The sequence below is a fragment of the Podarcis gaigeae genome (genome assembly GCF_964106915.1).
Source record: "Podarcis gaigeae genome assembly, chromosome: 15".
Lineage (NCBI taxonomy): Eukaryota > Metazoa > Chordata > Lepidosauria > Squamata > Lacertidae > Podarcis > Podarcis gaigeae.
Genome location: NC_139692.1, coordinates 1,898,716 through 2,187,073, shown reverse-complemented (window position 1 = coordinate 2,187,073; position 288,358 = coordinate 1,898,716). Strand labels below are relative to the sequence as shown.

Genomic DNA, 288,358 nt, shown 5'->3' with positions numbered 1-288,358 from the left:
AGAGAGAGAAGTGGGGTGGAGTGGGTGGTCCTACTCTAAACAGGTTACAAGGAGACAGCTGCAACTGGCCCTTGTTGTGTCTGCTTCTCTTCAAACCATCTCTAAGCAGATACTGAAATGCTTAACATTTGCTTACGTGCAAGTACCATCTCCTGCATACTCTTTATCCAAGGCTCTGCTAGCCAGAAACTAGAGATCTCTAAGTGACTGTGGGGCAGAGGCGGAACTACCTTTGGTTCACTACCCTAGTGGTTGGCTGACTACCTGCACCACATTTAAGAAGGTGGTACAGCCAGCTGTTGGAAGAATGTCCAGTGGCTGTTGGAATCGGAACATGGAATTAGATGGATCCTTTGTATGATTCAGCAAGGCAACACTTAGGATGTTAGGATCATACAGAAAAACCCTTAGGGTATGTACACATATCTCATTTACATGTTTTGTTTATGAGGCTGATATAGCTTCCCTGCTATGGCACACTGTCTGCCAGATGCAAGTTGCCATACCTAATACTATTACACCTTTTGCTTGCTAGTGATCAAAAGGGAGATTGGTTGCATGGTCTTTGCTTGTTGAGCACAAGAATGTGCCAGGTAATCTGTAGTCAATAGCTGGGAGAACTATTAAAATGCCACCTCCCACAGCCTCTACCCACTGCATAGGGCATTTCGTATGATGAGGGATTCCCCATAGGCTGCCCTTTCCCCCTCCCGAAATACAGTGGAACCTCGGATTACGTATCATCCTCCTTACGAATGCTTCGGGTAATGAGCTCCGCTAACCTGGAAGTAGATGCTCCTGGTAGCAAACTTTGCTCTGGGATGTGAGCAGAAGTTGTGCGCCAGCAGCGCAGCAGAACCAGGAAGCCCCATTAGTGAAAGCGTGCCTTAGGTTAAGAATGGTTTCAGGTTAAGAATGGACCTCCGGAACGAATTAAGTTCGTAAGCAGAGGTACCACTGTAAGAGACTCTTGTCCTGTGTGCAACTGCTGAGGGGAGGGTGACATGCTGCTATAAAACCTTAAAATGGAGCTGCAGAGTGAGAAGAGGCTCCTTTCTCCAGTCCCCTTCACGCCGGCACAAGCAAGTACATTATATATACATACATACATACATACATACATACATACATACATACAACATATATATTATATTTCATATAGAGATCTGGCTGATTATTTTATAGAAGCTTTACAGAGAGTCAGTATTCAAAGCTGCATCCATGCCACCCCAGTACCTAGTGCTTCAGTGACACCCCTAATCTTTCCTCTTCCATCTCTACATTGACACAGGACAGTTGGCAGCTGTGGCAAGAAAGAGGCGCTAGAGACCCAGAAGGGAATACCATGGCTTAGCTACCCTGCAAGCAGCAAGAGCCACTTGGGTTGGGCTTCCACTACCCATGGGCAGGGGTGGGCAGGGGCAGCACCACTGCGTTCCATGGGGTGCCCCAAACAGACCCTCTGCGGGCACAGCTTGGCAGAGAGGAAATTTCGGCTATTCCTGCAAATCATCCCTCCGGAAGATGCTTAGTGCCCAATGTGCCCAAGCTTGTGCTATGAAGACATCTGCCCTTCTAAGAAATAGGCCAGAAGCTGAAAATGCCATTTCCCTAGAGGGGCTCCCTGCCTGTTCCCTAGATCCCCGAGCCCTTCTGGCTTCCTCTTCCCTGTATGTCTCAGCAGGCAGAATCCTGGCTGGCTGGGATTGTGCATGAAGCGAAAGGTCTGATAGGCAATCGAAAAAGGCGCCTCTGGAAGTCACACGGGCTAGATGTTGGGAAGAAGCCTCCAGGGTGGTGAAAACACCAGCTTCCTTCTTGCTCGTTCTCCTGCATGCCAGTGGCGCAGTTTAGGACTGGGAGTAGATGGCTGTGACTGGGCTGCCCCCTGCTGCCCCCTGGTAGCGCTGGCGGGCATGCTTCTCACAGTACATCTCTTCGCCAACCCAGAAGTGGCCCCGCATCTTCAGGTTGAGGCCACAGTCGGTACAGATGTAGCAGGAGGGGTGGCGGTAGCGGTTCTCTTGGATTCTCACTGCCTGGGTCCTGCAGGAGACACAACCAAGGGTGCAGTCAGTGAAACATGACTCAGAGGGGAGTACAGATATGACTGGCACCTGATGCAAACTCTGGAATCTGGTGCCCCATTAAAATTTAATGTTAGCATGTTTAGAGCAAAGTTTCTAGCCCTCAGGATTGTGGAGAAAGTATTGAGAGCATGAGGCAGTGCCAGGAGCATGGGTTGCATCCAACTACTCAAAGTAGGTGCATCAAAATTAATGGATCTAAGCTAGGTATGTCTTAATTTCAATGGGTCTACTCTGAGTAGGGCTAGCATGGGACACAACCCAGTAGATTTAGTTACTTTTGTCATATTAGCCACAACACAATTTACATATAGACACACAAGCATGTGTTATTCTGTGCAAGAGTCTCCCCCAACATACACTGCCAAACAAAAGACTGCCACCATCATTTATTATCATCATTTATTATCTTGGTTCAGCCCCCTTCCCCTTTAAACAAATGACTAGGGCAAAATCTCTCTCAGCCCTGTGTCCATTCCAGGGAGCCTCCAGCATCCTCCCCCTGCTCATGGAGGGCCCATTTGATTATCCTGGGCAGAATCAGGCAGGTAGGGAGATATTTTGGTCCATGGAATCAGTAGAAGCTTTCCATTTCCTTGCCTTAGGGACATGCAGTGCCACAACCGAGCTTTTTCTGTGTCTCTTTTCAACCCAACAGAACAACACTTTTATTCTTGCTTCTACGCTGTCCCAAGATGAGAACCAAAGTTTGTTGCACCTTAAAAATGAGTTACACCTTCATTTCTCTCCAATATATAAAATTGTAAGGAGTTGGCATGCTAGCACTCTTGTGTGCATGTGCAGCCAGCCGTGAGTGACAGCTCTCCCTTCCTATTGTTCTCCCCTGTAGGTGTGAAAGGAGGGAGCAGCTTGGGTGGGCAGGTGTGTGAGTGAGAGGAAGCCAGCGAGCTCAGGAGAGCCTGCCATCGCAGCGAGGAGAAGTCTGGAAAGTCTGAGGGCGTGTGATGATGCACACATGCAGAACTTTGCCTGTGAGGGAGCAGCTTTGGTAGGCATGTGGCTGAGTGAGAGGGGCAGCCTTGAGGGGAGCTTGGGCCCCTGCTGAGGGCTAGGCAGACAGCAATGCCTTTCCCTTCATATATGGGAAGGGGCACAAGTGCACGGCTGACTCACCTATCAGGCAAGGTGAGGCAACTGCTTCAGATGGCAGGAGACACAGTGACAGCAGATCCATCCTCCGAGGAATGCACTGCCCACTGCTGCTGCGGAAGTGGCAGCAACATCTGTGACACACTCCTTAGAGGCCAGATCTCTCCCCCCCCCCCCGCAGCCCCCTCATGCCCCCTCTACAGCAGCCGCTGGGTGAAGAGGAGGCACTGCTGGTCTGCTCCCAACCTTGTTCCCAGTGTAGATCTTTATTCTCGCCTTGTTCCTGATGTAGATCTTCCTCTCTGGTGGGGGAACCATTTTGAGGTTTGCCTCAGCTGCCAAAGTGCACTGAGGCAGCCCTGTGTGTGCAAAGGGGGCTGCAGAATAGAAGCTAGAGGGGGGGTGCAAGAGAGAAAGATGGAGAGAAGTATTAAGTTGTCTGTACATGTGTGCATGGGTGTGAGAGAAAGGGGGTATGAATGTGTGTCTGTGAGGGAAAGACTCTTTTATGTGGGTGGATGGGAGGAAGGGAGGGAGGGGCGGTGTACCATATCAGGTTCCTTGAGTTGGAGTACCAACTTAGATCAAAGTTCGATCTTAGTACCAAGCGGTGTCCCGTCTATGAAATGCCCTCCCCTTGGAAGTATGACTGGTGCTGACACTTTTGCCAGGTAAAGACCTACCTGTTTCCCCAAACTTTTGTGGGGCGCAAGTATGTATCTGCCACTGCAATTAAGAGCCACAGGTGGTGCCATTTCAAGGAGGGCGTCATTATTGATTTTTTAATAGATGTGATATGTTTTTGCTTGCTCTTTAATTGTCTTTAGGATTTGCTTTACTATTTACCTGGGATTACATGATGAAGGACAAACTATAAATATCTTAACTAAGTAAATAAACCTTTGGAAATGTAATCAAGCACCCTAACCATTTGGCCTCCTTAGCGCGCAATGGATTGAGTGTTTGCTTTGGGTCTGGTTCAGCCGCAAAAACTTATTCAGCAACATGGGACCTGCTACTCTCTCTCAGTCCAACCATCTCAGGTGGTTGTTTCAAGGAGAAAATGTGGGAATATGCTGCCCTGAATTTAGAGGGAGACTGGGGGATACAAATGTAAACAGTAATGAAAAGCAAAGGTAGTAGGACCCATATTTGCCCATATATTTGCATATATGTACCAGCTCCATCTGGTACGTAGGCTGAGACCCTATCATGGTGCATGCTCTGGTTATCTCCCGCTTGGACTACTGCAATGCACTCTACGTGGGGCTACCTTTGAAGGTGACCCGGAAACTACAACTAATCCAGAATGCGGCAGCTAGACTGGTGACTGGGCGCGGCCTCCGAGACCATATACGAAAGACCTACATTGGCTCCCAGTATGTTTCCGAGCACAATTCAAAGTGTTGGTGCTGACCTTTAAAGCCCTAAACGGCCTCGGTCCAGTATACCTGAAGGAGCGTCTCCACCCCCATCATTCTGCCCGGACGCTGAGGTCCAGCGCTGAAGGCCTTCTGGCGGTTCCCTCATTGTGAGAAGCAAAGCTACAGGGAACCAGACAGAGGGCCTTCTCGGTAGTGGCGCCCGCCCTGTGGAACGCCCTTCCAGCAGATGTCAAAGCGATAAACAACTACCTGACATTCAGAAGACATCTTAAGGCAGCCCTGTTCAGGGAAGTTTTTAACGTGTGATATTTTACTGTATTTTTGGTTTTTATGGAAGCCGCCCAGAGTGGCTGGGGAGGCCCAGCCAGATGGGCGGGGTATAAATAATAAATTATTATTATTATTATTATTATTATTATTATTATTATTATTATTATTATGGCATATATTTTTGTTACTGAAAAAATTCTATGGCATTTCCACTGCAGTAAACAAAAAATTCCCAGTAGAGTGCTTTCTCTGTGGCAGAACCTAAATTGTAGAATTTCCTCTCCACAGAGATGTGTTTTGCTTCAACATTGCATAGCTCCCACTGTATGCTGAAGACACTCCTTTTCACACTGGCCTTAGAATCATAGAATCATAGAGTTGGAAGAGACCACAAGGGCCATCGAGTCCAACCCCCTGCCAAGCAGGAAACACCATCAGAGCACTCCTGACATATGGTTGTCAAGCCTCTGCTTAAAGACCTCCAAAGAAGGAGACTCCACCACTCCTTGGCAGCAAATTCCACTGTCAAACAGCTCTTACTGTCAGGAAGTTCTTCCTAATGCTTATGTGGTGGACTCTTCTTTCTTGTAGTTTGGATCCAATGCTCCGTGTCCGCTTCTCTGGAGCAGCAGAAAACAACCTTTCTCCCTCCTCTATGTGACATCCTTTTATATATTTGAACATGGCTATCATATCACCCCTTAACCTCCTCTTCTCCAGGCTAAACATGCCCAGCTCCCTTAGCCGTTCCTCATAAGGCATCGTTTCCAGACCTTTGACCATTTTGGTTGCCCTCCTCTGGACACGTTCCAGTTTGTCAGTGTCCTTCTTGAACTGTGGTGCCCAGAACTGGACACAGTACTCCAGGTGAGGTCTGACCAGAGCAGAATACAGTGGCACTATTACTTCCCTTGATCTAGATGCTATACTCCTATTGATGCAGCCCAGAATTGCATTGGCTTTTTTAGCTGCCGTGTCACACTGTTGGCTCATGTCAAGTTTGTGGTCAACCAAGACTCCTAGATCCTTTTCACATGTACTGCTCTCAAGCCAGGTGTTACCCATCTTGTATTTGTGCCTCTCATTTTTTTTGCCCAAGTGCAATACTTTACATTTCTCCCTGTTAAAATTCATCTTGTTTGTTTTGGCCCAGTTCTCTAATCTGTCAAGGTCGTTTTGAAGTGTGATCCTGTCCTCTGGGGTGTTAGCCACCCTCCCAGTTTGGTGTCATCTGCAAATTTGATCAGGATGCCCTTGAGTCCATCATCCAAGTCCTGTGGCACCCAATACATATATTTTGGGATCCACTCTATTCTTCTGATTATTATCTTCTGATTGTAAAATGATTTAACCACTTTCAGTATTGTATTTTTATATTGCTATAATCTACCCTGGGACCAAACAGTGAATAGCAGGTAAAAAAATTCCCCATCATCAATGCCATAATAGTGTACACATAAGTAACCCCATAGCTTTTTGGCAATTTCCCTACTCTTCAGCCACCAAGTTCATTTCAAAAGGCCACAGTGAACTTTCACAAGCTCCAAATTGCAGTTCTGGCCTCTGCTCAGAAGATGGCAATGCATAACTGGTCCCCCACTGTGGTTATAATACCATGAAAGTGTAGAGTGGCAAAGGTCTCCTCGGATTCAGCTACATTCCTCACAATAATACGTTTTGAATGCGTTATAAACATCCAACACCAGATGGTGCCAGAGAGGAAAAAGGAGTTTATATGGATTTTTACATAGGCTCCCCCCCCTTTATTGTAATGATTTAATTTCTGACTTATTTATAGTGTTTTTAACCTGTGTCTAGATCCACCCCCGCTCTGCTTATGGCCAACAGCTCATCTCTTATCCCTCCAGAAGAGCACCAGGCCCCCCTTCCACAGGCGCATCCCATCCGAGGGAGAGAAACACTCACGTGATGCTGCTGCCACACTTCTCACACACATGCAGCTTCTGGGCGCCGCCAGCCATGGAACTGCTGACCGGCTTCTGTGTGCTGGGAGACAGCGGGCTGGGAAAGTGAGTCACGGAGCCCCCTGCCAAAGCAACCAAGAGGGCACATCAGGATTCAGAGGCAGGCTGGCAACAGATTATAAATAATGTGCAGCCCTGTGTGCATCTCCTCAGAGCGTTAGTGTGTTTCATGAACCTTCTTTCCAGGTAAGTGTGTATAGGATTGCAGACTTAATCTAATGAAGCAAAATTTTCATCATTCCCACAAACCCCTCAGTATTAATTGCCTTTTAAAAAGCATTAAAGCCAGATACATTGTAAACTAATAAAGCCATAGATAATCTACTAATGGTCAGAAGGAAAATGCAATATTTAATGTTTTCTTTATTTCCCTTCATAACAGTACCAAAACAGACTCTATCACAAACAATTCATTCACAGAGTAACGGATTAATGTTTGCCATCAACAAGTTGTGGGCAGAAGGTCTCAGGTTCAAGCCCAGGTCAGGCTGGAAGAAACCTCTGTTTGAGATCCTGGAAAGCCACTTCCAGTCAGTATAGATAATGCTACAGCTAGATGGACCAAGAATGTTACTCAGCATTAGGCAGCTTCCTAGGTTTCTAATTTTTAGTTGATTAACCTGCTAATTCAAAGTTGCAGACCTGTACAGAAAACTTGGGCCACCTGTCTCTTGGTCTTTGCCTTCAACTACAAAAGTATTCTCATGGACTCACACACAACCTCAGCATTTACCGGCGCCTCAGATGAAAAAAAGCAGAGTTTCAAGCAAACAGTGTGGGACAAGAAGACAGACCAAGCCAGAAGCATTAGAAGTATTTCACACCACATTTTATGGTGGTGGCTGCATTTTGCCTGCTACTCCCAAGTCCAAAGAAACACAATTTTCCTGCTTTCCTTCCCAGCCACCTTGACCCTCACCTTTTTCATCCAACTCCAGAGCTACTTGGAGCAAGCGGAAGGTGCTGGATTGCCGCGGCAGAGCCCTGGTTTCACGATTTTCTTGCATCATTTTGTAGACCTCCGAGTCCCCTTCCAAATGGCGCATGGCTGGCTCTGTATCCAGACTGCAAAGAGAGAGAAAAGAAATGCAGCCAGTCTGTCCTGGAAGAGGAAAAATACCTCAGGCTTTTTATATCCCGGGAGGACAGGACAAACCAGTCTTCCATCACCAACATAATTCTGCCGAGCTTTCAGGAAGAGGTGGGACCAGGAGAGATCCAGAAAGAGGCACATCTGAACACTGTTTCAGAACAACAGGGGCCTCAGTAGAAGGATGCAGGATTCCAGAGGGTTTGCTGTGAGCAGACGCAAGGAGAGAAATGGGAGCCTTTTCTTCTTTCTTCTATCCCATTTTGCCACCTGAGGCGAAAGGGGAGGGTGCTGCCCCACCCCTGCCCTCACCAATGCCTTGCTTGCTGCCCCCCCAGCCACAGGAGAAGTGAGGAAAAGTGGTGGTAGTGACAGAATCACAGGATTGTAGAATGGTAGAGCTGGAAGGGACCTCAAGGGTCATCTAGTCCAACCCCTGCAATGCAGAAATGGTGAGATGGAATGTCACATGAACTCCACAGGGTGTTGCCGGAAGCTGCCGCCGCTTCTCTTAACTTCTCTGGTTGTGGCGGGAGGGGCGGGTGGTGCCTGGATGCACTGGCCCTGGCTCCAGGTAAGCCAGGACTTCAGAAAACGGAAATGGTCCCTTCACTGACTCAGAGAAGCATCCCAGCCCCTCCTCATTTCGAGTCCTGGCTGTGGAGTTGCCCTGCCAGCCCCTCACCTAGGACCCCTTCGCCACCCTGGTGCCCTCCAGATATTTTGGATCACAATTCCCATCAGCCCCAGCCAGCTCAGCAAAGCAGCTCCCCTGCGAGTGAAGGTGTTCTCCTGGCCCCAAGCCCTTTGAAGTCTTCTCAGACAAACATACCTCCGGGAAAGGGAGCAGAGAGCAACAGCAGCAGGAAATGTCCCACCCTGGGAAGGAGGCTCCACCTGCTGTTTCCAGGCAGGTATACTGACCCTCAAGGGCTCAGTGTTTTAGCAGGAACTGAATCCTGCTCCCCCTCACCTCCAGAGAGATTTCCTTTCCTGCTTGCCTGTCTCCAGACCTGATCAGGCTCACTCTCCTGAGAGTGCAGGTGGAACACACCCTGCCCAGCCTCTAGACTTGTCAGCAGCGCCAAATTAACCCTCACCTGCCCAGCCTCACAGCAGGAGAACATAAAAACATAGGGGAGACTGCTGAATCAGGCAAGTGCTCCATCTATCTCCAGCATCCTGCTCTCTGGGTGGCCAGCGAGATGCTTGTGGGAAGCCCCTAAGCAGGTTCTGAGCACAAGAACCACCCTCTCCCCTCCTGGATTCCCCAGGAACCGGTATTCTGAAGCAGGGCTGCCTCCAACCATGAAGGCGGAGCTGCTGACAGCCTTATCCTCCACGGAATTGTCTAATCCTCTTTTCAAGCCGTCAGCCTGCTGCCTCCTGTGGGAGCCTGTGCTGCAAGAAGCACTTTCTTTTATCTGTCCTGAAGGTGGATGTCCGCAACTTCTAGTGTTATGAGAAAGGAGACAAAAAGTTCTCTCTCCACCTTCTGCAGGCAATGCACAACGGTATAAGCCTCTGTCATAACTCCTTCTTTCTAAGGCTTTCCCTGAAGAGCAAAGTAGGCCAACACCCTGCTTCCAGGAAAACGAGAGATAAGCTGTGTATACATCACCTGCTTAAAATTCAGCAAGGTCCTTCTTTTTCACTGCATTTCAAACCACATTTGCATATTGTGTGTACATTGGCACAGTTTGATGTGTATGTTAATCTCCCGCTATATGTTCATACCAGTGGGCTGAGATATCTTTACCCTGTAAGCAGTTCTCAATTAAGATCAAAGCAGGTTCGGGGGGAAACACATCAAAGTGTAGCATTTCGCATGAAAGGTCAGGACAGAGGTGCCTTGTGGCCAATGTGTGTTTTCGTGGCTTCCTCAACCAGCAGTGGGAAGGGTCTGCATGCAGAGTGTTCTCTTATACAAAGCCATCTGCCTCTGGTCTCCACCTAAGGAAATAGCCTGGGAACAATAGTGAGGGTCTATGGGGGTATTTGTAGAATTTGTATTCTAGGCAGAGAAAGCAGAAACCACCCTAAAGTTCTGGCTGAGTTTGCTGCTTGGTGACCCAGGGAGAGACTCTGGCTGTGTTCACACACTTGTTTACTGTGCATTCGCTGCATAATGTGAACATTCCCTAGAACTGAATCAAAGTGGTTTGCCTGGGGTTTTTTTGCATTTTGGCTCCCCCCCCCCCCCAAAGTAGGTGACGTGACTTCAGGGAGGTTTGGGACTGAAATGTCTGCCCCAATTCTCAGGTTGCCATTGCAATTTTTTCCAGATGGAGCCTGGGACATTGAGGTGGGGGGCGAGTTCCTGAACAGAAGAATCCAACCGCTCACCCCACTCCTTTGGCTCAGAGGGTGTTTTATGTCCCAGATCAGAGAGCAATTTTATTTTGAGAACCTTTTTGCAGGCTGCTTGAAACAAAAGAAGCAGCAAACAAACAACAAAGCAGGGCCCTTGGTCACCCTACTCTACAGCTGCTTGGTGCTGAAGACAGAGGGATGCCCTTGAACTCTGACCCCCACTCACTCCTGTCTGCCAACACCACAGAAGCCCATAGAAGTGAAGAACCAATGTACATAGCTGTCAACTTTTCGCTTTTCTTGTGAGGAATCCCATTCGGAATAAGGGAATTTAAAGGGAAAACGTTGACGTCTATGCGGCCTGAAAGGCAGGAATCACTCTATCCTAGTGCAAACAAGGTTTCTGTGTTCTGAGAAGTACCTGCTCTGCTAGCTCTCCCTACACTGAATGCATGGATCCTGGCACCTGGAACCACTCTTAAGTGTCATGTTGGTCTGGCAGTTTCTCATACATGATTTCAGCAATTTTCGGAAATAGATGCTTCCAGAGAATCCATTTACAGTGGTACCTCGGGTTACAGACGCTTCAGGTTACAGACTCCGCTAACCCAGAAATAGTACCTGGGGTTAAGAACTTTGCTTCAGGATGAGAACAGAAATCATGCTCCAGCGGCGTGGTGGCAGCAGAAGGCCCCATTAGCTAAAGTGGTGCTTCAGGTTAAGAACAGTTTCAGGTTAAGAACGGACCGCCGGAACAAATTAAGTACTTAACCCGAGGTACCACTGTATTGAACATTCATCCTGGTTAGTTTGTAGGGAGATTAGACTTTGTTGCCTATCTAAGGAGAACTCACTCCAATTCGTCTGCAGGAAGGTCAGATGACATGAGTTTAAAGCAAATGTTATCTCACACTTTTGCACTACCCTGTCACTTTCCTTATTGCAAATGTCTGATCCATTAGGGAAATGGGTTAGTTCTGTGGATGAAATCCAAAACAGTTTTTTTATTAGGACTTATTTGTATTGGATTAGATTGTTCTAAGGTGTGTTGTACATTTGTTGTACATTTTGTTGGTTCTTCAGTTGGTAAACTGCCTCATGTATATAAAAAGAGGGTATACAAACTAAAAGTGGTGGTGATGATGATGATGAACCTGAATTGGCTGCTATGTGACTGAATCCCACCCCAAAACAGACAGCCTGAAAGCATCCTTAGCCACTAGGCAACAGCAGGTAAGCTAGACAGATTACCTGTAACGGCGCTGGTAGGAAGAGGAGTTCCTGTCCTGGTCCTTCCTGATCTCCCATGGGCTGCGAAGTGAATATGCTCCAGGGGACGGAGATCCATTTAATGGAAGCAGAACTGTAACTGGAGATCCACCAGAGCGGCTGCTGCTCCTTTGCTCCTGCAGCTGGTGCAGAAAGAGATGGGGCTGGGTGTAAATGCATTCTGTAGGAAAGGAGTGGCCCAAGGAGCCTCTCAGCCTCAGGAAGAGATTAATTGACCATCACACATTATAGGACTTGGCCCCATAAAAATAAGCAGTTGCTACACAACCCATATTGCCAAACTAAGAGGAGTATAGTTACAGATAGGTAGCTGTGTTGGTCTGCCATAGTCAAAACAAAAAAAATTCCTTCCAGTAGCACCTTAAAGACCAACTAAGTTAGTTCTTGGTATGAGCTTTCGAAAGCTCATACCAAGAACTAACTTAGTTGGTCTTTAAGGTGCTACTGGAAGGATTTTTTTTTGTTAAGAGGAGTATACACAACCAGGGGTGAGAGCAGCCAAACAATCCAAACTCAGCACCAGGGAAAACTGTGTAAATGACAGAAATTTGATAAACATCCTGCAAGGGTGTGGGGAGGGGGCAGAAGTGTCTTGTGTCCATAACTCATCCTTGAGCTAAAACAATCAATGCCTAAAGCCTTTGGGTGGACACATTCAACTGCCCAACAGAGTGATGTGTTGTCCAAAAATCCTTTCCACAACCTTCACGCCTCTCTGTTTCAGGGCATGCACCAACCACAAGGGGGAGCCCCACACCTTCAAAAGACACTTTCCAGCTGCTAATTGGGAAGAAGCAGAACAGATGAAGGGGAAGAAGGGGGCACAGAAGCAAGGGGGCCAGTGGGGAAGGAGAAGGGTGGAAACCTGACTCGGGGCTCTTTGCTGCGCCCCCTTTCACTGACTGTGGCAACTAGGTGCTGAAAACATGATTGCCAGGAGGCAGTTGGGCAACACCATCCCTGCTGAGCCACAGTTCCCAGGAGCATGGTGCCCAGACTGGAAGCAGCAGCAGGACTGAGAGGTTTTGGCCAGAGCTTCAGGAAGTGAGCATAAGTCAGGACCCCACATCATTTTGCTTTCAGGGAATCTCCAGAGCTCCCAGAATGGTATGGGCATAGGCTTCTGTGCAGGTATCCCTCCCTCCCACCCGCCTGTCTTTATAACACCCCAGGCATGCCAGCTCTAGGGGGTGGAGGTGTCTTCAGCCCCCTCAATATGTGTTTGAAGGGGGTCCACCCTCCGCAATGTTGAGGGGGCCGGCCCAATGTTGCGGACGACTGCACTGGTCAGGAGACTGTGTGACGTCATGTATGCGCAATGCACGCCAGGCCCCCCGAAATACTGGGGGCACCTGGCGCCTCTCCAACACCTCAGTATAAATCTCTGGCTCCCTGGGGCTACTTTGCCCAGCAGAACTGAGCTCCTTCCGCCCCACCCTGGGCAGTCAGAGCTCAGCATGTGCTCCTTGCTCAGCCCTGTTTTGCACCAGGCCCCATCCATCACCAGCAGACGGCCTCCAGAACGTTGCCTGTGAGGGAATGTGGCCCTCAGACTGAACAAGGGCCCAGGACTGCCTGCTGAGAGCCTGAAGGGCCTGCCCTGCCTCTCTCCACCTGGCCTGACAGGCTCCATAAAGGGCTGCTGCTGCTGCTGCTGCTGCTGCTGCTGCCGCGCGACAGAGAGGGCTCCTCTTTTAACATTGCTTTTATTTTTTATCTAGGTCTTTTTAAATTGTTATTGATATTAATGTTGTATTTTTAGTTTTAGATTTTGTGATTTATGTGGAAATATTTTCCATTTGGTCGCGTACCTTTTGATGTGTTTTATTTATTGTTTATGACCTTTGTTATGTTGGTAATTATGTAAATCTTGTCATGTTGCAAGCCGCCTTGAGCATTGTTTTAACTTTGGAAAGGCGGCGTACAAATAAAATGATGATGATGGTTTGGTAGATCCCTGGTCCAATCCAACACAAGGCTCTTGACAAGATGCACCACGGGGGTCACGAGTGGCACAGGCTGCAGGAGCTGGTGGGACAGTGCAGTGGAAGACCACGTGCTTTGCGTACAGAAAGCAGGCAGCCAAATCTCAGGCGCCTCCAGTTAAAAGCATCAGGTGATGGGAGAGGCCTCTGCTGGGAGAGGTCTTCCAGGGATTTAGAGCACAGTATCACCAGTATGTGAACGACAATGTTACCAAACTCTCTCCTTCCATCCCATTGCAGTGAGACTGATGAGGTTTCTGAGGCAATTCCTGAGGTTAGTCATGGACTGGTTAGGTCACACCGGGCGTAGAGCAGATCAGAAGGGTCCAATCTCTTTGCAAGCAAATCAGGATGAAAGCTCAATGAACAGGTTGTCTGTGTGCTCCCAGGCCCTAAGTGAGGCAGCAACTTGGGCAGAACACACTGAAGGGAAAGAAGTCTTTACCCAGCAATCCAGGGAAAGTCACCAGAACATAGACAGGTAAGAGCAACAGGCACCATGCAGAAACACATCCCACCCTTCCAGTGTCCTGGTGCTCTTCCGTTCCTCTCTTCTGCTGTGTGACTTCTACCCATCTTTCCCCACCCCCAAGCAGCTTGATGTTTGGAAGGCTCGGCACTGCTGCTAGCCCAAATGATAGAATTTCCTTACCCGCTGCATCTGCTCCTGTTTAAAGGCCTTGAAGATGGAAGAAAGTAGAAAGGCCTTCCTAACTAGAAGCAAATGTTTTGGGAAGCAGCAGAGTGCAAGGGAATTGATAGGAACACAGCAATCAGTGTTGCGTAGGATCTCCATTCTCAACAACACCACACCGACCCAACAAAGGGGAGATTTCCCCTTCCGTGCCAGTCTGCTCAAAGGAGATTTCAGCTGGACCTCAGCACGCTTCTTTTGCCTTCCAAGCAAAGACTTGATTCCTTGGTTCCAGAGTGCCCACCCATCTAGCACACAGAGACACCGTCAGTTCCAAGGAATAATGAAACCCATGCAAAGATCCAGCCTAGGCCTACATACCATTCCATGGAGCTTTGCTAAGTGACTCCACTGGCCTAACTTTGGAGACCTACCAAACACAAATACGCACACCCCCAAACACATTTAAGGTTACCAACTCTGAATAATAATAAAAAATAGTCACAACCCCTCATGCTTTGGTAGAGCCTGAAAAACTGGGGTTAGAGCTAGGAGACTGATGTCAGAGATGGAACAGAACCTGAGGTTTACTGCTATGCCTTTTCAGACATCAGGGCAGGTTACTTTACAGAAGACAGCATTACTGATCAGGCCAACAAGAGAAAGACTGATTGCCAAGTCTAAGAAGCTTAGGCAAACATTGGAGCAGAATGGCCCATCAATAGCTATTAGACATCATTGTTAAATGAAGCCTCCCTTTTCCATAATGTCTATCACTGTATGAGAGTTGCTGGGGCAGCAACAATGTGGGCAGCTACTGACTTTGTGCCCTGCTTATTAGCTTCCTGGAAGCACCAAACTAGTCCCGTGGGCTCACTATAGAAAGACTCTGGCTCTTTTCATAGGGATGGTCCATTGATCTGTCCAAGCCAGAACACTAGGGCTGGCCCAAGACAAGTTGACCCCTGAGGCAGACCACAAATGGCGTGGGTGAGTGAGCATCTATAGCAGGAACAAGGGGTGGGGGGGTGGGGAATAAAGATCTACAACAGGATCTGCTGCCCCGTGGATTCTGCAGTCTCAGCTCACCTCCTGAGTGGGCCAGCCCTGTAGAAGACACATGCCTAAACATGCGCCCACTTGCCAGTAAATCTTTCTTTGCACCCAAACTTTCCAACTGTGAACACCAGGAAGAACAGAAACAGACTGACAGCCTGCAGCCGGTTCCTCCTTAATTTGGGGCTCACGTAAGAAATGCAACACTTTTAGGTTAATTACTGCTCTGCATCTGAAGAACTGCACGGCCAAGGAATTTTTCTGGGGAAAATAAGATAAGAGGAAACCAACGAGGCCTAAGCCTCATTTAACCACCCTCCAACACTCAAATCTCAGCCCCCCCCCCCACCCCTGATGCAACCGCTGGGTAGGGAGGAGGCAAACCAACGGGGCCAAGAGCTAAAGCAAATAAATGCAAAGAAGGAAAGAAAAACATGACAGAGAAGCCAAGGGGTTGAGGGGCTGGGGCGAGCAAGGTGCCAGCTGGCAAGCACTGCGCTCTGGGGCCAACCTCCCTTCCCAATATGGGCTTGAAAAATAGGCCCAGAACATAGAAAAAGCAGAGGGCGGCCAGCCCTGGAGCCAAAGCAAGCAAACAAACAGCAGCACCCAGCCCAAGAGCAACAGGAGAGCGAGATGCCAGGACACATGGGCAAGGAATCAGGAGGCTCAACAAAGACCATAGGAAGAGAGGGAGGACAGGGGCATTCCAGAAGGATCACCCAGGAAACTGGCTAGGAAGCTCACTGACAGGTCCAGAAAGGTCTTGGCATCTGTAGCATGTCTAGGGAGCATGAAAGCATCCTAAAATAATTATTAATGGCAAATCAACCTTTGTATAGTACTTTTGAGTCTCACCTGCACTAACTAGGTGTAATCCATACAACAACCTTGCAGGTAACTTGGAATTATTAATCCCATGCCACAGGCGGGGGAGACAGAGAGAATGGCGTGTGACACCAGCTCACTCTCACTTTGCTTTACAACAACCTAAGACTAATGGGTTTGGATTGCAGGAGTGCAGAGGAGGGCTTTGCTAGTATGAAATCCTCTATGACTACCAACTAAGTCTAACCTGAGCCCTATTAAATGTTAAGACCAGCCTGTCTGGTCTTATTTCTGTGAAGATCAGGATTAAATTGGCCAAAGGTAGTGGTGGTGAGCTTTATATTTTAATGTTGTTGTTTTTTATAATGTTCTGTTGTGGTGGACTGGAGTGGGACTTTGCTTTTGACACCCACCTAAAACCTTCAAGACAGTGCAGCCCAAAAGCAAAATTCTGCAATTTAAATTATGCAAACAGGGCAGACATGCTTCAATGAACTTAATTTACATGCTTCATTTCATTGCACAATCTGGAACTGTCCCCACCCCCATCTCTCTCTCAGGAACTGGAATTGGGATTCACAAAAAACATGGGTCCAAGGAAGAGAAAATATTTGTGTAAGATAGAAAGAGAGGAGGAATGGGTGGCATGTGTGTGCATTGCAGGGGGCGGGGGCGGGGGAATACTGGAAAATGTTCCTGTTGAAGAAGCCAGAGACAACCTGATCACCAAGGTCCCTCTGGTCTTTAAGCATTTGAAAAGCAAAGAACTGCCCACATATTGTTAAGTTCTCGATGCTATCATAAAGATTAAAATGATGTTGGGCTTGTTTTAAGAAACCAGAACTCTGCAAATTCTGTAGAGTTTAGCCCCCCTCTGCACTGGAAACTCCCTCTTTCTCTTTCATGTTCATTGTGCCATGAGAAGCCATGGATCCTCTGTGCATATCCACACCTGCGGCCTTTTCAGCTCTCACCCCAACTATAAACAAAACTGAAACACATGTCACAGAATAATAGAATCATAGAACTGTAGAGTTGGAAGGGATTCCGAGGGTCATCTAGTCCAGCCCCCTGCAATGCAGGAAGCTCAATGTCAATTTGTTCAATAGAGAGAAGGCTCACAATTCCTTCTCAAAGAGGCAATTGAGAGATACAGTACCTAAACAAAATGGAGCTAGAAGATGGCAAGAGGATCCTGTGAATCTCTCTCTCTCTCTCTCTCTCTCTCTCTCTCTCTCTCTCTTTCTCTCTCTCTCTCTCATTCTCTCACTGTCTCTGATGTCGTTGCAAGTAAAAACTCAATATAAATTCTTGAAAGCTACGAGCTGCTGACTTTACAGGAGATGCTCAGCTGAATAGTGTTACAGGCTCCACTGCAAAGCTGTCTCAGGACTGAGGGTTTGCTGCAGAACACAAGCTTCCCCCCACCCCCAAAAAATAACAACACAAGCAGGTCCCTTTGGCAAAAGCAGACAGGGGGGTTGCTTTGAATAGACACATTAATAGATCCCAGGAGGAAGGAGAGGCAAGCAGAGCATTTGTGAGGCTGCATCACTTGCCAACACCCTGCCTCTTGTGTCCACGAGATGCAGGCACTGCCTCCCCAAACTGGTTCTGCCTCCCCAGCTCCCAGCTGTTGCTTGGAGACACCAGGTAAAAACAAGCAAACATCCCTAGCCAGGTGTGCTGCTAACACACAGCAACATGTGCAACAAAGCAGATAAAAACCAGAAGCTAAGGAGGACACGGCCCAAAGGGGGCAGCAGAAACAGGCTCCAGAAAGCATACTTTTAGGACAGGGTTCATCCCCAAGCATAGAGCAGCATGGATACATCGATGGTCCTATACAGGTATTATTCCCGGGGCTCCAAGGAGTCTCATAAGCATCTTTACCTGCTTGCTGCTTGAATGCTGCTGCCCGTAGGGTTCATCAGAGATTCCCAATGAGCTCTCCAGAGAATGTAAGCTGAAAGGAGAACACAGATATTACAGTGAATATCTGCACATTACAGGGAAGAAGTAACAAATAATTATCAGTGGCCCTCTAGATCTTGCTGGACTACAACTCCCACCACCCAGAATTTTGTTTACAGAGGTCACACACACACACACAGACACACACACACAGAGAGAGAGAGAGAGAGAGAGAGAGAGAGAGAGAGAGAGAAACATGATGTTCTTTTAGGAGGGAGAAAACCCAAGCTACTGTGAAGAGCCCCAAAAGGCTCTCTCCATAATGGAGTGCACTGGGATCTGAATGCACCCTGACCAAAGAGAAAAAGATATTGTGGACAGCTCATATTAGAAAGAAGACTGAAAACAAAACAAAACAACATTACAATATTAAAATCTATGGGGCATTTGGAATATTGTTGGGACAGTTCTGGTCACCACATCTCAAAAAGAATATTACAAAACTGGAAGTAGATAAAGAAAGGGGCAACCAGATTGAGCAAGAGGAAAGCATATCTTTCCAATAAGAAAGGATGAAGCATTTGGGTCCTTTTAATTTAAAGATGTCCAAAAGGGGACCTGAGAGTTGCTAATAAAATGATACCCGAATGAGAAAAAGAGAGGGGCTGGATCAAGACCAGGCATAAGCAAACCTGGCCCTCCAGATGTTTTGGGACTACAACTCCCATCATCCCTGACCACTGGTCCTGTTAGCTAGGGATCATGGGAGTTGTAGTTCCAAAACATCTGGAGGACCGAGTTTGTCTATGCCTGATCTAGACACATCAAAAAAGTGTTTTAGGAAAACACGTTGTAAATCTCAAAGTGGGAAATCTCCACAGTGCCATCTGGTGCCACAGTGTTATAATGTATATAAAACACTTTTTTAAAAAAAAACTAATGTAGCTGAGTCCAAAGATTAGACTCTCCCACACAGTATGTACTAGAATTGGGATCAGCCAATGAGTTTGATTGGAAGTCAATTCAGGTCAGACAAAATAAGTCAGTAACTTATGGAATTCACTGGGATGCAATGATTTAGGCTGTGTACATATCCATGTTTACTCTTCACCCAGTGTGCTTCCACTGCTGGTTCGGGAAGTGGTGTACAGATGACATTAGTCACAATCCATACCTTTCCCGTATCTATCCTGCTGCTTCTTATGAAATACTGTGTTTTGATGCATTTTCCCAAACACCCCCTTCAATTCAAACAGAGAAAGAGAGTGATCTAGCTGTGTTTTAAACCAAAGGGGGTTGCAGCTGCTATGACTGGCCATGGAGATTCCATTGGAGTGATGCAGTAGACCTCAAATTCCAATGTTTTGTGGGGAGGACTCTTGCCAGGAAGAAACCCACAAACAGAGCATGGAGGCATGTGGCTGCTTACAGGAAACAGGGGGCAGAGTCACACGGATCAGGATTATTATATACCTGCGGCTGTTCACCACGGATTCCCCTCTGTCCTCACTGGGTAGGTCAGGCCTCTGGGGACTGTATGGGCTACCAGCTCGGTATCCAGGAGATGAAGGAGAGTAAGGACTGCTGGGCCGTGGACTGAGGGAGGCTGGGCTGGAGTAGGAAGATCTCACTGAGTTCTGACCATCGTCTCTGGTTCTTACAACATCCTACAGGAGAAGTCCATAAAAAAACCACGTCAAGACAGATAGGCTGCGTAGGTAAAGGTAAAGGGACCCCTGACCGACTCGTGGCCGACTCTGGGGTTGCGGTGCTCATCTCGCTTTATTGGCCGAGGGAGCTGGCGTACAGCTTCCAGGTCATGTGGCCAGCATGACGAAGCCGCTTCTGGCGAACCAGAGCAGCACACGGAAACACCGTTTACCTTCCCGCCGGAGCGGTACCTATTTATCTACTTGCACTTTGACGTGCTTTCAAACTGCTGGGTGGGCAGGAGCAGGGACCGAGCAACGGGAGCTCACCCTGTCGCAGGGATTTGAATCGCCGACCTTCTGATCGGCAAGTCCTAGGCTCTGTGGTTTAACCCACAGCGCCACCTGTGTCCCTGATAGGCTGCATAGAGACACATAAATCTGCTTTATTACTGGTCCATCTAGCTCTGATCATCAGACCAAGTCAGATCATTGGTCCATCTAGCTCATAATTGTCTACACTAAATGCAACACCTCTCCAGAGTTTTAGGCAAGGGACATTCCCAACCCTGCCTGGAGATGCTGGTGTTGAACCTGGGACCTTCTGTAGGTAAAGAAAATCCAAGTGACACCACCTATAGCCCATAATAATCAACATGAACTACTCTTTGATGGTATCTCAAAAGTTAATGCACAAGGAAGTTTTCCTCTACCTGCTTTAATAATAACACGAGTCTTGGCTCAGCCCAGTTTTGTTCCCATGCAGGGTTAGGAAAGTTTGAAAGGGATCAGTTCTGTGGGAAGGACCATCAACGTGATTACTGAGGCAGGACAATGCTGGCAGAGCAGCAATCACCTGTCAGAGCCTGCCCATGGAACTGCTTCGTTCTCAGGGGAACGGCTAGGGCTCAGTGACTCGGCACCACTCAGGGAGCCTGCCATTCCCATATAGGATTCCATGGCCGTTTCCTCAGGTTGTCAAGTTGTTTTAAAACAAGATTTATATAATGCTTAACAAAAATCTCTAAGTGGTTTACAAGAAACAGTTAGAAAAAAGAAAGCAATAATAAAACCAGACTTTAAAAGCAAACTTTGGAAAATACATATAAAATTTATAAGCACATAGCTAAAATAAACACTTAAAAAATCAATGTATGTAATAAAATTCCATGTCTGCATTGGCATACATAAACAAAATAGATTTTAGTTGGTGCCAAAAGGTTTTAAGTGAGTGTCACTTAATGTCTATTTGGCACTATGTGGTATAAAAATAATGTTGTTAATAATAATAATAATAATAATAATAATAATAATAATAATTAATAATAATAGATGAAAGGTATACACCCAGCATTAACTGGCAGAAAGTTTTGGAAAATGGGTGCAGCTACACTCAAGTAACAAATAGGCAGCCAGAGTAGACATCTCAGCAACAGTGTAATATGCTGCAAGAGTCTTGGTCTTATTTTTGATAAACTTTCATCCCATGGCAGCAGCTGAAGTAGTGCAGGAGAAGACTACTGTCAGAGAAGGGCCTTTCACAGGCTGCCTCTGCCAATCAGAGTGAAAACTACAAAGGACCTGAGAAAAAGATTGTATGTCAAAAATGTAGGTGGAGAGAGATGGATGCCCAGGGGCAGAAGCCCTCAACATAAACCTCTTAAGCCTCGGCTTTCATGGAAACAGAAATTCAGCAACAAAGGCAAGCAGAGGCCTGTATCCGTGAATGACCCATAAGCACCTGAAAGTTTGTTGAAGAGCTGACATTCTCAACAAACTGAGATGTAATGATATATTTCCATGTATCACCTATATTCATATCCTGGCAGAGATACGTGATCACAACTCAAACCACAGTATGTGTTTTTTGGAGTACGTGTCTCACGTTGGCCTCTTTCTATGTGCACATGCGTCTTTGTGTGTTTAAGAGATCTGAATCATGGATCTGCTACAGGTGTCTTCCCCAAACCGGCACCCTCCAACTGCCATCAGCCCCAGTCAGTACATTGGGAAAGGCATGTCTAGTTACACCTTCATTCTGACCAAACTTAACAGGATATAGCATAGAATTTTATTATATAAATACTGGAGATATCAGGCTGCTTTTTCCAATTTGTGTTGGAATTATCTGAAAGCAAAGCAGTACTGGAAAGCTATCTGTGAAATGGTTGAATTGGGGTATTTTTTTAACAGATCCTTTAAATGTTTGGATTGAAAGTGCTTGATGGCTTGCTGCCAATAGGAAAACAACCAGTTTGGCAAATACCGTATTTTTTGCTCTATAAGACTCACTTTTTCCCTCCTAAAAAGTAAGGGGAAATGTGTGTGCGTCTTATGGAGCGAATGCAGGCTGCACAGCTATCCCAGAAGCCAGAACAGCAAGAGGGATCGCTGCTTTCGCTGCGCAGCGATCCCTCTTGCTGTTCTGGCTTCTGGGATTCAGAATATATTTTTTTCTTGTTTTCCTCCTCCAAAAACTAGGTGTGCCTTATGGTCTGGTGCGCCTTATAGAGTGAAAAATGTGGTAATCACTGCAGCTAAAATTGGTTGAGTGAGACACTGGAAAACTGACACTGTTCTGTCAATTGTAGGATGGCGAAGGAAGATTCTTGATACGGATGAAGGAGGAAAACTTACATAATTATACACAGGCAAATAAAGAAAAACATTATCCCAAGATTTGAGTTAAATGAGCCAGGTATAAGGAATGTTGGAATACATAACACCCATCAATGTTTGTGTTGTCCAGTGGTTTTCACTTTGTGCCTATTTGTAATGCTTACTTTTAGGAAAAGGGAATATCACAGCCCTGATCTCTATAGTATGGCAGAAGAGGGGCAATATCAATGCAGTGGGGTGGGGACTTCTTTTTTAGACCAAAGGCTGAATTCCTAGTTGGGGAACATGATAGCGGTAGCTGGGGCAGCGGAGGAGACTCGTATCTTTGCACACAGTCCAGCTGTGGCCCAGCGAACAAGTTTCCACACCTGCAGCTCTCCACCAGGGAAGCAAGGGGCCAGTTCAAGAGCCCAAGGACAGATTCCCGCTAGGCCAAAAAACTGGAGGCAGTTATGGAACAGGTTCAGTGAGAGGTGTAACCCAGGCAGGAGGTGTGGCCTGTGAAGAGTTCTGAGGGCCAGGTAAGAGGTAGCAGAGGGCCACACTTAGGTTAGATATGGATTGATGGGTCAAGGGAACAGTGCCCAGCTGCCTTTCTGTATGTGAAAAGGAAAAGAAAAAGGCCCCCCTGAGGGAGATCCACTTTGCCTCAGCTTTTCTTGCTCTGTGGAAGGCAAGTAAAACCATTTTATTCCCGTTAAATCATTAGCTCTCTTAATGAATTGTTATGCAGCACAGTTCTATGTAAAAGTAAAACCCACTGGTTTATTCCCTAGGTACTATTTTCTAAAGTTTTATCAGATGTATTTTTTAATATTCTGTCTTGTTTTAATATTTTTAATTGTATTTATTGATGTTTTCAAATCTTTGTTAGTCACTTTGACAGAAATATGGGGTGTAAATTACTGACAAAAAATACATACATAAAATGCATGGTTCAGGATGCCCCACCGTATACTTGGTGTCAGAAGCAGAGGGGTACTCACCTGAAACCGTATGGACAACAACTCTGCTGAACTCTCACCATTTGTCTGACTGGGAGAAAATGGTTGAGACCTGGAAAAGAGACGAAGAAGATTGATAGGGAACAAAATAGTCAGTGGACTAGCAGTTTCCTTGACGTCTGTGCTACTCAAAGCAACCACCCGCAAGGCCTTATAAGCAGGCGACCCCTCCAGTCTTGCAGTGAATCCAGAAGAAAGTGCACCCGCAGGGTTCAAAGGTCATTGAAGAATGAGATGCCATCTCTAACCCTAAGCTTGTAGAAATTGATATTCTTACTGCAAAGCATTCTAAGTGGTTAACATATTAATCTATAAAATGAACTCAAATTACAAATGGGAATTTAACACATAGTATAATATCTTTTTATAAAATGACATCTAAAAATTGTGTTCCTAGCTATTATGATTACAGGAGCAGTATAATTTTTATTGTGTAAAATAATTTCTTCTCCAATCTGAGGAACCAGGGGGTAGTTTTATTTTGGTATGTGCTGATTTCAAAAAGTGTTAAGATTTCTGGTCCAGTGTGTGTACCACATCCCCATTTGTACCTTGAGTAGCCTTACTTTGCACCCCCTCCCATGAACACACACACACACACACACACACAGAGAGAGAGAGATTGCTTCTCCCACAAAGGGTGTTCACTATATGGCTTTCAAATGAGGCACAGATGGCAAGTATGAGAGCTACCCTGATACTGCTGCCCTCCCACCGGGATAAACAGAGAGCTGCCCTCCCATATAGGGATCAAAGCAGCCTTGTACTACCCCCAACTAACCTCCATCGGAGGAGGTGCTGGCTCCAGCCGCAAAACAAGGGGCACGGTTGGATACCTCCCCTGCCCCCAATCCCAGACTCTGAAATTGGTGGGGTGGTCAGAGAGAAGCAGCTGCCTTTATATTCTCTCAAGAGGAATGCATCTGGGGCTTTGATGTAGCTGGAATCTGGAATTCATTAAAGGGAATTAAATCAGGCAGGGGAGGGTAGGCAGTACAGTGAGATGGGGATGAGGACAGAACGCAGAGAGCAAAGGGGATGACAAATAGGCGGGATATGGCACAGTCCACAGGACCACATATTTATGGAAAGCATGCTTCAAGGATAGTCTGTATTCTTTGGGAAGTGGGTGGGGGAAATCTTTTCCAGATAGCAGTCCAAGCCCAGAGGCATTTATTGCCACGAAAAAGAAAACCACAATTACTTGCAAGGACTCCATAAGGTTGGCACCAGCCAGCAATGAGGTGTATGAATATGCAGATAGATATCTCACATGCATCATCTTTAAAATGAAGAGAGTGAGATGTATTATTAAAGCATAGAATCTCTCAGTTTCTCATAATTAGCAAATAGCTTTTATTTTCTCAACAGTCAAACTGTTGGCATGCTTTGCACCAGTGGTGGGCAGGAGTTATAGTAAGCAGTCATACAGGTATATCACACCAGACCAATGGTCCATCTAGTTCACTACTGTCCACTCTCCATCGATTCAGAGAAGAGTCTTTTGCAGCCCGACCTGGAGATGCCAGGAACCTTTAACTTGCTCAGCCTGCATCTACTGGTAGCACACCCTCCAATGAAAAAAGGGACACTCAATTCTCCACCAGGAAGCTTCTCCGTACTTGATCTCCCGCACACCTAAACGTCATATACACATTGACATCTGTCACCTTGAGCTGATGACAACCTCTCCAAGGAACCTGCCTCACAGAATTGTTGTAAACAGATAAATGGAATGAAATAAAATTTTAACTGTAAGCCACCTTGAAAAAGGCAGGAAAAGGTGTGATATAGTAATAGCAATAGTAAGAATGGAAACTGTGAGAATGATCAGGAACATACCAGAGAGTAACTGTACTCATTGGGGACTTTGTTCTGAGTAGAAATGTTTAGGATTGCAATGTAAGGCTGCACAGTCTTTACCCAGATACCTGGGAGCAAGCTCCATTGAAGACAGTGGGCCTTACTTCTGAGTAGACGGTGTAAGGCTCAGTTTACAATAAAGGAATAAACACTCAATGCATTTCCTAAAAAATGGCTGGCTGCTGAAGCATTGCAGTTAAAGAATTTAATGTGGATTGGTTACATTTTCCTTCAATATTATAGGAGGTTCTACGGGTATATGCCGGCATCACTGTTTCTTTAATTTGGTGTAAATATTTTATTTTCAGTATAAACAGAACTCCATTTAATCATGACAAAAGTTCCTGTTTTCCAAAAGGACAGGAGGGGGGGTCTGACCACTTTTAATTGTTCTCCAATACATGAAGGGGAGGAAAAAGGAAAAGTGGAACATTTTGGGATCAAATTAGAAAGCAAGATGGCTTCAGTAATTCTGGGACTATCCCTGGAAAATCAGGACACTTGGAGGGTTTGTGGGGGATCACTGGACTATATGTGGTGGGCTGTGTTTCTGAGACCCAGTTATTAACAGCATCAACAGCACAAAGGCTGAACTGTACTAACCCAGATGTAATTCATACTTCAATTTTTAGGTCATCCTAGAATACAGCTCATGGGGTGCATTAGACAATTGGCTCCACTCCTGAGCTGCCATTTGGACCAGGCTTTGGATGGAGACGCGGGTGGTGCTGTGGGTAAAACCTCAGCGCCTAGGACTTGCCGATCGCATGGTCGGCAGTTCGAATCCCCGCGGCGGGGTGAGCTCCCGTCTTTCGGTCCCAGCTCCTGCCCACCTAGCAGTTCGAAAGCACCCTTAAGTGCAAGTAAATAAATAGGTACCGCTTACTAGCGGGAAGGTAAACGGCGTTTCCGTGTGCTGCGCTGGTGCCGGTTCGCCAGAGCAGCTTCGTCACGCTGGCCACGTGACCCGGAAGTGTCTGTGGACAGCGCTGGCTCCCGGCCTCTAGAATGAGATGAGCACACAACCCTAGAGTCGGACATGACTGGCCCGTACGGGCAGGGGTACCTTTACCTTTACCTTGGATGGAGAACCTCAGAGTCAGAGTTACAAAACAAAGGAGATCCTGCAAGCCTGCCCACATCTACTTTACCCTGTACTCAGATTAAAATTTCGTACGGCCTCCAAGGAGACATATAATTGCCTCAACTGGGAGGCAGATTAAGCCTGAAAGCTACCAACTGGCCATTCCTAGCATGAAGGCTGATAGCAAGTCCTTATTGTCATGTAATTACGTGAGTGTGTGCTTATCTGCAGAGCCCATCTTTATGTGGAATAACTAACTGGCAGGGTACCATTAGCATGGCAACCTAAATCTATGTTTGCAAGAAGGGGATGCAAAATAATTCCCAGCTCCTAGACTTTTAAGTGAGGGTCAGTCAAGGACAAAACTCCTCAAAAAAAAAAAGAAAGGAAAAGGAAAAGGTACACGAAGAAGGAATTATTTTTCAAATCTGCATTATACCTTGGGTCCATCTATATCAATTTGTCTACAATGAATGGCAGGAGGTCTCCAGAGTGTGCCAGGGATGGAACCCAGGACCTGCCACTAAACTAGGGTTCTCCCCTCAGACAGGGGTGCCGGGGGCCTGTCAAGGCGTCTGCTCTTCTCAATTTCTATTTTTTAAATTGAGGGGGGGTTGTTTTTGTGGTTGTTCAGTTGTGGGGGGTTGCTTGTTTGGAGAGCCTTGTTATGCTACTTTTTGTCTGTAGCATAAAGTACAGGAGTGATTTGCCTAGCTTTTTTGAGGGGTGGGGGGAGTCTGAGTATTGCCAGTTCTCTTATGTGAAATTCATATTTTGTAGTGAGCACAGCAGTTTCCTACATTTCCAAATATGCTTATGGGCTTAAAAGAGTTGGGGAGGGAATACTTCATAAATGTGAGGCTCCACCCCCCCCCCCGTAATTTTTTAAGAAGTTCTATTCACCGATTTATGCAATGCATTTCTGCATTCCTATGGCAGACTGTAGCCCGGCGGACGGGACCTTTTGCGGGAGCCCTGGCCCCACAGAAGGAGGCAGAGGGGCCTGTTGTGGGCTCAGCCGAGAAGAGGCCCAGCTCCAAGCCAGCCAGATCTGGGTGGGACCAAGGCCAGACTGAGGTAACTTCAGCCAGAGAGTTTCATGTGGAGAGTCTGAAAATCAAGTTGAGAAGCTTCCAGAAGGGCAGAAAGGAAGACGGGGAGGGCTGATGTAGATGGGCCTGAAAATCTGCATGACCATAAATGGCTTTCCACCAAGAATCAGGCAAGATCAAGTGGCGACTTCTCAGAACCTAAGCCTTAAAAAAACCCCAAGTATCTCTCCTGAGTGTTATCTGAAGAACAAGTTTTGAATATTATTGGTAAAAAGTGCAAGAGAGGAAATCCCCGCTTTAAACTTTACCTCAGTCACAAATTCTTTAGGTGGCCTTAGGCAAGTAAGTCACTGTTCCCTCAGCCAAAACTCCCCATTTGGGCAAAACAGTGCTGTACTGTAACTCCCAGGATAACGTGCAGGATGCACTTTGGACATTTGTCTGAAGCATTATAGGTGGAAACTGCCTCCCCCCAAGCAAGCTGGTCCAGCCAGCTCAGTCTTGTTCCCAGCCACTGGGAATGGCTCTCTGGGGTTCCAGGCGGGGGACCTTCCCAGCCCCCCCTGGAGAGGCCAGGGAAGGAAGCTGGGATTTTCTGCATGCAAAGCAAATGCTCTACCACAGAGCTATGGCCCCCCCTTTAAATAAAATACTATGTATAGCTCCTCCTGTGCAGGAAAATGGGTGTCCACCGTGTGGAGATGCTGCTGCACACACTTACAGGAAGAGGGAGAGGGATAGAGGGAATTCCTACACCAGGGAGAAACCTCCAGGGCACACAGGAAAATCTCTGGAACAGAGTGGAGACAGAGGGTTGCGAATGGGAATTGCCCCCACGTGGTCAAGGAACAATGGCAGCAGGAAGTAGGAATGTTGGAGAATTTAGGTGGAAGTGTGAATGGAAATTGTTTATATTAACATTCATCTCATTCCACAACGGAAATCTATTTAGCAAACATGATCTGTTTTAGCTGTTATTATTTCCAGTCCACAAATGATACATAATGATACAAAATTCATGCCACCCAAAAATTTGCACTGTATTTATTTTGCATTGAAATGAATGGTGTGGAATTGTGTAATGATAACTTGATTTATATATAACACCACAGTGGACAGTAAGAAGCCCATCTGGAACAGAAAGGAAACGGTGCTGTATGAGATGAACGCAAGGCTGGAATGGAAACCAAAGCTTTCTTACATCCCTAGCAAGGAGTGACACACAAGCCCAAGTCCTCACCTGGCTATGGCTGAAGGGGTCTCCAAAGAACAGTCAGAAACTCCAAAGAACAGTCAGAAACTCAGGGAGAAAAATCTGAGCTTTTAGTACAATATTCTGCACTGCCACTTCCAACTGAGGTTTCTGACATGGACCTCAATGTTTGCTACTTCAGAGAAAGAGAGACAAAAAGGCACCCAGCACTGAGCCAACTCAAAGAGCTCCAAGCGCCCCAGGACAACTGCGGGGGGGGGGGGCAGAGAGGGTGGAGGAGGAAGAGAAAAAGATGAGCCGAAGGCCCCGGAATGAGAGGAATGCTGCCTCCTGAAGCTCCTTCAGTTTGGTTTGTCGGTTTTGGGGTGGTGCCAAGATACATTAAGACTTTCCAACTCTCATCTAGCATCCGTTGCATGTCAAAAGCAGAAGAAACAAGGAAAGAGGACCCAGCAGAGAGGCGGAGTCTCCTGGCCAAGTGGTGCAGAAAGGCATGTTGCTGTACCCTGCCCAGCTGGTCTGCAGAACACTCATGTGCACATGCCACAGCACTGTGAGCCTACAAGCCAGAGCCTGCAAGCTAGGAGAGGCGTGACAAGGCCCTGTCAAGGCTCACACTGCGGGTGTTGAGTGGGACAGTTCAGGTTGAACCCCAGCTGCCAGGCACCACCTGCACGGCATAATGAAAGCACAATTACACTGCTTTAAGCCGTGTAAAGGATGCTGAGAGCTGTTAGGAGGAGACCCCTATTCCTTCATGGAGGTACAATTTCCTGAGTTCCCTGCGAAGGAGATTGATTGTTAAACCATTCTGCAAATTGTAGCTGGGGGGCGGGAGGGGTCTCCTAGCAACTCTTACAACCCATAACAAACTACAGTTCCCATGATTCTTTGGCAGAAGCCACAATTGTGTAAAGTGGTGCAATACCGCTTTAAGTGGATAGCGCAGATCGGGCCCCAGAAAGGAACTTGAGGAACCTGAGCTAGGGCTGTACCCCGCTCCGCAGCCACTGCCCCCAACCACACGCACTCCAGGACTCCCTCATGATCTGAACTCAGCTGTGCTGCACCTGAGGCTGCAGGCCAAACTCCAGTATCGGCCAGCACTGGGTGGGGAAAGAGAATATCTGAGTCATGCCAGTAGAAGACCACACCCTGGACAGCGGCCTGTTGTCAAATGGCTTTACACAATGCAACAGTCTGCTTCTTCCCCTCCATCCCTCTCCCCACCCCCAAGACAAGGCCAAGTTTCGTCTGTCACAGAGTCTGACTCATCGCAGAGTAGGAGATTGCTACCCGTTTCCCCGCCCTGGGCAATATTGCCAGCCTTGCCCACATGTGCAGTGCCCCAAAGGCTACTTCACAGCTCACTAGCTTTGCAGTCACATTCAGGCTCATGTGGGATTATTACAGACCCAGCTGGGCTTATGCAACAGGGCACAGGAAAACTCCAGCACCGGACCCAGCGGGAGGTGCATCTTCAACTCGCCTCGAAGCAGAGTTATTCTGGCTTACTTCACTTTCACAGGCCCTTTGAAAGGAGGAGAATCTGTGTGCATACACAGAGCTTTTTTTTTGTTTTTGCAAACATTCTTCCAAAACAAGTATCAATTGCCACCATTAAGAGTTTGAAAAGGGACATTCAGGATTAGCAAGGAGAGTGCCAGTGGGCTGAGGTTTTCCACACACATCTGTCCTGTGCTCTGTAGCATGCTTTGTCCAACAACAGAATCCCAGAAGGGCCTGCCCCACCCTGGCGGTGAGACAACCTCTCGCCCATCGCCCCAAAAGTCCTCTGCGCTCTGTTGCTCCCTCTCTCTGCACCAAGGAGTTTTAATTTGCCAGCTTTGATAGCTGGATGCCAGGCGCAGCAGGAAAAGTAAGACTTGACTGCTGGGCTGTTATTTTTTGAGCCCACCATTGGTGCTAGTCAATGGGGTTGTTTAAAATGTACTCATACAAAAGCAAGTTAGTTTTTTAGGATTTCTCCCACCACCCATTGGGAAGAAATGATCACACACACACACACACACACTACACTGGGAACCGTTCTTGGCAGGCTTTCTAGTACTTTGAAAGTACTTTGAAACTTGAGGTTCAAAAGCAGAGCAAATGTCAGGCAAATATTTCAGCTACCTAAGAGTAAGGCTTTTTTTATTCCTCCTCCCCCCTCTAAGCCAACTTTCTGTTCTCATGCCTCAGCTGCCTCACTCCCCTCCTCAAAAGCCTTTTCTCTTGCCTTGGCATCTGCCAGGCCTGTGCTTTACCAAAATCCATCTTAATTCTACAAAAACATAACAATAAAATAACAATACACTGCAATAAACATACATTGTGCAGATTAGGTTTCTGTCATAATTCTTATGGTAGAATTTGATCTTCCTTGGCCACAGAATCTGTGCATGTAGAGTAGACACACGGGTATAAATAAAGCAGAACCAGAGCAGCACCAAGAAGTTGGTTTTGATCCCCTCACACAGGACACCCCTCATCTGCAGGGCTTACCAAGCTACACCTCCCAAATTCCCTTTGGCACAGAATATACAGACAAGCACTGCCCCTTCCCCCCAAGAACAGCCCCAGGCTCTAGAACCAGTCAGACCTGGGCAGCAGGAAAACAACTGCCCAAGCTGCTTCTCTTCCCAGCTAATCCGCCCCAGCTTAGCTTTGTGCTGCTTTGCAAACCACTAGCATGCTCTCAGAGCCAAAAATACAGCTCCTGAACACTGCACAAGGGAAACCAATAGTCAGTCAACTCTAGCCAGCCCCTGGCTCTGTCCTTATAACCCACAAGCTGTATTCAGAACAGACCTCATGCCCTATGTACACAAAAGATCAGGGATTTTAGCTGCTTTTCCCTGCACCTTCCAGGGTACAGCCAAGGAGATGGCTGGGTGACCATTTCAGAGTGTCTGACCCCTGCACTCCCCACGTATGACATGCAGGCCCAGAGTGGAACAGCAAAGACCTAAATGCTCATAGATTTTAATATACACTTCTTTAAGAGTGTTCTTAAAATGTAAAAAGTCCTAGCACCCTATCTGTCACCCCAATTTGTTTGCATTAACTGGCCTGAGAACTGGGACTGGGTTACTTCTTACTGCTCTTTTTCAACATTAACAGAAGGCTCCAGGAGTTAATCCAAGGAGGCCCTGCCCACCTCCCAAGCCTTTAACCCACAGCAGAACGTGAACCAATGGCCAGGAACCTTAGGGCGCTTCCCATAATGGAGGCCACAGGCAGTAGCCTCACAGTTCCCACTTTGGACAGACACAGTCCATTCCTATTCCTGGTGCAACCGGTCCACTTGTCCCTTCGCGTCTTTATCTCAAGAGTGGGCAGATGTCAGCCTTGCATAGCCTAAATTGTTGTTGTTTTGTTTGTTTGGTTTTGATTTGCTTTTTATTTTATTTTACTAGCATCTCATGAATCTGCCAACCAGATCCAGATGCAAAACTGTAGGGTGGAAGAGGGTGCATCTGAGCACATGTCCAGCACAAGAGTCTGTTTTCAAAACCAGAACTGAGCTCACAGTAACACCCCAAAAATCACAACTGGTTCCCCCAAGTGTTTTAGCAGTCAAATTCAGCAGTGGAGGTGGCAAACTTTTTAGGTGTTCCAATTCCAATCTTCTGCAAGGTACCCAGAGAGCAACACTCCCCTCTCTACTCCACCTTCTGTTTACAGTAAGCAGAAGCTAGAGTTTTTTCTGCAGTCACTCTTGACAGGATGTATTCCTCCTCCTTCCTTTTAAATAAGGCCCCTCACTTTCAATGCAGGAACATCCATGGGCCTTTACTCAGCAACCACGGATCAATATCCTGAATTTTATGAAATTAAATGGCATTTGTGGGAGAACCAAGCAGTTGGTAGAGAGCACCATCCTTGCCTTTTGTTAACTGACACAGAAAAGAAAGGACAACCCACTGCAGCTGAAACTAAGAGCTAAAAGCATCCTCCCCAGCTCCTAAAACAGCAGTTCTTGTCCCCCTCAAGACAGGAGAGCAGTTGCTAGAACTTCCCAAAGCAGCAGGATTGCAGAATGGCAGCCCTATTTGTCCACAACCCAAATGGAAATGGAGAGAAGGACTGCAACTGTCCGTCCAGGAAAAAAGCACTATAATGTTCTCATGTTTGATTATTGACATTGCTCATTCCAGTTTTGTGCCTTTCAGTATTCCTTTATTTTACTTTCACTGATGACATCATTAAAGGCACAGTGAAGGAATGGATGCTCTGATTTGGCTCCCCAAAACTATGGGGCCAGGAACCTCTGGCGCAATTGCTTGTGGTTAATTCGGCCCTTGCTACCGGCAACCTTACCTGTCCACCTGCAGCTGCAGCTGCCCAGAGCTCTGCTTAATCTTATTCTGTGCTTCCACGTTGAGCATCTCGGAAGTGCTCTCTCCATTGATGGAGATTATGACATCACCAGGACGAAGGTCACCTAGAGCTGCTTTGCTATGCTCAGTCACCTGCATAAAGAACGAGAAAGGCAGAGACACATCAAGCTAAAATGTGACTCCTGGGAACAAGCCATGCCCAACTGTGCATCAAGACGAAGGCAGATGAGTAGCAGACATTCTATCCCACCAGCTCCTTTATTTATTTAACATGTTAGACTGCTTAATATAATAAAATCTCAAAGTGCTATGGAGTTTGGACCGTTTGCTTCCACTGGCTCTGTCCCCATATCCAAACAAATGTCTGCCCAAAGGATTTGTCTGGATTAGTTAATAACATGGGCTAAATTAACCCCTATTAAGAGTCTCTGCACCCGCCCATCTTAAAGATTAAAAGTGGATTTGCAATGTGTTATGCTTAATAGAAAAAAGTTAATTAAACCCGACTGAAAACATTCCAGAAGAGTAACAGAGTTAAATCTGCTGTAGCAAAAACATCAAAAGATTCCTGTTGCACCATAAAGGCTAATAAGCGTATTGTGACATGGCCTTTTGAAATGTTTGGCTCTGCTTCACCATGTGCATTTGACAATTTGGAAAAAGAAACTAAGTCACTGTGCATTTATGCTAGAACATCTTATTATGGACTAAGCAAGTTACTGCCATGAAGACCACAAAGAGCAAAATACAAAACTGGCAAAACAACCAGTATTTTTTTAAGAAGGCCCACTGCTTTTCGGGGAAGTGCCAATTTCTAAATTCATCCAGAGAGCTCTCTCCATAATGCTGGTCACTTTGTAAAATGCCTTTCTTATTATTTTAAAAGCACTTTCACCCTACTTTAAATCACTCCATTACATGGCACAGCAAAATCCACGTGTCCAGAAATGTGTGCCTACCAGGGGAGGGGAAGGGGGAAGGAAAGAATTGTTCATGCAATGAGGTTGATTGTTGAATTACAACAATCCTTCGATCTTAAACTTACATTATTGGAGTGTGATGGATAATTCTAAAAACAAAGATGTGTCACACTCCTTATATAAAAGCGTTTGACAGCCATGAAGAATTGGATATCCAATAAACAGCATCTGCTGATGGTCTTTCTCATGCTGGGCTACAGATTGGTTTTGCAACTTTTGAAAAATTGCAGAAATGGGGAGGCTTAAAGAAAGTATATAATTAAAAGAAGGAAGGAGATCACACAAAATTTTTGAGCAATGTCGGAGTTGCTCTTTATCAATTGACGTATTGGAAACCATGATATAATCTGAATGTGACTCAGATTACAAGGAGATTCCAACTAAACATTAGGAAGAATTTTCTGATGGTAAGAGCTGTTCAAAAATGGAACTGGCTACCTCATGAAGGTAGTGGACTCTCCTTCCTTGGAGGTCGGGTGGCCATCTGTCAGGGATGCTTGAGCTGTGATTCCTGCATTGCAGGAGGTCGGACTAGATGGCCTTGGGGTTCCTCCCAACTCTACAGTTCCATGATTCTGTAAGTATCTTGCAATATTTTAACCATCTTTGTACTCCAGTGATAGTTTCTGTTAAAGATTCCCTTAAACACTGCAGTTTATTACAATAATTTATAGCATACTGTTCCATTTCAAAATAGCGCTCAAGGCAGCTACATAAATACTGAATGTTTCTTTTGTCCTGTATTCTGGAAACATCTGGATGTTAACAATGCATTATTGTGACATGTGATGCTGTTGAAATGCTAGTAAAGAGACCAAAACAACAACACCCTTATCCCTTACAACATCTGTGACTCTTATTCTAGTTTTGTTTTTGCAGTAAAACAGTGACCACTCTCTAGCCACCATCAGCAGTCAAATGTCTGACCACAGGTTTGCTCACCTTATGACTTTCTCCTCTCAGAAAGCTGGCAATTAATATTTTGTTTATAACTGAGTGAACGAATAAGGCTGTTGCCAAGGCAAAGGTGTTCACCTGGTAACCAAGGGAGCAGGAGGAGATCTCTCTCCAGAATTAACACTGGGCTGCTCTATTCCTTAACATGGATCCCTAGACACCAGACTGCAATTCTGGAACAAGTCAGTCTTAACTCACTTCAGACTCCAATTCATTTACAAATGCAAAGTCCACAGGCACCAGCGAACAGGAGATGAGGAAAGACTTGCTAATGAAAACATGTGGCCCTTGACTCACTTTGCTCAAGTTCTCCCAGATAAATCATCGTGAAAGGCTATAAGCAAAAGCGAGGTTCTCTTTATGCACACCTGGTGGGCGGAATACAGAATTCCCTGCTCACACAATGACCACCCAAGGGGTGAGGCTGAATCACTCAAAAACCTCCTTGGCAATGCAAGCAGGCAAGCTGATTTAGGATAATAACAACCTCTGAAACTATCTCAGGCAGCCCAGATCACATAAACAAGTCCCTAACATCTCCAACAGAAAAGTCTGTGTTGGGGTGGGTGGCCTGGCCCCAGACGACTGCCCCCAATGATTAACCCACACAACCATTGCAGCAGATCTCATGATAGCCTACATTTCTTCCACAGAACCCAAGGCAGCATATAGGGTCCTCAGCCCACAGAGACACTGACCAGGCCCCCAACCTTCTCAGATTCAGCTTCAGCCTTTACAGAGGGCAGCCGTCTAAGTGAAGGAGCTCCAGAAAGGCCACCCTGTCCAAGTCCAAGTTAAAGACAAAGAACCCAAAGGAGTGGGGAGTGTCTGGAAGTTGCCCACCAAGAGTCAGCACCTGGACAGGAGGCGGAGCAGCCACACAGGTCACCTGGTCACAGTTTCCCCCACTATGAGGAAAGGCTTTGCATTTTTTACGTTCAATTATGGCAATTGTTTCTACATCTGCATCTTCACATGTAAATCAACATGTGACATTTTATTCAGATTTATGTCGCCTTTTGCTCTCTTTTTTATTACCAAGGCTGCTGCTTCTGTGCCTTTAACAGATTCTGGCAATGTTTATTTTTTTATTTTAAGAAATTTACACTTCCATAGCAATGCTTTGGAAGAGATTCCACTCTGATTTCAATCTGCCCAGCAATGGGGCAAACAGCATGGGCAGCAACACCTTCGGCTTCCCTTTGTGCCAACGGGGGGGGGGGGGGGAGCAGGGATATTCCCTTGCCCAGCCCTGGAGAGGGGAGGAAGGAAGAGGTATATTAGGCCCCTTCTGCTTACAGTCTCCATGGGCAGCAACACCTTCGGCTTCCCTTTGTGCCAACGGGGGGGGGGGGGGAGCAGGGATATTCCCTTGCCCAGCCCTGGAGAGGGGAGGAGGGAAGAGGTATATTAGGCCCCTTCTGCTTACAGTCTCCATGGGCAGCAACACCAGAGACTTGCAGTCTGTTCCCAGGGAGTTGGTTCCTTGAAGAAATGGTAAACAGGATCTGTTCTCCTCATTATAAACTGAAGGGTCACCCTTGGCTCAGTGCCCAGCCCAGAAAAAGGGGCAGCTTCCTTTTAGAGCTTCTGCCCCAAGCAGCACATTAAAAAAAAATGCTCAGCATTCCAGGATGTCCTGCAAAACCCCAAAGACATTCAATGCAGGGACAGCCAGGCCAACCAATCTCTTCACTCCCACTTTTCCACAGGAAATTCCACTCAGAGCACCCAGCAAGTTGTTCAGCAAAACAGAGCCTATTTAGTTTGAGGCAATGGTAAAGGTAAAGGTAAGGGACCCCTGGACAGTTAAGCCCAGTCAAAGGCGACTATGGGGTGCAGCGCTCACCTTGCTTTTCAGGCTGAGGGAGCCAGCGTTTCTCCACAGACAGCTTTCTGGGTCCTGTGGCCAGCATGACTAGCCTGCTTCTAGTGCAACAGAATACGGTGATGGAAGCCTGAGTGCATGGAAATGCTGTTTACCTTCCTGCCACAGCGGTACCTATTTATCTACTCGCGCTGGTGTGCTTTTGAACTGCTAGGTTGGCAGGAACTGGGACAGAGCAACAGGAGCTCACCCTGGCACGCGGATTCAAACCTTTTTTGTTTGAGTTAATACACTGTGCCTCCTTGTGCAAGTACCTGCTGAAGCTTCCAGCTACAATATAGTCAAGTGCATCTCACCTGGTGGCACTGTGTGGCCCACAGATTAAGTCTCGTCCACATCAGAGTTTTGTGATTGTCTTCATGTCACCCACAGCACACCTGCTCATCTTCCTCTCTTTAGCAGCCCATTCCAGTTAGCATCCCATCTCTATAATTCTGCCTCAAATGTTTTGAGTGCTCATACTTCTGCAGCCAAGGCTGTGCACTTGGGAAAACACTCAGGGCCCACAGAATTCTGAACAACTATTGAAAGGGGAAAACTGAAAACCAGGTGGGAGGGCAGAGGAAGAGAGAGGCTGGAAATGGAAGACTGAGGGAGAGACAAGCTCCGTGAAAACCGAGTTTGGTTGGGTCCTTTCCTGTCTCGCACTCAGAAGCTGTTTTTAAATGTCCCTAGGGATGGAACTGGGGACTGGCAATGGAAATCAATCAAGAAAGACAAGATTTAAAAATAAGTGGGACAGGGCACCAAAAGGGATGGACAAACCTGTTAATTTTGGTTTCTCTCAATTTCTAATTTTCAAAAACTTAAATTCAGCTCTCCACATTTCTGCAGCAATCTGCACGTTAAAAAAAGACACCCCTATGAAAATTAATCAACATATTAATGTGAATTTATCCTAATAAACATATTTTTGTATCAAAACAAAAAAATTCCTTCCAGTAGCACCTTAAAGACCAACTAAGTCAGTTCTTGGTATGAGCTTTCGTGTGCAGTGTACAGTGTATCTGAAGAAGTGTGCATGCACACGAAAGCTCATACCAAGAACTAATTTAGTTGGTCTTTAAGGTGCTACTGGAAGGATTTTGTTTTGTTTTGACTATGGCAGACCAACACGGCTACCTATCTGTAACATATTTTTGTATGCCATTTTTATTAGTATACCCTATTTTCCAAAACAGTTTTCCCTAATGTAATGTTCCTTGTACATGTTCCTTGGCTGGAGATGTATAAAACCTGGGAGGATGCTTATGTTTTGTGGATTGTTTAAGAAAATGAAACACAAGGACTGAGCAGGCTCAGCAGGTAGAAAATGCTGGCTAACTGAGGGAGGGCAATGAAACAGAAAACTAGAGAAGACGGAAAATGGAATGGAGTGACTGGAACCCTGACCGGGGTTTTCCACACGGCAACCTTTTTATGCAGGGCCCCCCTTTTCCCTTCTTGATTGAAGGTGCCAAGTAAGGAACAGCAGACAATCTTACCTGGTTAGCAGAGGGCGGTGGGGGAGTTAAGTTTCATTGCTACACACACTTTACGTTTCCTTGCTGTGTGTGGCTCTCTCGCTGTCTGACTTTCCAGAGTACAAGACAGCAGTATAAGAAGCAGCAGGTCATTTTCCACGCAGAACTGCCTACCCATCAGCAACATCCATCATGTGGCCCACAGGCCAGAAGGGGAACTCTGCTGCACTATATGGGCAGCCAGTGGAAGAAACAGGAGACAGGGTACCTACCTTAGATACTATGATGGGCTTCCTGAAGTCCCTTCCCCCTGTGATGCGGAAGCCCCATGGAGCGGGACCCATGAGATTCACATTCACCGCCATGGCAGTTCCACCAGCAGACCCTGTGGGCCTGAAAAGCAAAGGATAAGAATTCTGTGAAGAGAGGGTGATGGGAATGTTGGTGGATAATACGAAGGAATGGCTGAGTGTTCCAGGAGGGAGAAGAGGAGGAAGTGCTCTTGGCCCCGGAAGCAAAGGACGCTGCCTTGTGCCGCCGAGTCGAGTGCAGTGTTGTCCACAGCAAGTGGCAGCAGCTCTTTCAGGCAAGGCTTCCTTCCCCCCGTCCCGGAGATGCTGGGGACTGAACCTGGGATGCTCCACATGCTCAGCAGATGCTCTGCCTCTTCCTCCCCAATTGCCAGGACAACTCCATTCATTCATTCATTAGTTGGTTATGTAAAGCTTTTTTATCTTTTACTCTGCTCTTTAGTTGAAGAGGCTCTCAGAGCAGCATATGAAGACCAGAAGTAAGACATTTTCTGTCCTCAGGCTTACAGTCTAAAAGACATCACACCTAAGCAAAAAGATGCAGAGGGAGGATGAAGAAAGCAACCACAGGCACCAGTTACAACGACCAGTAAGTGACCAGTTGGGGTGGAAGCAGGGGAATGGCTGCTGCAAGTTGACAGCTGAGAGTGGATCAAAGGCAGCTATTCCTTCCACAGAGGCAACGAAATAGCCCTGAGTTCCTTCTTCCTCCCTGCTCTGCAGCTCTTGCTAGGCAGCTACTGGAGTGAACCATAAGGCATCTGGTTCATGTGTGCAATGTGGCTTTTATTTTTAAGGCTGGGGAACCACCAATATCAGGCACAGCAGCTTCCTGGAAACCGAAAGGTTGTTCTGCTAATGGCAGGTGATGCAGCAGTGACTGGATCCAGCAAGCTCCCAGCTCATGCCAGCAAAACCGCCATGAGTGAAACTAGCCAGTGGAGAGTGTCAAAAGCGGCCTTAAATTTGCAAGCAGGGTGACCATGCTAACAACTAGCAGAAAGAGCCTTCTCAAAAGAAACATAACAAATATTAGAGAGAGAGGGAAGTCTAAGTAAGTTCCCTTTTGAGAAATTTCAGCTTGGCTACTATCAAGTTAAACTGCACAGGCACCCCCCCCCCATATGCGTGATTGACTTGTGCATGACCACTTGCATGGACAGCACTGGGAAATAAATAAATAAATAAATAAATAAATAAATAAATAAAATCATATGAGGAAATGGCAGGAGAGAGCTAGAGAGTCCTTGTGGTTTGTGAGGAAACCCTCCCCAGAACCCAAGGAGGACATCAGTGAGGATGGAGGAAGCGCCAAAGAGACACGAGGTCCAGTGGGGCTTTGTCAAGGCTGCTCAGCCTCCCTGCCTAGCAGCCGATGCATGCGGTAGGGCAGCAGCAGCAGAAGCAGCAGCAGAAGCAGCAGCAGCAGCAGCAGCAGACACCTTTCCACACATCCTCCAGCCTCCAGGTGGCCCCAGAGCTTCAACTCTAGTTAAAGAAAAAGTTGTGTGGAGAGTGGGAGCAGGAAAAAACGGGCGTTTAGAAGCTTTTTAGAGGGTGCTCCTCTACTTACACAATTTTCATTTATGCATGTGGGGCCCAAGTAAGTGGGAGGGCGCCTGTATATTGTTGGTGGTCATACAGGTAGATGAAGGAAGCAATGGGCCTTCTCACTGGAGGAGGAGAAGACTGGAAGGAGTAGGGGGACAAGCCCACTGCTGCTGTCAATTACATTTGAATAATAAAATTCCATCAACAGTTGTTCCCTAGGTTCTCCACTCTGTTCATGGGGGCTGAAATTACACACAGGAAGGGGATTTAACCGAATATTCTCCAGGGCACTGGTGAAATTCTCCAACAGTTCAGCTGGAATCCTCCCCCCAAAATACCTCAGATACCTCTACCTCAGATATTATTTTCTGAGAATTTTTTTTATATAAAATGGCTTCTCCAGCACCTTGCAATTTCCCTCACAGAGAAACACAGTCCATAATGTCAACTCAAGGACCTTAGAAGTGGGCTTCCCAATTTTTCTGTCAGGGCTAGAACCCCCAAACCACACAATTCTCAAAGCAATTGCAGCCCCAGCTCTGTTCAGGAGACCTCAAATCCTGGACCTACCTCTACAACCCCCAGACTGAGGTGCAGCAATTGTCTCCAAAGATTCAGCACACCCCAAAGCCCTGTTCCTCTCCTGCACAGTCACCCTCCAGAAGGGGAACTTGAAGACTGAAAAACAGTTGGTTCCTTCCTAGACCACATGCTGCGACCGACATTTGCCTTCCTGTCACAGACCTCACTTCCGCCCCCCACCCCTCCCCGCCTGCAGGTTCCTCCTTGCCAACCGCAAGTGCCTGACAAGGAAAGGAGCTCTAAGCAGAGCAAGTTGCAGATCTAACCATGTCAGACACCTGGAGGAGCAGTAACAGCAGCTGCAGTGATGCTCTCCAGGTGATAATAAAAGTTATAAATCCAACTTTTCTTTTGCTCTGTCCCTCACAGTCAGGTTGATGGTTTATTGCCTGTGCTTTGCTTGGGCATGTTTTCTCCTAACCTGGAATCCCAACTGCAACAAAGTGAGCAATGGTGACCCTAGATTTTTATGACAAAGAATGTGACAGCAAAGCCGACTAGAAAGGGCTAACCTGGAATGGCTATTAATTAAAATAATTACAATCATAACTGCTAAATATGTAACAACAGTAGCATATTCCCAGCAGCACACATCTAGGCTGAGTAAGTGGAGCCCAATAAAATATGTTGTTGCATGCCTTCATTTTCACTGCTAGATTTCTCTAGAGCAGTCTTCCCCAACCAGGTGCCCTCCAGATGTTTTGAGCTACACTTACTTTGAACTCCTGCCAGCGCAGCTGTATGATGCTTGGCCTGCTGGGAAGACGGCCATGCCAGATGGAACGAGCAAGAGCCTGTTCTCACATGCAAGTGACCACTTGCCATCAAGTGATGAGCATGCATGTTATGCTCTGTAGACGAATGAAATAAATGCTCTTCTGATATTTAGCTTATCCAGATTGGTTCACACATGTGAACCAGTCCCAAGAGGCTCTCTAGCCCTGCTTCTGCTCCCCACACAGCCCAAGGTCCACACCAGATGTCATGCAGAGCTCCATGTTTGGCAATGTACCCTCTGGTGTGTTTACCTTGCAAGAGCATCAACACTGCAATTCCACTCCCAGGTCTGTTTTTGACAGAATTCTCTGACATTCCCACAATTGCCAAATGCTAATCTCCTCTTCCTGAAGCCACAGAGAGGAAAACATCCCATTGCAACATGGCTTTCCTTCCATAACTTCCATGCAACTTCCAATTTGGCCACAAGTCTTCCAAAGACAGCCAGCCAGATTGTGAGCAGCTGCTTAAAGGTTTATGGACTTCCGGGGATGGAGAAGTCCATGATCACTGCAGATGGTGACAGCAGTCACGAAATTAAAGACGCCTGCTTCTTGGGAGAAAAGTGATGACAAACCTAGACAGCATCTCAAAAGGCAGAGACGTTACCTCGTCAACAAAGGTCCGTATAGTTCAAGCTATGGTTTTCCCTGTAGTGATGTATGGAAGTGAGAGCTGGACCATCAAGAAGGCTGATCGCAGAAGAATTGATGCTTTTGAATTCTGGTGCTGGAGGAGACTCTTGAGAGCCCCATGGACTGCAAGAAGATCAAACCTCTCCATTCTTAAGGAAATCAGCCCTGAGTGCTCACTGGAAGGACAGATCCTGAAGCTGAGGCTCCAATACTTTGGCCATCTCATGAGAAGAGAAGAGAAGGAGAAGGGGACGACAGAGGACGAGATGGTTGGACAGTGTTCTCAAAGCTACTACCATGAGTCTGACCAAACTGCGGGAGGCAGTGAAAAACAGGAGGGCCTGACATGCTCTGGTCCAGGGGGTCAAGAAGAGTCGGACACGACTAAACGACTAAACAACAACAACAAGGGATGGAGAAGCAGCAATGGCAGTGTGTGTGTATCAGCTAGAATGAGGCAGAAAATGGGCATAACTGCCACCACTAGGTAAAGGTAAAGGGACGCCTGACCATTAGGTCCAGTCGTGGCCGACTCTGGGGTTGCGGCGCTCATCTCGCTTTATTGGCCAAGGGAGCCAGCGTACAGCTTCCGGGTCATGTGGCCAGCATGACTAAGCCACTTCTGGCGAACCAGAGCAGTGCATGGAAACGCCGTTTACCTTCCCAACCGGAGTGGTACCTATTTATCTACTTGCACTTTGACGTGCTTTCGAACTGCTAGGTTGGCAGGAGCAGGGACCGAGCAACGGGAGCTCACCCCGTCATGGGGATTCGAATCGCCGACCTTCTGATTGGCAAGTCCTAGGTTCTGTGGTTTAACGGTAACCCACAGCACCACCCGCGTCCCTTAACTGCCACCACTATGGAGCAACAATTGAGAGATAGCAAAAAAAGCAGGAGGTCACTTTGCCTTGAGGAGCAAGAAGAGGGCTCATTACAGGGTGGGAGTGGCTCCTAGATCTAGGAGAGGAAGGGAGGTCCCCAGAAATGCAAGCAATTGTCAGCGCCAGACATTTGGTGCCGTAGGCCACACCATATTGCTTCCTTCTCATCAAGAAGCAGGAAGGGGGAGAGCAGTGCTGGCCCAGGAGGCTTTGGTGGGGAGGCAGAAGACAAGCAAAAGCACCCGGAGAACCAGGCAGGAAGTTCACAGCCACAAGACCTGATTCATATATTTTGCAGCTGAGGCTGGGATGTTTGCAGCAAAGCACAACCTCCCAGGAGAGGATGCTGGGCTGACACCTCCCTGAGCATGCCACGGCCTGTTTATGCGGGGGGGGGGGGGCAGATAGACCTTGCTGACAATGGCCCAGGGGCTACGACCGCAATGAACCAAGTCTCCACAAGGGGTGGGTGAATCAATCAGTTGCTGTTTCTGTCAATTTCTCATTTTTTCAATCTTATGTTCAGTTCTCTGCATTTCCGCATCATTTGTTTTTTAAGTCCTCATAAGCCTTTTCCTGTGAATTTCCAACATACACATTTTTGTATGCAATTTTGCATAATTTATACACTTTGGCAAATAACATTTTCCCTAATGTAATGAATTTCTGCATTACATCATCAATGTTACTTTCATCAATGCATGCATTTTAATGCACACTTTACCTTAGCATACACAACATTACGTGCCTGGAAAATGGCATTGCAAGATTCAAAGAAGGCTGACTGCCTTTTGGTTCATGTATTGTTTCAGAAAGTGTGAATTATGCATAGCTGTCAACTTACAGATTTGAAAATGAGAGACCAGCAGCCTCGAAAATAAGGGATCAGCAGCCAAAATAAGGGATTTTAGTCAACCAACTGAAATACGAAGTGAAAAGGGACCAGATAATTTTGGAGAGCAGCACCGGTTTTTAGCCCTTCGTTTCCAGAGGTTGCTGCTGAAGACACCAGCTGATGAAACCCTGCAATGAAATAACTCCAAGCAGCAACCACTTTTGGTGCAAAACGAAGTCCAAGCTACGAAGATGCTGCTGCAGTTCTGTATCTTTTCTCCCGTGCTCCATCTGCAGCTCTCAGTTCCATCAGGCGGGGCGGGAGGAAGGGGGCGGGGAAATAGCGCCCGAAGTAAACCCGCAGATCAGACCATCTATGCTAGTCTACCACTACAAATCTGTGGGAGAAGCGCTTGCGGTCCTTCCTCCGCTTTCCCCCTCTATGGTTAGCCCTTGGAACACCTGCTCACGCCTCCTCCTCCTCTCTCTGAACTGCTTTCTCTATGGTTGCCCTCGCTCTCCTCTCAAGGCTCCTCAGCAGTTCATAGGCTGCACCAGGCTGCCCATCTCATCCGGGTCCTTCGGCGGCACAGCCGCAGTATGGCCTAGTGGGAGCGGTGGCGCCAGGCAGAGGGGAGGCCCGAGGCAGAGATGCTCAGTTCGGCGGCCACAAGGAGGATGGCAGCGGGAGAGCCCGAGGCTCCCACCAGTCCCGGTGGGGAGGGGCTCCCGGGGGCCGAGGCTGGTGAGAGGAGGCCAGAGGGGGGCGGTCCGGGCAGCCAAGCAACACAGTTGGAGCCTCCCTCCTCCCTGGCTGGCAGGGAGGGAGGGAGAGGAGCTGCTTCCTTTGAAACCCGGGGAATTTAAGGGCATCATCAATAAGGGACAGCAGCGGGACACGGCGCTGGGATAAGGGACTTTCCCGCCAAATAAGGAACGGTTGACAGCTATGGAATTATGTAGAGTCACCATTAAATGTGAATGGAATCAAATTTCTCCCCCATTCCCTAATCTCTACATAGTGTCTGAGGTGGTGGTGGGAGCCAGGGAGTTTATTTATATCTGGGGTAGCATTTGTTCCTTGCATAGTTCAGGAACAACAACCCTACTGCACTCATATCTGCTCAGTGACACTTAAAAGCCAAAGACGGGGGCCCAGCAAATGGTAGGGTGGCCATTTATACATCACAAAAGAAAGAAAAATGCATCACAGGGGAAAAACCATAAGTGGACATGCCCTAGTTTATCTGCACTGAATGCAAACATAACTCAGCACACAAGGAAGAGGCTGTGACTTAAGCAGGCCTGTCACAGTCCACTTGTTGGTGGAAACGTCAAGGCTGATACTCCTTCTTCTAATAGTCCTTTTATCTTTAAAGCAGACTGCCATTCTAACAGAGCAGGGATGGAGAACCCAAGACCATCCAGATCAGAGGTTCCCAACCTTATTTGGTGTAGAGCCCCTTTTCAGAAAAAGAAATACTCAGTGCCCCCTGGAAATCTATCTTCTTTAAGAAAACAGAAAGATGCAGTGGCAAATTTGTGTTCTTTTATGTTCCTACAAGGTTGGCCAAATAAGCAGGCAAGCTTCCTGGGCCTGTGTGGAGCCAAAAAGGGTTCCCCCAAGCCCAGGAAGACCCCTCGCCTCCAGCACAACCACCGGATCCAGGGGAGGCATTATTGCTGTCCTGCAACGGCGCCCGGTCAGAGGGTAAGCATCATTACACAACAGATGAGACACGTACAAACGGTTTTTCAAAATTTTATTCTCTCTTCCACTGCTCCCTTATTTTTATTCAGCGCCTCCCCCATTGCCCGTGAGGTTACTCTGCCCCTGGATCCTGCCAATGCCTCCCGGGGGGGGGGGAGTATCACCCACTTTGGGAAACACTGCTCTAGATGCTGCTGAATGACAACTCCCATCAGCCACTGGTCAGGTGATGGGAGATGTAGCTTGGAGAGCCATAGTTTTCCACCCCTGAAATAGAGGCCACCTTCAAACAGAGGACTAACCTTTGAGAGCCCTTGGAAACAGAGGATTCCCCTCTGTAATATGGGGCACCTGGCCACCCTAGTAAATGGCTAGGCAGCACCAGACTCTGCAAGCTAAGCAAGTAGATCTGAATAGGACTTTGGTAGAAGACTCCAAAAGCTCTCTAAAAGATGTAGAAGAAATGAATGAATCCTGAAAAAGTTAAGCAAAGCCAGGCCTAATAACATTTAAAGCACATGACTTCTCCCAAAGAATCCTGGGATCTGTAGTCTACCCACCACTTAACAAACTACAACTCCCATGATTCTTTGGGATAAAAAGCAATTTAAATGTATGGTGTGTACACAGCCCAGGACTAGCCAAGCCAAGAACAGGGGGCATTAATGGAGAGGCACTGAAAGAAATTGCCTGAAGTCCACCTTGTCCATGTGGCAGTTACTTTCCACCTTTACCATTAACAGCCCATGAAAACAGCCCCCAAACCTCTGACACACAAATAAAGTCTTCAGGGGAAGAATTTCTTGGTACATGTTTTTGTGCCAGTAGGAAACTACTCCCCACTCCTAGTGAGGAACACCAATCGCCTGTCCTTAGCTGGGATGGGGAGAGATTTTCTACCACTAAACCTTTTGATGGGGTGAGGGAGAGTCCAACAATTGTGTGCTTTTGGCACATGCAAAACCCTTCTTGCTTTAATCCAGGTAATCCCAGATTGGTCTGCAGGTCCAGTAGACAGCTGGTTCTTTTGGCTATATGTGAAATCATTGTATTTTATATTGGTGTTACACTATTTTGTTATGTGCTATTATCTTTTGCACATCCTTCCCTTCTTGGATCCCTACAGCATGTTTTGCAACTGTTTTTTTTAAAAAAGTTGTTTTTTTAAAGTGAATGATAAACATTCAAGACAGAGCCTCCTTCATCATGGCCCAGATGTGAAAAATGTGGAACTCCTTGCCACTGGAAATATACATCTGTTCCACCCCAGTAGCAGCTGTAGACATCTAAGACATACTTTTTTTATTCAGACCTATGGACCTAGCTTCTTGGGAGAAAAGCAATGACAAACCTAGACAGCATCTTAAAAAGTAGAGACATCACCTTGCCAACAAAGGTCCATATAGTTAATGCTATGGTTTTCCCAGTAGTGATGTATGGAAGTGAGAGCTGGACCATCAAGAAGGCTGATCGCAGAAGAATTTATGCTTTTGAATTCTGGTGCTGGAGGAGACTCTTGAGAGTCCCATGGACTGCAAGAAGATCAAACCTATCCATTCTTAAGGTAATCAGCCCTGAGTGCTCACTGGAAGGACAGATTGTGAAGCTGAGGCTCCAATACTTTGGCCACCTCATGAGAAGAGAAGACTCCCTGGAGAAGACCCTGATGTTGGGAAAGATGGAGGGCACAAGGAGAAGGGGACAACAGAGGACGAGATGGTTGGACAGTGTTCTCGAAGCTACAAACATGAGTCTGATCAAACTGCGGGAGGCAGTGGAAGACAGGAGTGCCTGGCGTGCTATGGTCCAGGGGGTCACGAAGAGTCGGATACGACTAAATGACTAAACAACAACAACAATGGACCTAGCTGGTTTAAGGACTGATTCCTTTGCTGATGCCTTACTGTGGTATTCTATGATTGTGTTAGGAAGTAGAGGATGTTTATTGATTCTGTGGTTTTTGAAAGCTATGTCTTTTGTATTACCGTATTTTTCGCACCATAGGACGCACTTTTTCCCCTCCAAAAATGAAGGGGAAATGTGTGTGCGTCCCATGGTGCGAATGCAGGCTTTCGCTGAAGCTAGAGAGCGAGAGGGGTCGGTGCGCACCAACCTCTCTCGCTCTCCAGGCTTCAGGAGAGCCCCACCGCCAGCCCCACAAGCTCGGGGGACAGCGGGGAGGCAGAACGCCGCCATCCCGCTGCCCCCCCGACTTGGCTAGAAGGCTGGCGGGGGGAGAAGCCTGCTCCTCCCCGTCGCCAGCCCCGCAAACTCGGGAGACAGCGGGAGAGGCGTAGCACGCCCTCCCGCTGTCTCCCGACATGGTTTGGAGGCTGCGCGCAGCTTCGGCATGGCTCTGGGTCCCGTTCTGGGGGAGGGGGAAGCTCGGGCTTCCCCCGCCCCAGCCCCGCGTCTCCAGCCGGGAGAGGGTCGCGGGGGGCTGCTTTAGCCCCGTGCGTGCTCTCCCGGCTGGAGAGGTGATGCGCGCCTATGGCCGCTGCTCCCTGACCTGCTCTTTGGGGCTGCTGGTGGGCTTCCCCCGCCAGCCCCAAAGAGCAGGTCGAAAGGAACCTGAAGCCTGGAGAGCGAGAGGGGTCGGTGCGCACCGACCCCTCTCGCTCTCCAGGCTTCCAAGGTAGCCGCCTGAACGCACCTTGAACGGCACCTTGTTTTAGAGCAGGAAAACAAAAGGGGGAAAATTCTCCCACTCTCTGTGCAGCGCTTCCTGCCACTTCGCTGAAGGGGCGCTGGGCAGAGAGCAGAAGAATTTTTTCCCCTTGTTCTCCCCCCTCTAAAACAAGGTGCGTCCTATTGTCCGGTGCGTCCTATGGTGCGAAAAATACGGTATATTTTAATCAAATGTTGTAACTGCCCTGGGAACCTTCATGTTGAAGGGCAGATTACGCATAAAAATAAAATAAATAACATGCAGGCACCACTTTAAATGTTTTCAGATGTCTTCTGCCTGAAGGATGAGTGGAAGGATGAGTGACAGATGGCTCAAGCAGAACTCACCTGTTGCAGCTTCCTCTGTTAAAACACAGTGTGTGACCATCTTGCTAACAAGAGAGAGATCCTGCTAGCACATGATGCCTCTGCTCAAAGATCTGCACTGGCTGCTGATTTGCTACCAGACAAAATTCAAGGTCTTATTATCAGTATATAAAGCCCTTAACAGCTTGGGACCTTGCCCGCTACAAACCCATTCAACCGCTTTGATCTGCAGATTGTGCACTTTTACAAGCGCGACATGATATTTGTTCTGCATCTGCGTGTCTGTCTTGTTTTGTGGCAGCTACCTGTGCTTTGGAACTCCCTGCCTATAAACACTAGGCAGAAACTCGCCTTCAGAAAACTGCTTTAAAAAACCATTCAGCATGCCTATCCAGACATAAAATTAGTTTTGAATATTTAAAACTTTGCTGGTTTTATTTGTAGATTATTAATTGTTTTATGCGCACTACTTAGGGGTTGGTTTGTTTTTAATCAAGCAGTTTATAAATTCTTCAAAACAAAAAATAGAAATGTGTCCATCTTAATAGGCTTCCTCAACCGGTCAAGGCGGTTGAAACCCTAAATATGACATTGAAAGGAGTGGCGGGGGGGGGGGCATTGTCAGCCTGAAGGCTGCATTTCTTCATAGGCATCTCCCTGGGTGGGGCAGCGGATGTGACTCCCATCTTTATGTCCTTTCAGTTACACAAAGGTCAACCGTTTCTGCTCCTACATCTCTCCCTTCAGGCAGGCAAGAGCCATTACTACAGCTCCATGACACATCCCAGCCAGGCAAAAGAGCTGGAGAAGAAGAGAGCAAGGCCTGGGTGGGGCAGAGTGATCTGGAGGAGGCCAGACAGAGGCGGGAGGGCCGCTCACTGCCCATTAAAAACATTTGGAAGCCCCATGTCCCACACGTCCCCAAAACAGGTAGGTCCCTCAGGTGGGGCCCTTTCGCAGTAGCTGAAAAACTGGTAACAGATCTGTAGCTCAGCCTGGGAGCCGGAACTATCCTGCCAAGATCAACTGACAGCAAGTGCGGTGGAGTAGTTAGAGCGTCAGACTAGGACCTGGGAGCCAGGGGTTGAATCCTCACTCAGCCATGAAGCTCCCTGGGCAACCTTGGGCCAGTCAGCCTATCTTAGCCTAACCTCACAGGGTTGCTGTGAGGATCAAATACAGAGGAAGGGGCAGCACAGGGTGCCAAGCCAAGAGGGTGAATTAACAACAACAACAACAATGCTGCAACCTATATTTATAATAATAATAATAATAATGCTGCAACCTATATTTATATTTTACTCAAAGTTAGGGGGTGCCAAATCCTTGCTCAGGGCACCATATTACCAAAGTCTGCCCCTGGAAGAAGTGGGGAGGCCCGTGAATGACATTTTGAGCCCTTTGGGGGAACAGAGGGACATGAACCAGACCAGTGTGGGAAATTATGAGATATCAGAGAAAGGGAGAACATTGTGTTAGGAAGAAGGACTGGGAGATTCTGGCACATTCTTTGCTTTAAAAAAAATCCCAATATTAAGGTGGAGGAACGGGAGAGAGACAGGCAGTTCCCCAGCCCAGAAGAAAGATCCACACAATTTCCTCAAGAGATATGGGGAAGTTTGCCTTTTTAGAGCTGGCAGGGCAGAGGAAAGAGACAAAACAAGCCTTAGTTGCTTCTGCCAGTCATTGGCTCTGGCTTCACCAGCTGCTGGTCTCTCTGCCTTCTGGCCGGCCAGGCCCAACGAGTGCAAGCCAGCACTGCTGAGATTTAAGGAGAGAGCAGCATCTGATGTCACTGCAGGCAGCCTTGTTACTGAGCATTTATTCTGATTTGTTTGCACAAAGGTTGTAGGGAGGATATACGGCACTGCCTGTCCACCGAGCAGTCACTCTGATTTGTTGGTGGGGAGGTTACATGGGGTTGGGTGTGAAGCAACTGTTATCTCACACTTTCCAGGGCATTTCCTCATCACTTTCCTCACCACAGAAACTCTGGTTTGCGGGGGGGCGGGTGTTGCACAAGAGCACCATATCTATTACTACAATGGCTCAACTTGGAATTTGCCACTGTGTGCCCTAAGTCACCATGCACAGAGGAAAAGATTCATTCATAAAAGGGGGGTGTGTTTTTTAAGGTACCCTAAAAACAGTTGTAGCTTGGTTGGTTTAAACAGGAGATGAGACAAAAATCATGGAGGATAAGGCTAGGGTCATGTTCTTCTTCCACTGCCAGAGGTGGGATGCCTCCAAATACCAGTTCACGAGAGTTGCGTTCAGGTCCTGCTTGCTTTCTTCCCACGGGCACCTGGTTGGTCACAGTGAGAAGGGGATGCTGGACTCGATGGGCCGCTGGCCAGATCTTGCAGACTCTTCTTATAGTCTTAAAAACTATCCATCGCCCTATTACTTAGTGTGAGAGGGAAGCCTGCAAGCCGTGTTATTTGCCTGTTGCTCACTAACAGTGGTCAAATTCCCCTTCCTTGTGTACATCTAATGCATGGAGAGGACAGTGCAACTGAGCTCTGCCCCCACTGCTGGCTACACATCCCAGTGTCTGCACATTAAGGGCAATGCTTTAAAGTAGGGACAGGAAACGGATGGCCCTCCAGGTGTCCTTGGACTTCCAAGAGCCCCTGGCATGGCCAGCTGTCAGAGGTGAAGGGAGTTCCAATGCAACAACATCTAGGAACATAGGAAGCTGCCTTCTAGGGAGTCAGAGCACTGGCTCATCCACCTCAGTTGTGCCTACACTGACCGGCAGCAGCTTTCCAGGTGTAGGGAACCCTCCCAGTCCTACCTGGAAATACTGGAGGACTGGACCTGGGACCTTCTGCATGCAAAGCAGAATTTTCCAAAGAAGTGGTGTGGAGCAGCCATGTAGCCTGGAGGATTGGTTCTCCACCGCTGCTTGAAAGGGGAGTCTTAGTGCAACAGCCGTAGGCTCTGCACCCATTCAGGAACTCTGGCCACATAGGTTTTGTGACTAGGTGGAGAGCCTGCTGGATACTTTGTCTATAACATGCTGACATCAGAGTATGGAATGCTATCAACTAGATCACAGAAGAACCCTAGATTTCTTTAAAGTTACATTAAGTTAAGCTATACTCATTCGTGAGAAAGTCTTTGGGGGAAAACACACACAGAGGAAAAATCCATGCCTGCTGCCTTGCGGGAAACCATGCAAGAGAAGAAAAGGCTACACAAATCCGGAGGTGAGTCCTGAAGACAGTTGGATGGCACCTTGTATGTCTCCTTCCAGCAACTCCTTCAGCTAAGCTGATGCTAAACGTCTTGCTCTGCTTTCCTTTGGACCCCATCAGTGAGGCCGAGAAAGAGGGGAGTCTTGTTATCCGGGCAGCCCAGGACCTCCAGACACACGGCCCAGGCTTGCGCCCCAGAGAAGTCACTTTGATGCTGCTAGTGCAGCAAAAACAATGTGGGAGGCAAGCAGCAGTTGGGAGTTCCTGGTCTCTGCAGCCACAGCAGGTGCTGTGATTCTCTAGCAGTTTGACTTCACCCCTAGAGGCACACTCCATTGTCTGCTGAGACAGATGGATGGCAACAACAACTCATCTTTTGATGATTTAAGTTTTTCATGGCCTTTTGAAATGGCTGAAACAAAAGAAGCTGAACGGAACCATGTTAGCCATTAGATTTAACAGTGATAAAAAGAGACCAGATGAAAGAACAACAGTGATCAAATGGCAAGTGGAGCTTTATTTGTGAGAGACTTGCTCCTACCTTATAATACTGGCTATTTTAAGGCATGCAGCAACAGCCTCCAATTGAGCCCGAGCATCCCAAGGAAAGGCAAAACTTTCCCTCTGACACCCTCAGCTCACTTGAGAGAATCAGCAGAGTCACACCAGCCTCTGTTCACCCACATAGCTTCTCAGGAGACTAGTCCACCATGAAATCCTGAACTCCGCTCAACAGTAAAGTGAGGAAATGCTAACACAACACTCCTGATGCCCCACATTAATGCAGCCTGAATAGGATCAAACTTAGGGCCAGATCTACCTTGGTAATAAACTGAGAAATAGCAATGGATATATGAGCAAACAGTTAACACCTCATCTGGAAGGAAAGAAGTAAGAACTGGGTTTACAGCAGCCCAGCCCCAAACCTTGGCTTTATGTGTAATTGCAGCAGGATTAGGAGGTTGCTGCTTTCCCTACTGGACTGGATCAAATATTGGGGTGGATCAGCACTTGGCAGCTGATCCAAAGTAAAAGCTTCCCCCATTGTCTGGAGAGCAGCTTCCTCCTGCTGGGGTGGAGGGAGCAGGTCCTGAATAGCTCAAGGGGAGGCCTGAGGGCCATGCATATTCTCTGAACTAAGAGTTGCATCCAACTCAGTTCAAAGGATAGCGAACCCACCAAAATAAAGAAACCTGTTAGTGCTACACTGGACACAAGCCTAAGTGCCCATGTTCCGCCAGTGCAAGGATTCCCACGTGCACAACATAGAATCTTAGTGCTGAATGGGACCCAAGGGTCATCTAGTCCAACTTTCCTTCCAGGTATAGGCAAACCTGGCCCTCCAGATGTTTTGGGACTTCAACTCCCATCATCCCTAGCTAACAGGACCAGTGGTCAGGGATGATGGGAGTTGAAGTCCCAAAACATCTGGAGGGCAGAGTTTGCCTATGGAGCTGATCTGGGAAGGATGTAGGACAAGGAGGGGGGATGAAGTTCTGTCACACAAGCAGAAATCCTTGTGCGGATGGAACGCACAATTTGAATACTGTCCTGAGTCATGCCCATTAAGTTAAGTTAGTCTACTTTGAGTAGGACTAGCATCGACTACAACCCTAAATATTATATTATTTATGAAATACAAATTCTGTGTCTTGAAAAGATGAATTCTGAAAAGTGTACCAATAATGCCAAATACTAGCAAATTAAGCTTGCTTATTCTTCATAATTAATTCTGCTTTCAATAAATACGGGGCGAGGAATTTTGCAGTGCTTTGAAGCTTTGCAACTTCTGAGAAGTTGGCTTGATGATGTTTGTCATGCATTGTCTGTAACTATCAAGTCTACCTTTGCAGCCTGAAGGGCTTAAGTGCTACCTCCAGGAACTATTTCACTTCCTAGGAGCAAAATGAAGCCTCCATGTGCAGGGGCACTATATCACTGACTGGGACAGCATACCAAAGAGGGAAGCAACCTTGCAAGCTTCTCGGAGGCATCTAGATAGTTGCTACTATAATCAAAACAGAATCAGTTTGGAAAGACAAGTCAACTCCATATGCCAAACTTGTGGGAAAGAAATTAAAGCGACCAAGCTTTCCAACGAGCCCCCCCCCCCCCCATTAGGAAACACAATAGGTTCTGAAGCAGATCAATGCAGGAGAACTGGAAAAGTCCTGGGGCTAAACCCCAATGAGAAGAGGAAACAGGAGGCTCCTATGAAGTCTTCTCACCCACCCAAGAATAGTCGCTGCCACACCCCTGCTGGTGTTCACAGAGCTCAGTCAAGTCACTCCTCGGCTCCTGTCATTACCACACAGCCATAAAGAGCTGTGTGAGCTGGCCAAGTCTGTGGCACACGCAACACGCAAATCAAAGTCTGAAAATGTGGGGTGCAGGGAACAGGCTTGAATGTTAAAATGAGAGGTGCTCAGGTTCACGTGCATCCAGGTGGCGCACATTCTGCCCCAGAAACATTTTTCACTGAGAGAGATGCTGCTCTCCATCTCACTCTCTCCTAATCCTACCTGGATCCCAGAACCATCCAATGAATCTGGATGTTGGGAGATTCCAGGCAGACTAAAGAAGTTCCTCACACACAGCTAAACTACAGAATTTGCTCCAACAACAAGGAGCAGTGACCACCAGATTGCATGGCTTTACCAGGGAACAGGATGAATTCCTGAAGGAAAAGGCCATCAGTGGCTATTAGTGCCCAGCCATGACGACTATCTCCAGGGTCTAAGGCAGGGGTCCTCAAACATTTTAAGCAGGGGGACAGTTCACTGTCCCTCAGGCACTGTTGGGGGTCGGACTATAGTTTGAAAAAAACATGAATGAATCCCTATACACACTGCACATATTTTATTTGTGGTGCACAAAAAACAGGAAAAACAATACAATATTTAAAACGAAGAACAATTTTAATCAACATAAACTTATAAGTATTTCAATGGGAAGTATGGACTTGCTTTTGGCTAATGAGATGGTCAATATCTCCTCCCATCTGCTCTGCCGGGCGGCGGAATGAGGCTCCCCAGCCCCAAAGCGGCCACTTTCCAGTCCCGCCTCAGAGCGCAACAGCTGAAAAGGGAAAACAGGGGGCGGGTGACCTCCCCCCCCCCCCCACGGCTGCCTCACTCAAGTTTCTTGCCTCATGCAGCGCAGCCAAAGGAACTCTCAGCCACGGACCAGAGAGAGAGAGAGAGAGAATGCAAAAGCGCCGACCAGCCTGCTGCGCATGCGCAGGATCACATCATCCCTCCTGTTGCATGCACACCACCCCCCTCCCCACAACCAACCAGCCACACGCGCTATGAACAGACGCCGGATGCCAAGGTCGCACTCGCACATGGGATGCTGTACTTCCTTTCGCCATAGACCCATCAGACAGCGATGAGTTCTGCAATTGCTGGCCGGGCTGGGTTCAGGACCCTGACGGGCCGGATCTGGACCACGACCTGTAGTTTGAGGACCCCTGATCTAAGGCTGGCATCACAAGCAGGGAGAGTGCTGCTGTTATGTAGCTATTGAATGGAGAGAAAGACACTCTGCACATGCTCAAGAGCACGCAGTTCTTTATTATATTAGCTGGCAATGAGAACCAATTTCAGGGCAAACCTTTCGGAGGAGGGACTGAATCAGCAAGCCCACCAGAGACAGACCTCCGTTCAGAGACAACATTGACACAAGGTGACCACATTCCAAAGGATTAGACCAGGCAGAGGCAAACTCTCCCTTCCAGGTGTTTTGGGACTACAACTCCCACCGTCCCTAGCTAACAGGACCAGTGGTCAGGGATGATGGGAGTTGAAGTCCCAAGACATTTGGAGGGCCAAGTTTGCCTATGCCTGGACTAGACTCTTCCTGGGGGTAAGGGGGTCGGGGAAAGACTCCAGGCACCTTAAATCTAAGAAAATGTATTGAGGCATCAGCTTTCCTGCACCCGATGGCGTCAGCTTGTCTTCCGCTAACATTCAAGGTCTCTTCTGTAGCCACACACAAGAGGGTGGGATTGTGCTGGGAAGGACTGAAAGGGGCGCTCCCTGACCCTCCCCAGACAAGTGAGGGCTCTCTCAAACCAGATCCATACTAGAGAGCTTCTCTCCGCAGGCAGGTTCCCCTCGTGCCACGTCAGTCACGATAGCCATGGCCCTGCAGATGCTGCTGGAATGCTACTCCCATAATCTCAACCGCTAGGCATGCTGGCCAGGGGGATGGGGTCCCACAACGGCTGGGCTCCCCACCCCTGATTTGAGGAGAGCTTCCTGAAGTCCTGTTGATCTCCATGTGATGGATATACCCCGAGCCAAAAAAGAGACACACCTGCTCACCTCTCCCTTCCTCCAAGCACAAGAGCCCGTCCGCTTGACTTCTGTGAAGAGCCTTGGCACCCTTTCCAGGAGGAGAGGAGCACAGAAGGACAGAAGGAGTTGGGAGGAAGAAGCAGCATTTTCTGGGCCAGATCTCTCTCTCCCTGAAAGGGGAGCCCATCAGTCGCCGGACTCGCGAAGCCTCTTGAATGCCCCTGAAACGCCAGAGTGCGAGTCTCGTTCGCCCGGCGAGGGATCTGTTTACTCTTATTTACAGATCTCCTTTAAGCTACAGCTAAAAAGAACAATTGAAGTCATGCGACAAGAACAGGGCAATCAAAACTAAGAGCCCCCACCCTTTCCCCAATAAAAAGACACCGGAGAGAAAAGTAGCTTGCTTAATTTGATTGCGGAAAGCATCCCCGAAAGAATAGGAGCGAGGGAATTTGTAGGGTGCGCGCAAAATCTTCAAGAGGCAGGGAGTTCCAAAGGACGGGGAGGACGGGACGCCCCTCGGGCAAGATCTTGGTTCTTCCCTCCCCGGCCCAGAACCCGCAGCCCCGCAGCCCGAGTCTCGCCCGAGCGGAGCTCCTGCGCCAACTTCACCTGTCGGGCTGCCCCCCCCCCCCCAGGACACTCACCGCGGGACGGGGCTCGGGTGCCGAGGGAGAGGCCGGGCGGCGGCGGCGGCGGCGGCGGCGGGAAAGCAGCGCAGCAGCGGGCGGGCGGGCAAAGGAGGAGGAGGAGGAGGCGGCGGCTGCTGCCCCGGGCGCCCCGAGCTGCTCTGGCCGCGCGCCGCCGCCTCCTCCCGGCTCCGGCGAAGGGGCGGACGCGCCTCCCTGGTGGGCCGGCGGCGGCGGCGAAGGGCGCGGAGGCGAGCGCCTCCTTCCGGAGCCCCGGAGCCCCTGCAGGCTGCGCCGGGGAAGGCGGCGGCGGCTGCTGCTGGCCTGCGGCTTGGCTCTGGCTGCGCCCGGCGGGCCGAGAAGAGACCGCGGCAGACTGAGGCGACCACGCGGCGCCCCGGCTCGCTCTTCACGGGAGAGCGAAAAAGCCTTGGTTGAATGCCCCAGATGGGCTTGGACCACAACTCCCGTCTTCTCCTGCTAGCTAGTCCGCTGGTCCTGCTAGCTAGGAATGATGGGAGTTGTAGTCCAACCCCATCTGGGCTGAGAAAGACCTCTGGCCCCCGTCCCCATTGCTTACGCACAACAACCCTGCGAGGGAGGTTAGGCAGAAAAGACTTCCTCCAGGGAACGCTGTGGCTGAGGGAGGATGAAAACCGGGCTCTCCCCAACTGCAGTCCAGTATTTTAACCACTACACCACCTGGCTCTCAACGTGCTGCTCGATCAAAATCTAGGGCTGACTAGTCCATCATCTCACTTCCAGCAATAGGTGCTTCGGATAAACCCTAAAGCAGGGGTGTGGCATCTGTGGCCTTCCAGATGTTGCTGGACTTCAGCCCGGGTTGCCCTTGACCACAAGCTCTGCTGGCCGGGGAAGATGGGAGTTAGAGCAACATCATCTGGAAGCACAGATGGGCTGGGGGGAGAGACAAAAGCCCTCCCAGGTTGCACTGCCCTCTGGGAACATCCATCTTAATGCAAAGAAGTTAAGGCTGCAACTGTGAACATTTTCTTGGTAAACCACATTGAGTTTTCTTACAATCAAGCGGTGTATACATGTTATGCAATCAATAGAAACCCATAACGTCTATGGAAGTAAGCTTCCTGGAGTTGGGCTCACTTAGGAAAACATTCACACATCTAGGACTGCGCTGCACTGCCAGTGGTGGCACCATCAGCGCAGGGCTCTGGGGCAGAAGTCCAGGGTAGTTCAGTAGGAGCAGGAGGGGCCCTAGCACAGCAGCATGGGCTTGCCACATCTTGAAAGGTGAAGTACTGCGATGCGTCTTGCTTTCTGAGGAGCTGCCCACTGTAAGACCATTGAGCCCAGAGGAAGGAGCGTAGTTCCATGACAGAGCATCTGCTGTGCATGTAGGCAGCCTGAAGCTCAGACTCTGGCATCTCCAGGGGGGGCTGGAGAGCCTCTGCCAACCAGTGTAGACAACACCAACACCCCTCCTACGCAGGTCGAGACAACAAGGGGCAGCAGCGACGGCAGCACCTGCATCCTTGAGGAACCAGCAGTGGTCCCCTGATGCCAGCACAGATTGTGTCTGAACTCACCTGTGAGTAAACAGGGTATTTTAGACTTGGGGCTTAATGGCCTCGCCTCCCTTAGATGGTGATGTGTATCGCTTCACTTGTTTCAAAATATGGCAAGCCAGCCCTGCTACCTCTGGGACCCTTTCTGCCCATGCCAGTGAGCTGAGCCCAGGGTGTCTGCCCCAAAGTCCTGCCCTGGCAATAGCCCCTTGCACTCAGTGGGGCTTGCTGCTGCTGTTGGCCTCTGCCTGTCCAGAGAGACAATGGAGTGCTCCTCCGGGGGTGAAGTCAAACTGCTGTGTCAGCAGCACCAGTGTGACCTCCTTGGGGCACAAGCCTGGGCCGTTGGTAGGGGGTCCTGGGCTGTCTCCCTCTCAGCCGTACTGATGGGGTCCAAAAGAAATCAGAGCAATACATTTGGCACCCGCTGGACCGCAGGAGCTGCCAGAAGGAGGCAGACTTTCAAATCACAATGAATGAGCTCTTGCCTCACTGGCCTTGCAAAGAGATGGTCTTACATCTGGCCTTTCAACTTCAGCAAATTTTGAATTTGGTTTATGAGACTTTTGACATCATATTTTAGTTAAAAACAAGGGCACAGCTCAGGCCTATGCATTCTCTTGGGAGATGTAAGCCCCTTCAGTTCAACAGGACTTGGTCCCTCCCTAAATGCACTGCAGCCTTAGAAAAACTGACCTGAAAGAGTGAAACCAGAATGGAGGCAGGGTGGGCAATGTCTTGCCTCTCCCACCAAATTTAATCACTTACTCCAATGATAGAATGTTTGCGCTATAAATGAAAGTGCAAATCTCACTGCGTCTCTTTGGTTCCACACTTTGTAATCCATTAAAGCTGAAGGAAACAGAACTGTCATGCATTAGAGAGGGCAAGAAGGGGAAACCTGCAGATTCAGTTCTTACAATTTAGCTCATTAAAAATGCTTAGACTAACAATATTTTTAGTACCAGCTGACCTCTCTCATCTCCATATCTGAGGGAAGTATCTTGAACTGACTTTAGCAATCCTCTCTGCGAAGACTTATTTACTAAAAACTTTTAAAAAGAAATAAATGTGTTGCATTTCAGCAAAATAATGGTACGAAAACAAATATGCTTTTCTTTCCAGAATTTAAGAGAAGGGCGCATCTCAGTGGGGCAGCACATGCTGCAGTGCAGATTCTAGGTTTGTTTGTTTATTTACGGAATATCAATTTTATATCTGATGAAATGGTTTTGCTGTTTTTGGAATTTGATTATTAGTTTTGCTGTTTTAAAGTTTGTTAAATTGATTTTAGTGTTTGCAGAACTTGTATTCTGTGTTTTCATAGAATCATAGAATTGGAAGAGACCACAAGGGCCATCGAGTCCAACCCCCTGCCAAGCAGGAAACACCATCAGAGCACTCCTGACATATGGTTGTCAAGCCTCTGCTTAAAGACCTCCAAAGAAGGAGACTCCACCACACTCCTTGGCAGCAAATTCCACTGTCAAACAGCTCTTACTGTCAGGAAGTTCTTCCTAATGTTTAGGTGGGATCTTCTTTCTTGTAGTTTGGATCCATTGCTCCGTGTCCGCTTCTCTGGAGCAGCAGAAAACAACCTTTCTCCCTCCTCTATGTGACATCCTTTTATAGATTTGAACATGGCTATCATATCACCCCTTAACCTCTTCTTAACCTCCTGCTGGCTCATGTCAAGTTTGTGGTCAACCAAGACTCCTAGATCCTTTTCACATGTACTGCTCTCAAGCCAAGTGTCACCATCTTGTATTTGTGCCTCTCATTTTTTTTTGCCCAAGTGCAATACTTTACATTTCTCCCTGTTAAAATTCATCTTGTTTTGGCCCAGTTCTCTAATCTGTCAAGGTCGTTTTGAAGTGTGATCCTGTCCTCTGGGGTGTTAGCCACCCCTCCCAGTTTGGTGTCATCTGCAAATTTGATCAGGATGCCCTTGAGTCCATCATCCAAGTCATTGATAAAGATGTTGAATAAGACCGGGCCCAAGACAGAACCCTGTGGCACCCCACTAGTCACTCTTCTCCAGGATGAAGAGGAACCATTGATGAGCACCCTTTGGGTTCGGTCAGTCAGCCAGTTACAAATCCACTGAGTGGTAGCATAGTCAAGACCGCATTTTATTCCGCTTTTATTGTGTGCACCTGCTTTGGTGGCTTAATGATGTGAAATGGTCTATAAATGTGTTTAATAATAATAATTTATTATTTTTAAAGATTTATAAACCTCTCATATAAAGTATCAGAGTAGTGTACAACCCCCAGTCCCACAAAATAAGTATATATGTATTTGTTCACCATGACCAATATAGATAAAATACAATACCAATAGATGATCAATAATAATTTAAAGTATAAGGCAACAAAGTCTTAGGTGGATAAAAGTCCTAAGCATGTATCTAAAATAGTAGATTGTTGGTGGATTCCTTAACTTGAATGGCAATAAATTCCATATTAAGGATGACTTTAATCCTCGTCATCTTCAGGTAGGGCTGTAAGAAACCACTGCCTGAAACCCTTGGAACCTGTCAGCCAATGGCCTTAAGAAGTATGAGGCAGATTCCTGGGCGCTTTATTGTGTGTTACTGTTAGCATCCGTCTGTCTAGAGAGAGAAGGGAGTGAAATATTTGTGAGGGGCAGGGAGAATATTGTCCTTCCCAAATGGCACCCTAGACGATCACAGCCCCTCTGCACAGGCAATATAAAAAACTGAAGGCATGTCCGCAAAATAGGTTTGTGTCTGGAGCCAGAGAGAGGTCTTTTGTTTTGTCCTGAAGCCTAATTCCCTCTGTCTCTTGAGGTCAGTCAATAAACTCTGTAAAACCCTAAAGTGACTAAGGCTGGGAGGCAGCTGACAAAGACAGACCCAGCCAAGCTCAGGTATGTTGCTCAGCCTACCTCCATGCTAATCTCTGTGTACACTTGACTACTGAAAAACAAGCATGTCATTCTGCTGTGGGCAGGGACATCTAGGGACAGAGACAGAAGATCAATGGGTTGTATCCAATGGTAGCCCTACTCAGGGTAGACCCATCAAAGTCAATGGGTGTGATAATCTAGATTCACTAAGCTCAGTGGGCTTACTCTAAGTAGAACTTTGTTGGCAACAACCCAATTGCATTCTCTCTCTCTCAACACTTTTATATACAGAGGAAGTATTTGCATCTCAGAGGCTTAAATTGCCATTTTTTGCTTTCACTGACCTGCTCATGTGCCTGCAACAGCAGCTTGATATGTACCATGTGGACATATCAAGCTAACAAAATAAAAGTGATGTGAAAATCTTCAGCTACGCAGTTTCTGCGCATCCAGTTATTGTTAAAGGAAGAGGTAACAGTAAAGGTAAAGGGACGCAGGTAGTGCTGTGGTCTAAAACCACGGAGCCTCTTGGGCTTAGAATCATAGAATCATAGAGTTGGAAGAGACCACAAGGGCCATCGAGTCCAACCCCCTGCCAAGCAGGAAACACCATCAGAGCACTCCTGACATATGGTTGTCAAGCCTCTGCTTAAAGACCTCCAAAGAAGGAGACTCCACCACACTTCCCAAGGGACAGGGCTTCTGGAGTCAATTTGTCTACCTCCCACCCGTCAGGGCTCCCAAAATTAGCCATTTAAGATAGTGCTCTCTTGCTCTCTGCCTTTGTGGGATCTTCAGTCTGTGGACGCTTTAGAAACAACACAGCAAGAGCCACACTTGACTTTAGATCAGCGACATTTTATTGGCAGGAGAAGCTGTATAGGCAATAATTTCAAGGACTCTCTTGTCCCAGAGCGAACCAGACAGCCACTCGCCTCCTCCAAGCTGACAGAGTTCAGTGGTGCTGTGCAGCGCAGGCACAACACATCTCCAAATCATGTGTCAGGTCAGGAGACCCAGTCTTATCCAAAACGCTAGATGAGGTTGTTTCAAATAGTGGTGGTTGGGGTTCCTCACAAGTTGTGAGAGAGAAGAGAGATGAGCTCTCCCACAAGAGGATATGCCGTCTCTACCAAACTCCCCTTGCAAAAGTGCTGCTTCAAGGGAGTGATGGGTTGACAGCAGGGCTGCCCCCAACACTTTGCTGCTGGAGACAAACAAGACGCTGGTGCCCCCCCCCCTCGTTCCACATACAGAAGCTGAATGGACCAGGTCCGTGTTTCAGTGAGGCACCTGAATCGCATTTTGAGGCTGTACACACTCCATACATTTAAGGCGCATTTGAAGCACAGGGTCTCTTCCAACTCTACAATTCTATGATTCTGCCTCCCCCCCAACCCACCCCCCCAAAAAGGAACCTGGAAACCAGCTTGTTAAAGGTGATGGGAATTGTAGCTTTTGAGGGGTAAACTATGGTTCCCATGATTTTTTTTTGGGGGGGTGCTTTAAAGGTATGGTGTCTAAACTGCCTAAGACTGGCAAGAGGATCACATCCTGCCGAGTGCTCACCTGATGAAAGCAAGCTACTTTAGGGCAGGCTTATGGCACACACAGCTCCGATCCTATGAAGGGCATTGCTGAGCCCCTCCAGCACCTGCCACCTGAGGCAGCTGCCTCACTGCCTCATGATAGGGAGGACCAGTGAACCTGGGCATGCGCCACAGTCCTTTGCTATGTGCTGGTTCTGTGGCATATGCTTCAAGGAAAGGCTTCCTTGAAGGTAATGAGTCTGGAAACCACTGAGCCAAGATGCTGAGTCTGAACCTGCAAGGTGCTGCTACCATGTTTCTTAAAAACAAAAGGCAGCCTCTGTTGTTTACCTAGAGCAGAGACTCAACTCCACCAGGGCTGGTCTCAACCTGCACATCTTCTCTCCATGGGTGGGACTTTCTCAACTTGCACAGCTGTTCTGCTGCAGTGTGGAGGACAATTTTGTTAGGACTGTGCAAGAGGCTGCAGGAGACATAGATGTCAGTGTTCTTGGCCCAATACAATCCCCCACTGTCTCTTTCCTCTGTTTTTTTTCTGCCTCACCAGCTGCATACCCCTAGAAGTTTGAGAACAGCTCAAGCTGCGGCTACTCTAGCCACTAGAGAATATCTTTAGACCTAGAAATCTCCCTCCGGTCTTGACCCTTGACTTTGGAGGTGAAAGGAGACTGCCAGAATGGAAAGTTCAAGGAGATTAAGGGCAGGATACAGGCAACATACAAACAGGCCCAGATTTCTAATGCCAGGATAGGAGTCCTGCGGGTCTCCAACGGTGTCTGGCATTTGCTGCTGGGGGCAGGAATGAGATGCATCTTCAGAGAGGAGCTGTGGACAATGGGCACTTATGCAAAAGCAGTAACCACCACTGCTTCTTAGTTGGGGTCAATTAGCACAGATGTCAGTAACCATAACAGGACTGAATTCTCCCCTTCACTTCCTTCCTTTGACCCCCAACAATTGTATCAACATTAAAGCCTTTGTAGCAGGTGCTCAAAATTAGGCGAGGAGGAGGATGGAGATGAACTGCAAGTAAAGACAGAGAGTTTAGGCTAAAGGAATGCTCAAAGTGTGCTCTAGCTGCAGAGTAGCCCTAGGAATCTGCTAAGTCTCCAAGTGATCACATCTTTTAGTTTAACACAAGCAAGATAGTGCATCCACTCAGAGGAATGAATGGAAGTTATTTTGATCAAAGTTCTAAATGAATCCTTTAGATGGAGAGACCATTTAGATGGACCTCCAGCAGCCAAAGCCTTTGAGGGAAGTTGGGCAGGGTACAAAAATGTTACTACTGGTAGCCACACGGCCTTGCATACACTTGGTGGAGCAGCCTCCTTGAGGCAGGGGCCATGGATTCCCATGGAACACAGAGAAGGTTGAGAGCGCCGTCAGCTCTTCAGTTGTGGTGGGACATTGGTTACAGAGTCTGCAGAACACCACAGGAGTGTTTGTGGTCCATTGGGAGGAAGCAGGATCTTTCTGGAGATTTGATGCAGGGCAATCACAGGGTCCCAATCCTATCTCCACCTTGCACTGCTGCTATGAGAGCTGGCAGAAGGGCTGGCACTCCCAGATTTGCCCACCAAGAGGAAACTCAGTTGGGCCACAGCTAGCAAAGAGCCCAGGAGGTTATCTGCATTGTCTGCTTAGCCTGAGTCTCTTGCTTGTCACAGAAAGGCTTGAAATGATGATGCTTCATAAATACTGGAGGGTGGGGGAAATAAGAGTGAGATCACCCTGTAGAAGGAAGCCAAGACACAGAAGTGGAAGGCGGTGGTCAAGGAACAGAGAACTCCAGGGTACAAGCAGCAAGACCTTCCTTGAAGAGAGCTTGGGCTCCAGGCTGGCTCTCACACGACCACCTCTTTTTGCTCCTTGTCTACAAATTGTGGGGCATCTTTCCAAGGAAACCGGATACAAGAGCAGCAGATTCAGTTTCCACTTGGCACACAAGGGGTTGGTCGAGGAGCAGTCACACAGGGGCAACATAATTCCCAGGGAAAGTGCCAAATTTATGTGTTCTCCTAGAGACACCTAAGGTACAAACAAAAGCAAAACAAGAGTCCCTGATGAAGGAAAGAGGCTCAAGGTTGCCCACCCTGCAGTAGAAAGTTCCCCCAGGAGTGTCCTGAAAAAACCTTTTGAAATAAATATTGGCCTCTAAGGAAGCACTAATTCACTCTTCACTCTGAAGCACCAGCTTTTTTGGCCACAGTTATGTCCTTCCACATCCTGTTTTGGGGGCCTCTCCAGAACTTTTGGCTCTATTGCAGCTACTCAAGAGCATGATCTGGAGGGTAATGATTCTACATCACCCACACCATGCTGGACTATTCAATGGGTGAACAAAGGGGAAAATGAAGGGACCTTAGTTCCAATGTACTTTTTGCCGTTTCTAGGCTCCAATTAAAACATGGGCATGTGGGCAGTGACCAATGCCAGGTAAAAAGTTTGCATCGCAGAGGGTAGAGTGTCATACTCTACAGGTATCACATTCCTGCAAGCCAAATGCCAAGTTTGATACTTGAGCCTGAGGTCTGTCTGATACTGATACTCTGGCATGGCTTGCGCATCATGGCAAGACAAAGTATGGATTACCATGACCGGACAAATGTGCTGGCTCCCAGAGAGCGCTGGCACCCACTTTGCTCTTCCCTGGGCACACGATGGCAGGGAAGCCAAGGTTAGGCTTAGCATATTGTCCAAACCTGGGATCACAGTTAAAATCTCTCCTTCTTGACCATGACCTGTAACCATAGGATAAACCTTGGCTACAGATTGTGGTTAAGAAGGAGAGAACTGAGCAAAGATGCCAGATTTGGATGACATGCCTTATAAGCCAAACCTTGGCTTCCATGCGGTGATGGGCTGACCTCAAAAGCCCAAGGAGGAGAGGAGCTGCTGTGGTTCCCTCCTTGGCAGCCAGCACCTCACACGAAGCCTGGCATGCAAAAGCAGCCGGTGTTCCTAAGGCTATTGGTGGCCAGGGTGGGAGGGAAAGGAGACCTGCAAGGCCATAACAAAGGCCCCAGAAAAGCAGCATACAGCCCAGCCCACTTTCCAGTGCTAGGATGGTACAGTCCTCCCCCGCCCCATAAATTATAGTGCCAAGACACACCCACAAACCAGCCATCATCACATTGCTGCATGACATCCACTTGGTCCCCTTCGTGAAGTTCCAGCTCATCCTCATTCTGGGGTCTGTACTGATAGAGAGCCTGGTATCTGAAAAACAGAAGCCACTTCGTGAGCCCACTTCCTTCCTGATTTATTTAAGTGAAAGCACAGCCTGGTGTAATGCTGGCCTTGAGCTGAGAAACCAGGGTTCAAATCCCCCCTCAGCCAGGAAGTTCCCTGGCTGACCTGGGAGCCAGTCACCAACTCTCAGCCTACCTGACGTCACAGGGTTGTTGTGAGGATAAAACATGGAGGGAGGGGGAGGGAAAACAAGGCATGCCACCTTGAGCTCGGGGGGGGGGGGGATAATCATAAATCATAAATTAAATACAAATAAATAAAAGATGTGTATTTTTTTAAAAAAAGAAATGTGCCTCAAACAGTAAACACTTCAAAAAGCAAATCAAAGAATAAGGAGAGGACATTTTTCTTTCACATTTCCACTCTGCAGGCTGTGTGGATCAGAGCCAGTGAACTGTGCTTTGCACATGGAAAAGGAATGTGCCGAGGCAAACACTCTGGGCTGCCCTCCGCCCCATCGCCTTCCCTCCTGACTGCGGGGGGGAGTGCTGCCGCTAGGAGATGCTGAGTTGTCTCTGTCTTCTGCAGCAGGAGTTTGCAACGCTTGGAAAGGCCAGCCAAGGCACAGGTAGAGCAGCCAGAGGCTTCCTCATGCACTGTGCAAGCCCCTCTGAAAAAGGGCCTTGTTCCAAGCCACAGTCCAGACGCTGCCCTGGCTGGCACCCCAGGGGGCCGTCTGCAGCCAGCCCTCCCCACGGGTCACTGTGCAGGGAGGGAGGGGCTTGGCCAGCCGCCAGGCAGAGCAGCAAAACTCCCCACCCCACCCCCGCTTTGCACTTCCCAGCCCCTCGTCACCAGCCTCACTTACAGGGTCCACTGCGCACTGGAGGGGGGCGCACATGAAGAGACGTGTCCAGGGCTGCGTGGCTGGGAAGCTCCAGGAGCAGCTGCCTGTGGAGAAAGGAAGGGGGAAAGGGGAAGCCGTGGGGAGGACAGAGCTGGGGGGGGGAGCAATGGCACCATGTCCTGAGCCCTTGGGCAGGAAGTGCCATTAATCTAAGGCTAACGGAAGTAAAATGGGGACACGCTGCCTCTTAGGCATGGAGACAGGGAGGAAGGGACTGCACCTGGAGACCTTAAGCAAATTTAGGAACCATAATGCCTTTGGTGTGCTGCAGAAGCACTACAGAGAAGCTGAGAAACACCTGGGCTAGATTATGTTACTGTTCGGTGGATTTGTAGCGGGTGGACTGAGCCCCAAGACATGGGGCAGACATGGAACTTCAAAGTGCTGGTGGCTGAGTGAAGGCCACAGCCATGAGGGTCTGTAGGAATGGAGACAGAATATTATCATCTCTCTAGCTTACATTATTCATTTTAACACAGAAAGTGGAATCTTTGCCCTTAAAGATCAGTTTTTTGAGGACAGATGTTTTTTCTGCTTCCTCTAAAATAGAAGTGCATTTGCCCTCTCTGACATCCCTTCTCAGGCCTTCACAGCAGCACCCTTGGGAGCTGAAGCCCCAGCATCTTGGCAGGGCTTACCAGCACCAACGCCTGTCCTGGGTCTCTGGCCACCATTTTAGTTTCCCACAATGCCTGGATTGGTGCTACATTGGCGGGGTGTGTGGGTGGGGTGGGGGGAATCTAAATGGCTGCCTGCCACTGTCAAGGCCACGTTCGCTCATGACTGAGTGTCCACTGACATAGGAGGCCTATTGCAAAGCTGGTCCGGGGTCTTCAAACTGCTTGCAAAGCAAGGATATGGTGGGTACCTACCACTGTAGGTGGGGGGCAAGGAAAGGAGAATTGAGGGGAGCAGCCAGGGCCTCACCTGCGGTGGGAAGACGGCTCGTGGAGCCAAGGTGGGGGCAGCAGGCTGCTCAGGCTCCTGAATCTGGAAGGATGAGGCTGGCGATGGGCTGCTGCTGCTGGATGTTTTGACAGGGCTCTGGCTGTGGGGACTGAAGGAGGCGGCTCTGGCTGTGCTCTGGGGCCTGCGGGGCACAGCCTCTGGGTGCTCGAACTTCGGGGATGCAGGGAAAGTGAATCCTGAGTGGCTCGAGGAGGAGGAATGCAGCACATCTGTGGCCAGGGAGCCCCGCAGGCCCAACGGGGAGGTGTTGAGCTGCCCCCTGCTGCTCAGGCCGGGGGAGTGTGGCTGGGACGGGGAGCCAGAAGGGGCCCGCAGGCCTGGAGAGGAAGGAAACTCCTCCGAGTTCTTCACTCTTGGCTCCTTCACCACCTGCACGTAGTTGGCTGGGAAAATGCCCTGGCGGTTGGTGCCAGAGATGCGGCCCTCGTACCAGTTTCCGTCCACCCTGCGAAGCAGGCAGATGCGCTCGCCCTGGAAAGGAGAAGGAAAGATCAGCACAAGGAAGCTCCTGAGGCTGACTAATTGGCCTGATTAAGAGATTTCATAGAAATGTAGTGCTGGAGGAGGCCTCAAGGGTCATCTAGTCCAACCCCCTGCAATGCAGGAATTCCAGCTGAAGCATTTCTGACAGGTGGTCGTTTCCTGCACTTTTACAAGAGGCTAATTTAAAGCTGGAGCCTGACAGACCCACAAGCTCTTCCAGCCCAAGCATTTGCTGTTCTGCTCCACTCCTCTGTCCTGTTTGGTACCTTGAAAGGTTTAGCAACATCACCCCCAGATAGTCCTTCCTATGATCGTCATACAGGGATAAATATCTATCTATATCCCACCTGTTCTCCGTGGAGCATGCACACCCCCATTTTATTGCCAAGGCTGAGAGAGAGTGCCTGGCCCAGAAAGCTTCAAGGCTGAGAGGGGATGTGAAAGCTGCTCTCTCCCGTCCTAGTCTGGCACTCTGACCAACACACCACATGGCCTCTTAAACCGGGGACTCTTTCTTGCAGCTGGTGACATTACGGGCTGGGAGGCACACTCTGGACAGGCTACCTGGAGTGGTTAAGAGGTTGTGAAACCCACACGTAGAATATCACACAATAAGCATATGCACCTATACTGTTGCTTTCCTGTGCATGCTTGCTAGGAGATCACAATTGGTTGGTCTTCCCGGCAAGTGTACACAGCCACTACAGTCAAACCCCTCACCAGTGATTTTACACATTGCAATCTGCACCCAACTTTCATGTAGGTTTATGCACCGCAGAAGCGTTTGCCCCCAAAGGAACTTCCTGGTGCATCAAAGGGATCTGATCATGTGACACAGGTAATTCCAGGTCTTCGGGGCTCCCAGCTTTTCCTAGAAAATAAAGGTCACCCACGATCCTGCTGGGAATGTACTGCTTAACAGATAAAGGTATGCTGAGAATGGAAACTTCAGAGCTATGCTAAGTCCAAACTGGGCAGTGCTGGTGGTCTGTCGGGAGGAAGCTGCCAAATTTCCTCTAGCACCCAGTAGGTTGTCAGAGGACCTAGCTCAGTTTCATAGCTCAGTCCAGCAACAACAAAACTGACTTTATCATTGGCTGAACCAGCATCCAGCTGAAATTACGAAAAACTAGGTCTAACATTGGGGGAGGGGGAATCATATTTGGAAGTCCGTATTTTTACAAGGTTTCTCCTTGTGATACCTTATTTGCCAATCAATGCAAAATTTTGGCTTCTCTGCGAAATATATGTTTCTTTTTGTAAAAACAACAAGTTTCTAGTCCTTATTGAGTGTGACACAGTTCAGGCAGCATCCATAAAAAATCCTGTATTTAGGAACAGCACATCTCAGATCTGCAGAGTGACCTCCATCTTACCTTGCTTCCAGCCAAGAGTCTTTGTCCCATAAAAACTCCACTTTCCCATATCTTTTTTCTTGCCATTACCCTGTTACACCTTGTAAAATGCCACCAAATTAAGCACCAACTCCAAAAAAAGGGTCAGAACAAAGTCTGTAAATTATGTAAAATCTAATTCACATTCAAGCAAGCTATACAAAATGTTCTTTGTCTAGTTTATATTTCGTGCAGAACTCCCAGAGGTTTTCTGGGGATGTGGACGGGGTTTGGTGGGAGTGAGTCAGCAACAGCAAGCAGAATCTTAATAGCCCAGTGAGGGCCGGCTCTGCTGTTAGACAAGATGGAGGTGGTCTGCCTGTGAAAACAGATTTGGGGGTTTACCATGAAAAGGGGCACTGAAATTGTCAATTTATTGCATTTTTATTACATTTTTCATCACCATGGGAGACGCCGTTTGGATCTTCTGCCCAAGGCACTAAAATGTCACTGGCTGTCTTGGAGCTCAGTTTTATGAGAAGCAGAAACAGACAATTGAACATCTGTTAGAGAGGAATGAGCTGGCCTGGAGCCCACGAGGCAGGGGGGGCAGCAGGCTCTGGCCCCCTTTGCCCCTGGCCCCATCCTGAGTTGGAATTCCTCTCTCTGCCCATCTTTGGGCTTCCCACTCCCACCCTCACCCAATTCTTTTGCTTCGTTTTGTACCTTCCGAAATGACAGCTCCACTGCCAGGTCACCCTTGAAGTTGTACTGAGCTACTGCTTCTCCATATTCCAGGACTTGGATGGTGGGGGATTTGATCGGCTTGGGGATTTCTGTTGGAGGCAGGACCTATTGGGAAGACAAGCAGTGGCATGGCACAAGTGGTTCTGGATTCAGTCCTGCTCTGCAAATAAGCCCACACAAGTTACTAGTCTGTAAGATTTTACCAGTCTCCTAGGGGCTGCAGAGAAGGGACCGAGTGGTCCTTTCCTCTGTCTCCAGCAATTTGCTGCATGTTGTGCTGTTTGCCTTAAGTCCAGGGGTCAAGTGTGGCTGTCCAGGTCTCTCTCTCTCTTTCTCTCTGGCCTTTGGGACTCACCTCAGGCCACACCCCTCACTGACTTGCTTTGTACCCTTTCTTGAATGTCTTTAACTGCCTAGAATGTGTCCCTGAACTCTGATAATGCATCTTGCTTGCCTCGAAAGATGACGTGTGTGTGTGTGTGTGTGTGTGTGTGTGTGTGTGTGTGACACTACGTGTAGGAACTAGCCTAATGCACAGGGGGAGAGTTAACGTCTATCATTCTGCCCTTGTTCTGCTTTTGGTCCTGCCCACCACTCCCTTGTTGTAGCCCAGAAAAAAATGTTCCTCTTGGCCTAAAAAAGCTTCCCCACCCCTGCTGTTTGAAGCAGGGGGGCCTCTCTCCCCCCCCATCAGCCTGTGCTGGGTGCAGAAGAGGGAAGGAGTGCCTTGCCTCTCCCTCCACTGGCCCACTCCTTGGCGTGCCTGGAATTCCACGGCCTCTGCATGAATCCCGTGCCAACATTTCATTCATTCATCTATTCAGTCAGTCAAGCCAAAGTCATTACAAAATATAAAATACCGTATTTTTCGCCCTATAGGACACACCGTCCCATAAGGTGTACCTAGTTTTTTGGGGGGGAAATAAAGGGGGGGGGAATTATTTTTCCCCCAGGCGCGGGGCTGGGGCGGGGGAAGCCCGAGCTTCCCCCAACCCCAGCCCCCAGAACAGGCAACTCTCCGCAAGCAGCGGGAGCCCGGTGCGGGCTCCCACGTCTTGCAGAGATCTGCGGGAAGCCTGGAGAGCGAGAGGGGTCGGTGCGCACCGACGCCTCTCGCTCTCCAGGCTTCAGCGAAAGCCTGCATTCACCCCATAGGACGTACACACATTTCCCCTTCATTTTTGGAGGGGAAAAAGTGCGTCCTATGGGGCAAAAAATACGGTACATAAAACAAAATAAAGTACATTACACAATTAAAATAATTATTAAAGCCAGACATTCTGTCAGGTAAGAGTTTGTTCCCCTGAAGAATCTAACTTATCCTCCTTACAGACATTTCTCCTTAAACCTGCTGCACTAAAGGCACAACAGGCCCCTTTCTCAAAGGTGTAGGGAGATCTGTTTCTTAATACAGTGGTACCTCGGGTTTAGTACTTAATTCGTTCCGGAGGTCCGTTCTTAACCTGAAACTGTTCTTAACCTGAAACACCACTTTAGCTAATGGGGCCTCTTGCTGCTGCTGCGCTGCCGGAGCACGATTTCTGTACTCATCCTGAAGCAAAGTTCTTAACCTGAAGCACTATTTCTGGGTTAGCGGAGTCTGTAACCTGAAGCGTATGTAACCTGAACATATGTAACCCGAGGTACCACTGTAAAAGTTAACTGAATTCCCCACTGGGAGATTTACATCTTTAAACAAGGCTGCTCCTAAGTCCTCAAGGATTGGGCAAACCAGCAAGTAGTGAGTGCAAATCCTCAGGCACAGAACCTCCTCTAGCGTTCTTCAGGTACGGCACAACCTGGAGCCCCAGGGCTACAAATAGGATATCTGCAATGCAGGTTGCAGAGTGAGGGCAAGGCATCTGAATGGGTGGTCTGGCATACAAAGGGGCACATTTGGACAGACAGGCAGAAGTGCAATCAGCACAAAAATCATGCTTTAAAATATGAGATTTCATGTGGTGAGATGCTATCTCAAAGTCTAATGAACTCAGACTGTCCAAAGAAAGGCCATACTTATCAATAACTGGTAGCATTTCCTGATTCCAATGGAATGGCTAAGACTCAACATCTCATTGAAAGTAGAAAGTACTAAAATGGGCCCTATCCCCCTTTTAAATTTTTAGTCAAGGAGATGCACGCTGGCCTTCACTGAACAAACTGAGAATGAAAGACTCAGTTGCCTTGGGCAGCTCAGAAATGGCACAAAGATATTTATTCTAGCTTTTTTCCAAATTCATTTTTTGAAGAGATCCCCATATTTGTGTGCCATAACAGATGTGTGGGATGACTCTGGCTTCCCAAACACATGCAAATAAGTGAATTCCAAGTCTTCCATCACTGGACTTAACATCAGAACAAGGAATAGATCACAGACCCCCTCAATGGCTTACATTTAGTGAGTCAAAACAGAAAAGGCTAATACTGGCAAGTGTGCTGTGTAAGGAGCAAAACCAGATCCTCCTTCCCAAATTCTAGGAGCACCAGAAGCAGGCTGAATCACATGACTGCTCAGATGCTTTCTCCATAGGAGTGAATGGCTACCACCTAAAGGAAAATTAAGTGGTGCATCTGAAGATACAATTACTGTGGAAACAAAGACTCTCTCTTCCCCTAACACTGTGTGGGGCCCAACCTTCACCCCACCCCACCAGGGGGTGGGAATACTCTGTGCCCCACTCTAGTACTCGTTGTCCTCCCCACCCCGAATGTTTGTTAGTTTATATTAATAGTGGCCTTCAAAAAGGTACACATGGCAGTTGAATTCTACAGATTATCTGTGTCCTGTATGAAAACATTGTTCCTTTGCTTTGAAACACTCTGCCTGTTATTTTTCTTTTTATATATCCACTTCTTGCAGGATGCTACAGGGGGCCACCTCTCTTCCTTCCTTCTAAGCTTAGCGCAAAACCTCCACTATTACAAAGCTCTTGGCTTAAACCCTTAGTCCTCATTGCCCAACTCAAGGGACGGCTGCTCCATGCCAGAGCCCATGCTTTGCCCTCAAAAGGTTCAATCCTCCAAGCATCTCCAGATCCAGCCAGGAAAGACTCCCATGGCCACACTGGAGAGTCACTGTCAGACAACACAGACGAGGGGGATCAAAGTATTCAGAGCAGCACTGGTTCACTTTGTCCCTTGTGAATCTCCCTCCTTTTGTTGCCCTCTTCCCCCTGCCAGAGCTGCTTGAATTTAGGCTGTAAGCTGCTTGGGGCAGGGACCTGGCATTTGTTTGTGTTACTCTATAAACCACCTTATGCACTGATAGTGCTATGTTAATACCCAGAAAACTGGAACTCTTGTTAGTGATCCTATTATTATTATTATTATCATTATTATTAGCAAAATAATGGGACCGAAACAAAAATAGAGGACATTTTTGCTGCACATGAGACCCTCTCCCACTACCACTAACCTTGCCTGTATCTAAAAGCAGATGGAGGTCCAGATTGCTAAAAAAATTCTGCTATCTCCCTTCTCTTCTACATACTGAACAAAAATGTATTCAGTTTATCAAATGAAGCCTTCTCCTGGAATAGCAAGGTATACTTACCTCCACATAGTTGGTGGGGAAAATGCCCACCCTGCCATGGTGTTCTCCTTCCAGCCAGTTTCTATCCACTTCTTTGTGAATGTAGACAATGTCACCCTTCTGCAAAGTCAGTTCCCTGAAAAATCAAATGGCATCGTCCCACTGTCAGAGATGCATCATGGACCTCCATTAGGAATATTCTCTCCTTAAAGTTGCTCATTTCAATTGGACAAATTGCCTCCTCTTCGAGTTGCTGACACCAACTCTTTACAGAGAGAGGATACGGATCAGGAGGCGAACTCGTGAAACAGCACACCCGCCCTTTGCAGCTCACAACGCCACTTCTCTCTCCCACTTCAAATCTGTCCTCAGATCCCACTCTTCTCATAAGCCCTTTGACTTAAATTTATTCCCACCTGAAATTAAGCCTTAGGGAAACAAAAGAAACAAAAACCTAAGAACATGAAACTGCACCTGATCATGTTCATTGTTTGCCGCAGCCTTTCCGCCTTCCTTTTGTCTCTCTTCGGTTGTCTTTTGGTGTCAGGTTTCCCAGGGCAGAGCCCTGACTTTCTTTGCTAGCAGAGCAAGGCTGGGGAACCAGTGGCTTCCCATAAGTTTTTGGATCCTCAACCTCAGCCAGCACAGCAAATGGTCAAGAAAATCGGAAGGGCCACAGGTTCCCCAACTCTGATGCTAATGGTGCTGCATTAATTAACAATGATGACTAAAAATCATAATGAGGATGCCAAGTGACCCAAGCATTGTGTGAATGCCAAAACGTTACCAGTATTGCGACTCACTTTGGCGACTCTGCCTGGAAGTCAAATTTGAGCCGAGCAGCTTTCATCTGGAAAGAGGAGAAAACTATTTAAAAGGAGACATGGAGTTAAAAGATGCAATTCAAAGCCATCAGGTTTTAAAAGGGAACCTGGGCATCTTGCCAGCACAACACAAAACCAAGTGAATAATGGCATTGAAAATCTCTGGCCTGAATCACGAGTGCCAGAAGTGAACAAGACTCACTAAGCCACAGGCAACCCTTGCAGTAAAAACAAAACGAGGCTCACATGGATGAAAAAAAAGCACATTTAGTCACTTTTTGTAGGGGTTTAATTCATGCACTCCTACACCCTTCCTTTCTCTTTAAGAGCATGCAAACATTCCCAGCTAGAGAGGATTTGTCCTGACCAAATTCCTGCAAAAGATTCCCGGATTCTCTTCCATTGTGCCTCTCTTACAGAAAGGAACGAGTCCTATCAAGGGTGGACAGCTGGACTGGCCCTAAACTGGTAATTGCCAGAAAGCCCCACAAGACTGGGGTGCATAATCCTCCTTAAAGTAAAGCCTGCTGCATTCGTCCCTCATCAATTCAATTTTGCTCTTAGTGGGAGAAGAACAGAAGTTGCAGCAGACTAATGATTTGCTGGCCCAAACCAACCATTTGTATGAATATGGCCCATTGCTCAGAGCAGCAGAATATGCTACAAGGAAAACAAAGTTCTGTTTTGTTTTTATATTAACTATTTATTTTGTGCTTCTATCCTGTATTTTTATATGTGGATGAAGGGCAGGTTATAAAATGTAATATTAATGATGATGACGATGATGATGATGTTTAACATTTTACACTAAGATGACATAGGAGCTAACATTTTAAGATATTTAAGAATATTTTAAGTGGTTGTATCCAATTTGGCACTACGTTACAAGTCACTTAGAGGTATGCTTGTTTCCCTGGCAAAATATTTTGCACCAACAGAATAAGGAGGTTGCTGATAACTTTGTTGTGCAACGTGTTCCTGCTAGTGCAGCTGTTGTACAGAGAACATTGGGCACAGCTCATTATGTTTAAGAAATTTAGCCTGGTTTGAGGGAAAATTGGACCATAAAAGTAGCTATATATACATTACAATTTCCTAATCGTACAGTGGTACCTCGGGTAAAGTACTTAATTCGTTCCAGAGGTCCGTTCTTAACCTGAAACTGTTCTTAACCTGAAGCACCACTTTAGCTAATGGGGCCACGCCATTTCTGTTCTCATCCTGAAGAGGAGTTCTTAACCCGAGGTACTATTTCTGGGTTAGCGGAGTCTGTAACCTGAAGTGTATGTAACCCGAGGTACCACTGTATTATAATAGTTCCAATGGTCAAAGTTTCCAGCAAGAAATATTGGGAATTGATTGTAGCATGGAGAAGATTATCTGCTACAGTGTCTGAAAGGCTCTCACAGAACTGCAACCCGCAGGGCTTCCCCAGAGATGGAATATGCGCTAAATGAATTTATGGCTAGGGCAAAGATGTCCAATGATAAACCCAGTCCAGGTGTGTAAACAAAACCCGTCATCCATCTCCTCTTGGGTGGAAGCCACATCTCACCTTCTTCTCGTCTCTCTTTGGGGGACTATCCAAGACAATTTCTGAAGAATCAAGAAAGGGGCTTATCCCCACAAGTCTCAGAGGATCTGTGTGAAAAGAACGAGACAACAGCTGGATAACAGTGTTCCCCACAAAGGAATGCTCACATATATTCAGAGGACTGTGGTGGTCAAAGTCAGAAGAAAAGGCAGAACTTAACTTGAACCATAGCACACTTCTGGAAGTCAACATTCAAGGTTAGGCCTCAGAACATGGCAAGCAGCTGTGAGATAGCTAGAGATGAGTACGTCTAGGCATGTGCAGAGTGTTTTGTCTTCACGACTGAATCACTAAATCTAGTCTGCATGCACTCGGGGTTAAAGAGAAAGGCTACTGGGCAAGCTAGCCTCACATTCCTCTCAGTATGAATCTGGCCCTAGGCAGTAGAACAGCTGCCATCAGCCATAACTAAGATACATTTCCAACACAAACTAAGGATTTCAAACCAAATGTTTGTAGACTTGGGTGCATCTTATTAGCAAGGGGTATTAGCAAGCCAGGCCTTGGTGAGTGGGTGGGTTGGGCATCATGGTGGAAAAAAGGAGGAATTGGTATTACTCTTAGTTCTGTTACATATTTAGGTGGTTCACTTAACACATATACATCTCTGAGCAGATTCAAACATTTGTGAGAGGGCATGCGGCTCAGATAGTTCTCTTAGGACCAACCACTTCATAATGAAGATAGAAGATGTGGGTGTCTAAGGTTTTTAAAAAACCAAATTTCCCTACATGTAGAAATCTAGCATATCTGAAAGGAGGGTTCTAGATGAGTCTTCTCCTTGATATGCTACCTTTCCAGCTTCAGGGAGTTGTTGAATATGGGAAGCTTTCAAGGATGCAGTTCCTACTTACATTCTGACATGGAGTATATGTTCCCCCTGCCACAATGCTTGAACCACCTCAATGGCACAGCAATAAGGGCGCACCTGCACAGCGCTTGTTGTGTGCAAACATACAGAGTGCACCCAATGCCCACAATTCCATACTCAGAGAAGGGCTTTAGCTCTCATAGATCCCCCCACTCACAGTGACAACGGCTGCTCTGATCTGGACAATAAGCATCCTGCTTTAGGAGCCCGAGCATCCCTTAGGAAGGTACACCTGCATTTTCCAAGCGAACAAGAACATCTCCACCATCAGAAGAACTTCCGTAAGTCTCTTTGAAGTTTTGCTAGTTCCCATAAGGAGCACATGCAAATTCGGAGCCATACCATTCCTGGGTGGAGAGCTGTTCCAGTTATTCCTGGCAACGCCTGGGCTTCCTTTCTCCATTCTAGGGCTGGCTGGTAAGTGGCCCTGAGCCACAGAGAGGCTTTGTCCTGTGGAAGGATAGGCGCTGCGGTCAGGCAGAGGGCTGCTGGGTTGGAAAAAATGGAGGTACAGTGAGAGAGAGCGCATGGCTGAGCAAATGGGGATGTTGGAAATGGACCCGGGAGATCATTCCTTCAGCTGAGGCTCTTGGACAAATCATTCTGTTCTCATGCTTAGCACAGCATTTCTCTCACATTTTGAACTCAAGCAACCTTGCAAACTTTATCCACCTCCTGCGATCTCTCAACCCAATCAGCCATCTGTTGGGCAGATGAGAGTATGGGGATTTCTTCTCTATAATGTTGTGTACCTGCTGCAGCCAATAATCTTTGAATCAGAGTAAATTAATATTATTTTGGCATGCAAATTTGTGACTCAACAAACTTGAGTTCAAACACCAGCTCAAACTCTACACTAATTTTCAAATTGGCCAGAAATGATTTAAAATATATTGTAACTTATCTCCTTTGAATATCAACAGCTCACAATAAAAAGTGTGGTGTGTAAGCATATGTCGCTATTCTCTATTTCAAGCTCAAATGTCAACTGGCCTCTCCTCCCATTTCTCAGGGCCAGGAGAGAAAGATGCAGCAGCATGAGATACCGTTCTTGGAAGATTAACGATATTGGAATGAAAATGCTAGTTTGCACAGCTAATGAACATTTAAGACGTTGCCTGATCTCTAATATTTTCTCCAGTACTTTAAATGAGCTTGCAAGTTGCTTATTTTCCACAGAGGGAAACTTATAGCTATCATGTGGGGCACAGAACAGCTGGAAGGGAGAGGGGAGATTTTAATTGGGGAATACAGCAAATGGGGGGGGGGAATCAGTTACTATAGATCTAATATTCTGAATGAATTCACAAAACTATTTTTTTTTTACAGAAGCCCTGCCTTGCCACATAAAGCACAACGGTCCAAATCAGCCTCCTCCCACATTTCCTACACCCACAACACAGAGATACAAACTGGTTCACTGATGCCCTGCTCTGTCTCTGCACATTCCACACACAGAATCTGGCCAGAATCACCCCACGCCTGTGATTTCATCACAGCTCTTTCAAACAGGAGAAACATGTCCTATATCAGCTTTGGCCAACCCAGGCTTCCTCAACCTCAGCCCTCTAGATGTTTTGAGACTACAATTCCCATCATCCCTGACCGCTGGTCCTGCTAGCTAGGGATCATGGGAGCTGTAGTCCCAAAACATCTGGAGGGCCAAGTTTGCCTATGCCTGGCCTAAAACATCTGGAGGGTACCAGGTTGGCAAAGATTGCCCTGTAAGAACCGAAGAAAAACAAGATGCCAACCAAAGAACCAGCAGTTAAGGACCTAGAAGGAGCCCTGCTGGATCAAAACAAACGCCCAAGTCCAGCACGGTGTGATCTATGGGAAACTTGCAAGCCGGACCCCAGGGTAGCGGGCCTCACCCCACCTGTGATTCCTAGAAGGAGCATTCAGACCACTGTCCCTGTGGCTACAAGCCACTGACAGCCCCATCTTCCATGAGTTTCCCTAATCCTCTGTTCAAGCCATCCCGGTGGGTGGCCATGGCTGCTCTTGTGGGAGGGGATCCCTGGTCTACCTCTGCACTGTGTGAAGTCCATTTAGAGGCAGCAAGAGGCCTGGAGCTCCAGGTCCTTTCCAGCCCTGTCCCTCCCCATTTCCCGGTAGGGCTGGTGGGCCTGCCTGTAATCCTTCTCCCAGCCCGGGGCCCCTGGAGCTGTCTTGGCAAGCAGAGGCCAAGCTCAACAGGAAGCACTGAGGCGGCAACAAGAATCTGGCAGGCAGCAGCTATTTTGCTGAAGTTTAACTTTAGCAGTTTTTAGTATTTAAAGGGGCAGAACCCCTTTGCAGGCAATGTGAGAGGGTGGGTGGGAGGGGGAAACGCGAGGAACTAGGCTGACGACCCCCCTGGAAGATGTGGGGTGGGAGACCTGAGAGCAGGTTCTGTCTTTATCTAAAGGCAGCCGCAGGTGGAGCCTGGAGGAGAGGCTGAGCCACTCCTTTCCCTGGGCCAATTCACCCAAACTGAACTACTGCCTTGGAAGCTGCCCACAGGGTAACTATGCAGATTCACAGTTGGGCAAACAGCACTTTTGGCTCAGTGGGGATTTCTGTTGGGGGGCAGGAACAAGAGAAAGGGTCCCTTCCCCATTGATTCCCTCAGCACCATGGCCTTGATTTGAAGCCATTCCCTCCTCCTCCCGGGGCTGCTGTTAAATAAATAAGCAGGAGATCCATCTCACCATCTGCTTTGGGTACAAGAGACACACGAGACCCCCCCCCCCCAGCGCACATGATCAGGAATGCAGGTACACCCATTTCTAGAGGGACCTGGGGTGTTTGTGTTGTTGCTTTTCTGCATATATTGAAATGCCTAAAGCCATGAAATTTCCACTGCCAAACAACAAAAGCAGAGTGGTTAACAGAGTAAGCTATTAAACATTTGAACTCTCTCAGCCATGAATTTGTGAACTAGCCTTAAACAAGCAATTTCCTTAACCCCCATCTCTGTAGTAGGGGGTAACACTGATCTATTTATGAGGTCGTCATAATACTGCCTGAGATAGTGTATGTGATGTGCTCTGACCACATTACATATTATATTTAGTTTTTGGTGTTTTTTAAAGGAAACAACACAACAAGGCAGGGGTAGACAACATGGTGCCCTCCTGCTCTCAGTCCCAGCCAGCAGGGCCAATAATCCAGGGATGAGGGGAACTGTAATTCAACAGCATCAGTTATCTCTGCAGCAAGGTTGCCAATCCTATACGAAACATCCTTTAAATGCAAGTCTAGCAGAAGCATTAGAAGAACAAGAAAATAACACCAACAAACAACAATAGTCCCTAGAACAGGCTTCCTCAACCTCAGCCCTCCAGATGTTTTGGAACTACAACTCCCATGATCCCTAGCTAGCAGGACCAGTGGTCAGGGATGGTGGGAAGTGTAGTCTCAAAACATCTGGAGGGCCGAGGTTGAGGAAGCCTGTTCTAGAATATGGTAGGGCCTGGAAGGAACAGTGGATTGGAGCTGGGAATAAATTCTTTTGTCTGTTTTCCCAATAAGGTTTTAGGGTGATAAATGCCCTTGAGAAAGGCAGAGAGAAGAGCAACATCCCATACAGAAAGTGCCCTCATTAATTCCAATGCAACTTTTGCAGGAGAACTGGCCAATCATGCCCCTTATTAAGTGGGGTAGTGGGGGTGTCATCTGGGTTTCTGACCAGAAATATATTGGGTCACTCTCAGCTAATCTACAGCATCTTCTCATCCAAACTCATCAGATGACTGTGAAATGGGGCAGACGGGTCACAGGGCCACTTGGCAGAAGCTAGAAGTTTCCCTCATGGTGATCATTAAATCTCTTGCACATGTGTTGGGGTATTGAACCTTGAATTTTAACAGTAACGGCAGTGCTGGCTATTCCGCAATGTGGGTGATGGGAGCTCCCAGGGCCAGCCCTACCATTGCGGAGGATGGAACAGCTGATTTGGGCTTACATGAAAGGGCAGCAAATTGTTACTTGCTTTATTATTATTCTATTTTTCACTCCCATAGGAGAGACACTTGAGGGATTTTCAGGTGCCAGAATAACTTGATCAAGCTTGGGTTGGGTACCATGATCTTGTGGGGGGGGGCATCTGCTGCTCCACCCCAGACGGAAAAGTGTTTGGGGCCTGCCTCACAAAAGGCGTCCTCCGTGGGCTCCTTAGTCCTGGAAGAGGCAGGTGTGCAAACAGACTTCTCTTGAGTGCTCCATGCATCCAAGTGAGAATGGAGCGGCTCACAGGGCAGTGGCCAGCCACTAATCTTCAAAACCCCCAAGGCATGCAGCCGTGCCATTCTCTGGGCCACTGATGGGGAGTGTGTGTGGTGGAAACAATGTCTGTGTGCAAATGCTCTGAAGTGCATAGGCTCCTTGCAAGGTTCCTAAATATGCAGAGAGGCTACAGCTGCAGCCCTTAGGCTCCTCTTTAAAGCAGGGCTGTGGCAATCGATAAGCTGCCACAACAACAAGAAGCTTGCCTCCAGACTTGGATGAATGTGACAAAGAGTGGCAGGCCAGCGTTTCTTTGACTGCCATATTCCTACAGCCACATCCTTTTATAGGGACTTGTCACACTTTTGCCCCAACTGCAAGCACCCAAGAGTAAGAAAGGGAAGCCAAGATACAGCCAACTGCTTAAGACAAACTCCACAAATTAGAAACTGGCATGTCCAGTGCACAAGTTCTATTTCCTATCAGTCCGCCCACAATCCCAGACAGGCCTGCTGGTTGAAGGAGCGCTGTGGCACAGCGATCAGAGCACCTGCTTGGCATGCAGAAGGGCCCAGGTGCAGAGAGGGCTGGGAGAGATTCCCTGCCGGAAATGCCAGAGAGCGGCTGTCAGTAAACAATACTACTTGCTATAAAACACCTTCTTGTGCTCCAGTGAACAGTTCCTTTTTGCAAATGACCCCACGCTTTTCTTTCTTGTTTTCCTTGTGGGGCAGGATATGTGCAACAGGAATAGATTTTGACAAAAGTCTTGTTGGATCAGATAAAATAAAGAGCGGTCCCTTCCACTAAATGCTGCTTTGCTTTTACTAACACTGAGCCCGTTGCCTCTGGGGTGCTCAGGTGGGGCAGCGTCTTCTACCTGGCTGGTAGCCACCAGGGGCAGGAATCCAGAGCACCATCCAAGGGACGGAGCTGGAGGGGCTGCTTGCCACATTGAAAGTAAGTGAAGCAAGACAACCCGACTGCCTGAAGAGCAGGTATGGCAAGCCCAGTCTGAGAGCGCCAAACTTCAGGGCTCTCACCCAATAAACTGCTGTTTGTACTCTGCTCCTAATCACAGAGCCTTCATTGGGCAAAGGCTGCAAGCTCCCGTCTGCAAGCTCCGCCACAAAGCTGGGCTGCCCGCACTAATACTCCGCCAGTAGGCTGGGACCCCGGGATGGGTGGCAGCCCTCATCCAAGGTGAGTCATAGAATTGAAGAATTTTAGCGTGGGAAGGAACCACGAAGGTCATCTAGTCCAACCCCCTGCAATGCAGGAATCTTTTGCCCGCCATGGGGCTCGAACCCTCCACCCAGAGATTAAGAGCCTCATGCCGCCACGCAGTTTAAGAACTCGGTCCCAATGCATGTTCGGGTTCGAAGTGGGTCCTGCGTTGGAAAGCCTTTTCGATACCTGTAGTACACGCGCTCCAAAGAGCTTCGGCGAGAGAGGGAGCTGCCCCCCCCCCCCGCCGCCTTCTTAATGCCCAAATGCTGCTCCTCCCTCCCCCCGCGGATCCGGCCCAGATGCTCCTGGGGTGACGCCACTCCTCGCGAGGCGCCCGCGCCCCGCGCCCCTACTCACCGGCGGGCGGCCGAGGCCGGAGCAGCAGCGGCGGCGCAGCCGGACGACGCGGCCCGGGAGGAGCCCTGCGGAGAGACGGGAGAGAGCGCGGCGCTGAGCGGGCGGGGAGAGGCGGGCCTGGCCGCGTCCCGCGCGGAAGGGAGTTCGCCGCCAACTTGCTGGCCGCGGGCGGGCGGGCGGGGCGGGAGCCGGGCGGGTCCTAGAGGCCAGCAGGTCCGCCGCCGAGCCGGGCGGAGTCAGGCCCGCGAGCTCCGCGCGAGGAGCTTCCCAGGAAGCGGGCAACGGGGCGCCCCCGCCAGTCGCTTCTCCTTAGGTAGAATTCGCGATTACGAAACGACAAGGGTGGCTAGCGAAGCCTCCCGCTCTCAGACTTGTTTTTATTATGCTTTAAGTTGCTTTTGTTGCGGATTCGATTCTTTGCCGGCTGGTCTGGGAGTCAGCAGAAGCGCAGGACACCCCGCCATAAAGCGGCTCCCCTTTCTCAGAGAGGCGCCATATAAAATGCTTTTCAATGGCCTATTGCAACCTGCGTGAAACTACAAGTCCCATCACCCCGGTCAGGTCAGCCTGTTGACTGGGGCTGATGGGAGTTGCAGTGCCAGCTGAGGAAGGCTGATCTGCAAGGCTGGAGTTGCAGTCCTGGAAGCACACTCTGTTGCGCACACTCAGACTTTCACATGAACATGCACAGAGTTGTGCTGTAAATAAAATTTCAAATAAGCACAGTGCTTTTAAGGCTACAGTTCTACAGAAACTTACCTGCAGAGTCAATCCCACTGATGGGAAACGCTAAAGGATAAACTGGAGTTTCTGGTTTCTGGTGGTTTACTGAGTGTGAGCAGCGTATGCGCACACTGGACAGTCACACTCTTCTCTTCCCTTGGCATGAGCTGGATAAAGCAGGAGGCTTTCCCTTACATCTGAACCAAGGGTTGCTATTGGTTTCTCCCTAACAAGCAGCAATCACAACAAGCCAACCTTAAACCATGGTTTGTTGCTGGCTTACTGTAGCACATTAGGAAGCAACAAACTGCAATTCCTGGTTTAGACATAACAGGAGCGCAAATCTTCCTGATTTGTTTCTCCTGCTTGCGCCAGGGGAAATTTGAAGCAGAAGCAGTTGGGGCACATGCAATAGCATTCAGCTTTTCCACAATAAACCACAAAAAGCCACAAACCCTGGCTTGTTCATAGCATGAATTAGGTGGGTTAACACTGCAAGCTTGTTTCTTTTCCTACGCTGGGTGGAAATAGCAACAAAAATAGATTGATACTGTACATCAAAGAGAAGGTACATTGAAAACAGTCAGGAATGATTGGCAAAGCATTTATTATTTTAGACATTGTGCTGATTTGCTAATGCAAGAGAAGTGAACCATTTCATTAGTTTAAATTAAGTCTGAAATGTGATTAGTCTTAATCGTTCCAGTGCCACCCCTCTATCCAATCAACTAGGGATTAGTCCTATCCTTAAGATTTTGAGGTTCCAGCCCTCGGCTCACCTGCCTGAGTAAGCCCAAATGGTACAAGGATGGTGAAGAAGAGTGCCCAGCATCCCAAGAAGGCATTTAGGCAGCCATGCCGTCCCTGCGAGGGAAGCAGCAGCCACAGAAAGCAAGGGCAGCAAGGCAAGAGTTACCTGGAGGGAAAGCTCAATGGCCCTGATGTCCTTGTCCAGCTCTTCGCTCAGCTGCTGCAGCTCCCTCTCCAGTAACTCCTGAAAGAGGGAAGAAATAGGCAGTGGGGGGGGGGGCTGTAGGCAGAAGCCTGCAGTGGCCACAGCAAACGAGCTACATGAGAGTCAAGAGAGAAGCATGAGGAGGCAGCGATGGGGCCACTTGCACAGAAATGCCTGGAAACAAGGTTCGTAGACACTGTCATGTGAAGTGGCTCCTTAAGCCACCAGATATTGCATGCATAGAAGAAGTCCTACTGAGTTCAATGGAGCAGCCTTCTGTGTAGTCTTAAGAACACCACACAGAGATGGACAGACAGCTATGGGCAAAGAGCTCTCGTTTTTCACCAAAAGGGTAAATCTGTGGCTTGATTTAGCCTGCAGGTGGGGGGGGGAATCCTACACATAGAAAGCTAGTAAGCCAGGAAAAAGGTTAGCTTACACCCCTCCTCCATGACATGCTGGTTTTCTATGTGCAAGGCATTTTATTTCTCATTGGGAGAATTCCATCATGTGAACACCCACCTGCAGACTGCAGTGGTACAGCCCAGGCTCAGTTCATCTACCTTAGTGTGAGAACTAGGTTGCACAAGGATGCTCTGATCTGAGTGGCAGAAGCTGCTGTGCAAGGAGAATGATTCTGAATTTATAAGGAGGCTGGATGGAATAGGAGATTCCAGCTCATCGTAATTTACTATGAATTAGCAGCATTCCGATGCCAGGGATGGAGGAATCTCATTTCTCTCTCATTTTTCCAATGCTAAAATTCAGTTCTCACCCCATTTCAGCATCAGTTTGTGATTTTTTAAAAAAAAACTCATCACAAAAACTCATCATTTCATTGTGCATTTCTAATATACTAAAAAAAGCATGCATTACAATACATTTTTATGCACTTTTCATGAATTTGTGCATGTTTTTGCCTAATATACACATTTATGCACATAGTTTTGGGTTGGAGAACTGCACTGCAAAATTAGGAGAAGTGCAAATTTTAAAGGATGGCTGTGTTTCACTTTGCATATTGCTTTGGGAAGTGTCAATTAGGTAGATTTGAATGCAAGCTGCACTAAATGTCTCCCCCAACCCAGCCTGCGCACATAGCCTAACTGGCCCCCTCCCCAGCCTTCAATCCTCTCCTGTTGTGAGTAGATCCTAATGTTAGCACATCATGATGAGCAATTCAACAAGCAGCCATGACTCAAGACTGGCTTGCTGGCAACGGCTTGTTTCAGTGCCACAGTCCTGATTTGTATACCCCATTCAGGGGTATGTGAGCAAAGTGGGTGTTAAGAATGTCTCAAAACAAGGTACATCTCTGTACGATTATGCCAAGCTGAGCCTTCTCTGCAGTGGTGCCCTTGTTTTAGAACTCTGTTTAGAAAGGTGTGCCTGGCACCAAATCTGTTATCTTCCAGGGACCACCTTTTTTCCCCCTCAGGCTTCTCACCTCTGTGGTGTTAACTTGAATTTGATATGGCTGGGCTGCTGCTGTGCATTTTATGTGCCTGGAAGTTTTTTCACTGTTGTGGAAACTTGCATCACACATCTGCTGAAGTGGACTCCAGTCCCTAAAAGGGTATGCCACAGTAATCCTACTGCTCTTTTCAGGTCCCACAAAACTCTGTTGTTTTTGCTGCAAGACTAACACAGCTGCTCCTCTGGAAGTCGCTTCTTAATGTGGAGGCGCCAATCAGGCCTCAAGCAGCTATTAACCATTTCGTTGCAGGCAAGTCAGTACAAGAGTTATAGGGTGGCAATTTAGGGTGATTGCAAAGGCAATGAGATGGGTAGCTTAAACATGACACCCAAAGCGAGGATGGTCTTGATTTCTGGCAGCAGCAGGGGCCGACACACATTGCAGTGAAAGGGAACTATAATGTCATAATGGCAAAGGTAATGAGGTGCTATATCTAGAACCACATATACGCGTGATTCAACAAGAGTGCAGAATGTAATACTGGATGCAGGATTTGGCTTCTTGGAAATATCATTTTTTAAATTCAAAACAAAGTCTCAAGTCCTTATGGCTCCAGGTGTAGCTTTGGAAGTCCTAGACGCTGGAGGCTACTTGTGGGTTGCCCTGCTGCATTACCTGCATAGCTTCCTGCTGAAATAACCCTAACCCTAACCCTAATTGTGTGAATGAAGCACAAATCACAACAGTTGCAGAAATGAGTATTTCTTTATGTGGAATCAGAATGGTCTGGATGCAGATTTTAAATATTTTAGTGTGGGGTGTGCATGACCCTGACTAGAGCACACAAGAGGCACCTGGTTCTGTGAGGCCTATTTGGGGACCACAGCAGCAGGGCTCCTGCTCTGAATGGTGACCTAGAGCATTCTTCCCCATCCATAGCATGCAGATCTTGGCAGTGCATCTGCAGTGCGGAGGAGGGGGGAGAGGAAATAACAAAGAATCCTCCTCCATGGAAGCCAGTAAACACAGCTGCTCTCCGGCTGCCTTGGGAGAAGCCAACAGGGAGGATCTCAGGGACAGCAGCCCCATCCCCTCCTCCTGGCTCAATAAGTCTCTGTGCTAGCTTTCCCCTGCCCCCAAGGAAGTGCACAGCATGGGCTTGGCTGGATCCCAGGTCTTGCTTTGCGACCCCAGGCTACGCATGCCTCACCCTTGGCACTGCAGAATACTCACCTCAATGGGCGGGGAGGGGGGACGGCCTTGTGCTGAATGTGCTGTGAGGGGCTTCGAAGGCTGCAAAGGGCAAATCAAAGCATCAGTAAAGAGGCTGCTGTATTGGAGGGAATCCTCAAGCAGGACACACATCCCTTGGTCTGAATGAGGACTGTTGAGAAGGGGGAGGAGGGGGCGAATGGCTGGGATTTCCCGCTTCATTAAGTTATTCTCCATATGTTGCAACCATTGTTCCACATCCTTGCTTTCAAATATGAGCACAAAGAGTTGTGCAGTGTGACACTACATGTGAGCAGCGTGCCTCACGGAGCTCAGTGGGGTTGACACGCCAGGAGACGTGCTGAGCAATGCAGTCTTGTCCTTCAGACAGCTGACTGACAATATGTGATCCAGTCCAGACACAATCTGGGTCTACTGCTAGTTCAGGCACAACTAAATCCAGGGAGGCTTGCATACCGAGCTGGGATAATCGAGGATGGATGACTTCCCAGGTTCATAGTCAAAAATGCTCTTGGGCTCCATGGCTGCAGCATCAGCTGCTTCCCAATTTCTCCTGCAAGAGAAAGAGAAGAGAATCTCAAAGGGGCTGCGAGCTCCTCCACTTCTTGCACCTGTGACTCCCCCCCCCCCCCCGAGTCTTCAAAGGCAGGCAAGACACATTTCAGCAGGGGCTGCTGCAATGGATAGCCGTGTTGTGCCCTGGACTGGAACATAGGAAGATGCTTCCTACTAAGTCAGACCATCTACCTCAGTATTGTCTACACTGACCGGAAGGGGCTGGTCAAGCTTTCAAGCAAGGGACATTCCCAGCCCTACTTGGAAATGCTGGGGACTGAACCTGAGACTCCCATCGTCTTCTGCCTGAGGCAGCTGCCTCACTCCGCCTAATGATAGGGCTGGTCCTGCTTCCTCTGCCCCCTATGCCTTTCTTTTAGGGGGTGTCCTTTGCACACACATGGCAACATCACGGGACTGTTGCAAAGCAAATGTTGCAAAATGGCCATGAAACCACTGCAGAGCGCACTTCTGTACCACCTGCAGTGGCGGAGGAAGGGGTGTGTGGTGAGTGCAGGCTGCCCCAGGTGACATCTCTAAGGGGAGTGAAAAATTGGCAAAAATATGTTTTCAAAAGCGGGGGGCTCACAACACTTAAAAATAAATAAATAAATAAAGTTATTTAAAATGTGCGCACGTGCCACTGGGAAAGAAGGATGACCCGCCAGGGGCCAGACGCAAGGAGGTAAACAAACAATAAGACCCTCCCCCGCCTCATTTTGCCTGCCTGTTCGGAACCCCAGAAAGGGTGAATCCTGAGGACTTCTGGCGAGGCAAAGTGGTGGGCACACAGTGGTGCAAAGCTCAAGGGCAGCCAGCACCAGCTGCACTGCCTAGCCGATCCCTGAGCCGTAAAACCTCCTGCCACAACCGCCACGACCAGAGGGGAGCCAGGGGTGCCCAGCGCAAGGACCAAAAAGGCGACCCAGAGCCCACCAGCGGCCTCTACCACACTGGGAACGGGAGCGCTGGACCTGTGGCCCGACAGAGCACAGGGGCCTGGAGGCAGAACAGGGGCAGCCCTCGCCGTTGTGAACAGGTGGGCAAGCAGGAGGTCGGGCAGTCGCCACGCTGGCCTCCCTTGTGCTTGAGAAGAGTCCTGCCCGGGAGCCAAGCGCCAAAGATAAGCCTCTCCGACATGCAGCCCAGCGATGCCCGCTGCTGCTGCCACTTCCCGAAGTGAGTTAGCTGCTGTCCACCTCCTGATTTAGCCTCCGTTGGGCCGCTAAGGCTGGCTTCGCCACCCTCCTCTTGCGCACCTCACAGAGGGAGAGCAAGGAGACATGGACAGAGCTGCGTTAACCAAGAGGCAGCTGCTGTGCTTGGCTGAAGATCCCCAGCCTGGCAGGAGGCGGTGAGAGCTCCGTGGCCACACATGCTTTTGGTGGTGGGGAAACAGGACAGTGTACAAAGGAGTCCTGAGGGATCCCTTGCGTGCCAGGGAGCAAAGTGCCTGAAGGTGCCACGATCGAGGCTGACTAAATATGTAGCAGAGCCCAAAGGAAGTTCCAGGGTGCCCATAACCCCAAGCCTACCCCAAGCCGCCGATGGGGAGGGGGGTGACAAAACTTTTCCCGCAGCAGCTACACCTCTGACCACCTGACCTCATCTCAGAACCAACGGTCTGAGTGGAGGAAGCTCCTGCATTCAGCTGCTGGTGCTCAAGTGATAACTCATCAAGTCAAGATATCAAGGACCCATCTACACCAATTGGTCAAGCAGCCAATTGTTCTGCCAAGCAGAATTCCAAAATCCACTTTCTGCTGGCATGCTCCACAGCTCCCCCCAGGGCACAGTTGGGCACTGGAACACACATAGATTCAGATGGGTGTGTTATCCTTTACAGAGCCTTTCAGAACCTAAAGAAGCAAAATGTGTGCTTGCCATTTCCCCTGTTTGTTTTAAGAGCAGCCAGTGCCCCCCAATCAGTACTGAGACCACAGCACCCAGAGGTGGGGAGTCAACCAGTTCCTCCCACACTGTGGTCCTGACAAAAAAAACCTCCTGCCCAGATCTGCAGTTTGTCCTGAGAGAGTTGCTGAAATTGGCATCAATAGCAGCTTACATGTGTGCTTTTAAATCAGGCTGTAGTCTTCCTTCCTGCTCTCACACACCCTGTGACGGCTATTGTTTATCTCACATAATGTCTAGTATGGCGCTCATACTTCCTAAGTCACAGTGAGGCTAACTATCCCCAAGTTACAAAATGCAACTGCAGGAGGCACAGCTTGCCCCTTAAGTTTACAAATCTTCCCCTTCCCTCATTGGCCACATCCACAGCACACTGCCTCCGAACCCACCAAAAAGCAAGGTGGCTGTGTAAGCGACTTACTTTCATTTTTAATGCTCTCAGCATACACGCACATATGCCCTGTTTTATAATACCTCCTGGGAGCTATAGTTGAGTGAGACAGCTGAGAAAGAGGATCCTTAGCTCTCCCCCAGGAACTATAATACCCAGGTCCACGGGCTGAAAACCAAGGGTCTACCCTAAGGCAATGCTGGGCAACCTGTAGCCTCTGCCTTAATTTCAAAAGGCCTCTGCAAGTTATTAGTTTAGCATTGTCTGGCAAGAGCAACCTGTCTCTAATCCAGCAGCCTGCTCTGTGGGGGGGGGGGGGGGGCATGTGAGGAACTTCTGGGGAATCTTCCAAGGGGTCACACTGCCCAAGCAGAGAGGCCTGGGGGGCTCATTTGGCCTCTGAAGTTCCTCGCCCCCAGTTGACGGAATAAAGGTTCCCCACGCAGGCCTCTCCCTCGGGGCTGCACTTACCAGTCTGAGCCATTCTGCCGATGCCTGAAGCCAGGGCTGCTTGACGCCAGGGCTGCTGGTGGGCTTTTCTGCATGAGCCCCGGAGTCCTGTGCCCTGAGAAGGACAAAATGAGAGCTCCCTGGAGCAGACAGGCTTCTTCAAGGGACAGCTGTGTTTCTCCTGTTAGGCTGCTTCTCAGAAACCCCATGCGCCCCCCACACTCTTTCGGCCACCAGCTCCTATCACTCTGCTGGCTGTGGCTGCTGGGAACTGGAGTCCATAATATCTAGAAGACAGGAAGCTACCAGTCTGGCACACATTTTAAAAAGAAAAGCCTGACTAGCTTTTAACACACCTTTTAACTGAATAACTTTTTTAAGAAATGCCTGTAGCAACTGATATTATGAAGACTTGTTTACCCTAAATAGAATCCAATAAAGGAGACATGTAAGTACAAAATATTTTTTTAATATGATCCCATTGAGATCCCAAGATGAAAATTTGCAGATTGCTCTTAGAAATATTAAATAACTAATACATTGTTTGGAATCTTTTTATCATTAATGTTTTTAACACTTTTTAAAATTATAAATTTTCTAACTTAAATTTAAAATTTTAAGTGTAGCCATCATGTGACGTATCATATTAAAGCCTATGAAGTTCTGAAGAGATTGGTGTTTTTAGTTTTGACATATCTCAATCCTGGGGTGAGCCTTAAAGGTTTCTGTGTAGTCTGGCAAGGCCAAAATTGTCAATTTTTTTGAAATTTCAAACCCTCATAACTCAAAAATGGAATAAGGTGAAAAAATTAATTTTAGATTTAAACTTAGTTTTGATCATTCAACAAGTATACAAAATATTAACAAAATTAGATGACATGAGGTAAAAAAGTTGGATCACTTGATATGGAATGACCATGAGAATGGCCCCAGTATCCATCCACAGCATTCTGTTTTTCCTTGGTACCACTTCCTGACGAATAACTCCACATAGACACACAGCCTTTTGCATTTGGGTTCTCCCCCAACACAGACTCCCACACAAGCCTATGGTTGTTCCTGACACTATTTGGGAATCATCTGTCAGTGTAAAATTACTTGGCCATTGCCAAATGTGACATCTAAGCTGCACAATCAGAAGCAGAAACCAATTCCTACCTCTAGAGTTGTAGGAGAAGTCCCAGTCCAGTTCTGATTCTGAAAGGAAAGGGAGATTTTTAGAGAGAACCAGTTCCAGGTTTGAGCTGGCCTAAGGGTCTCTAGCGAGCCTCTTTCCCTGCCATGATCACCTAGCTGTGCTGGCAATGTCATTCTCTTGGCTAGGGATGGACAAACCTGCCAGTCTCTGTTTCTCTCCATTTTATTTTAAAAGTCCTCATGAAAATTTGCTAGCATTTTAGTGCTTTCCCCTAATATATGCATTTTTGTATATATTATTTGGTTGGAGAACTGCTGAAAAGTGCAGATTTTGAAGGAAACTGCATTGCGGTTCATGTATCATTTACCTGGTGTGAGTTAGCTAGGCTTTCATTCAAAGGCAAACCAAACCAAACTTCTCCCCATCCCTTCTTGTAATTTCCCACCATGCCCCACAGCTCTAGATTAGGGGCAGTGTGGCAAAGCAAAAGCGTTGCTGGGTCCATCTGTTTTGTGCTGCTCAGAATGCCAGGCCAAGAAATAAATAAAAATAAGGGGAGGGGAGGGGTCCAGACACCTGCTCAAGGATAGCAGGTGCTGATTCCAGCCCCGTACACACTGAGAGGCCAAAGGGCACCCAAGTGAGGTCTCTGCTCAGAACGGAGCGTGTTGAACAAACAACAGGAAGTGGAGGAAGGAAGACTGCGCATCAAGTGCAGGGCACGTGGCAAAGGATTTGGACCCCGGGGAGCCACTTTACAGGGCAGTGAACACAGAGCGGTTCAAAGGGAAAGGTAGGCAGTCTGCATTGTGCCTCCTCCTCCTCCACCACTTGGTAAAGGCCATTGGCTTGGATCATGGGCAAAGAAACTGACCAACCGATGGCCTCTGCTCACACAGCATTAATATACCTGGGGTGGTGGGAATCCCTATGACCTGTTTAGTACTGTTTGGTCTGGCTCTCAGCAACCCTGTAGGGTCACCCAACATTATCTCTATAAAAAGGAAGACACATTCCTCCATAAGAAAAACTGCAATAATCCACAATTGAGCCATCTCTTTATTAGGACCAACCAAATTGTGACAGAATAGTGAGAAGCTTTAGAGTTCTTCAAAACTGGTAGTCAGAATGGGGGGCAGGGGTAGAAGCTGGCTTGATGTTAGAGACACAAAGTGTGCGCTTATTCATACTCTTAGAATTGAGTGAAAGAGGAGATTGCAGACTTAATAGGATTAGAATTTGGTAGGTGCCATTCAGGTTTCAGGCTGCACCTGGGACCAAGAAGCGAGGAGGAACTAGGGATGGAAAACATTTGGTTCCGTTTGCAATTGAAGGTGAACCAATCGGCTCCGCACATTCCAAAATAATACAAGAATTGAAACATAGCCATCCTTTGACACTGATGTTTCTATGAATTTTGCAGTGCATTACTCCAATGAGCACTGAAATGCATATACTGGGTAATGTGTTTTGTAGAAATGCATATATTTGTGAAAATAACATACAAAAATGTACTGTATTAGAGAAAATTGCTTTGCAAAAAATGTGTGAGTGAAGCAAAATTGCATAAAAAAATTTGTGTATTAGTTGAAATTTGGATGAAAATGCTCATGAATTTTAATGAGGACTTTAAAAAATGTAATCTAATGTGGAAATGTGGAGAACTGAATTTAAAATTGAAAAAATGAGAAGCTGAGAAGCCAAAATTGTCAGATTCACCCAGCCCTTGCCTTTACCAGACCCTCCATTTTCATATATAAAATGCAGCTGTTACCTTAATAATAATAATAAAATAATAATAACAACAATAATAATAATATTTGTATACCGACCTTCATCCACAGATCTTAGGGTGGTTCACAACATAAAATTACGATATAAAAAACACAAAATACACAATAAAAAGAAGAACAAAAACAAACCAAAAATCCCACCTCCCACAACAGAGAGGAACATTTTCTCCTGGAGCCCATAGTTTGAAGCCTGAGGTTTAGCTTGCTGAAAGCCACCAGCTGTGTTCAGGATAAGACTTCTTACCGGCCAGAGTTGCACTATTTTACTAGTTTCATTTTCCTAAAACATGGGCAGCCTAGAAAATGAGATTTGAACCACTAGGGGATGCTCAATATCTGCAGAGACATGTCTCACTGGATAGATCACATGCTGACTATAGTTTCTCAAGGATTATTGATACAAATTTAGGGACTAGATTAATGTGATGCCCTGACAAACTGTACCAGGAAGCTTGCTGTGGATCTGCTGGAACATGCTCCGATACCAGTCCCGAGGACTATCCACACTCTGCAACAGAAACCAGACATGCAAATTCACTAACAGCTGCAAAAGAGAATTGAAGGGGGGGGTGTAAGACAGGGTTGAAGTGATGGGCAGGAAGGAACCAGGGCAGGAATCTATGGGGATCATTTCCCCAAATTTGTCTAGGGAGAAGATACATTCTCCAACAGTTTTGAAGCTGTGAAGACTCACTATAAGCAGTGGAGGGAGCACAGTTTCTTCTTCTTCTCCTAAGGAAGTATCTCAGTTGTCACCCTAGCCATCATTCTAGGGCATCATTCTAGGGCATTGGGGATAGGATGGGAGAATGGTGCCAACCACAAAAATAGTGGAAAATATTTGGAGAATATTCTGCAAAGTGATCTTTTTTCAGGAGGATGAAAAAATTAGTTTTCTTCTGAGAAATTTCAGTTCAGCTCTATACTGCAATGCCTCCCACTTCCTCCTCCTCCTCCCTGTGGTGCAGATTCCCTTGTTGGCCTTTATCTATGATTTCATGTTGCGTATCTGCATATGCGCTCAAATCCAAGCTATGATGGGAATATTAGTTCACGTTAGCCATGGTTAGCAGCATCAGTGCAGACACCAAGCTTCATCCATGGTTAGGCTGACAAGGAAAAAGCAGGCTAGAGCTCCAGTGGAGAAGGGTAGAAAATGGAAGAAGGAGAACACATTCCCAAGTCAGTTTGCAAATTATGGTTTGCACTAAACCACACACGCCATCTGAGCTGGGCCAATGTGCTTTCTTTTCATATTTTTTGGCAACGGGGGAGATTTGTTGTTGCTTTTGTTGCAAACAAGCTCATGGAGGCCACTGGGAACACTCTCGACTTCAGGCCAACCTCCCACATTGTTCCCTTTGATACAGCATTCAGATAACCAATCTTAAGAGGTTCTCACTTAATTGCAGAACCAGCCCAGTTTTCCATAGTTCAAAAGAAGCCTCAAAAGATCATGAGCTCAAATTAGCTTGGCTACAGACTTAAAGTGCTTAAAGTACATAGCAGAGGAGAGGGGATGCTGAAGAGAGCTTGGATTTTTGCATCCTATTTGCATCTGCTTCATCTACAGACTCACCGATCGTGAGGCGATGGGCATCCCAGACTCATCCACTGGTCCAATGCCATCATACTTCACCCAGCGTTTTTCCTTCCTCCGGCCATCTTTTGTCCAGGTGGCGGACCAGCCTGGTTGTGCAGTGCCATTGACAGCTGGGCGAGCAGGTGAACCAGCTGGGTGAGGGACAGGTGCTGCTTGTGATGTCAGTGGTCTAATTTCTTTAGCAGGCCAGGTGGGATACCAATTATTTGCTGCAAATAGATACAGGCAATGTCTAGTGAGCCAGCTCCGCAGGAGGTAAGGTCAGCCAGACCAACATAAAGCAAACACAGCGGTTTACTGGGCTCATACCATATTAACCACAATAGCCAAACATTTCATGGCAGCAATATACCTCCAAAGAGGATGTGTTGGTGATAAACAAAGGGTGGCCATCACCAGCAGAGCCGGCTTGTGGGTTTCCAAGCAGAGGAATCTGGCTAGCTGCTCATGGAAACAAAATGCTAGATATGATGGACCTTGGTAAAGGTAAAGGGTAAAGGGACCCCTGACCATTAGGTCCAGTCGTGGCCGACTCCGGGGTTGCGGTGCTCATCTCGCTTTATTGGCCGAGGGAGCCGGCGTACAGTCATGTGACCAGCATGACTAAGCCGCTTCTGGCGAACCAGAGCAGCGCACGGAAACGTCGTTTACCTTCCCACCGGAGCGGTACCTATTTATCTAATTGCACTTTGATGTGCTTTCGAACTGCTAGGTTGGCAGGAGCAGGGACTGAGCAACGGGAGCTCACCCTGTCGCGGGGATTCGAACCGCCAACCTTCTGATCGGCAAGTCCTAGGCTCTGTGGTTTAACCCACAGCACCACACGTGTCCCTTTTGATGGACCTTGGTAAGATGCAATAAATCAGTCCTTAAGTTCTTATGAATCTAGTAGTCAAATTAGTCCCATGAGATGTCAGCTCCTCCACTGATGGGAGCACAGCAGGGGCGTTGCTAGACACTTAAGAAGGATTCAGGACATGTGGCCATAGTCACAAAATTTCATAAGCTTTGCATATCTATAGACACATATTTGTACATGGAGACATATGGATACATATTTAGAATTTAAATGTCACAGAAGGCATGTCAATCTATCCAAAAGATCAGGTCAAATTAATTATTCACAGCACCCCAGCCCAGATCACTCCAAATAAATTCCTCTTCAATTCAATTACTTCCAATTTATTTATCAAAAAATCCTGCTCTAAATCAATTCAATTCCGCTTCAATTAGATCAATTCATTGGGCTGTAGCTAATGCTAGTCCTACTCAAAGTAGACCCATTGAAATTAACAGACAAGGCCATTAATTTCAGTGGGCTTACTCTGAGTTGAATATGATCCATTATCTCTAGATAAAGCCATCTTACATTAATTTACTCTTCCAGATTGATATCCTACACCTGCAAGTTGATCTTCCCCCTGCCCAGTCCTTAGAAAAAGATGTATGGCCCATGGATTCCCACACACACACACCGCAGGAGCACTGCGAAAGCACAGAGTGAGAAGCTGGGCTGAGTTTCAATCAAACACAAAGGCCCAAGCAAATGGGCAACACAGGAAGCGAAGGCGGCAAAAGGCCACCAGGTGTCCATTCTCTTGCCAAGAAGAAACCCTGAGTTCCTCCATATTTGGCTAGAGTTACCTGAGGTTGGTTTCCACGGCTGAGAGATGCCATTGTGCACAGTGCGGGGGGCTGTGTCGTGGAACTCAAAATTCAAGGTGTTTGAACCACAATTACGAATCACAGGAATCTGTAAGCAACAGCACAAGCCCATTAGTTTCACCTCAGTTTTAAAAGCACCAGAAAAGGGTTCCAATCCAAATGAGACTTCTCACATTCTTCATAAATATCACCCTTGGAAGGTTCAGGAGTTCCATGTATTGATAAGACAAATTTGTTCTTGTAATCTTTGGAGAGTGGGACATCTATCCCGCTATCTTTTGAGACTTTTTGTTCCAAAAATGCAAATGAAAGAGATAAGCTTTTCTCCCTCTTTGCATAACAGCCCTCTCCCCTCCTCAGGTTTCAGCAACTGGCATTCAGAAATAAACTGCCTCTGAAAGATTGTTGCATCTGAATGTCTAGAATAAAATTGTTAGAAAATAAATCTAAAAGTAATGATTAACCCAACTGCAAATTGGCTTTAGCTGCAAAAGAAAGGGCAGAATTAATATTGATATTTGCCCTTGAATTTCTTATATCTCCGTCTATATGAATGTTGTCTGATTTTTTGTTGTAACTGAAGTTGTTACTGTCTGGAATAATAAACTATTTTGACTTATACCCAGTTTCACTGAGAAATTGGGCACCTAGTAAACTAGAGGCACAGTGAATTATTTTGATTGTTCTTACTGTGTTTTGCATTAAAATGTGTAAGCCTCTTTGAGGACGGGGACTTTTCCGAGGAAGAAAGGCAGAGCAGGGCTTGAAAGAAGTGAAACAAAGCCACAGTAACCACCTGAGAAAGGACTGTTCTCTGGTTGTGAATCTGGGGGGACAGAACAGTTTTCTGGGACTGTTAACTTAGGATGAATGTGGAGATGGAAAATCTGCCAATGGGAGTTGTAGTCCAAAACATCTGGAGGACCTCCAGTTGGTGAAAGCTGATTTAGGCTGCCAAGATTATAAAGTCTACCTTGGTGAACAAAATGATTACCCGGACAGCCTCATGCAAGCAAAACCAGCAATGCTTAGCTCCTGCTCCCAGTGGACCAAGGATCAATGTACTAATGAAACCTACACCAGCCCATAATGAAAACCAATTCATTAATACAATCAGCCATAATTAGTCAACCTCTTCCTTTTCAGGAACCTAGTCTAGGGCACATAGACTTAAAACAACTTTGCAGCCTGCAGCTCCAATATGGAAAAGAAATGATGAGCAGTCAGCTGTCCAGGAGCCACAGAGAGGCTTGGGAACACAACCCCTTTATTAAAACCTTGTAAAACTAAAGTACTCTTTCCTATTTCTTATTTTATAAAGAAATCACTCGCTGTGAGTCTTTTAAAACAATTCAATTTAAAAACAAATATACATCCACTTTACCTGAACCAGTTTTTCCAGAGGCACTGCTTAAATTACGGTAATTAAACAGTCTTACATACTATGTTGTTTTTGTCTATGGAAGACAGGAGTGCCTGGTGTGCTCTGGTCCATGGGGTCACGAAGAGTTGGACACGACTAAACAACTAAACAACAACACATACTATCTACAGTGGTACCTCAGATTAAGAACTTAATTCGTTCTGGAGGTCCGTTCTTAACCTGAAACTGTTCTTAACCTGAAGCACCACTTTACCTAATGGGACCTCCCGCTGCTGCCGTGCCACTGCTGTGCGATTTCTGTTCTCATCCTGAAGCAAAGTTCTTAACCCGAGGTACTATTTCTGGGTTAGCAGAGTCTGTAACCTGAAGCATCTGTAACTCGAGGTACCACTGTACTAATGGCAGCTTTCCTGGGGGAAGCAGAGAGGAAAGTGCAAATCCTTATTGGACTCCCTCCAGTCCGTCCCCCCCCCACTTTTTTTTAAAGAAGCATGAAGTGCAGTCACCCTTTCTCATTATCGTCTAGTTTGTCCCTGATGAAGTAACCTGTGAGGCAGCACAAAAAAGAAGTGCAAGTCCCTGGGGAGGAGAAACACGCAGAACATTTGCCTGGAACTTGAGGCCCTTCAGAAATTGCTCCCCTGAGTTCCAGCCAGCATGGCCCTGGGTCCTGAACCAGGAAAGTCATACTTCAGTGGCATTTAATGGGTCGCAGGTTCCCCACAGTTAGCACATCCAGAGAATTAAACCTGCGGGGTTAATTGCTTAATTATTTCCAAGAATTTCCTCCTTATATCCTTTGAGAAACACCTGCTTCTATTTATCTTTTCTTTATGATGTGAACACAGGCAGATGTGCCCTTTGGCCTTTCTGTCTAGGCTTATAAGTTTCCTGCTACACATGTTGCTTTATCAAATAGAGTGTGAAGGCCAAGCTACCTGCTGTACAAAATTACATGCAACTTTTGACTTGGCAAACAGTCACTGGAAGCTGCAGGTCAGGTGATAAGAGAAAATGGGCAGCTGGGATGGTTTAGGACCTAACCAGATAGGATGTTGACTGCGTGAATGAAATTAACTTGCATAATTTTAGTTATCTGAGTAAACCATTCTGAATGGGGAGCCTGAGCAGTATGGGATCTTCCACCAGCATGCAAATAGTTGTGCCTCTGTTTGTGGGAGGGGTGTGTTGTTTTCATTGGAACTATGGTAGGTCTAAGCCTCTAAGGTTTAGACCCGTGTTTCCCAAACTTGGGTCTCCAGCTGCTTTGGACTACAGTTCCCATCATAGAATCATAGAATCATAGAGTTGGAATAAACCACAAGGGCCATCGAGTCCAACCCCCTGCCAAGCAGGAAACACCATCAGAGCACTCCTGACATATGGTTGTCAAGCCTCTGCTTAAAGACCTCCAAAGAAGGAGACTCCACCACACTCCTTGGCAGCAAATTCCACTGTCAAACAGCTCTTACTGTCAGGAAGTTCTTCCTAATGCTTATGTGGTGGAATCTTCTTTCTTGTAGTTTGGATCCATTGCTCCGTGTCCGCTTCTCTGGAGCAGCAGAAAACAACCTTTCTCCCTCCTCTATGTGACATCCTTTTATATATTTGAACATGGCTATCATATCACCCCTTAACCTCCTCTTCTCCAGGCTAAACATGCCCAGCTCCCTTAGCCGTTCCTCATAAGGCATCGTTTCCAGGCCTTTGACCATTTTGGTTGCCCTTCTCTGGACACGTTCCAGTTTGTCAGTTTCCTTCTTGAACTGTGGTGCCCAGAACTGGACACAGTATTCCAGGTGAGGTCTGACCAGAGCAGAATACAGTGGCACTATTACTTCCCTTGATCTACATGCTATACTCCTATTGATGCAGCCCAGAATTGCATTGGCTTTTTTTGCTGCCGCGTCACACTGTTGGCTCCTGTCAAGTTTGTGGTCAACCAAGACTCCTAGATCCTTTTCACATGTACTGCTCTCAAGCCAGGTGTCACCCATCTTGTATTTGTGCCTCTCATTTTTTTTTGCCCAAGTGCAATACTTTACATTTCTCCCTGTTAAAATTCATCTTGTTTGTTTTGGCCCAGTTCTCTAATCTGTCAAGGTCGTTTTGAAGTGTGATCCTGTCCTCTGGGGTGTTAGCCACCCATCCCAGTTTGGTGTCATCTGCAAATTTGATCAGGATGCCCTTGAGTCCATCATCCAAGTCGTTGATAAAGATGTTGAATAAGACCGGGCCCAAGACAGATCCCTGTGGCACCCCACTAGTCACTCTTCTCCAGGATGAAGAGGAACCATTGATGAGCACCCTTTGGGTTCGGTCAGTCAGCCAGTTACAAATCCACTGAGTGGTAGCATAGTCAAGACCGCATTTTACCAGCTTCTTTACAAGAATATCATGGGTCACCTTGTCAAATGCCTTGCTGAAATCAAGGTAGGCTACATCCACGGCGTTCCCTTCATCTACCAGGCTTGTAATTCTGTCAAAAAACGAGATCAGGTTCGTCTGACATGACTTATTTTTCAGAAATCCATGCTGACTATTGGTGATCACAGCATTCCTTTCTAGGTGCTCACAGACTGTTTGCTTAATGATCTGCTCCAGAATCTTCCCTGGTATTGATGTCAGACAGACTGGGCGGTAATTATTTGGGTCCTCTCTTTTCCCCTTTTTGAAAATAGGGACAACATTTGCCCTCCTCCAGTCTGCCGGGACTTCGCCTGTTCTCCAGGAATTCTCAAAGATGACTGCCAGTGGTTCTGAGATCACATCTGCCAGTTCTTTTAATACTCTTGGATGCAGTTCATCTGGCCCTGGAGACTTGAATACATCTAGACTAGCCAAGTATTCTTGTATTTTCTCCTTAGTTATTCTGGGCTGTGTTTCCTCTGCTGAATCATTTCCTCCAAATTCTTCAGGTCGGGCATTGTTTTCTTTATCGGAGAAGACTGAGGCAAATAAGGCATTGAGGAGTTCAGCCCTTTCTGTGTCCCCTGTTTGCATTTCACCGTCTTCTCCTCTGAGTGACCCCACTGTTTCTTTGTTCTTCCTTTTGCTACGAACATACCCATAAAAGCCTTTTTTGTTGCTTTTAACCTCTCTAGCAAGCCTGAGTTCATTCTGTGCTTTAGCTTTTCTGACTTTGTGTCTACACGTGCTGGCTATTTGTTTGAATTCCTCTTTGGTGGTTTCCCCCCTTTTCCATTTTTGTACACATCCTTTTTTAATCTTAACTCAGTTAAAAGTTCTTTAGATAGCCACCCTGGTTTCTTTAGGCACCTTCCATGTTTCCGTCTCATTGGTATTGCCTGAAGTTGTGCTTTTACTATCTCCCTCTTAACAAACTCCCAGCCATCATGAACACCCTTTCCTTTTAGTATTACTGTCCATGGGATCTCACCCAGCACTTCCCTAAGTTTTATGAAGTCGGCTTTCTTAAAGTCAAGAAATTGAGTCCTAATATGCTTGGCTGCTCCTTTCCGCTGTATAGTAAACTTCAGAAGAGCATGATCACTCGCGCCTAATGATCCTTCCACTTCTACCCCACTAACCAGGTCATCAACATTGGTTAGGACCAGATCTAAAATGGCTGTTCCTCTTGTTGCTTCTCCCACTTTCTGGACAATGACGTTGTCTGCAAGGCCAGTGAGGAATCTGTTTGACCTTATGCTCTTGGCTGAGTTTGACATCCAACAAATATCCGGGTAATTGAAGTCCCCCATTACTACTATCTCCCTTCCTTTTGCATGCTTGGCCATCTGTTCCAGGAAGGCATCATCTATATGTCCTCCGTTTGGCTTGGGGATCTATAGTAAACTCCCACAATGAGGTCACTGTTATTCTTCTCTCCCTTAATTTTGACCCAAATGCTCTCACTTTGGCTTTGAGGTTCTAAATCTTGGATCTCTTCACAGGTATACACATCCCTGACATATAACACCACTCCTCCTCCTTTCTTGTCTGGTCTGTTTCTCTGAAATAGATTGTATCCCTCCATTATTACATTCCAATCGTGGGACTTATCCCACCAGGTTTCAGTGATGCCTATTATGTCATATTTAGTTTGCTGTACCAAGAGCTCAAGCTCATCTTGTTTATTTCCCATGCTTTGCACATTAGTGTACAGACATTGAAGTCCATTAATCATTCCCCCGTGTCTCTTATTTAAAGATTTTTTCCTCCCACCACTAGGTCTGCGTGCTGTTTGCTCCATTCAGTCTATGACATTTGGATGATCATCTTCATCAATTGATAGACTCTTATGTTCAGGAGCACTGTCTCCCTCCCCCACATTAGTCAGTTTAAAGCCCTCCTGATGAGGTTTCTGGGATTTTTGCAAAAACATTCCTCCCAACCGTTGTGAGGTGCAGCCCATCGCTTGCCAGAAGTCCATCTTCAAGAAACTGCAGCCCGTGATCTAAGAATCCAAACCGTTCCTGTTTACACCATTTGCGAAGCCAATCCCTGGCCACTGGTTTTGCTAAGCTAGGGATGATGGAAGTTGTAGCCCCAAAACAGCTGGAGACCCAAGTTTGTGAACCACTGGTTAGACTAAGGGTTAGATTCCACCTACCCATCTTCCCATCCCCTGCTCCGCCCAAACTGGGGTTCCTAATTACAAAACAAAAAAATGTGCATGTTAATTTTATTCACACAATGAAGTTCAAGTCTTGTTTGACCCTTAAAACCTTCTGTATCTTTTTGTCTCTGCAGGGGGGAAAAGAAGCTGGAGGGCATATTAGAAGGAAGATTTCCAGCACAGAAAGTATTTCTCACCCCCGTCTCCAACTGTCACCACTCTATTCTGATCACAGCTTCCCATGGCTGCCTGTAATTCTAACAAAAAAGTTAGAATCATAGAGTTGGAAGAGACCACAAGGGCCATCAAGTCCAACCCCCTGCCAAGCAGGAAACACCATCAGAGCACTCCTGACATATGGTTGTCAAGCCTCTGCTTAAAGACCTCCAAAGAAGGAGACTCCACCACACTCCTTGGCAGCAAATTCCACTGTCAAACAGCTCTTACTGCCAGGAAGTTCTTCCTAATGTTTAGGTGGAATCTTCTTTCTTGTTAGAGGTAAATTAAACAGAGCTATACCTCACAGGTGCAGTTTTCACCTAAGGCTGCTGATGCAGTTCCCAGTAGTGGGTGGCAGGGCTCCCCTGCAAGTCATGGGGGTGATGAGCAGTCAGGTGAGTGCCGTCACCCACTGGCAATTCCTCTGAATTAGTTTGGTTAAAGCAGGGGCAATCCTGGGAATTTTACAATCCTCAGAAGGGGGGAATGGCTTCCTCTGTGACTGCCTCTAGCATCTTTGCTGCACTGATTCTGCTGTCTGCTTAAAACGCATCTCTTTACCCTGGCCATTGACAGTTAAGGTTATGTTGTTTTGTGGGACCTGGCTTTTTTGGCGAGTTGATACTGTTCTGCTTTTGTTTGGAAGGATTTTACTTGTTTTTATAACCACATTATTGTTTTACTTGTTTTGTGTAACTGTACAATGATATTGTAGTAACCTGTTCTGGGCTCCTGTGGTGAAGAGCAGCTAAGAAATCTTATAAATGAACAACAGTCACTCACTCTGTGCTTCGAGGGAGCCCTCATCATCTGTGGAGTAGATGTAGCCTGAGGAGATGCTGGGTTCCTGCTGCTGATGAAAGAGGAGTTTTTCTGGAGGCGTGATGGGATGAAGTCATCCAGACTGAGGCCCAGTGTTTCCTCAGGTGCTCCAGCTCTGGAGTGAGATGGCAGAGAGGTAAAATGAGGCCTTCCGTGTGGGGAAGGGGATGATGAATAGTTTCCTGGGACATGAAGACAATGCTCCGTGTATGTCGCACTCTGCACGGATTGGGAAAAGAGAACGTTCTTTAGGCATTACAACTTGGTGTATACAATCACAGTAATACTGAGGCAACATGTCACCGCCAGGTAGACCCTTTCAGCTCAGAATAAGAGTGGCTGGCAGATAACCTCAGGGCAGGAGCCGGTGGGCTACCTCCCCTGGGCTCTGCCTCTGTGGCTATCAGAACTGGTTGCACATTTTGCCACATAACTTTCTTTCTAGGAGGGATAGACACTTTGTCAAAAGAAAGAGACACCTTTACAGGAGCACAAGTGAAAGCCTTTGCACGGGCACCAGATGAGAAGCCCTTGGAAGAGGGAGTCAAATTTTGAAATTAGTTGTTGGAAAAAGGGGAAACACACAGGCACATGTTTGCATAAACTGATTTATGCACAGATAATTTTTTGAAATAATTGTGGGGAAGACTGGACCAGGCAACCCTTATGCCTGCTCAGCCAGGAGCCGACTGTTGCTGGGCAGCCCCATTCCCGCCCTGTTCTTAAGAGTATTGTTGAAGCAGACACTCCTCGTATTCCTTCGAACCGAGAAGCGTCTTCCAACAGCCCTTCAAAGAGAAGTCTGTCCTCTGCAAAGTAGGGCACATTTTGCAGAGTTGCTCACCTGAGGCTGCCTCTGGTTACTGGGCTATGGGGCGGTACGCACTTGTTCTGCTAGCCTAAGCATTTACACTTGCGCAACAGAACGCTCCCTCACCCACTCCTCTCTGTGTCCTCTCCTGCTCCAGCACAGACCTAGGGGGCATGCAGACGGGGGGTGGGGTGGAGAGTTCCACTGCACAAGCATAAATCCTTGCACTAATAGAACAAGCTACTTAGCAATACAGTCAAAACTCGGTTGTCGAACGTAATCCATTCCAGAAGCCCATTCGACTTCCAAAATGTTCAACAACCAAGGCACAGCTTCTGATTGGTTGTAGGAGCTTCCTGTGCTCAAGTGGAAGCCACATCGGACGTTTGGGTCTCAAAAAACATTTGAAAACCAGAACATTTACTTCCAGGTTTTCGGCATTTGGAAGGCGTTCAGGAGCCAAGGTTTGACTGCACATGGGATACAACCAACAGGAGCAGAGGAAACTGCCTGTATTCCATCTGTCTAGCCCAGTACTGTGCACCCTAACTGACAGCATGTATAGTTGGAAGGGAGCCCAAGGGCCATCTAGTCCACCCCCCCCCCCATAATGCAGGAACCTCAGCTAAACCATGCAGGACAGGTGGCTCCTCAAGAGAAGGCCTTTCCCATCAGCTGCTACCTGGTTCTTGTAGCTGGAGATGCCAGGAGCTGAACTCAGGCTGCATGCAAAGCCGCTGCTCTAGCACTGAGCTACGGTCTGCTCCACTCTGTGTTTCTCTCTCCTGAAAATAAGGGATGGGAAACAGCACTGCCAATTTAGCTATTCATCGGTTTTCTGCATGTGATCTACTCATCCTCCCAGGGCTCTGAGCCTCACATTATGACATCCATGGGAATAAGAGAAGCCAATGCCTTCTTTTGGCCCCTAGACAAATGCCTGACCAGAAATCCCAGTGCCTCAGCCAGCAATGGATTAAATCCCTGCCTTTATTTACAAGAGACATCAACGGCTCCCCTGGGATCTCCAGTCCACACGCCAGACCAATCTGTTCAAAAACATTTCCTGTTATTTAAAGACAGGCACAGCAATGGTAAAAATAATACTAATGTGACTGATAACAATATCACTATGAGTTAAAGCATAATAACCAAGGCTCACATTCAGAGACTGAAGCATCCCAGATCTGGAGTTCTGAAACATCAGCAGTGCCTGTCACATGCAGATGCTTCCCTCGAAGAGGCAGCCGTCAGCTCAGGGTTGCTGTTTCCTAGGCAGGGAGAGGAAAAGAAAGGCATGATGGAGTTGCCCTGGAGCCCAGCCTCTTTACAGCTTCACTTAGTTAGTTCCTTAGCCAGGAATGTGTTCCCTGCTCCACCAGAACCCTGTCCTCACATGCCTTCATTTGTTCACTTTACTAGGGTTGTCAACCACTGATAGGATGTTTAATTAATTTATCTCCCACCTCTTAACTAGTAAATTGATCAAGTGTCAAGAAATGTGCACACTACCAAAACCTCTATACAGTGGTACTGCATTTAAGATCAGGAAGAAAACACAGAATTGTTGAAATACTGTTAAAAACAAAGGTAAAAGGTAAAGGTACCCCTGCCCGTACGGGCCAGTCTTGACAGACTCTGGGGTTGTGCGCCCATCTCACTTAAGAGGCCAGGGGCCAGCGCTGTCCGGAGACACTTCCGGGTCACGTGGCCAGCGTGACATCGCTGCTCTGGCGAGCCAGAGCTGCACACGGAAACGCCGTTTACCTTCCCGCTGGTAAGCGGTCCCTATTTATCTACTTGCACCCGGAGGTGCTTTCGAACTGCTAGGTTGGCAGGCGCTGGGACCGAGCAGCGGGAGCGCACCCCGCCGCAGGGATTCGAACCGCCGACCTTTCAATCGGCAAGTCCTAGGCGCTGAGGCTTTAACAAACAGCGCCACCTGCGTCCCTGTTAAAAACAAAAGGCAGTCATAAAACCATAAAAGCAATCAGCAAGCAATAAAAGCAACAACAGGTAATAATATTCAAAATCTAAAACTCAAGAGGAGCAGCATTAAAATTATACACTAAATATGTGGGCCAAATAAGAACTAAACAAACCCTAAATAATATACTAAACACCTGGCACTGAAAACATATCAGTGGAGGCAAGGCAAGTCACCTTTGGAGGGGGATTCCAGAATCGGAGAGGGGGGGTCATTTGCATGCAAGCAGGAGGGACCCTGGGGGTTCTTCGTGCAGCTCAGCTGGGGGAAGGCAGCAGTTTAAAGAAGCCAAGTGAGGAACAAGCTGGATCAGCCTGGCAATGCAGCTTCTCCTCCCTCTGTGGTATGGGGGGCAGAGCGCAATGGGGCTTCACCTGGAGGTATCTCGCAGGTGAAACAGCCGCTGCTCCTGCGTCCCTCTGCTACCAGTGGCCGATATTGAAAGCTGTGCTGCTGGCTGAGGAACGCAGGCTCCAGGAAGAGTCTCCTCATGAGCCAGAGGTGCACTGGGGCTTTGCTGAAGCTAGTCAGGTCTCTCCCCTCACTTCCGGGCCCACCTGAGAGGTGCCGGAACTCTGTTCTGGTGCGTTACGGCTGAAAAAAGTCCTAATAATAATAATAGGAAAATATGAAAATGAATTGAAAAATGATTAAAATAATAATATTTAAACACAACAAAATTTCTAAAATATATTTCTTCTTTGCAAATTGTTCTTGGATGTACAAGACCAGGCTGCTAAACCCTGCTGCAAAAAATCTGCCCCACCTTCTGAAATGACACCATGTTGATATTGCTCACATCCACACCATACATTTAATGGTTATGGCTTCCCCCAAAGCATCCTGGGGACTCAGAACTGTAACTCTGTGAGTGGCCAGCTGCATTTCCTAGGATTCTTTGGGGAACCAGTCTTTGGGGAACCAGTCTGAAACAGCTGCAGCTCTGACCCAGTAGGATACCAGTCAAAGAGAAGTGGATGCCAACTTTCTCCATCTATATAGGAAGCTGCCTTACTATCTAGACCAGACTATCTAGACCAGAATTGCCTAAGACTGGCTGTGACACTCTGGGATTTTCAGACAGAACGGTCTTCCCCAGCACCTGACCTTTTAAGTGGAGATGCCAGGGATCAAAGCTGCAACACAAAGTAGACAGTACTGCCAGATCCCTCAGGATCCCTCTCTTTCAAGCACCACCTGCCAGCAGCCATTCCCACCTGCCTCTGTGGCACCAAGAAGAAGCTGGCTCATTCCTCCCAGTCTGCTGAAAGAGCAGCTCAGTCAGGAACCTCCTGCCCCCTGCACAGGTCCCATTCCAGCTGATTATCATCATCATAATTACTATTCATGTTAATTTGTTGTTATTGGATCTGTTTATATGATTTTGCCATTTTTGCACATTGTTGTTATTCCTGCATTGCAGGGGGTGGGCCAGATGACCCCTGGGGCCCCTTCCAGCTCTATGATTATTTTTATTAATTTTGTTCTCTGCTCTGGGATTGAAAATATTCAACAAAGAGCAAACTAGAAATGTTGTTTTGTTTTTTGTTTTTTAAAATATCCCCTTCTGCGACAAGATGCTTGAAAGGGTGGTAATCACACAATTTCAATAATGCTTGGAGGAAGCTGATTTTCTTGACTCATTTCAATCCCGTTCCAGGCCCAGTTTTAGCACCAAAACAGCGTCAATCAGGAGAGGGAAGTCTGACATGGCTAGTTCTCCTTGACCTCCCCTCGGCTTTTGATACTATCATCCAGGATATCTTCCTGGTCAACAGTATTTTTTAATACAAGCCCTGACGGCAGAGAAAGAACTGGTTTGAACTCAAAGGTGCTTCAAGACTGAGCTGCAGTGGAAGAATCAGGAGCACATTTAGAGGGTGCTTTTTATAAAGCCAAGATGCTGCCTCCCTCTATCTCACGGTCAGAAACTGGCCAGACTGGCCACTGAATCTTTCTTTGACACTCTGGACAGGACAGCTCCCGGCACCTGAGGGCAGCAGGCCGGCTGAGGGGGTGCAAATCAGGCCTCTGTCCAAAGGCAATCTCACAGCAAGGGCAGGCTCTGTGCTGGAGAAGGAAGAGATGTGCCAGAAGGAATGGCCATTTCCATGGAAAAGGTCTGGCAAGGGAGCTCGTAACTCCTGAAGCTGTTCCAGGGAGTAACTGGAGCAGGACAGACTGAGCCACATGCTTATCTGCTGGGCGCTTGGGAAACAAAGTCTCATCTCCACAGCTGGTGTGATGCCCACAGAGAGTTGCTGCCTGGCCCCTTTTCTCTGCCAGTACAGGGTCTGAGTGTGTGCATGTGGCTGTGACAATGCAAATGGCTTTGCATTAATAATTCAGCCCCAGACAACGCTCTACAGTTTGCTTGGCTGCATGGCTGCATTCCTGTGGGGGTGCATAAAAAGGGATTTGGTGGGAGGGGAGGAAGCAAAAGTCTATTGGTGGGAGAGAACAATCTCCAGGAGGCTGCAGCCTGGGCAGGAAGAGATAAGGAAGTTGACGGGGCATCCATACCCACAGCTCTGTGGCAGAATACATGCTCAGCCGCCATCATGTTCACACAGGGCTTAAAAGTCCCCTCACAGAGCCCTGGAGAGGCACTGCCAGTCATTGCAGTCAGTACTGGGCTGGATGAGCCAATGGCATGAGCCAGCTCTGTGGGATCTTCAGTGGGGTGGGGTGGGGAACCTTCAGCCCATGGGCCAATTGGGCCAGTGAGGCTGTTTCCCCAAAACCACACCTGCCCCGGACATCATCTGTGATGGCAGACAGTTGGGCACCTTGATGCATGTTCCTGACAGTTCCTTGATAAGGGGCTTGCTGTCACCACCAGTCACCTGAATGCCAATCAGCTGCCACGGAAATTCACTGGCACTGCTGACTCCTGCCAAAAGCTGGGCTTGAAGTCCGCACCATCAGCTTAGTGTCTGAGGAAGGGCTGTGGTTCAGAGAGAGGCTGCTTGCAGAGCACATGCTATGCCTGCAGAAGGTCTCTGATTCCATCTCCGAAATCTCCAGATAGGGCTGGGGATACACCTGCCGGGAGACTCTAAGAGTTACTACCAGTTGGTGCAGGAGAGCCTTCTCCGACCCAGGACCCTCCAGATGTACTGAACTACTGTTATAATTAAAATTATAAAGGAAAGGAAAGCTTTTGTTTGTTTAGCTCAGAAAACATATTGCAGAGGTGACTTGACATCATTTTATATTAAAATTTTATAATATAGTAAAATAAATTACAAAGGGGGCATGATATCATTTGATACATATACCAATGGCCTGTATAATCTTTTTTAAAAAAGAAGAGGGCCACCAGCAGAACATATCCTGCAACTTGTACTATTTTGCTTGTTGTTTGTTTACTGTGCTTCTATCCTCCCAGCAGCTCAAACCTTCCTCCCCCTCCAATATTATCTTCACAACAACCATGTTGCCCGGTATCACTGAGGAAATTTTGTGGTTGAGTGAGGATTTGAACCCGGGTCTTCCTAGCCCTAGTCCAATACCAAGCACAAAACTATACTGTGAGGAGTGGCAAGGAGCAATTCCGCAAACTGACTCCTCCCCTTCTGACAACTAATAACAAACCAGCAATCACTAAGCATTGCGCACAATGACTAGGAACTTTATCTTCCCTTTAAATAAAAGCAAGATTTTCAAGATTCAGCGCTTTTTCTGAGCTCAGGCAGAACTGAGGCATAAACACAGCCCTGATATGGTCAGCCAGGGAGGACTCTGGCCATCCTGTGCTTTAAAAAATAGTGTTCTGAGCCTGGAGAGGGCCAAGGATTCCTTAAACTCCTGGGTGCCAGATCCTCCCCCCAAAATTCCTGGTTTTATTAAACATTAGAATTAAGCAAGGCTTGATTAAGCTGCACCAAACATGGAAATAAGCTTATGAGAGGGGCTAGAAGAGCTAGCTGGATGGGTGTCATTGGAAGAATGAAGGCAAACGATGGCCCATCATTAACCCATAAATGAAAGCCACCAATGAGGCAAAAGACTCTGTGGACACAGAGGGGGAGACCTGCCCCAAGCTCTGGGGTTTGGGATGATTCTGTGACCCCCGGGTTTGAGGGTCTATTGCTCTGTTTGTGGGAAGATGCAGAGGGAAAATAATAACATAAGGATCCACAAAGGGGGGGGGATTCAAAGGGGTTTGTATTCTGTTTGTTTGTGGAAAAGGTCCTTAGTAATCAAAGCACAGCTGGACGCAACTCTAAAACTAAGTTCCATTATGCTACCTCTTTCATTAAACACCCACAAAGCATTTTTGCAAACTGAATAACCCCCCTCCAATCCTGAAAGGGCAATGTTGTCCCCATGGGCCACGGCATCAGCCAATAGGAGCACCGCTGCTCCCCACTCCCTTCTCGCCATTCACCCGTGGCTTGCAACTCATTAACCAGCAGGTTGAATGACTGGCCAAGGAACACAGCCAGTCAGCATAATCAGCTTTGAAGCCAAATGTCTCCCAAGTTTCCAAACTGCCTGCTTACATGCCCCAAAGAGAACCGACTTTCACAATTAGAGGGGAGCAGGCAGACACTCTGGCTTCAGGATCCTTGAACACTGTAGGTCAACAAAGAAGAAAAGGGTGAGTCACTCGTGAGAGCACATCCTTCTCAAAGGAAGCTGGTAGGAGAGCCCCTCCACAGAAATAAATCTTGTAACTATAAGATCTCCTCATCAGTAACATCCTCATCTTCAAGCCTTCCCACACTATCAGATTTTTGCAGAATAAGAGTTATGCTGCATCCATTGTCATTTAATGAAATGCCACCAGTATATGTGGAACTAAATTATAAAGTAGCATAACTGCCATGCTATTTTTCTAGACAAAGAGGAGCAGGAACTCACCCTGAAGGCCTCCCTTGTTCCCTTAGAATGGCAATGGCGCCCACCTGAACTGAGGGGCCAGAACTGAGTTCCGGCTGGGAAAAAAGCCCTGAGCATAAGCTGCATGAAATCCCAGTGCTTTTCTCAGACCCAGATAGATTTTCCAAGGTAACAGATTCAAGGAAATTTATTGACCATTTCCTCTGATGCAATTAGTGCTGAGTGACACAGCCACCACCAACAGCCATGGCTACACCATTTTGTTGAAAGGTCAGTAGAATTATTATTATTATTTAAATCATATTGGTAACTTCATCTAGCTAGATAACGAGCAGTGAAGCTTATTTTGGCCCAGACCACCACAATTTTCTTTTCTGTTTTAATGGAGGAGGCACAGACCCTCACTCTTCCCTGTGCTGGGACACACATCCTGCAGTTTAAAAAAGCATGGAACAACAAAAAGACTATCTCCATATATTTTACTTGTAGTGGGATATAACCGTATAGTTGTTAAATAATGATTTTTTGGAATCTCACATAGAGACTTAACTATAATCAGGGCACACATTAGCTAATGATGCTAAAATGCCATTGATCTCAAAAGGCTAAATAATCTGCCACAAAATCTGCAACAGTACAATCAGGCAACACTTTCTGACTGGAGACAGACACTGCTGCACATACAACAAATGAATACCGTATTTTTCGCCCTATAAGACGCACTTTTTCCCCTCCAAAAATGAAGGGGAAATGTGTGTGCGTCCTATGGGGCGAATGCAGGCTTTCGCTGAAGCCTGGAGAGTGAGAGGCGTCGGTGCGAACCGACGTCTCTCGCTCTCCAGGCTCCAGGAAGCTATCCGCAAGCCTTGCACACCCGGAGGGAGTTCCCCGGGCGCGCAAGGCTTGCGGGCGGCAGCCTGCAGCGCGGAGCACGGGGCGCCCTCCGGAGGACACCCAGTGCTTCGCGCAGGTGTCCGCTAGCCTTGCGCACCCGGGGATCTCCCCCCAGGCGCGCAAGGCTTGCGGGCGGCAGCCTGCAGTGCGGAGCACGGGGCGCCCTCCAGAGGATGCCCTGTGCTCCACGCAGGTGTCCGCAAGCCTTGCGCACCCGGGGGATCTCCCCCCTAGAGCGCAAGGCTTGCGGGCGGAAGCCGGCAGCACGGAGCACGGGGCGCCCTTCGGAGGCCGCCCCGTGCTCCGCGCTGGTGTTGGCCAGCCTTGTGCACCCGGGGGGATCTCCCCCCAGGAGCGCAAGGCTTGCGGGCGGAAGCCGGGAGCACGGGGCGCCCTTCGGATCTCCCCCCGAGAGCGCAAGGCTTGTGGGCGGCAGGTGGCAGCACGGATCACGGGGCGCCCTTCGGAGGACGCCCCGTGCTCCGCGCTGGTGTTGGCAAGCCTTGCGCACCCGGGGGATCTCCCCCCGAGAGCGCAAGGCTTGCGGGTGGAAGCCGGCAGCACGGAGCACGGGGCGCCCTTCGGAGGCCGCCCCGTGCTCCGCGCTGGTGTTGGCCAGCCTTGCGCACCCGAGGGGATCTCCCCCCAGGAGCGCAAGGCTTGCGGGCGGAAGCCGGGAGCACGGGGCGCCCTTCGGATCTCCCCCCGAGAGCGCAAGGCTTGCGGGCGGCAGGTGGCAGCACGGATCACAGGGCGCCCTTCGGAGGACGCCCCGTGCTCCGCGCTGGTGTTGGCAAGCCTTGCGCACCTGGGGGATCTCCCCCCGAGAGCGCAAGGCTTGCGGGCGGCAGCCGGCAGCACGGATCACGGGGCGCCCTTCGGAGGCCACCCCGTGCTCCACGCAGGTGTCCGCAAGCCTTGCGCACCCGGGGGATCTCCCCCCTAGAGCGCAAGGCTTGCGGGCGGCAGCTGGCAGCGCGGAGCACGGGGCGCCGTTCGGAGGGCGTCCATGCTGCTAAACCCTATGTCCGCAGACCAATGCATTGTGTGTTTATTCAGGACTACAAAGTGGTGCATAGAAGCAAAGCATCAAATTCCCCAGGTTGTTGTACTCCTTCAGCTTCTGCTTTCTGTTTTCAGCTGCCTGAGAGTCCTAGTTTGGTCACTGTGTAACAGCTACATTCCAAAGCAGTGGGGGGGGGGGCTAACCTGTGGCCCCCCCAGATGCTGTTAAGATTCCAGCTCTTGCCAGCCCTAGACATCACGGTCAATGGTCAGTGGTAGAGGGAGGCTGAGGTCCAGTAATATCTGAAGGGCTCAGGCTCCCCACCCCTATACAGTAATTAACAGAATCATAGAATGTAGAACCATTATCAGTAACGGTTGTTAATGAAAAACAGCAGCGTGCAGCCACAGGGTGTTGTAAACAAAAATTGCCTTTTCCCCTTACGGGGTATCCAAGAGCCCATATAGAGTCCTTACATAGGTTCCCTATTGGTAGGAGAAAATAACAGAGGCCAACCAGAGAATATTGAGAAGCAAAGCAGCTAGTAAGCCTGATCTTTATTGATCTGTTGCAACAGGGTGCCCCCCTCACACGCAGGAGAGAGGAGGAACCCGGAAAAATGGCACGCAAGGCCTTACAAAGACTTTTGAAATTGCCATCCTCTAGATCAAGACCACCCCCAGAAACATCATACATACATCACAGAAGGGGTGTAACCTAAGACCACCCCCCATATACATCATACCTACATCACAGAAAAGGCGGTCTAAAACAGAAATTTGAATGTTGTTTATCTCCTGCCTGGCAGGTTACTTGATTGGATTGCCTGGGGAGCCTGGCTAGTCTTTTGTAGTGATAAATACTTACCGTAGTTCCTGGGCCAGGTCACAGGCTCACAGCCTATTCAAACACAGACATACCCTTAAGACAGGATTTGTGAAGGAAAAGACAATGGGGAGGCTTTTGCATTTTCCTTTGACCTTGCAGGGAAAACGTTTGCTCAGTTTGGGACAGTTTGGGGATCAAAATGGTTCCAGGTCAGTCTTCCTGTGCTGATCTATGTATGTGCTTGGTTGGTACATTTATGAACATTTCCATATATCTAAGACCTCAAAATTCCTATCACAAGGGGAGCGCTGCATGTATGGCATCCTCTCATTTTATTTCTTTTATTTGACAAAATGTAAAGACCTCTTAATAATATTTAGGAACAAAAACAAACCCTATTTGATTTACATCAACATGGAGTGAGTGTGATGGCCATGAGGCCAGAGCCCCAGGGCCTCTGTATAAGGAGACCTCCACATTGCCACTACTTCGCAAGTATGAGTCAAGCACATACGGGAATTTTATGTTTAAAGCAAACCGCTCTGTCGCCCTGCTGCAACAAATCCACTTTAAAACACCAACAGTATTTTTATGGTTATGAAAGCAATGGGGAAACAGATTGAAAAGTGTGGGACGAATGAGTGATTAACAGAAGACATACAAACATCCTGCAAACAAATCAAGATGAATGCTCATTGTTGCATAACCTCATCACACACAAAATCAAAACTATTGCTCAATAAAGACCGGATGCAGTCTAACGTTCACATGGGCCTTGTGTAAGCAAATTCGGATGAATGCTGAGGCCATCTGCAGCCCCCTGAATTGAGTGTGCTGTTTAGAACACATTGCAAAAATCCTGCTTACTCTCCTCAGGGGGGACCCTCAGACGTTTGCTCCAAAACCAGGACCTGGCAGTGCTGCTGTCCGCAACATGCAAGATTTGATTTCCATGACAGACAAGTTGATGGAAGGGCCATTTCACAAAGCTAAAAACTTTGAAAATTGCTGCTATAAACAAAAAAAACTGAGTAGCTGAGAAAGAGATGTTGAGAAAATCCCAGACAATCAGTTGCACTTGTGTCATGTTTTACAGGGAGGTAAAGGGACCCCTGACCATTAGGTCATCGCGAACGACTCTGGGGTTGCGGTGCTCATCTCGCTTTATTGGCTGAGGGAGCCGGCATACAGCTTCTGGGTCATGTGGCCAGCATGACTAAGCCGCTTCTGGCAAACCAGAGCAGCACACGGAAACGCCGTTTACCTTCCCACCGTATTTTTCGCTCTATAGGACACACTTTTTCCCCTCCAAAAATTAAGGGGGAATGTGTGTGCGTCCTATAGAGCGAATGCAGGCTGTGCGGCTAAGCCCAAAGCCAGAACAGGGAGACGGAGCGCTGCGCAGGGCTCCGTCTCGCTGTTCTAGCTTGGGGTTAGCTGCCCAAAGCCTCCACTCTGGGGGCTTCAGGCAGCTATCTGGTGGGAGGTTAACTTTTAGGTAAGCAGAGGCCAAGCTATCCCAGAGTAAATGAATGCAGGAGGAGTAGCCAATGCAGCGCTCTCCAAATGCTGGACGGCAACTCCCAAAACCTCCAGCCAAAATGGAAATTGGTCAAGGATAATAGGAGTTGTAGTCACCGGCGGACGAAGGTGGGGGCAGGGGGGCGGTGTGCCCTGGGTGCCACCCGGGAGTGACATCGTGGCCACCCCCGGGGTGCTCGGTGCTCAACTTTCAGCCCCAGGACGTGCGCCACTTGCCGTGCATCCCCCAACGCGCACCACGCCCCCCCCGGGACGCACACTGGCCACGCCCTGAGTTACGCCGCTCCCGGTGCCAGAGCAGGGAGCTTCACCACCGGTTGCAGATCCGCAAGGTCTGGAGAGCCCTGAGTTGGCCACCCCAGAATACAGCATACAGAACAGATACCCTCCAAGAAGGCACAGCAGAAAAAAAAGGGGGGGGGGTCCTCAGGCCATGTTCTTTAGTATGGTAACAGAGATGTTACAATTGTATCCCCATTTTTTCCTGTAAAATGTCAGTAACCGTTGGAGTTGATTTATACTCCCTTAGAAACCACTGAACGTATGACTCAGTCAAAGCATATCAAACTCCACACATATAACTTCATTTCTCTCCTCTCAAAACTCCTTCATAAAATCTTCAGCCGTCAAGTAATGGAAGAGGCCTCTCTGAACCGTCCTCCAAGGAGCAGAGGCAGCTTCCAGGTCCAGGGCTGGCAATCCTGTGCACTAGGGAACGGAGCTCTGCTTCCACTCCGGACCCTCCCAAGCCTGGCCCTCCTGGGTCACACCTGGCCAGCTGATGACTTTTGAAATAGAACTCATCTCATGAGCAAATAAAACCTGAAAGGTTACATTGGGGATGAAAACTATTTCTGATTGTGAAAGCTAGGAAAGCAACCAGAACACCCAGAAACCAGAGACTCTTGAGAAGGATTTCTAAAGGCCCCATAACTGGGAGAATAAATTATCAATATTATTAAATAAATGGTAATGGCATGGATTTTGCATTGTAAAAATATGCACAGCTGCAACTTAAGGAATTGGCTAAGCTTAGGATGAGAGAGCGCAAAGCAATGATGTGAGAAATCTGCACCAGAAGGAAGTTCTACTGCTTAATTCTAAGCATGTGAACAGACTCCAGTCGCTCAGCAGTGAGAGAATGGTACTCTGCACATACTCAGAGGTGCCTTTCTTTGTGATATCACTTCATATTTGCTCCTTTAACAAGAGGTTTGGGTGAAGATAGATCAGAAGGTGGGCTGGGGCACACCAAGAGTAGACAAGGTCCCCTTAACTTAGGCTGCAGTTTCCCCATTTCAGCTTTAAAGAAAGGAAGGCTGCGGATAGGAAGAGGTGATATTATATGGGTGTGGCTGGAGCTTTCTGGCATACACCAAATAGCATATTTCTCTTTACGCCACCTGGCAAGGGCTGGTTTTTGCACACAACTGATTCTGGGCTCTGCACTGACCACAATAAAACCAATGCTCATTTTCCTGCAAAGGCAGAATCAGAGAATCAGGGGTAACAGTAGCTCAAAACAAAAAGTATGTGCTTGCTCAAACATCAACTTAAGCATATTGCATTCTGCTTAAGGTAAGGTATAAAGGGATCTCAAGTGCCCCCCGCACAACATGCAAACATTTCCACACCCCGCAGGGGAAATACTTTGCAGGAAGCAGAGATGGAAGGTGGGAAGGGCAGCATGCCTGAGCAGGAAAAGGAAAGGGAGAACCCACCTGCTTGGAATAGGATCTGGCATGCTGCTGTTCCTGTTGCACTGACAGACAGTGAGCGCGGCAGCAGGAGATCACCTTGGAGGAAGGCTATTCAAAGTGTTGGTGCTGACCTTTAAAAGCCCTAAACGACCTCAGCCCTGAAGACCTGAAGAAACGTCTCCACCCCCATCGTTCAGCCTGGACACTGAGGTCCAGCTCCAAGGGCCTTCTGGTGGTTCTCTCCCTGCGAGAAGCAAAGTTACAGGGAGCCAGGCAGAGGGCCTTCTCGGTAGTGGCGCCTGCCCTGTGGAACACCCTCCCACCAGATGTTAAAGAGATAAAGAACTCTACAACTTTTAGAAGACATCTAAAAGCAGCCCTGTGGAGGGAAGCTTTTGGTGTGTCATGGTGCATTGTGTTTTCACTATTTTTTTGTTGGGAAGTGCCCAGAGTGGCTGGGGGAACCCAGTCAGATGGGCGGCAAACAAACAAACGAATGAATGAATGAAGATGATGATGATGATTAACAACATGAAGGAAATGAAGAGTGTCCTAGTAGGGCCTACACCACAATCTTATATCTACTCAAAAGTAAGTTCCACTGAGTTCAGTAGAACTTACTCCTAAATAAGGGGGTACAGGATTGCAGCCCTAGCCTCTCTTCAGGTCTCTCCAGGCAGCACTTGGACCCACTTTCCAGCACAGGTGAGTGCAACAGCTGCATTACCAATTTAAACTGGCTGCAGCATCTGCATGTTGCTCCCCATCTGGATTCAACAACCTGAAGACTGAACCTTGGAGTGCCTCTTTTGAGAAATCTAGTGGGTGGCTGGGGAGGACTAACAAACAGGGTGGCAAAACCTGCAATACCAAACCTGATGCTGTTCCTCTCCTGCCTGCTACAAGGTCCTAGGCTGCTGTCAAACAAATATGGATGGGCTGCCTCAGAGTATTCTCTCCCTCCCACCCAGATCAGCTCATGCATTGTACTTCACTCCTGCTCCATTTTGCTGCCAGTCCCTATTTTTTCCAGGGCAGAAGTGTATGGGTGGGAGGGGAAGTCGATGTTTCTGCTGAGGAGAGAGAAAAGAGCCTCCTGCTACCAGCTGATCTTTGTTCCTCTTGCTTTTTCAGCTGACTACAGATGGGAGGGAGATGTCCACAGGGTGACAAACAAGAAATTATATGGGCGGCAGCAGTGAAAGTGAGGGGGCTAAGAGCTGTGTTCCTTAAATATACTATTAGCTATTGTTGTTAAGCAACCACTCCTGCTTAAAGATGCTATTAAGATACAACTTCCTATTTGGGTAACTTCCCTGTCCACCCAAGTCGTGATGCTGCCCCTTGCTTACTCAGTGCATACAAAGGCATAACGGGGCTGGGGCTGGGTTACAATTCAATTAGGGGAGCAATTCAATTCGGTTCACATTTTAATGCATACCTACCTAAACTGCACTTCTTCAAACATTACACAAACCAAAATACAGCTATCCTTTGACACTTGCACTTCTCTAAATTTTGCAATGCAGTTCTCCAGCCAAGCAACATGGACACCCAAGTAAACACTGCATAGAAATGCACATGTCAGCAAAAGTAACATAAATGCATTATAAAGGCGAACAGTTTGCAAAAAAATGTATATCAGGCAAAACCGCATAGAAGCATGTGCATATTAGCAGAATCTAAAAACTGATTTAAAAAAATTGAGAGCTGTTTTTGTTTTGTTTTTTAAAGTAATGTAGAAATGTGAGGAACTGAGCTTAGGACTGGAAAAATGAGAAAACAAGAGAAAGCAAGATTGACAGGTTACCCCATTCCTAGTTACCAATGCCCAGCCTTGAAGGTTGCTCTATATTATAATCTCAAGTAAGTATTGTGGACGGGCAAAACTGCTAGGAGCCAACATGCTATGGTTTGTTTTCTTGGCCCAGCTCTCCCCTTGTAAACAAGACCTCAAATATCATGGCAACAAATTTTTTTAGAAGGCTGCTTGTTTGCCCACACACATGGGATGCATGATTAACTGAAAAATGGAAGAGAAGTGGGGAGCTCTTCCAATTGAGCAATGCTTCTCTGCTTGGTTACTTCTGAAGGTGGAATAAGGTAACAGTATTATACTAGCAGGTTAGACTTTGATACGGAAAGGGGGGGCATGTCTTCTTTACCTTCTTCTTCGCTACAATATATCCATTTATTCCCAATTGTCAATGTCAAAAGGGACTAAAATCTATAATCCCTCAAGCAAGGTGTCAAGACCCTAATCCTGTCAAATCGCTCTGATCAGCCTTTCCTCCAGGCAATGTCAGGTGGCAGACTGGACCATTGTCTTCTCATCCCCAATACTCAGGAAGTGTTTATCTGCGCATATCTCCGACTCTGCATATTCCCCCCTCCCTCCTCCATATGTTAATCTGTGTAACCCAACCCCCTTTAATATATTCATGATGTAATCTGTGTAACCAAACCTCTCTTTAATGTATTCATGACGTGTTTTGCACTGTATTCTGGGACATGGAGGGAGTTTCAAAAACTCATGTCACCCCTTTCTCACTGTTCAATCTCGCCTTGAACCTGTTGCGCAATAAACTTGGATCTTCTGCAGCTTGCTCCTGTCTACGGCTGAGCTCATTTTCCTCCGCAGGGACCCACGGACTTAGTCCGATGAGCTGGGTGGCAGAGCAGCCTCGCACCCAGATTTTGCCGTAACAGATGGCGCCCAACGTGGGGCTTTGCGGTTCTCCTGTGTTGCTGACCGGGGGCCCTGAAATCTTCAGCCGGCACCAGGCCATTTTGCCTGGGAAGATCCTTTGGACCCCCGGCCATCTTCTGGGCGGTAATCGAAAGCCCCAGGAGTTCAGCCGGGGAGCAAAGAGGGATCCAGCTGGCTTATTCATCCTGGGATCATCATAGAAGACGCGTGAGTATAAGAAAAAGGAAAAATCCAGTGCACTGGTGGGAAGGGGGTGGAGATCTCCTGGCAACTGAATTCTCTGCCCTCCTCTCTATCGTTCCTTCTCGCCTTTCTCTTGGTCCGGTTAGTGAGAGAGATCATGGACCACCGCTCGACCCGAAAGGGGGGTTCTGAGCTCTGTCTCTTTCTCTATAATTCTTCAGCCAGCCGCACCAATTGGGAGCCCGAAAGTAAGACGGAGAGACCCGACTTGAAAGATAGCCGACTCTCCGCAACGGGTATCCCAGTTGAAAGCAAGGGGTTGGAGTTCTTTTTCCGAACTTCCCGAGCGTCCTTGCTAGGGGGCAGGAAGGGGTCTGGCTTTCTGTATCAATCCCAGCCGCACTGGTCGGTGCCACGTAACACGTGTATCGTGCGTGAGCCCGCTTCCAAAAGCAAGGGGGATTTTCAGTTCGAAATTCTATCCAGGGATCACCCGATCTGGCACCGCACTGCGCAGGCGTTCAGTAGGGCCCCTTTTCCTGAGATTGTGACGATAGGTAGGAGGTTGCCAGGAGGGATAGCCCATGAGGAATTGGGCGGGATCGGCAGAGTGGAAAAGGACCTGTGATGGCCTGGGATTCCGATTCAGAGGACGAACCAGAGGAATCCCAGCCTGCACAGGAGTCCCCGCCTCCAGGGCCGGCTGAACTGGGGCAAGGCCTAGATGCTGAAGAGCCTGCACCTGTGGCAGAGCACCAGGAGCTGGCCCCAGGTGAAACCCTTCTGGCCCCAGAGGGGCTTGAGGACTCAGTGGCTACAGGTGAGTTCCTCCATGGCCCAGTAACCCTTCGGCCTCTCCTGATCTGCAGAGGCTTAGGGCAGAGAGGCGAAGGGAACTGGTTGCTCCCAGGAGGAGTGCTTGCCTTAAGGTCAGAGGAGGCGGGGCTCCTGGAGGCCGGGACCGCCCCTGGCCTTAGAAGAGGATAAAAGCCCAGTCAGCCCGGCCCCAGGTTGCGGAAGCAACGGCGTTGTTGGCTTCGGACCTTCCTGTGTTCCTGATCCCTGCTCGGCCTCCTGTTCCTGACCATCCGGTGCTCCTGTTCCCTGCTCGGCCTCCTGTTCCTGACCATCCGGTGTTCCTGTTCCCTGCTTGGCCTCCTGTTCCAGCATTCCTGTTCCCCGCCCGGCTCTCCGCCTCGGACCTCGCCCCTCTTCGTGTGGATTCTGCTTACGCCCACGGTACCTTACCCCCGGGTCCAGCACAGTTTGCTTCCGTCCCACCCGCACTCCCCCTTCGTTGGGGTGCGTTCGGGAAGAGCCAGAGGCCATGGCTGACCAGGCGGCTGCGCTGGTGGCTTTGGCCCAGGAGAACCAGGCCTTGACTCACACCGTGTAGCAGCTCAGTGATGTGGTCACAGCACTTCAGCAGCGGTTGGACGCCCTACAGGCTCCTGGGGCCGATGCCCTGGCTCCTGGCAAGTACCCAGTGGCTTTGCCAGAGAAATTTGATGGGGACCCGGCCAGTTTCCCCATGTTCCTTGCCCAGGCCAAGTTGTATATTCAAGGGAGAGCTCAGAACTTCCCTGACGACCGCACCAAGGTACACTTTTTGATTAGTTTGTTAAAGGACCAGGCGTCCAAATGGGCGTTGCCGCTGCTCAGGCAAGACTCCCCCTTGCTGATAGACTATATGGGGTTTTGCAATCTTTTGGAGGCCGCGTTTGGTAACCCCCAGAAGGGGAGTCAAGCCAACCGGGCAATCAGGCGGTTGAAACAGGGCAAGTCCACTGTGGCCGCATACACCACGGAATTCCGGCTGCTGGCACAGGACTTGACCTGGAATGACTCTGCTCTTCGGGACCAGTATCTCGAGGGGCTTTCAGACGAGATACTGGACCAGCTGGCCACAATGGAACGCCCCACCACGCTAGACGCCCTCATTCAACGGAGTCTGCAAATAGACGATCGGCTGGAGGACCGTCGCCAGGCCCGGGGCCGCCGGCACTTCCAGTTCTCGGCGCCAGTTTCTACTAGCAGCTCCACGGCCACAGCCGAGTCATCGGAGGAGCCTATGCAGCTTGGGGCAGTGCGGCCACGCCTCTCCCCCGTGGAGAAGGTGCGGCGTCGGGAGGGGAATCTATGTCTCTACTGTGGCGGAAGCGGACACTACGCCCGGTCCTGTCCTGAGAAACGCCAGCCACAGGGAAACCGCCAACCCCCAGTAGCTGATGGCCCTGGCTACCTGGGGTCCCAAACAGCGCAGAATGGGGCCGCACCAATTGAATTGCAACACCTTATGGTTCCGGTACATCTATACCCTCCAGGTGGGCCCTGGATCCTTACCCATGCTCTGGTGGATTCGGGGGCAACCCGCTCCTATATGGACGCTGCTTTTGCTGCCCATCATCGGGTGCCACTTCAGAACAAGCCAGAACCGGTACAGGTGGAGGCAATCGACGGACGGCTCCTGCGTTCAGGTGCCGTTACTCAGGAGACCCAGCCCTTGGTCCTGTGTCTCCAGCAGCATCGGGAGATGCGAACTTTGGACATTGCCTCCATGCCCCGGTTCCCCCTGGTGCTTGGGATGGACTGGCTGGAGGCTCACAATGTGCAGATTGACTGGGTCAAACGGACTGTGCACTTCCCAGACCCAAGCTCCCACGCCCAAACCGAGATGCTAGCAGCTGCGCCCTCTGAGGAAGCTGCATCTACGCTCCCCGCTGAGTACCGGGACTATCACGACGTGTTCGAGGAACGGAGGGCAGACCAGCTGCCGCCACATCGCTCTTTTGACTGCGGCATAGACCTCCAGCCCGGAGCGCCTCTACCGGTGAGTCGCTTATACTCTCTTACAGAGCCAGAGCGCGAGGCTTTGCAAGACTTCTTGTGCAAGAACCTGGAGCGTGGTTTCATTAGGCCTTCTACCTCGCCCACCGCTGCGCCAGTGCTCTTTGTTAAGAAGAAATGTGGGGAGCTCCGCCTTTGCCATGATTATCGGGCCCTGAACAAAATTACCCCTTGCCCCTTATTTCAGAGTTGCTGGAGCGGGTGCAAGGGGCGCAGGTGTTCACCAAGCTAGACCTCCGGGGGGCCTACAATTTGATTCGGATCCGAGCCGGTGATGAGTGGAAGACAGCATTCGGGACCCGGTACGGACAGTTCGAATACCTGGTGATGCCCTTCGGTTTGTGCAACGCGCCCGCTGTGTTCCAACGGTACATTAATCATGTGTTCCAGGACTTGCTAGACAAGTATGTGGTGGTGTACTTGGATGACATTCTGGTCTTCTCCCGTGACCCGGCTCGCCATGAGGATCATGTCCGGACCGTGCTGCAGCGCTTGCGAGAGCACCGCCTGTATGCAAAGCTCAGCAAGTGCGAGTTCCATCAGCAGTCAGTGGACTTCCTTGGTCACCGACTCTCTCCAGATGGGGTGCAGATGGATCCTGGAAAGGTGGCAACGGTTCGGGAATGGGCGACACCTCGGAACCGCAAGGACCTACAGCGGTTCCTGGGGTTCGCCAACTATTACCGGATCTTCATTGCGGATTACGCTCATCGCACCACCCCATTGACCCGGCTACTGCGCCCCAAGACGCCGTTTTCCTGGGACAAGGAGGCAGAGGAGGCCTTTCAGGGGTTGAAGGCCTGTTTCCAGAGAGCGCCGATCTTGCAACACCCTGATCCCTCTCGACCCTTTGTGGTAGAGACCGATGCCTCCAGTACGGCTCTCGGTGCCGTCTTGTCTCAGCAGTTCAGACCTGATGCGCCACTCCTACCCTGCGCCTACTATTCCCACCAGCTCCTTCCAGGGGAGCGTAACTATACTGTGTGGGAGCGGGAACTACTGGCCATCAAGGTGGCCTTTGAGGTCTGGCGCCACCATCTTGAGGGAGCACGACACCCGGTGGAGGTGAGAACCGACCACCGGAACCTGGAGTACCTCCAGACCACCCGCAATCTGAACCAAAGGCAGATCCGGTGGGCGTTGTTCTTTTCCCGGTTCCAGTTCCGGATCCGCTACATCCCGAGTTCCCAAAACCTGAAGGCGGATGCCCTGTCCCGGAAACCCGAAGACAACGCAGACACGGTACAGCAAGCAGCACCTACCACGATCCTGCCACCGGCGGCTTTCCTGGCCACCCAGGAGGTGGAACCACTGCAGGCTCGGGTGCTGCAACAGCAGCGGGTCGATGCTTGGGCCCAGGAACGACTCCGGGAACTGGCCAAAGGGTCATGCCCTCAGTATCCAGGGCTGGTCTTGCATCAGGGCCTTCTGCTGCACCACGGTCGCCTATACATCCCGCCTGGGCCACTGCGGGCTGAGGTTCTCCGGATGACCCATGATGCCCCAGCCGCAGGACACTTTGGACGGTATCGGACCACCCATCTGGTAAGCCGTGAGTTTTGGTGGCCCCGCCTGAAGGCTGACGTGGCTCGCTACGTCGCTAGTTGTGATGTCTGCCGGCGGGCCAAGGGCCCATCCGGGCGACCCCCCGGCCTTCTTCAGCCGTTGCCAGTTCCACCACGTCCTTGGCATACGGTTTCTCTGGACTTTGTAGTGGACTTACCCCCGTCTCGTGGCTATACCTGCCTCCTAGTTTTCTCCGACCATTTCACTAAGATGGTGCACTGTGCTCCCTGCCCATCCGTACCCTCAGCTAAGGAAACCGCTCAGCTGTACCTCCAGCATGTCTTCCGCCTGCATGGCCTACCTGAGCACGTGGTGTCCGACCGGGGCATTCAGTTCACATCCCAGTTCTGGCGAGCTTTGTACCAGGCCCTCGGGACAGAGGTCTGTCTCTCATCAGCCTACCACCCACAGACCGATGGCCAGACGGAACGGGCGAACGCGGTGCTGGAGCAGTACCTCCAGTGTTACTGCAGCTACCAGCAGGATGACTGGGTCGACCACCTAGCATTGGCGGAGTTCGCTTACAACAACGCGGTAAATGCGTCCACCCAGCAGACCCCGTTCCAGGCCAGTTACGGTTTTCATCCACGATTGTTTCCGGATGTGCTGCCGGCATCCGCGGTCCCTGCGGTGACAGAGTGGCTCCAGGAGCTCCAGTCCCAACAACAGCTATTGATGGAGCAACTGCGCCAGGCCAAGGAGGCGTACAAGGCCCAGGCCGACCGCCACCGCCAGTTGGGGCCGGAACTCCATGTCGGTGACCTAGTATGGCTCTCCACTCGCCACCTCCACCCCTCTCGACCTTCGCGGAAGCTGGACGCCCGTTTCACCGGCCCGTTTCCTATCGTGGACCAGGTCTCGCCTGTGGCATTCCGTCTCCGGTTGCCCGCAACCCTGAAGGTTCACCCGGTATTCCACAGGTCCCTTCTGAGTCCGGTGGCCCCACCCGATGAGTTCCACCCGGACCGTCCCCAACCGCAGCCAGTTTTGGTTCAGGGGGAGCCTGAGTATGAGGTGGAACGCATTCTGGACTCCCGATACCGCAGGGGAAAGCTGCAGTATCTCATTGACTGGAAGGGGTACGGACCGGAGGACCACTCCTGGGAACCAGCGGCCAACGTCCACGTACCTGCCTGCCTCCGAGAGTTCCATGCGACGTACCCCGGCAAGCCGGGTCCAGACCCTCGGTTGAGGGGGGGGCTGGGAGGGGGGATGGTGTGATGGCCTGGGATTCCGATTCAGAGGACGAACCAGAGGAATCCCAGCCTGCACAGGAGTCCCCGCCTCCAGGGCCGGCTGAACTGGGGCAAGGCCTAGATGCTGAAGAGCCTGCACCTGTGGCAGAGCACCAGGAGCTGGCCCCAGGTGAAACCCTTCTGGCCCCAGAGGGGCTTGAGGACTCAGTGGCTACAGGTGAGCCTCCTCCAGGGCCCAGTAACCCTTCGGCCTCTCCTGATCTGCAGAGGCTTAGGGCAGAGAGGCGAAGGGAACTGGTTGCTCCCAGGAGGAGTGCTTGCCTTAAGGACAGAGGAGGCGGGGCTCCTGGGGGCCGGGACCGCCCCTGGCCTTAGAAGAGGATAAAAGCCCAGTCAGCCCGGCCCCAGGTTGCGGAAGCAACGTCGCTGTTGGCTTCGGACCTTCCTGTGTTCCTGTTCCCTGCTCGGCCTCCTGTTCCAGCGTTCCTGTTCCCCGCCCGGCTCTCCGCCTCGGACCTCGCCCCTCTTCGTGTGGACTCTGCTTACGCCCACGGTACCTTACCCCCGGGTCCAGCACAGGACCCCAGGTTATTAAATAGGAAATAGGAAAGAATAGAGAAAGGAACCGAGTGGGTAGAGCTCGTTAAAAACATATAACTAAGAAATAAGACAGGAATAGGAAGAAAAGGAACCGAGTGGGTGAAGCTCGTTAAATTGTTAGGAAGTCGCCAAGCAACAAGGAAAAGGAAAAACCCTAAATAGCCCCCTGTACAAGTTACCCAAATCCTAATCAACCCCTCTCTTTCTCCCTTCTCTATCCCCCCCCCAAAGAAAACAACAACAAAAAGCAACAACGCATGCATATATAAAGGGGTACCCAGTCAACTAAGCATTGTGAGCCCTGCCAGTTTGGTTAACTGGTGGTGTTTGAAGAGGCAAGGAGGCTCTTAAAACCATGTGGGACCTTCCTACTAATTCCACTTAATGAAGCTAAAGGAAGCGGCCCCACTCCTTGCAATAACCAACTAAAGGATGAGAATATATATGTTTACATGTTGTCTGTTATGTGTGTTGTCTGTTCCTTCTGTCTCTGACAGACTGCCCTTAAGCGTGCATAGTTTAAACTGCAAGCTTGCTTCAAAATTTTAAATTTAAGGAAGCCATGCTGGACCTTATCAGTCCTAAATAAGACAAAATGAGAATGAAGGGTGCAAATGTTTACCCCACCTCTTGCTTTGCCGCAACTTTTCAGATTGTGAGTCTACAGTCTATTTTGGAATGTGAATGTTTCTAATGTTTCTGGAATGTGAATGTTTCTAATGTGAATTAGATGTTTCTGCTGCAAAAGCGTAGTTGAGCACAACTGCTCTCTCAAGCTAAAATGCAGTGTATTTATTTCATGAAGCACATGCCTATGAAAGTATGGTCTTCCTTCTAAGAAAAATATCTGAGTCCAGTTTTAACTTTGATTTGGTTGGACAGAAGAGTTATTGTAAGGCTCCTGATATCAGGCCTCTTTTCTTAGAAAATGCCCCCCCCTTGTTTCATTCTGTCTCTTTCAGGGTTTTTTTCTTCTTCTTCTGTGCCAGGTAAATTTACTCCCGAGTAAGCTTCCTTTAAAGGAAACTGCAAAAGGGGGGGGCATAGATTAGGCTTACTATTCCTCTGCAAATTCAGATTAGGCTTACTATTCCTCTGCAAATTCAGGAAAAATTGTCACTTTTGTATTCCCTTTAAATCAAATCTATGGCTGTTTTAACTATGCTTTATAAGAGATCCTCTCCCTATCATAGGAAAAATGTTCACTTCAATCTTTCTTTAAAGATCATTTGTCTAGGAACTTGCACTCTAAGGAACTTGCACGTCTAAGGAAGTAAACTCAAACTAATCTCAATATCTGCTAAAAGGGTTCTGTATAAAGTTGGGTACTTTTATTTTCCTCTTCCTTAGTACATGATAGAAGCATTGATTGTGCTCTCTTCCCCAGTAGTGCCTGTGTACATAAGTATGTGTGTGTCTCTTTGGTAGTAGAAATTTTGCTGTGAAATCTTGCTGTGAACCCTATATTTTGGAGGGTTTGACTAGATGACCCCAGCGTCCCTTTCAACTCTCCCAATTTGTGGCTGTGTGGAAGGACATGTGTCCGCAAGCATTGCAGGGTAATTCTTAAATTCTGGTGTGGTGATGGAGTTGAAATTCAGCCTAGCTTTGCTCTTTAGTTTAAAAGGTGAGAGGTGAAGCTGTGATGTTTTGAAGCACAACTGGTAATATCAAGCATTTGAGTGATTACAGTGTTTATCATTTTGTCTACTATTTAAAAATCAGACTTCAAAGTCAATTCAAAGTTTAAGCGCATACAAATACATATGGGCCTTGACCAATCCTGTAAATAAGGTAAAGGTAAAGATACCCCTGCCCGTACGGGCCAGTCTTGACAGACTCTGGGGTTGTGCGCCCATCTCACTCAAGAGGCCAGGGGCCAGCGCTGTCCGGAGACACTTCCGGGTCACGTGGCCAGCGTGACATCGCTGCTCTGGCGAGCCAGAGCCGCACACGGAAACGCCGTTTACCTTCCCGCTAGAAAGCGGTCCCTATTTATCTACTTGCACCCGGAGGTGCTTTCGAACTGCTAGGTTGGCAGGCGCTGGGACCGAGCAGCGGGAGCGCACCCCGCCGCAGGGATTCGAACCGCCGACCTTTCGATCGGCAAGTCCTAGGCGCTGAGGCTTTAACCCACAGCGCCACCTGCGTCCCTGTAAATAAAGGGGCAGTTAAATTTTTGTCTGCAAATGGTAAGGCTGAAATGACTGAGAATGTTAAAAATCCTATGAATTCTGACATATGGGCCTTGACCAATCCTGTAAATAAAGGGGCAGTTAAATTTTTGTCTGCAAATGGTAAGGCTGAAATGACTGAGAATGTTAAAAATCCTATGAATTCTGACTCTCTGGCCATTTTTTCCCACATATAAGGGCGTGGCATTGTTCTGCGAATGACCAGATAAAATGACCAATAATATGACCAATAATGATAGCCCTTTCCTGTAAATAAAGGAAGCACTCCCTTGCTTGGGCTACAGGAAACATGATCCCTTAGAAAACCTCTAGCTTTGGTAAATGCTTGAATTACGGAGTTTCTCTTTTTTGTTTTAAAATCTAACCCTATTTTTTAAATCTACTCCTTACCCTTCCCTTCCCTTATTCAAATTCTAATTTAGCCCAAAGATGCAGCATTTTCAATAGTATAAAGGGTTTGCTGAGACATGAACTCTGCACATGCACAGACAGAGGCTAGATCAGCTTAAAAGAGAGAGAGAGAGAGAGAGAGAGAGAGGAGGGGAAACTGTAGGGGGGAGAGGAGGTTTGTGCTGCAGGGAGAAACCTATCCAAATTTCCTTATGTAAAACTTGGAACCATTGAGGGAAATTACCCTTAATGTGTCTTTTGCTCCAAGGGCTACTTAATACAAAAGTGCTGGACCATCAAAAGTCAAGAGGTTGCCAAGTTTCAAATCTTAACATGCCAAATTCTTTTCACAGGTAAATATCAAAGCACTCCCACTGACTTCTCACATGAAATAATTTTTCCTTTTAACAGAATATGTGAACCCCACTAACAAAGTGTTTGTCCCTTCTTTTCTCCCACAGCAACTTTCTTTCTGTTCTGTGAAACAAGTCTGAATCCCTGCTGTATTAGTGACTTCCATCTCTTTGTGGCTTTGACGCTTTAAGTTACAAATAATCTGTTTTCATTTATTTAATCAGTTTTTCCATGATGTCTATGAAATTAATCAAAGCACAACCAAACATTGTTTGTGGAATGGTATTTGTTTACCTTTTTGCTTGAGTATTATTATTTTTGGTTCCTCATAGGTCATTGTGTGTGTGTGTGTATGTGTGTGTGTGTGTGTGTGTGTTTTACTTTGGGGACATGTCCATCACATATTGAAAGCCATTTTAAGCCATTTTCCATTGTTTTCCCATTTTTCAGTCCAGTAGTAATCTGTGTGGTTTTGATAATATCTTTGTATTATTTAATAATATTCTTTTCTAAATCTGATGTCTTTGTGTCAAGTCTGTTTTCATCTGACTGGTAATCTAATTTTTTGCTTCCTTTTTATTTTTTAACCTTTGTTGTATTTTTTACAGTTCTCTTTCTATACATGTGGAGTCATTTTTTATTTAATAATATGGAAAAAAACAAAAAAAACAAACTAAGTGAAGGAAAGCAAACAAACCTAGCAGATAATAACAGTAATTATATGAAAATGTGATAATATTAATATGAGTAAAATGCTTAACGTGCTAAGATAACTCAAGGAGATGGGGGGGGCTTTTGCCCCTTCCTTTTCTAACTGTCTTTTAAGTCCCTAAAAAACCCTGCCCCCTTACAGGATGTCACTTCTACAGATGTGTTACTACAGACCTATGATGAAAAAGCTTCGCCACCACCTGCAGAAACAACAGACACCAAAGTTTTCAAAGTGCCCACAGCTATCTCTTTCAAAGGATATAGACTGCCGGGGAAGTGGGGCTGACAAAGGGGGGAGGAGTTGAATTGCAAGGACATTTTCTCACTTTTGAACCCCAAGACTGTGCTCCGACATTGAGAAGATACATGCGTAAAATATCACAATTGTCTCAAGATATGCAACTGATACTTAATTAGTTTGTTTTGTATTATGTGTTATTACGTAGGAATGTTGGAATGTGTCTGACAGTGTGTCATTTCCACAAATGGGGGGGCTATTTTTGTGTGTAAGTGTTTTATGTCTAATGTCTTATTCCTTACACCCCAGTGGAGGATCCTCATACATTTTATGCCTTTTAGCAGATCAGGCTATTAGGTAGTCCAATGTTTAGAATTAGATAAATTTATAACCATATTTCGTTGTTTCACCTGGCACTCTGCCAACTTCCCTACCCATTTTAAAAAATGTGCTAAAACTCACTTTACCAAGGAGAAGCTTCTAAGATACATGAAGGTGGATATGCTTTGGTTTAGCAGGAATGATCCCTTATAGAGTTAAATTGACTTATTTGGACAAGTGCCCTTTTTAAGAATGGTTATCTTTTAACAGATTGGTTTGAAGAGTTGAGAACCATGGGGCAAGATAAATTCAAATTGGACTCAGTTTGAATTGGGCAAGTGTATCCAGGCTGCAATTAGCTTTTTGGTCCTTTAAGTGCAAGTGAGCAACTTCCCATGACTGCAAGACCATAGCCTATAATAATAAAACCCCATAGAAAGGCCAAGGCATAGACATTTCTCTCATGACGTGTCCAAAACCTGTGCCAGCTGTGATGGGTGCCAGGCAACATGGTTAATATGAAAGCCCTAGGTGGACTCACCAGGGATTGCCACTACTGTGACACCATGCCGGTGTGAGACCACAGAAGAGCTACCTTGACACCTGAGAACACAAAATGGCGGGGGGCAAAGCAAACTGCATTTTTTTCCAGTCAATAGTGGACCTTCCTGCTAAACGTAAAGCATAGACCACTACTGAACAAAATACAACAGGTGTTCCTTTATGCAATATCCTATATCCAGCTATCTGCACTACTATACTTGCAAATGACCTTAAGAGGCATGGCTTGCAAGTCCCCTTCAGGTTTGCACAAACCCACACATCTAGTACGGTAGATACAAAGTTATTATTTAGTGCCTATCTATATAACATACACATACATTGTATTGGTCCGTGTTGCTCCCTCCTTTGCTGCCCTGCTCAACCCACCTCCTTTTCCATTGGGCCTATTCCCACTCACAGGGCACCCCTACCTTCACCGAGATCTAGGGTGCGGAGAAAAGATTTGCAAGTTCTTACAGAACTTTAATGCAAATCTATCTCCGAATGGGGGACTGATACGGAAAGGGGGGGGCATGTCTTCTTTACCTTCTTCTTCGCTACAATATATCCATTTATTCCCAATTGTCAATGTCAAAAGGGACTAAAATCTATAATCCCTCAAGCAAGGTGTCAAGACCCTAATCCTGTCAAATCGCTCTGATCAGCCTTTCCTCCAGGCAATGTCAGGTGGCAGACTATGCATATTTGGGACCATTGTTTTCTCATCCCCAGGAAGTGTTTATCTGTGCATATCTCCAGCTCTGCATATTCCCCCCTCCCTCCTCCATATGTTAATCTGTGTAACCCAACCTCCCTTTAATATATTCATGATGTAATCTGTGTAACCAAACCTCTCTTTAATGTATTCATGACGTGTTTTGCACTGTATTCTGGGACATGGAGGGAGTTTCAAAAACTCATGTCACCCCTTTCTCACTGTTCAATCTCGCCTTGAACCTGTTGCGCAATAAACTTGGATCTTCTGCAGTTTGCTCCTGTCTACGGCTGAGCTCATTTTCCTCCGCAGGGACCCACGGACTTAGTCCGATGAGCTGGGTGGCAGAGCAGCCTCGCACCCAGATTTTGCCGTAACAACTTTTAATCCTTCTAACCTAATATTCCCTGAAATATGATGGCTCTCCAAAGTCTCTTAAGACAAGGGTCTTTCCTGTTATCGTGGTGATTCTCCCAACTCAGGGGTGAGGTCCGGAATAGGATCTGGCTAGCAAGCTGGACCCAGAGCTCCCCCATCCCTGCACGTGAGTGGTCAATCATCAGGTGACCCAAAATATTGAAAAACAATGCTTCCAGCTCATTATTTCCAGTGGGGTAGTCTGCAAAAGCTTATGCCATAATACACTTGCTAGTCTTTAAAGTGTTTTTGCTGCATTATTTGGCACTGTGACATGTCAACATGCTTTATAATTTTTATTCCACTTCACCTAACCTATGAAACAAATGGAATAAATCTGTATGTATGTGGGGACTTATGCAAACATAGTGATTTGCCCCAAGTTACCCACTGGGCCACTGTCAGAGGCAGACCTTGCACCAGATGTCCTTGACCAGAGACCTGCCCTCTGCCCTTATAAGCAGAGCCCTGCTAGAGCAAACCAAAGCTGTGTCTGATCCAGCATCCCATTATCCTAGTCACCAACCAGATGCACGTTGGAAGCCACAAGCCGGGCCTGAGAGCAAGAGCCCTCTCCTCACTAGTATTCCCAGCAAGCAGGATTCAGAGACAGGCAGCCTGGACAGAGAGCACAAACACTCTCAGAAAGAGCAGCAGGAGCTGCTGGAAAGTGGGTCTGGGAGGAGGGGAGCAGCCACAGCACGGCTGTGTTTTCGATTCTGAGCTGCATGAAGATTTTTGCAATGTGGCTCTCCTACTTAGACAGGCTTTGGCCGGCTGCGCCGTGTATTCCTAGGTGCCAAATCCATTCCCACCCCCAGTGCCTGCAAGTGTGCCACGTCCCACCATCCTGAGAACCAAGCCTCATTCCCCCTCTCCAAACCGCTACGAAGGGGGCTGTCCCCCCAAGTACCAGGTGCCAATAAACATGCCTCCAGCCACAGCATTACTCACCCCAACCTACTTATCTTTCTTTTGCGAAGTTTCTGGCTCCCTCTGGGGAGATGCTGGCATGGCCCTTTCCTGCAGGGTGGGGGCGGTCTGGATTTCATTACTTGTTGCAGCCAATTCTGTTGTTCCTTTCTGCTTTCCATGTAAACATTTCCATTCCCCACCCAAATGTTCCCCACCCCACCCCCAGATTGCACGGCTAACGTTTATCCTTGAGCAGTGTTAGCAACTGCCCTCTTTGGCTTCAGACTGGATGTTTCCTCTGCAAAATATCTCTCTACCTCGGACAACAGACCATTGGTCCACCTAGCTTAATATTTGCCACACTGACTGGCAGCAGCTACTCCAGGGTCTTAAGCAGGGGTCTCTCCTAGCACCACCTGCATATGCTGGGGATCAAACCTGTGACGACCTGCATGCAAAGCTGGTGTTCTGCCACGGAGCAACACTCTTTTCTTAATACTATTTATGCAGAAGAGGGAATTTTACCCTGTTCAGCTTGTCACGTGACACCTGCTGAAATCCCCTCTTCTGCACAGCTATTGGAGCCCCTTCCCCTTTTGCACCCGAGCAGCCTGCTCAAAAACCAAATACTGTACATTAAGAGCACTCATGTATCTGGTCTCCACAAACACCTAAAGCCAGATGCCTCCAGATGATTAGGCAATGAGCAAAGAATACAAATCTGCTTTACAGCAAGTTGGTTTACCCCATGGCTGGCACTATCTATGCAGACAGAGAGCAGCTCTCCAGGCTGCTGCAGAGAGTCCTTTCCTGGCTAGCTGGCATCAATGGGAGATGTCAAGGGAGGATGTGCTTCACAAAGCAGGTGCTTGGTGGGAACAGGACACCCTCCCTTTGGGAGACTTCTTGGGTGCATGTGGCTGAGGTCAAGGAGAACGGGCCAAGACTGGCGTAGAGGGAGAAGCCTGCTCTAAAGACAGCTCCTTGCAGCAGCATGGTAAATGTTATCTTTACAAATAATACACAATGTTTCTTGGGAGGAAAGGGAAAGTCTTGCTTCTTCTCGGAGAAAAGAGTCCATGCTCTGCAGCGGAGCCATAGGCCCTTCCCGGAATACACCTAATGAACTAAACAAAGGACTGAAAACTGCCATTTGCTTTTTGCTTGCCCGTCTGTCTGCAAACCCCATTCCAGCCCTCACCACCTGACCTGCTGGGGTATCAGTTCACATCATGTTCACAAACTGATCATTACTGGCAGGGCTCCTTTTCAGCCAGAACTCGCAGGAACTCAGTTCCAGGACCTCTCAGGGACAAGGAAGGCGTTCATGGTGAGTTCTGGCACCTCTTTTCCTAGAAAAATAGCACAGAACTGGTGAGGAGGGAAACTGCAAACAGCATGTTTCCAAACAGGGCCGCATCTAAATTATTAGTAAAACATGGTTGTGTATATATCATACATTTAAAGCACCCCAACCCCCAAAAGAGAAACCTGGAAACTGTAGTTTGCTAAGGGTTCTGCGAATTGTGAGGTGTAACAACAGCTTCCGAGACTCAGGTGTGTGCGTGCTTTAAGGTATGGTGTGCCTGCAGCCAGTGAGCAGGGCTAGGAAAACCTCACACAAGGTGTTGAAGAGGGGTGGGGAAACTGTGGCCCTTCAGATATTTGATTTTATATGTTGTGGTCTTGTTGTGAACCGCCCTGAGACCTCCGGGTATAGGGCGGAGTATAAGTTTAATAAATAATAGTAATAACAACAACAATAATATTGCATGTCCAATGGTGAGAAATGATGGGGTTTGCTCTCCTTACTAGTTCTAGAAAAAGGAAGAGCCCAGGATGAAACAAACTAAGGCAGGGGCGGCCAACATGGAATCTTCCAGATGTTGTTTACTCTAGCTCCCTTCAGCCCCAGCCAGCATCGCCCAAGGGCCAGGAACGATGGCTGCTGTAGTCCATCAACTTCTAAGGGCAGTACGTGGGGTGCCCCTGATCAAAGCGGCAGCGAGTCCAGAGGCAGGACGAGGGAGAAGAGGAAACAGTGGGTCCTAAGACACAGGAACCTTAGGAAGAGCAAAGAAAGGAAGATCAGCAAACGAGGAAGGAGAAGCTGTGAGCAAGAAGAAGAGTGGTGAGTGGACAGGACAAAGACACATAAGCTGAACAGAAAAACCGGCTGAGTGGGTGAAGGATGTGATACGGAATAAGTGGGGACCTCACGAAAGACATGCTGAAAGCCAGTTGGACGACTGGAAAACAAGTTACCTCCGAGGATGTGGACAGGCTGCTTGGACTAGTGAAACTGACCACCTGTCTCCTTGATCCTTGCCCATCCTAGCTCATAAAAGCGAGCCTGGAAGGGCTGGGCGATGGGCTCTGCGGGGTGGTGAATGCTTCTCTCTGCGAGGGAGCCTTCCCAGACCCACTGAAAGAGGCGGTCATTAAACCACTTCTTAAAAAAAACATCTTTGGAGTTGGCCAATATGGCCAGCTATCGCCCAGTCTCAAATCTTCCATTCTTGGGCAAGGTGATTGAGCGTGTGGTTGCTCAACAACTCCGGGCACACCTGGAGGATGCAGACCATTTGGATCCCTTCTAATCAGGATTCAGGCCACATCATGGGACTGAACCTGCCTTGGTTGTGCTGGTTGATGATCTTTCGCAGGCTAGGAACAAAGGTGAGAACTGTTTCCTAGTTCTGCTGGATTTCTCAGCGGCCTTTGATACCATTGACCAAGACATCCTTCTGGAACAACTAGAGGAGTTGGGAGCTGGGGGCACAATTATACGGTGGTTCCGCTCCTTCCTCCTGGGCCGTGTCCAGAAAGTGGTGTTGGGGGATGAGTGTTCAGACCCCTGGGCTCTCACTTGTGCCTCAGGGTTCTGTCCTCTCTCCCATGCTTTTTAACATCTACATAAAGCTGCTGGAAGAGATCATCAGGGGGTTTGGGCTGGGTGTTCATCAGTATGCGGATGATACACAGTTCTACATCTCTTTTAAATCAGAACCAGTGAAGGCGGTGAAGGTCCTGTGTGAGTGTCTGGAGGTGGTTGGAGGATGGATGGCGGTTAACGGATTGAGGTTGAATCCTGACAAGACAGAAGTATTGTTTGGGAGGGACCGGGTGCAGGTGGGTGTGGGGGACTCTTTGGTCCTGAATGGGGTAACTGTGCCCCTGAAGGACCAGGTGCGCAGCCTGGGAGTCATTCTGGACTCACAGCTGTCCATGGAGGCACAGGTCAAATCTGTGTCCAGGGCAGCTGTTTATCAGCTCCACCTGGTACGCAGGCTGAGACCCTCCCTGCCCGCAGACTGTCTTGCCAGAGTGGTGCATGCTCTGGTTATATCTCGCTTGGACTACTGCAATCCGCTCTATGTGGGGCTACCTTTGAAGGTGACCTGGAAACTACAACTAATCCAGAATGCGGCAGCTAGACTGGTGACTGGGAGCGGCCGCCAAGACCACATAACAACGGTCTTGAAAGACCTACATTGGCTCCCAGTACGTTTCCGAACACAATTCAAAGTGTTGGTGTTGACCTTTAAAGCCCTAAACGGCCTCGGCCCAATATACCTGAAGGAGCGTCTCCTCCCCCATCATTCTGCCCAGACTCGGAGGCCAAGCGCCAAGGGCCTTCTGGCAGTTCCCTCACTGCGAGAAGTGAGGTTACAGAGAACCAGGCAGAGGGCCTTCTCGGTAGTGGCCCCCACCCTGTGGAACGCCCTCCCACCAGATATCAAGGAAATAAGGAACTATCCAACTTTTAGAAGACATCTAAAGGCAGCCCTGTTTAGGGAAGTTTTTAATGTTTGAAGTTTTATTCTGTTTTTAATGTTCTGTTGAAAGCCACCTAGAGTGGCTGGGGAAACCCAGCCAGATGGGCAGGGTTTAGCCCCTTGCAAGCTTGTGGCGTTGGCGGACCTATGCCCATTCTTTAGTAGAAACACTGAGGTGGGAAGCAGAAAGGGGGGGAGTGCATCTCAGGAGTTTTTCAAACAAAATCTACGAGTCTCCTGACCTTAGATCAAAAGCCAATTTGCTGCAGAGCAACCATGAAAATTGCTCCAGTTTCAGACCACCCCATGACCCTCTGAGCAAACAGAAGTGCCTTTGCTAAGTTGACAAACTGGAAAGAATTCTGAGGAGGGTTAGAAAGATAAAGAGCACCAGAAAGCCCACTGGAGAAAGGAAAAGCTGAAGGAGATTATTATAAGCAGCCCAGGAAGAGGAAAACCCCACACGGGAGAACAGGGACAGACGTCATGAATTACTCCTCATAAAGTGCAGAAGGCACAAAACAAGCAATGATGCATTTAAATAAAAGGAAAAGGGCAAGTGAATAAATATTTTAAGTACCAGTGAAATAAATGGTTAATTGGGAATGAAGGTGAATCTCATTCCTTGGAGCATTTCAAGAACAGACTGAGGAGCACCTAGTGTGGGCGCTTTGACAAAGGCGGCCGTGGAGGATTCTGATGATATAGGATGGTGGTTTGCAGTGGCTCTTCTTCTTAGAGGTGTCACAGGCCTGCAAGGCCTCTGCTCTTCTCTTTGCTGTCGCCTTGACAATCCACTGCCTGTACTACTCTAGGTAGCCATTAATGCTCCTGCCGGCTCCTCCTCTATTACAGTAAACTCTCATTTTACACACATGTGACTTGGGCAATTTCAACTGTACACGGCTGAAGGATGGCTGGTTGAAACTGTGCAACTCAAGTCCCAAGCAAGGCGAAGCGTTGAAAAGCTCTTCACACGCTGAGTCCACTCGTGGTTACCCAGTACAAAAAGGGCTTTGAAGCTCCAGGCCTTGCATGCTGGGCAAGACCCGCTGTGGGCAGGGCTGTGGGAGTGCTGGAGATGCCCTCTCCCCGCACCCACCCCACCCACCTGCCAGCCACAGGGCGGCTCCAAGGATTTGGCTATATGCAATTTCCAGGCCTTAGCATAACCCCTGGAACAATGGGTGGGATTCAACATCACATTAATACAGCCATTCCATCAGCACAAGTATTTCTGCTTATCAGATGGAACAATTTTCCCTCTCCCCCCTGTGAACTGTTCTGCGGGTTCTCCCAACACTCCAGAGCAGATTTGGGAGAAGCAGGAGGATCACTGCCTTCTACTAGTGCACCAGGTTAGCTGAATCCAGCCCAACGTCTTTAGGATTTTTTAGCTGCTGTAGAGTTTTCTACTATTTTGATGCATTTGCAATTTTGATATGTTGTCAGCCACTCTGCTTGGTATATTTACACTGGAAGGGCAGGAAATAAATGCCCAAATAAATAAATAAATAAATAATCAGCTCTAAGCATAGGTCTGGCTGTTTCCAATATACTCAATCGCAAGTTCTGCCAAGCACAGACCCACAATTTCCCCCACAGATATATATGTTTTAATGTTCCATGGAAATATTTATTTCTAGTTTGTTCCCAAACCCTAATCCACTTTGGTAGCTAGAAAACAGCCCTGAGGTCCAGTTCCATTTGCTGCACCTACAAAGTACAATTTTCTTCAAAGCTCATCTGCCTGTAAAATAAAACACCTTCCACTTGCCATACAGCTCTCAGGATATCTATGCTTCCATGCTAGGTTTTCCAACACCCTGCTGTGCCCCCCTCCTGTTTTCCTAATTTAGTTAGACTTGCAAGCAGAAAATGGACAGCAGGCGACATCGCGGTGAATGCGGCCCTTCGGACAAGCGTCCCTCGCGGGCAGCCTGGTCCGGGCTGTGGGATCATGGGCGTCGCAGCGCGCCAGCCTCTCCCGGAGGACTAAGCAAGCGCCTCTTCAATTTATTTTCAACCCTGTCAGGGCCACTTCACTTGTTCCTACGTCCTCTACAAGCGTTATTTTTCCACTGCGGAGGGGCAACCAAATCATCACAACTCTACCCCAAAAGCATTGGGGGGGGGGGCGTCTAGGAATCCACTTCTGGAAAGTCTTGGCAACCTCCAGGCAACTCGAGGATTCCCCCTTCAGACGCGCCCGGGAGCGAGAGGGCGAGGTCCTTCGCCCTCGGCAGACGGGCATTCAGGCGGAGCTCCAGAGGCGCGCCGCCCGCCTACCCGCCCCGACCCGCAACCGCCGCGCATTCACACGAGCTTCCTGGCGGCCCGGTCCTACCTCCCGCAGATATCTCGGCGGCGGATCCCGCGCTGGTTTGCGGAGCAGGAGCCGCCAGGCGCCGCTTCCCCGGCGGGCGGCGACGGCGGAGGAGGCGCGGCTGGAGCGAGCGAGGCGCCGGGGGACGAGCTGCGGGGGAGGCGCGCGAAGGCGGCCCGAGCCCGGAAAGGCCCGCAGGCGAGGGCGCTCCTTCCTCGCGTGCCGCGTCCACGCGCAGCGGGGCCCCTCAGCCAAGCACCAACTAACCAGCTGCGTCACAGATAACTCGGCCCCCCCCCCCAAGTTTGGCCACGCCCATGCCAGGGGATTCCCACAGACACGCGTGGAACACGGGAGCCTGTCCGGAAAGCGCCACATTCCGGGGCTGGAAGAAGCCCACCTTCCCACGCGCTGCTGGCCAGGAAGGGGGCAGAGGCGCCTCGCACCTCGCGGGAGGGAAACCGCCCAGCTATGGCTTTTGCTTAGAGCCCAGCCTGCTCTTTTTAAAAAATAATATTTATTAACAGTTTAAAAGTTACAAAAAGAAGAAGAAGAAATTAAACAAGACAATACGATACATTACAAAAACAAAAACACTACATAAAACATTGAATTAACAAAACAAAACAATTAAAAACACATCCAATAATTTCAAAATCTTATCTTTCATTCACTTGTTTCAGCGACCTCCTCACACCTCCCTTTTTGTATTCCACTTCAGTTAACTGTTTCAGCAATTCCTTTCCATCTTCCTCTATTTTCTGTCCTGTATTTATCTTAACATATTCTAACCTTATTTTTCCCTTTAATGCATTAACAATCTATTTGTACTTAATTCCTTATAACATTTCTGCTAAAGCCATATGACTTCATTCCAACATTTTTCTAACATTCATTGATTTTACAGTATTTCTGTAAATAATCTTTAATTTTTTCCAGTCTTCTTGCACCAACTCTTCTCCCTGGTCTCGGATTCTGCCAGTCATTTCCGCCAGTTCCATATAGTCCATCACCTTCATCTGCCATTCTTCCCGGGTGGGTAAATCTTGTGTCTTCCAATACTTTGTGATGAGTATTCTTGCTGCTGTTGTCGCATACATAAAAAAAGTTCTGTCCTTCTTTGGCACCAATTGGCCGACCATGCCCAGAAGAAAGGCCTCTGGTTTCTTCAGGAAGGTATATTTGAATATCTTTTTCATTTCATTATAAATCATCTCCCAGAATGTCTTAATCCTTGGGCATGTCCACCAAAGGTGAAAGAATGTACCTTCAGTCTCATTACATTTCCAACATTTATTGTCAGGTAAATTATAAATTTTTGCAAGCTTGACTGGTGTCATGTACCACCTATAAATCAGTTTCATTAAATTCTCTCTTAAGGCATTACATGCCGTAAATTTCATACCTGTGGTCCATAACTGTTCCCAGTCAGCCATCATAATGTTATGTCCAACATCTTGTGCCCATTTAATCATAGCTGATTTCACCGTTTCATCCTGAGTGTTCCATTTCAACAGCAAATTATACATTCTTGACAAGTTCTTAATTTTGGGATCTAACAATTCTGTTTCCAATTTTGATTTTTCCACCTGGAAGCCAACTTTTTTGTCCAAGTTATATGCCTCCATTATTTGAGAGTAATAGAGCCAGAGCCCAGCCTGCTTTTACATCCCTGATGCCCTCCAGGTGTGTTTTTATGGAGGGAGAGAGATATTTATATTATTATTATTATTATTATTATTATTATTATTATTATTTTATTATTATTATTATTACTATATTATATTATATGCATATAATTTTTATTAAGTTTTTGAAAAATTTTATACATATAAAACAAAACCATTTCAAACATAAAAATACTATGGTACCTCGGGTTACATACGCTTCAGGTTACATACACTTCAGGTTACAGACTCCACTAACCCAGAAATAGTGCTTCAGGTTAAGAACTTTGCTTCAGCATGAGAACAGAAATTGTGCTCTGGTGGGGCAGCGGGAGGCCCCATTAGCTAAAGTGGTACCTCAGATTAAGAACAGTTTCAGGTTAAGAACGGACCTTCGGAACGAATTAAGTTCTTAACCCAAGGTACCACTGTACAGCGTTCTTTCGAACCCTTAGACCTCCTTCCCTCCCTCCATTGGTTCCATCTTTAAGATTAAATTTACTGAATCTTTTACCCTCATCTACCTATTATATAACCATAATTACCATTAAAAAGTTCACATTACAAGTGACTTTACACCCCTGCCAAAGATTTTAACTGTTTACAATGGTCTTTTAAATTAATTACAAATTTATTCCAGTCTTTAGAAAAGACTTGATCCTCCTGGTTTTGGCTCTTCCCCATCAGTCTCGCCATCTCTGCCTACTCCATCAGTGTCACCTGCTATCCTTCTCTTGGTACTCTCCTTCCTTCCTTCCATCTCTGGGCTAGTAGCATTCTTGCTGCCATCGTTGCATACATAAAAAGTCTTTTATCTTCTCTTGGTAACTCTTCACCTATTATACCTAGTAAAAAGGCTTCTAGTTTTTTTACAAGAGCCAATGGTATGACTTGGTATAAGGCAGATTCGTGTGTTCCCCTATGCAATATGGTGATTATTACTGACAGGGAAGTTTTTTAAATGTTTAATGTTTTATTATGTTTTTATGTATGTTGGAAACTGCCAAGTGTGGCTGGGGCAAACCCAGGAAGATGGGCAGGGTATAAATCATAAAATTATCATCATCATCATCATCATCATCATCACCGTTACGGAGTAGGATGTCCCTACTTGCATTGGAGAAACGTATGTTAGCTTCCTGTGACATGTGAACATGGGATTGGGGTTTAAGGCTGGTCTGGCTTGTTAGGAAGAAGCAAACCACCCATAGGGAGGGGTGGGAAATCAAGCTTAACTGTGGCTTCTTGGCTTGTCTCTCTGGCTTGCGCCAGAAGGGGAGCACAGCAGTGTGCATCAGCTTCGTGGTGCTCTGGCTTTTTATGATGCGTGAAGGCAGCCATTGCATGCAGAACACTTTACATACCTCTAAGAGTGCCTCTAGACAGGCAGTGTATTGCAGGAGGGCTTCAACCGCATATCAGGAAATTCAGCTTTGCACAATTAAAGCAGACTAAAGTGTTTCATTCAATGGAAATTTTGAAGGTTAGGAATGGGACGGGAAAAGTATGGGATGAACAAATGGTTAATGGGAAGACATAAGCACCATGCAAGCAAACCTGGTTGAATGTTTATTGTCTGCCCCACAGACAAAGCAGAATAGCTGCACAATAAAGACTGGGTATAATCAAGCTCTGCATAAGCTTTATGTAAGCAAATCAGGATGGTGCCTCAATAAATAAGTTGTTTGGAGGAGCCGAAAGAGCTATGTAAATGACAGGTGACATTATTAGTCCTTTGTGTTTGGGGTTTTCAGTAGGTGGCTCCCCCCACCCTTTGTCCTTGTTATGAAGCAATGCCCTATAGTTCCCTGCCCGTCTGGATTCTCAAGGCCCATCCCTAAAGCCAACATCATTTGCACAACTCCATAGTTAATGCCAACCTACAGCTTGCAAAAGGTCTCCTTATGTTTCCAGTGAACAGTGTGGGAGTGAGGCTGGGTTCCAGATAGCCAAGGCATTGAGCCAAAACATTGAAATCATTAACTGGAGACACACACAAACACACAGGGCTTGGTTCATTCTGTCTGGTTATGAAATACTAATTTTGAGAGCTTACAGGCATCCAGACCTGTGCACTTAAACCCACATTTCATAAACAGACACATGCATGTATGGAAGGAGAGGAATTGTGATTGTTCTTAGATTGTTTAATTTTACAGTTAAAATGTAGATTTCAAATATTAAATCGTTTTTAAAAAATCAACATTCAGATACAACATAAATAATCCTGGAAGATATATGAAATCATTACACAGAAATTGTTGTAGACTGTCAATAGTGTCAGTGTCAGGGGTTCAGGAGCAGAGACACAGGAGATGGAGCAAATGGAGAGTGAGGAGGAATCCGAGGGGGGTGTAGGCAGTGATAGTGGTCAGAGAGATTCCACGAGTCTCTCCAGCGAATTGGAAGATTCACAGAAAGGAGCGCCGATGGCCAGGGCAAGGGGGGTGCCAAGGGGGAAACCCCAGAAGGAAGGGGCCAGCGGGGACTCCCTGAGCAGCAGTTGGAAATCAGGACCAGCTTCCCCACCAGAGCGCAGTTTGGGGGAGGAGTCCCAGGCATCGGGACCAGTGTTCTCACCACCAGAGAGAGGAGATGAGTCAGGATTGACCACGCCTCCATCGGAGAGCGGGGAAACGGTCAAGAGGAAAGTCACAGGCTGGGCGCGCGCGCCAAGTTCAAATGTACAGGCGAGCGGCACAGCAGGTAGCCCGGATAGGGAGCCAGGTTCTAAAGCCCGCCGGAAGGAAGGGCAAGACTCAGGGGGGTCAGCGTCAGAAGAGTCCAGGAAGGAGGAAACCCCAGGGGGCAGAAGGACCCAGAGGAGGAAGGAACAGCGCAGGAGGTGGAGCCGGGCTAGGATCTTAAACTGGTGCGGAAGGGATAGTGACTCAGAGGGGACTTCGCCGATCTAGAGTCAAGACGTAGGGCTGCACGCTCTGGGGTTTGAAATGGAAACTAAACTTCAATAAAGACTTTTGTACATTACATCAACTGGGCGTTGGTCCTCTGTGAGCTGGGACCTAGAGGCAGCTCTGACAGTCAGTATTAAGATCTTCACATTAAGCTTTTATACTCTCCTCACGCTTTTCATAATGCCCACAGGCAATGAAAAACATGAGGCAAAAGCCAGCAATATTCCTCCATGTTTGTAAAAACAATAAAATGATGCCATACTGCCAAAAATGATTCATTTCTACACTGGCCCTGCATCACCTACGTCTTGGCTTCTCAAAGAGTGCTGCCTCCCAGGTCTTGTAGTATCAGGAATCTATAGGTATGCGCCTAGGAGCCTCCACCCACATAGGAGTATAATAAGACACAAAGACACATTATTTTAGGTTAATGGGCAAAATTAGGCCACAACTTTTATTGGTTACAGCATGTGAGTAGTATTGGCTTAGGCATTGCATTAGCAATACCAGACTCCATCCCGCACAGCCAGGAGTCATATGAGGGTTAGCAATCAATGGGAGGAGCTTCTTGATGGAAATACAACTGGAAGCTCCCCCATGACGTCACCGGGGGTCGTGCCATGGCCCCAGCCACCAGCAGGGCACCGGACAGGATCCACAACCGCCGGATTCCTTTAATGGAATACACAAAAGAGGAGGGGTAGATGATGGGCATACCCAATCCTCCAACACAGCACACCTAGTCCAGTGCCTAACTGCCAATACCAGAAAGTTGTGACGAATTGCTACGAGGTAGGCGGAAAAACCAAGAGGCTGGTGCCAATTTGCAAATGGATAAAAAAGTCCTACCAGGCCCCTTGGGCAACCAAGGCAACCAAACGAAGTCCATAGCAAGGTCAATACACAAAAGAAGCTGACCTAAGAGGGAGGGAAGGAGATCCGAAGAAAGCAGGAACAGACTGGGGGCAGAGCGCTGCCACGGCTATTTAAACGTGGCTAGCCCCACCCACCAGTCGGCCCTATTGGTCAGCTGGAAGGCTTGGCCGTGGCAGCTGAAGCAGTCAGATGCCGGGAGTCATATATGCCGGGAGGCTGCTCCCGCTCACAACCCCTCCCCTCTGGGAGGAGGAGGAGGCCTTATGCTAAATGGTCTCTTTAAATTTGAAGGTTCATTATTGTTCCACAAGATGTGGATGTCTTTAAGGGCCAGAGCAAATAACCTGACCTAGTTTTACAGCTGTGAAGCAGTATAGCAGGTGCTGTTAAGTTGTGTTAATTAAGATGTGTTAGCAGTTGGGTATAGTATATAAAGAGCAGCACCTGTCTCTCTCAGTACCCTGGTGGTTGGTCGGTCATGCTTATTGATATATTTAGTGTAAAGGAGTTTTTGTTTTTGTCATTAAAACCTAGCTAAAGTTATTTTGCATTCCATGTAATGTGTGGTCTCCCCAGCATGCTTTCTGCAGCGCAACTGATCTGCAAATAGCCAACACCTTATCCTAAGGAAGTCACACTACTGTTACAATAGCTGCTGATTAGAAATGACTTATCAGCTCCCTGCTCTTCAACTCTCTATCTTGCCACAGCCAACCAAAGACAACCAACCACACCCTAAGCCACCCTGTGATGGCCTGGGAATCCGATTCAGAGGCTGAACCGGAGGAATCCCAGCCTGCACAGGAGTCCCTGCCTCCAGGGCCAGCTGAACTGGGGCAGGGCCTTGATTCTGAAGCGCCTGCACCTGTGCCGGATCCTCAGGAGCAGGCACCAGGTGAATCCACTCTGGCTCCGGAGGTGGTTGAGGACTCAGTGCCTACAGGTGAGTCTCCCCCTGGGTCCAGTAACCCTTCAGCCTCTCCTGAACTTCAGAGGCTCAGGGCAGAGAGGCGAAGGGAACTGGTTTCTCCCAGGAGGAGTGCTCGCCTTAAGGCCAGGAGAGGCAGGTCTCCTGGGGGCCGGGGCCGCCCCTGGCCTCAGAGAAGATAAAGGCCAGTCAGCCCGGTCCCAGGTTGCGGGAGCAACGTCGTGGAAGAGCTGTTTCGGCCAGCATCCAGTCCTGTTTCCCCCAGAGTTCCTGTCCTTGCCCGGCTTCCCGCTGTGGACCCCGCTTCGCCCGAGGAGGACTGTCTGCTGATCCTCAACTCAGGTCCTGGACCTCGCCCCACGATAACCTCCCCCCTGGACCAGCACACACCCCCAACCTCTCTCACCACCAAGGAAATACAACAAGACAGCTCCCTTTTTCCGGGGGGGGGGGGCTGCATTACAGGAGGGGTTCCTGGACCTGTGTTACCCAGCAGTGGGCAGAGGGATGCTGCCCACATCACGAGGCTGCCCAGCCGCATCATGCCCCCCAGTTGACCAATCGGGTTAGCCAGGGGGCATGGCTACTTGCCATTTAAACCACGGCACAGCTGGGGGCAGCCTTCCTACGTCTACTTTGGCGGATCTCCCAGCCCACCCACCCGCTTTCTTGTGTTGCTTGACTATGGCCTTGCTATGACTAATGTCGGTTGTGGGGGCTGGGTGGGAATTTTTCCACTTGGCATTGGGTAAGCCTTGTTATGGGAGGGGAGGTTGTTGCCTCCGCCTGCCCCTTTGTGCTAAGGGTATCCCATATCTGGGGGTGTGGTTCCTGTCCGAAGTCTGGGCGTGGGCCAGGGCCATGCCACGACCCCATCGGGGACCCTGGGGAGCTCTTAATTGATGTATATCAGGCATAGGCAAACTCGGCCCTCCATTTGTTTTGGGACTACAGCTCACATCTGTAACCAATAAAGTTGTGGCCTAATTTATCCCACTAACCCAACATATTTGTGTTTGTGTGTTTATTTCTGTGGGAACTGCGAAGACCGGGGCCTTGCCACGCAAGAGAATAGTAAGAGAACCCATACAAGTAACGCTGAGACAACCGCCCCCCCCCGCTAAGTGGAATAATAGAAGCCTAACCACCCAGCCCACTCGCCATTCCCCTCCCCCTTTTTTCTCTTCTTCCTAATTGTTTAAAACCAATTCAAGAATCTATACATTGACCACTAATAATGAAACATATGTTGTAGATATTTTTGCACATTTATTATGCTATTTTTGTGATATACAAATGACATGAGAAAACTTGGTATACTTATTTGTGTAACATTATCTTGTTTATAAAACCCAATAAAAATATTTAAAAACAACAACTCTCTATCTTGCCCTAAAAAAAATAAAGTTAAGGGAACCAGTTGTGGAGAGAATTACATAGCCCATTGTGTAATAAAACTAATTGCATTATAAAAAACACCCAGGAATCCCACACTCCATGGCATCCCCACCACAAGTGAAGATATGTTCCAATAACCTGACACCCTCTTCAACACAGTGGAGTGGATCCTGGGCTGATAAGAGAGAGTTTTTGTAATGACAATTCCTTAATCCATGCTGAACTTGATTTTAAAAGGTTTATCCCAAAGTGAGATCCATCATCTATTTGTACTTTAAGATCTTGCTCCCAACTCATAGGAAGGTCATTTATTGAATGTTCCCCAAGGTTTATCAGTCGTTTGTAGATGTCTGAGACCAGGCGTTGTGTTACTCGTACTCTCCAACATAATGTACTTAAGCAAGGCAAGTCTCCTGTTGGCATCCTTATATATCTCAGGCTTCAACAGAAAGGAGCTCATCTGAACCCAAGAGAAGGAGGAATTGTGACATACACATTTTCACAGAAGTTTGCAAACAGAGAAGCACCACTTTGTGCATTTGTGCAGACGTGTGTAACTGCAAAGTGTGCCTGCTTGTACAAATCACACCAGGTGACAGAAATGCATGCATGTGCAAAAACACCTGGGACCAAAGAGGTAGCCATAATAAATACATGCAATCATACTTAAAAGAAAACATGTGACCAAATATACACCAATTATGCAGCATCCATGTGCAAGTTAAGTATGCTTACAGAGTTAAGGGCTGGTTCTCTTCACATCATTGCACAATTCTTGCTTTGTGGCTGACCATGTGCAAACTGTCTTCACTTTACCCCTAAGCAATGTCAATCATTCTCCATCTGGGATGGGATAAGGCTTTCAGACATGCTGAAGCCCCAATGCAAGCCAGGTCCTTTAAGTGGCAGATTTCAGATGAGTAATGAATGTTCTGCCCCCCAACACACAAAATGCCCTCCCTCCCTCCCTCCCTCCCTCCTTGGGCCTTGGCTGATCTCCATAGTTTTGTTATCCCATCTGAGAGATTCCCTGAACTGCACTCATGGAACAAATGAACAGAACAGGAATTGCCCGGGATGGTTGGCCAGGCTGTTATTCACAGCTAGTATTATCTCATCTTTCCCTTCTGTTCTCATTCCAGCTGACCCTGTCTTCAGAACGGAGGTGTTTGCAACAGGCAGTCCAAGTTAAACGCCCACGGGGCATTGAGCCAGGCAGCTAGACATTCTTGTGGATGCAGTGCGCTGTTCTCTGGCTCTTGGCAGTGCTTCATGGATGCCCCACGCATGTTCCTGTGGAAAATAACGAGAGTTCTTCCTTTGCCAGAACCATCTTCACCAGAGCTAGAACACACAAGGACTCACCTCTTTAGTTTCAGCAGCCCAGGTTGTGCAAATGCTCCCATGGACTCTGCCTCTAATGCTCTCCTGCCACTGGTTTGCAAAGCCATTTACACACAACAATAACCAAAATCCTGTAGTTTCTTGAGAAATCCTGCAATTTGATGTTTTCACCCAAACCAGCTTAAATCTAATTTGAAAGCATAAGACACATGAAGATATGCAAGGCCTCTCTTTCTGCCCATGGTTGTGACAGATAGTGGGTGACTGGAAAACACATCCAGCCCCACTGCAGCGATGTGCAAATGACCTTTGAAATGCAGTGGTGGGAACTGGGTGGCTATATGTGATGCCCAGGATACTATTTGCTCCTGCAAAGGTTTAAGGGCAAATATACTGCTTTGTTTCCCATCAGTGCATGTGCTGTAACATCCTGCTGAAATCCTGTAACTGTTATATGCCCGGCTGCATGCCCTCCAAGTGCCCCTATTTCCCCCGAGAGTGCTGCTGCCCCTGAGCTTGGGGAGGAGGCTGAGTGGAGCTGCAAGGGAATATTCCGTTGCCTCTCCATGGCTGCTGCCACAGCTGGCCTCCTCCCTTGGGCAGCTCATATTGGCTGCTGGAGAACAGGCGAGGAGGAGGGAGAGAAGCTTCTCCCCCCTCCCCTCCCCCCCCCCCCCCGGCCCAGCCCCCTGCTGGCTCTGAGGGGCAGGCAGAGGGCAAGGCTGTCCTGGGCAGGAGGAAAGAGGGAGCAGAGTCGAGTGCAAGAAGTACAGATCTTTTTTTTTTTTTAAATGCTTCCTTCCTTAGAGGATTTTAAGCAGAGGGTGGATGGCCATTTGTTGTGGATGCTTTAGTTGAGATTCCTGCATTGCAGAGGGTTAGAATAGATGACCCCTGGGGTCCCTTCCAACTCTAAGCTTCTATGATTCTATGAACAGAGTGTAGGACCATAAGCTCAATATGCTGCAAACGTGTAAAGAAAGTTGAGAAGCAAGCGATGAACTATTAAACCACACATTACTCTATTTTTTGTTATAGATATTTTTTACCTTACAATGTTTACTATTTTTAAAGTCTGGTTCTTTATTACACCAAGCTTTGATTATGTACACATAGTGAAAATAACAATGTACCTTGCTGTATAATATGTTTCTTTCTTAAATTTATCTCTTATTTCAGTTTGGATGCACAACCTGTCTCCAGGCACCGCAGTTGCCTGCAAGGAATTCCCACATGGCGGGGCTGATGTGGCCAACCTTCATGCCACGTGGGCAGACATCTTTGTAACACAGAGTTGGTCTGCCTGAAGCAGCTCTCCGTAGCACATGCTCTGGGGATCCTGCCATCTTCCAGGCTGCAGACATGACTAAGACAGCAGGAGTGCAAACAGGCTGGGATTGTGGGCCTGGGAGAGCACATCTTTGCAGTGACGCTTCTGAATACCAGTTGGGGGGAACCGCAGGAGGACCGAGGGCTTTTCTAGATGGGGTCCCTCTTGCAGGCTTCCCAGAGGCTCCTAGTTGCCCCTGTGAGAACAGGATGCTGGACTAGATGGGCCAGGGGCTGGATCCAGCCGGGCTCCTCCTACCAATTCCCCACCCCCACCCCAGGCTCCACAAAGGCTCCAGCTCACCTTCCTCACCCACCCCTGGGCCAGGGCTTTCCCCCAGCTAGAATTCACAGGAACTCCATTCCGGCCCCCTCAGGTGGGTGCCATTGCCATTCTAAGAAGCACTCATCTCTTTTTCTAGAAATCAGCAAAGTGGGCGCAGCCTCTGAGTCTCTTCTAGCAGCAGCACCATCCTCCATATCACTCTACTGTACTCGTCTTACATTGCAATAAAGTATTGAAGAACAGAGTGGCAAAAGCCCAACACGTCCCCTTACTGCTGGTTTGGTGCTGAGGTGCAGTCATCCATCCTCAAGAGCCCTCCCTTCCCACTTGTGCCGTGGAGCACACTAGGTCTATCTGAAGAAGTGCGCATGCACACGAAAGCTCATACCAAGAACTAACTTAGTTGGTCTTTAAGGTGCTACTGGAAGGAATTTTTTTTGTTTTGACTATGGCAGACCAACACGGCTACCTATCTGTAACTAGGTCTTCATGGGTTAGTCTATCCTCTATCCTCTCTCACAGGGTTGTTGTCAGGAGAATAAAATGGTGGGGGTAAAACCATGTGCACCACCACTTTGAGCTATTTGGAGGAAGGGTGGGATTTTATTTTATTTTTTAAAAAAAGATTCTAAATGTTCTTAAAGAGACCAGCACATCTCATGCTTTCAGGGAAAATCAAGACTCTGTAACCCTTATTTCCTGCCCACATTGCTCTGTCCATCATGTAAAGCACTTAGCTGTCCCCACAAAATCCTGGGAACTAGAGTTTCCCCTCATAGAGCTACATTTCCCAGCAGCCTTAACAAGCCGCAGTTCACAGGATCCTTTGAGAGAATCCATGTGTTTGGAACGAACGTTGTGGCTGTGACCTACTGTATTTTTTGCTCTATAAGACGCACCAGACCACAAGATGCACCTAGTTTTTGGAGGAGGAAAACAAGAGGAAAAAAAATTCTGAATCTCAGAAGCCAGAACAGGAAGAGGGATCGCTGCGCAGTGAAAGCAGCAATCCCTCTTGCTGTTCTGGCTTCTGGGATAGCTGTGCAGCCTGCATTCGCTCCATAAGACGCACACACATTTCCCCTTACTTTTTAGGAGGGAAAAAGTGAGTCTTATAAAGCAAAAAATACGGTAATTCACTCCCCCTCAGCTGAGAGGTGATCTGATCTGCTACAAAGTGAGATAAGGGACAGATGAATTAGTATTTCATGGCTAAAGAATAAAGAAATGACAGAGCTCTTAATAACTTAATAGATTATGCCAGGGAGCATGGTTGCCAAATGCTAGAGAACATATTTAATGGAGAGAAAATGGGAAAAGGATGAATAACCTATGTCTAGCCTTAGGGAGGGACGCAGGTGGCGCTGTGGGTTAAAGCCTCAGCACCTAGGACTTGCCGATCGAAAGGTCGGTGGTTCGAATCCCTGCGGCGGGGTGCGCTCCCGCTGTTCGGTCCCAGCGCCTGCCAACCTAGCAGTTCGAAAGCACCTCCGGTTGCAAGTAGATAAATAGGGACCGCTTACCAGCGGGAAGGTAAACGGTGTTTCCGTGTGCGGCTCTGGCTCGCCAGATGCAGCTTTGTCACGCTGGCCACGTGACCCGGAAGTGTCTCCGGACAGCGCTGGCCCCTGGCCTCTTGAGTGAGATGGGCGCACAACCCCAGAGTCTGTCAAGACTGGCCCCTACGGGCAGGGGTACCTTTACCTTTACCTTTAGCCTTAGGGATCGTCTACATCTGCTAGAAACTGCCTTTGGCCTTTGACCCTTTCCGATCCAATTTATGAAGACTGTGATTAGAGGTTGATAGTGATATGTAAGCAGGTGTCACTCCCCTTCTCTTTCTACTAGTCCCAGGACAACAAGGTTGTCTATGATGGGTGAGGGGAGGAAGAGGGGTATTAAGCTGTTTCACAGAGCCTAGGACTTGCCAGTCAGAAGGTCAGTGGTTCAAATCCCCACGACGGGGTGAGCTCCCGTTGCTCGGTCCCTGCTCCTGCCAACCTAGCAGTTTGAAAGCACGTCAAAGTGCAAGTAGATAAATAGGTACGTTTTCCCCTAAAGAAATCTTGGATATTGGAATTCAGAGAGGAGGAGAGGGGATTGGGCATTTCTGATAAGCATTCAGTCACATGAATTTGTGTATTTTGAGTGAGTCTCAGGTTGTGTACACACCATACATTTAATGCGTTCATGAATCCTGGGAACTGTAATTTGTGAAGGGTGCTGGGAACTGTAGCTTTGTGAGTGGTAAACTAGAGTTCCCAGGATTGTTTAATCATAGAATTGTAGAGTCGGAAGGGACCTCAAGGGCCAACCCCCTGCAATGCAGGAAGGGAGGGGGGAGGGGGAGGAAGGAGCTTTAAATGCCCCTTAAATGCAGAGTGTGTCCACATCCTCAGATGGAGGATTTACAATGACAGTCAGGCTTCCCTCCATTCTGCCAGGCCCCGCTCATGGCAATTTTGAGCAAGAGCAGAGACCATTGGGGGGGGGGGTGCCAAGGCCCTGGGCAGGCTTGCATTTCCTGTGCAAAAGATATAGGGGAAAGTGAAATGGAAGAGCAAATAGGGACTGGCTCCCTTTTAGCCATGAAGGTGTTTGTACTGGAGGGTCGACCTTCAGAGGTTGCGGGGGGAGGGGCAAGGTGGAAGATGGAAGGGAAAGAAACAAACAGTTCTTGGAAGAGAAAGGAAGCAAAACTGCAAGGGTAAGATGAGAAGGCTGCCTGGCAGTGATCTAGGCCAACAAAAGAAGCCGGGAGCTGCCAGGAGTGTTTGCTTAACCTTTTAGCTGAAAAGCCCACAGCAGGTTTGGCAACTAGACAGAACAGGTTGAAGAACAAAGCTGATCTCTGTAACCAGGCCAGAGGAAAGAGAAGGCAGTCTGCACGCAGCCTCGTCCCTGTTCTGTTGTCTTCTTTTGCCCATGAACATTCTAGTGCCTTTGGGCACCTGCGGAGTCCCCCCCCCCCCATATTTCTTTTTAAAAGGGCTCCTGAGCACACCTGAGGGGAATGCCCCTTTTGCCCATCTGGGACCTGTCTAAGCATGCTGTGAAATCTGGTGTCTTGCACCACACTCTCATGCTGCCAGTCTGCTTGATTAGGGCTGCAGTGGCTGCTTGAACCGTTGCCTGCATGGAAGGGAGCCTAAGGAGATGGTGAACTGTGAGAGTCACCACCGCCAGGGGCAACTTTGCTGCTCTTTGTTACAAATGCAGCCACCACCTTTGTGCGCATGCTCATCACGAGAAGAAAGCTTCTGGAGCATTACATTCTCCCAATTTTGGCCAACAGTCCAAAGGATAAAATGCTGCTGGCCCAACGCCCTCCTGATGGCACGGCCTCTGTGGCCCCAGGCTCCCCAACTGCCACCACCTCCTTAAGCAAGGCTTGTCCCCTTTTGGACAGAATGCTGAGAGTAGTTAGAGACCCCTCCTCTCACAGAGCTGCAATTTCCAGCACCCTTAACAAACTACATTTCCCAGGATCCTTTGGGGAGATGCCATGACTGTTAAAGTGGTATCAGGGTGCTTTAAATGTAGGGTGCAGATGTGAGTTGGATTAAGGGGTTAAATAAACCACATTAGTTCCCTTTGAGTTTGCACACCTAAAGAGATGACGCAAGGAAGCACTGAAAACTTGCCATATCCTTTGGGCCAAAGGTTTTCTTTTTGGTTTGTTGGTCAGGTTGAAAAATAGAAATTGCTGTTCAATCAATCAAATACCTTTATTGGCATCACAGCATAAAACATTTCAAGTAACTGAAATAACTAAAAAGACAAGGGTGAAGCTATCAAGGGTTATAAGGTCACGCTATGGCCGTGTGCATTTGGATATTCTGCTACGCCCAGTCTATTTCCCGAAAGGATAGTTCGTTGGGAACCCTGCTGAGTAAAATTGTGGCTAAAACGGAAGCTACTAAAGCAGTACAGTCATACCTTGGGTTGAATGTGCTTCGGGATGAGCGCTTTCAAGTTGCGCTCCGAGGCAACCTGGAAGTAACAGAGCGCGTTACTTCTGGGTTTCATGGCCTGCGCATGCGCAGATGGTCAAAATGACATCACACGCATGCACAGAAGCGACAAAAAGCGACGTGCGCGTGCACAGATGTGCAGTCACTGGTTACATTTGCTTCTAGATGCGAACGGGGCTCCGGAATGGATCCAGTTCGCATCTAGAGGTACCACTGTATTATCTTTGTCCCGATCTACCAGGAGAAACCTTAATTGGCTTCTTCTTGAAGCTGTGGGCCAGATGTCGAAGATTTTGCTCAGCATCAGTTGGCGAGGTCTGCTGTGTAAAGGGCAATTAAGAGAATGTGGTCCATTGAATTGGGTACTTCTTGATTGCAGGCACACAAACGGGCTTGAAATGGAATGTGTGAGAATCTGCCTTTGGTCACTGCAGAGGGGAAAGCATTTAGTCTCGCAAGCATAAAGGCTCTTCGATGGGAAGGGAGTAGTAGATCCTTTAGATAATTGGCACAGGTTCCGTAGGGTGTTGTGAAACCTAAGGCCTCTGGAGAACAAGATCTCGGAGTATGAGGTAACAAGTGCTGTCTTTCGTGGTCATAGTGCTGCTGCTTGATTAATTGGAATGTGTGATTTTCGTCACATACTTTGAGGCTCTCGAGGGCAATGGATTTTGTCTTGAATTGCTCAGTACCATCTGGATAAAATACGGTCTTCAAGCGTAGAGGTTAAGTAGAAGTTAGGTGTTACTCTAACCCAAAACTTGCCATATCCTTTGGGCTAAAGGTTTTCTTTTTGGTTTTTTGGTCAGGTTGAAAAATAGAAATTGCTGTTTAACATAGGACAATCCACTGGGGAACTTTCCGATGCAAGGCCCATTGAAACTGATAGGAAGCCTGCAGCACAGCAGCCTCAGCGGACGGACGGTGGTGTCCTCATTTCATCCACCTTGTAAGCAGATCCCTGCCTCCTTCCACTGGCACGGCAACCTTTTGTTTTCTGCTTGCTTCCTAGAACTTGCAATATGACTCACATGGACTTTAGCCTTTGTGTCTGAAACACAAACTGCCAACCACGCCAGCATCAATTAGGTAAGGCTGATCCAACTACAGGCAGTAAAGGGGAAAGGAAAGGACTTTAGTCAAGCCTTCTTGCCAGGAATAGTTCCAGGGTTAAGCTTTGCCTTTGTGAGAGGCCTCAGACAGGCTTCCCAGGGATGCAAGGAGGAGAATGTCTCATCAGAAGGGGGGAAACTCTCTGCCGTTTGGTGATAAACCAGGGATTTCTCAAACTGTCTCCTTGAAAAGTCCAGGAGTTTCTGTGGAAGAACTCCCTGCGCTTCCATGAGAAAATGTCAGCATTCCCTTGCAATGTGCAGGGGGTGCCATTGTTTTTTGGATCCTGGGTAGGTTTCTAATTTTAGGTGAGTTCACCCGGGTGACTTCCTTCTCCCAGGGAGGGGGAGAAGGTCACTGAAAGCAGGCAGGTGTGCAGAAAAACACACATACCCGCCCCTGCCCCCAATATTCATTTCTTAACCATGGAATCTGGGTAAAAGTCAGATTCCATAGAATTAAATAGAATCTGCTTGAATTTGTATGATTTTTACACCCCACACCCAATAAAATTAAAACATACCTTGGTAGACTGCAAGGAGGGGGCGTCCCAGAGGCAGCACTTGCCAGCAGCAGAAAAACATGGATCCAAATAAAGGATCCACTTTAACCTTTAAGATTTTTGCCCAGGCAATGACAATAAAACCTCCAATAAATCACAGAACACACCTGATGGTGGTTGTGAGGGAATCGGTTGTAAAGGTTAAGAGGATCAATAAGGATCCATGTCTCGGATCTCTGCTTTTACAGCACGGCCATGCAAGAAAGCACAGGATCTCTCATTGTTTACCGCTAATTTGAAGGAGATAGATATAATCTGTGATCTGAGTTTGTTTTTTAAGGAGAGTAGGCAGGTTAAGGAGTACAGTGGTACCTCAGGTTACAGACACTTCAGGTTACAGACTCCGCTAACCCAGAAATAGTACCTCGGGTTAAGAACTTTGCTTCAGGATGAGAACAGAAATTGTGCTCCAGCGGCGTGGCGGCAGCGGGAGGCCCCATTAGCTAAAGTGGTGCTTCAGGTTAAGAACAGTTTCAGGTTAAGTACGGACTTCCGGAAAGAATTAAGTACTTAACCTGAGGTACCACTGTATTTATTTCACTGGATCAGATGTAGGGGTGTAGGAGCGTGTGTGCATGCGCACGCACATGCATGAGCACATAGACTCTTTTGCTGGCTCCCCACGGCCTTCCTCTCCCACCCTCTCAGCCACTACTTCCCCTTCACAGCTGCTCAGATGCTGCACAGAGCCATAAAAAGCGCATAAAACTGAAAGCAGCAGAAGGAAAGCTGCTCTTCTTACTCCTCCAGCTCTCTCTCCTTCTTGGTGGGGAAATAAGGTGTCTAACCTCCCCTCCTCATGAGCAAGGGGGCAGTAAGCAAGGGGGTGGGCTCAGAGGCTCTGCTCATACCAGAGGAAGCTACTGAGGCACACACGGGTCACCCCATTCTAGGCTCCACTCTAAAGAGGGTCTCCCAAAGTGGTCAGTGTTGCCCCCTGGCCCCGGGGTCAATGGGACTGTGCAGGGGAGGGTAAATAAAGGCCTAGGGGTAGAAAAGGAGGAGTTTGCGAGGTATAGTGCAAGAAAATTAATTAGGAACTACGGGCCTCATCAATAAAGGGAATGGGAATGTACAGAGTGCACCTCCCTTGCCAGGGAGAACCCTCTGTATTTAACAAGGGTGTTCCATAATACAATGGTATTCTCCATAGTCCCAGACCAAGCTGCTTCATTGCGAAAAATCTGTATACAAGTGTGGAGTTTGATATTTTTAAAAACTATCAACAGTGTCAAAAAGAATAATACGAACACCCCTCTTTTCAGTGCTGGGCCATTTTGCCACTTGAGGCAACCCCCCCCCCAAAGAAAAGTACTGTGCCCTCCCCAAGGGCATGTCGCGCTGCTCTCCCACATCTTCCTCTGCAGGCCTGACATGCCAACACCATCCCCCCACTTTGAAGTGAATGGCCCAAGATAAATATTTCAACAAAACATTTTAAAATGGCAGTTTCATGCTTGCTGTCCTGCCATGTGATACCCAAAATCTTTCTGAGGCAGCACATGTGGAAGGCACGGAGGTGTCACTCCTGAGGGTTGTAAGTTGCCCATCACTCACGCCCATCATGCGCGCCTGGGAGACCTCCTTTTTGGGATTAGACCTAGCATCCCATTCTCCCACATCCTTCTGGAGAGGCCAGCCATTGCCGGAGCTGCCTTGCCACCAGCTCAACATCAAAGCGCCTTGTGGAATCCCCTGCAGACAACTGCATTCCTGGAGACAGGCCATCAGGAGGCGTCTCCACTGCAGTGGCCAGGAGAGGAATGAGCGCAGAGAGAAGACATGCCATGGTGCCTCTGCAGCAGCACAAGCGGCGGCCACGCTCCTTTGCCCCAGGTGAGGCAAAACCTGTCCCCTTCCAATAGTTAGACTTCATCCTGAATGGCGCACTCCTCCATGGTCTCCCGAGGCAGATGGATGCCACCAACATTTTATACTTTTAAGAGCATGCGCGCCTCCTTGCCCCCCCCAATTGAGGGGGCCTAGAGCCACGCAACTTCAGCACACCCCACAGCAGGCACGCATGACACCAGCATGCTCCATGGTGTGCTGACATCACTTGCGCACGGTGCAAGGCATGCTGACGTGTGGCCGCCCCGTGGCTTGCCGCTGTAGAACTCTGGGGAGGCTCATCCATTTCATCAGAAATACTGGTGAGGGGCCCTGGCCCCCCTGCTCCTCAGCACCTGCAATTCAGAAGCAAAAGCGCCCAGCACTCAGGTCGCGTGGTCTAAGAAGTCGTCTTACACTTGTTCTGAGAAGCACTGCCAGGGTGGACAGTTAGCTCACTTGGCTAGTACTGATAACCCCAAGGTTGTGGGTGGAATCCCCATATGGGCCACCTGCATATGCCTGCGTTGCAGGAGGTTGGACTAGATGACCGTTGGGGTCCCTTCCAACTCTCCGATTCTATTATGGGATTGCCTTTTTGAGCATGTAGCCTAGCCTAGCGCAGCCCACTCCAACAGGTAGTGGCTTTCCTTCTCTCACCTGTTCTGTCTTCTGTCTCCTTAAATGCACTCCATTGATTAGCTCTTCTCACACTTCATCTTCAAGGCATCACCGCCACCTGCTGGTGATATTTTAGTATTGCTGCTGTGGGCTCCAAAGGTATCTGTTGCCTTCAGGCACAGTGAATTAACCATGCAGTGCCCTTCAAGAACAATTCAGCCTCCCTCCCTCTTCTTGGGGCTCTTTACTGAGCCTTCATCATCTATGCCTTGTCTTTATGGAGCCCTGCAATGAATCTGAATTGTGGTTTCAGACAGGAACACTTGAGAAACTGCTGCAAGAGCAGTCGACAACCTGCAGCACGGAACTTCTTAGGAACTGGTTAGGCTGGATGGTAAAAAATGCAGCATCCTCAAAGGCATCTTCTTCTGCAGCCGCCGCCGCCGCCGCCGCCTAACCTGGCTACTTCTCTGGAACATATAGTTTCAGATGCGGTCATTAGTCCAGAGCAAATCAGACCATTGCTGTCCACTGCTGGAAGATGGAGATAATCTTTATCCAAGACATGAGTCTATGGCTGTCAATCAACTACTAGAGCAAAAAAGCCTAGCTAGCTGTCCTGCATCTAGAAAAGCAAGGTAAGTTGCCATTCCCCACCCCAGCTACTTAAAAAAAGAAAAAGAAAAAACTCTCTCATCTAAAATGAATATCCATTAAAAATTCACAGGTCTCACCCTTTAACCTGCTCTCACCTCCACCCCAGGCCTAACCAATTACCACCATTTTACGTCTCAGGCCTGCCAATCAAGCTTATTCTCTTCTACTGGCCAGCAGGGCCGAACCAAGGCAGTTTGGCACTCCTGGTGCAATGAGAAGAAAAAATAATAATAAAATGGTGACCCTTTCTCAATAATTGTGGGCAATTTGTGAAACCCAGACACATTCTCAAATAGACATTCATAGGACATCAACTTTAATTTGTACAGGACTGTGGTGAGGCCAGCCCCCCTTAGAATTATACCCCAGAACACTTTGCAATGCACAGGCGTTCTTCAGCAGAGAAATCAAATGGGCACCCAGGTGAGAAGGAGGCATTCTGCTGCATCCAGACATTCTATTTGCTATCCACCTTTCAGCCCTGACTGGTGTAGACTGTCTTGAGGGAGGAGAAGGGAATCAATTTAGCATGGTTTGTACTGAGTTCCTACTAATTCTTGCAGGGGTGTTCCATTGAGAAGACATCAAAACAAACCAAGCCACGGTTTGGGTATCTATTCAGCAGGTGTGCCAACTGCATTTGCAATTTTTACAAAGTTGACTGAGGGTAGAACTTTTTATGTTTTGGTAATTAGTGCCTCATTTCTCAACTGATCCACTACTACTTTAACTATGTGACCCAGACAAAGAGAACTTCAAAACAAGGCAGGAAGTGCAGTCTGCCATGTACCATCAAAGGATATTCCTGCTACCCCTGAAGAAGTCAGAAATATAAAAAGGGTTCAGAGCCTTCTTTGCAAACGTCTGAAGTGTGCTGCCACTCAAGAACTCCCAAAAAGGACACCGGAGCCAAACAACTGTCATTTAATCTTTAACCCCCCCCCTTAAAGATGACTTTCCAATTTACAGTAAGACAGTTCTAACAAATTCATTCCTTGTTCACAAAAGAGAAATTATATTTAATAATTTCTGCCAATAAATAACATTTTTTCACCATTCTTCTTTAAACGCAACTAAAAAAAGAGCAAGAAAAGAAAGGAGTCAGCCTCCAGACAATGGGCAAACACGACTTCAGAATCAAGAACCTCAGTCCTCACCCACACCTTTCCTGGGTTTTGTGATTCCACCTTTTCTGGGATGGAGCCAAGCTGGCACGAGGCTCTGGTAGCAGAATCAAGATTAGCTAAACTGGGGAGGTGCAAGCAGGCTGCGGCACCGTGACAGGGCAGGTTCTCTTCAATCAGGTGAAAGCACCTTTGTCCTGAAGTTTGGAAGACCCACTGTAGACTCCCCTCCTTGTTACATGCACCTTGCTTTTTCTTGCTTTTTTAAATCATGCAAGACAATTTTTATTTTTTAAAAAAGGGTGCTTATAGGCAACCTCACAGTAAGGGGGTAGCACACACAGCCTTTAATACACTGAAGTCCCATGGGCTGGCGGGCTTTCTTGGCTTTTAAAATGTTTCTTTTTCTGCTTTTGTTGCTCATGATTGTCCCTGAAATTAAAAAGCAAAACGACGACGACAGTGGAGTGGTGGAGAATGGGTGGGATGATGAGCAGAAGCAAGGCCTCTTGAGGCATTCACGGCTCTAAGACAGATTCGCTGCTGGTTTTTCAGGTGGGGTGGGGCAGCTGGCCCAGGAGCATTTCCCCAGTATTTGGGTGTGGGGGGAATTAGAGAGGGCCATCTCATATCTAAGCGCCCCTCCCGCCCTGCAACCCACCACTGCTCTGGTCAGTAATCCCCACTCCCCCATGTAAAGCTATAGCACTGGACAGCTGGAATTGCCTGCTGGGACCTCACGTTTTCATGTGGTTAATGGCTGCTCCTTTCAGAGTATGGCTTCTTAGGTTGTCATCTTCTGACCACAGATACCTCCAAGGGTGCTATGGGTGCAACATTCCCTACCTCTCAACCACTTGCCACCTCACATGCATAGTTCAAGGCAGGGGTGAAGAACCTGGGCCCCTCCTGATGATGTTAGGATTTTAAAAGGCCTATTGTTCCTTACCACGGGCTGATGGGAGCTGGGGTCCAAGAACATTTGGTTTAAGGGTTAAGTGGGTCTCCAGCGTTTATTATGGTTCTCATCTGGGTTCTCATCAACTTCACATTTTTGGTTAAGAGGGAGCCCTGGCTGAGATCAAGGAATGTCTCCTTGGCACTGGGCCTTAGAGAAGCTGGTGCTACGTCCATGCCAGAAAGGGGTGGTAGCCTTTCCCAAGTCAGAGGAGAGAGGGGAAACGCAAGGCTTCAGCGCTGCTTTCCACACAGCATTTCAAACTCTAGTTTGCTAGCACAGGGGTGGGGGGAAAAGAAGCAGCAAGGATCTCCAGGGGAGAAAGGGTGGACTTCAGCACACAAGACACTGTGCCTGTCTGTGTCTTCAGGGTACCAGGAATTTAGCTCACTCTTTCCATGAAAACTTGGGGAAGCTAGCTGAGAGCATGTTACAGAAGGCGCATGAGCTAAGGGGGGGGGGGTAAATTAACACCCACTCTCCCCTCCAGCTCCCCACCCCTGAACGCTGCATGCTGTGAGGAGGAAGCAAAGAGGCCCCAGAGACAGCGTTCCCTTGGCAACCAGAGCATAGGCTTGGCCTGACAGCCAGCGAGTCATGTCTTTGTACATGGAACAGGGAATACATTTTTCTTTAGTGTCAAAGCAACCCTGAAGGAACAGGAAAGACCCCAAGTGGGCCCTCCTGCCTCAGAGTTGCCCCTCCTTGGGACAGTTGCCCAGCCTGGCTGTTTCAGCAGCTTCCCTTTCCTCCAAGAGCAAATGGAATCCTGTCAGAACTTTGGGGGAATAAGGGGCACCAAATGGACATATTTTTAAGATTACTATTTCACCTGAGAGGAGAAAAATCAAAACAGGGAACAAAGAGATGCAGGAGGAGGTGAAGGAAGGACATACCTGGCTATTTTGCAAGAATCAGCCAAGAGAAGGGCCCAAATATTTCTCGCTTTAACAAATCAGCAGTCCAAGCGCAACATTTCAACTGTGTCTAGTGAGAGAAGAGGGACCATGTATTGTTGCCATGAATTTAAACTTCCAAAAGCTGGTGAATGGGAGAAGCATGATGGCTGTTATCTTCCCAAGAGAGAGAGATAGGATTGTGCTAGCCAAGCTTTATTCTTGTTACACCAAAGGGCCCAGAAATTGTCCTGTGACACCAGAGCTCCCAGCAGTGCCTTCCACATGGCTCCCTGGGCTATATAGAGACTTCTGTTCACATAGCTGGGCTTGCTTGCATATTCACTCAACATGTATGTAATGCTCACCTCGTTTGGAAGGTCTATCATATGCATGTTATGCACACATGCAAGGAAGCCCAACCACATGGGTGGAAGTTTTTGTATGTTCCTGGGAACATCATGAGAGCAGCCAGCAGCAGCAACAACCATGTCAAGCCAGGTAGATGCAAAGGTGTTAATTCCCTTTGAATCGTAAGAATCTGCAGTTCTTAAACTGAAGACACTCCACTTAAAGCCAGATTGTCTGCATCCTACCAAGCAGCAAACATGAGATCTCTCTAGAAGAGTTTGCTATCAGTGTTGTTCTGAAAGAGTAAGTGCCATGGTTTTCTCCAACAGAAGCCATAAGAGGTGTGCATAGCTTTAACATAAATAAAATCCCTTCATCTTCAAGAGGAACAAATGTTTGCACTGTTTCAAAGCACCCATTCATGTAAAAAGGATAGTCATGAGTACATAATCCCAAAGTTGCATCTGCTCCAAAATGCAAACAAAGCTGTTTCATAATTCTCAACCAAGATGTGAAATAATTATGAACGGAGAAAGCCTATGTTCAAAGTGAAAAATAGTCAGCAGCACTGTGATTAAGAGGCATCCTTTTATGCAACACCTCTATGCTGTCTGATTGTGTCATTTGCTTAAGTCACTAAGTTACAAGAGGGCAGAAGAAAGAATGGCCCTGTGGAAGACTGCTTCAGACATACCCCAAACAGTGCCTGGAAGGGTCATGGTTGAACTCCAGGAGGAAGGTATCTGCACCACTTTCCAATGAATTACCAAGTTTGGCTTAAATAATAATAATACAATTGCCACCGACACCTGGCTTCCATCAGAGTCAGGATAAAAAAAACTAAACAGGATCAATTCTACACACAGGGTTCCCTTCTTCCAAGCACATCTGTTTGGTTGCTATTCTTTGGCACATTAGAACACAATCCCCTTGCTTCCAACTCTGACTTGAATAATATCCCTCAAAGAATGAAGACCTCAGGCTCAAGCTGCTGACTAAACAGTTTCTCCTCAAAAACCCCACTCAGTTCTACCGAAGTTTCTCCATACAATGTAATTTGGCTATTCACTCACACTAAAAAGAGCCAAAAGGATTGCATCTTCTCTCTTAAGATTTGTCCCTCTCACCAATCTGTAAAGCCGACCTGCCTGTGACTTCCTTTCTGGCAGTATGAGAAAACATACTGCTTTCATTACAAAACGGGCACAGTACATTACCCCTATACTCACAGGTCACCTATTCAGCTTGCAGTAAACATTTTGCACACATCTGTAGAGCCCTTAGTGGTTTTTGCAACACTTGGCAGAGAACAAGACTGACGCATTCTGTCAAACAATCAATCATGTTATTATTATACTTCAAGAGAAGTGCTAAGGAATCTGCCCAAAGGTCTCCTGCCCTTTGCAAAAGTTACAGGTTTAGGGTTTCCAGATGCAAACCTGGGAGCTGCACATTTTACATGGCATAAGTGCTTGCCACAAGTATGCCAGAATTTTCCATAGTAAACACAAAGTTATGATGGCCGGTGGGCACCGTGAAGCTACCTAGCATGTGTTGTGGCCCATCAGGGCTCCTGGCCACGAGTGAGCCTCCTTGCAAACACCCTTTCCACATATAGCTACTCTTGGTCATCCCATTTAAGGTTTTGGGGTAATGAGGAAGAAGGAAGCAGTAGTGTCTCCTGTTACAAAGCTGAAACAACCTGCCTCTTCACTCATGCTGCCTCTTAAAAGGAGCACAATGAGGTTGTACCCTAAGCTAGTCACACTCGATGAGTAGATCCACTTAAATTAATGGACATGACTAACTTAGGTCCATTAATTTCAGTGGGTCTATTCTGAGCAGAATTAAACTGAATACAGCCTGGCATTGACCAGACAAGAGTGGGATTAGGCACTCCCAGAACCATGAGCCAATGCTGATGGGAAATGCTTTGATTGTGAAAATTTGGTCCAAAACGCTGTTGATCACAAAACGCTGTAGCATCCCTTTGACGCTAATTACAGGGGCCGGAGTATCAGCCGTTCATTGCTGGCTGTGCCCTTGAGATCACCGAGAAGCCCTTTATAGTCAGCCCAGGAGAGCTTTGCCAGTTGTACGCAGGAGCCAAACGTGCCCATTATGCCCATTCCCCCCTCAAGGGAGACTCCCAAGTGAGCACCCATTTATAACCACTGTGGGTTTTTCTACTTGTCCCACATAGGATACACAAAGACAAAGGAAGCAGTGCTGCTGATGTGCAGAACTTAACCTTTCCTCCTACACCTCACGTTTCCCACACTATCCAGGTAGAGCTAAAGCCATGAATTGGAAATGAAGCGGGTTCCTGGGGGACATATCACAGAGAGATTTTGTGCTGGAGCTCACATCATGGAGCATGGGAGAGGAATATTATGTGGGAAGAAGGGAAAGTATCTCACTCCTAAAATACTAATTTTGTACAGTTTTTTTACATTAAGAATATGAGTCCATGACAAACTGTGGAGGTTAGTTTCCTGTCAGAGAAAATCACATAAATCCCACCTGTGTGATGTCAAATATGGTTATGTTCATGGAACGACATGAGCAACCAGCTGGGTGAACTCAAGATGAATGGAGACTGCAAGATCACATTCATCAAAGCCCACCTACTGGTTTATTCCAAGAGAATTCATTTCTCTCCTGAAACTGGATTCCTGAAGGGAAATCAATGGCAACATCTGAAGGGGCAGAGGCAGGATTAGGTAGATCCTTTTCTCCAGTTCCAGACATTCACCTGGAGCTGATCTGCGCATGTCAACATTTGCCTTGTGACACAGGATTCCAAAAAGGAGAAAGTTTACCAATTGCCCTATGCAACATGCCTTTAATGGAAGTCAACTGCTGGAGCATCAGATGCAGTGTGAAATAGAAGAAACACAGCAAAATCTGGGAGGAGAAAAATGTTGCTTTCAAATGAAAGTTGCCACTTTTAAAAAACAAGGATAACTTGAAACGGTTCCATTATAAAATCAGATCCCAGAGCTGCCCTGGGTTGTTTCTGCTTCCCTTCCTCCCACCCCACCCAGCCACACGCACAGGCTCCTTCCCTCCTGGCAGGGACAGGCAATCTGTACAAAACAACACTTTATATATGTACTAGTATTTAGACCCATTCCTAAATTAAAAAAAGATGACTTTTTATATATTGAACATAAAATTTTAAAAACTTACAAAATGGTCACCTCTCTTACAGAATGGATGCAAACTGGATTATGGATGTGCCTCCAGGCTAAGTTGGTTTCTCCCCCCCCCCTTGCCCTCCCCCTTCATAATAAATAAATAGAATTCATTAAGTTTTGGATCCTTTAGTGAGACAGAGTGGGCGGCGCCTGAACTGTTACTGGGCTTTCTTCCCCATCCCGTTCTTTTCCGCAGAGTTTGTGGAGGTTAAGTTCACCGGCCCGTCGGGGTGCTTGGAATCCTTGCGTGGCGGCATGCGCTCATTGACACGGTCCAGTCCCCTTGCTTCTTCAAAGCTGCGGATCTTGTGCTGTGGCGAAAATCCGCGGATGGCTAGAGTGGAGGAGAAAGAGCGAGAAAAAGGAATCAGAGCAAGTTTCCAAGCCTGGTTGCTCAAATGTGCACACATACCATCCTGCAGTTACTATGCAGAGCTGTGACTATGGAGCATGCGTCTGACTTGGGGGAGGTGGTATGGGGTTTGTTTTACACCGGACAGGACAAACTATTATGCCCATGATGTGAAAAGACGTCTCTTTAAGTAAGGCTGGAAATATTTTCCTCTCAGAGCTGAAGATATTATGAAAGAAGGATTTCTGTTCACAGTGTGTACATTCATTCCACTGGTCACTGTTCAAAAACACATTCAGTTGGTTTTTGCACTGCTTCAAAAGCCTGCTGCATCTGTTTGAGTAGACGTGCCAATGAGACAAAAAATATATATACCGTATTTTCCCCTCTATAACACGCAGATTTTTTTCTCCTAAAAAGGAAGGGGAAATGTCTGTGCATGTTATAGAGCGAATGTATGGTCCCTGGAGCAGAAAAATCAGGCAAAAATCAAATCGCGCTTCACGGAGAAGGGAAACCTGAAAAGAGGAAGTGGCTGCTTTCCTGCATTCTGCCTCAGGGTCTTACTGCCCACCCGCCTCTGTTTCATTGCTGTGTTTGCTGAAACGGAACAAAGAGCAGGGAAAGCCCCTCCCCTCCAGGCAAGTCTCTGTGCTCCGGTACTGCTGGGGGAGAGGGAGAGAGAGAAGGGAGGGAGGGAGAGAGAGAGAGAGAGAGAAGGAGGGAGAGAGAGAGAGAGAGAGAGAGAGAGAGAGAGAGAGAGATGGCTGGCTTGGGTGGGGGGAAACTTTTGCCTTTCTTTCCTCCCTCCCGTTAAATCCCTCTCCTGCATTCCTCCCCTCCAGGCAAGCAGAGGGGAAAGGGTCGTCTCTGTGTCTCTGTGCTCCGGTACTGCTGGGGGAGAGGGAGAGAGAGTGGGGGAGAGAGAGGGGGGGAGGGAGAGAGAGAGGGGGGAGGGGGAGAGAGAGAGAGAGAGAGATGGCTGGCTTGGGTAGGGGGAAACTTTTGCCTTTCTTTCCTCCCTCCCGTTAAATCTCTCTCCTGCATTCTTAGCCAGCTGCTTCTCTGCACACCCCTCTCATGTCCCTTCTTTGTTTTTCCTTCGCTCCCCACTTAAAATGTGGTTACAAAGCATAGATCCACATGGATCCTCAGGATCTTTGCATTGGGTCACCCCAAATTCACCATCAGATCACATAGCATGTCCATGGCTACAGCCTGCACCAAAAAAATCACGCACCCACTGTTGCCTGGGGCTGCAATGGTGCAAAAACGTGGTTACAAAGCATGGATCCACAGGAATTCTCAGGATTTTTGCATTGGGTCACCCCAAATTCACCATCAGATCACATGTCTGTGGCCACAGCATGAAGCACAAAAATGATACATCCACTGTTTCATTCAGAATGTTTTTTCCCTTGTTTTCCTCCTCTAAAAACGATGTGTGTGTTATGGTCAGGTGCGTGTTATAGAGCGAAAAATACGGTACATGTATACACTGTAGGAACAGATGCCCTCTCAAACAACATTCGATGCTCTTAAAACTGACTCTCCAGCCTAAACTCCTAGGCAAAATTACCCCTGTAAGGGACTTTCATTAGTATTGCTTTTTTCTCAGTACAATTCCTGGCCTAATCTTGGAAGAAACAAAGAATCAAGTCAGATATGTGCTCAATAATCGAGGCATTAGTGCAGTGAAACAGCAGCATAGTTTTGAAAACTGAAAAACATAAAATCAAAAATAATAGTGAGGACTAAATCAAAGTCACATACTTCAGTACAACACCACACACTCACAACACAACAAAGAATGGGAGAATGAAACTAATCTTTGGATAAAAAAAGCAGTAGATATATTTTTTAAATCTTGCATGACCAAGAAGGGAATGCCAAGAAAAGCCTCAAGTGTGACAAGGCGCACATGTGGAATAGTCTTGTTCTCTCCATCAGTTCCAGAGCAGAGCACATTTCCTTTTGCACACTGTTTCTGAAAAAGCAAAGAGCTAGAGGAATTTAGAATGGTTATTTTTTCTGCAAAGCACAAATTCCTTTAAAGATTGGGAAAAATTGTGTCTGCAGATCACAGAGGTACTTGCCACATGACTGTGGTAAATGAGAAAGTAAGGAGACAGAGCCATTTGACGATTACAGCTCTGACAAGCCTACCCACAGGGAAGGCCAAAGGTGGTTACTGGACAGCAATATGTCCTGAACATCTTCATGCTCTGCAAGAAGAGTCACAAAGATGCACATTCTATGGCTTTGTTCAGGACCAGTTGCAAGCACTTTGCTGCCCTATTCATGGTGGTGATTTTGAGAGTGCAGAGGATTCTGCACCACATTCCTAGAGCCCAGCTGCAGAGGGCCTGCTCTGCATGCCCAAAGGTCCTGGGCTCAATCACTGGCATCTCAAGGAAAAGGATCTGGGGCGATTGCTGGAGTGCAATATACTGGATCCATTGCCAGTTTGAGAAAGTAATACTGGGCTAGATGGACGGGGCAGGACAGATAAGCCAGCCTTGTCCAACAAACTGGCTACTCTCAAGATGTTTCAGATTACAACTTCCATCAGCCGCTGATACAAACCTTTCGAGAGGAACACCAAAAACACAACTTGCATGCTGCTTCTGGCAAGGCAGGAGCCCCACTGGAGTTGTGCCACTCTAGGCAGCTGCCAAGTCTGCCTACCATGGTTGAGCCAGCTGCAATACTCTTGCTGTAACTCAGCACAGCTAGAAGTCTCAAGGGATGGGTCCAATTCCACACCGTAGCCCTGAAGCCAACATAGAATGGTAGGCTTTGTTCATCTAAAATAAAAATAATGTCACAGTATGGAGCATTATATCTCCATGGCTGTTTGAGCCTACCCAGTTCTAACGCTATGATGAAGACCATGTAGGAGAGATTATAGAAGCAGGGTAGAGAGTTTGACGGATGCCTCTGTGAATCCTCCCCATGTGGATGGACCCCAGGGGTGGGAGGTGTGCCAGGCCATGGCCCTCTCCCCTTCTCCCCCTTCTGGTGATGCAAGAGTAAAAAGCGTTCGTACTGCTGCTGAGAATAAAGCTCTTGGCGGGGGGGGGATCAGCAGACACACAAACCATCACGCTTCTTGCAAGATTCTAGCCATACCTTCCCGTGCCTCTACCGCTTCTACTGTGGCTGTAATACAGAAGGAACAGTGGCATGCAAAAATGAAGACAGAAAAGAGTGAGTGAACTTTAACATAACCATGGTTGTTAGAGATCTACAACCCTCCCAGTCCCAACCGAGGAGGATTGTGAAGACAACCAGTGGAAGAGGATGGTGGCAATAGGGCAGAGAGACAGAGGGGAGTTATAGTTTTCTTCCTTAAACCTAATTATCCCAAGCCCCAAGGGGAAAAAGAACAGAGAATGGCAGGACTGGTTTTTCAAAACCAGGAGTCCAATGGATGTCGTGGAGGTAGCTTCTTCCATGACTGATAGGACCAGGCAGCAACAAATCCCCATTGCATGCATTTAATAGCCACAGCTGCAATCAACAGCACATGGCTGGAACCAACACATATTTTCCTCAGAAAAGAGTATAAAAGAAGGGATACTTGCTTGTTCCATGCTTCAGCCCCAGACGTAACCTGCTTTGTTTAACACCAGATCAATCCCACCTCCCAAAATGGTTTCATAACTATGTCATATCATTTCCTATGAACAAAGATCCTCTGCTTTTGCCATCAAAAAGCACCCACTCTACCTTTGCACTGGGATTTCCAATAAGGCAAGCAGCTCTCTATAGAAACTTTAATCTGCACAGTGTTCCTGCATGCCCCTTCAAATAGCTGGTTTGGTTATGGCCCCTGCCTTTGGAACCAGCTGCCCTCAGACAGCCGCAAAGAGATCTGCGGCAGTTGTTTCAGAAACAATACAGAACAATTCATATTTAGGAGCACTTTAGCAACATGTATTTTGCTGAGCTTTGATGCTCTAGCTTTGATTTGTATTTTCAGAGCATTCTAGCACAACATACAACAAATTAACTTTTAAAATAAATAAAACAGATCATGTCTGAGCAATGTCAGGGGGCCATTCTTGCATGTTGGCCTGTGTGGTTCCAAACTGCCAGAGATGACTACTGTAAAGTGTGTTTTGCCATGACAGTTCATGTTTCTTTAAATATATATTCATGTTAACTTCTCACTTTGCCTGGGAGTTTCTAAAGCAGGCACAGGCAAACTCAGCCCTCCAGATGTTTTGGGACTACAATGCCCATCATTCCTGACCACTGGTCCTGTTAGCTAGGGATGATGGGAGTTGGAGGGCCGAGTTTGCCTATGTCTGTCCAAAGGTACATGACAGATTGCCAATGGATAGAATTCTAAAAACACTGAGAGTCCCAGTAACCCAGATCATCCACTAACAAGACCAAATTGCGTATAAAAGTGTGTACTAAATTTCCATTTAAACAAAATAACCATATACACATACAACAGATAACCACAGCATACACATATATCAATATCATGAAACCACAATGGAGCACTGGTTAAAATCCAGTTCAGTAGATTTATCAAATCTATGTGAAACAGAAGTCCTAACTTGTTGGGAAAGAGATTTGTGGTGGTGCCACAGTATCGCTTCAAAAAGAATGGTGCTTTGGGGTGATGCAACAGCTGTGACAATAGGCCCTTGGTGAAAGCACACCATGGCAAAAGGGCCATGCTTCCTGGCTGGCTGTTGCGCACACATGCACTATGTAATGGTGGGGACCTTTCTGATACATGCCTAGAGCACAGCTCCCATGTTTTCAAGATCTGGCATATCCAGGCACTATCTTCAAAGGCTTTGATGGCATCAAACGTTTTTTCCAAGTGTTGAGAGTTCATACTGGAACTCTCTGATATGAAATACATGGATTGATCTGAGTTGCACCTCAGTGCTGGAACTGCTGGTGATAAAGCATCCCTGTTGAGGCTCTTCATTTTGGGGGGCATAACGAAGAGGTCTTGGTTTCTGTGCTGGGCTGGAGCTGGATTAAAACATTACCTGACAGCTACAGCATGCAAGTTTGTGAAGACCAAGACAAAGTTCAGGATCTCTGATCTCATGATCCAGGAAACAAGTCCTGTTTTTCATGCAACAAATGACACATTAAAGGAGACTGAATGCCTCCCTGAACACAGTGCTGGACCTTAGTGAAAACCACTGCTCAGCCAGCCACAAATCCCTCTATGCAGCCTTGGGTAAAGTTGCCAGCTCTCAGCCTCAGGATTACCAGAGGCTTGCATGGGAGAGCACAACCTTAAAAAAACAGGTGTGCTAAGACATTGTTACTGATGGAACACTGGTCTCAGAGACAATTCTAGAAGGAGATAATTTGGCTTATATTAGCTAAGTAGCTATTTTTTTAAAAAAGTGGAATGAATGGAGGTATGAAACTGACTCGGATACGGGCCTGAGTAGAGCTGATGCTCTGATGTACAAAGGGAGAGTTTTCAGGCAATGAGGACAAAGGCAGGGAAATGTAAAGTCAGGGATTGGTTGGGAGATGAGGAAGGAGAAACTGCATGCAGAAAACAAAGTATGTGTGAAGATTAAATGTGACAGAGAAACAGGAGGAAATGAGCAGGAGAATGTGTTCTCTTTACTGAAGCTCAAAACAGATCCTGTAAAGTTACAATGCTCATAAAATTCATATGCTTAATTTCAGTGTGATGACGCTTCAGTGGAAGCTTTTAGATGCTTATGTTTGGAGGTTTCTATGAAGCTTAAAAATCCGATGTAGCAATAGTTAAAAACAGTCAGCCAAGTTATTAGACTCCTAGTCAGTCTTTAAAGGACATGGTTCAGCCTGATTTATTGCAGAGCTCAAGAAAGGGAGTTCTTGACACCTACACCTTCATCTGCCAACTTCCTATTCCATTAGAGAGAAAAAACATGTTCAACTATCTGGAAAATTAAGTCTAGCCTTCCCCTGCAAGAAAGAAGGGAACTCACCACCTCCTTTGAACATGGAAGATTCTGCTACAATATTCTTCCATGTGAGAAATTTAAAATCTAGGCTAGCAAGTGCCAAAGCAAGCCTCTTTCCAACATTGATGAGAAATAAAATCACCTGGCTCAATGCCAAACATGAAGGCTGGCAGCAGAAAAGGATTAAAACGCTAGATCACAGGGTTCCCTCTAGAGAATGGGTGGGCAAACTAAGGCCTGGGCCAATCGCCTTCTCAATCCAGCCCACGGACGGTCTGGGAATCAGCGTGTTTTTACATGAGTAGAATGTGCCCTTTTATTTAAAATGCATCTCTGGGTTATTTGTGGGGCAGAGGAATTCATTCATTCCCCCCCCCCAAAAAAATATATAGTCCGGCCCCCCACAAGGTCTGAGGGACAGTGGACCGCCCCCCCTGCTGAAAAAGTTTGCTGACCCCTGCTCTAGAGAGACATGTTGCTATAACTCATTTACTGACCTCACAACCAGTCATGATTGCCCACAAAGCTTGACCTTCAGTGCTATCTGCAGTAGATTAACAAAATTTAACACAATATCACCTTAATGTAGGAAAAAGCAAGCGTGCTGTTCTGGAAGAGTGTACACGTGACAAAACAGGAAGTATACACTGGAGCTGAAAAAAATATTTGCAAATATTCACAATTTCCCAACACTTCAGATTTTGGGTGTGCAATTTTATCTCAACATTAAGAATGCTGAGTTCTTACATTTGCTGGGATCTCTTGATTGCTTTGATTGTGGCAGGTGTGAAAAAACCCCAGAGCTGTATCAGCTATTGACAGTCACAATACTAAATGTCATTGAAAAAGAATGGCCTTCTCTAAAACTTTTTCTTATGGGGAAGTGTGCACAGGCAAACAATGATGCATGAAGAAGACTCCCTAAAGATGCATCTAGACTGGTAGGTTTTGGGGTTGCTGTTTGTATGATCTGCCACGGATATTCACAAAAGGAAGGGACAAATTCCAACACTGCACAACATGATGAGTCACTATTTGTACACGTGTTTGTGTACAAATGCTTTTACCTCAATTCAGGAGGTATAAGCTTGTATGTCAGTTTCAGGGCAGGATGAAGCAAAGGCCAAGCAAGAGCAAGGAAGTTGTAGCCCAAAGCCAACAGAGAGCAGTAAGAGCTGGATCTCCTACTGAGCAGACCTGTGAGCAAGTCTGACCAGGAAGCCTATATAGGGATTTGGGAGAACTATCCAAGCTGCACTGACCTGATGGTGCACATGGGCCTCCTTGCAGACACATTTGGCCAAAGCTGGCTGGCTGGTTGCTTGCAAGCAGAATCTCAGATTCACATCTCATAAGTTGCCTGTTTAAGATCAACTGTGTGTGTGCTAGAGTCCTAAAATGCTGAGCTAATTAATCTCAACCCAAGTCTTGTGATGTCTTTCTCTTCCTGGTATTTGCTTGTACCCCTTGCCTAGATTCTTTCTTTCTTTTTAAATAGTTGTTTGTGGATTTGTCCTATTGCACTCATCCACCTAATTTCACCAGTTTATCTCTTTCAGTAGATGCTAAACCTGGCTGTGGCACTATACTAGAGGGTAGGAAAGAATGATCTACAACCAGAAACAGCTTAATAGTTTTAACATCTGGTATACAGCTATGAGAGTGCCTCAGTGCAACAGTGTAAACTTAAGTTTTGTTTTCTCTTCATCAAAACTGCAATGGGTGTATATGGAGCTGACAATTGTGCACAGATTAGTTACAGTCCATGAAGGACAAGAATGAAATGATATAAAAAGCCAAGGAAAAAGTGGTCTGCACACATCATAAGCACTGGTGCCTGTGCCCCAGCCCAAGTTGTCTGAGAAGGACACACAAGTTGAAACACCAGCATAAATGTCCATATTAAAAACCTACCCAGAAAGAGAATCTCAAACTCACAGCTGTTAGTTTTCAATGTTAGCACTGAGAACAGATGGGCTTAGTACAGGAGGGAACAAAAAAGCAGGCTGATGGCATTTGTACATGCTCTTACACAGCAGCAGAAGTCTAAAGGGCAACTGCTGTTAAAGAGATGAAATCTGAATAGTTGTTCAAAGAACAGATTCCAGAACACTATGCAAGTTTCAAGTCTCTATTCCCAGCAAGATCACCAGCTATGACAACATCATACAAATGCCTTGGACGAAATCCTTCCCTCAAGTCCCATTGCCAGGTTTCTATTAAATTAGTCCAAGTGTTCTCAGCCTCTCCTATTATTCTCCTCTAAGCTTCACTCACAGAATAATAGAATAAAAGAACTGTAGAGTTGGAAGGGATAACAAGGGTCATCTAGTCCAACCCCCTGCAATGCAGGGATCTTTTGCCCAACGTGGGGCTCAAACACAGAACCCTGAGATTAACAGTCCCATGCTCCACCAACTGAGCTTCTCTCCCCCCCCCCCCATTCAGTGCCAGAGTTAAAGGCCTGTAAGCTAAAGCCCATCTTTTCTGGTGACAGAACTGCAGATACTAGGAAGGGGAAGGGGAAGGGGAAGGGGAAGGGGAAGGGGAAGGGGAAGGGGAAGGGGAAGGGGAAGGGGAAATATCAGTGCCTCCCCCACAAAACCTAGATGATCTCTTAACACATCACACCTAGTCTTATCCTGCACATATACTAGGAGTGCCAGCTTGGCCCCGCAACCATCAGTGCCCAGGGCTGTGGGTGCCATGCAGCGTGCATGGCCTTGGCACCAAAATTTGTGGATGCCCAGGCCCTTCATGGGGAATTTTGTGGGTGCTTGGGCACCCAGGGCCCCAGGGAGTTGGCACCTATGACATATACATACCCGTCTGTAGAGTCTGTTTCCCCCCTGAGAGGACTCCCAGGGGCAGAGTACCTGTAGGAGTCAGTCCTTTGAGCATCAGAACACTCTCACTCTCCTCCCTGCAAGAAAAAGAGGCAAAGTGACCAATTATATCTGATCCCACCTCTTAGGTTTCCTCAGCTGCACACTCAAGATCTTTTTAGGGAACTACTAAACATTTTAATGTGCGTGAAATTGTTACGTTTGTAAATACGTGATCCATAAAGCTGCATTTAGAGCTGGGATTGGATACACCTCCCTGTTGAGCACATATTTGCTGGCCTGTAGACAGGGCAGCAACAGGCATGATTTGCATGCAGGTCCCCAATTCCATCTCTGGCATCGCCCATAAAAACAGAAGTGAGGAACCTCTGGCCTGTGGACCAAGTTGGGCTCACCTTGGGTCCCAATTTAGCCCCAAAGGCCTTTTTCCTCAAACCACAGCCACCTGTCTCACACCTGACAACAGGTGTAGAGCAGGAAGAGACCCAGCTGAATCGGTTCCATGACTGAGTTCTCTGTGGGAAGCTCCATCAGACAGTCAACCCCTGCATAAAGCAGCTTTGCCAGCTTCACACTGCCCTTCCCAAGCATGCGACAATGAGCTGGCTGTCAGGCACTCAGAAGATGCTGGGCAAGGGACCTTTGACAGGTATGCAGGCACATCCACCTGTCCTTCGTCTGTTCTTATATCTTCATAATTGAATCAGGTGACTGACAGGTGGGTTAATCCCACCAATAAGTTGAAGTTGGCCCATGAGGGTAGGGACAGATAACAGTCTGGTCCACTGGGCCAAAAATATTCCCCACCTCTGAATTAAAAGAATCAATTTCACATGATGGGAAAGACCTTTGCCTTGAGACTCTGGACAGACAATACTGGGCTAGAGAGAAACAATTTTACACTGTACAAGGCAGCTTCCAATCATGTGTAAAACAGCATTTAAGAATCAAATCTTGGGGTTTTTTTTGGGGGGGGGTTGGAATCTATTGATCAAAACAAAAATCCAAAGTCCACAAAGGTCTTGTACCCCCTCCCCAATTATGATAGAAGGTGGAATATGAATGTACTAAGAAAAAAATCCCTGAACAATCCCTACTGACACTTTACATCTCCAACAGTCCTGCAATGGGAGCAGCTTGGCTGTAACATTTACAAGACCACCACTGTGTAGGGTCTTTCCCACAGAATTGGCTCCCTGCCGGGAGAGTGCAAATCCCAGGTGATAGTCCCACACGAATCAGTCCTGTAACAGTGGACTTTTAAACATTTAACATGCACTGGTCCAAGACTTGCCGACCTTTCATTCTCTGCCCTGGTGCAGCCAGGGCAATCTGGCAAAATGATATTCCCTCTCTCTCAAGCTGGGATTCACCAAAGCGAGCAAACTTACCGAAGAACTGAAAAGACTCGTGCCATCTTCCCAATGGCTCTGATCTTATTCCTGATGATCTCTTTACGGGCAGTGGTGCCTCCTTAGGAAAAAAATCAAAAAGGGTTTAAAAGAATGAGGGAGGAAAACAACTAAGGCTCAGGCAATGCCAGTATGAAGCATCTGCTTGGCTCTAGGAAAGAGAAATCCGATTACAACTTTACAGCTAAATTCCATAGAATGGTAATGAACTGAATGAAAGGGGCAGCAAGTGATGGACAGAATGACACACAAAGAGGAAGTCCAAACAGGGGGAAGTAGGAGCACCAGAAGTAGTAGGACAAGTGTTGATCGGAGCAGCAGACCTCTTTGCCTGCCCAGACATGTTTGACCACAGTACACATGAGATGTAACATGAATGACTCAGCCATTGAGACACAGTTTTGCAAGGCAAGAACACAACTACAAGCCCAAGTGAGGGTGAAGACATCAGGATGCTGGGCTGTGCTTGCAGAAGGGAGAGCGGTCACACAAGCACCACCTTTGGCATAGACGCAGACAAAGGAATGGCTGGAATCTTGTGGTTTTGCTTGAGTCCTCAACGAATACAATGTGCTAGGGATAAGTACACTCCCTTTTACTACACAGACCAAACATGGACTGAAAAGCATGGAGGTTCTGGGAGCTCAACTGTACACTGAATGATAAATACATCTCCTCTAAGCTAAGATCTTCTTTTTTAATTGCCCGACTATGCATTAAGAACAGGACAAGCCAAACTGGAGAACTGACATGCACCAATGGATCAGCCATGCACAAGGTGGCTGCATTCAAACGTCAAAGAGAAACGTGACCCCCATCGCTCGGGTTCCTGGTGGAACACAACAGGGTTGGAAAAAAGAAACAAAAACCAAATGCACCACGTTCATGTTAAAACTGATGGGGAAGAAGGGGGAAATGGCGAGACTGTTCAACTAGTCAGCTATTCAAAATCCACTCCAAGGAAATCTGGTGGCACAGGCAGTGAGAATTAAGCTTTTAGCAAATTCTAGCTGGGTACCTTTCGGATAGCTTGAAATGTAGTTATCTTCAGGGAGAGGAGACACCAAGTAACAAGGAGATGAAGACAGAGATAGAAGAAACAAATTTAAATTTCCATGGGAGGGAGGGAATAACATTTCTTTTTTAAGTGCAATGGGACATGAAGGTTAGCGCTGGGTCAGCTGGTAGTTCTCTTCTGCACCTGTGTCATGCTCACTTGGCTGTCAGACTCCAGACGGACAAATCAATTTTCCTTCTGTCTCTCAGATGCATAAGACTCTTAATCTCCGGGGCAGAGGTATGAGCCCCACATTGGGCAGAAGATTCCTGCATTGCAGGGGGTTGGACTAGACGGCCCTCGTGGTCCTTTACAACTCTACAATTCTATAAACTACTAGCAAGGGCCAAAAAGGAGGAGGTTGGATCTATTTCTGCAGATTGTGCAAAAAGGATGGAAAGGCCAATCCAATGACCAATGATCAAAAGAACTGATCTAGCAGTGCAAAATGCCAGTATTTTTTAAACAATTAAGCAGCAAAGGAAGACAGCAAAAATTCCTATAATTGTAATAATATCAGAAAAGTAGTCTTCAGTTTTCCTGCATACTTAGTTGTCACTAGTTTAACACTGCACACTGTTGGGTAGCCTTCCAGAGAGTTGGCATCATAGAGATGCCCTTGCCTGTTCAGTCTTTGTGCCCCCTCTCGCAGCATTAACTAGTTGTGTGGGTTTCTCGAGCACTTCAGGCTGAACCTTGGGAAAGCCAAAAGCCCCCAGAAGCATGACCAGTAGTTTTGCAAAAATACATGTGTACATTTTGTTGCAACTGTCACAGATGCATACGAAAGAGTGCCCATGATGATCAGCTGCTCCGCCACCCACAGGCTCAGAATATTTCTGAAACTGAGGGATTTTTTTAATCTTATAAAAGATGGGTGCATATCTACAAATGTACTTATGCAGTTAAAAATGTGCAATTTCTTTCAGAAGTGAAACTGAGTGGACTGGAAGTTGATTAGTATATCTGGACAAGCCAATTTCACAACTCCATCCATCTGTATTGGGGCGTAAGGAGCAGCAGCAGATGTAAATGAAAACTGAAAAGGCAGCTGCTCACGCTGGTCAGGCTTCCTCTTCCTAACTCTCCTTTCCTCCTTCATTCCATCTGAACAAATACCAAGTTACTGCTGCTGGATCAAGTGGGAGGTGGGAGGGAGGGCGCAGAGTGGCTCTTATTATGCTAGAGAAATAATTGTCTGTAAAACAGCCAAAGACAGTGAGCTTAAACTATGAATGAAAAAGATGGCAACAAAAAGGTGCTAAGAACAAGGCAGCTTTGAATGAGATCCAGCTTTGAATGTCATTTCTTCCAAAAGTGCTTGAAAGCAACCAAACCTAACCCACCCTGAAAAAGTAAAAGGGTTTTGTTACCGTCCAATGCTTCATCTCCATCTGAAATGAGCTCATCATCAGAGCAGATGTTAAGGATGTTAACGAGCATCTCTGTAACTGCAGGAAATAATGAGAAATGGGCAAGAGATTAGAGATTTTGTGTGTGCGCGTGTTTATGTGTGTATCTGTATCTGCCACAGCATGTGAATGGGCTTGTTCACATATGATGATACATCATGGATTATTACGTGAACAAACCTTGTGCTTGTATTCTTCCTATTCCTCACACACGCTCTGTTTCAATGCCTGCCAAAGTAGGATTGGAAACCAACTTCAAACTGTTATTTGCAATGCTGTCTTGGAGGACAAACATACACTGTTTGCTGGTTCAGATGCCGAAAGCAAACTAGGCCTTGCGCTTAAAAAGTTCTGTTTTATCCCTGAACACCATTTTCTCTGGTTATGGTGCTTCTTAAACTCCTTCAAGCTATAACCTAAAGTCCACAAATAATTTTCCCCATCAGAACTCCCAATTCCCAATTCATTATTGGAGAACAGTAGAACCAGAGAGAGTGTACAAGCAGGACTGCTTACACAGCAAACAAAGCAATACAGTTTGGTGTTAGGTGTGAACCATGCCAATATGACATTACGTGTATAAAAATGCAGGCTGGGGAGCACATAACACACATATATAAAATATTCAACTGAAATTAAATTTCAGTTACATAAAACCTAACAAATGTTAGAACAGCTACTTAATCCTTCTACTCCTCTCAGCTGAAACAAAGGTTATGCATGTACAACTACATCTACACAGATTTATCTCCCATTATTTGCATTTTATAAACTGATTTTCAAATATTTTATTTATTATACCCCTCCCTCCCAAGGTAGCCAAGCAGTTGTTTTGTTGTTTTGTTATTGATTTTAATATTCACCATAAACTATTTATTACATTTTTGTTCAATCTTTGTTCCAAGGAGTCTGATGCAGCACATACCATGTGCCCTCCGTTTTAATAATAATAATAAATTTTATTTATACCCTGCCCTCCCCAGCCATGACTGGGCTCAGGGCAGCTAACACCCGATATAAAACAATTGATTGAAATACAACTTAAAAAACAAGATTAAAATACAACATTAAAACATTAAAATATTAAAATGCAGCCTCCTTTCAGTGGAAACTGAAATCAAAAACTTTTGGGGGGATAAAAACGTCAATTCTTCACCAAGCCTATCCTCACAACAACCTGAGAGAGTACAACTGGTCTAAGATTACCTAGTCAGCTTCATGTCTGAATGGGGATTTAAGGATTTTTAAAGCTGAAAACAGTACATAAATGCTGTAAACACACAAGTACCCTGATTTTTTAACCTGAGACAATATATTTTGAAAATTTCCTATGACACAATAATGGCCACTAACATGCATATATATATATATATATATAATAGAAGGTTGAGTGTCTGAAGGCCAAATTTTGCAGAATTTTCTAAATTCTTTGCTTCAGGAGTGAGCAAGCTAGCAAAATCCACAAATGTCTCTCCTTTATGGCAGCAACAGACCGCCCAAGGCTACATCCAGCCTAGTCAATCCTATTGCATCAGGAGGATCTGTTTTCCTGCTCCTTTGATAATTGCTTTGCTTATCAATAATTTTATTGGGCAATCTCCTTCTTACCCTTTTCCCCTACGAAAGGCAAAGACCATGTGAAAACATCCATGAAGTTTGGAAGCCAGTAAGGGTGTGGAGAACAGTTGAACTGCCTGATGTTCATGACATTGTTTTCATATTTCAGCACAGCAGCTAGAAGAAAACAAGAAGGAGAAAGAGAAATTACAAGAGTGCTGATTTTATCTTTGTCCTCCAGGGTTACACAACTTAGGAAATGCAATTATACAGCTGTGTAAAGAAATCCCTATGAAAATCAGACACCCTCTATGAGAGAGGCAGTAAGGAATGTCAAAATATCCATCAGACATCAGGTGAAATTTACTGTTACAAGTGTTGTTTTTCTTCTGATAAAAGTTTTAAGAGTGAATTTCATATGTTGTTTTTAAATTTTGGAATGTGTATTAAATGTTGTTACCTATCCTGCAGTCTTCTGAAGAAGGATGGGGAGAAATCATATAAATAAAATTTATTTTATTATTAAGTTAACACTAGCCTATGCTTTAATGCCACATGACTTTAAGGCCTCAGACTCATACACTGTCGCTTCCCCTCCAGCACAGCTGCGATCAATAGATTGGAAGTACTTCCTTCAGTAGTCAACAAATGCTTGCTTGTAATTTCATCTGAAGCAGGACAAGCTGTTTAGTCTGATCTTGATGTTTTTATTATTATTTTTTTGATATGTTGTAAGCTGCCCAGAGTGGCTGGGGAAAATAATAATAATTATTATTACTATGGTTTGCTGAAACAAGCACAATTCAGACGACGGTCCACAAGTCTGCATTTCTTGGACAGATTGGGGCTTCCACATGCTGTAGAACAGCACAGCCAGTGTTGAGGGTTGATAGAGGTTATACTCTAGGGGGCCACGGTATGTTAAACTAACTGCAGTTATTGGATGACAAACCGCAGTTAGCTGAAAATGGAAGCAGGTGCTTCCTATCTCCTCCCCATGGCCACTGGAGGAGTGGGGAGCAGCCTCGTGCACTTTACACTAAACTATGGGTTAGTGTTAAATCCAAACTAGGTCAGTAACTAATTTAGAACAAAAACTATTTCTAACATACAAGCTTTAGAGGAATTGCATTTAATTGATTCTGGTTCAGTCCTTCCAAGATTGTATTTATCACATTTACACCCACTCTTCTTCCAAAGAGCTGAGGGTTACATGAATTGTTTCCTCATTGATAGTAAGATAGCTAAGTAGGGGGGCCGCTGGGGGCGCCTTGGAAGATGGCCGACAATATCATCTACCCGGCTCGCACGAGGTAATTAGAGGCTGATTATGGGGAGTAAAATCAGTCTCCCTCGTCTTCCCAGGGGGTGGGAAGATGCTGCCTCGCCCGCGGTTGCCCATAAATCACCCCTGAGTTCGAAAGAAGCAGGGGGTGGGGGCACTGGGCAGATAGCTCTCGTGCGGGCTCAGAGCTCCCGGATGCCGCTTTCAAGAGCAAAACTGGTTGCATTGCTTAAAAGGAAAAAAAAAATGGAGAAGTAAACGCACATGCTTCGAGCGAGGTCAGGAGGGTATTATCTGCTAAATAATTCTACCACTGAGACGATGAATGATGGGACGGAAGGAACAGAAGACAGCATCAAAGAACTACAGACATTTCGGTATGTTGAACGGAACGGAAAGGGGGGGGAAAACTTTCTTCTTTTTTAATATGATTACCTAACAACCCTCCCCCTTAGAAGAACCGTCACAACAACTACTTGCAAATGAGATGAAAAATAAACTGTGTGGGAAAGAAAAAAATATAAAAGGTTTTACTTAGTGAAAAGATCTGGAAAGAAGAGAGGGTTTCTTTGTGGCGTAGTTACAAAAGTGATCCACCATTGAGAGGCAGACCTCGTTGTAAGATTTGTAGTCTTAGGGAGGATGAGCCGCTGTTTTGGTGTCAGGTTTGGGTCGTAAATTTGAAAGGGCGATCACCCTCCTGGAAAGACTGATTTATGATACAATGGGTCTGAGAAAATTAACGAGCGGACATTTAGACTGTATTTCATCGGAACTGAATAAGATGGCGACGGCTGCTCGAATGGGACTTCTGGACTATTGGATCTATGTGAGATGAATTACGGGAGAGCATTACAAAGTTCACACAGAAATATAAACAAGACTGTTTCTTTCAACTCACTTGTGGAGATAACTCGGAGATGACTGAGAAGAAAAAGGGTAACAACAAGGAGATGAGAGGATGGGACTGTGAACATCAAAGCAGCAGAAAATATAAGATGATTGGACTCCTACCGATCTCGAAGCATGGGTACCCCCCACAAAAATTTATAATTTGGCAAAATAATTGGATTCGGATTTTATGATTTGTATTGGTATGATTTGGAATAATGAATATGATTTTGGTATGGTATATGGAAACTTAATAAAAATTATTTGGGGAAAAAAGATAGTAAGATAGCTAAGTAAGGTTGAGCCACACAGTAAACTTCTGAATGAGCAATGATTTGAATGCAGACACCGCTGCTCCAAATCCCAACCATCCCTCTCAGATGACACATCTTCTGTACCCCACTTACATGGAATTGTTCCTGCAAATTGTTCCTGCAACATTTCTGGCAGAATGCCCAAGCACAAACCACGTCCATTTTAAGAAACCAAGTATTAAGAAGCAAAAGATAAGGTAAGCAAGAGCTAGAGATTCTATTAAAAGTGGACACATCAAGACATCAGGAAAGAATTCATAATAACCTCACATTGGCATCCTGGGCACAGTCAAAATCTTACCCTTGTTGTTATAGACATCTAGATAATTTGGTGCAGAAAAGATTGTGATTAGGGATGGAAAGCCCGTAGTCTGGCTCTTTCTGTACATTCGGTACCTGGAAAAGTGAGCAGAAGATAGGCAGGCTTTTGCAAAATACATAAAGACAACAAAGCTGTTGAACACAGCACCAGAATAGTGACTCTGAACTTACCCAGCATCCTGGGCTTCATGTGCTCGAATCACAGATAACAAATTATTATTTTGCAAAAATTCACAAATTGCAGGGTAACTGAAAAAGAAGTTTTAAAAAGCAATATTAACACATGCTGAAGGCAGTCATCATCACATTTGTTTTCTGTCTTTTTCCCAAGAGGGATGAGGATATACAAGTTAGGAACATTCCACTTTTGCCCCAAATTATTCTAATCACCTTGCAAAGATAGGTTAGGTTGAAAGAATTGAAGATAGGTTGTGGCTCAATAGGGATTTGAACCTACATCTCCACAGTCCAACTCCAACTTTCTACACAGCCTGAGGGAGGGTGAGGGCTGCAACAAAACTTTTTAAAAAAATAAAATTTAATGCTGGAGATGCGAACTTAGTACATATTCTGATTAACTGCCCAATAAGATCATTTTGGTGCGAGGTGAGGATATTTATAGCAAGAGTAATAAAAATAAATTGTTATTTAGGGGAACTGAATTTAATTCTAAATTATATTCCAGAAACATGGGAGATTGCAAGGGGTCAAAAAAATGGATGTACTGTGCTATATTAGAAGCAAAAAAAACAAAAACTAAAAAAAAAAAAACTTGTTTTGATGAAATGGAAGAGCCACAAAAAGATTCCATTGAGCACATGGATTGATAATATGGACATACGAACAAATTGCATGTCGTTGCAAAATAAGAATGGATAAATATGAAGAAATCTGGAACAAATATTTAAGCGATAAGGCGATAAGTGGTGAGAAGTAGGGGAAGGAGAGAGAGGTGGGAAAATATTGTTTAAAAAGGGGTAGTCATAGGTATATCAGTGTATTCAAATCTGAATTGTCAAATTGTGTTATTATTGTTATTATGGTTTTTGGTGTATGTGTCTTTTGTGGTTGATGTTTGTATTGAAAAAATTAGGGCTACAACAAAACTTGACTCCTTGTTAGGGCTGCTAAGCATCTAGAAATCAAACTAACATTTATGGATACTGGTAATTTGTGGTGATCCCGAGGCCATCCAAATAAACATTCAGAGGGACTTGTGAAGCAAATAACATTCAGATTCAAGATATATTGCTTTGCTAAATAAAACTTGCTTGGCACGTTTTAAAGTTCTGATAAGTCCACACAAACTTGTTCTAGTATTTCTGAAATCCTTCAGGCACATCTTTGACCTTGTAAACAACTCAGAAAGCCACAAACGAATGGCTTTTCGGTTTTACAAGAGGGAAAAGTCATAGGGAATTCAGTAGTAATACAAGTTGTATTTTTAAGACAGCAACAATCACAAGTGGGACAGAGTCCCACTCAAAGCCCTGGAACAGAGTGGTTTGAGCACAGCAACTGGGACTTCACACTACTACCTTTTCACTTAACCAAGGGTTATGTTTGAAATGTTTCCTACCTGTAGAAATAGGAGCAACCTCGAACAGTGTTGTGGGTAAAATGTTCCAGTGTCTTCTCATTGCCATAATCCTCTGATGGATCAGACCACAGCAGGTCACACATTGGACCAAAGGCTGGAGGCTCCTTAAACCTGTCTAACTGAAAGGCACACACACAGAAAAGCCAAAAAAAAGATAATTGATATAAACATACAGAATTAAGGGAACTCATTATTAAGAGCATGCCAAAATACAGTGCATGAGAAAAAAACCTCAATTCATCTGTGCTAGATAAACATAGTTTATGATGTCACATCTCGGAAACAAACATTGCCTATATGAGCGCTGATTTCTAAGTGTGGAAGACTTACGAATAGGGAATCCACTTCCCCCCTCAAGATATAAGAAAATTTTAATCATTCAATCTCTGTAAGGATTAGCAATGTTTCTCAAACTTGGGCCTCCATCTGCTTCCAGACTACAACTCCCACCATCCCTGGCCACTGGTTCTGCTAGCTAGGGATGATGGGAGTTGTAGTCCAAAAACAGCTGGAGACTCAAGTTTGAGAAACCCTGGATTAAAGGCAACACACATTTCTTTTTCCAACTGCTTAATTTGTCTTTGAAGGAGAACAAAGAAGTTCCAATCCAAATCTTTATGATGTTCATAAACCAGCATACACAAAGAAGTTCAACCCTCAGAGGCCTAGCAAGGTCAGGTGGTACCAAGTGCAATTTTTTTTTGTCAAACCCCCCACCACCACCACCACCGATGGCTCGGGGTAGGCTTGGGAGTCATGGCGTGTGTCATGCTGAATGTCACCCCCCTCAGTGATGACACCCTGGGCGGTCTGCCCCCCCCCCCTCTGGCCTTGACCATGCTAATAAAAGACGACATATATAATGCATAAATTAAAATGCACAAGCATCTGAGAAAGTCACGCTCACAGACACTGTCAAAGGAGTGGGGTTTGGGCATAATAAGGGCGGGAAGGCCGTGACTGTTAAAGTTTGTTCGTGTTTATTGTGATCATTTCCCACCCCCACCCCCAAAATCAGTACATTGAATTAGTGTGTATGCTTTAGTTGAGATTCTGGCTACAATAGAGTGTTGGACTAAATGACCCTCGGGGTCTCTTCCAATTATATAATTCTATGAAGACCGCAATTTTATTTAATTCGTCCTGAAAAATAAACCACCTCCCTCACTGTTTCTCCAGGGCTTCGCACTTTGCTATCCCGAGTCCCTGCAAGTCTCCTTCTGCTACCTTCAGGAATCTCCCCATTATGTAACACCCTTCTTTGCTTTATACATAGAAGGGGGGACGGGGACGGGACATAAGGCAGACACCAGAAAATAACAGAACTGCATATATCTCACCAGGGCACGAAAAAGGGTGCATGGAGGGGGAAAAAACAGAGAGTAAGCCTCAGCTTGCCAGGAAGGAGGGCGAATGCCGCGAACGCACATGAGTTCCCTGTTGGCACCTTTCCTCTTTTGACCCAGTGGCGGAAAAAGCTGCTCGGGCACCTGGGGTGAGCCGCCCACGGGGCAGGGCGGGGCACACCATGGGGCCTCCAGAGTCTGCCTGCCTCCTCCCACTCAGCCACCCTACAGCTGGGGGGGGGGGGAGGAAGCGGGCGGACCGTTTGGGCAGAGCAGAGCCTGCATGCGCTCAAGCCACCGCATCTCTCCCAGGAGAGACGCGTGGCTCGGGCATTCTGCAGGCCCCGCAGTGAGTGCCACCCAGCATTTTGTCACCCCCTCAGTGGTGACACCCAGGGTGGCCTGCCCCCACCGCCCCCCTTCCTCCACCACTGTCAACCCTACAGAACTTCAGCCTGGAATCAGAGAGAAGTGTACATGTCTTCATGCCTGGCAGCCCCTTCAACAAGTCTTAGGTAGCCTTAAAAGAAAAGGTGGTGGGGAAACATACCCTGGAGTGGAACCTTGTCAGAATGGGGACAGGTAAGCCTACAAGAGGGACGCAGGTGGCGCTGTGGGTTAAAGCCTCAGCGCCTAGGACTTGCCGATCGAAAGGTCGGCGGTTCGAATCCCTGCGGCGGGGTGCGCTCCTGCTGCTCGGTCCCAGCGCCTGCCAACCTAGCAGTTCGAAAGCACCTCCGGGTGCAAGTAGATAAATAGGGACCGCTTACCAGCGGGAAGGTAAACGGCGTTTCCGTGTGCGGCTCTGGCTCGCCAGAGCAGCGATGTCACACTGGCCACGTGACCCGGAAGTGTCTCCGGACAGCGCTGGCCCCTGGCCTCTTGAGTGAGATGGGCGCACAACCCCAGAGTCTGGCAAGACTGGCCCGTACGGGCAGGGGTACCTTTACCTTTACCTAAGCCTACAAGAAGACCCTAACTGGAACTACGATACCTGTGCTGTTTTATGGAGGGGAGGTGTGGAGAGAAAAGAAAGAGGCACCACTTACTTTCCTAATATCATCTAGACATGTGATTTCAGGAGACAGCCCTCCATGCACGCACAGAAACTGCTGGTTCAAAAGGGCAGCAAGAGGAAGACAGTCAAATGTATCCATGCATGCATCATACACCCGCTCAGAGTACTTGATTCGACCTGCAGGAAACAGAAGCAAGAGAACTGCAATGACTTATGCAAACTATAAAAGATAAAAAATAAAAAGGCTCCCAGAAATCTGCCAGTCATCTGGACTTAAGAAATACAATTGCCTTGCCTCTTCCTCTCTCTAAGCCAGGACTTTTCCTCCTTTCCTGCTTCAGAGACTTTCCACACCAACATGTCTGCCAAGGAACTGCAGTACATCGCCTGTAGACTCCTTGTCCATTGCAGAAGATTCTTGGACATGTTCTATGGTCAAAACAAAAAAAATTCCTTCCAGTAGCACCTTAAAGACCAACTAAGTCAGTTCTTGGTATGAGCTTTCGTGTGCATGCACACTTCTTCAGATACATGTGTATCTGAAGAAGTGTGCATGCACACGAAAGCTCATACCAAGAACTGACTTAGTTGGTCTTTAAGGTGCTACTGGAAGGAATTTTTTATGTTCTATGGTGTACATGTAGTTCACATAGAATTGTAGCCATCTATGCTAGGCTTCACCATAGAGTTGCTATATTTCAAACAGTGAATATCTAGACAGAAAACTGTATGTCCTGGAAATTTCGGACTCCGAACTGGGAGTGAACAACAGAATGTACTCTCTAGCACGGGTACCAACTTGAACAGAATATTTGGGGGGGGGGCAGGTAAGCCCCACATAATCAATCAATCAATCAATCAATCAATGATACAGCACACACACACCATTTGAATGGCAATGCCCATCAACTTGGGGGGGGGTGCCTGGCCCCCTCAAACATTTTACTGGGTGGGCAAAGGGATCTTGACCCCTAAGTGTTAGCTCCTATGCTCTCTAGTCCTGCTTCTGCACATTGCAGGAGAAGATGGGACAAGCCATCTTCCAGGAAAACCTGCTTACCTGGACTGATTCTCCCACTGAGGAGCATCTGATGAGCTTCCAAGAAACAATTTCAAAACCACTGTCCTGAGCAAGGCTTTCCTGCAAAAAGCAACTATACATGGCAAGACTCTGGAAGTAGTTAGGGTTTTCTAGGCCTGCTCTAAGTTAGATATGTATTATACATCTTATATTACCTTTATACAACTGATTAGGTGAATTAGTATCTGTAATGGTTCTAGGGGTTGCTCGTGCGTAAACCGGTGCTTATCTCCCCGGCTGGGCGCAAACACCTGGCTGGGTTGCCTAAGTGAACCTTTTCTGTCCGGACAGCCACTCACCCGTGGCTGACTCAGTCGCTGGCAGAATCCGTCAGTGGGCGTTTTTTAAACTTCTTCCAGCAAAGAAGCTCTTTGACGCCTAGTCTCCTCCTACTCTCTCTGTGCGAAAGCCTTCTGCGCAAGGAGGGCGTAGGCAGCGGAGGACCCCTACTCTCCCCGCTGGTCCCCGGCAAGGAGTCATGGGACCGCCTCGCCGCTTCCCCCATCTGCCCCCCTCTCCACTGGTGCTACGCTGATTCTCTTCCCCAGAAGATGGGCTGCCTCTCCTGATCCCTGGACACTCTCTGGAATCCCTCTGGCTTTTGCTCTCTTCCTCCGGCACTGATGGCAGTTCCCTGACAGTATCTTTAAAATTTGTCATGAAAAGCAGCCCTTGCAAAGACTGCAAATTTATTTAAAACATTTAGACACAGAGGCTTCCCAAGTGACTTACTGAAGTCAGTCCAGACACCAGTTATTCAACTTACAGCTCTTATAACACAAATCAATATATTGGTAGGGTTGCCATACGTCTGGAAATTCCTGAACACATCTGGAATACTGTAGTCGAAAGCTGTGTCCATGTGGAAATCACAAACATGTCCGGGAAAATCCAGACATATGGCAACCCATGTTGGCAGTGCCCTTTTTGGAGATTGAAGATAGCTCAAAAGCTTCGCTCTTTTTTTGCGAATTTGCCAAAAAAGCTCAACAACAACTTTTTCCTCTGGATTTTCACTGTTTGAAATATATATTGGTATCATAAATAGTGTTAAAAGTGTTGTTTACTCTCTTCTGTAGACTATAGGACCCAGAAAGGCAACTAAAGCCAAGGGCAGCTGTCAAAACAAAGAAAGATTTCTTCCCATAAAGTACCTGGCTAATCAGCATAATGTATATATTAAAGTTTGTATATACTCTAGAAGCATAATGATGATTGACAATACAAATCCAGATACCTGGGCTTGTATCTTTTGGTTATGGCATCATCCTTTTAGAAAATGCACTACTTCTTGAAAATTAAGCTTCTGAAGGATTAAAATATGGACTATCTTTACAATTACTTCCAAAACATGAGGCTCTCTTGCACATATGGCCACTGTACTTGCAGCTTTTCCTGGAATAAGGCAAACTGTACATGGACTGGGTAAAAGCTAAAAGCAAACATGCACCTCAGATGTGGCATGGTATTAGGAGAGAGAAGGGAGAACAAAGCAAGTACAAGAAATATGAACAAGAAGTTCTACACAACAGCTGTTGATCTGTCTGCCAGTTGCCCCTTCCTGTTTCCTTTTACAGGAGCTGATGGAAGCCTGGAGCCAAAAGGAGCAGGGAAGTTCAAACAGGGGAACTTGTATTCCAAGGCAGAAAGGGCAAATGTGATAAGGAGGTACAAGGCAAGTAATGGATGACAGAGAAAAAGGATATACTGTTGTGGGTGGATGAGGGCCTTAAATGTAGAGTCTCAGACTTTGAAGTTGATACGGACAGTCAGAGAACCAGCACAACATATTTAATGAGAAGAGGAACTGTAATGAAGGGAGAAAAACTAACTTTTAGCACTGACATTCTGAAACTGAGAAGCAAAGTGACCAGTCTCCCCTTTGCACCATCACCATTCAGTCTATAAAAAACTAACAAAGGTCTGCCCATTTAACTTCACACACACTTACATGAGGTGATTGGGTTTCACTCAATCTGTGTTAAAAAGGGAAAGCCCTCAATTTCCATCCAACTCTGATTCCAGCTGCACAATTTGGAACTGAAAGCTCTTGGCTATAATTACAGCATGTTGGATCCCTAAATTGATGGGAGTGGGAGGGACAACTTGCATGGAGTCAGACTGCTGGGGAGACAGTGACATAGGAACAGTGCTCACAGCCTCTCTGCTCTGTGGAATTTAAAACTCCCCTTCCATGCATATTGAAGGAGAGGAGGGCAAGGACATACTGGATGCTTCCACACCAACATCCATAGCTTTTCCTAACCAGATGCACAGCCTACCCCAGTCATCCCATACTTACATTCTTGTTTAAAGGTGAAGTATTCTGTGAGGTGCCTGCACTCGTGGTTCCCTCGGAGCAGGAAAAGTGTTTTGGGGTGGTTTATCTTTAAACTCCATAAATACAGCACACACTACAAGAGAGTGATTGAAGGCAGCATATTAGAAAATTCATTTGCAGAGAATTGCACTTTGGAACTTTCTGGAAATAAGCCCAAGGAGCTGGATTTCCAGAAAGGAAGAAAGCTCAATTCCACAAGGTCCTGCTGCAAAGAGCTCACAGTGGAAACATAGAAAGCTGCCTTATACTGGTCAGACATTTTGTCCATCTAGCCAGGTAGACTTACCTGATCCTTCTAACTGGAGACACCAGGGACTGAAACAAGGACCTTTAATATCCAACTGCATGGCCAACTTTTTTGGCAAGTGTGCCAACATGAGATCATAAAATCACAGTATTGTAGAGTTGGAAAGGACCACGAGGGTCATCTAGCCCAACCTCCTGCAATGCACAAATATTTTGCCCAGTGTGAGGCTTGAAACCCTGACCCTGAGATTCAGAGTCTAATGTTCTGCCAACCAAGCTATAACAGTGTCCTCCTAAGTCAGCTTTGCCTCTAGCTCCAGCCCATGCAGATTTGCCCCCACCTCCAATATCCTGGGGTGGCCTGTCCTCCTAATTCACTGAGCCACCAAGTTGGCACAGCAGTGCAGCACAGGAATGGCAAGCAGGACTGTACATCTAACTGTGCCAAAGCCAAGTCCAGCGATCCTCCTCCCCAGGAAGGCCACAAACTCTTGCTGCCTCTGCTAACTTGTGGCCTCCGTGCTTCAGGGAGGACATCCAACACATACTTTTAAAAACAAACAAAGAATGCTCACTGTCACTTAAATCCTGCAAGTTTGCTTAATTTGCAGCAACCTTCTCAATTTGGCACTGTTAATTTCAGCTGGGCTATTCTGAAGAACATTTTAGCAAAATAGAATAGTGGTAGTATGGCAAACAGGATCAACAAGGCACAATAGGTGAAACTAGAAATCAGGAAAGTAGCCATGCAAACACAGAGATGGCCACCTCTAAAAAAATAAAAGCCTCCAGTAGAAGCTACCTGAATGTTTTCAAACATTTTTCAAGTTCTGTACTGTTCTGACTTTCCCTCACTTTTAAAAATTTGTGCTGGATAAGATTAGTCATGCCATGTTCTCACATGAAGGGATAAGAAATGCATCCTTTTGTACAGGTTGGTAACATAACAAAGCAGAAGCAGACTCTTGATTTATTTCCAGGAGATGTGCCCCTACCCCCATAAGCCCCTTCCTCAGCACCAGGAGGAAACTAAGAGAACCAGAGATCTTTCATTCATGGAGAATGGTTGTAGAACAGTGGCAGAACACCTGCTTTGCATGCACAAAATTTCAGGCTAAATCCACAGCATCTCCAGGAGGAGTTGGGAGTATCCCCTGCCTGGAGCCCTGGTAAGTGGCTGCCAATCAGTGTCAACGATACTGAACTGGTTGAACCAACAGTCTAACTGGTTTTTTAAAAGTATTTATAACCTGCCCTTAATTGAGCATTTTCAATCCCAGAGTGGGGATTGAATAATAAAAGATGTACAGAAAAAATATATACAAACATTACAACATCATAAAGACAGGTCCAATAAACAACAAAAAATTAACAGCTCCATCACAAAGCAAACAAAGCTAAAGTACACTGAGGACAACAATTAAAGTTTCCACTTCAATAAATATCTGGGTAAAAACAAACGGAACTTTCCACGGAATGAACCATCGGCTTGTCCAAGCAACAGCTCCTCCTCCATTTCTCATCTAGGGCTGCCCACTGCCCCCTCTCTCTCACAGGGTCAACCGTCTGTGACTTTTGAGCAACTTAACTTCTTACTTGTTCCATTTACTTGTTCCATTTCCAATATAAAGATACAGCACACATAAAGATATGAGTATTAATAAGGATCTGAAAAAGTCAAGTGTGAAATAGACTTTTAACAAGCTTGCCACTGGAGTTTTTATTCTCCCACCTTCTTAAACCCAGAGAGTTCTCATACTTTCCCCCACTTCTCCTCTACTTGCAGTGCTCTCAGGTCGCGTACAGACTGAAAGACAATGAACAGCATGGAATGGACAGAGAACGACTCACAAGGCCAGGGCTTCTCTGATCTTTCAAAGGAGAATAGTATAAAAGTCTCACTAAGGGTCCACCTGGGTCTGGACTGTAACACTTTAGATTGCAGGTGGGGACAAGCATGACTGAATACTGCTACACACATGTACAGGCATGTGCACATGCATACACAAATTCAACCACAAAGAAAATCAGCAGGCTAGGGAGAAAAGTTCTAGTCTAGCTTTAAATGCTTTTTCTTTTTCTGGGCAGGAGAAGCATTCAGCCAAGTCTGCCCCCATTTTCAATCTGAAGTGGTACAACCTATATGCAAGTTGATCATGTCAGTGAGCATTAAGCTCATGATCAAGTAAGAATCTGTTAATATCTTAAAAATAGTTTTGAGTGTTACCTTCCACTAAATTTCACTTCTGTTGCATTGACTGATTCAAAACTAACAGAATGGGAGTAAGAAAATTCCTGTAGGGGATTGGACTAGATGACCCCTGGGATCTCTTCCAATTCTGCAATTCTTTGATTCTATGGAAATAAGCAAAATACGAAAAACAAATTCTTCAAATCTGGAAACAAAGTCTCCAGTGACATCAGCAAGCTCATGGGATGTTTCTGTTCTGAAAGGATTCCTCAAGTCTCTGAAAATGTGTTGGTGGAAAGGATAGGGAAAACATGGAATAAGGAGAATTTGACAATCTGTGGTAGGAGACTGGGATGAAAAACTAGAGTGATTTAATGACATTCACAGGCGGGTGACATTCAGTTCTTACTGATCTGCAAAAAAATCCTTTATCCAGATTTTCTAAAGATTTGTGGCATGGAATTGATACTAGATACTGCCATTCCCAAACAGCGACTATTCAGGTTACCAGATTTAAAGCTGATGTCTCCTTTTCTTTTTCCTTAATTTTATAACCAAAACCCAAAAACTTCTTCCTTTAAAAGTTCACTTCTATTATACATCTAGGAAGTAAAGGTATAAAAACCCAATTTTGTAGAGGAATGGACAAAAGCTGCTGGAACTGTTGAGCAACATCTCTTTAGAATCAAACATAGCTGCAAACAATGACCCACAGATATTTCTTCTCTGTCATAACTCTTAGAATGCAGACACCAATGCAGATAAAGAGTACAGGCAACTTTTGGGTAATGGTAAACGAAAGATAGGTGGGTTCTGATTATCAAGTTTAACAGACCCTCTAAAGAAAGAAAGGAAAAAGGGCATGCAGCTTCATTAAAGGACTGGAAGCAGGAATGGCCACTTTGCTCCTCTTATAATCAGAGATGGAGTTCTCTCTGTATGATTTTTAAAAGGCTGCTGGGGACAGGAGGGCACGGGATGAGGGAGAGGGGGAAATTACGATTCTCCCAGCGTCTCAGCTGATCTGCTGAGCAGGACTTGGGTTGCAGGGGATTCGCCATTAGCTGCGTAAAGCAGCAAAAAGGGAGAGAAGGAGCAAAGCAGGAGAGGAAAGGAGCTGTTTACACTGCTGTAAGTGGTTGCTGTCCGGTTGGCTCCTTTAAAGCAACAGTGCTCTTTCCCTCCCCCCTCCCCGCTCAGCTCGCCAAAAAGCTCCTTTTCCACACACCCCACGCGAGCTCCTTCTCCCCTTAAACCCCTCTCCTGCATCATTAGCAGCATCCTTCTCCACACACCCAATGCATGTTCCTTCTCCTCTTAAACCCCTCGCCTGCATTATTAGCAGCATCCTTCTCCACACACCCCACGCATGCTCCTTGTCCCTTGAATGCTTTTCCTTCCCTCCCCACTTAAAACGTGGTTACAAAGCATGGATCCACATGGATCCTCAGGATTTTTACATTGGGCTACCCCAAACTCACCGTCAGATCATGTCTGTGGCCACAGCATGAACCACAAAAATCATACATCCACTGTTTCATTTAGAATATTTTTTCTTGTTTTCCTCCACTAAAAACTACGTGCGTGTTATGGTCAGGTGTGTGTTATAGAGCGAAAAATACGGTAAGTAACTACACATCCTTTAGAAGATATCTGAAGGCAGCGAAGATTTTTAATGTTTAATGTTTTATTGTGCTTTTATATATGTTGGAAGCCACCCAGAGTGGTTGGGGCAACCCAGTCAGGTGGGTGGTGTATAAATAATGGGATAATAATAATAATAATTGAATAGGATGTCCCTGTTGGAGGTTATGCACATCTGCTCTGTTTTAGGCAGATTAATGGAGAAGATGAATTCTGAATTCTGAAAGCTAGGGTCCCAGGGCCTTCGAGGACAAAACACAGGCAGAAACAGGAAAGGGGAAAAGTATCTTACACTTCCTCCAAAATAGTGGAGAGGCCCTTCTTTGGCCATGTTTTGAATGGGAAAAGGGCAACCGTGTTTACAGACCAGATTTCCTGTTTAATTTTGAAGCTTTGATGACCTCACTTTAGAGTAGTAACCTTGGCAGCTACTCACAGAAGACAAAATAAAATGCAGGATTCCATTGATGCAGCGATTTAGGGGCATCATGTCCTCCTGCTCTACAAAAAAGTAGAAATGAGTGCACAGTGCTTTTTTGAGCCAGAGCGCAGTGGACACTGCGAGAGCCTTGACCTGCTGCTGCCACTCCTATCCAGGTTTCCACACACCCTCTCCTTGCTCCACTTTGCTGCTTGCCTTCCTCCCTCTCTGGCTTCCTCTTCCTCCTCCTATTTATTTATTTATTTATTTATTTAGGTTTGGTTTTGGTTTCCTTCCTGTGAGGTGCTTGTGAGATGTTCTGCTCTAGGTTCAACTACCCCTCCCTCCTATTTTATTCCCCCACTTTCAATGCTTCCCCTTCTCTTTCCGCCTCCCTCAGAGGTTGGCTGGCTCCAACCAGGTGGCCTCTGCCCACTCCCCTCTGCTGATGGCACCACTGGACACTGATCACTGCAAGGGGTAGAAGTGGCTATACTATTTCTGTCCAGGAGGAGTCATGTTGATGGAAAGCCACAGATATCACTTGGGCATTCAAAGACAGAGCCAGATCTAATAATATGTTCAACCTGCAAATCTGATCTTTTGGAAGGGTAGGGGTGGGCAATCCAAAACAGGCTGAAAAATACATCCCAGCTTCATTGAACTACCTGCAACAGAATATCTGCAGTCAGCTGCCTTGGCCACTGGGTAAGATGCTTCATTTGTAAGTCTATGTTTAGTACTGGCTATGAAGTAGACAATACTAGATTACGGGTATATGGACCAATGATCTGACTAAGCATAAAACACTTAATACACTCATATATGTTCAGAACAATATACATGCCAACAGAGTTGATTGTTAAGCCAAACAAAGGCAGAGACACTGGTCCAAGGCCACCGAGAGAGGTTCATGGCCAAGAGGGATTTGAACCTGAGTCCTCCAGGTGCAAGTCCAACTATCAGAGCATGATACCCCTACTATAAATGTTCATAGCAGTGCAGGTAACTCCTTCGCATTGACAACACTGGTCTTGCCCCTCCCTCCCTCCCTCCCTCCCAGCTCTGCATCCTGCTTCCTGGCTGCCTGCATCAGGGTGCAATTATAAAAATTACATCCTGTTTTATTTTGTTTGGTCATTAACATCAACTGCTCAGGCAGATGCTCCCTAATATCCCCAACCCAGTTGTACAAACTCAAACTGCGATATCCAAGGCCCATGGAAGCTCTCTCTCACACACCACCCATGTTGCAAAGTGGAACAAGCAACAGCAGGAGCCAAGTATAACAGAAACTCTTGAAAATCTGTGATAAGAGATCATGCCTGTCCACAAAAATGAGGTTCTTCCATATCTGAGATTGCCCCAGCTAGTTTCTATTCTTTCTTTCAGGCAGTTAGGTCCTGTTATTACAAGCCTTGACAAAAACCGTAAATACTTAGGTAATGTTGCCAATACATTTTCTCTCTTCCAAGCCTACTGTCTGGCTTCCATCTCAATATTAGAAGCCAGTGCTAAACACACCTAAGCAGAAAATCTTTCATTCAAGGCAGAGAGAAGTTATTTTGCAGGATGCAGGAGGAAAAGGCATATCTCCATGCACAGAAGTGAAGTAAAGCTTCTCAATTCCATTTTATCAAGTGACATTTGGAGCAGCCCCCGCGTGTACTAATCAAAGCCCACCTTGCTTTGTGAAAGATGAATACCTGCTTGGTAGAAAAGGAACAAGCCTTTCACAGCTCTCTCTCCATTCGGGGCTGGGGGGGAGGAGGAGGGCCAAGAATAGCATGAAAGGGCCGCATGCTGACAGCGTACAAAGGATGGCGATTTCAAGCAACTCCCAAGGATTCCAAATACTAGTTTGTGCAGCATGTCCCTGTAATATTTCCTTGTGCCATACTGCATATAATTTCCAAGTGGCACTTCAAACAATCATCTCAGCACAATCATCTCCACCCCCTCCACAAATCCCAACAGCTCAGCACAATTTTATCTTCCTCACCACCACCCCTCCAAAGTTCCTAGCAGCTCCTTAAAGCCACCTTCTCTCACTAAATACAGAGGTAGGAAACACGAAGGTTTCCTCAGAGGACCTTTGTGAAGCCTACAGCTCCCTTTGAATCTTGAGAATTCCAGCTTTCAATTCTTAAAAAAAAAAAAAAAGTTCTAAAAGTCACAAATGGTGTTGCCAATGAAATTGTGCATAAAACAAAATTTGAGGCAAATAAATGATAATAATAATAATAATAATAATAATAATAATAATAATAATAATATTTTATTTATATCCCACCCTCCCCAGCCGAATCCGGGCTCAGGGCAGCTAACAACAATAAAATAATACAACATTCTAAAATCTGAGATCTGAGAGAAATTCTGAGGAAAGTCAGTGAGGACAAGTGTGCTAGCACTGTCTCTGTCCTGTTGTCTCTTCCATCAATCTTCACTTGTGGAAAGCGCCACCAGGAAAGCTTCCTGCCATCCATGGAGGTTCCCTGTGCATTTTAAAACTCTGGAAAATCAGTGTTCCAAAACATGCAGGTAGCCTGAAGGGATACCAGACACTCCTCACTTCAAGGTGTTGCCCTCTGTGACTTGAGAGCAGAGCTATCCTGCTTGTCCTCAAGGCCTCCTTCATGTTCTTCATACACTGGATTGCTAATGCCTGAAGAGTGTACATTAATTTCAACAAAGCGCAAGCGTACAGGTGGGGGTTACGTTCCCAGGTACCGTGCACATATGTGAAATCGTGCTTAGTGGGAACATGATCTAAATAGCCTGTAAACACCCTCTGAATCACTTGTTGCTTCTTGGGTTTCTCAGAGCCTGGGAAGATGATGATGCCTTGCGTTTGGGTGTCATCTCAAAAAAATCCTCCTAAAACTCCCTCCAAACCTCATGGGACTGCAAACACAAAGGCAAGATGTTTTCCTGCTCTTGTTAGGCCATTCTGGAGTTTAAATCAATTTATTTAATTATTTCCCAGCATCACACACAAGTTGAATATGCGTAAGTGGGGAGACACCTGTAAGTCAAAACTATAGGTTGCTAAAGGACATCTTTTTCTGTGAAGGGCTGCATTCTTCATGGAGTTGGAGGCAAATGTCTTGCTAATTAACTAAATCAGATACACAGACCACCTTGCCTCAATTTTTTCCATAGTTACCTCAGACTGCAATTCCCAATCCTATGCAGGTCTCTTCAGGAGTTGGTATCACCGTATTAAATGGGATTACTCTCAAATATACCAGGATTTTTTTAGTTCAACAGACCAATACAGCTATGGTTCTAGAAAGCAAGTAAAAGTAATTCCTTTCTGACATCAGTGTGATATATGCACACACACACATGGCAGAAGCCTACTGATTTGTTCACAGACAGCTCTAGGGAGAGTTCTAAAAAAAGCAACACATATTTTATCAAATTAAATAGAGTGGCTGGGGAAACCCAGCCAGATGGTTATTATTATTATTATTATTATTATTAATAATAATAATAATACTGCCTCTTCCAATTATCCTGAAACTAGACAGAAAGGGGAGATTATTTAAAAAGCCAAGAAAAAATGAGGAAGAAACTAAAGGAAAGTAGGAATTCTGATGGGATGGAAGAACAGGGCTGTCTCAGGGGCTCCATCAAATGAGGTCAGGAACTTCAGACTGTCCACCTGTGACTTGAGTCAAGGACATGACAGCAGCTCTTCCAATATTTTGAACTTATCTTAAACTCCAACGATACCAGTGTTCAGACTTTTCAGACATCTGCTGGATTTAATTGCTCAGTGAAGGAAAATATCAAACCAACAACTACTTTAGTGGTGTTGTTCATTGTTACTGTAACTTTTAAAATTGCTAAATTGTTAATTGCTTCAAATTGTTTCATTAGCCTTTTGAGCTGATTGAGGAAAACTCTAGTAGAAATACAGTGGTACCTTGGTTTTCGAGCATCTTGGAAACCAAACGTTTCGGTTTTCAAATGCCGAAAACCCGGAAGTAATTGTTTCCATTTTGAACGCTCCTCAGAAGTTGAACGGCTTCCACTGCATGTTTTTCCATTTTTCCAATTGAACTTGCAGCCAGCTCTTTGCGCCTCAGTTTTTGACGGCTTTGGAAGTCAAACGGTCTTCCGAAACAGAGTACGTTCGAGAACTGAGGTACCACTGTATTTAAATGAATAAAGCTAAATGCCTGTAGCCTGACGCCAATCACCTTCTTATATTTATTAACTGTACACCTCACTTTTCCATTAGTATGCTAAAGGCAGGCTGCAAAATAAAAAATGCAACTATGAGATCATAAAGAAGTTAGCAAGCTTTTGAGGCAGCTGAATTTCTTGCTTCCTATGAAGGTAAAGCGTCATAAAGACCATCACACAGAAAATTTCAGATGCTTTTTAAGTGTTATTATATATCATTAACTAGTTAACAATTAGCCTAAATCCCATCCTCATCAAAGTTGTATAAAGTAATTACTAGGTAAAGAGACCCCTGACCTTTAGGTCTGGTCGTGGCCGACTCTGGGGTTGCGGCGCTCATCTCGCTTTATTGGCTGAGGGAGCCGGTGTACAGCTTCCGGGTCATGTGGCCAGCATGACTAAGCTGCTTCTAGTGAACCAGAGCAGCGCACGGAAACGCCGTTTACCTTCCCGCCGAAGCGGTACCTACTGTATTTTTCGCTCTATAGGACACACTTTTTCCCCTCCAAAAATGAAGGAGAAATGTGTGTGTGTCCTATGGAGCGAATGCAGGCTCCTTGGCTTCAGCGATAGCAATGTGAAGCCTCCGAAGCACAAAGGGAGAGCTCCCCCCACGCACCGGAGGCTTCGCGTTGCTTTCGTAGGAGCGTAGGAAACTCCTGCTGCGCTCCAGGGGCTTCAGGCAGCTATCCGCAAGCCTTCGGAGCGCAGCAGGAGTTCCCGCTGCGCTCCGAAGGCTTGCGGATAGCCGCTTGAAGCCTGGAGAATGAGAGGGGTCGGTGCACACAGTTTTCCCTCTCTGCGCAGCGCCCCTTCAGCGAAGCGGGAGGAGAAATGGAATGGGCTCCGTTTCTCCTGCCACTTCGCTGAAGGGGCGCTGAGCAGAGAGGGGGAGATTCCCCCCCCCTGTTCTCCCCCTCCTATGGTCCGGTGCGTCCTACAGAGCGAAAAATACGGTATCTATCTACTTGCACTTTGAAGTGCTTTCGAACTGCTAGGTTGGCAGGAGCAGGGACCGAGCAACGGGAGCTCACCCGGTCGCGGGGATTCGACCCACCTACCTTCTGATCTGCAAGTCCTAGGCTCTGTGGTTTCATAAAGTAATTACTAAAATGATACAAAATGGGAAGTGGGGGGCTGGTACTCCCCCTTTGATGCTGCCAATTGTTATTCTGAGTGATGGCACATGGAGGTGGCTGTCTTTGCTCAATTGTTATTCTGAGTGATGGCACATGGAGGTGGCTGTCTTTGCTCATTGATGTGCTCTGTATCAATAGCAGAAGTGGCCAAGGGAGGCTAATCCTTGTTCCCTCAATGCTCAAACTATGCAACTGAAATCTAAAAATTAACATAAAACATAACAGAGCCATGATTCCACAGAATTCCTCCTCGACAAAGGAGAAACTTTCTCAAAAGGTTGTTGGGATAGATTATGAATATTAGCCTATTAACAACTGAAAGTAGCAACCTCTCTACCCTCACAATTTTTCCACACTATAACTCCTGAATTAACACTACAGCAGCGGTCCACTAGGTCCATGCTCAGAATCCCGGCCTTTAACATGTGATCGTGTCTTGTAATTCTTCATCCTCTGTTTCCCTCATGCAGAATGCATAGAACTCAGAGTCTTGTGGCACAGTTACAGCCTAACAAATTAATTGTACCATCAAACACTCAGGGACCAGATTTCATGGGCCTACAAAGCTTTTGCCATCCCAGTTGTGCATTAAAGTCCCACAAGACACTTTGCTATTTCTGCTGTGAGAGTCAAACATGGCTAGCCCTAGAAGTGACAAAGAAAGCATTGGATGGAATCAGAAAAGGTGACTATGCTACCTTGTTAAACAGTTTACTGCGTCCTCCTCTGGATTACTGAAACTCCATTCTCCTGCGACTTTCATAGACTGTCACCAGTTCCTCAGTTTTTCTGGATCTGACCATTCCGTTCCATTTGGTGCCCTTTCACTTTTACATCTTTCATTAATTGAAATGGCTTCCGAAATCCATTCCTCTACCTTTGTGAAACAACGCCTATGTAACCCTGCCATGTGGTATCCCCTTTGGAAATTTTCAAGTGTCACAGCAGAGACTACAACATTTTTGGGGGGGGGGGGAACCTACATGTACTTGCCAAATTCATTTCACCCAAAGATCACAACCACTTAGGGAATCTGCAACATTTACTAGTAGGAGACAATTCCTCATCCACTAATCATACTAGCTGACAGGGATACCCCACACAATGGTAATAGCCACACACCGGCTCCACTTAACAGAAAGCTAGCAGCCAAAATAATTAAGGGTCAAGTCCAATTCTTTCCAATCACCAAATACCCCAAATATACCCCTAACTCATTTTACCACTCACAATTGCTAAGGTGAAAAGAGGGATATCATTGTAGAGCAGTGGGAGGGAGTTTGGAAACGTCCTCAGTACATTTAAAACAAAACATGTATTTTCCTCTTCTGGGCCAAGCTTTGGAAGGGAAAAAATGTTTCTGCAAGCTTGCAGCAAACACTTGCTGTAAATGCTGTCATATGGCTAGCACTACTGGAGTTCACTAACCTGACCCCCCCACTCCTTCCCAATAGTTCTGCAACTTTAAAAAATGTTTCCCTTTAATTTAAAAAAGAACAACACAAAGGATGAAAGCAAACATACACATGCCACTTTAAAAGAAGGCAAGCAGCCATCTGAACAGCTGACCCAGCATTCAAGCTGATGAACAGCAGACTTCAGATGACGCTAAAAAACTGTAAACGTGGATCAAGGCATCTGGGCACATTGGGATCCTCTGTTGAATAAGACACCCTCATAGTTCCCTGGCTATCACAATTTCCCACCCAATAGGAACCAGTCTGAATGCAATTAAGGATCCATTCCTGTACAACCCTTCAGAATGCCAGCTGGTAGTAAGAGCAGAAGTATTATTTCCATCTGAATGATAAGTGAGTTGGTGAAGTGATTGTTTCCTCCTCTGCTCACCCCTCCCTAGCTAATTATCCATTTTTGTAGGATTGTTTTAGCAGACTGGAGTCAACTATGAATTCAGAATATATGTTGTCTGGCCTGTGGGACCCCAAAAAGCACAGAAACATCTAGGCAGTGAAATATTAATAAACTGTATTTAAGCCCAGATTAACCTGAAGATGCATTAGGGCAACTAGAGTTCATAAAGATGTCCAGGTGAGAACAGAAGAGGTAAACTTTTATTTTGTTTAGCTATCACACATTTTTACACAACTGAAGCAGTCCATAATGGTATTCAGATGTCTACAGCTTATCGTTTTTATTGTATTCTGTAGTTGGGACACCTTCTGGTTGAAAATTGGCCTATATATTTTAATAGAAATAACATGCAAAGAAAGCAACAAGTTTCAACACAGACTACTTTATTTGTCCTTAGCAAACTGACAGGTCAGTTGCTCTTGTGCATCATAATTTATTTTTATTTGTGGGAAGGGGGAGGAACATGGTAGCTTTTGGAATGAGGCTTGGCAGACCTGAACCCATAATGTCCTTCACTGCAATCTAGCCACTTCGCCATCATGATTCCTGACCAACATAAAAATAAATTTGTACTGATTTAAAGATAAGCCTTGTTGCATATTAACTCTCTGTAATTGTACTAGACTGCATAAACTACCAAAGCGGAAGAAGAAAAGGTTCCATAGGCTCAGCCCAAACTTTAAAGTGTAATCCCCAAAGGCTCAGTTGAATTGTCACCTCTATACTGAAGTAGCCTCTGTCCACGTAGTCTCCCAGGAAGAGGTAGCGTGTGTTATTGGGTGATCCTCCAACTTCAAACAACTTCATCAGGTCAAAGAACTGCCCATGAATGTCACCACACACTAGGGGAGGAAGGACAGCAAAAAGAGGGACAGGATTACATGCTAAGAAGAGAAAGGTCACAGAACCAATAGGGAACATGGTTTTGCTTCAGTCTAAATTGTTGGATTATACTGAACTCCTGTACTCAAATCTCCAATCTAAAAAACACTTCTTCCCCTTGGAGGTATAGAAAGCTTTCTGATCTTGAGCACACTTCAGTGGAAAGAACATGCAACAGGAAACCTGCTGGCTTTAGCAGCCAGTCATTCCAGATGAGCCTCAGAAAACAACAAGCCACAAAATAAAGCATTCTCTGACCTGTGATTGGAGCCTCAACTTCAATCATGGTCTTCTCATGCCTCAGAATGGAGGCTCCATCATTGATTATCTTCAGCGCTGCATCCTCCTCCAGACGCCCTTCTTTCACCAAGTGGTTTCTTAAGACCTCCAGCCTGGGTTTCCCATCCTCAAAAACTTCTTTCAGGGTTAACCGCTGCGTAGGAGGGAAAGGGACAGCTGGAGAGAGACAGAAACACACAAACATTAAGAAGGGAGTTCCTTCAAAGACCAATAAATCTTATAATCGGATTTCAGCAAAGGTTTCTCTAACCTGGGCAACAAGAGAGAGAATGATCAGTTAAGGACCATACTGAAAATTGCTCAGATCTAGATGGAGTTTGAAGAAACGTAACATGCAGTATATTTTGAATACAAGTACGAAATGCATCATGAGGATATTCAAGGCAGGAAAAAATAATTTCAAATGCCAAGCACCAGATACAAATTCCTGTAATCCATCATCAGAGTTTTTAAATATATATTTTTAAGACAGCAGCCCTTGACATAGCTAAACAAATATTTCAAATTCCTAGTGCAAGCATCACATTTCATCACATCAAATACTCATCCTTCTTAAATTACATACTGAATGGATTTACAACACGCATTTCAAAAGAATTTGCTATGGTGGCTTTACAAACACATGACAAAATGCTGTCAATAGAGATTCAATACCAATAAAAGATTCAGCATATAAAAGTGACAGAGATATGGATCTTTCCCATGTGGGACACACATATGCACCCCAAACAGGTTTTCTATTTCCTATCCAAAACTGAACATCAACCAATTAATTATCCTAAACTGACAGGCTTTGAAGTCCTGGGTAACTCAGCACTAATGCATAGTTTTTATATAATTTTTCTCTCTTGAAGATTACGGACAAGTAATTTCATTGGTTCCCCACTGTTTAATTCAGCCTTGGAACACGATAGTGTCACAGCTATGTTTCAAAGTTAGCCGTGGAAACAACTTAGCCTCTCCCTTCAGCAATCCTCATCTTTCTCATTCACACATTACATTAAAGCTATAAGGTAGGTAAAGATAAAGGGACCCCTGACTGTTAGGTCCAGTTGCAGACGACTCTGGGGTTGCGGCACTCATCTCGCTTTACTGGCCGAGGGAGCTGGCGTACAGCTTCCGGGTCATGTGGCCAGCATGACTAAGCTGCTTCTGCCGAGCCAGAGCAGCGCATGGAAACGCCATTTACCTTCCCGCCGGAGTGGTACCTATTTATCTACTTGCACTTTGATGCGCTTTCGAACTGCTAGGTGGGCAGGAGCAGGGACCAAGCAATGGGAGCTCACCCCATCGCGGGGATTCAAACTGCCGACCTTCCAGTTGCGCCACCCGCATCCCTAAAGCTATACAGTAGTTAAAATAAACTAGTGTTTAATGTAAACACATAGTGCACAGGTGCACACTGCTGAAATCACAGTCACTTCACTTCTTCACTGCTCTTGCCATGCTGCCAGGAAACAAGCTGACTTATGCAAGAATTCACGTTTATGGTTGGTTTCTGCCAAAATATGATAGACAATTGGCTTGATATGTATAATCAGCTGTATTTTGGGTTATATAGCTCAGTGGTAGAAAACATGTGCTGCCTGCAGAAGGTTCCAGGTTCAATTCTAGGCATCTCCAGGGCGGCCTGAGAAAAATCCTTTCTGAAGTGCTAGAGCACCTCTGTCAATCATTGTAGACAACACTGAGCTCGAAAGACCAGTGGCCTGACTCTGTATAAAGCATGTAATTCCTTTCAGCAGTTTAAGAGAGATAAGCATGAGATAATGACTCTTGTAATTTGTAACAGCAAATATATTCTGTAGTAAACCTGATATGAATTAACTGTACACCTGCTTGCAATTTTATACCTGTTTGCAGAGAAGGAGATAAGTGAAACAAGGTTATTTCCATTGCCTATGCAGAGAGAGCAATTGGCTTTCGTCCTCTCTCAACTGTCACCCAATGAGAGCCATACTATCAGGCTTTCTGAACTGTTTCCATCCCAGCTGGTGCCTGAATTTGTGTCTCTCTCCTTCTTTCCCCATCCTCTTTTCCTTCTTTTAGATTGTAAGTCTGTGAACAGAGACTGGCTCATCAAATTTGCAGGATGACATCAAACTGGGAGGTGTAGCTAATGCCGCAGAAGACAGAAGCAGAATTCAAAATGACCTTGGAGAACTGGGCACAAGCTAACAAATTTCAATAGGGCAAATGTAAGGTTCTGCACTTAGGCAGGAAGAACCAGATGCACAAATATAGGATGGGGGACACCTGGCTTACTAGCAGTACATGTGAAAAGGATCTAGGCGTCTTAGTGGACCACAAGCTTAACATAAGTCAACAGTGTGCTACAGCTGCAAAAAAAGCTAACACTATTCTAGGCTGCATCAACAGAAGTCTAGTGTCCAGATCAAAGGAAGTAACAGCACTACTCTATTCTGCCTTGGTCACACCACACCTGGAATACTGTTAACAAGCTGGAACATGCGTAGAGGAGGGCAACCAGGATGATAAAGGGTCTAGAAACTAAGCCTTATGAGGAGTACTTGAGGGAGCTGGGTATGTTTAGCCTGGAAAAGAGGAGCCTGAGAGAACATATGATAGCCATCTTCAAATATCTTAAGGGCTGTCACATGGAAGAGGAAGCAATTTTGTTTTCTCCTGCTCTGGAGGGGAGGACTTGAACCAATGGCTTCAAGTTACAAGAAAAGAGATTCTAACTAAACATTTGAAAAAACTTTCTGACAGTAAGACCTGTTCAGCAGTGGAACAGGTTCCATGGGAGGTGGTGGACTCTCCTTCCTTGGAGGTTTTTAAGCAGAGCTTGGATGGCCATCTGTCATGGATGCTTTAGTTGAGATTCCTGCATTGCAGAGCGTTGGACTAGATGACCCTTGGGAACTTCCAACTACGATTCTATGATTCTATGTCCTACTACTAATTTAAGCTGCTCTAGTAACCTTTTGGCAAAATAGTGGGACAAAATGCTTTAAACAAGCAAACCCTAAAAGAAATGTACTGGGGATAATAAATTCCTGGCACTAAGAGTTTTCCAGCCCTGGGAACACTATGTAGAATATTGACTAAGGCTATAGGTTTCGCATCAAAACACTGCATGAATGAATGAACATAAGATTGTTCATCAGGATTCTAGCCTTTACTAAAATCCACTAAATCCATAAACCTCCTTTAATACCTTGGAGCTTAATTTGCACTTCTCATATTTTCATCTACCAGAAGACACAGGGGAACTAAGTGACAACATAAATCAATATAAGATAATTTTTTACATACACCCACAGGATGACCCAATGTGGCTCTTCAAACATCAACTCAACTGTAATAGTTTAGGAAAGTGAAGAGAAGAAGTTAATGAACATGATGGGACACAGGGATTGTGGGAGGAGCAAGAATCAATGGAGGCAGCATGTGCAAGGGTGTTTCAAAGTAAGGATGTGCAAGCAATCACAGGCCAGGCCAGGGATGCAAGGTTAGTGTCTATGGTTGAAAGGTGTTAAGTGGAAGGACAGGTAGAATCAACAAGTGAGACAACAGGATGCCTCTTGAAACTCTTGAACATATTAAGATCTTGAAAGGTGACTTTCAGACTTAAAGAACATTAAAAGGTAAAGGGCCTCTGACAGTTAAGTCCAGTCGCAGATGACTCTGGGGTTGCAGCGCTCATCTCGCTTTACAGGCCGAGGAAGCTGGCGTTTGTCCGCAGACAGTTTTTCCGGGTCATGTGGCCAGCATGACTAAGCTGCTTTCTGGTAAAACCAGAGCAGCACACAGAAACACCATTTACCTTCCCGCCGGAAGCACTGGCGTGCTTTCGAACTGCTATGTTGGCAGAAGCTGGGACCCAGCAACAGGAGCTTACCCCGTCACAGGGATTCGAACCGCCGACCTTCTGATTGGCAAGCCCAAGAGGCTCAGTGGTTTAGACCACAGCACCACCCACGTCCTTTAAAGAACTTTAGTTACTCCTAATATCTATTCCTGAAGGTACTTGCTTATCTTACATTTTCAGTATTATTATTTCTGGAGCATGCTGGTGACACCACACAGGAGCCAATTTAAATGTTAGTACTGATTCATAGTATAGTCCTGCAAGGCACTGTAGCGCCTCTACAATTTAAAGGTGGCAAAGCCTGCGCAGGACTGGGTCACATGTCTCGCTCTACATTTGGATGGGCTCTATGAAACTTACATAAGTCACCTTATGGACCAACTAAGTTTGTTCTTGGTATGAGCTTTCGTGTGCATGCACACTTCTTCAGATACCAATTTTACATAAGCCATTTTATTGTAGCATTTTTACTAAGGAGAATATTTTACAACTCAGGTGGGAAGGTAAGCACTTCACAGGTATTTACTAGTATTCATAGAGCAATGCTAAGTCCAAAGCACTTCGCACATTGTTTCAGAAATTCTTAAAACACTGTAAGACAAGGACAAGGAACCTGTAGGCCCACAGATGTTGTTAGCCTGCAACTCCCATCATGACTACCACCAGCAAATCTTTTCAGTCATGAATTATACCCAAAGTGACTTATAGGGATAAAACTTAAAAAATCAGTTGGTTGCTAGATATGCAAAGAGGTCTAATATGATCCCAGACCATCGAGTCATGCTGGCTGGGGCAGACCTCTGAAAGGGCACAGGTTCTTCATCCCTCCTCTAAGTATTATCACCCCTTTTTGAAGGACAGGAGAAGGAGTAAAGAGAAAGCTGAGATATTGTAGTTTATCTAAAGCCACATAAGATTTCATACCTGAAAGAAAGACTCAAAATGGGAACATGCCAGCTTTCACACCAAGGGCCTACCTACATGTGTGGCACACATGTAACAAAAACTTGGTTAAGTCCCCCTTCTGATCATGCTTCCCCCACCAGGTTTCAAACATGACAATGTGTTAATATTAGTACAGTGGTACCTTGGTTTTCAAAAGTAATGGGGAACAAATGGGGAAAATACAAGAACACTATTTCCTCATCAACCCAGAGCCTTAGGATGTGAATAGCTTAGAGAGTGTGATATTCTTTTACAGGTAAAAAAGTTAAGCAGTCTTTTTCAGCCTTCTGTTCAGATGTACCGTATTTTTCCGTCTATAAGATGCCCCCATGTATAAGACACCCCCTATTTTTGAGGACTCAGATTTAAGAAAATGGGGGGGGGGGAGAGATGTATTCATATATAAGACGCCCCCTAAATTTTGACATTATTTTAAAGGAAAAAAACCTAGTCTTATATATGCAAAAATATGGTAATCTTGTTCAGGTCACTACAAATTTTAAAAGGAAAAATATGGAGCCATGACTCATGAAATTCTACAGAACATGTAGTTTGAGTCTGAGGGTAGAGCAATCCCAGGGAAAGGGAGTCTGTATTTTGGAGATGCTACTTAGGTTTAGCCAGAAAACTAAGAACAGCAACAGCTAGAAAATGCCTTTATTGTGTGGAACCCACCATGGATGCAAACTCCACACTAACTTACTTGACTAATTGCTCCATTCTCACTCACTATACAAAGGCAAAATCTGCTACATGTTGTGTGTTAGAAGGCATGTGCCAAATTCATTTGCTTGTCCCTCATTCTATCCTCTTTATCAGATACATCTACTGTTTTTTCTAGTGCTTTTCTAAAACAGTTCCCTAGACTGTACAAGTGAGGAAACTACAGCTGCTTGCCTGAACAGATGGCTGTTCTCTGCAAGAAAAGTAGCACTGCAAGTCATCACACAGAACAGCTAGTACAAATCAAAAAGGAACTGAATCCTGAGATTTCTTCCTTTTCCAAATATTCCGGCTTTCATTCCACCAATCAACAGTTGAAATAATCTTTTTAAACTTGCTGAAACATAGTAACCCAAACCCCACACCTCAATTTGCACTGAAATGATGACAAAAGTCCCTTGCAGTTTTGGCAGTAGCGTAAAGTCTTAGTAGCACACAAAGCCACAATATTGATCAAGTACTTTGATGGCAAGTTTTGGTACAACAGTTTGACAGAGTTAACATTTCCATTACGAGCTAGTATTTATAGAGTACCGTGGTACCTTGGGTTACAAACACTTCAGGTTACAGACTCCACTAACCCATAAATAGTACCTCGCGTTAAGAACTTTACTTCAGGGTGAGAACAGAAATCGTGTGGTGGCCGTGCGGCGGCCCCATTAGCTAAAGTGCTACTCAGGTTAAGAACTGTTTCAGGTTAAGAACAGACCTCTGGAACAAATTAAGTTGGTAACCAGAGGCACCACTGTATTTATAAAGTGGCGATGATTTTCACTTTCTCATCGGTCACATGAGACCGTTTACTCTTATGCCCATTTTATAGGCAGGGATCTGAGTCAACGCTAAACAATGTATATTGTTAAATATACATAAACAATATATTCTCTTATTTTCATACGCCACCATTTTTTAATATCTACTAAAACAAGACTTTCTAGCCATCTTACTTCTCTGAATACCAGTACAGCCATACCTTGGCTCCCGAACACCTTGGGAATTGAACATTTCAGCTACTGAACAACTGAAAACCAGAAGGGAGTGTTCTGGTTTTCAAACTTTTTTTGGAAGCCAAATGTCTGGTGCAGCTTCCACTATTGTTTCCAGTGAGCCTGTGCAATTAGAAACCAATCAGAAGCCGTGGCTTGGTTTCCGAACATTTCGGAAGTCGAATGGACTTCTGGAACGGATTTCATTCGACTTCCGAGGTACGACTGTAACTGTCACCGATTCATCGTCCTTTGTTTGGAAGCATTATACTTGTAATTGCAGTTGTTGGGGAACAAACAATAAGGGAGGGCTGTTACTCAACTAGTAATTCTCTTGAAGGCATCTGACTAGCTACTTCGGACAGCCAAACAACTGTAGTTGTGAGGATTGTTCCTTGAAAGCTATGATGGAAAAAGGCTTACGCCACCTCCCTCCATCTTCTGTAGCTTAACAGGTAGGCTGCATGACAACTTCTGTTCCTGTGCACAAGTTTCATCTAGATAGGCGTGCAGGCAGTGGTGAGGAACAGCAAGCTGTTGCACTGGAACCAATGACATGGGGAAATGTATGGTCTGGCAAAAGATTGCTAGGTTGGAAGTTGAAATCCAGAACCTCCAAGGTGGCTTTTTCAGAAAGGCTACCTGTTATCCGTCCAGGCAGAACAGAGGGCTCTCTATGCATGGATTAGACCGCAGGATGGGAAAGATAAAAATTTATCAGGCATTGAGGAATGTTTTGGGGCAGGTTGGTCACATACAAAAGAAACAAGCTGCATATGAACCAAAAGAGAATAATGCTCCTGGCACTTTATTTAATTAATATCCCACTGTTTCTCCCAAGAACTCAAGGTAGCGTACATTTTTCTCCTCCTTTTCATTTAATCCTGGCAACTACCTTGTGAGGTAGGTTAGGCAGAGAGGCAGTGACTGATTCAGGATACCTAGTGAGCTTCATGGCTGAGTGAAGATTTGAACCCAGGTCTCCCAGGTCCTAGTCAGACACTCTCTGTATGCGCCAATCGGATGGACACAGGAGGATTTACAAGACAGGAATTTTAAATCTGCGAGGAACATCAAGTGGGATTTTGCCAGGGGAAACTCCCAAGTCATGCCTGAGATACAGTGTAAAAGTTAAAGGTTTAAACCCAAGCTCAATTTGGCCATGATGGAGGACCTTTTTTGGTCCAAGCACCACATGCCCCTCTGGACAACCACCTGGAAGCCAAATGCCAGGGGTGGGAGTGACAAGAAGCAAAACAGGCAGAACCTTTCTGACTATTGCAACTCTGAGGACACATGCTTAGATAAACCAGCTGGATTTCATTCTCTTTATACTGAAAGCGTAGCTTACTTCAAGCTACTAATTTGAGCTGTTACTTGTGAATGTTAAATATTGTAATATTTTTAACTCTGTAAATAAAAAAAATGGAAAAACAGCAACAGGTGAACAGTGCAATTCTATGCATGTCTACTCAGAATTTCCATGAAGTTCACTATAGGATTACATCCTAAAAGCTATGTGTAACAGGCTGATTGGAAAAAAAGCAACAAAGTGCTTTCTAACAGGCTGTTCTTCAACTGATTCTCAGACAATAGCTTGACAAGGCCTACAGGCTAAGCAGAACTTGAAACCATGCTAAATTCTTTAGAGCTGCCAGACTGAATGAATGACTTGAATCCAGTCTGACCCTGAACATTTAAGCTGGTCATATTCAAACCTGTGTTTAATTTGCTGCTGTATTTATAGCTAAAGTCCCCTATCCCAAGAATAAACTTTACCTTCTGAAGCAACCGTTAGTCCATGGTGTCATAAGGCGTTCTACCCACTTCCCAACTCATTAATGGCTTTCCATTTCATCTAGGGCTTTGAAGAATAGCGCTATTAACACATACCCATCAGTCCAAGAACTATACATGTATTTGTAGTTGTGTAAGTTGGTTTGTCTGATAATGCATTAAATGCATAAATAATGTCAAGATGCAAATCTAGAGCTTCACATGCAGCACTTTATTCCTTTTTCTTGATGTTTCTTTACCTTGTAACTTTTATGTTTCATATGAGGTAAAAGCTGCTTATGGAAATCTAGTGGAATCTAGTGAAAGTTATGTCCATGTTAACTGCTTCCAGAAAAAAATATGTTTGCCACCCCGTTAACATGGAAAAACATGGTAAGAAATTTGGGGCGTATTCTGACCTACAGTCGTCCCCCCCCCCCCCGTTTTCATGGGTGAATCATGGGGAAGCAGAAGACACTTGTTGTTGTTGGTATCCATCCATCTTAGGAGACCATGGAGGAGTGCGCCTTTGGGAGTGAAGTCAAACCCTTGGACAGCTACAGCGCCTGCTGGGGTTGTGGAGTGATAAGGGAGAGACAGGTTTTGTTGCAGCTGGGACAGATGAAGGAGTCTGCTTTTGCTGTTGCACCATGACATTTCTTCTCTCTGTGCGCCTCCTAGTGGTCATTTCTCCTCTGGTCACTGCTGTGGATACACAACCTGACTGTCTCCAGGCACTACAATCAACTGCAAGGGATTCCCACATGGCAGCAGAAGCACGCGTTGTGTCACACCATGCCCACTAGTGTGAATGAAATTTAGGGCAACATGGCAATACAGCAACTCCCCATTTACACAGGGCTGGCATTCTGAGGCACTGCATGCATTGGCAGGACGCATGTAAGCCCATTCCATTCCACCTCACTCCTTTGCAGTGCTGAAAATGGCACACACACCAGAAGTCATACGCGTGCCAATCACACGCAAATGGGGAGTTGCCTGTATATTGATGAAAAATCCATAGTTCCATAATGTAACAGGTAATGCAGTATTAAAAGGAATGTTAGAAACTGGAACAGAGGCACTAGCATTATAACCAGGAAAACTAATGCAATAATCCCCTATCATGTACCCTAGATTTCTTCACCTCAGTGTACAACCTATAATCTCAGATACACATTATGGAAGAGACTTGTCATATAAAATGTGCCATGAAGGAATGCAGGGACACTCTGCCTGGCCACAGCTTTTGTTAACCTTAAGTGTAGCTATACAGGTCCATAAGAGTCTGCAGCCATTTAGGGAAACTTGATGGGCTGAAAGTATGGGGGGGGGGGGAGATTCTTTACCTGATAGCCTAGAGCAGGTTCTTACTTGCCTCAGGTGACTGAGAAAACAGCTATTTCCAAATCTGTTTTTAATCCTCATGGCTGCACTGTGGAAAGTAACTCGACAATGACAGGAACTGCGTGCCATTAATTCAGAAAGCATGCTTTTTAAAAGTATTAAGCCAATCTTGCACTTTGAGGCTTTTGAACCACCTGAAACTGATAAAAGCAAGGCACTTGCCCTCCAGGAGGCTGTAATGCAGCAATTAAGATCCACCTACAAGCCAGATCCTCCCATCACTCTTTATTTGGGTATAAATAATCCCTGCCAGCAGCAACAACCTTCCTTGAAAGTCTTAATCCCTTGCCAAGTCTTTCTTCTGCCTAGAACATTAAGTGACACTAAGATCCTCCCCACACCCCTAAAGCCAAGGAATTCTGTACAACAGCTATGTCAAGTATATACTGAAATATAAATTGCTCATGTGCAGCGGATATATAGCATTTCAGTGAAAACTTGACAGTAACCACGTGAAGCAGAAGGCAAATTTTTGGTGAGTAAAATGCATCAGCAGCCCAATCTAGTATGAAGTGGTAAAGTTAATACATACTCACAATTTTTGCGAAATTCAATTAAGAATATGACTAGAATGAAAAATTGGCACACTACTTCAAAATACCAATTACAAATTGGAGGGGAGAAAAAGAAGAAGAAATGTGATCAGTAAATTGGAGTGGAGTTTGAGAAGTGGAAAGCAGGCTACCCTTATCCGGACAGCAAAGATTCAGCCTCTTCACAGAACTCCAAAGATCAGTTTCCTGTGCATTTTGATTAGTCCAAGAGTAAGAGCATGAGTCTATAGTCCTCCCTACTCTCCAAAAATGCTGTGAGGCTTATTTTAATCCTGGCCCTTTGATTTTACTGTTGGTTCTACTGCTTTTCTTATTCATTGGTATGTGTTAAGTTTCAAGGAATTTTATTATTCTGGAATAAGGCAAGGTATCAACAGAATAAAACTTAAAAGGATTCTTAGCTAAAGTTTAACCAGAAAGTGTGCGCTGAAATACTGTGGGTTATCATATTTAAGTTTTATTTCGGAAGTCCTGAATTCTCTTGTTCAATTTCTCCAGGTTTCCAAATGGGCTTTCTGCTTCTCTAGGAACATTTCAGTACTGCCAGACACCAATGCTACTTTGTATTTTACCTTCAATTTAGAAGTGCTTTCTACTGTGCCCCAAAGTGCTTCTTTCGGCTTCATCACACTTCAGATGTTCAAAACTGTTTTCTGTTGGAATTGCTTTGGACACAACTTGATAGTTGCTCTCTAGACCACGAAGTAATAGCACTGCAGTGCGACTACAGTTTGCAGCCTAACAGACTCAATCCCATTCCCCTCTGGTCCTATAAGAGTTCCCACAACAATTTCCATTACCATCTCATTATGCAGAAATATAGGAAGCACTTGCCTATCATCTGGTTGAGATTAGATGTGCTGTATCCCCAATTGTATCTCCACTGACTCTCACAGCCACCACAGATGAAGAAAAAAAATTAAGCTATGTATGTAGCCTCCTTCATGGATCACTGCCTTGTCGTGGCAAAGGGGCTTGGAGAACTCAGAGAAGCTATGAACTATGCCGAGCAGGGCACCCAAGACAGACAGGTCATAGTAGAGAGTTTTAACTAAACGTGATCCACCTGGAGCAGGAACCGGCAAGCCACTCCAGTATCCCTGCCAAGAAAACTCCATGGACAAAGACAACAGGCATATAAAAGTTATGACCCTGGAAGATGAGCCCCTCAGGTCGGAAGGCGTCCAACATGCTACTGAGGAAGAGCAGAGGACAAGTACAAGTAGATTCAGAGCTGATGAAGCGGCTGGGCCAAAGCCGAAAGGTCGCTCAGTTGCGGATATGCCTGGAAGCGAAAGGAAAGTACAATGCTGTAAGAAAGATACTGCATAGGAACCTGGAATGTAAGAACCATGAACCTGGGAAAGTTGGAGGTGGTCAAAAATGAGATGGCAGGAATAAATATTGACATCCTGGGCATCAGTGAACTAAAATGGACGGGAATGAGCGAATTCAGTTCGGATGATCATCATATCTACCACTGTGGGCAAGAAACCCGCAAAAGAAATGGAGTGCCCCTTATAGTCAACAAAAGAGTGGCAAAAGCTGTACTGGGATGCAATCTCAAAAAGGACAGAATGTTCTCGATACGAACCCAAGGCAGACCTTTTAACATCACAGTAATCCAAGTTTATGCACCAAGACTTACAACACCTTCTAGAAATGACACCAAAGAAGGATGTTCTTCTCATTATAGGGGATTGGAATGCTAAAGCAGTGAGTCAAGAGATAAAAGGAACAACTAGCAAGTTTGGCTTTGGAGTTCAAAACGAAGCAGGGCAAAGGCTAATAGAGTTCTGTCAAGAAAACAAGCTGGTCATCACACTCTTTTCCAACAATACAAGAGATGACTCTACACATGGACATCACCAGATAGGCAGCATCGAAATCAGACTGATAATTTTCTCTGCAGCCAAAGATGGAGAAGCTCTATAAAGTCAGCAAAAACAAGATCTGGAGCTGACTGTAACTCAGATCATCAGCTTCTTATAGCAAAATTCAAGCTTAAACTGAAGAAAGTAGGGAAAACCACTGGGCCGGTAAGGTACAATCTAAGTCAAATCCCTTATGAATACACAGTGGAAGTGAGGAACAGTTTTAAGGATTTAGATTTGGTGGACAGAGTGCCTGAAGAACTATGGATGAAGGCTCCTAACATTATACAGGAGGCAGCAACGAAAACCATACACTCAGTATGCCAGCAAGTTTGGAAAACTCAGCAGTGGCCAGAGGATTGGAGAAGATCAGTCTACACCCCAATCCCAAAGAAGGGCAGTGCCAAAGAATGCTCCAACTACCGCACAATTGCACTCATTTCACAGACTAGCAAGGTTATGCTTAAAATTCTACAAGGCAGGCTCAAGCAGTATGTGGACCAAGAACTCCCAGAAGCGCAAGCTGGATTTCGAAGGGGCAGAGGAATCAGAGACCAAATTGCAAACATGCGCTGGATTATGGAGAAAGCTAGAGAGTTCCAGAAAGACACCTACTTCTCTCTCCACACTTGTAAGAAAGGAAACAAATAATATTCCCCAATAGCTTCCTCATACTCTGGCTTGTCCACCTCTTGAATTTATGAAAGCTTGGTTGTCGGAACATGCCCAAAACACACAAAATGTAAAGCTTCTTTCTCTCTTGAAGGGAAGACTCCAAAGGGCCATGTATACTTGGTAATAAAAAAAATTCTCTCCATCAGGAAAACCCATTTTGGTGATCTGAAAAACTTCAGCTACAGAAAAGCACATATTCCACAGGGCTAGTTCCTTTGTATGTTGCAGCAAAAACACATACACAAAAAAGAGCCTTGAGGCACCCTAAAGGCCAACAGCATTTTGTGGCAGAAACACAAGTACATATGTTTGAAGAAAGCAGAAAATGCTTAGCAAGGACTGGGGAGACTGGAAGGAAAGAAAAGCCTAGGAAGTGGGAGACAGGTGAGCAGCAAGGTCAGGAAAAAGCAACACAGGAGGGTGTGGCAGGAGACATAGAGGCTCTTGAAGCCCCTGCCTGCTGATACTTGCTGTTCTGGCATTAGAAATCCAAGGAGAAGTCATAAAGGAAAAGGGAAACATGAAGGAGTCAGTGTGCTGGTGTGCTTAGAGTACGATGAAGACTGAAGAGGTCTAGGTTAAAATCCCCATTCAGCTATGAAACTCACTGGGTGTGAATAAATATTTATAAATAAAAAAAAATGAAACTCACTGGGTGACCTTGGACCAGAAACGTGTATACAAAATTAAGCTCCTTAGAAGAAAACACAAAATATAAATTTTATTAATCAATACAGAAGATTTTTGTATTTCTTTTGTCTGATTTTCACAAAGGGTCTAAGATTGCACTGTGCTATTCTTTATTTTGTCTCATATTTTTTAATACTCTAAGTAGCTTAAAGAATACCATTCTAACCTTTTGGACAAAGCTTTCTTAGTAAATGGTAAGTTTATGCCCGTGCTGAATATGTTATCAGAAAGCCTTGACTGTGATCTGAAACTGCCACATACCCTGAAGAAACAGCCAAGGAAAACCTGATGTGTAGCTTTTAAATGATCTTTGAGATTGCACAGGTGCCACGACCTTTTCGCAATTAAAAATATACTGCTCACACGAAAACAATCACTCAACAGTGTGCCAACCAGTATCAGTGTCAGATCTGTCATCTTCCTTTCATCAGTTTGATCAGATTGGATGTTTGCCCCAGCCAACTTTTCTAACCTTGGTCTTGGTGTGTGTGTGTGTGTGTGTGTGTGTGTGTGTGAACATGCAGAAAGAGGTGGAAAGGTATAGTGCCCAATGCTTACAGCAAACAGCTGCACCTAATTTATAAAAGGGAACTAGCCAAAGGATAGGAGTGGGGGATTCCTAGATGTCAGCAGGCAGAGAAACTCACCACCTGTTATCATAGGGTTAGCAAGGTGACTGCTAGTCCAATAATAGATTGTGTGTGTGAATATATATGTGACATGTATTAAAACAACAGTGGGAACATTTTGTTGCCTTAAATGAGTTTCCCCACCTGCTAAAAAATGCAATTCTGGCTCTCACAGCAGCTGAGTTGGAAAGGGACGGGGATGTGGAAAATAGAGAGCACTTTTTAAAGAAGGTATTTTAAGTGAAGATGATTTTGCACATAATGTACTTGCCATAAAAGCCAAGCCAGCTTGAAGACATACACTGACCTGTTCTGTACAAAAAACCTAAACAAAGCAATAGTCAACAGCATGCACTTCGGAGATCAGTGCCAAATCTGAGACAAGGAGGCAGGGACCAGTCAACAAGCCTTGAAGGAAGAGTTGCGAAGAACAAGTGGCACAGAGTGCTTCCACTAACCATTTCTGAATATGCAGCATATCCAAGGCAGACATCCCAATTTCTCTCCCTCTTGTACAGAGGCTGCCAGTGTGTGAAATAGCAAGACTGGGCAAATCTGCTTGCTTGTAAAAACCTCAGAAGTTTTCAAATTAGCTGTCCACATTTTCTTGGCACTGAAAGCAAGGTATTCCTTGAGATCCTTTCAAATCTAGTAATATAATTTAAGTATCTATTGTATTCTTTTGGTATTACATATTTTGAATACGCATGCAGGTGAACACTGAGAAAATATTGGCTGCTTCACTCGTATCCTGCTCCTGCTGGTGCCATGTTAACAGGAACCAAGTCAAACCACAAACCCAGATTCAGACACAATGCTAAGCCAAACCATCACTGACCTCCTCCTAGCAGGACAGCAGCAGAGAAGAGAGGAATAATACTGCCACAATTTTCTCACTGTGTTCCAGCACACTTGCTCATTCACACAAAGCCACAATTTGGGTTTAGTGTTATGTGCAAACAAGGCCAATATTTGACACGATTGCCAATGTGTGGTTCTTTTGGACCCAGAAGAGGAAAGAACGGGGGCAGAATGAGGACGGAGTGGAATGGGGTAGGGTAGAACAGGACAGGATGCGCTTACACAAGCTCCACAGACACGCATGGGAGCTGGGAACAGAATCCCATTGCAAAATGACTGTCTCCTGTACAAATAAAGTGAACAAATTCAAAGCAGAGAAGTCTATTCATAATTACTAGTCACAATAGCTAAATAGGACCCTCTGGGTCCAGTGGCAGTGAATGCTATCTGGCAAGGGGTAAGCAACAAAGGTGGGCTGTTGCCTTTGTACAAACATCTGGTTGGTATTGCTTGCAAGCAGGATGCTGGATCCTTGGCCCAATCTTGCAGAGAGCTTATGTTGTTCTTCTGCATGCCCAGTATGGTAGCTCATCCTCGGATGCCTTCCCTATGAAGTGTGGTGTGAATCGGGACTCAATCTCTCTTTGGCATATTCTTCTCTCTGTTGTTCTCCTATGCCTTCAGCTTGACTGAAGGCGGTGTGTACTAAGGAGCATTCAAGGAGCAACAGGGGTTGGTTTACCCTGGCATGTCTCCATGCCAAAACAAAAGTGTAGCGGGTGCTTATTCAAGATATGTTGCTTGCAGATGACACAGTCCTGACAAGATCCAAGGAAGCTCTACATAGACTCATCAACCATTTTGCTCATGCTGCACCATCAGCCTGACGAAGACCAACATCCTAGCTGTTGCTAGCACTCCATACAGAGAATAAAAGCCCCGGTGCAACTGTAGCAGCAAAATTGGATGCCTTCATCTGCTCCACCTACAAGAAAACATGTTTCTTCCTTATCAATCTCTACAGCCACAGCAGGTGCTGTAACTTTCCAATGGTTTGACTTCACCCCTGAAGGCGCACTCTTCCATTGTCTCTCAAGAAAGATGGATGCAAACAAGAAGATGCCCCAGTATTTTTTTGACATCCTGCTCACGCCAAGGTCATTGAAGTTGCAAGGTATACTCAGTCTATACTCAGTCTCTGCCCAAAGAAACTAGCATACAACGTATGAGAAATAATGACTAAGTGAACAACCAATTATTTGTAATTGGGACAAAGAAAAGGGGTGAGGCAGAACCCCTGATTGTAGAGATCTTCACTGTACATTTGATGTTTGCTCTCCAGAAAGACCTTGAACATATAAAAGGAAAAACAGGGCCTAAGTTAAAAGACTCAGGTCTAGGTAAATGAACAAGTGGGACAGCATTTAAGATAACTAACATTCACCAGTGGAACCATGAGGAGTACAGCAACCTCTAGTCTAGCATTCTAGTAGGAGACGAAAAAGTTACTAGACACGTCAGGGAATTACTACCCTTCAGTGACTGGAAAACAGAAGAGCAATCTAGATGGCACAAGGAACGCTCCCGCCCACCACTTGTTAAAGAATTTAAGAACAGCAGAGAAGTGTTTTATCTTTCCTCCCCTCAACTTCTGCCACATCCTTTGCGATCTTCTGCCCACATTAAATTCCCTCCCACTTGTGCTTTTTATCTTGCTATCCCACCAAGCTTTGGCTTGCCTGCCAGAGGCCTCCACTGCAGTGCAAGCAAGCAGTGCACACCCCTCCCCTTTGGTACCCCTGCAACAATCTTTGCCTGCACAGTCTTCAACACTGGGCCATCAGTCTGGCCCTGCAGAAAGGGAATGCATTATAAACTAATGCTGCTGCTGCTGCCACCTTAACATAGGCTGATCCTTTTGCTTCAGCTGCTTAATCAATACCTAATGTCATTATTATTCGAGACCTTGCTGAATAACTAGAAAACATAGCTGGCAGCAGCCAACACTCCTGGGTGAACTGGAAACTCTTCAACAGGAAGCAAGCCAGGGATAAACCCAGGCCTTCACTGTACTGGTCTGTTAGCTAATATCTTTAGATTAGCATACAGCTCTACCCCCACAATGACTCCAGGATTTACCTAAATAGATCAGTTCATCATAAACACAGGCCAGTCTTCAAGACTATTTTAAGCCAGCACCCTGCCCTACTTCCTACAGGTTCATTTCCTAAGCCAGGAGCCTTCCTTCCTTCTTGCTTTCAACAGAAGCAGCTAAATATGGACCAGCTAAAAACTAATAAACCTCCACTTAGTTGCCCCATGCGCAGTGACTTTTGCCATAAAAACAGGTGGTAGGATTGATTTGGAACTGGGTTGTATAATACAGTGGTACCTCGGGTTAACAGCTTAATTCGTTCCGGAGGTCTGTTCTTAACCTGAGGTACCACTTTAGCTAATGGGGCCTCCTGCTGCCGCCGCGCCGCCGCTGTATGATTTTTGTTCTCATCCTGAAGCAAAGTTCTTAACCCGAGGTACTATTTCTGGGTTATCGGAGTCTGTAACCTGAAGCATATGTAACCCGAGGTACCACTGTAATAATAATATAATAATTTATTATTTATACCCAACTCATCTGGCTGGGTTTCCCCAGCCACTCTGGGCGGCTGTACTTTTTTTTTTTAACACTTAATGAGAATGTACATTTTACAAGACAAAAAGAGCAAGGTCACAAGTATTCATTCCTAACATACATTGTAGTGTTTAAACAAGGCAAACACCATGAATTACATCAGTTGCAGCATACCACATGTAAAAAGCTTCAGTGAAATGACTTAAGACCTCATTTTTACACCAATTACAAGTGAGCAGAAAACACTGCAACATGGTTGTTTGTGCGGTGTCCAGATCATTCATCATTTATGCATCTTTTCTCTTGATGATCAGAGGTCCCACATTGTCTCCCATTTCATCATTATGGTTTGTATGAGACCCATCAGACAATGGAAGCTTCTCCAACACCAGCGGTACACAGCTTTCTCCCCCAAATCTTCCATATCAAATGCATGAACTACTTTTGGGTTATCTTTCTGGATATGGAGATTTACCATCAATATGGCAATGGCACCCACCTAAGAGGTGCTAGAACTGAGTTCTGGTGAGTTCCAGCAGAAAAAAAAGCCCTGGTTCCACCACTCAAATGTTCTATCCTTTGTAGCAGTCGACAAGTTCCCTCATCAAGAGGTCTTCAACACCACCTAGCTTTCTAAGCAAGATTGCTCTGTGTTAGGTCGACCGGGCCCTTTTCCCCCCTGCTGGAACTCATCAGAACTCAGTTGCCATTATAAGAGAACAAGGGAGGTGTTGATGGGGAGTTCTGGAACCTCTTTTTCTATAAAAATAGCACTGGGTGGAACCTTTATTCAACAAGTCCCTGCCTTGAAAGATTTATCAGACCTGTTTGTTGTTGGTCTTTACAAAGTCAGTCTAGTTTCCATGAGCATTTAGAAGAAGGTTATATCTTCTTTTTAAGACATATACCTCAAAGATACCCTAGGGTGGTATAGAAATAAATAAATAAATAAATAAATAAATAAATAAATAAATAAATAAATAATTTTATTAAGGTTTCAGTGGGAAATTGTTGCTGCCGGGGACTTTTACAACCATGTATACAAGGTATATGTTTTACCTAGATATATGGTATTTTACTACTGCAAACTTCATATGAATGCTACATTCTGTAGGTTATCCTGAGAGATTTTGGGAACAATACTGGTGGGGTATAAATTCACAAAACAAACAAATATTTTTGCTTCTTATCTGCAAGCACCCCATTTGTGTGAACTAAAACATTAGAAACTGTACTGCAATTTCAGTCATGAAGGCCTTTCTAGCTATAAAGTAGAAAAAATATTTCATCATTTTGTTTTCAAGAAACATCAATTAATTTATAGCTGAGACACAAGATATGGAAGTCACACACTTACAGAAAAATTATATACTGATTTTTATGTTCTATGTTTATGTTCTATGTTTTATGTATTTTACTGCCACTGTATTTCCTCTTTTCTCAAGCCAGAAACCAGTTTGGACACACACATCATCCCTCTTGGTCACTTTGGATTTTTACAACTCCACCTATATATGCAGTTGGCACTAGCTATGCAGCATATATCTATTCCAATACGTGACCCTTTAGAATACACTGGCTATCATGTGACCTTATTGCTTCTGCGGAATGCATTTTAATTTTTTGGTCAATTTTTTTCACAATACTGTAAGAAGAGCGAGAAAGGAGCTTCTTAAAATTATTGGCAGCACTAGGAAGGAATCTTCAAACACTTCGGGGCCATGCAGAACATGTAAGAAGTTTGCCCTTTAGCTGCCAAACAACTGTTAAGGGATGCCTTGTCTTCCTCGGAAGTGAAAGATCATGTCAGAGCACAATCAAAGTCCCTCCCATCAGCCACTGAACTGAGGGCTTGAGCTGGAGCAGTCAGAAGATCCTGCTCTGCAGACCAGGCAACAGCAGAAAGCAAGACTCCTGGATTCCATACCTGTCTTGGCCAAACTAGAGACATCCAACCACGTGCCAATAAATGACATTAATGGTGCCCAGCCCTATTTCCTTCTATGTGTGAAGAGCCTGAGCATTCACACAGTCCTAGCTCACTAAAACAGCCAGTGTGGTGTAATGTTAGTGTGTCAAACTAGAATGGGGGAGACTTAGGTTCAAGTCTTCACTAAGCCATAAAGTGAATTGGAAGACCTTGGACTAGTCAATACCTCTCAACCTAACCTACATCACAGCGTTGCTCTGAGGGTAAATATGGGGAGAAGGAAGCATACGCTGCTTTGGGCTCCTTGAAAGAAAGGCAGGATATAAATGTACGGTAATAAAAACAATGTAAAAAAGTAAAATGTAAAAAACAAATGGTAAAAAAAACCTCCCTGGTCCTGAATGGGGTAACTGTGCCCCTGAAGGACCAGGTGCGCAGCCTGGGAGTCATTTTGGACTCACAGCTGTCCATGGAGGCACAGACTGCCTCACCAGAGTGGTGCATGCTCTAGTTATCTCTCGCTTGGACTACTGCAATGTGCTCTATGTGGGGCTACCTTTGAAGGGGACCCGGAAACTACAACTAATCCAGAAAGCAGCAGCTAGACTGGTGACTGGGAGCGGCCACCGAGACCACATAACACCAGACTTGAAATACCTACACTGGCTCCCAGTACGTTTCCGAGCACAATTCAAAGTGTTGGTGCTGACCTTTAAAGCCCTGAATGGCCTTGGTCCAGTATTCCTGAAGGAGCGTCTCCACCTCCATCGTTCTGCCCAGACACTGAGGTCCAGCGCTGAGGGCCTTCTGGCGGTTCCCTCACTGTGAGAAGCCAAGTTACAGGGAACCAGGCAGAGGGCCTTCTTGGTAGTGGCACCTGCCCTGTGGAACACCCTCCCACCAGATGTCAAAGAGAAAAATAACTACCAGACTTTTAGAAGACATCTGAAGCCAGTCCTGTTTAGGGAAGCTTTTAATGTTTAATAGACTATTGTATTTTAATATTCTGTTGGAAGCAGACCAGAGTGGCTGAGGAAATCCAGCCAGATGGGCGGGGTAGAAATAATAAATTGTTGTTGTTGTTGTTGTTGTTGTTGTTACTACATACAGTTAAATAGCCAGGAGATTCCCCAACTAAATCTTATGGTCTCTGACATAGTGGATTTTAAATGCATTAAAATGCATATCTCCTTCAAACCACCAACAGTTTTCTTTTGTCCATCATGAAAAATGTCTTGATAATCAGCCATTGATTATATCGTGCAAGAGCAGTTTGTGAAAGATGCTAGCTATTACAAAAAAACTACTGCATGGGTCTTAGGAAGCACTTCCAGCTGGCTTAAAACATGGCAGCGGACAGCCTGACTTCTTCAATGGTCTCATCAAGCATGGGCACAAGCACTAGCCATAGCTGTTAACTTTTCCCTTTTCTTGTGAGGAATCCTATTCGGAATAAGGGAATTTCCCTTAAAAAAAGGGAAATGTTGACAGCTATGGCACTAGCTAAAACAAGCTGGCTGTTAAAACACAGTTACAGATAGGTAGCCGTGTTGGTCTGCCATAGTCAAAACAAAAAAAATTCCTTCCAGTAGCACCTTAAAGACCAACTAAGTTAGTTCTTGGTATGAGCTTTCGTGTGCATGCACACTTCTTCAGATACACTGAAACAGAAGTTTCCAGACCCTTCTATATAGTGAGAAGGTGGGGAGGGGTATTACTCAGAAGGGTGGTGGGAATGGGTGATTGGCAGATAGCTGTGATGAGCCTGTTGATGACTCTTAACAACTGCAATAGGTCTTACAGGAAAAAGCAAGGAGTGAGAAGGTGAATTAAATGTGTTAAAACACAGTTTACTATTGTGGGCCCCATGCACACACTGCGCTAAAACTGAATGCTGTACTACTTTCAAGCCTCTCTTCAGCTGGGGGGGTGGCAGGGAGCTGACCCTTCAGGATTTAGGGAAGGCCACACATGTGCCTTCCAGATGCCCTACTGGCAACTAATGTGTTAAGAGCAGACACTCTCTTGGTCTGTAAATCAGTCTCACCACTTTCCTTCTCACCACGGGCCTTGGTATCAGCCCTGCTAGCTAGCCTCTGCCTACATGGTGTCCTCCAAAGACAGCAGGATTACAACTCCACCATCCCTGACCAATAGCTATGCTAACTGGGACTGGTGGGGAGTTGGGAGTTCAAAACTCCCAAAGTTCCACTTTGAAGAAATCTGTTGTACACATTTACATTCAGATCTATCATTATTCATGCTGGCATTCTATGTTGTACAGAAGAAGAAGAAGAAGAAGAAGAAGAAGAAGAAGAAGAAGAAGAAGAAGAGTAGTAGTTTGGATTTGATATCCCGCCTTTTACTCCCTTTAAGGAGTCTCAAAGCGGCTAACAATCTCCCTTTCCTTCCTCCCCCACAACAAACACTCTGGGAGGTGAGTTGGGCTGAGAGACTTCAGAGAAGTGTGACTGGCCCAAGGTCACCCAGCAGCTGCATGTGGAGGAGAGGGGAAGCGAACTCTGTTCCCCAGATTACGAGACTACCGCTCTTAACCACTACACCACACTGGCTCTCAAAGGTACACTTGTACCTTGGAAGTCAAAACAGCTTAGGTCCTGAACGTTTTGGCTCCCAAACGTCGCTAACCCGGAAGTGACTGTTCCAGTTTGCTATTTTTGGAAGCCGAACGTCCAATGGGGCTTCCAATTGGCTGCAAAAACTTCCTGCAGCCAATCAGAAGCCATGCTTTGGTTTTCGAACATTTTGGAAGTCGAACGGACTTCTGGAATGGATCCCGTTTGACTTCCAAGATACAACTGTAGTTGAAAAAAATCACGTTTGTGTTCACACAGCTATCAGAGTCCCGCCAATACACCAGCCTTCTTGTTCAAGTAGCACCAATTCAAGCAAACCATATCTCATTTCACTACCACTGAAACTGACCATACAACTTGGTTCTCTGTTTCACAAACAGAACAGTAAATATACAAATATTAATCCAGTATAGATAAATTTAATATTTACAGAGCTTGGCTCGTTACTCCAACATTCCTAAAAACTAAAAATCAAGCCAGTCACCAGTTCTATACTACACTTGTGGTACACTAATTAATATACTGCATATAGATATGATAAAAAGTTATTACAAATGTTTAAGGCCATCATTAAATGGCACTCAATTATTTTGATACACGAAGCTCACACAAATCTGTCTGCTTTTGTGTTCCTTCTTATTTTTCTATCTAATCTGTTAGCTTCACCACTGCAACAATAATCTTGTTTCCTATTCAGTGCTGATGCTTTCCAGTTTTCAACAAACATGAAACTGTCTTTTTATACCAGTTAAATTTGTTAGAAAACTGAGTATCAGTGTCTTCTACTGCCTGTTTTGGATTTATGATATGTTTAGTTACAAAATCACATCAAGTTACTTATCCAGGAATATATCCCAATTTCAGGACTTTCTTTTTATATCCCTTGTTTAACATTAAAACTCTAGTAAGATTAAACTTCTCCTTCATACATTAATTTGTGAACATTAATCCAAATCCTGATTCATGTTTTTACCAAAGCTGTAGATTTTCTAAACCCTTTTCAGCTAACCTTCCAGTTCCTCAAAGTTTTTCCCCTGAATTGTCCTTGCCCATACCTTTCACATTTACACAGTGCTTTAGCCTTAAAAAAAATGAAGCAAGCATTACATTTAATTTCCTCTGCACTTTCTTTATTATTTATTATTACTTACTGTTGTTAATAATAATACTCTATAAATAGACGTCTTCCTACATGGCAATATCACCCAGGAAATTTATTTATTTCACTCCTGAATAGAGAAGGGGTATTCTGGGCTCACCCTAACATTCCAAGTCTTTGAAACAACAGTTCTACAAAGATTCCAGTTTATTCAGTATTTAGGGCTGAATATACTGTTGGGACACAGGTGGCGCTGTGGGTTAAAGCCTCAGCACCTAGGACTTGCCGATCGAAAGGTCGGCGGTTCGAATCCCTGCGGCGGGGTGCGCTCCCGCTGCTCGGTCCCAGCGCCTGCCAACCTAGCAGTTCGAAAGCACCTCCGGGTGCAAGTAGATAAATAGGGACCGCTTACCAGCGGGAAGGTAAACGGCGTTTCCGTGTGCGGCTCTGGCTCGCCAGATGCAGCTTTGTCACGCTGGCCACGTGACCCGGAAGTGTCTCCGGACAGCGCTGGCCCCTGGCCTCTTAAGTGAGATGGGCGCACAACCCCAGAGTCTGTCAAGACTGGCCCGTACGGGCAGGGGTACCTTTACCTTTACCTTATACTGTTTCCAACAACTTTGACATAATAGTTGTGAATATTTTTGGTTTGTTCTTAAATTTTGTATTGCTTTTATTGTTCTTTTGTTGCTGCCTTGGAGTCCTTCAGTGGAAGAGTAGGATAAAACCTAATTTAATTAATAAATCTATCCAACCTTTTTTCTTCTTTTGATAGCCCAGTATAATCTCAGACTGTTTTTGTTCCAACACCAGCCTGTTCTACCCCATTCTGACAGGGTACCAGCCTTGCCCTCTGATGATTGGTGCAAATATTGGGTAAGCCCATAGCTCTTTATTACTGGAATATTTTTAAGTTTATACTCTGCCTTTATTACACCATGTTTGTGGAATTCTTATAGACATCAAAATCAGTGTTATCTGCAAACGAAAATCCTGCGGCTTTCAGTTTCCCCTGGGGGCATTTCCTACTCCTTTTCTTCTCAGCAGCTGAAGTGGGTTACTTGGACTTCCCCTTTCCTTCAGCTAAGGAAAGATTAGAGCTGCTTGCCCTTTTGGCATTTTCTTTTCAGCTCACCAAGCATCACTAGATACAGTTTAGAACTGCTTTCCCAAGCCTGGCATCTCCTGGTATTTTGTATTCCAACTCCCACCACCCTAGCCAACACATCCAATGATTAGGGATGGTATTCCAACACACTTGGAGAGCATCAGGTTTGGGAAGGCTATGTTAGAAGCTTCCAATTTCTACCCGATACGTTTTCCAGGAAATGCTAAATTCAAGGCATCATGCAGAAATTCTTTCTTACTTTGGCTTCACGGTGCAAGTAAAAAAATCTCTTTTCTGGACCCAGGATAATAATCTGAAGCACACTGGGAAGCATGTCAAGTAGTCAGAGGTGGTGGTGGTGATGAGTTTTAATGTACTACACATAAATATATCAAATATCAAAATAATAATAATAAGGGGGGGACCCAACACAGACATTTTGTTAAAAACTGAAGTGTAAGCAAAACTTTCTTATCAAACCACAACTACTACTTTAAGTAGTAACTGAGGTAGCAAATAAAATTGTACTGTGTGGTATATTTATGAAATTTAAAAGTAAAACTACATTCAAATAATGACTAAATATATACCCAGTGTTAGAGATAGAGCTGCAAACTGCTGTGGTTTAAAGATAATCCAATGATGCCTTTGTTTTTGCCAGCTGGGAAAATAGAGGGGGGGATGATGGTTTCTATTGTCATCTTTTAAGATAGCAAACAAAAGGAAAGGTTTATTATCCAGAATTCAAAGCATCACAGAAATAGTCCTTCACAGTTAAGGAAGTCTAGTGGGGGTTTTTTAAAGTGAGTTGTCTCCTCCATCTCCTCAATTGCTGCCCTCCACCTGAGTCGCCATACAACATTTTGCCTATAGAACTTCTTGGTTTCAAAAAAATTCTAAAAGCATTATGTCATATGGCACAGGAACTTGTATCCCAAGGAATTTGTAAAACATAAAAAAGAAATCAGAACTAAAGCAGCTTTTTGGATTTTCAGTACCCTCAACATTATTTAATGGAAACAGAAAACCCCCAGAAATAAACAAGGTTTTCATGCAATTGAGTAGCAATATATCCATGGATATTTGGTTAAGTTTTATCACCACTGACCTCTTCAATACTAGATAAGCATACACAGCAAATGTCATTAACTAGACAAAATAGTGTATCCTGAAGCCATTTTTTATTTATATCCCAATCCATCTCATTACATATTATCAATCATCGCCAAAACGTTTTTATTCTGTTCATTGTCACAGATATATTTATCTTGCTCCTCTTTCAATAACTTGTGGTTCTCTCCATTATCATTTTATTTTCATAAGCATTCTAGTTTGGGCTGAGAGAGAGTGACAGATTATTTATTTCCCGCCATTCCTCCAAAAGGATTTTGTTATAAGCAATAAAAAACAAACAAACACAAAAAATCTTAAGAATAATTCAGTACAGATGCAGACTGGGAAAAGATCACAGCTTAAAAGGCTTGTTGGAAGAGGAAGGTCTTTTGGAGGCACTGAAAAGACAACACAGACGGAACATTCCTTCAAGGCGAAGGAATCCCAAAGGGTAGATGCCACAACACTAATGGACTGATTCTAACCTTGTGCAGAACAGACCTCCTTATAAGATGGCACCGGCAAGAGGCCTTTATTTTAGAATGCAGTGATCAACTGAGTATGTTCGGGGTGAATGAAACAACATTTCAGGTATCTGGTGCCAAGATGTGTAGGGCTTTATACACCAAAACCAATACCTTGAACTAACTGGTAGCCAATGCAATTCTTTCGACAGCAGTGTAGCATGTTGGTTATATCCTTGCCATTGCAATTGAGCCATTCCCTGACGGGACCAAATACACAAAGTTGTTCTGTATTTTGCAACATTTATATGTAATTTTCCAACTTCAAGCCCTAAAACTACTGCTTGTTATTAATTTAGTCATATATAATCGCAATTCTGTCCTCATTTCGAGCTATAAATCTAGGGTCTAAGATCTGCACCAGGGTGAATGGTTAACAATGTGATGTAAAAACACTGCTATAGAAACAGTTTGGCCACAGTGACACATGCCTTAGTTATATCCCGTTAGAATTACTGAAACACACTCTACCTGGGGCTGCCTTAGAAAAGTGCTCAGAAACTTCAAGTGGCTCAAAAAACTGCAGCCAGATTGTTAGCCAGGGCTGGCTGTAGGCAGCATCCCAGTCACTCAGTACAACAGCTCCCCTGGCTACTGGTCTGCTTCCAGGAACAATTTAAAGTGCTGGTTATGACACTGACCACTTATAAGTGCCATCTCCAACTCCTCAAAAAATTCCATCCACGGGGTCTCTGGAAAAAATTATATATCACTTGGGAAGACAGGCAAACTAATGTCAGTGTACTGGAAAAAGCAAAGAACACCAGTGTTGAAGCAATGATTCTTCAACATCAACTTTGTTGGACTGCTCATGTTGTTCGGATGCCTGATTATCGCCTTCCAAAGCAACTACAGTCATACCTTGGAAGGCAAACAGAATCCATTCCGGAAGTCAGTTCAACTTCCAAAACGTTCGAAAACCAAAGCGCAGCTTCTGAGTGGCTGAAGGAAGCTCCTGGGTACAACTGCATTCTGTTCTGAACTTAAGAATGGAAAGTGAAATGCTGGAGGACAGCAAAAGAGGTTTAAAGACACTCCCAAGTGTCTTTAAATAAAAATAAATCTTTAAAACTGAAGTATAAGAACAGATAATTGGGTGGGAAACACTGGCCTGTGAGTGCTCCAATTGGAGAACAGCCTCTACCAAAGGCATCATGGACTTTGAAGAAGCACAAATTCAGGACCAAAGGAAGAAAGGAGCTCAGATGAAGGCACCTCTGTCCCCACTGTGGAAGGACATGTGGATCCAGAATTGGCCTCCACAGTCACATGCGGACACACCGTTAAGACTGTGTTCATAGAAGACAATCTTACTCGGCTACAAGTGATCACCAAAGAAAAAGAAGAATACAGCGTAGGCCCAGGCTATTTGAAAGAGCTTATTTCCTCATATGATCCTGCCTGGGCTCTGAGATCTTCCAGGGAGGCCCTTCTCTCAGTCCCACCACTCTCACAGGCACACTTGGTAGGGATGCAGGAGAGGGCCTTCTCGGTGGCTGCTCCTGGACTTTGGAGTTCCCTCCATAGAGAAGTTTGATGGGCTCCCTCCTTGTTGTCTTTCCACTAGCAGGTGAAGACTTTCTTGTTCCAAAAGGCTTTTTGGAACTGACTGCTTTTAATGAAAAGGCTGGTAATTACCGTATGTATATGTTTTAATAGATTAGATAGATAGATGATAGATAGATAGATAGATAGATGATAGATAGATCTAATAGATAGATGATTTTAATTTTATTAATGTTTAAATGTTTGTTAATGATTGTTCCCCTTCCCTCTGTCATAGCTATTCCTATTTTTTTCTGTAAGCCACATTGAGTCCCTGTCAGGGGGAAAAGGCAGGAAATGGGCCTTTGGGCATCCCTTTTGATTTTCAATGACCCTCAGTTTGGCACCACTAACCGGTATCACAAAATGTTTCAGTTTTGCCACAATGTTCCTAGAAAGGGTGGTCTAGCACTATAGCATTCTAAATTATGAAGCAAAAGTAGAGTAGAAGTAGAGTCTAAATCTGATTTATACAGTGGTACCTCGCGTTGGGACGCAGGTGGCGCTGTGGGTTAAAGCCTCAGCACCTAGGACTTGCCGATCGAAAGGTCGGCGGTTCGAATCCCTGCGGCGGGGTGCGCTCCCGCTGCTCGGTCCCAGCGCCTGCCAACCTAGCAGTTCGAAAGCACCTCCGGGTGCAAGTAGATAAATAGGGACCGCTTACCAGCGGGAAGGTAAACGGCGTTTCCGTGTGCGGCTCTGGCTCGCCAGAGCAGCGATGTCACGCTGGCCACGTGACCCGGAAGTGTCTCCGGACAGCGCTGGCCCCTGGCCTCTTAAGTGAGATGGGCGCACAACCCCAGAGTCTGGCAAGACTGGCCCGTACGGGCAGGGGTACCTTTACCTTTACCTTTTTACCTCGCGTTAAGAACTTGATTCGTTCTGGAGGTCTGTTCTTAACCTGAAACTGTTCTTAATCTGAGGTACCACTTTAGCTAATGGGGCCTCCCGCTGCCGCCACGCCCCCGGAGCACGATTTCTGTTCTCATCTTGAAGCAAAGTTCTTAACCCGAGGTACTATTTCTGGGTTAGCGGAGTCTGTAACCTGAAACGTCTGTAACCTGAAGCATCTGCAACCCAAGGTACCACTGTACCTGCTACCTCTGTAAATCCCTTTGTGTTGTGCCTAGATTATACACTCAAGACCATACGTCTATTTATTGATCATTGTTAAGGCTCTTTTTGGACTGAAGACCTGTGTATATATACTTCAAATAAATCAAACAATAAAAAGATTCCAGCTCTGTGCTGAGCAGCTGGGTAACTAGATGATCTCCAATATCTCTTCTGACTATGATTCTTTGATTGGTTCTAATATCTGGGACTCCCAACGCTCTCCCAACTCAATCAAGAGCCCCTCACTGGTTATTTGAAATGACAGCAAATGGAAACTTGGTGTTATTGCTCAATCAAGTATGCTCCAAAAAAGCCATTTTTAAGCTCCATTGTAATATGGAACTATATTTTAGGTGACCAATTTGCTCACTAAAGGTCTGCTGCATTACAGAAAAAGGCCGTCAGAAAAGCTTAAAACTAAAACTCACTAGCTAAGCAGTGGCACTTGGAATAATTTTGGTTTCAAACGTAATTGTTACAGTAGATGTCTTATAACATCAATTTATGATACAGCATTTGCCTATAGCAGCCAAATTCCAGTGTTTTACAATGAATTACTGGAAGCCTACTATAACTGATAAAGAATCAAGCCTTTCATATTTCGATCATTAAGCTATGACCAAGCAAAACCCAATACTTTTACAAGTTTACAAAACTTACAAGTAAAACTGCTTTGAGATGTTGCAGCATGGATGGAATTTCAATCTTCTCTCATCCGCTTTTGCACAATTGCATATGAAAACCAATACCATGAGTAATCTAATTTGCAGAATATATCTCATGTTTTATAAGTGAAGGAGTTATACACAAAAGTGCCCTTTTGCGGTAAAGGGTAAAGGGACCCCTGACCATTAGGTCCAGTCGTGGACGACTCTGGGGTTGTGGTGCTCATCTTGCTTTACTGGCCGAGGAAGCTGATGTACAGCTTCCGGGTCATGTGGCCAGCATGACTAAGCCACTTCTGGCGAACCAGTGACTATGTTTGCATGTCACTGTAAACCATAGTTAGTGCCAAGATGGCTCCTGCTTTGCTCCTCCCCTAACAGACCACAATTCCTAACTTAGTATTACAGTACATCTGAAATGAAGATCATGGTTTCTTTCCTTCTAAACAAACCATTATGCGAAGCCAGGGGTTGTTCTGGGGTTTTCAACTGTGGTTTCAGTGCAACAAACCACAATTCCCAGGTTGGATGTAATGCTTATTGCTCTATCTTGTGCTCTTGTCCACCTTGTATGTAAATGTCTCCTCATGCAATCATCTCTGATTTGCAGACAGTTGGGTCAAGGACAATGCCTGTAGAAACACATGAAAAGTCAAACGGATTAAACCCTGCCCTTTCAGACAGTTTCGCTGTGCACCAATGTGGCTGGAATTCAGCACACACTAACCTAAAACCATGGCTATCATACACTGAGATTGTCATAAGACAATCCATAAGGAGATGTTCTTTTCTCACCTGGAGGAGGGCAGTTATCAACTGGGGAGGAAACTCCATACTCATGGTCTATTCAGTTTTTAAGCCCCATGTTTGAAATGAATGGATGAATGAATGAATGAAGACAGTGGCTTTATCATCTGGCATTACTAAACTTATTTTAACTTGGCTTACATATGTTGCTAGTCCTTTGCATTTGCAAGTTTCTGCAACTGTGCTAAGGTTCCACCAAATTTCACAAATGATTTGCATGTATAAATAGATTTAGGTGTCCACAGGACTAATGGCAGGAAGGGAGAAATCAGCATTAAGTTTCTTATTGAGCTGCTTTCTTCTATTCAGTGTTCAGCAAGTCAGATATTCTTAGTGTCAAGTTTGCAAGAATTACATCAAGGTTGTAGAATCAGTTCTGTAAGAGTCAGATCCCAAAAACCTCCTCAGAGATATTCCTTCATATTTTTTAAAATAAAGACAATGGTAAAACAAGATACTGATCCTCAGCATGGAATTTTCTAAGGTCAGTGCTTGGAATGAGAAATGTGAAAAGGGGCCCAAGTAAATTGATGGGGGAAGTGTTGGTTTTCATAAAGGATAGAAATAGCATAGCTTAAAGAAGATCTAATGTTTGCAAAGTCACTTGCAAAAATTAATATATGGAGCAAATACAGTCTTGTATATTTAATAAGACGGACATTTTCAGTCCAGAAAGTGATCAAAGTCTGGATTTCTCCCCAGAACTCAAATATAAGTTTAGCAGATACAGTAAATTACCTTGCAATCATTTTGCCTTAAAAGAAATAGAGCCCCAGGCATCCAAAATTACTTCAAATAGGGTCTGCTGCCAACACTGGAAGGAAGGAGTGTGAACCAAAACACTCATCACATTGGAACTCATGATGAAGACAGAAAAAACATTAAGATGCTTCTATATCTCAAATGCTGCTTCACTCATTCCGCACTGTACACTTGTATAGTGATTTTTTTCTCACTGAATTCTGGAACTACTTAATATACTAGATCGGGTCAGCAAACTATGGTCCCCGGGCTGGATCAGGCCCAGCAGGGTTCTAAATCTGGCGTCCGGCAATTGCCCAGGTGCTACAGAGGAGTGAGCAGCGGGGGGTGCAATCGTTTTGGCTCAGGCGGCTCCATGTGGTATGCAGCCTCACTGCGGAGTCAGGAATTACTCAGGGCGGGGAGGGCCTTTCCTGGGAGGGGCTGCACGCAGGTGGGCGCCAGAGACCCCAAGTCCCTTTCCGTCACAGGAAACATTGCAGGCACCGCCGCTCTAGCTGTTGCCGTCTCAGGAGGCGGAGATGGGCTTCTCAGGTTGGGATCCCTCAGCTGGGAAGGGAGGCTTTACGCTGCCTATCAGAGCAGCCCCAATCGCATTCCTACTTGTGTGCAAGCAGGAGGGGGTGGGGATCTCTCTACTGGGGCTTTTTTAAAAGCACCTTCCCATGTATGCCTCAAGCTTCACCTGGCCGCTCTCTCACCCTCATCTACTTTTTGCAGAAGGAGCTGTGCAGTCCCATGTTGCAGCAGCTTTAAAGAAGTCCTAGTTTTTTCCTTCCTTTTTCTGAGTGTGTAAAGGTCAGGGGTGGATATGGTCAAAGGGGTCTCTGGGGGACTTGGGAGTCTGCCTCCCTTTTTGCAAGAAGGCACCTGTGTTGGTGGTGGCTCAGGGCTTACCCAGCGCCAAAGTCCAGTCACACACACCTGGTGCCGCTTCTCCGGAGCCGCCACCTCTCCTTAGCCTCAGCCGTTCATTCCCCTCCCCCCCAAAATATAGTCCGGCCCCCTGCTGAAAACGTTTGCTGACTCCTGCATTAGACATATATCAGGCCACAACTGGTCATAAACCTATTGACTAAAGTTAATTATACTGCAGTCTATTTCCCTCTCCATTTTCCTTTTACAAGCAGTTAGGCCAAGAGTTGTCAACTACCCCAGACCACCAAGCGGGTAAGTGGGTGGGGATTTGAACACATATATCTCTGGTCCAAGTCCAAAATTCTGTCTCCCCAACACCACAAGAGACTTCCCAGCTCCAAGTTCACATCCTTAGAGCTCAATCCTGTGCATGCTAACTTTGAAGTGACCTCTATTGCATTCAATGACACTTATTTCCAAGCATGAATGCATAGGACCAGTCTATCAGGTATTATATTCTTACACAAAACAGCTCTCAGAGTCACATCAAAGCAATTACCATACTTTTCCGTGTATAAGACTATGTTTTATTCTTTAAAAATCATGCTAAAAAGTGGGGGTTGTCTTATACATGGATGGTGCATAGGGTGGACGTTTGATTGGTTGCTGCCATGGCTGTCAGCGGCTATTGTGTGTGTTATTGGTTGCTGCGTCAGCGACAGACAGGAGGCAGATTTAGCAACGTGTGCGGGTGAGCGATTTTCGGCAATCCCCCCTTAAAAAAGCTCAACAACCCTGGGTAATCCCCCTCAAAAAAAGCTCAACAACTCTGGGCAATCCTCTACAAAAAGTTCAACAACTCTGTGCCATCTCCCCCCATTTTCTTAAATTTGAGTGCCCCCAAATAGGGGCGTCTTATACATGGGGTGCCTGATAGACGGAAAAGTATGGTAGTTAGTTCTTGCCACTCTTAAGCCATCCTCTGTTTATACAAGCAAGGTGAATACAACAAGGCTCAATGGTAGTATTTCTCTTTCTCCCCACCTCTAAATTCTTTCAATGCATGTTGAAGTGAGAGCTCCAAATTCTATGGTAAGAACAAATGAACATACTCAAGATTAGTCTTGAATTTCTACTACTCACTCATCAGCAGCACAAAAAGTAAAGTGTAAAAAAGTGTTAAAAAAATCTTCATAAGCATATGATAGGAAGGGGGGAAGGAGGGGAGACTGGGGATCAGAAATAAAAGTGGAATGGGGGGGGTCCTTTATCTGGAATTCTGCACCTATTGGCCAACTACAGCATTACTGCAAGACCCCATCAGCTCAATAACAATCAACTATCTTTCAAAATACTGTTTACCAGAGGTGAACACCTTGTATACAATACAAGCATTCAAACTGGGACTTGAAAAACAGATAACAATAGGAGTCTTGGAATAATGAACCACAACGCTTACAAGACAACATGGCAGAGATCTAGTTAACACCTGCAACAGAAGAGATCAAAGCTAAACTGGCTGCTCATAACAATTTCTGATGTCCAACTTCTCCTAGTACCTGCATTGCTGAAGTTGTTTATCTTGAACAGCTAGCAGGGTGCAGCATGCACATTTAAACAAATGAGTGTATGAAAGATCTTTTCCCAATACGTGGGGTATGATAGCTGGCATCAGATTAATTAGGACAGCTAAATCTACATTGTAAAAGCCTCCCACTAATCCAACAGCTTCTCGATTAACATTTTGCCCTCCTGCTTATTAACTGTTTCCAGTATCACTGGCTATTTTAAAACAGCATGTGCTGTTTCAGGCACACAAATGGGGGAGGGGGGTTTAGGTGGTCACTGACCATTAAATTAAGAAGCATGCTGAAGAAAAGCTGGAAGGTTTAAAGAGTAACAGCAAAGAAAGGTTGCAGTATGCCTGTAAGCACCATAGTCAACTGGTAATGGGGACCTGATGACCCCGCCTGAGCGCACGCACACACACCCATCCCAGCTGTTACCTGCCACACAGATTGTTTTCACATTTTGCTCCTATGTACCCATTTAACAGCTGCACAAACACCCCACAAGCACATGAAAAAGAAAAAGGTTGCTGTAAGTAGCACAGGGCTTTGAAATGTCACTGTCACACAAGGGTGTCACCACCAGCCCTCAGTCCGGTCTCCATGCAGCTCCCTAGTTCTGCCCCCCTAATTCATGTCACAGCTCCACCTCCTTGTTCCTCCACGCATCCTCGCAGTGGACCACCTTGGACTCCCCAGAGGCAGGCAGTCTTTTCCCTCCACCCAGCCCATTCCTCGGCCCCCTCGCAGCTCCCTTGCCTGAGAGCGAAAGGACACCAGAGACCTCCCACCCCCGCATCTCTTTGCTTCGTGGCTTCGACAGATCAGCCCCAGCCAGGATCCCCCACCCTGAGCCATGGGGAAACTGCAGTTCTGTGGGGCGAGGGCCCGCCTGCCCTTCCGCCCCACCGCTATGGGGGGGGGGCCTGGCAGCTGCTGCTGCTGCTGCCGCCGCCCCCCCTTCCCCGCTGCCCCACAGCGCAGGCCGAGGGCCGCCCTTCCGCCCCCATCGCCACAGGATCCTGCAGCTCCTCACGAACGATTGTTGTGATTAATCCCGGCTTACTATTCCCATTCCCTCAAATGCCCCTCGGCAAAAAACGGAGCGAGGATGCGGCGAGTCCGCCCCCCCCCGGAGCCCCCTCGGCCCCTCACCCTTCACGATGCGCTCCGTCGTGGACAGTTTGCCGCTCTGGGCGCGCCCGGACATGGTCCCGCCTGCCCCGTCGCGGCTCCCGGGACCTTCGTGCCTCCCCGCGGGAGGGGCCGGGACTCCGGCGGCGGCGGCGGCAACGGCAGCGGCTGAGCAGGCCCAGGCGGGCGGGCGGGCGGGCGGGCGGAGGGAGGCGCGGACGGGGGAATCCTCTCAGTGCCGCGGCGGCGGCGGCGGCGGCTGTCTCCACCCGAGCCCCCCGAAGCTGCCCCTACCACGCATGCGCGCTCGCTCTCCCCCGCCCCTTCTACGGCACACAAGGCGCAAGCTGTCAAGGCCGCCGTCTCTCGGCGTCTGGCGCGCAGGCGCAGGCGACCCCCTCGCTCCTTCTGCTCGCTCTCTCGCCCGCCCCCGCCAGCGCGCACCCAGCGCCGTTACGCATGCGCCCAGCCCCCCCGGCCAGGCCCCGCCTGGGCCCGCCGCCCCCGTTCCGATTGGCCTCGCTCGCGCCTGCGCGGCGGCCGGAGCGGGTTCCTTGGGTCACGTGACGAAGCTGCGGCCCCGGGTTTCCCCTCCCTCCGGCCGCCATTTTGAAGGGAAGCAGGGTTGCTAGGAGACGCGCCGCTGGAGCCGCGAGGAAAGCCGGGCGCCGCGCTCCAGGCTCCTGCTCGCCGCCCGAGGTGTGTCTGCGAGAAACCCCGAGCTTTGCTCCGAGGACGGAGACCTGCGCGTGGAACTCGGTGGGGAGCTGCAAATGGTTGTTCTACTTTGGTTCAAGGCTGCTGAGGATGCTGGCAATCCTGTTTGATAGAGGCTCGGGGAGAGAGTTTCTGTATTACATATAGATATATAATTGCACATATAAAGAAGCATGGGAGCCGACTCCTAGGGGTCTTCAGTCCCGCCATAAAATATTTGAGGGTGCTGAGCCCCCCTTGATGTGTGTGCACCGCGTCATGTGGTCGATTATGTGGGGCAGGAGTTACCTCCCCCCCCCCCATATTTTATTCAAGTTGATGCCCCTGTAAAGAAGCATGTTTAGTTTACAAATTACTGGTTTCTTGTGCTTTATTCATTGAATAGGCTGATGCAGCCATGGATGTGAGGTACACCATCCAGATCAGATTGAACCTGACTGCTACTGGTGGAGAGTGCTTCCGTATACATAACACAAATGCACCAAATTGAGAATCAAATGCTGAGAAAACAGGATCTAGTCCACAAATGGGTGCCTGAATAAGTCTACTAAGCTGCGAAGTGGGCTGCAGTCCACCAAAGCTTATGCCACAATAAATTCAAGTCTTTAAAGTGCCATGAGACTTCATTTCTTTTGCTGCCACAGACTTAACGCTGCTGCCCCATGAAGATGCCTTTTGGGTTTGTGCTGTAACAGACTTAACAGGGCTACCCATCTGGAAAATGGCTTTCCACTTATCTGCTCCTGCTGACCTGTATCAGTGGTAATTCCTTGTAACCTCACAGAGGGGGCATCTCCCCAAATGGGCTCTGGCTTAGCAAAAGCTTACACCAGCAATATTACACTGTGAGCTGTCACAGACTGCTGCCATTTTCCCTACAGCAGACTAACAAGACTATCCTGTTCCCCTCTGGCATGGGCCACATTGGAGGAAAAAACCCAGTATCGGTTTCATTTAACAAAATTCATTTTGTTGTTGCAGGGGGGAAACCTTCAGCTTTCTATGTGCCTTATTCTGAAATTATGTTCTTGCCTGATAGGAATAGTTTATTCAAACTCCTCTTCTACCTTTTCCTTCCATTTCCGATCTGTTGTGTTTTTTGGCTTTTTAGCTTGTCAGCCTTAGGACGCAGCCTCTCTCTAAATAAAGAAATGTGAGCTGCTCTGGGAATCATAATATCTGTATGAAAAGTGAGATGGCAGATAAATTAATAAATGTAGTGGTTCAGAGCGGTAGTCTCGTAATCTGGGGAACCGGGTTCGCGTCTCCGCTCCTCCACCTGCAGCTGCTGGGTGACCTTGGGCCAGTCACACTTCCTTGAAGTCTCTCAGCCCCGCTCACCTCACAGAGTGTTTGTTGTGGGGGAGGAAGGAAAGGAGAATGTCAGCCGCTTTGAGACTTCTTTGGGTAGTGATAAAGCGGGATATCAAATCCAAACTCTTCTTCTTCTTCTAATAGTCATGCTGTCCTGGGCTTGATCCCTTCCCCATTCTTTTTTGTTGTGCACACACTACATTTAAAACACATTCAAATAACATTCCCTCAAATAATTCTGGGTACTGTAGTTTGTTAATGTTGCTGGGAATTGTAAGAGTAGGTTTAAAATGTATAGTGTGTACACAGCCTTATTCTCGCTCCTTTGTTTGCCTTTGAAATAAGCCCTTTAAAAATAATTAGATTTAAACCTGAAGATAGCAGTCTCCACACTTAGTTCCCAAGGAATTATATATTGGGATGGAAAGTATGGAGTGACAGACATTTTATTTCTAACGCACATGCTTGTATGTGGTACTATGGGCCCATGTAGTGCATTTCATATATTGCAGCTAGCAAGGTTCATTCTGAGTTTTTGGCAACATCCCCAGGTAGGGCTGGAAAGGACTCCTGCCTGAATTCCTGGAAAGCCACTGCCAGTTAATGTAGACATTGCTGAGATGAATCAATACCTGGCTCCGAAATGTTCCTCCAAAACATCCCAGGTGATCTCAAGGTGTTGTGTGCCTCCAACTCCAATCAGCACCAGAGTAGCATGGCATAGGGTGGTGGTGTTTAGTCGTGTCTGACTCTTCGTGACCCCCTGGACCAGAGCACGCCAGGCACTCCAGGCTTCCACTGCCTCCTGCAGTTTGGTCAAACTCATGTTTGTAGCTTCGAGAACACTGTCCAGCCATCTTGTCCTTTGCCGTCCCCTTCTCCTTGTACCCTCAATCCTTCCCAACATCAAGGTCTTTTCCAGGGAGTCTTCTCTTCTCATGAGGTGGCCAAAGTATTGGAGCCTTGGGCTTCAGGATCTGTCCTTCCAGTGACCACTCAGGGCTGATTTCCTTCAGAATGGATAGGTTTGATCTTCTTGCATTGGACTCTCCTCCAGCACCATAATTCAAAAGCATCAGTTCTTCAACAATCAGCCTTCTTTATGGTCCAGCTCTCACTTCCATACATCACTACTGGGAAAACCATAGCTTTAACTATACAGACCTTTGTCGGCAAGGTGATGTCTCTGCTTTTTAAGATGCTGTCTAGGTTTGTCATCGCTTTTCTTTCAAGAAGCAGGCGTCTTTTAATTTCGTGGCTGCTGTCACCATCTGCAGTGATCATGGAGCCCAAGAAAGTAAAATCTCTCACTGCTTCAATTTCTTCTCCGTCTATTTGCCAGGAGGTGATAGGACCTTTGTTTTTTTGATGTTGAGCTTCAGACCATATTTTGCGCTCTCCTCTTTCACCCTCATTAAAAGGTTCTTTAATCCCTCCTCACTTTCTGCCATCAAGGTTGTGTCATCTGCATATCTGAGGTTGTTGATATTTCTTCCAGCAATCTTAATTCCGGCTTGGGATTCATCCAGTCCAGCCTTTCGCATGATGGATTCTGCATATAAGTTAAATAAGCAGGGAGACAATATACACCTTGTTGTACTCCTGTCACAATTTTGAACCAATCAGTTGTTCCATATCAAGTTCTAACTGTAGCTTCTTGTCCCACATAGAGATTTCTCAGAAGACAGATGAGGTGATCAGGCACTCCCATTTCTTTAAGAACTTGCCATAGTTTGTTGTGGTCGACACAGTCAAAGGCTTTTGCGTAGTCAATGAAGCAGAAGTAGGTGTCTTTCTGGAACTCTCTAGCTTTCTCCATAATCCAGCGCATGTTTGCAATTTGGTCTCTGGTTCCTCCGCCTCTTCTAAATCCAGCTTGCACTTCTGGGAGTTCTCAGTCCACATACTGCTTGAGCCTTCCTTGTAGAATTTTAAGCATAACCTTGCTAGCGTGTGAAATGAGTGCAATTGTGCGGTAGTTAGAGCATTCTTTGGCACTGCTCTTCTTTGTGATTGGGATGTAGACTGATCTTCTCCAATCCTCTGGCCACTGTTGAGTTTTCCAAACTTGCTGGCATATTGAGTGTAGCACCTTAACAGCATCATCTTTTAAAATTTTAAATAGTCCAGCTGGAATACCATCACTTCCACTGGCCTTGTTATTAGCAGTGCTTTCTAAGGCCCATTTGACCTCACTCTCCAGGAGTGATGGGAGTCCTCTTTATTTAGACAATTTCTGTTCTGCTTAATCTATAAAAGTGGTATACAGCAAACTGAAAGCAACAACAAATGTTACAACTATACACAACTATTAATACAAATTAATAAGTAATAAATGCTGATATAAATTCCTTCTTCTGACGTATTTCCCTTTTCCATATTACCCATCCAGCCTGGCTTCAACCCAGGGCCCAAACAAATTCACAGATATCTCCCTCTCTCTCTCTCTCTCTCTCTCTCTCTCTCTCTCTCTCACACACACACACACACACACACACACACATCCCGCCCTGAAATCTCACAACAAACTGGTTTCCTGGAACTACTGATACCACTCTAGTCTTTCACTCTCTGAGGTGGAAGCAAGAGCATGTTTAGACCAGGCCCCATGTCCATTGTAAGAACAGGGGCAATACTAGTACAAAAGAGCATTCCTCTTACTATCTGAAATGCTGGACAGTATTTGCTGGTTCCACTATATTGATGTAGCAGTTACCTGAAAATCTGGAAGCATCCTTAGAACAAGCAATTGGTATTCAATCTAATACTCTACCATATAAAAAACATGACACAAGTGTGCACATAAACAGCAATTCATTCTCTAAGGACATGGATTTTAAGACACAGCCATTGCTGCCATCTTTTGTTTAAACCATAGTACTACAACAAAAGCCAATTTCCTTATGGGCAGTAAATAGCTAATAATAAAGGCTGCAGAAATGGACTATTAAAGTTCTACCACTTTGTACACTCAGGTAATGCAAGACTGCTTGCTTCAGCACACTGGTTCCCTGTCAGTTTCTGAGCTCAGTACAAAGCACTGGTGGTTAGGAACATTGAAAGCTGACTTACACTAGGTCTTATAAAGTAGTCCATCTAGCCTAGTATTGTCTACACTGATTGGCAGTGACTCTACAGGGCCTGAGGCAAGGGTAGTAATGCGTGGAACAATCTATTTCCGTCGCCAATGGAGGCAAAGGCTGGGAAAAGACTCAATATGGAGTCCAAATGGCCGAAATATTGGGAAATTCTGGAACAAGAAGGGGATAAATTGAAATTGCAGAGTTTTGAGAAATTAAAAGATAAAGTGAGAGACTGGCTTCATTATTATCAAATAATGGAGGCTTACAAGTTGGACAGGAAAATTGGCTTCCAGGTGGAAAAATCAAAATTGGAAACAGAATTGTTAGAACCAAAACTAAGAATTTGTCAAAAATGTATAACTTGCTGTTGAAATGGAATACACAGGATGAAACGGTTAAATCAGCTATGATCAAGTGGGCACAAGATATTGGTCATAACATTATGTTTGCTGACTGGGAACAGGCTTTCTGGGAAATGATATATAATGAAATGAAAAAGGTATTTAAATATACCTTCCTGAAGAAACCAGAGGCCTTTCTCCTGGGTATGGTCGGCCAATTGGTGCCAAAGAAGGACAGAACTTTCTTTATGTATGCTACAACAGCAGCAAGAATACTCATCGCAAAGTATTGGAAGACACAAAATCTACCCACCTTGGAAGAATGGCAGATGAAGATGATTGACTATATGGGACTGGCAGAAATGACTGGCAGAATCCGAGACCAGGGAAGAGAGACAGCGGAAGAAGATTGGAAGAAATTTAAGGACTATCTTAGGAAACATTGCAAAATTAATGAATGTTCGAACGATGTTGGTTTAGAAATTAAGTGGTTTCCAGCTGTAATGATTAAGTAAAAAGAAAAGAAAGGCTAAAAATTAAATGAAAATCAAGGGAGAGGATTTGCTGAACTAAATAATTAGAAATTGGAATACAGAAAGGGGAGGTATGAGGAGGTCGGGGAAGTAAGTTATAAGAAAAAAAGGGATTGAAATTATACTTGTTTTTGTTTGTGTTTTGTTTGTATTATTGTTTTTTCTTTTATATAACTTTTGAAACTTCAATAAATATCTTTAAAACAACAACAAACAATCTATTTCCAGTTAATTGCAGTTCTGAATGTGCTCATATTTTTTTTAAAAAAATATTTTTATTAAGATTTTCAAAAGTTTTATAAAAACAAAACAAACATTAATAAAAAACAGACAAAGAAAACAAGACAAAAGAAAAAAAACAAGTATAATTTCATTCCCTTTTTTTCTTATAACTTACTTTCCCGACTTCCCCATACCTCCCCTCTCTGTATTCCAATTTCTATTTTATTAATTCAGCAAATCCTTTCCCTTAATTTTGTTTAGTTTTTAACCCTTCTTTTCTTACTACTTATCCAATCCGGCTGGAAACCACATAGTTTCTAAACCAACGTCATTCTCATAAGTCCATTCAGCCCTATTTCCCCATTAATATGCAGTGTTTTTTAAAAATCCATACCCAAAAATGCATTTGTGAACTTATTTTATCTCAAAACATGCATTTTGACACATTCTTTGAGCTGAAAACTGCATTGCAAGATTTAGAGAAGTAAGAAATCTGAAAGATAACTATGTTTTGGCCTACACATTAGGAGGCACAGGTCAAAGTTTTTCCTGCATTGCTGTGGGTTGGACTAGATGACCCTTGGGATCCCTTCCAACTCGAAGATTATATGATTCTATGAAAATCAGTTAATACTAGAATTTACAAAGACTGAATTCCTTAAGCCCCTCTAGGTAAAGGTCTTTGTTATCGGACCATTTTGACTGGAGTTTTGAAGTGTTGAGCCTGGTACATGTGATATACATGGCATCAGCTATGGTCCCTTCCACAATTCAGTACTGTAGTTGGATAATACTCCCAGCAGCAATCTGCATGCCCGCCACGGTCACCATCTCCTACCTTCTGAAGCAAGTAGCAGCAGGGGAGACAGCTTTTTCCATTTGATGTCCTACTTTTGGAATACCCTCCCCAAAGAGGCTCACCTCCTCTTCAGTGCCATTCAGACACCTTTTTATTCTCCCAGACTTTCAAGATCTTATTTTGCCCTTTAAAACCACTGTAACATTTTCTGCTCTTCCTGGCTGTGTTCTGCCATTTTATTAAATGATTTTATTTTATTATTAGCCTTCCTGAGAATGTTTGTGCCAAAAATAAATAAATGTGAAATTAAAGAAACCCTTCAGGGAACTTGTTCATCACCAAATGCAACTTTCTAAATCTATTCTCTCAAGTGGGTATCTACAGGAATATTTTTCTCATTGTTCAGTAACAAAGCTGGGAAAATATTTTACATTTACAGGGACCAGAATCATCATTTTTAAGTGTCTAGGTAACAAAGCACCAATGACTTTCTTCCAGGCTTTTCCTCTGAGTAGATGTTTCGAAGCTGTGGCTGGGTGGTGACGTGGGAGCCGGTTGAAGCTAAATCCTTCGAAGACAGAGGTCCTCTGGCTGGGACGGGACGATATGGGATTGAGGGGGCAACTCCCATCTCTTGCTGGGACGCAATTAGTGTCAGCACCGTCCGTTAAGAGTTTGGGTGTAATCTTCGACACCCCCCTTTCCATGGAGGCGCAGATTGCAGCTATAACAAAGGTGGCATTTTTCCATCTCCGCCAAGCTAAGCAGTTGGAGAGCCAGTGTGGTGTAGTGGTTAAGAGCGGTAGTCTCGTAATCTGGGGAACCGGGTTCGCGTCTCTGCTCCTCCACCTGCAGCTGCCGGGTGCCCTTGTGCTAGTCGGTTGTACTGTTTTATTGTTGTTAGCCGCCCTGAGCCCGGCTTCGGCTGGGGAGGGCGGGATATAAATAATTTTTTTTATTATTATTATTATCTGGGGGGATGGGACACACTTCACAATATCATTACAGAATATAGTTTATTTATGGAATTTACAAATAACTTTACAAGTCATGTGTCATAAGTTATGTTCTTTGTTTCCACAAACTTTCTTACAACTCCTGAGTTATTCAAATACTGAGATGGGAAAATTATGTTAGAAAACCAAGCACATTAAAGAAACAAATACAAATTGAAGTTTGGTCAGTTTTGCTTTCTCTCCTCTCAAAACCTTTCCCCTCAAAGGTCAAATTATTCTGGCATAACTTACAGACATGGTACCTTCTCTTTCCATTCTTCAAAATTACATGTACAGTAATGGCATCCACAGCCTCCTTAAGGTCCGTAGGAGTTAAGGCTGCAGTTCTACACACACTTCCCTGAGAGCAGGCCCTACTGAACTCAGGAGGACCAACTTCTGAGGATCCAGCTGCACATGATCTCATAATTACTTTCATATACTGTTCCAGCTGTCGAGCAGACCAACACCCCTTTGCTACAAAATGAATTTAATTAGCTCCACACAGAAAGTAGGCTAGAGGCTACAGAAACAACTGAATTAAACAGCGAAAAGCTGCTGCAAAGGGGAATCTATTATTGTTGAGATGAAGATACTGGACAGAGATACTATCCAGATTAAATACTGGACTGATCTCGGGAGGAACCTTAACATGCATACTATTGCATTTAGGGATGCCAAAACTATCTTAATGGCTAGAAAATCACCTCCCTGCTACTAGTCTGAAAAAAATTGTTGTATTTGTTCAAAGCAGTTAATTCCTGGATGAAAACCATGAAGAAAGATGTTGGAATGATCACTTCAGACCTCATAAATTTGCTGTCAATAAAAAAATAGGGAACTGTAAAGTGGGTACTGGGCAATTCATTTCTGACTTTTTAAGGAACAAAGGGGGACCTTCATTTTGGTCTGATTTTTTTTAAAATGTACCACGGAGGGGAGGAATCCAACCCCACCAGGAGGTCTGATTGAGCGTTTCCCTGTTCACAGTGACTCACACACAGACAAGTCAAAACTAAAAAGTGATGATCAAAAAGATTTTATCCTATAACAATCATAAATATATATATAAGGTGCCTTAGAAATAATAATGTGGCAGCAATAAGGGGGAAATAGCATTATTGAATTAAATGGAACTAATGGATTGTTGAATGAAATATTGCTAATGCCTTTTAGCAACACAAGATGGTTCAAGACATAATGACTATTTGATCATGCAGGTATATTGTAAAGTTCTGTTCTACATCTGTTTTTTTCAAAATAACCACAAGGGTCACAGCAGAGTAGTAAACATTACTTTCTTTGTGCAGGAAACTGTAACTCATTATTATATTACGGCCAGTTGTCCTAATAAAAAAATGAATACACAATGCCTCTAAAAGCTAATGCATCATTATGCAATAGAACTCCATGGGAAAACTCAAATTGGTGCCCCCCTAACTATGACAATAAGCAATGACCTGGCAAATGCTCTCCATATTGTGCTATCAACTTTTAGGCATGCTCCAAGTTTGAACAGCAATAGTTACATTTGCAGAATCACAAAAAGTACTGCAAAAACATCAAAATCCATAGTATTAACAGAAAGAGGGAATCTACTCCTCTTCTCCAAGCTCATTGGCACAAACAACAAACCAAGAGCTATTAAGCCCTGAGAAGCAGCCTTCAAAACATGGTGGGTGTTTGAGCCCTCATCACAGCCGAGCGTTCAAAAGGCCGGGGTGGGGAGAGAGACATCCTCAGCAGTCACTTCCCCCCTCTGCCCAATGACAGTGCAAATGATTCTGCCTGCCGGTTAGAACTGCCAAGCCTGGTTGGCATAGTAAACCCACCCCTTGCTGGAAATGCAAAAGCTATATTCTACCCATGGATCATGTCCCAATCTTGCATGACTATTGGTAACGCTTACTATCTTCTAATCAATTCGCATTCTACTTGGAAAGAGGAGGCGTTTGTTAGACCTCAGAATAGTATAAAGGTGTTTCAGTTTCTTGATTCATGGGTAAGAAGGGAGAGGTAGCCTTACAATGAGAGAAAGCATGTAAGCAAATCTAAATCTGAGCATCATATTAAGGGCTCTTGGGAAGCTTCCAATCATTTGTGCAGAAGGACATTCCTGTGGCTGCTAGGGAAGAGGAATTTGCATTTGCCACCTCAAGCACCACAATATATTGGGCCTGGTGGGTGTGGAATCCAGCCCCAATACAGCCTTTCCATAATAGGGGAACATATTGGAAGTGATCCAACTGTTTTCTGCATCTCAAACCCCTTTCAGAGGAAAAGAGAGAGGACAACATTCATTCCGTTACGCATCAAGACGGTGATACAGAGGCATTGCCCCAAAAGATTAAAAACTCTAGGAGTCATACCAAGGAATGGCTGTTCTCTGCTAAAGAACTAGGCTTTCCTTTTGGTGATGAGACACACTCACAAATTCTCAAAGAGAATTTATGAGGTGGAAAATTTACTACACTTAAGCTGAATTACTTGATATTATCAATATGATAATCATACTTTGGTTCACCTAGTGACTCTGGGAAAGTCTAATCATGGAGGAAAGCTCCCTAAGACCCTCTCTCCAAATCTGGGGTTCACTTCATAGACTGCTCCAAGGCCTTCACATCAACCAGAGGATGCAAATCAACTGCTTTATGTCTCAGTCACATTTGCCCTGCAGAAGCTCACCTTCAAGAGAACGAACTCAGTGGGCTAACAAAAGGAAGACAGAATAGATTAAGAGGAAGGTTGATCTTGCCCCACAGTGTCCAAGGAAAAGGGGCACTCTTAAAAACATAGCGGAGGGAGTTAAGAAGGACTCCTAAACCAGGGGGACAGTCATTCATATGTCCCTAACAGTTTACAACTAACGCTGCTACCTGATTAAAGAAATCTAAGGTCAGTCATACAAACCTTACTCATATTGCATAATTTGTATGAAGCATAGTATTTTAGAATAAAAATATTCTTACATGTTTAGATCACACATGCACGCTCTATGGCAAGCACATTCTCTCCCTCCCTCTCAAATGCCTTCTCTAAGAAGATACCTGTCACCCATTATTTTTGTAAGTTCTTGTATTATTTATTTTATCCGAAGTCTGGAGCCATATTACCCTTTTTAAAATTGAGCCATCTTTTAAACCTAACCAACTAACCAAGTGACTAAGCATCAATACTCCATTTAAAACTCTAATCTACTAACTTCGAGCAATTTGGGCATGTGGAGGTGGGAGGAGGGAAGAGCTCTCTGCTATCAAAACCACACTGCCACAGACCTGTGTACGCAGTAGTCTATTGTCAGCCCAAGAATGAAGGGGTATTTGAACCCCTCTGGTTGAGTCCCCTAAGGAGGTAAAAAGAAGCTAGAAGCTTTCTTCCACATCCAGAGTTCTTCAGAAGATGAAGGAGGGAATGCTGTTGCGGCATGATAAAGTGGCCCTTAGGTCACTTAACCCAACAGTGGGGAGTTTCATCAGTCACTGCAAGTCAACCAGGAAGGAATTCATGAAGCAGGCTTAATCAAAGTGCCTCTTTTTGTAATTTTTGGAGAAGATTCTGTGCTTTACACAGTCCATACACCTTCCATTAGTAAGATGCATGTCTCTATCCAAGCTGGATTTGACCCGAGTACATGGTAAGCAGCACCATGATGGTGAATCCTGTCAGCAGCCCTGCGTTCTGGATGGCAAAGGCAATCAGAGCACCACCACTCCTTTCATCCTCTCGGCTGACTTCATTCATCTCTGGGAACTATTGGGAGAAGAAAGAAATTACATTTAGTTCTGTAGCAAACACAAAGCCATATCTTCCAAGAGGCTATACAGTATTTCCTACCAGATATAAAAACTTAATTTTATGCAGGACCAAGTCTTTTCAAGACAGAGAGCTCCAATCTATCCAACTTTTATTGTGACTGAGGATTGGAACCTAAATTACCCATGACTAATCTGGTTTGAATTCAACCTAGCCACAAATTTAGCTGGATTGAGGCTCACCACCAACAAGATACAACTCTGCATTCCGGTAGTTTCAAAATTAGTTAGAGAGATGTATTACAGAAAATGTGGACACCCTCATGCCATTTAATTCATAACACAGCTAGAGCTCCTATGCTTGTCTGCCTGCCATCTGAAGGGAAGCACGCAACATGGGAATGTGAAATAGATACAGGTGACTCCCAACTTAGGTGGGTGTTACGTTTCAGGAATAAGCGAAAATCACATAAATGCCCTCTCATAAAATAAAGAAGTAAAATAAAATAAAATAATAATAAAAAAGGAAAGAGTAGGTATGGGAACTGGGACACCGCTTTTCCAGCCATTTTCCCATGGTGGGATTGTGCCGCTTTAGCCCCCTCCCCTACACAATGTCCCCTTCTATTTTGCCCACCCAGCTGAGGTCCCCTGAAGGCAGGGCAGCCCTTCACATGGGTCAGATAGGGCCAGATTTGATTACAACTCCCTCCCTGCCCCCCCACAAAGGCAGCTGAGGTTTGACCCACAGTATTCTAACTCAGCCGAGGGATCATGCCCCCTCTGTTAACAGCCCCTACCTGTGTCAGCTAGCCAGGGCCTCCCTTCAGTATTGGGCACCTGCTAGGACTACAAAGTCTGCAGAGGAAGCATCTACCAGATGCTAGGTGCAATGCCTCTATTTCTTTAATTATGGGATATAACAATGTTGTGCAATGGTTAGACAAGGACTCACCAATTTTTTTGAAACTGCAGGCACATTTGGTCCAACTGCGGTGGAAGACCACACAGCATTTGATCAGGGATGAATCAAGATTCCTTTGAACAGGAAAGTACCAAACTGAGGACTTACCATATCAGCCAATGCAATGTAGAGAAACATTCCACCAGCTAAAGCAAAGATCCAGTTGGCAGAGAAGTGGCTGCCCGCCAATATCCCAAAGGCTAGTCCCACATAGCAGCAGCAAGCAGAGATGAAGTTGAAGAACAGCGCTTGCTGGATGGACATTCCAGAATTCAGCAGAATGACAAAGTCACCTGCATGACCAAGAGCAAGGGGAAGGAAGTGAAAAAGGAGAGATTGCATCAGGTCAGTGGGATCAAAGTTTAATCAGATTCCTGTTCAATCAACAGTAGCATTTTGCAAATCAAAAATATTTGTTTGATATACTTTCTCAGGTTTATGGTGATGCACAAAAGTGTTGGTTAAGCATTAAACCCTAATGACTCTACATACGATATACAGTTCAGACACCTCAAATTCACTAAAGCACTTCAACCACCTCCTTCAACTAGATCACCAGATAACCTTGGGGGGGGGGTAACTACCTGGAAGGCTTGCAAAGAGAGCTCTAGTCTCCCAAGTCCCATTAAAACTCAGTGCTTGCCTGGCCAACAGAAGCATTGCTGACCACTCTAACAATCCTCCAAGCACCTGACTGGTCCGGTTTAATCCTCCTTTCAAGTGATCAGTTCACAGTGGGACACAAGTACATAAAACTAGTTTCTAGCAAAGCCTTCACAAACGTGGCCCATGCTGATGGGAGTGGCAGGTGCCAGGTGGGTGAAGGCTGCTCAAACACTACCATGAATTCCTTGTGGCCGCCAGAGAAAGGAGATGCCTGAAGGCCACATTCATTTTCTCTACACTTGGAGAAAATAACAAGGTTCCTGCAGTGTTGTGGTGGGTTAAGCCTGCTTCCCCATGGTATTCTGACACATGGCTAATAGGAGCTCCAGCATCCTTTGACAGCACACAGAATTTCACTGCGCCCTCCAACTAAATAATCTGCCAACAAAGCCATTTGTGCCTGTGGGTAGTGACTTGTTTCAACTAACCTTATTCTGAGACAAGTGTGGGCTTCCGCTTGTGTGACTTGTTGACTGAATCTGGCCCACACGTCTGTATCTTTTGTTCCCCTGCCCCCTCTGACCCATCTGCTACAGAGATTAAGCTACTAACTAACTGTTCAAGGGACTCCCCCCACCCAACACAAAATTAAGTGATTCCTGGGTCACAACCCTCAATAGCCCTACTCTGCAACCTCCTTATTAATTTACTTCAGGTATTTATATCCTGTTTAATACTCAGAATAAGGTGTATTTTAAAAATACAAAGAATAAGAACAATTCAAAGTTATCCCAGAATCAGAAAGCTACCTTAAAATGCCACCTGAAGCAGGAAAGTCATTGTCAAGAGCCTGACGTTCAGCAGGGAGGGAGGGAGGGAGTCCCACAGGACTGGGCCCAGCCATCCCTCTGAAGCATGGGGGGGAAAGTGCTCCCACTAGCACCTCTGCTTAGAAAAGGCTGTATACATGGTTCTGTCCTGTAGACATCAAGAGAATTTCCAGACACCACACTCCTGGCATTTGCTTCAGTCCTATCTCAGAGTTTGAGGAGCACATACCTAGCTCATGAGGAAATTCTTCACAGAGAATGGCCACAGAAGTGCTGATCCCCTGAAAGACGGACACAGTGAAGGAGGCACCAATGGCCAAGCCGTCAATGAAATTGTGGAGGCCATCACTCAGGGTGATCATCCAAGCCAAGGTGCCAATGTCAGAGTAGCGCACGCCCTTCAGCCAATAGCAAGTGCTTTGAGAAGCCTGCAGGTCCTGAAAAGGCAGCAGATCAGTGCTTGAGTTCTCTCATCAACTCCTGCAGTACAAGAGCACACTTGCATGGAGCCTGCATCATACAATGTGCACACACTGCCACCTAGTGCCTACAACTGGAGATACAAAAGCACACTGATGCTTTGGGAAATGTGGAGCAGAGCAAGGAATTTAAAGTAGCAATGTCCTAAACAACAAAACGTGAAATGTAACAGACTTCCAACGTTGCCTCATCTCACCTCCCCACTCTACCCAAGCAAGCTGTTTGCCTGGCAATTTTGTGGTATCAGGTTTGCTGCTATTTTCCATGTTCTGCCAGTACATCAGTGCAAACCACCCACCTATGATTGTGCCAATATCCATCTGCTTCTGCAGAAATAAGTCATCAGATGTCAGGAGCTGTCACAGCACACTGCCAATCTCCTAACTGGTTATGAAAGCAGAAGATGTTATGTCTGCATGGGCCAAAGGCAGATTCCCTCTACCCTTTCCCAACAAAAGCAGACTAAGATACATACGAGGTGCTTTATCTTGGATCAGTCTTCCCATTAAGTCTATTTCTTGCAAACTAAGACAACTTATCTCCAGCCGGGCTGGAAGCAATACATTAGTAGTATAGGTAGGTACCTGAACAGACAAGGAGCCAACAATCTTCTCATCAACAGATGGGTTCTTGCATTCCAGGTCACTATTCTTGTTAGGGATTATGTGATCCAAGTCACCATTCTGCAGTTTTTCAGTGACCCCCTCCTCTTGGTCCTTCTTGGAAGGAAGGGTCTCAGTGCTGTAGTGGCTGTGCCCATGATGACTCTGGGGGATACAGAGATGGAAGAACTGAAGGGGGGGGGGAGAGACTTTCTGTTCCTCGTCAGGCAATGGCGTTTCCACCTGCCTTGACCCCCCCACCCAGCCCTTCCCAGGCTACGACTTTGAGGACAGCAGCTGAGAAGAGAGGAGTTCAGGGATATTTTTAAAAAATAGTTTTATAAGTTGTGCGTCTTTGTTTCTCAGTCTGATCCTTTTAGATGGTCTTGTATGTTTTGTGGTATTTTATGCAATGTGAATTGCTGTTATTTTTATTGATTATAGATTGGTAATTCTTTATTGGAGTTGATAAGTGTGAACTGTTTAATTATTATTTGCTGGTCTTTAATTTTACTGTTTACTATAAGATTCTGATGCATTGTTGAATGTTGCTTTGTTTGATGTACGTTATTAAACGGATCAGATTGTTACTATTAATGTTCGGTGTTGTTGTGTTGGAAGCCACCCAGAATGGCTGGGGCAAGCCAGCCAGATCAGCAAGTAACCTTTCACCCCACACTGCACCAACACGGCTTAGGGTATACTCCCCACTGTCAGCTGCTTCAGTTCTTCACATTAAATTTTACTGGCTTTTCACCAGTAAGGCACCACACACCACACTTATTTATAATTCTTTAGTAACTTTCTGAATTCCACGACACATCTGCAAGTTTTATGATCTCACAGTTCACAGACACCACAATATAGTACTTTTAGGGTAGTTCACTGCTAACTTCTCGATCATGAAAAGTAACTCTCTGTGCCTACTGATTCATAAAAGAGCTTTCCATTTAGTATGTTAGCTATGTAAGCTATAAAAAGCCTTTTTTCAACTGGAATCAGTTGTATCAACTTTAATTTGCGTCTATATAGGAACCTTCAATGACATGACCCAGTTTATGAGATATGCTTTCTCACTGCAATATCCTTGTTGACTGTTCCATACATTATCAGTTAACATTAAAGCAGCTGAGCAAACTACCCTAACTCAAATGTTCTACAGTTGTTTTGAATCTGCTATTATTGGCACCAAATGTTTGAAAGTCCAAGGGCTGAACCGAAAGGCCTGGAAGACCACTAAACAAGGCTGCGTGCATGAGAAGGAAGTGAACAGGAAGGGAAGTGGTTAGGAACTGGATTGTCTCTAAACCGTTTATAGTGTTTTATTTTACACTATTGTTTTGACAGACTTGAATGGTACTAGAAGGAAGCCTCTCTGGAATACCTTTGGAGGCTTTTGTAAAGATTGCTATTACTGCCATTAGCGAGGATGGCAGAGGGATGCTATATATGCCAATGTCATGGGTTCAGCAAAATCCTATTTTGCATTCTTTCAGAGCTCTGTTTGTCCTGGTGACTTATTATTTAACATTTAAAATTGTAGCTGACCATGTTGGTCCATTAGGTCAAAATAAAATAAAATCCAGAATAGTAATGGTATGGTAATGTTTTTTTCTTAGCATCAACCAAAATGTCAGAACACTGCGAGCAAGCTTGCAAGTCCCTTGGAACTCTATATCAGGCTTGATGTTAAACAAAGTGCTGGGGGCAAGGGGAGGAGAAAAGGCTAGGCATTATGATGGCGCCAGAAAGTCTGCAGGGGTTTTTTAGCACTCTAAAGATGGAAAGGAAGAGCAGATTTAGCTGGAATAGCCTCAACAGATGCAAGACAGATTGCAGGATGGACTCTGGGCTTCTGAGACTAAGAAGCAGTAACATTTATTCTCCAATCTAGATCCCTTGAGAGCTAGAGATGAGAATCAGTGGACGATGGCAGGATGAGGCAGAGACTCTCACCTGACCTGGTTGCCGCTGCATACTGGGACAGAGAGAAGTGAGGTGCTGGCGAGCTCACATGGGGGCAGGAGCGCTCGATAGGCTCTGCTAGCGCATGCGTATTGTGCTGACCTTGCTGTCGCCTTGCCTCTCTTGGCATCCAGCCCTGATGCAGGCAACTGTAAGGTGAGTGCCGCTGCCTCACCCTGCTGTCTGCTATTGGTCAGAAGCAGAGAGAAGCATGGCATCCTACTAGTTTGGGTGTGGGTTCACATTATCTGCAAATGCTCTGGAGGAATCAGCATTGGCAAATAAGCTTCCCTGAAAAACAGCTGGCTTCAAACAGTGCCCTGAAATATGTAGCCGTGAGAGAGTACTGGATATATTCTGGCCCACACATAGTGACAGCCAACAGGCCTGGCTGCTGCCCCACACAATACCAGGGTACTCTCAAAAATGCATCGCCAAATAGTTGGAGGTGCAGGGTTGGTACTGGATCCATCAGGGCTCTTCAACAGGCAGGTCCATGTGGGAAAGAGTTTCACTGCATATAAAAGTTTGCAAACTACCATCTTAAACTGCTGATTCTCTGGAAAGAATTCTGCTTCTAATATATTTAAAAGGAAAACTACTGTCTTATTTTCTTTAGCTTTCTGTCCCTCAAAATTATGACATTGTTACATCTGATGCCAAACAATATTCAAATATTTGTTTAAAAGAAAAGTAATGGGAGATTTGCACCAGAAGTAGTTCTCATCAGCAAGTGTTTTGGTTCCTCCCTCACCGTGTCTTTCTGCTTGAGAAGCATCTTCAATATTTTCTCTGTGAAAAAGAACAAGTAAAAGCCCCCAAAGACAACAGCCGATTTGGAGACATAGTCATCTTCCCGAGGATTGAATCCAAAGGCCTGTGGAGTAGGGGCAGGAAAAGGTAAGTGAAAAATATACTTAAATAACAGCACATTTATGCAGTTTACATTGCCTCCCACCTGTTTCAATCTAAGAGAAGGCCTAAGAGGAAGTCAAAAGCTGCACAGCACAGGAATTTATCACCTGACCTACAGAAGTATCTCTTGATGGCAGCTGGCTGCTCCCTGAATTCACATTAGGGCAGCCAAGTGAGATGTGAATGCTTCTCCACAGGCACATGCTCCTTTCATACGGAAACCGTGTCTGACAGAGGTCAGCAAGGCTAGACACCTGCTGTTTGACTGGCTAGTTTTCTATATGTGTTGCATTAAAAAAATGTAGTAGTATTCAGCCATGTAAATCCACATCCGCAAAGTGGTGCATAAGTTTTACCACTTCCTAAAGCAGAAGATCATCTGACCAGAGCTCATTTGTATCTCACCTGGTGTAATAACAAGAGGGATTCCACTATGACCCATTGATTCATTGACTTGCCTCCTATGACTCAGACTATCTTATACAGTTTTTTTCTTATTGTGTGAAGGCCACTTTCCCTCCCCTTTCTAGATAAGATATGCTCCTTTGTCTCAAACACTTTCATTACAAAGGAAAACATCCCAAGAACATGCCATGTATTTTATGAGGAGGAAGCGAGCACCACAAAGACACCGTGGAACCACCAATGGCTTCTCACTTTCCTGTCTAGCTCCTAAGCCATAACTAGACCCTCACACACCATCACCCACCCCTTATTTTGCCATAGGATTAGGATGAGCAGTCCTTTTCCGTTTTCCATTCTTCAGCCTCAGTTTCCTCAGGACAATGCAACCTGCTCTTCTCCTATTTTCCCCTCCCTTTATTCTGTTTTTACCTTGCTTGCTCTGCTCAGCCTTCTATTCTCTGCCTCCCAGCTTGCAAGCCAGGGACCAGACCCAGCTCTTTATACTGGGAGGCTCCAAACCCCATGGCTTCCCCCACAGCTTCGTTTCTGGCCTGCCTCCCCCGGCATCAGATGGCACCACCCAGGAAGCAGCACAGAGGGTGGCTGCAATCTCCACATGCTCCTGACAGCAGGTGTCATCTGTGCAGCCATATGTACTAGCCCAGGAGCCTTGTCTTTAAAGGCATGAGATTGACAAAGACCTCTCAGCATGGGACTCTGTCATTATCTTAACTGGCCCTTGCTTTCAGACTGTTACAGTCAGGTGTGGCTTAGCTTCCAAGCCGTTTTTAACTTCTGAAGCAGGTGTAGCCAGCTCACTTTCCCTCCAGGCGCTGCTGCACTGCAATGTCCGTCAGCCCAGGCCAGCAGAACCAACAGTCAGGGATAATGGGAGTTAGATTTCAACATTCTCTGGAGAGCAGCATGCTGGCTACCACTACTCTAAAGAGTGAAAACCCAGGGAAATGCCAAACAGTTCACAACTCATCCGAGACTAATACCACCAGCACAATATCACTCTTCTACTAGAATTCCTCTCAGCACAAATGACACAAAAACAGCCACACAAGGAAGGCCAAGAGGCCCTAGTCATACCTCAGGAATGAGCTGGAAGAGGGCATTGGAGTAGAGAGTACCAATCGCCAGAGCTATGAAGTAGAGGAGCAGTCGCTTGTAAAAGGTCTTCTTCATGAAAGGCACCACACTGGCTCCAACCAAGGAGCAGAGGGAGATGACAGTCACACAGAGGAAACCATAACCCCAGACTGCGGTGTGAATGCCAGCCCCCCCGCCCCCCGTGAAATCACAGGTGGGATGAATGCCATGGAAGTCAGGACACAGGAATACGCAGAAATGAATTTAAATCACAAAGAGAGGAGAGAGGGTGGGAGGGAGAGAGGAGACTTTCATTAGTGATTGATGTTTAATTGGATAAGGCTTTAAGCATGCTGGGAGTACCTGGTGTACTCTGGCTCTGGAACTCCAGCAAAGACAATTGTGCACTTCCAATAGGTGGTAGTTTCATCATGGGACATTTGTGCCCATATGAGATATGGAGGAGACCAGTCCCTTCACAAGCAAGGTGGAGACTTCCGCTTTCTATAGAGTGGGATCTCTCCATATCTCATGTATTCTGTAGGCAGTCCTGCTACAAATGGCCTCTATAAATGCACATTAGTTTGTGCATAAGTTTGTAATTCCATTCAAGCCGTCCCTAAGTGATGCTTCAGATCACAACTGTAAGACGTCCATACCATAGCTGACGAGAGCATTTAACGTCCCTAGCTCTCCAGACTGTTGGTGGGGCTGTCCAGTCACGTTTTCCCTCTTTTTTCTAGCACAGGGACAATGCCAGAGTTCCAGTGTCATGAAGAGCACCTGTTTTACTCTCAGCACCCTACACCCCCCACCATCATGGTCTGTTGCCTGGCCAGAGTGAACAGTTACTTGCCTGTACATATGATATGCATGTGGCCATACCTACCTAGCAGATGGGCATCTGTAGAATTACAGAGTCTCTGCTGCCCAACTACAGAAAGTCCCCAAAATCCAACTAAGTGAGTGATGCAATTGCACACCAGTTGTTCTTCCAGGGCAGGCAACTTAACCATGGAGGTGAAGCATATACAGTAATTTCTGTTACAATTTGATCACAAATATAGTTTTGTTTTCAAGCAACAAATTCCTCCCCCTTCATCTGATGCACAGTTTTCGAGCTGAAAATACCATAAATTCAAGAGGGAATACAGTACGTCATGCCTTGGACAGGCAGTAAATTAGCTATACAACATAGGAGCTTCAAAAATTCTGGATAGTATTGCTAAGATTTGTGACCTTAGCCTTTTTCAGTGGAAGAAGCCAGTTGGTGAGGTGGCCAGGACAGACAGCAAAGGTGGTCCTGGGTTCAAAGGGTGGCTCTTTCATACCATGGACAAACCAATGTCTTATTTCAGCCCACAATTTTAGAAGTTTGCAGAACTGCAAACACTGTCCCCCAAATGTTTACCACAATATGCAAAGTCAAAATGGAAGACAAAAACAGAGCAAGTGAAGGAGACAAGGGTTACAAACTCCAAAATCAGGAAGTAGAGTGTTCTTGTTTGTATTTAGGCAGCCCCAGAACATGCAATTCAAACAAAATTATGTCAAGATTAAATCTGGCAAAGTCCAACACTGCTCAAGAAACCTCTTTTTTTGTTGTTGGTAAAATCAGATCAATTATTGAAAGAGAAGCCAAGAAAAAACAAAAAAGATATTTCTCCAGAATATTGGTGTTCCTTTGCAAAACAGTCTCTGAAGCTGACAGCCACACTTTTCCCCCTACCTACTCTCATTCATCAGGCCAGTGAATGAACTTGACTACTGGAACGACTCAGCCTACAGAAACAGTCCACACAAAGATCCAGATTAATGTATACCTCTTCCTCCAGGTCACTCTAGGCAACATCTACTTTAGCTGGCTAGGTTTAGGTAAAAGGTACTATTTTCCATTGTTTCGGTGAAGTTGCCCTCACAACGTTCCCAAAGAAATATTGTGCTAGTTAGCAGAAATGACCAAAAAAACCAACCTTCCTTTTCACACTTTTGCACAACTGAAGAAACCTCTCACTAAAAGCACAATCACCCCCTTTCCATCAATGGTGGAATGGAAGTCAAGAGGCAAAATCCTCCCAGCGCTGGCAACACCCACAAGGTGCACTTTAAAGTCACACTGCTGCTTTGGATGACTGTGAATGGCAAGGAACAAGGACTAGGAGAGTGGTGCTAAACTTCTGCCCATGAAATGAGGAAACATGAATTATGGCTCAAGAAAATTCCCAAGATGTGCTCTGAGCAAGCACAGAACTCATGTATGTGCCTACACAGGGACCATGCAGGAGAATTTGCTCTTTTTCTCTCAGCTGATCTTAGGAAGCTTCCTGATGCTCAGAGGAGAAAAGGTCATCCTCAAAAGGAATCACTGGGCAGGGCAAGCTTCCCCCTCTCTAAACCAGGCATCCCCAACCTTCAGCCCTCCAGATGTTTTGGACTACAATTCCCATCATCCCTGACCACTAGTCCTGTTAGCTAGGGATCATGGGAGTTGCAGGCCAAAACATCTGGAGAGCCGCAGGTTGGGGATGCCTGCTCTAAACTGTGAGCAGCCTATCAGCAGAGAACTTAGTGACAGGAAAAGTAGATTGTGACTCAATCCATGTGTCTGTGTCTTACTGCACCTCTGGGATCAGCTGGAACAGTGCGTTAGAGAACAATGTCCCGATGGAGAGCGCGATGAAATACGTTAGGATTCGGGCGAAAAAGACCTTCTTGGTGCAGGGCACGATGAAGACGCCAAGTAGGGAGGCCAGGTTAATCAGTGAAACACTGAGAAATCCAAAGCCCCAGACTGTGAAACAAATAGAAAGGAGGGCCAATTTACCCAAATAATTGAAAACAGGAAGGGGCCTCTATAGACAGCCAAAGCTGGGAAGGCTGAAGTTGATCTCACTGGAAATAAGGTTTTATTGCAATTCTCTAGGAGTTTAAGATGTACAGCACCAGGATAGCCAGAAGACAGAAGCGCAGCCTCTGAGTTCTTCTCAAACTTGGTACTGAGAGCTATACTCAATACCAACTCAATATCAGGATCTATTAAGAAACTGAAAACATGATGTAGAGGCAGCAGGAATTGTGATTTAGGATTTCAGGTAGCTTAAAAATATTACAATTTGATACAAAACAAGGTTCATAAGACAAAAACTGAACAGAGTATGCTGCCATTCAGGTTACATCTGTGAGGAATTTGCTTAGATTACCCAGGATGTTGCCAGTTGAAACTTGCCATCGCTTACTGACTGGCAAAAAGAGATTTAGATTAACCATTTTTAAAGCTCCTTAGATAAAACGTGTGCAATCTATGTTTCTCATTAACTGCAGACCCAAATTTTCTGGCTTCAGGCAACGTCTGTGAACAACACGCAGAAAGCTGAAAAGAATAATCATATTACATTAATCTCACTTCCTTGTTTCTGGAATGTCAACAATAGACTCTTTAGGGTCATTTTTGACCTCCTTTTGTGTGTATACATTTACGAGGTTACTCAAAATCTGTGACAGGCCATATCTGGAAGGTTTGTGCACCAGATTCCAGCAAGGGAGATGATCTTGAGGCAGGTGAAGCTTTCTTATAATGTTTCTTCATGGATGGCTTTGAGACGGTCTGAGGCATCCAACTCTTTTCCTCTTCTAACCATAGTGCAGAATTACTTCCCCAATCCACAGATCCTTATATGCAGCAGCAGTTTGTATGTAAACAACTGAATGTGTGGATTTCTGCATCTTTGCCAGTGCTGGGTTGAGGAGCCACAGCAGGCAGAGGAAGTGTAGAAGGAACCCCTCCTCCCAAATTCAAAAAGTCTGTGAAATAAAAGTGGAAACTTAACAGTGAAAATGTATGCACTAAGCAAATCCTTTTTTCAAACACACACACACATACATATTTAAAGTACACCCAGCTGGAATCAGAGCTGGATGAGACCTCAGAGGTCATCAAGGCATCACCTTCAATGCAGCAGCCTCCCAGATACCTTACCTGATTCCAACCCGTCTTATTCTGAAGAGCCTCCATAACAGTTGCACCTGTTCTATTGACATTTCTGGTTATATTGCCTAAACCTGTTTTGCTCTTGTAGGGATTTGAAAAAAAATTATCATGTCTTGGGAAAATCTGTTCTTCTAAGAGCAGGAGAGACAAGACACCTGTCCTTGGGATGCAATGTTCTCCTGCTATTCTTTGCAGCTGTAACATTTACATCCACTAAGAAAAAAAATACTACTCTGGAGCAAGACTGAAGTGTTTCATCGTAATTAGATCTACTGGAACCTGACTATGAAGGATCCAGCCTGCTTGTTGAAATGGCACACTTGAATCCTTCACACATGCAGATCTGACTCTTGCATGAGGACTCAAGGCTGGAGTGCTTACTCATGAGTAGATCCACAGGCAAAGGTCCACCTGTTCCCATAACATGTGTTGCACAAAACACCCCAGGAAAGCAAATCTCTCCATCAAGAAACTGGCATTCCGTGGATCAAACCTGGAAGTGAAGCACTAGGTCAGGATCTGCTGTGAAGGAGCAACTAAGGCAACCATCCAGTCACCTTTTCTGTACTGAAACTTGTGCAAATTTATTTGTGCCTTTTAAAAATGGGTGACTCCAAAGTGAATACAATACCTCTGTTGAAGCACTGGAAGCACCAAGTAGATTCAGAAGGTACTACAAACACTATTTCATCTTTGCCTGTATTTGCAACTGAAAATAGTGTTGGCCTGGGTCTGTTTCTTATCCTGTTGCCTTTTTGTTTAATATTCCTGTAACACCTCAATGCTGACTCATACCCATCTTAAGATCTACAAAAGCGGTTGTAATCACTGGCTCTTCTGCAAATACCCACCAGCAGGGACGACCTCTTATTTATATACTGAGCTTTTTCTTCTCAATAGATAGTATTTCCAAGTTCTCTATTTTGTCATACAGTGCAATCCTGTATGTGTCTACTCAGAAGTAATTCCACTGAGGTTAAAGGGACTTATTAAAGGTAAAAGGTAAAAGGTAAGCAAGGTTAAATTAAAGGTTAAAGGTAAGCAAGTATAGGACCTGGTGGTTGGCATAGTTCCTTAACTAGGGGAAAGTGTGTTATATATGGTTCATTAATTGTGGACCCACAATTCCTGTCCACAAACAGGAAGATCTGTGAATTCACAAATTTGTGAATGACAGGAGTAAAATTGAGAGTCAGCCTATAGACTGTTCCATTGTGTGTAAAGGTGTAAACACCATGGGTGGTATCAAGCTAAGTTCTACTTAGAATATCCACTAAAATTAATAGATCTAAGTTAGTCGTACCCGTTAACTTCAATAGGTCTGCTATGAGCACGACTAACACTGAATACAACAAAAAAAATTCCTTCCAGTAGCACCTTAAAGACCAACTAAGTCAGTTCTTGGTATGAGCTTTCGTGTGCATGCACACTTCTTCAGATACACTGTACACTGCACACGAAAGCTCATACCAAGAACTGACTTAGTTGGTCTTTAAGGTGCTACTGGAAGGAATTTTTTTTGTTTTGACTATGGCAGACCAACACGGCTACCTATCTGTAACTGAATACAACCTCATGCTTTTTTCTCCACAGCCTAAACAATTCTAATTTTGTCTTTCATTGAGAGCAATACCTGTACTTCCAAAGGCCCACTTTCACCTGTAAGTATGCAGCAGCCAGCATATGCAGGGAGCTGCCTTGACAGCACTGACAGCTCAATCTGGAGCACAATGAAATCATACCAGGAGGATAGATCAACTGACTTTTCCTAGGCAAGGACACAAGAAGGGTAGGGTGTATGGGGCATTATGTCAACCTGTACCTGGAAAAGGAAACCCCATTAAGAACAATAGCTTACAGTTCTGGTTGGCATTCCATTTCTACAGCAACTTGCAGGAGAACAAGGATGGTCAGGATTTGAAGGCATTTCTCAGGAAGCTTTTGCTTTAAAAGACTAGCTGTTAAACTTTTGCTAGCCTAGCTGGCTGGCTTATAACTGCACACACACCTTCTGAGGAACTGGGCTTTCCCTCCTCTGTCCTCTCATCTTCCTCATTTTCCAGGTTCTCAGACGTGCATGCCCTTGACTCCAGCTGCTGCAGGATGGTTGGGCAGAACTCTCGGAATTCACTCTTGCCAAGGCTGGAGTCTTCACTCAGATTGTGGGTTGAAAAGAGCTCTGAGGAACTGAAGCACTATAGGACAGAGAGCAAGGCGTGGTGAAAATCCCAGAGCTGTGCCTTTTGTTAGCATTCACATCCTGAAGGCTTTCCAGTGAGCTTTACTGACCCATACTTGCTGAAGACTACAAATTATGCACTGCCTCCTGTCACCATTCTAGCTCCCTTTGGCTCCTGCTCTCCCTGAACTGTTTTTATTCAAGCTGGTGAGTATAAAAACATAGCAGTTTTATGATACTTGAGGGCAAGGACTTGTTTGTATAGATCTTATATAACCATTCCAGGAGGCTTTTCAGCCGAAGGGTAGGGTGAATATGTCTTAATACTACTAAAACTGCAATACACACTGAGTCTTTTTCCCTGTATAACACGACCCCATGTATAAGATGACCCCTACTTTTGGGAGCCCAAAATTAAGAAATCAGTTTGTTAAAGTTGTTCTGCTTTTGAGGGAAATTGCTTTTTTGGGGGGCGATACCCCACATCTCGGCACAGCCTCACGTCGCCTCACCTCTCCAGCCTGCATCTGGCATTGCCTCGCCTCAGCAGGTGAGAGCTGGTGGCACTGCAGCCAAGCTCCCTCCTCACCTCGGAACTGCGTCACCTCTCCAGCCAGCGCCCTGAATACAGCGTACTCCACACAGGAGATGCCAGGAGCTGGCAGCTGACCCAAGACTTAAGATATAAATATGTGTATAAGACAACCCCCAATTTTTGACTGAAAAATGGGGGGGGGAGGGAGAGACATCATCTTGTACACGGAAAAATATGGTATACACACCCACACCCCCTTCATCCAATGATCTCAGGGAAGTTCACGAGATAAAAATACAAGATAAAAGCACAAATAAATAAATAAATAAATAAATAAATAAATAAATTTAAATATTTCTAAGATAGCAGCTGCAATGAATAATAAAGTAATATAGGTACTACTGCTACTAAACCATAATTGGGTGCTGATTTTGACCATTAACACTCTAAATGGTCCAGACCTGGGCATGTCATAGACCATCTTTCCCTATATAAACCTACCTATAACAGGGAGACCCTGCCCCTCCTCCACTAGAAAGAAGCAAGGAGGGTAGTGATGCTGAACAGGGCTTTCTCAGGGGCAGCACCAACATTGCAGAACTTGCTCCCCAGAGAGGTTCATCTTTTTTGCCTCTTCTCTGTTAACTTTTAGGTGTCAGTTCAAGACAGTTTTATTTCAGAAAGCTTTCAAGATCAATTGAGTGGACTTAATTAAAGGTGCCCCACTATAGACCCTTTACGTTTTATCATTTTAATATTTTTCAGTGGAATGCATTTATAACAGCCAGGTTTTTAGCCTTAGTAGGGTGATTTGTGGACCCACTCACTACCTTCAAAAGAGGAGAGAAATAGCTTATATAAATACAATACATTACCCAGGAGATGTTTCTACGCTGCTGCTCTGTGCGACTAATGTTGTTCCTTCCAACTCCCACATCAAGGCGATTCAACAGGGATTTGAGCTGCTGCAAAGTGAGCTTGTCATGTTTGCCATACCGGAGGAAGAGGTCTTGCAGGAAGGAATCTGCTGTGATAGAAGTCTGCGGCAAGGCTCCTGAGCTGGCCCACACAGAGCATGCAAAACCCAGCAGGCAAAGCTGTAGGGGCAAGACACATTTCCAAGGACCCACATTCCAAAACATGGCAAAAATTCTGAAAAGAGAGACACGTGCACTTGGATCAGTACGTATCAGTCAGTGCAATACACAAGCCAATTCCAGCCACACTAATCTCTTATCTCCTGCTTCCAAATTAATAATTAGATATCCTAATTGCAAGCAACCCAGTTCCAGCAAATCCTACTTGCAACAACTATCAAGTCCCCTTGATTATAGAGTGCCAGAATCATGCAGACTTTGGACCAATCTTTAACCCAAACCTTCATTTGGAGACTCATATCTTAATTTTTACCACATATTTGTTTCAACCCATCTTAGACCCCCTGTAGTGCATCCCAGAACGCCAGATGAAGACCGATGAGCTAGATGGACCATGTTCTAATTCAGCAAAGTGCAGCTTCGTATATTCCTCTGAATGGTCAAGGCATTAGAAATCAGCAAAAAGAGAAATAGTGTCACAGAATTTCACTTAGAGGAAGCAACACAAAACTGGATACAAAACTTCTTAACAGGACACCATCTGATGAGATGAATCAAATGCTAAATTCATGAGACATGTGTGTCTGTTGGAAGTTTGTGCGCTTTGCAAAACACACTGCCTCTGAACTAGAGAAGAATAATATTTCCACACCCATTCACTAGGCTCATGGCCATATTGAACATATCTGCTGATATGCAGCAGACTTTAGTCTCCTGGAGTCTGACCCAGAGCAGCATTGTACCACAGCCAGACAGATTGTGGTCAAAGCTATCCCTGAAGTGGCAATGCCCACCAGGACTGATCTGGCCACCAGGGAGACCTCATCTTCCCCCGCAGCACAGCAAGACAGGAAAGGAAGGGGTTACCAGTCACCTCTCCCAACACAATCCTGAAAAACTGAGCAGGGGCTCCCACTCCCTGTGCTGTGGCACAACATTCACTGCTTTCTTATTAAAAGGGGATAGACATTCTCATAGTCTTAAGAGCTTAGTTCAACTCCAAGATCTTTGTTTCACAAAAGTGTCAGGAATTCCTTAAGAAATGAAGTCAGCTGGGGGGGGGGGTTGGGGTTGGGAGGAGTTAAGTTCTTTGTACAAACAAGACCTTAGGTGGAATGCTGGGTCAGTTTAAATTCCTGTATTCCTAAATTGCCTCTGGCCATTTTCTTTTTTTTAGGCAAGGTGGCTGAACCTAGTGAAGCATTTCAGAATACACTGTTAGCTCCATAACGATGTACATAGTGATATGCTCCTCTTTTCTGTAGCTCCAAGAGGAGGACCAAATTCCAAAGGAGGCTACAATGCCAAGCGAGAGGCTTGGGTTAAAGCCACATTCTATTCTTGGCTCTTCCTCAGACTGTTTGCACCACAGATACACTGGCAGGTTTTGCAGTGAGCGCATGAAGTATGAATGGGGAGACCTGCTTTTCCAAATGTTCAGTGGAAACATACTAAGAAACTGTTATAATAATTTTAAGGTCATATATATATATATATATATATATGCAGGTTTTGGTGTCCTCGGGTGTCTTCCCGTGTAAAAGTTGGGGTGTCTAGGCGACGTTTCGACGAGGTCTCACTCGTCATCTTCAGGCTGGTGCTTTCGGCTTCTTGTTACTGGAACAGAGCGGGATCTCAATGTTTGAGTTCCTATAAATACTGTAGAGGGGGTGTGGTGTCTAGCCTCCAATGTTCTGGGCAGAGAGGAAGTTCCCAGGCTAGTGTGCCTTTTCTTCTTTTGTTCCTTAATTACTTGAGAGATACCTTGAGTGATTTCTTGAGTGATATCCTGAGTACCACTTAGGTGGGTCATTAGGTGTGGATTAGTTGCTAAAGTCTTTGTGTCTTGACCTCTTGAACTTTGTGAAGAGTTTTCCTGAGAAGATGACTGTATTGCACTTAGTTGTGCTTTGGCTTGGCTTCGTGTATAGGGGCGAGCTGTGGTTTTGTGGCTTGTGTCAGCCAGATCTGTGTAGGGATTGCAGGGGGGTGCAGCATCCGGAGGTGCCACCATGGATTGGCTACTGGATGGTGTCAGTAATTCATCTGTGGAGAGGGTCTGGGTTTGGGTCTGGTGTGGTTGATTGGTGTTGGCGTTCTGTGTGCCTCTGGATCTGGTGTCAGTTTTTGTGGAGAGGGCTAATTTCCAGATGTCTGGCAAGCGGGATGTGTCGTCACGCTTGTTCATGTTGTGAGGGTGTTTCTCTATCTCGATGGCTTCCATGATTATTCTCTTGTGGTGATGTTCCGTGTTAAAGAGCAATTTGGAATCTGCAAAATTAATTTCGTGTCCTGTTTCTTTCATGTGTTGGAAAAGAGAGGAAGTTTTTTCAAGAGGTCAAGACACAAAGACTTTAGCAACTAATCCACACCTAATGACCCACCTAAGTGGTACTCAGGATATCACTCAAGAAATCACTCAAGGTATCTCTCAAGTAATTAAGGAACAAAAGAAGAAAAGGCACACTAGCCTGGGAACTTCCTCTCTGCCCAGAACATTGGAGGCTAGACACCACACCCCCTCTACAGTATTTATAGGAACTCAAACATTGAGATCCCGCTCTGTTCCAGTAACAAGAAGCCGAAAGCACCAGCCTGAAGATGACGAGTGAGACCTCGTCGAAACGTCGCCTAGACACCCCAACTTTTACACGGGAAGACACCCGAGGACACCAAAACCTGCATTCCTGTACCCGTGAAAATCTACGAAAGCAAATATATATATATATATATACACACACACACACACACATACATACACACACACACATACACACACACATACACACACACACAGGTCTGAAAACAATGCAGGAAAAAGTCCTGAAACCATTTTGTCTCTCCCAAACTGACTTCAAATGTCTTCCCCCCACCGCCAGCCCCAAAGAGCAGGTCAAAAGAAACCTGAAGCCTCCAGAGCCCAGCAGGAACTCTCCCCCCCCCCGCGCGCTCCAGAGGCTTCGGGCTGCCTTCCCTGAAGCCTGGAGAGCGAGAGGGGTCAGTGTCCACTGACGCCTCTCGCTCTCCAGGCTTCCAAGGTAGCCGCCTGAAGCCTCCAGAGTTCCCGCTGTGCTCTGGAGGCTTTGGGTGAATGCACCTTGAACGCACCTTTTTCCCTGTTCTCCCCCTCCTATGGTCCGGTGCGTCCTATAGAGCGAAAAAATACGGTATTCTGGTCCCAAGTTGTTTAGGGCTTTAAATATCAGCAACAAAACCTTAAACTTGGCTCAGTAGTTGATGATTATAACAATGGAAGGATAAGAAAAATTCCAATATTTGACCAGAAACAGAATCACACACACTTCCTGCCACGCTGTAGATGGGAAGCCAGCTCAGATTTATGGGGGAGGGACCATAGATCAGCAGTACAACACCTGCCTTGCATGCAGCAAGTCCCCGATTCAATCCCAGGCACCTCCAGTTAAAAAAACAGGCATATCAGGTTATGGGAAGGACCTCTGCTGCCAATCAAAATAAGCAAAACTGGGCTAGATCAATAACTAGGCAGATCTGGTAAAAGGTATCTTCCTCTGCTAGTATATTCATTTGGATGGATATTTTCTCCTTCTCTCAATGGAATGGGATTTGGCTGTGAGCAGGTCTACAGTTTAAACCTTTGGAGCGGAGACAGCAGCCTTTGAAGGATAACACTGCAGAAGTGGTAGGGGGGCTGGAGAGGAGTATGCAGGCAACTCCCCACTGAGGGGGAGGCATTGTTCTGAGGCACTGCATGCATCAGCAGGACAAGCACAAACCCACCCCCTTGTGGTGCCAAAAACAGCACATGCATGCCAATCATGCGCAAATGGGGAGTTGCCTGGACTTGAGAATCACTACTCTAGGAAGACAGAGAAAGAGACAATGGTCCCACTGGATGAGAGGATTAATTGATAGGTGCGTAGAGAGACAACTAGTGGATAGTCAGGGCACTCACCAACACTGCATCTAAGTGAAGACCACTGCTATAGTAAACAAGTTAGTTATTTCAACAGAACAGGGATTTTTCAAGAACTTCCATCTTTTTCCAGTTGCGCTCATATAAACTCTGGTATTGTATGATATACAGTTACTCTTGTTTCTCTGCTGTATAGCATGCAATTGTTCAAATTATTATGGGCCACCCGGCAGCTGTACAATTATCTCATTAGGATACTTGCTGGTTCTGAGGAAATGACAGGCAGATTCTCACCCTAGAGTCACCAACTCAAGATTCCCATTAGCTCAGCTATCTTTAACATTAACTTTAATAGAACCAAAATGTCTTCTTAGCAAGGAATGCACTTCAGTGTCTTTTTTTAAAAAAGGAACACCACATCCTTGCCAATCAACACCCCATTTCAAATCCTTAAGACTCATCCTTTGAAGGAATTTGAAGGAGACATGAAGTACATTTACCAGCTGCTAGTGAAAATGTAAATGTCTTGCTGATCTGGGGTGGTGCGATATTTGGTCATTTACATTGTAAGCCCTCTAGGGCAGGACCATATCTTTTTACCTTGCATTATATGGTGAAGAGCCTTGTATGTCTATAGTGCTGCATAAGTGAAATATCACAAATATATAGAACTATATTTAAATGAAAATGGCCAATCCAAGAGGGGCACACAAGTGGCACACAAAATACGTTCTCTCTTCTTCCTGTCCTGGACTCACTTAAACTTCAGCTCCTAAGTATCGCCTGCAACGGAGTTCCTATGAATAATACCCACTCTAACTTAGCGGCGCCATGCCCCATGGAGGTGGAAACAACAATCCCCCAATATCCAGCATATAAGGTGCCATCGGCATTGGATGGGAAGGTCTCACTGCTGGAGGCAGACTCTTCTCCTCCCCTTCACACTGGTAACTCATCCCTGCTTTTAATAGACTTATCTGTTCCCTCTGAGATTAACCGATCAAAGAATGAATCTCAGGATAACACTCCCCTGGATAAATCGTCGCCCCTGCATCCCTCCATGCCGGACTTGGAATCAACATACATCGAAGACCATCCACGACCTGAGACGGTAGTGGCCACTCCAAGTCAGGCTTCTCCACCAAAAATCCAAAAATTACGTGAGGAAGACACTATAGTGTCGAGAGTCAACACAGAGTGGACTGAAGACCCAGCAGGACATATAAATCAAATGATCACAAGTGTTTCGGTTAGATCCCCAAAGAGGACGGCTCCAGCGGACTTGGCAGGAGCCTCTTTAGAGCCTAGTTGGGCCCGACAGCTAAAAACGCCAAATATTATCTCTACTCACCAGGATGCTAACTCTTTTCTGCCCCCCCAAAATTCTGGCCCTTGCAACTTGATCGTGCCACAACCGGCTCGCACCAGAGCAAAAGACTCACCACAACCGGCGCGCACCAGAGCAAAAGACTCACCACACCAGGACGTCAACCTTCAGCAAAGGAAAATAACGGACTTCTTTAAGGGAGCGTCCTTGCTGCATAAGAGCTCCCCACAAGAATTTAAATGACGGTTAGCCGGACAACCCAAAAAACCACCATTATCGATCCTCTGTTGGAACATCGCTGGCTGGCGTAGGAAAAAATGTGACCCAGAATTCCAGTCGTATATCAATTCGTTTCATATCATTCTATTGCAAGAAACTTGGGAGGAGGGTGAAATTGTCATAAATGGATTCAACCTTCTATCTCTTCCAGCTTGCCCATCCCAGAAAGGAGGACGGCCGAAAGGTGGTCTAGTAATTGGTATCTCACTGAAGCTGCATTTCAAATTTTCATTAGTTTTGACTGCTCCCCCCTATGCTTTATCCGGGTTGATGTCGGGGGGGGGGGGGGGAAAGTATCACTGCTAATCTCCAATGTCTACCTCCCGCCAGGGGGTTCGTCCCTTGAACTGCATGATAGATGGGAAATATTAGAAGATCATTTAGTATCATGCCACGTTAAATATTCCAATAGCCAATCCTTAATTGGGGGTGACTTTAACGCACGCATAGCAGCAAATTGGGTCGATTTAACTAAAGCTAAATGGTGGTCTGCTCCATGCCTCGACAATTATGATTTGAGACATGCCGTGAGGAGAACCTCAAAAGACTCTAAAGTAAACGAGGTGGGAGTACTTCTTTACCAAATGGCTATTCGCTTTTTTTAAAAAAAATAATTTTTATTCATTTTTCAAACACATAATAGAAGCAAACAAAACACAAGACAAGAACATACAAAACATTTAAACATGTATAATTTCATAATCTTATATTCATAGACCTTCTTTCCTCCGACTTCCCCATACCTCCCTTTCGCTGCATCCTTATTTTGGAATTCTTTAGCAACCCTTTAGTCAGTTTATCTATTAGTTCCCTTTCATTACGTTTCCATAAACTTGTTAGTTACAGCTGTAATTCTCTACTTCTTACCCCTTGACATCTTAACATTCCTCAATTTTACAAAAAAATTTAAGATATATTTTGAATTTCTTCCAGTCCTCTTCCACTGTTTCTTTCCCCTGGTCGCGGATTCTGCCGGTCATCTCTGCCAGTCCCATAAAGTCCATCACCTTTATCTGCCATTCTTCCAGAGTAGGTAGTTCTTGCATCTTCCAATACTTTGCCAGAAGAATTATTGCTGCTGTGGTAGCGTACATAAAAAAGGTCCTATCCTTCTTTGGCACCAATTGGCCAACCATGCCCAGGAGAAAAGCCTCAGGTTTCTTAGGAAAGGTCCACTTAAGGACTTTCTTAATTTCATTATAGATCATTTCCCAAAAGGCTTTAACCCTCGGGCAGGTCCACCAAAGGTGATAAAAAGTACCTTCAGTCTCATTGCATTTCCAACATTTGTTATTGGGCAAATGATAAATTTTTGCAAGCTTGACTGGGGTCATGTACCACCTGTAGATCATTTTCATTATGTTTTCTTTTAAGGCATTACATGCCGTAAATTTAACACCAGTGGTCCATAACTGTTCCCAGTCAGCGAACATAATGTCATGACCGATGTCTTGTGCCCATTTAATCATAGCTGATTTCACCATTTCATCCTGTGTATTCCATTTCAACAGCAAGTTATACATTCTTGACAAATTTTTTGTATTGGGTTCTAACAATTCTGTTTCTAATTTTGACCTCTCCTTCTGAAATCCTATTTTCCTGTCCTGCTTAAATGTCTCATTTATCTGATGGTAATGCAACCAATCTCGAACTTTGAACTTTAATTTCTCATAACTCTGAAGTTTAACCTTTTCACCATCTTGTTCTAGAATTTCACAATATTTTGGCCATTTAGAGTCCATATTAAGTTTTTTCACCGCCTTAGCTTCCATTGGTGACAACAACCTGGGAGTTTTACTTTCCAACAAATCTTTGTATCGAGTCCAAACATTGTATAATGCTTTCCTAACAATATGGTTTTTAAATCTTTTATGCACCTTTGCCTTGTCATACCATAAATATGCATGCCAACCAAAGTTATTGTCATACCCTTCCAAATCCAAAATGTCTGTGTCTTCAAGAAGCAACCAATGTTTCAACCAGCAAAAAGCTGCTGATTCATAACAAAGTCTTAAGTCCGGCAGGGCAAAACCCCCTCTATCTTTTGCGTCAGTTAAAATCTTAAATTTTATTCTGGGCTTTTTGCCCTGCCAGACAAACTTAGATATGTTTTTCTGCCACTTCTTGAAACAGTCCATCTTGTCCAAAATCTGTAACGTCTGAAATAAGAATAACATTCTAGGCAATACATTCATCTTGATAACAGCAATTCGGCCTAACAAGGAAAGTCTCAACCTAGACCATATTTCCAGATCTTTCTTTACTTCTGTCCAACACTTTTCATAATTGTCCTTAAATAAGTTGACATTCTTAGATGTTAAGTTCACCCCCAGATATTTCACTTTTTTCGTTATTTCCAAACCCGTTTCACTCTGAAACCTCTCCCTTTCTTCCATTGTTAAGTTTTTTTCCAGCACTTTCGTTTTCTGTTTGTTCAATTTGAATCCTGCTACTTGACCAAATATCTCAATTAGTTCTAATACCCTTTTAGTGCTAGTGTCTGGCTGTTGCAAAGTTAATACTAGGTCATCTGCAAATGCCCTTAGCTTGTAATGTTTAACTCCGACCTGAATTCCTTTAACCAACTGGTCCCTTCTAATCATATTTAACAAAACCTCCAGGACTGATATAAAGAGCAAAGGGGATATTGGGCATCCCTGTCGTGTACCTTTTTCTATTGATATTTCTTCCGTTACCACATTGTTTACAATTAATTTTGCTTTTTGTTTAGAATATATTGCACCTATACCGTTTTCAAAGCCTTGGCCTACCCCCATCCCTTGGAGATTCTTCTTCATAAAGCTCCAACAAATATTGTCAAAGGCTTTCTCCGCGTCCACAAAAATCAAAACAGCCTTCCTGTTAATATCAACTTCTAACAACTCCAAAATGTCTATAATGTTCCTCACATTGTCTGACATATGTCTCCCTGGGAGAAAGCCAGCTTGGTCCTTATGAATCTCCCCTAACAACACTCTCTTCAATCTTTTTGCCAAAATGTCTGCAAAAATTTTGTAATCCACGTTAAGTAAAGATATAGGGCGGTAGTTTTTGACCTGGTTCTTTTCAGTCTCTGTTTTCGGTATAAGCAAGATGAAAGCCTCTTTCCACGATTCAGGTGCCTTTTTCCCCTCCAAAATTTCATTGCAGACTTCCTTCAGTGGTTGTATTAGCCATTCCTTCAACACTTTGTAATATCTAGCAGTCAAACCATCTGGTCCTGGTGATTTTCCCAATTGCATATTCTGAATGGCACCCTCTATTTCTTGTTCTGTTATTTTCTCATTCAGGATCGTTTTACTTTGTTCTGAAATTTTTGGTAGTCCATATTTTTTAATAAATTCTTCTATTTCTTGTTCGTTAACTGGCCCTTGTGCATACAATTTCTTAAAGAAGCTTTGAAAACAATTACTTATCTCATTAGGTTTGTGGATAATCTTCCCATCCATTTCAAGACTTGTCACTGTGTTCAATTTCTGCCTCTTTTTCAATTGCCATGACAGAAGTTTCCCACATTTGTCTGCTGATTCAAATGTCTTTTGTCTCATTTGCTTTATCTTCCATTCTATTTCTTGATTCATCAGTTCCATGTATTGCATCTAATAATACTTTATTTCTCTCAGGATCTCATGAGACTTTGGTTTAGATCTCAATTTCTTTTCTCCTTCTTTCATTTTTTCTAAGATTTTTTCTTTCCTCTCATTTTCTTTTTTCTTTTTTATGGAATTCTGTTGAATTAGGAAACCTCGCATCACGGCTTTGCTAGCGTCCCAGATTGTTCTTTTCTCCACTTCTGTTCTCAAATTTATCTCAAAATAATCTTTCAATATTTTTTGGGCCTTCTTATAAATCTCTACATCTCTGAGTAGGGTGTCATTCATTCTCCATCTAAAGGATCCAGTTGTTGTTAATTTCATCTCCATCTTTACCGCATTATGGTCGGAGCAAGGTTTTGGGCAGATTTCTACTTTTTTTGTTCTTGGCGCCAGGCTACTAGTAACCCAAATTTGGTCAATTCTTGTCCATGTCATTTTTGCTTCAGAGAAAAAAGTTCCCTCTCTCTCAAGAGGGTTCCTTGTTCTCCAAATATCAATCAAGTCCATAGTTTCAGTCATTTCAAAAAAAAATATTTGGTAGTCTCCCTTCCTTAGAGATCACTTGTCTCTGTGCTTTATCCATGTTTGTGGAGACGACTCCATTCATATCTCCCATCATTACGATTTTACAGTCTAAAAAGTCCATTAAGGTCTCATGCAACTTCTTAAAAAATTCGGCCTTCCCTTCATTTGGCGCGTAAACTCCAACTATCAAAATTTTTTCTCCTTGAATTTGTATTTCAATTGCCAGGTATCTTCCTTGTTCATCTTTGGAGCCAATTTTTCTTTTGCGTAGATCACCACACCTCTTTTCTTAACTTTGTCTGATGAAATAAATTCCTGTCCAAGTCTCTTATTTGTCAACAATTTCCTGTGTATCCTGGCAATATGAGTTTCTTGCAAACATATTAAATCTAATTGTTCTCTCTTCAAAATATGAAAAACTTGACGTCTTTTTCGGGGAAGGTTCAAACCGTTACAATTCCAACTAAGAAGTTGTAGAGACATTTTGTTATTAGGTTCCTGTTCCTCCAACTGCTCCAAGCTTTTGTTCTTCCTCCGATGGTGGTGGCAAGAGTCCAAATGATAAATTTGCAATGTCAGTTGATTCTTTCTCCCCTACTGTTCCTTTCCGCAGATCTTCTAAGTATCTCTCCAGAAACTGTTCTTTGTCTTGAATTGTTCTTATTTTAATCTTTCTTCCTTTGAAATTAAAGGATAGTCCTTGTGGGAACTCCCACCTGAAAGGTATGGTATTTTTCTTCAGCAGGTCGACCAAATCTTTATAGCAGGTTCTCACCTCCAAGATATATTTAGGGATGTCCTTAAAAATCTGTATTTGACAGTTCTGAATCACCAGTGCCTTTTGATAATGCAGGTTCAATATTCTATCTCTTTCTTCCTTAGATCTCAGTGTAATTAGACAGTCCCTTGGTTTCTTGCCCTGCCTCCTCCCCAGCCGAAAAGCTGTTGTTATTTCAAACTCCTCTTCTTCCCCCCATTCTTCTTGCCAGAATTCCGCAAAGTTCTCTGTAAGGAATTCCACAAGGCTGTCCCCCTCACTTTCAGGAACTAGTCTTAATTTCAGGTTTTTCTCCTTCCTCTGTAGTTCCAGTAAGGCCAAAGTTGCATCATGTTCCTTTACTTTTTTTACAATCGGCACAAACTTTTCCCTTGTCTCCTCTGCAGTATTTTTTGCACTTTCAGCAATCTTTCATGTTTCAGCACTTTCCTGGATTAATTTATTAATAGAGTCTGTATTAGATGTTACGCTTGCAGTGTTCAAATCCAATCTTGCTGTCAGTTCTGTCAATTTTTTGGAATTTTCTGTGGACTGCTTTGTCAGTGCTTCCAAAGATTGATTTATTTTAAGCAGTGCCTGTGTCATAGAATCCATAGATGCTGTTGTTGCCTTTTCCTGTGCAGCTGGTATTGTACCTGATATTGAGCCCCTTTTCTTTTGTGCAAGCTTTGCTTTAGATCTGGTTGCTATCTCATCTGCTGGGCCACTCATGTCCTCAAGGCCGTTCTCACAGGAAAAGTTTACAAGTGGAAAATCCCACTGTTTCTTTTTCAATGTAACAGTTTCTCTTTAAACCCTCTAGAGGGAGCATTCAATTGTATCCAAATGGAAAAGAGAGACAAAGAAGCAAGGAAACATGGAGCAATGAACAAAATGTTCAAGAGTCCACACTGTAAATCCTCACTTTTTTCAATGTAACCAAAAGTTCAGCAAAATAATTCCATTAAAGTCCAGTAACTTTGTTTCAGACAAACCCCACTTTGTATCCAGTCTAAACTGACAGTTCACTTTCCCGGTGCCTTGCTCAGGTAGCCCGACCTGGGGGATTTAGCAGTGGAAGACCCTTTTTTCCATCCAATTATTTTAATGCGGGTTGGCAATGTCCAATTTTCTTCCCCCCTTCTCCTGCCTGTTGGGGGGAGGTCTGAGTCCGATGTCAGGTTTGACAGCTTAAGGAAAAAATATATATCTTTTCTTTCAAATGCAGCTTATTCTTTCGTTGCTTTGTTTATCATGCAGTTCGGGGAGGCAGACTTCCTTAGTTTATGCCTTTCCCGTTTTCAGCCAAATTTCAGAATTTAATGTCCCGTTCAGTCCCTCAATTCTTACTCACGGGTGTTGCAGTCAATTTTCAGTTTCAGGAAGGAATCGGCGCTCTCCGTTCATGGCGACGCGGCTTCACTCCACGAGCTGGGTAGCGACTCTCAGCACCGCGCTCACACCCGATGCCGCTCCGGAGCCTTTAAAAAGGCTCTTTCGCAGTACCGGGGGGCGCAAAAGGTGCCCGCCGAGTCTCCTTGTTCACAGGCTCCTGCGCCTGTGATTTTAGGGGTCCCCCGCTCGCCGTAGCGGGTCAGACCCGAACCCGCGGAGCAGTCCTGCCTCGGAGCTCGAGGCAAGGGCAGCCATTAAACGCTGGCGCCGACCGGAAGTCCAAAATGGCTATTCGCTTAAACCTAGTACCCCTGAATGGTTGCTGCCCTCCCGATATACCGGGGGAGTATACCCACCTAGGCATAAAATCAAACAGTGTACTAGATTACCTTTTAGCCTCGAGTGATCTGATGCCGAAAGCTCTCTCTTTTAAGATTGACAATATTCAGTTCAGTGACCACCTTCCACTTGCTGCTATGTTTGACCTAGACTGGCACGGGGACGAGTACAGTCATCCAACTCAATTAGACACTAACACAGAAAACCCGGTAGAGGGTATTAATACGGCATTACGAGTGAAGGGTATAAAGTGGTCTGTAACGCAGGCTCAAAAATATTCTCAATTTTTTCAGCAGGAGATCATACAAACCTATTCAGCCCTTGACATAACCTCATATGAACACGATCAAACTATTAATCTATTTGCCAATCTGTTGAATGACCTCACGTCATTCTTTACTGTCCCAACCCACCAGGCAAATCGGGCCCACTCCAAGACAGGTGCACTGTGGTTTAACCGTAATTGCAAACAAGCCAAACAACATCTTTGTGCTATTTATAATGATTACAAATCCTCAGGGGCGACTATGCTTCCCAAGGAATACTATCAAGCAAAATCAGCTTACAAATATGTGGGGGGGGGAAAGGCCAAACAGGAATGGCAACTGAACCGCTGGCATGCACTTATAGCTGCCTCAAATACCCGTAATTCCCGAAAATTCTGGCTGTTGAGGAACTATTTTGCCTTACCAGACCTTAATATTAATACAATCGATGGATTCTATGAGCAGCTCCCTCTTTGGCCACCCACTGACCCGGAAGAAATCCACGGACTCATTTCTAATCTCAAAGTTGGAAAAGCCCCCGGTCCCGGCGGAAGCTATAAAACTTCATGGAGACTGGTGGGCGAAAATCCTGGCCGTTACTTTTGATGCCGTAAACAACAGTGGGAAGGTTCCAAGAATATGGAAGGAGACGATTATTATTCCAATTCATAAAAAGGGCTCGACAGATGATCTGGGAAATTACAGGAATATCAGTTTATTGTCAATAATTGGGAAAATATATGCACGGTTCTTGTTAACTAAGCTTACTAAGTGGGCCGAAGAGAATAACCTGATTGGGCCTGAACAGGCTGGTTTTAGACCGAATCAGTCAGCGGTTGATCATGTCTTACTTTTATACCACCTTGCTCGGAAATATTCCGCCCCAAATAGAGGCCAACTTTGTGCGGCCTTTATTGATTTAAAGGCCGCTTTTGACAGCATCCCCAGAGGATTACTTTGGGGGAAATTAGCACGATGGGGAATAGACAAAAGACTTTTGTGGCTAATAACTAAATTGCATGACGGATCAGCCGCTAGGGTGAGAATCACTCCGGCTGGCGACCTCTCAAATTCAGTAACCATCAATAGAGGTGTCCGTCAAGGATGTATCCTTGCTCCGACCCTTTTTAATCTATTTATAAGTGATATGAGGGCGTCTCTGATAGATTCTCAAGAAACGATCCACGCCCCCCGCCTTGCCCAATATCGTTGCCCCCTTCTACTCTACGCAGACGACGCAGTGATCCTATCTTTCTCAAGAGTTGGCCTTAGGAGGGCACTAAAATTTTTTGATGCTTACTGCAAATCAAATTTTCTTACAATTAATCATGCCAAGTCCAAAGTCCTAATTTTCACCAAGAGTCGAAAAACCTATAATTGGAGAATAGATGGAAAAGCCATTGACCAAGTCTTTAAATTTCAGTACTTGGGAGTCCTTCTCCAACACAACATGGGCTGGAAGGTCCATCTTGCATATGTATTGAATAGAGCTAAAGCCTTTTCCTTTGCGCTACTGCGTTTTTTCTTTTCAGATGGGGCTTTCCATATTCCATCAGTGTTAAAAGTTTTCAAGGCAAAGGTGATTGCAACAATAGCATATGCAATCCCAGTATGGGGGTCCTTTGTTAATCTAACCCAATTGGAGGTAATCCAAAACCAGCTGCTAAGTAGGTTGCTAAAATTACCCAGGTGTGTAGGCAATACTGCTATACGACTTGAACTAAGTGTTACATCTCTAGAAACCACGTTATGGAAATGCATCCTCTGTTACTGGTTGGCACTATGGCATAAACTTCCAAATCTCCACTTGATACAGTGTCTCTGGAGAGACGACTTCCCTAGCCCTTGGGCAAAAATAATACATGGGAAACTTGTGTCCTTAGGACTGTCTCCATCTGAACTACTAAAATTGGATTTAATTTCTGCCAAGAGAATTATAACTCACAAATTAGAAGAGATGGATTTACAATTTAATATTGCGACAGGTGGTGGCACCTGTTCGCCGATAAACCTTGGCTTAACACCACCAACGAAACTTCCATCTTATTTAACTACCTTATCTGTGGTGATGCACAGGTATGCCTTTATAAAGGCTAGATTCAATGTTTTCCCATCAAATGTGTTGGGTAACAGACTCTCCAACGGACAGATCTCACTCCTCTGTGACTGTAAAAGTGGATCTATAGAATCGTTATATCATATAATCTTCTGTTGTCCTTTACATTCGGCTTCACGGTCCAAGTTTCTGGCCCCATATTTATCGAGAATTGCTGACAGACCTCAGGAAGCCCAAATAATATACTTATTAAACGACGAAGACTCAAGTAGATCCCTTGCAGTTGCTAGATACCTGATTAATGTCTTATTTCATAAGAGGAGAAATGGATCACTGTATGACTCTGACAGCTTAGCCAAACTTAAGAACCATCAATAAGTGCCAGAACTAAGACGCATATCCCCCAAAATCTGAGGGATTTGAATTGCGGTTGACATAGAGGGAGCTTATTGTCTATAGTGTTTACTTAATTGAAGTAAAATTGGTCTTATATGGGTGTTTTAACTTGGAACTGTTTAAATTGTATTGTTTATGGATAAATTTTGATGTATTGTTTTAGATATGGGCCAATGGCCGTAATAAATCAAACTAACTAACTTCTTCCTGTCAACCTTTCAACAATATGCAACTTTCAGAATGTACAGCACACTGAAATGGTAGAAGTGTATATTGATACATACAGCCCATAGACAGAGGATGTGGAAAACAACTATCCTCTTACAAGTAGAGAAACAACCAGTTATTTGCTGCCCTTATGGCAGACACTGTGCTAAAGACCTCAGTTACTAGCACCTTTAAGGGGACACTTTAATTGGTCAAGTGCAGATTAGGCCCTATCAGATCAGGCAGTCCAGAGACCAGGAACACACCTGATAAAAGTTCCAAAGTCCACAAGAAAACGCAGCACCAACTGGATACACGCATGCATGTGCATATTAACAAGGAAAGAAGACAGGAGGTCTCTTGCATAACAACTGGGCGAAATCCTGCCCCATAGCTTTGGCTCAGGTCCAAAACCTAGGAAATGACATTGTCAAGTACAGTCACAAGGCACACTAGCCAAACCATTTTTATCACGTTATAGCAATAACTTTTGCGTGGGGGCTACAGCATCAGAGGAGTGCAAACAGATGGCCACATGGCAGCCTAACCTAGATTGCCACAAGATTAAATTAGGGTCAAATTGCTCCAGACAATTATGTACACAGAAGGATGACGTACTCTTGTGATCCATCAAACTTTATAACTCACTTTTAAACAGATTTTATGAATAAACATTCACATTTAGAAAATATATAAGCCATATTTTAAAATGTCAAAGAAGTGAACAAAATGTAGCCACAAATACGTATAAAAACAATATAAAACACGCAAAACACCAGAGCCCTTTCCTTCAATGGAAAATTGCAGGCTTATACCTGTGCACCTTTTCAGTCACAGACACTATATCAATTTTTTTCAAGGGGAGCAAAATCTACTTCACAGCTTCATAAAACCTACCCATGATGTCATAACCTCATATCAAGGTTCACCATACAATAATAAAAATATGGCCTTTTAAATGTTTTGTGAGATGGGGGTTACTGGTTTGCTTGGGTTTTTTTTGAAAGTATTCTGTGTTTTCATTTTGTATTTTTATGTTGTGATCTAAAGGGCAGTATACACTAACAGTAAAAAGAAGAATACAGTCCTTCACCTCCTTTTCCTGACATACTGCAGGTAGCATACCTGAAATGTGCCAAAGACCCTCAAAATTGCCTAGGTGGTTATTTTTAAAAAATTCCTAGAGTTGGTTAGAATAGCAGGCTCCATATCACGATGCTTTCTGTGAGGTATCCTTGATCAACCCAATCAAAGAGCACAGAACATGGCATCATGCCTGTATACTTTGCCCCCCCCCCCAAGGCTACCGAAAGTGTCAATGTTGCTGTATAAGCTTGCCTAGTATTGGATTAGCTACATCCCTATTCTAGTTTGGTGTTTTATTTCCCATCTGAAAGTGGCTTACTGTTTCTCCACCTTTCCCTTTCTTTTAATAGTCTGTTTAAATACACTGCTTTACGGGATTTCTGGACTGGGCTGCTTGCTGAACACACTCAAGGGTGGATTGCTTGAGCCAAGCTGCTGGGTGGTCAGGAGAGGTGAGAGGCCAAAGTTGCCAGGCAGAAGACTTGGAATTCAACCCTACTCCCAAGTAGATCACCATGAAGCAGTGGAAATCCTATACTCTTTGCCTTGGGGGACAAATAAGCAGCTGGTGGCAAGAGGAGTGTAGCACAACAGTGCACCTGTTGCCAGTGGGGTACCTTCCTGGGTTGGCACTGGAACAAGGTGTTGCCGTCTGTCACAGCTGTGCATAGGCACCTGCACAAATTCAGAGTTTATAAAGGTGTTTTTTAACAACCGGAGCTTAAAATTCCATGAGAAGGAAGAGATAAAACTGAAATGAGAAGTGCTGACCTTGGATAAAGAGTCAATAGCATTCTGTGCACTTCAAGGTAAAGTGTCGCTATAACAATGTAATATTAGAAGATCAACTCTGCCCCTCTCCCCAGATTTTAGCCGTTTAAGCCCCAGGAAAGCTACAGTAAAGCAGTTCATTGTGAAATGATCCCTGCATTAGGAAGGCTAAAAACTTTCTACCACTATCATGTCATGGTTGCTACAAGAGACACCAAAGGTGTGAAAATAATATTTGACATTTGTACAAGCAAGTGTTTAAAAAACTGCATACATTATCTTATTTATTTAAACTATTTCTATCCCACTTTCCTATTTAAAAATTCTCAGCGCACTCCTTACAACCACCCTATAAGGATCATAAGAAAGGAGTATTTATATAAGAACTCCTGACACAACCTCTGATAAGCATAAAAGGAGGCAATGTTTCATTAAGCATTTTCATTTTACTTTGCCACTAGCAATTAAGTAAGAAAGCAACAGACCGTAACAATTTAGCTAGATGAGTCTCTCCAGATTCTTCACAACACACCGAAGAATTTCCTGTCCACACACTGAAATGAGTTATTCATGATGCATTCAGGAAGTTAAGACTAAGCTGCTAATAGGCATCACCCCTTCACACCACTTGCTTTGCCAAGAAGCTGCCATCAGCAGCAGCTCAGCAGCAGCCTCCATCAGGTCACAAGGCTTCCTATACTGAAGCCTGTCCCACCCAATAAACTACTCTGCATTGCATCATCCAGACACTTAAGTGAGACACCACAGAGACCATCAGATGACAGAACGGAGAATTCACCTGAGGCAATATCACAATTTTGTATACATCCTTCCATTAACCTAAAGCCACAGAAAAGACACTTCACTCTCCAAAATGGTTTGACTTTACCCTTGAAGGTGCACTCTTCTGTTGTCTCCTGAGACAGATGGATCTAACAACCAGTAGAATACATATGTTTAGCAAAATATTTGGCATGATATGGATGAAAAATTCCATAGTATACATTTAGCATATTATGACTGCCTATAAAAGGTGCTGCTAAACTTCTGTCTTCTAGTTACAGAAAACTAGCACTACTTATACTTCTCTTTAATTAGGGAAAAGACAGAGAGTTTCATTTTTTGGCAATAATAAAATCACATAAAAAGTTAAAAAGTATATGGGTGTTTTGTTTCATTTTGAAATTGTCACACAATTTTCTCTCTCTGTTGCACGTATATGAACCAGACTTCCAAACAATCTAAACAGCATCTATGTTGAATGTGCATTTACAGTGATACCTCGGGTTAAGTACTTAATTCGTTCCAGAGGTCCGTTCTTAACCTGAAACTGTTCTTAACCTGAAGCATCACTTTAGCTAATGGGGCCTCCTGCTGCTGCCGCACCGCCGGAGCCCGATTTCTGTCCTTCTCCTGAAGCAAAGTTCTTAACCTGAAGCACTATTTCTGGGTTAGCAGGGTGTGTAACCTGAAGCATATGTAACCTGAAGTGTTTGTAACCCGAGGTACCACTGCACTGACTTACAGTATTATTTTGATAGGGAGTGGGTGGTACTATGGTCTAAACCACTGAGCCACTTGGGCTTGCCAATCAGAAAGTTGGTGGTTTGAATCTGTACGACGAGGTGAGCTCCTGTTGCTTTGTCCCAGTTCCTGCCAACATAGCAGTTCAAAAGTACACTAGTGCAAGTAGATAAATAGATCCCACTTCAGCAGAAAGGTAAACGGCATTTCTGTGCGCTCTGGCACTCATCATGGTGACCTGTTGTGCCAGAAGTGGTTTAGTCATGCTGGCTACATGACCTGGAAAGCTGTCTGCGGACAAATACTGGCTCACTTGGCCTGAAGCGAGATGAGCAGCGCACCCCATAGTTGCCGATGACTGGACTTAACTGTCCATTTAACTTTATTTACCTTTTATTATTCGATTTTTATTTATTATTTTGATTCAGGACATTGTTGCTCTATGTTTTGAAATGTAGAAACACTTGACACTGTGTGCTTTAAACATTTTAATAAATAAAATATGGGAAAGGTAAGGTGAATCAAAACTAGCTTCTGCAGAGAACTCCTTTCCCTGTACTATTTGTATCTGCTTCTACAAGTGACTGTCCCCTCCCCTTCAAAGCTGAAAAGTACTTTTGTCCTAGCAAACAGCTGCAGTGGAGCAGTTTGCAGCAGAGAAACATTGGATGAGGAATGCTCCTGCCATGATTCTCTCCTCTAAAACCAATTTTTCCAAAGCTGCTTTTATTGTGTAATGTGCAGTTAGCCGCTAACACATGCATTACCAACACAGTGCCCTCAGAGGCCTTCCCTTGTGTTTTGCAGCGTCTCATTTCTGCCCCCTCCTCCTCCTCAAAAATAATATTTGAAAGAGCCCTTCCACTTTAGCCCACAGAAGGCTTTTTTCAAGTGCAATTGTTGCCAGGGGGATAATGAATATGCATGTATGTGATTGTGATGAGTGCACATGTGTGTGCATGGTGCACACAGCAGTTTACCCAAATTGCAACTGTGCCTATGGAACCACAACGGTTGGCTACCCTTACAAGAGAGCGATTGATGAATACACTGCGGCTGGTAGAGTATACAGATTCCCTCCCACAAATCTTAACTCTGTCTCAGAGGCAAACCTCCATGACGTGACAACATTTTCCACATCTTTCATGCGAGTTATGCACTATTCAATCCTGTCCAGCAACTGAAGGCTCAAGCAGGCAGCAAGATAGGGAGTGGCAGTGCATTCACATCTAGCATCTGGGAACACCTTAAACTGCTGGGAAATTTATTCCTGCTTCCATTGAACCCTTATAGCACACCATTAAACTCTGAGAAGAACAACCCAACAGCTATTTACAAGTTTGTATTGGAAGTATAAGTATTCAACAGCACCTCAAAAATATGCAGGCTGCACACATTCATACGTGACTCCCAACATGGTAAGGAGAGAACAAGTGAGGATCTACTATAAGGGGGATCTGGGTATGTTAGGAAGGGATTGCCTAGGCCAGGGATCAGCAAACTTTTTCAGCAGGGGGCTGGACTATATTTTGGAAAAAAAATGAACAAATTCCTATGCCCCACAAATAACCCAGAGATGCATTTTAAATAAAAGCACACATTCTAGTCATGTAAAAACACGCTGATTCCCAGAGAATCTGTGAGCCAGATTTAGAAGGCAATTGGGTCAGATCCGGCCCCCGGGGCTTAGTTTGCCTACCCATGGCCTAGGTTATGGTACAAAAATGAAGCAGCATGTAAGTATACAAGGCTTGTGGAATCTTTGGAGATAACAACGGATGGGAAAGTCAGAGAGATACATGGTTAGGCACTAGGGCAGGCATGTCCAAAGTCCATTTCGAAAAGCTCAACAACTTTGGGGTAAAATTGTAAAAAAAGCTCAACAACTTTGAAGTGAACACGTGTTCACTTCATCAGATCTGGCCCTCTTTGAAAGAAGTTTGGGCACTAGGGGCATGAAGAGTCCTGAGAGGAAGCGGAGAAGATGAGATCCTGGAATGAAGTCCTTGTGCAACAAGAGCAGGGGATCTCAGAAAAGCGGCAGACCAGTGTGCACTGGAGGGGGCGGGCAGGGATCTCCCACAGGAAGCATTTATGGCAGTGTATTCAGGGACATTTAAATAAGCAGCCTTAGGGTTGGAGAATATGTTCTTAGCAGTCTGGATGGCGGCTCCTGTCTGAACATGTCACACCGCGTGGCTGCCCTTTGGGGCGGGGGTGCTGGAGGGAAACGGGATCCTTCATTCCGGCCTTCGTGGAGGCGCCGTGGGAACGGAGATGCTCCCTGGACGCGGGTCGAGTAGCTGGGATGGAAGGATGCTTGTCCCCCAGGGGACATTTGTGTGGAGCGGACGGGGGGGGGGAGTCTTGGGGGCAACACCAGGGAGTTGGGCCGGGCGAGACAGAGAGAGAAGGGGGTCGGGAGGGGACCCGGGCAGAGCGGGGGGGGGCGGGGGGCTGGCTCGGGGGCTTCTGGCTCGGGGGGGGAGGGGGCTGACCTGGCACTCTCAGGAAACCTTTCGCCCAAAGGACTGGGGGGGGGCCCGGAGCGCGCGACCCCGAGGGAAGGCCCCGGGGCAGCATGACACGTGTATGGATGCGGGCATGTCTGAAGAGCCCAGGCGAAGAGCCCCGCCCGGCCTCCCCTCGGCCCTGGCCCGCCCGCCCCGCTCTACCTCACGACGCGTGTCACGTCCCCGCAGCACGGCCAGCCCTCGACGCGTGTCCCGCCGGCCGCTCGGCTCCCTCAGCGAAGGCCGCGCGGAGAAGAAGCGGCGCCTGACGGGCCGGAGGAGAGACTGACGGGCCGCCGCCGCGCATGCGCCTTTCGAGGGAGGAGGGCGCCCCGCCCCCGCTGCCCCCCCGCCCGCTCCTATTCGTCGGCTCTGGAACTCGGGCTCTGATTTGCATGGGCCCCGCCCCCTCGAAGAACCGGTCCCGCGTGGCGCCTGGAGGGGAGGCGGGGCGCTTTTGATGATAATAATGATAATGATGATAATAATAATCTTTTGCGGCACTTTGCTTTACCCTTGGCAGGCTGCGGGGGGGGGGGCGCCTCCCAGGAAACCCCCCCGATGCCAAGGCCTGCCTCGCCCCGCGCCCCCCATCTCCCCCCTGCCTCGATCCCGGGGCCGCAGCAGCCCTGGCCTCCCGCAAGCGCCGGGCTTGTCCCCCGGGGGGCGGGGGCGCAGGGCGGAGAGGCTGCTCTTGTCGTCACGCCTTTTAAGAAAAGAAAAGAAAAAGGGCTTTTCACAGTGCTGTGCATTTTAGTAGATCTGATTTTATGCTGCTGAAATCCTACTATTGTCTGTGGGCAGAGGTGGTGGTGGTATAATGCTGAGAGATGGTAAAATGGATTGCACCTCTTCAGGTGGCAGGCAAGACATTCATTCCGAATACTCTCAAAAGAAAGAAAGAAAGAACACACACAAACAGTTCTTGTTTAAGCCCTCCCTGCTGAGCTGCTTCCAGGGAGTGGATGTGGTTTTTGCATAGTGGAGAATTCAGTAAGGTGATTCTCCACCATTAGCCTGAAGTGATCTCACCAGTTCTACCCCCTCATTCTGCAGCATGTTACGGCAAGTGGGGCAGAGGGGCAAGGGATCTGTTTTGAAATGCTCCCTCTTGTGTTAAAGTAAAAAGAAAAAAGTATCTGCAAGTCAGAAAAGCAGAGCTGGCACCAGCGAAGAGACAGGTTCATTTGCAGTTCATGTCACATTTTTATATCTAGGTGCAGGAAAGGACAAGAAAAATTTTTCAGGGCTACAGCAACTCCAGTATGAGGAAAGGTTGCAGCATCTGGGGGGTTTCACAGTTTAGAGGGGGAAAGCATGCTAGTGGTTTTGCAAAGGTGTGGAGAAAGTAGACAAAAGGTTTTGTCCTCATAATACTAGAACCTGAGGTCATCCAATGAAGCGGAATGTGGCAATATTCAGGACAGCCCAAAAGAAAGTACTTATTCATACGGCACACAGGTAAACTATGGAATTTGTCTGGCAAAATGTAATGATGGCCACCAACTTGGGATAGCCAAATTCATGGAGGATAGAGCAATCAGTGACTCCTAGCCACAATTGTTATGTTCTCTGTTGGAGGCAACATGGCTCTGAAAATCACAAGCGGGGAGATTGGTGTTTCACTCTGGTCATCCTTACAGGCTTCCCGTAGGCACCTGACGGACCATTCTGAGAACAGGGTGCTGGATTCTAGGAGCCTTTGGCCGGATCCAGCAAGGCTCTTACGTCAGGCTGATGTGGCTGTGCTAGCAAGTTAATGCACACTGCGTTGTCCCAAAGTTCCCCTAGGCACCGTTGCCAGGCCAAGGCAGCCCCTTCACACCTTGCTGCTCCACAGCTGAGCCACATCCATAGCAGCGGCTGGTCTCCTGCCATACTGCAGGGATGGGGAATATTTTTCTGTCCAAAGCCACACTCCCAAGCAACTTTCTGGTGCGGGGCCAGAGGTGAAAGTGGGTGGAGAAAGTAATGCAATTTTTACGGTTGTACAATAGACTAGCTTCCTTACACTGTCACAGCTCTCTCTATTCTCCATCCAGACAAGCATGAGGCATTACAGTGGTACCTCAGGTTAAGTACTTAATTTGTTCTGGAGGTCCGTACTTAACCTGAAACTGTTCTTAACCTGAAGCACCACTTTAGCTAATGGGGCCTTCCACAATGTCTGTTCTCATCCTGAAGCAAAGTTCTTAATCTGAAGCAATATTTCTGGGTTAGCGGAGTCTGTAACCTGAAGTGTATGTAACCTGAAGCGTATGTAACCCGAGGTACCACTTTATTAGTGTTCAAGGACACATTATAGCCAAACAAAAACACTCAAAGCGGGTATGGAGAAGGACCAGTGAGTGGTGCAGCCTTGAGAGTTCTGAGGACTGCAAGCCAGAGGTCCGTGTCCGTCCGTCCGTCCCTCACCCCGCCGATCTATACACCAGCCAGATTACCTGGGGACACTAGGCAATACTTCTCAGGACACGTCAGAGAACCAGCTTCCTTATCCACATGTTGTATTCCCCCCCCCCTATTTTTTTTATTAATGTTCACAAAATTATAAACAAACAAGCACAAATCATAATCTTATTAGAAATTATACTCATTAACACAGTTAAGTGACTTCCTCGCTTCCCCTTGGTTGAATTTCCATGCATATCCATTTAACGGTTTTCCAGATCACAGTTCTTATTAAATTTATCTGTAGCTTTAACATCTTTCAATCTTTACCTTTTGAAATTATACATATTGATTCATCACTTAACTTATATAAAATCCTAAGCCTATTTATCCACATGTCATATAAATATGCTGTGGTTGG

At 46.0% G+C, this 288,358-nt stretch overlaps 4 protein-coding genes and 1 long non-coding RNA gene across 25 annotated transcripts; 1 reads left to right on the top strand and 4 right to left on the bottom strand.

The window, feature by feature from the left end:
* Nucleotides 1–1,129: 1,129 nt before the first annotated feature.
* PDLIM2 (PDZ and LIM domain 2) lies at nucleotides 1,130–56,628 on the bottom strand. Of its 3 annotated transcripts, none has more exons than XM_083713716.1 (10): nucleotides 56,490–56,628; nucleotides 38,335–38,455; nucleotides 32,755–32,906; nucleotides 23,202–23,271; nucleotides 19,421–19,614; nucleotides 17,927–17,999; nucleotides 11,492–11,655; nucleotides 7,757–7,902; nucleotides 6,779–6,899; nucleotides 1,130–2,046 (listed from the first exon to the last, which is right to left on the bottom strand). In XM_083713716.1, the coding sequence occupies exons 2-10, from the start codon at nucleotides 38,425–38,427 to the stop codon at nucleotides 1,851–1,853; spliced, it is 1,209 nt and encodes a 402-aa protein (XP_083569842.1). In that variant the 5' UTR covers nucleotides 38,428–38,455; nucleotides 56,490–56,628; the 3' UTR covers nucleotides 1,130–1,850. The 3 variants fall into 3 exon arrangements, with proteins under 3 accessions (XP_083569842.1, XP_083569844.1, XP_083569843.1); XM_083713718.1 differs by having other exon boundaries at nucleotides 11,492–11,652; XM_083713717.1 differs by lacking the exon at nucleotides 56,490–56,628 and adding an exon at nucleotides 40,495–40,599.
* On the top strand, nucleotides 32,920–39,458 carry LOC310832272. The gene is made up of 3 exons (XR_014558230.1): nucleotides 32,920–34,686; nucleotides 35,365–35,603; nucleotides 38,875–39,458. It is a non-coding gene; the product is annotated as an uncharacterized lncRNA (long non-coding RNA).
* A 5,095-nt stretch (nucleotides 56,629–61,723) lies between the features above and the next one.
* On the bottom strand, nucleotides 61,724–144,691 carry SORBS3 (sorbin and SH3 domain containing 3). 15 transcript variants are annotated; one of them, XR_014558124.1, is made up of 22 exons: nucleotides 139,170–139,425; nucleotides 105,500–105,608; nucleotides 103,488–103,745; nucleotides 96,502–96,610; nucleotides 94,834–95,066; nucleotides 93,699–93,762; nucleotides 91,482–91,520; nucleotides 90,345–90,438; nucleotides 87,473–87,569; nucleotides 87,017–87,076; nucleotides 84,328–84,405; nucleotides 82,689–82,753; nucleotides 77,235–77,380; nucleotides 75,983–76,068; nucleotides 74,407–74,453; nucleotides 73,625–73,739; nucleotides 70,051–70,176; nucleotides 67,466–67,978; nucleotides 66,500–66,582; nucleotides 65,552–65,658; nucleotides 63,349–64,467; nucleotides 61,724–63,307 (listed from the first exon to the last, which is right to left on the bottom strand). XR_014558124.1 is itself a non-coding variant. In XM_083713530.1 (22 exons), the coding sequence occupies exons 3-22, from the start codon at nucleotides 105,539–105,541 to the stop codon at nucleotides 64,406–64,408; spliced, it is 2,424 nt and encodes an 807-aa protein (XP_083569656.1). In that variant the 5' UTR covers nucleotides 105,542–105,608; nucleotides 106,699–106,918; nucleotides 144,580–144,691; the 3' UTR covers nucleotides 61,724–64,405. The 15 variants fall into 15 exon arrangements, 14 of the variants coding, with proteins under 14 accessions (XP_083569656.1, XP_083569659.1, XP_083569654.1 ...); XM_083713530.1 differs by lacking the exon at nucleotides 139,170–139,425 and adding exons at nucleotides 106,699–106,918; nucleotides 144,580–144,691 and having other exon boundaries at nucleotides 61,724–64,467; XM_083713533.1 differs by lacking the exon at nucleotides 139,170–139,425 and adding exons at nucleotides 106,699–106,918; nucleotides 144,580–144,691 and having other exon boundaries at nucleotides 61,724–64,467; nucleotides 77,235–77,377.
* Nucleotides 144,692–159,556: 14,865 nt separating this feature from the next.
* PPP3CC (protein phosphatase 3 catalytic subunit gamma) lies at nucleotides 159,557–237,595 on the bottom strand. Of its 4 annotated transcripts, XM_083713620.1 has the most exons (15): nucleotides 237,219–237,501; nucleotides 202,806–203,003; nucleotides 202,383–202,507; nucleotides 189,920–190,031; nucleotides 186,568–186,713; nucleotides 184,152–184,291; nucleotides 182,744–182,821; nucleotides 182,553–182,647; nucleotides 179,813–179,938; nucleotides 178,166–178,243; nucleotides 176,754–176,780; nucleotides 175,715–175,796; nucleotides 174,303–174,400; nucleotides 168,662–168,691; nucleotides 159,557–165,511 (listed from the first exon to the last, which is right to left on the bottom strand). In XM_083713620.1, exons 1-15 carry the CDS (start codon nucleotides 237,271–237,273, stop codon nucleotides 165,336–165,338), a joined length of 1,566 nt encoding a protein of 521 aa, XP_083569746.1. In that variant the 5' UTR covers nucleotides 237,274–237,501; the 3' UTR covers nucleotides 159,557–165,335. The 4 variants fall into 4 exon arrangements, with proteins under 4 accessions (XP_083569746.1, XP_083569747.1, XP_083569748.1 ...); XM_083713621.1 differs by lacking the exon at nucleotides 176,754–176,780 and having other exon boundaries at nucleotides 237,219–237,595; XM_083713622.1 differs by lacking the exon at nucleotides 168,662–168,691.
* A 7,613-nt stretch (nucleotides 237,596–245,208) lies between these two features.
* On the bottom strand, nucleotides 245,209–285,884 carry SLC39A14 (solute carrier family 39 member 14). 2 transcript variants are annotated; one of them, XM_083713637.1, is made up of 9 exons: nucleotides 285,709–285,884; nucleotides 264,393–264,669; nucleotides 262,812–262,998; nucleotides 256,816–256,985; nucleotides 255,155–255,277; nucleotides 252,418–252,600; nucleotides 251,583–251,790; nucleotides 250,026–250,210; nucleotides 245,209–248,951 (listed from the first exon to the last, which is right to left on the bottom strand). In XM_083713637.1, exons 2-9 carry the CDS (start codon nucleotides 264,657–264,659, stop codon nucleotides 248,805–248,807), a joined length of 1,470 nt encoding a protein of 489 aa, XP_083569763.1. In that variant the 5' UTR covers nucleotides 264,660–264,669; nucleotides 285,709–285,884; the 3' UTR covers nucleotides 245,209–248,804. The 2 variants fall into 2 exon arrangements, with proteins under 2 accessions (XP_083569763.1, XP_083569764.1); XM_083713638.1 differs by lacking the exon at nucleotides 256,816–256,985 and adding an exon at nucleotides 259,437–259,606 and having other exon boundaries at nucleotides 285,709–285,853.
* Between the last annotated feature and the right edge of the window lie 2,474 nt (nucleotides 285,885–288,358).

Coding starts and splice junctions, on each gene's coding strand:
- PDLIM2 (XM_083713716.1), bottom strand. CDS start 38,427: ATGGCGGTGAATGTGAATCTCATGGGTCCCGCTCCATGGGGCTTCCGC. Junction 23,272..32,754: donor CTGCAGCTGCAGGTGGACAG/GTAAGGTTGCCG, acceptor TCTCTTTTCCAG/GTCTCAACCATTTTCTCCCA. Junction 11,656..17,926: donor AGCATTCAAGCAGCAAGCAG/GTAAAGATGCTT, acceptor CTCTTTCTGCAC/CAGCTGCAGGAGCAAAGGAG.
- SORBS3 (XM_083713530.1), bottom strand. CDS start 105,541: ATGTTTCAGAACTCCAGATCTGGGATGCTTCAGTCTCTGAAT. Junction 90,439..91,481: donor CTTCTCCTACAACTCTAGAG/GTAGGAATTGGT, acceptor TGTCCTTCTCAG/GGCACAGGACTCCGGGGCTC. Junction 70,177..73,624: donor TCCCCACCAACTATGTGGAG/GTAAGTATACCT, acceptor TCTTCCCAATAG/GTCCTGCCTCCAACAGAAAT.
- PPP3CC (XM_083713620.1), bottom strand. CDS start 237,273: ATGTCCGGGCGCGCCCAGAGCGGCAAACTGTCCACGACGGAGCGCATC. Junction 190,032..202,382: donor GAGGCTACTTCAGTATAGAG/GTGACAATTCAA, acceptor ACTCTCTTGTAG/TGTGTGCTGTATTTATGGAG. Junction 176,781..178,165: donor TGGAGATGAAGCATTGGACG/GTAACAAAACCC, acceptor CTCTCCCTGAAG/ATAACTACATTTCAAGCTAT.
- SLC39A14 (XM_083713637.1), bottom strand. CDS start 264,659: ATGTTTTGGAATGTGGGTCCTTGGAAATGTGTCTTGCCCCTACAGCTT. Junction 262,999..264,392: donor AGCGTAGAAACATCTCCTGG/GTAATGTATTGT, acceptor TCTGTCCTATAG/TGCTTCAGTTCCTCAGAGCT. Junction 252,601..255,154: donor TTCTCAAGCAGAAAGACACG/GTGAGGGAGGAA, acceptor TGTATCCCCCAG/AGTCATCATGGGCACAGCCA.